The sequence below is a fragment of the Aptenodytes patagonicus genome, chromosome 7 (assembly GCF_965638725.1).
Source record: "Aptenodytes patagonicus chromosome 7, bAptPat1.pri.cur, whole genome shotgun sequence".
NCBI lineage: Eukaryota > Metazoa > Chordata > Aves > Sphenisciformes > Spheniscidae > Aptenodytes > Aptenodytes patagonicus.
The window spans coordinates 34,163,595-34,445,533 of NC_134955.1; the positions used below are offsets into that span (position 1 = coordinate 34,163,595).

General features: G+C 44.2%; 5 protein-coding genes across 15 annotated transcripts; 2 read left to right on the forward strand and 3 right to left on the reverse strand.

Annotated features, from left to right (window-relative positions):
• Nucleotides 1-671: 671 nt before the first annotated feature.
• Nucleotides 672-23,251, reverse strand: SLC39A9 (solute carrier family 39 member 9). The gene is made up of 8 exons (XM_076344801.1): nt 23,101-23,251; nt 22,685-22,802; nt 17,261-17,369; nt 12,974-13,165; nt 10,426-10,494; nt 9,183-9,268; nt 7,123-7,257; nt 672-5,118 (listed from the first exon to the last, which is right to left on the reverse strand). The coding sequence occupies exons 2-8, from the start codon at nt 22,778-22,780 to the stop codon at nt 4,888-4,890; spliced, it is 918 nt and encodes a 305-aa protein (XP_076200916.1). The 5' UTR covers nt 22,781-22,802; nt 23,101-23,251; the 3' UTR covers nt 672-4,887.
• Nucleotides 23,252-23,648: 397 nt separating this feature from the next.
• ERH (ERH mRNA splicing and mitosis factor) lies at nt 23,649-31,894 on the forward strand. The gene is made up of 4 exons (XM_076344802.1): nt 23,649-23,735; nt 27,318-27,405; nt 28,646-28,766; nt 31,399-31,894. The coding sequence occupies exons 1-4, from the start codon at nt 23,733-23,735 to the stop codon at nt 31,499-31,501; spliced, it is 315 nt and encodes a 104-aa protein (XP_076200917.1). The 5' UTR covers nt 23,649-23,732; the 3' UTR covers nt 31,502-31,894.
• A 17,498-nt stretch (nt 31,895-49,392) lies between these two features.
• GALNT16 (polypeptide N-acetylgalactosaminyltransferase 16) lies at nt 49,393-130,676 on the reverse strand. 2 transcript variants are annotated; one of them, XM_076344805.1, is made up of 16 exons: nt 130,374-130,676; nt 90,707-90,882; nt 87,632-87,730; nt 80,941-81,008; nt 78,420-78,485; nt 77,249-77,370; nt 75,104-75,191; nt 74,045-74,129; nt 73,031-73,134; nt 69,226-69,352; nt 68,178-68,270; nt 65,945-66,028; nt 64,762-64,903; nt 63,261-63,377; nt 53,111-53,250; nt 49,393-50,639 (listed from the first exon to the last, which is right to left on the reverse strand). In XM_076344805.1, the coding sequence occupies exons 1-15, from the start codon at nt 130,581-130,583 to the stop codon at nt 53,113-53,115; spliced, it is 1,719 nt and encodes a 572-aa protein (XP_076200920.1). In that variant the 5' UTR covers nt 130,584-130,676; the 3' UTR covers nt 49,393-50,639; nt 53,111-53,112. The 2 variants fall into 2 exon arrangements, with proteins under 2 accessions (XP_076200920.1, XP_076200919.1); XM_076344804.1 differs by having other exon boundaries at nt 49,393-53,250.
• A 21,880-nt stretch (nt 130,677-152,556) lies between these two features.
• On the reverse strand, nt 152,557-174,753 carry EXD2 (exonuclease 3'-5' domain containing 2). 8 transcript variants are annotated; one of them, XM_076344811.1, is made up of 10 exons: nt 174,738-174,753; nt 174,242-174,377; nt 163,457-163,863; nt 162,276-162,532; nt 161,094-161,220; nt 159,962-160,287; nt 157,515-157,621; nt 157,161-157,296; nt 156,046-156,402; nt 152,557-154,892 (listed from the first exon to the last, which is right to left on the reverse strand). In XM_076344811.1, exons 3-10 carry the CDS (start codon nt 163,793-163,795, stop codon nt 154,676-154,678), a joined length of 1,866 nt encoding a protein of 621 aa, XP_076200926.1. In that variant the 5' UTR covers nt 163,796-163,863; nt 174,242-174,377; nt 174,738-174,753; the 3' UTR covers nt 152,557-154,675. The 8 variants fall into 8 exon arrangements, with proteins under 8 accessions (XP_076200926.1, XP_076200933.1, XP_076200924.1 ...); XM_076344818.1 differs by lacking the exon at nt 174,738-174,753 and having other exon boundaries at nt 163,457-163,598; nt 174,242-174,289; XM_076344809.1 differs by lacking the exons at nt 174,242-174,377; nt 174,738-174,753 and adding an exon at nt 165,348-165,439.
• A 276-nt stretch (nt 174,754-175,029) lies between these two features.
• Nucleotides 175,030-251,887, forward strand: DCAF5 (DDB1 and CUL4 associated factor 5). 3 transcript variants are annotated; one of them, XM_076344808.1, is made up of 10 exons: nt 175,030-175,096; nt 175,513-175,624; nt 185,703-185,846; nt 190,087-190,123; nt 192,551-192,690; nt 197,077-197,206; nt 216,968-217,181; nt 231,763-231,829; nt 243,064-243,191; nt 249,825-251,887. In XM_076344808.1, exons 3-10 carry the CDS (start codon nt 185,735-185,737, stop codon nt 251,631-251,633), a joined length of 2,637 nt encoding a protein of 878 aa, XP_076200923.1. In that variant the 5' UTR covers nt 175,030-175,096; nt 175,513-175,624; nt 185,703-185,734; the 3' UTR covers nt 251,634-251,887. The 3 variants fall into 3 exon arrangements, with proteins under 3 accessions (XP_076200923.1, XP_076200922.1, XP_076200921.1); XM_076344807.1 differs by lacking the exon at nt 175,513-175,624 and having other exon boundaries at nt 175,034-175,096; XM_076344806.1 differs by lacking the exon at nt 175,030-175,096 and having other exon boundaries at nt 175,411-175,624.
• Nucleotides 251,888-281,939: the final 30,052 nt, after the last annotated feature.

A 281,939-nucleotide genomic window follows, 5' to 3' on the forward strand; every position in this document is an offset into this window, starting at 1 on the left:
AACACAAAAAGCAGGCTAGGGTTTTCTTCACATCTTTGCATGCATATTTAAAGTTGACTTTTAATCCAGATCACACAGAGGCACATACATACGGCACAGCCTACTTTGTCACAGAGCCTCCAGAAAGGATGGATGGACTTAGCATTTGCATTTTGGGTTTGGGGCTGACGAGATTGTTTTCACTCCATCCTGTGCTCTTAATTTTCTTTAGCCCCAGCGTGTCCTCCAGCCGTTTAACAGTGGCCTGGAGCAATCTTGAGCCAACTATCTCCTTATGGCCCTCCAAAAAGGTCTCTGCCTTGTAAGCATCAGAGATTTCCTTGGGGGCGGGGTGGGGGAAGAGAGAGCTTCCAATGCCAACTCCTAAACACTCTGCGGGAGACAGAAGTTATCAAATGCCCCTCTCAAGCAGAGCTGTCAAATCCTTTCTGTATTTATACCTCTAAACCCATTCATACCCATGTCCAAATCAACCTGCTAGACTGCCTCCCCACATGCAGTTTCACACTTCAGGTTTCCGGGAGGTGCTCAGACATTATGAAAAGCAGCAAACACACTTATATAAAAAGAAAACGTACTGTCTGCACCACTTGCATCCCATTTAAGACTGTCATTTCTCTGTCGGAGCTGTCACAAAACCCCATGCAGTAAATGACAAGCCAACTCCAAAGCACTGCACCTAGTAAAAATTTAATATAATAAAACAAATTGAAAACGGCAACATTATTTTAACCATTCACAATTAAAGTGGAAAAATTATAAGGCAGCCATTCATGGAATGATTTTGTGTACAAATGGTTTGGAAAGAGACATTAAAATTACAGTTCCATACATGGAGTCAGGTAAACAGCAATGACCACGCAATGTTTTTCCCTGGAAAGCCCAGGCTGCTAAGAGATGTAATAAAAGGACAATAGGAAAAAAAAAAAAAAGATTTTATTTTTAAAAGAAGTTTGAGGTGAACAGGAATCTGAAATTCATCATAAACTTTCCCATCATGCCACAACCACTCCTCCTCCTTCCACCCCCAAAAGAATACAAATACACTTCCCTCCTCCTCTTACCAAGTCCCAGCACAGAACAGGAAGGGAGCAGCAGCAACATTTTTCCACAGTATCTCTCTCTCATTCTGCATAGAGCCGATACCACACGGACACATCTGCTACTGTCAAAAGCTCCTTGAAGACTCTGACCTGGTTCCTGAATAAACGCAGTAGTTTTCCTGCATCTCTTGGATAACATTAGCCTTTTACACAATCCACCTGGAAATGGTTCTTTGAAGTCAACAGTGGGTTTCCGTGTTTAACACCCAGCCATCTGACATGCTGCAACTATCAAAAATTCCTATCCTGGTGTGACAGCTCTGCCATCCTCACTTAAGTTAATATCAATGCAGCTTCTGCATCTGTCATCAAGTGCTGATAAAAGAAATATTTCCCTTCTTTATGTAAGGAACAATAAAATAATTAGAACAGTAGGGAAAGTACCTGAACACACTGGGATCAACGGAAACAGCTTTAGTCCAATTCCTATCACCAATTAAGAAATCATTAACTGAAAAAAAACAGCTAATGAGAAGATTATCGATTTCCTAGAAGGATTTACAGAAGGAAAGGGGGACATGCCTAGCACTTCGTTAAAGCATTACCTGCTAGACCTGCTGCCACCTACCTCACAGCAGAAAACACAGGCAGAGATGGCTATTACAGAGAGAGTAAGAGGAATTTGTTTACACCAAGGTCCCCTGAGGAGTAGAAAATGATACCAGATGGCTCTGACTACATGCAGTGCTTGGATTTACTGTGACAGATGGGGAGATAGGTAAAAAAAGGGGATATTATAAGATGGACCGTTTTATTTAACTCATTAAAATACTCTGCCTCAAGAAAATAATCCTCCATGTGGAACTAACAATTTGGAAAGGTTTGATCATTTAAAGTTTTATATTCTCCTTATCACATAACCAAAAGCTTCTTTAGTCACTGCAGTTTCAGCTACAGAATTGAAAATAATAGTTCAACACAGAGATAACAGAGGCAGCCAAAAGCAAATGCTGTTGCTACTTCTAAATGGGTAGGAGAAAAAAAAAATCACAAATCTTCTATCACTTAATCGAGTGCCAAATTGAAAAGTACATGTTATCAGAATTTTTGTGCTAATTTTAACTTGCCAATTTTTAATTTAAAATCCCTCACCTGCTGCTATAACTTGGCCTCTGTAGTTCAGGAATCATTAAACTGAGTATTAACATTTCTGGTGGCTGCCCCAGGAACTGGAAACATGATCTGAGGGATAGGAGAAAAGAAAGACGACAAGACCTCTCAGCAGTGGCACCTCTTATGATTAATACGCCAGAGATTATGTCAGCAGTGAAAAGGCTGGCTGTCACATCCTCATCAATACACACTCATCCATAGAAGAAGGTACTATCCACATGCTCCAACACTGGAACAAAACGCGTGAAATGGGACCTTACCTACACACCTCCCTAAACCGCTGTAATTGTTATACGCACAAAATGAGGCTGAAGTGGAACACAGTCAGGGTGCCAGCTTAACTAGGGAGGTGGGGTGCACGCGCAAATGACAGATGATAGCTTAAAGAAAAAAAACCTACCGTTTTACAAAATGTAAGCAACCGATGCTGCACTAAGCTATCTCCTGCTTCTGCTGCAGATCTTGCAAACTCTCGGAACTTTCGGAAACAGTTCATGTATGTGGAAAGATTAAGCAAGGTAAAATAGTGAGATTATCAAGGAAGAAGGTAATTAGGGGGCAATCAGGAAGAACACTGGGAGCTCTGGTGTAAACATCCCTGTGTATCATTCGCATGTGTGGGTAACCTCTGTCACTGAACTTTTTAAACAGGTAACTTACTAGTTGCATATGTACATTGTAAAAAAAAGTTTAAGAATGTGCAGGAGAAGCTCTCATCCATGTCACTAATTTTGCAGCAGCTTTTCAGAACAGAATTAATTTTTGAAGGTCTAATGTCAAAAATGCTTGTTTAGGCCTGATACACTAATTCTGTCTAAAAATACTGTCTTGTGGGAAAAGATGGTTTCTAATAATTGTGCACTGGTTTTCTACAGTAAAACACACACATGAACAAGCACTCCTGGGGATCAATACTAGGTTCAATCCTGGGATACACCTGTGTTGTTACAAAGCCAACAGATAAAGCAATCACTAGTCCAAGAGACAGGCCATACCCGTTATTGAACTAGTAGACAAACAGGATAATGACAAAAATGTAAAGAAGTTAAGAGGCACAATGGCCTGTGTAGTATAAGTAATAAATGCCATGAAAACCAGACACAGTCATTCAAATGGAAACAAGAAGCACTTCAGTTAAGAAGATATTTCGAGCCCTGAAAATCCGTTTCAAACAAAAAAAAAATCAAAAGAAATGTATTTGGCAATGTTATCTTTAAAAAGTGCAGACAAAGTATAGCTTAAAAAGGGTACGGCATTAAAAAGTTTTCCCCTAAAGAAAGAATTTTATGTTGAGTCTGTGCATGTCAAGCATTCCTGACTTTTCAATGCACTACAGTTATTAGAGTATAATATATTTTGCATAAGAAAAATGGTGCCTGACAAAAGAAGGCTGTGCCTTGGAAAGGGAGGGATCTTTTATCACTCTTCCACAGTGAGAGGCATCAGCAGTTGGCAGTAAGTCCTCCAGTAGATTCACCAAAACTAATGCTTATCAGTAAGAGGCGAATGCACAATTCCCAAGGGAAAAGCAAAATGCCTAACAGGTCCGCTGGGAACCCACCACTTTTGTTTTTTGTGTTTGTTGGGGTTTTTTGTTTAGAACTGCTTTAGAAACACTTTGTACTCTATCTGCAGCATAAATATTTAACTAAACATCTGTTTTATTAGCCTTAATAGCTTTTATTTAATTAAAAAAAACCCCACACACCTCCACTAATTTCAGCAGTTCACTTTTGAAAATGAGCTAGTAAAGTTCTCTGGGTTCTCAACAGCTGTCTCCATCAGATTTCTACTCCTCAGAGCCCAGAACCAGAGCCCAGCTCGATTTCAAAGGACACTATGGATATCTCTCTCAACAGTAGCAATAGTGTAAGCGCAGTACCCTGCTAACATTTTTGGTGCCTACGCTTTACTGACTTGGCAGAAGACCATCTCCCAAGAAATAGTGCCTTTTAAAAATTTATTACCAATTGCATAAACAACCAAAACAATATTCTCCTTGCTTCTATCCTTTGTCTCAAATAATGGAATACACTGCAAAATTCATTTGCACTTTATTAACCAGCTGATTTCCTACTCTAATCCTACACTTTGTCTACATCATTTCTTTCCTATCAGTGACACTTCCGTGACAATAGCAGTGTTGTCCAGAATTCCAAGTGTAGCCCATTTTTGCAATACAATTAGTGACAAAACATTACAAGGACCAGTTGCGTTGTCAGGACAACATAGAACCAACGGGGGAGAGCCCCCTTCTTCATTAGTAAGACTTCAACCTCTCACAAGGCAGCCATCCTTCGTTTTTGCTCTCAGCTGTGAAAGCTGAATCGCAGGATACTTTGGTGATTGTGATTTCACGATGAGTCGCTATGTTCTTCCCCGCTCACCCTTCTTAAACTCCAAATTCCATCTTCCCTGAGAATAGGGCCAGAAGTAACAATTAAAATAGCAAATGTCTTCAGAAAAGAAAGTTACACAGAATTTATGTCCGACTGCCAAAGTACATTTTGCTACACTAAAAACTTTCCCAGTATTCCTCATTTCGCAATCAACGTTCCCTCTGAACTCCATGAAGTGGATGGGATGGATGACAGGTAAGAGACAAAGATAAAGGGAGCAGTCGACATTTACTGCTCATGTCAGATTGAGGAGAACGGTGAAATTCGAGCGTTTAGTGATGGTGTCCAATGGACAAAACTAGAGGAATAAGGCATCCTAATACTAGGGCTGCCACCTCCAGACGACTGAGTCCTTTTCCTCCAGTTGATTCAGGTTTGTGGCTATGAGCAATTCCTCCTACTTCTGGGAGGACATGAACTGTGGCAACGTAAAGAAAAGTCCCAGCAGAAAACAGCATAGCAACTCCGGTGGCATTGACTTCCGAAAGGGCTTCTTTGCTACTCTGAAATGGGAAAAAAAAACAGAAAGAGCAAAAAAAACATGAGGATAAGCAGTTCTTCAATCAATAATAAAAAAAAAATCTCTAAGTGTCCAGACACAGTAGGATTTCTATCAACTCTCATTCTCTCACAATGACAACAGTTTACTGTGTTGTTTTGTGTCTCGCACCTTACGTGCGGCAACTGGCATTCTAAAGTTGATGCAGGGGGCAGAAAGACACCTCTCATCCTAATTAGTTCACTTCAGACTTCTAGGAACCCTTACAGAAGAAAAAAGTCACAGTCTGTGCAGAAGCATCTTGTCTGACCACCTCACAGCAACATACAAAGTGTCAAAATGACAAAGTGTGCTTCAAAAAAATAAAATTCAGATTGCAAAGCCACAAATTTTAGGAAGGACGCTCAAGACTGACTTTTTTTTTTCCTTTTTCTAAACAAAGAGTTCAAATGAGATGTTAGCCTTTAAATATCTGGTCCCCTGATGGTCAGAGCAAGATTTGCTAGCTTTAAGTCCCAAATCATCACTCTTTCAATATTTCATTTGTATGTACAAGGAAACACCCAAAACTTTTCCAAAATTTCCATGCAAGCTTCATTAAGAAATGCATCTTCTGGATCAAAACTGAGCACCTCTTCACATTCATACTAGGGTTAAGATCATGCTATACATCATTAAATGTAATGAAATGCAAACCCACTCATATCAGTTTCAAAATGCTTCTCGAACAATTTCCAACTCAAGTGTGATGGTAGTTCTCTGGTGTACTCTCAGGTTATTTTTCCAAAGAGCAGAGGTGTATCTTCTGCTCTGGAACTATACAACAACTGTGACAGCCCTTATGCCTTATCAATTCTCCGTTCTTTCTGAAGTGCAAAATGCAAAACCAACTCTTAGTAAGCCTACATTGAAAGAATGCTCAAACGGCATTCTCATTTCTATTTACAAACCCAACCCTTCCTGCTGTCTGCAATATCAAATATAACTCCTCTCTGGCAAGTAAAGGGATTAGCCCAGACGATTTACTAATTCAAGGCATGAAAGATTTTCATGAGATCACGTTAGATTCTTTACGACACAACACCATAGTGTGTCAACAGCCTGGCCCACAGCAGTTAGAAATACAGGAGTGTCACAGGAAGCGCTATGAGAAGCAGAAACATTTAATTTGGACACAGATGAAAAACTCACGTGCAGTGGCCCATTTCGTAGAATCATAGAATGGTTTAGGTTGGAAAGGACCTTAAAGATCATCTAGTTCCAACCCCCCCTGCCATGGGCAGAGACACCTTCCACTAGACCAGGTTGCTCAAAGCCCCATCCAGCCTGGCCTCGAACGCTTCCAGGGATGGGGCATCCACAACTTCTCTGGGCAACCTGTTCCAGTGCCTCACCATCCTCATTGTAAAAAAAGGTCTTCCTTATAGCCAATCTAAATCTACCCTCTTTCAGTTTAAAAATTTGTTGTATAGAGCCAAGACACGACTACACTTTCAGGAGTATGAGGCAAAAAGGCTGTTCTAGCTGAGGATTCAACTTCTGACACAGCGTGAAAAAGACTTTGAACATATACGACCAATTCTGGGATGGTGGAAGAAACTAGCAAAGATTATTTTCTACCTGCATATTCAAATAAGAACGCATGCAGCAACACTGAAAATTACTCAGTTATATAGTCATCAGATAAAATCTGGTACATGAGTAAATTGTTAAGTTCTCAGCAAGAAGCAGTAGAAAGGAGAAAAGACAGAAGTCAGCCTCCTAACAAAAGCTATACAAAACTCTATAGAGGAGTTATACCACTGGTTCTGATGGAAAGCATGGGTTATTTTTGCGTTTCACACATTCATATTGCTACCTTTTTGTCCACTTTTTTTTTTTTAAATCTTCATTCTGCTAAATTTTTCAGGCAGTTTGGAATTATGTTCTATGAAACTCATACGGTCTTCCTTTCCCCAAACTCCACCACTAAGCTACATTTTGGGCAGAACAAAAATCACAGACCTACCTTGCTTAGCCCTAAGTATGTCACCATCGACATAACAGGTGCTGCTAACGCAAAGACCAGCAAGTGCTTTCTAATTCGATTCCGTTCCAGCCCAGCATGCATCAGGAAGGAAACCAGGCCAAAGGCAGCTGGTGCCTGCAAAAAACAATATTCACTGGTAATACAATACCTTCTAAAATCCCCTGAAATCTGAGATAAAGTTGAAATACGACTTATTACATTGAAATTCACTGAACTGGAAGAAATTCAGGGAGAACACTAGTATGTTGCAGTTAACCCAAATCAATAGAATTCTGCAGACTGCCCTACCTTAATAACAGTACCTAATGGAAACCCATCTTCTGGCTATCAGAGTACACGTATTTGTGTAGTCATTATAAATACTAAAATGATCACTCTGACTTGAGTCATTGCTATAATCCCTAAGTCACCATAAACTCACGTAATTTCTTTTTTCATCCTGATACTACTATGTATGCTTAGATGGACAGTTTCTTTATCTACAATAGAAAAATTCTACAGTTAACATGGAGGGGGGAAAAATTCCCAAACATAAATAACTGTCAGCCTCCACATGAACAAAGACTTAAGAGTTCTTTTGACTAGTCCATCATTCAGTTTCATTTCTGTTCCCACTGGGGAGCAAACAAATACTTCCTTCTTCTCCCTCTACTGGCATCCAGTTTCTTATCTACAAGGCATAGCTGTCCTACTACTCAGGGATTTTACTATATTTTTGCTCGCATAAAGACAATAGCAGTCCACCCTGACATTTTTGAGATAAGACAAACTAAAATATATTGAGCATTTTTTATAAACAGAATCTTTTTTTTTTTTAAAACCTAGAAAGAAACCATGAATGAAGGAAAAAACCCAAGAAAGACAAAAGCGTCAATCAGGATCAGAAGACTAGAAAAATAAAAAGACACCAGAGAAGAAATAAATTTCTCTTTCAATACCAAATATTCCTTGATAATCCTTCATAGGAGAAATTTTTCTCTTCTAAAATTGTACAATTTCAGAAGTCAGTTAATTTGAACATTAAGAACAATAAAAGCAAGTTTCACTTGGCAATAGCCATAAACTAAGCTTCACAGCAAGATGTGACATTGCCACCTTTGAAGAGCATTATGTAAACCACAGTTTATTCTATGAATAGTGAAGAAAAGACATACTAGATGTGGATTTCCTAACATTTTGAACATGCAATTATGCAAGCAAGATTTTGGATGACTGTATGACTACTATAAACATGTGCTACCATAAGTCAAACAAGCATCTGCACGCATATGTTTAGAACCTATATAGCTAATAGATATCTTTGCATAAACATTAAGGAAAAAAGATCTTCCCATCTTCAAGAGCCATTGTTTGTTTGTTACCATGAGAAAAACGTTTAAATTTTTTTCCTGCAAAAATGGCATATGTTGAAGCTACTACAATAACAGAGGTAACCAGAAGTTGTAATTTAGTACTCTGATATTACATGGTTTCAAAAGACACTAAAACCCTTTATAACAAACATCCTTCCCATTTTCTTAAGAACATCACAGAACCAAAAAGCTGTTGCAATCCACATAAAACTGCTTTTCTTCCTTGAATACACTAGCATATACTTCTGTGCTTCACCCTCTAGAACTTCTCTGAATACACCTCTTACAGCAGTACGAATCTTGGGGGGGGTTTTGTTGTTTTTTAAAAAAAAAAAACACACCACCACACTAGCTTCAGAAAAAGTCAGTGTGAAGCTGCCACATTTCTTCGTGAGCTATTCTTCTCTCCCTACTTTTGGGAGACTTTTCCCAACCATTGCAACCAGGGTAGGCAGTCAGAACTCTCTCATTCATACCCCATTCTGACTTAGCATCCACCATTTGCTATTCTGTCATACATCATACCAGTGCCTTTTGGTCCTTGAAGCTGTACTACTAACCTGTTCATTTCAATGGTGGTATACATTTCCAGATTACATCACTAAGGAAACTTAAGATCTTTAGTAATTTCTGTATGGTTTAACAGTCTTTTAAAGAACAAATAAGATTTTTTGGATGATGACTTACCTTGTGCAACATAATCGCAACAAACACTATCAACTGGACACTAGTCTGAGAAGTAGAAGCTGCTGCACCCAATGCAACACCATCAGCTGAAACAGGAGTGCAAATTCATGTATTATTCCTCCACATCAGTTTCAGCTTTCCCATTCTCTCAATGGCTGACAGTACAAAACATGTTGATTTGAGAAGTCCTGTTACTCAAAATGCCATTAACAATACCAACCCAACACGATTCACTCCTCTTTGTTTCTTAAGCCACCACAATTTCAGGATTTCAGACAACCCTCAACAGGAGCTGTCTTATATTTCCCAAGACCATAAAAACCATACTGAGAATCTATTCCGTATTGACACATTCCGACAAATGAGAACCAGGTAACAAGTTTAGTTATTTTAGTCTTCTGTAGTAGAAGTGGCTTCCTGTCTAAATTAAAAAATCTGCTTTAGAGTCTACGCATTAAAAGAATTTTAATTATTACCCTTTAAATGAATGTCCAAATAGAAATACTGTTGTAAACACTATTTTTTTCAATTTAACATAAATATATTGTCTAAATGAAATAGGAAATGGATACTGTATTAATCCTTAATATATAGACACTTCGTTTAGTGAAGAAATATCTTTTTCATTAACATCTTATGACTTATCTAGACAATAACTTTCAGTAGGAGAGATTAAAAAGCATCATATTTATACTACACATATATAGTGAAGAATTACAACATGAACATGGGTTGACTGCAACACATGCGATAACTTTTTCAGCCCTCGCAAGTCAGCCCAAATGTGTTTCAGTCAAATCTTTGCGCTCCACCCTGTAATGTCCTTTTTTCCACAAGATATTCTTCTTTTAAACTTAATATTTAAAAAAAACACAGCTCAACTGACAAGCAAACCCAAAGGTGTTTCATACTACTTATCAAATGTGTTAGCATGTATTGAAATTTAGCAGCTAAAGCAGCCAGCAAAGGAATTGAAGTGGCAGCGAGTGAGCATCACACAACTTTTCATATGGGAAAAATAAAAGAGTGAAAATACTGTACCCAAATAAAACTCCATGAAACATTCTGAGCACTGTTTCCCAGTAAGTTTTGGGGAAGATCCTTAGTTCTCCCTGCCCTTTTTTTTTTTTTGGTATAAAAAGCCACCTTCAAAAACAAAACCCAAGTGTCTCTATCACATCTAAAGATGACCCACACAGCAATGGAAGTCCTTGCCAAGCGCTAACAATAGATCCCACATTACCTGCAGCATGGACTACTAGTCCCAGCGTCGTGGTGATTTTGGAGTTGCCTGATCTTGCAGCTTCTGGATCTGAAACGGTCATGAGGAAAGTTAGGATAAAGAGAACAAATACATAAATTATGCTGGAAGAAAAATTGTAAGTATCACTGCACATGTCTCTACCAGCTGCTTAGGCAGTTATATTCAAAACTATCAGCTTTTGTACTTCTGCATTAGATTTACTGTAAAATAGTCTGATACCTAACACCTTCAAATCACCTGAAGGTCTGTCAACAAGTGACAGAATCATAGACAATTCTTTGCAATTTACAGGATCATTGATATAGGCAGAAGCAGCGGTTTTTCTTAACCTCCTGAAACAAGTGTTAAAATTCTGTGCTACCAAGGGGAAGAAAAGCTAGTTTTGCATCCTCAGGATCCAGAACTGCTCCAAGAGTCAGGATGATTCTTCCTCACATAGCCCCATGTTGGCATCTTCCTTCAGGTGACAGTCTGGGGCAGTCTCTGTTGCACTGATTCTCTGGCAATTCCTAGTAAGCAATAAATTCTACTTGTCATGGCAGCAGTTGCAAAGATTTCCCTCCAACATTATACACCACAGAGGAGAAATGCAGCCAGTGCTGCTTGAGATCCAGTGTTTTGACTGCAATTGTTTGACAACTACTATGAGGACATTTGCAGGTTAGCTCAGTATACAGAACAACAGGGCAACATCCACCACTACGCAATCAGCAGTGAAACTGTTACAAAGAATCACTGCAAGGAACAGGGCAGATAAGATGCTTCTATACTTGTGTAGGACTTACTATTCAACTGTTTAATTCCAAACAGTTGAACAGCCGTTATTTAATTATGACAGTGGTCAATAAGCTGACTGCAAGCACACTTACACAGCTACTTTAACATCTGCACTGCTGCCAAAACAGAAAGTCCAGTCCTGTTCCTTTCCTCCTGTCTGTCTCCCCGCCCTCCAGTCTCTCCCTTCATGCCCAGGCACCCATGTAGTTGCCCAGTGAGTCAGATCAGGGAAGTAAGCAGGCTAAAAACTTATGTATTCTCTTCGGTCAGATTAGTCTCCTGACTCAAGGGGAGCCTATTTGAGCAATTAATTGCATAAGCTGCATTTGGATGACTGCGACGGTATACTCATGTCAAATAGGAGGAGATATTCACAAAGGACATTTCCTTTAAATTTGGTTTGGATTCACTAGAACTAAACACAAAGAGAGTTCACATTTGATTTCATACCTCCATTCTGGCCTACATAATTTGTCTAGTTTAGACAAAGTAAAGTCTAGCCACTTGGGAGATAACAAAACTACCAGACATTGGTTCAAATGAGAAAAATGTTTTTCTTCGGTAGCTTTAAAGAACATTACAAAAACACTACTACATTTCCTGTGACAGAGGTACAGACTAGATAAAACTTTACATAATATCCTATTCCATACTGTGTATCTCTAACACAGATCATAGTCAATTTTCTCCTGGTATTTGCTCTGATCAGAGACATAGGAAAGGGTTATAACCTCTACAAACCAAGGATTCTCCTGGCAGTTGCTCACCTCCGTCCCCTTGTCATCCTCACTGCCACTATTTCCTTTGAAAAGCTCTGAAAATCAGCTAGCCATGGCTGTGGCTCCATTTATGCTTCTCCAGGAACACAAAAGTGACACAGCCCCTGCACTGGCCTCCCATCTGTCCCACCACACTAACCTCATACAAGCATTTGTGCAGCTGCACTGTGAACTGCCAAGGATCCAACCAAAACATATCCCACCTCCTTTGCATGTGTGTTTTACTTTTCCTTCAAGATCAATTCCTTAATTTTTGAGGGCCAAATTCCACCAGAGGAGATTATGTGTGACAAAATGAGCAGCCAAAGGCAATAAAATACCTTTTCAGATGACAAAACAACTTTGGTGCATTTCAAGCTACAGTCTGAGCATGAAGCCACAGGCAGGAAACAAAGGGAACTGTAGGCATTTTGAGAGTCTTGCAATGAAGCTGAGAAGTCTTTGGACTAAGCAGGACATGTTTTGAAGTAAGTGAGACTCTAGACTAGCGTGGGAGTCCAGTAACTTACTGTTACTGCAGTTACAGTAAAGGACCAGAGCTTACCTCTAGTCATTTCTGCAGTCCTAAGATACTTTTTGTTCTTTGCAAATTTTACCTACATTTATGACAATTAAGTAGGAAAAACAAACAAAGATAAGACTAACCTGAAGTTTTTTGGAAAGCCAAAGAAATCCCCTATGGGTGATACTGTAAAACAGACAATAACTCAAGTTTCAAGTCACCCTCCACCCCCACACCATACGTGCTCGTACAGTTATTTCATGTTAGTGAAGCAAGCTCCCAAATTATGCTGAACTCCAGGATAGATTTCCACCACAAACATTTCACACAGACCTTGCTTTATGTTTGTAAAGCACCTACTGAAACTCTAGACATGACTAGCCAAATTAAATCCCAGTAGCATTCAAAAAAATTACAACTTGTAATTAAGACTAATTAGCAAGTCTAATTGAAGTGAATCTTTACTTACCATCTGTAGAGTGCATATGAGAGCTGCCTATCTGGTCCACCAACAGCATGAAGACAAAGCCGAGGACAAGGGATACACCAATGTAGGCATGCAACCTGGAATGGTCATGGCCATACTCATGTACAACCGGGATTTCCGCTACCTTCTCAGACTCAATCACATGCTGCATCTCGCTCGCCGGGTGATGCTTCCCTGTAGCAGGCAAGCAAACAGATTAGGAGACAGGGGACTAAACATGGCACGGTCGCTTTTCTCCTCCTTTGCTGAAAGCGTTCCTCACGCTTTCTTGGACAATACACAAGTCCTCATTTAAGGTCAGTCTTAGACCATTTTACTTAGGGAAGCACACATTTGTCTGGTTGGCCTCTCCCCATACATTTTCAGCATGGAAAAGCAAAGAAAGCATTAATACTTGATAAGCCAGGCTACTTTGTTTAAATGCTGCATTTTAAATACAAACTGATTGACGAAAATTGCTAATAATTCCTTTTTTAATTGAAGTTGCCAGTTTTGTCAGTATTCAGAGATACTGTCAAGCGGTTAAGTCATAATCTTCATTTAAATGAGAAAATACAGATAAAATAGGTTCCATCGACTAAGAGATCTAATGCAGTCTCGAAGAAGATGAACTTTGTATCTCAAAGCATCAGTCTCTAGTTAAACAAGTTAGGATTGATACACTCCATTGATACGGACTAGAACAACAGTTAAGTGAGCACAGTGTCCTAGAAATGTCAGTACCATCATAGAAACCCAAAGTCCAAGCCCTGGGGTTGAATGTTGTGTGGTTGTTTCCTTTCCCTACGCAAGCTTTAATTCCATGTCCACCCCAAGACATTTACTTTGTCTCACTGAGCTACCCTGAAATTAGGTGAGCTCAGAATGACTCTAAAATCTAAGACGGGGAAAGACAACGGCTGGACAGGTTTTTAGTTAAGTTTCTATGGTATAAAATGCTTTATTTGGTGCACAGTTCATAATTTAAAAACATTTTCAAATATTTCATAGGTTAGTAAGTTACGAATGTCTCTATCTACAATGACTTTTAGAAAGCAGAGACGTAATATAACTTCACCAACTTTTACAGGTTGCCATTTGCCCAGCATGTGTGATCTTTATGACAAGCAAATACTCACAACACACAAAATTCCCACCAATTTAAACAGAAATTACATCAGTCTCACTCTGAATTCATCAATGAACAACACTGATGAAGCAAAAAGTTTCCATCAGAAATTCTAAACAATCTTTACTAGAAACAATGTTATGATTTTAATTTATTTTTTATCACATTTAATGGTAAGATGACTACCAGGATTAGTGTACAGCACTTAAAAGAAACTAGGATATTAACTAGATTGTTTATTTGGTCTAACAGCAAGCAATGTTTTCTCCGTATGAGAACAGACAAGGCTTTTGGAGGAGTCATCATTCAGCATTGGAAAGCTTTTTGACTTCAGAACAGCTGAATTGTTCTGCTTGAATAAAGACAAGGATATTCATGTCTGAATTGATTATAGTAATTACAATTCAACACAGAATCTCTCTCCTGTTTCAACTTTGCATTTCTAAAAAAAAAATCTAGAGTGAACTTTAAAGTGAGTGACAGTGCAACTTTCATGCACCTAACTTTATTTAAAAAAAAAGGCAACAAACAAAATGGAGCACAGCATACATTAGAGCTTTCCCAACATCTGTGGCTTAAGTGACAAAAGTAAAACTTCTGTAATTTTGGAGAGGTCTTTTGGTTGGCAACTACTCTTCAGAAGTTTTAGACATTAACAGCAAAAAACTTGACTTAATTTAGCAAGTCATCTTCTTGCTGGAGTATTCATGCATCTTCTTGGATAAGACACAATTGTACATCCATCCCATTGTACAAAATGTTGGCACAATGTCATTACTCGAGACAAAGCACATCAGAATAGGCTTGGTAGTCCTTGAAAGACTTCACAAACGTATCTTTGCTGAACAAGATTGATCAATTATTTTAGACCACATAATTGTTGCCACGTATATTAAAAAGTTAACTTTGCTTCAGATCATTTCAAGCCATAAAACATAGTGGGTAACTCAGGGCAATCTTTCTGACAGCAGTTACGCAGTTCAACCAGTTAAAACAAAGGGCTGAAATAGCCAAAGGAATTTATTTGCTGGTAATACTCAAATCAAGGTTTCACTATACACATACATAGGTTTATGATCAAATAATAATCTAAATCATGATACACTATTTCCTCTCAGCCTACAAGGTCAAAATTTAGAAGTTATTTATTCTGTGGCCTGTGGGAAAATACAGAAGTAATAGTGAATGACTTTTGAATCAATGACAAACACCTGTTTTGATAACAAACCAGTCTGAGTTAAATTACACTTGGAACTGGACAAACACACAACACCTCTCTCTCCCTCTCTTTTTTTTTTCCAGTTATATGAATATGCCTCAATGTTCCCTTAGGCACCTTTGTAGGTTTAATTACATAAATGGGTGAAGTTGCAAAAAAAAAGAGTACTGAAAGCTGTTAAGTTCTCAGGATCTTAAGCTTAACTTTGAATATCCTAAATATTAGAAATATTTTTTGTAGTTAAATCTAATACCCATGAATTTTGCCTCTCTGCAATACAAAAAGAAATCTCTATGACAGACTGGCTTTAGTCACAATACTGTGAATTAGGAATTGAGTCTGAATTGACTCACAGAACAAATTCTTTTCTCCTACATAAATACTTCTGACATTCCTACTGCAGTAATGGGAAGTGCCTTTTTTCTCTCCACATACTAAACTTTAAGTTATACAGCATATAGCTCTAAACAGCAGGCTGTAGATTTCATACATGAACAGTATACCCCATTTAGTAAAAAAAAAAATGCAAACATTCACAGCAATTGTATTTACTGCTAGCCATATCATTACAAGAAAAATTTAGTCTACTTGGAATTAAAATTGAATGAAGAGCAAACCCCACAACTACAGCTCATTAGAGACATCCTACATTAGCACAAATTACAGTACAGCATAAAAGCATAATCAGAGGTTCTTTCACTTCTTGATAAAGGATGATTTTATATATTATCTTCTGTTTACTTTAAATCTAAGCAGAACAACATAAATTTAGTGGAAACTAAAACAGGATAAGTTAAAGCATATTACTAAAAAGAAATCTAAAACAGTGTAGAAACAAGAAAAAAATGGTAGTACAAGAAAAGCAGAGTATTACAATTATCCCTCAATCCCAGATTAGCAACAACGGTACATCAGACACTTGCAAAGTTCTCTATAGCCTCAACTTTACAGTCCTTTCTCTTGTGACCACTAAATTGTTGCTGTTTACTTTCAGCAAAGTTTCTAATTCTGGAAAAATCTCATACATGCAATGGTAATGTAATAACACAAGACTCCAAGCTAAAGCAAGATTTAAAGTGCACTCCAAACAGAGGTAATGAGCTCTGACTATTTAAAGTAATGTCATAACCTCAAATCGAGGTTTACTAAGACTTTTGGGTATAAGATGTGTTCCACATTCACGGCCCTACAAGACACATAATCACTGTTAGCTTTGAGCTATTCATTAGAGGCTATGAGGTTTTGAAGACCAGCAACAGCAGACTAGAACTGGATGCTTGAACTTGGAACCATGCGCAGACATCTACGTGTAATGGACACCACCACCACCCAAGAAAGAAATGCCTCCTACTCTGTGAATTAGTCCTATGTAACCATAATTTTCAGCCAAGTATATTAAGGTAACTTAATTCCAAGTTGCTCTTCAGCTTCAAAGGAGGAAATTCTTATGAGGACAAGTACGTATAGATCTATAAAACACTTCCTGCGAGTGTTGTAATGAGAAGTGATCTAAACTACAAAAAGCAACAGCAAATAGTCCATAATTTCATTCTCTGCCAAAGGCATCCTTACACCACCTTTGAAGTTCCAGTGAAAGTTAAACTTTTAACTCTCCCCAGAATAAGGAACACTACACACGACCTGGCATAAAAGGCTGTGGTTCCATGAACAGTACAGTACCTGGACCCACAAATGACTGGATGGCTCAGCAAGAGTCATCTGATCCATAGCCTGATCACATTTCTCTGTCAAATCACCATAAACACAAAATATCACGCCTGTGCCAGTTTTGCGATTCTATGCTGGCTTTGTGTCATGCTGCTGTGAAACCCTCCCGCCAATCTTGTGTTAAAAGCCCTAGAAACAACCCCCAGTATACCACAGCACCATGACCTAAGTTATCTGGAACAAGGCCATCTACAGACATGGGTTTGGTTCTTACCCTCCAAAATGTCTTCATAAAGTGCATGTACTCCTTCTGGCACAATGACAGCCAAGGCAGTTCCACACAGCAGCCCAGCACCCAGAACAGTCACCAACTTTAATCTCTCCTGCAAGCAAGTACAAAACAAATATCTTTAAGAATGAAAATGCTTTCTTTACTCTCCCTCATTAACAGAGGTTGGGGCAGGGGGAAGGGGGCAGGGGAGCGAGTGATCCACAAAACCTCTTGCTGATTTTTATTCAAGAGCCCCAGTTGCATAGTCCTATATTGCTAATGATTAACTTTCTGAAAAGTGAACATAGCCAGTGTCCGATGCAATCAACTGAAGTAGGAAATTAAAGTTAAAGATGACCCATTTGACTGTTAACATCAGACAAGAAGTGAAACGTAGTGTACTTGAAAATAGCAAGAATTGCTGTATTTGGCACTAACGATTATTGGGGTCCAATTCACCCTCTAGGGCCTCAAACTGTATGGCCTGCAGAGACAAAGAAAGACTGAAAATGCCTGAATCTTGAAGCATGTTTGCAACACTACGTTTTATCTCCATTCTGGGTTTGTTTTCAAATATATCCTTCCTACTGGAAATCATACTTAAACATGCAAGTTCCCTAAAAACTCTGCTAGGTGTGGCATAGTGCAAGATAAATTGCCTATTCCCAAAAAAAGCCAATCCAAATAACAAAGGAAGATACAAGAAAGAAAACTAAATTACCAAAGCAAAAACAGAAAGACAAGAGAACCAATAATGTAAATGCATCTACAGATACAAATACATTGGTGAAGTATGAGTAGAAGCTGCCAAGTCAGCTATATTTATATAACACAGAAAAGGGCTAAGAAAAGTTTTAGGAATACAGAAAGAGAAAAGGAAGATTTTAGAGAAAAAAGCAGCAGGAGCTGTACTTTCATCTACAGGTTTAGAGACACAAGGAATGAAGTTAAGCTGTTGTAAGACTGTTACATGATAAATGAACTGTATTTTAGTCTCTAAAACAAACAGCCACTCCTGAGCAGAAGCTTGTCCTTAAAACTGCCATACCTTAATGGTCTTCTATTTAATAGGGTATCACTGAAGAACAAACTTTCTTTAAAAATATAAAACTGTGGATAAAAAAAGTAATCTAAGAGAAAACAACTTTGTTTGTACTTGAAAGATATGATTATGTGTTCCATGTACTAAAAAAGAAAAAAGGTGCCAGGTGAAGTTTTAGAACTACAGTATCACAGCACCTGCAGAATGTCAGGTAGCTACAAAATATGGCAGAAGGGACTGAATCCCAAAAATAGGTCCAAAATCAGAACTATAAAAAATAGTTTTAAAAGGCTTACTCAAATTAGAGTTCGAATGAGGGAACTGCACCAGTCAAACTGATAAGGGTGCTAATATACAATTTATATCAGTCTTTTTTTCTTTTTAATCTGATCAGGAGATGCACAAATGCAGAACAGTGCTTATTGTTTTTACAACCATTTCTAAGCCTTCCAGTAACATTTTAAAAGGAGTTAGAGACTGTAAAGGCATTTAGGGCAACATAAAATGATATTCCACTCTCCAGGTAATTACAGACCATGGCACTCCCCTTTCGCCTCTGCAAAGACAGGGTTTAAAATAGATTTGTTGGGTAAGTATTGCAAATTTGCAATTAAACTTTAACAAAAAATACATAAACTTAATGTTTTTATAGTAAAGAAAAATAGTGTAGTTAGACAAGTTTTTCCAAGACTAAAACGCACACACAAAGAGTTTGTATTTGCTACTATTAGTAAGGGTTATCTTCCTAGTTATATTCTAATTTTGGGCAAAAAGGTTAGAGAGCTATCACCCCTCCCAAACTGGCTAAATTCTGTTTTACCAATGTAAGAACAGTTTACTATTACTTTTTGCTTCCTTGTGACTACAACATCAACAACCTCAAGTCAAAGCCATGTACTGAAAACCCAGTTATATAAACATCTAATAGACTCTAAAATACAACAACTTGCAGAGACTGTTTCTCATCATTTCTGTAAGAGCCCTTATCATATCGCCTGTAGCAACCACGGGAGTTTAGATCCTCGTAACAACTGTGTAGCATAAATTTTGTGGCAGAACCGTCATCATCTTCCATGCACAAAGAGATGTCTAGGTGCTACCGAAATACTGATGTTAACTACTGAGGACCTGGAGACAAGAGGTCAGTGTTTGAGCAATGGGAAAACACTTGTCAGTATCCTTATTATGCCGTCTGTTCTCCTTCATGCACCATAGTGACACAAGTTGTTTAATCTCACCGAAATAGGCAACACTTGCACAGAAGAAATAGCAGGCTCTAGAGAAATGCACAGCTAGCTTTCTGAAAGCAAGCCAAATGTGACCAGAAGGAAGCAATTAGAGCATTACTGGGGAAAATTAAAATAGTAATATGCAACAGATAAAAACACCTGTAAAGTTTCCACAAACATGCCCTGTACCCTGGCATATATAACAATTATACTTGGGAAATTGTTACACAGTGGCAATCTACATGAAAAGATAATCTTCAACACCCACTGTTCATAAAATCGTTTTGCAAAAATATAGTATCTTACAAGGAAAAACAAGATTATTTTTATACTGCAGCACTATAATCTTTTAGATACATATATAAACACAGGGAAAAAAGGTGTCAGAAGTAATACTGTTTTATTACAACTGCAAATACAGAGTACTGCTTGCTTTCATTTGGGCATCTGTGAATTTTAAAGATCCATGAAAATAATACAGACTAACAAGTTACTGTTTCAAGAGAAGTTTCTATCTCCTTTTACACTACAAAATATTTAGACACAGTGAATACAGCAATCTAATAATTGCAGCCTACTCAGACAGGGAAAAGTCACCTAGTTTGATCCAAGAAATCAAACCATTTCAGTTGCAAACTTGTTAAAAACAATAGCAACACAGTAAATAGCATTAAAAAAAAGCATGGGAAAAATCTTAAATTCCTCAAATTAGCAAGCTGTTCCACAGCTCAGTACTTGGTTTAAATCTGCACGGTATTGAAACTCTTACTTGGACCTAGCAAAAACTCACACCTACTTTCAGCAGCAAGCAGTCCCAGCCCAGTCAACACTGCCCACCTCTGTTACGCCAGCAAAAGATTCAAACTGCTAGAACTCGATTTTATTTTGTTTTTTGCATTTAGGCTACAACTTAGGAGATAGCCTCAAGAACTGGTATAGCATTGTTTCCAGCCCAAAGTTAGCCCAACAGAGTACTGTAAGTTAGGATTAAGCTGAAAGGGTACATATGCATACAGAAATAAAGTGAAGCCCTGTTCAGTCTGTACCTTTTTACCACCAATGTTTAGTCATACCTTGCTTCGCTGGAGTTTTATACTTTCAAGAATATCCAAATCTAATTAAAAGAATAGAAACTAGCATGAAATCAGAACACAACCAATAGGTTCCACGGCAAAAAACTCATCTGAGGAAATGTATTAACAATAATGAATAATTTTATTGTTCTCAAGCATCTGGGGTATGTTATGTAAAGCATTAATTTTTGTTTTTTAACCACTATAAGTGGCCAGTGAGAGGAGGCATTTTTCCCCTCACTAAGGCCATCTGCAAAACTTTTTGCAAACCACAGAATGCACAGTCCAAACAGTCATTTCAGTTTCAAATTGTCCATGTTGCACAGGCCTAAGCAATCATTTTAAACAAAACAATTCTAACTTCTAATTAGACACTTCCAGGATTAGTTAGTATTTGCAGATAATTGGCAGAGAGATTCAGCTCCTCTTTTAAACCAGCACAGCATGCGGATCCTTAAACTATCCTATTTAAGACAAGTGTAAAACCGAATCAAGAATTTCTGAGAGTTTAAGATACCACAATAAACTTGATTGCACGTGTGTACTGTTGGCAAAATACCGCAACACACAAAAGGCTAATAAATAGGTGATTACTGTTTATGCAGAATGCTATGTTTTTGGATCCACAACAGATCTATATTCCTGCAGCTGTTGGGAGTCCCAAATGATTTAGGAGCCCCCTGGTTCAACTATATAAATAAGCCACAAAAACACAGATCAAGAACTCTACCTCCAAACAACACCAAATAAAAGGCAGAGACAACAGGTAACTATCAAGCACATACATGAGGAAATGCAGAATTAAATACCAAAAGAGACAATATTAGCATGCTAGGCAGTGTTCTCAGCAAATTTGCAAGAACATCCTTTGTAGACTTCAGGGCAAAAGCGAGTTTTGAAGAGCAAGACAGTGGAAGCAACAGCCTTGAAGTAATATAAGGGAAGGTCCATCAAAACATCAGACAAAGCACTGGCAAAACAGAACTATGCTAATGTTTATGTAAAGACTTCAGAATATATTCTCATGTTTCAATCTATTTGGCTGAATTGTACTGTTACCAAAATGAACAGCCTTTCCTTCCATGCTGTTCAGAGTCTACTGCTCCCAAAGTCTCCTAGTAATAACAGGACCAAAGGACAGGTGGAACCAGCTCTGTGACTTGATAAAAGAACAAGTCACATCTGCCTTCCAGAGCTTCACTTTCCAAAAGCAGCACTGCTCCCAGTAGAAATGGGAAACCTCTCCTAAGAGAGCTCTTACTACCTCATAACAACTAAACTCTCATTACACCACACCTGTATACAACAGTCATCACTTAGAAAGTTAAAAACCCCTCAGGCATCACAGGATATTAGGAGACTTTCAGAGACTGTAACAATCATAATCCCCTCAACAATCATCTCTTAGAAGCACCAAATACATTCACTTCTGAACTCCGGTACCGCTTGGAAACTCATTCAATCCATAAAAGTCTCCCTTTCCTTTAACAACACCTTATGTATCCAAGATATTTTTCCAAAAGAATGCCTCGAGTTCCATGGGATAGAAGCACAACTTGAAGTTGTGTTGTAATCAAAGTGCTAGAGTTTAACTTTTCAGCAGCACAAGCTGCGAACAACATTGTGAACCAAACCAAAGTTTTCTGAGAACATTCTCTGAATTGTTTTTAGAAGCCCTAATTTGAGACATAATAAAAGTTTAGACACATAGTAAGAGTTACCCTCTGACTTCAGAGATTTCTGACACAAGCTTCTAAGAACAACTATGTCTAGCTGCTATCATGCCCTTCCACTACATGCTGACACTTTGCTTCATCTGTAGCCAAGATGCTCGGATCAAGTTTGGGACACTTAAATGGCTTTTATACACATTGTAGAATAAGCATAATTTTACATTGCAATTTTGAATTAAAGTTAATATCACCTTCACAACTTCCTTAAAAATCTTGCAAAGTTACATCACCCCTAACAGCACTGCCGTACTTGAAAGGGGACAGCACTAACTCCTTCTGGTAGATCTCTCCATCTAGATTCTGCTATTCTCCCTTAGCAACCAACGAGCAGTTTGGCGAAGCTGTCTTACCTCGGAAAAATTAACTGCCAAGGGGATAATCCCTGCCACATAGCAGGCGACCAGCATGGCCAGAGACAGCAGGCAGATGGAGCGGAAGTCATCCATTTCGCTGCTTTCTGTCCGGTCCCTTAAAGTGAAATTCAACAGCAACTTTTCCACCTCGCCCCGCACTCCTTAACCCGTGCAGACACCGAGCTCCCAGGAAAGGCTTTCAGCCATGTCTGTCTTGCCCGGCGGCTCCGGCCGGCTCGGCCCCCAGCGGCGGCCCCTCCGGGCCCGGCGTGCGGCAGCCGCTATCCCGCCGGGGCCGCCCGACACCGCTGCAGGGAGCGGGCAGGGAGCCCCGGCGCGGCCGGGGGAGGGAGGGAGGGAGGGAGCGGCCCGGCCCCGGGGCAGGCGGGCAGGCAGGCAGGCCCAGCCCTCACCTGAGGCAGCGGGACCTTCCCCTGCACCCCGCTGCCCCCAGGGGGAGAAAACAGCGGGCGCCGAAGCGGCTCCTCGCGGAGGGGCGGCCTGAGGCGGGCCGCGTCCGTGGGGAGAAGGCGCGGGGAACCTGTGGGACCGGTGCGCGCCTCGCCCCCCCACCGCCCGCTCGCCCCCACCGCCGCCTCAGAGCCCGAGTGGCACCTCCGCGGCCCAGCGCTTCCCCTTCCGGGGCACGTTCCGCCCCGCCCCCGCTCGCCTTGCCCCCACGCGCTTCCCGACTTCAAGATGGCGGGCGAGGCCGCGGCCGCCCGACGCCCCGCACGGGTCGCGGCGGGAAGGAGCGGCTCCCTCATCAAAGATGGCCGCGCAGCCGCTCGGCTCCTCCCGCGCGCCCCGCCCCCTCCAGCCTGGCGCGGCCGGCCGCTCCCGGCATTCTCAGCGCCCCGCCGTGTGGCGCCGCGCGCTCGGGCGCCGGCCTGGGCCTGCGTCTGCGTGCGCGTGCGCGGGCGGCACTCTGGCGCCGCGACCTCTATGGTCGGCCGTTAGCGCAGCATTTCCGGCGGGCGCGGGGGGTTGTGGGGGATCGTCGCGCGCCTCTTCTCCGCGGCGGTGCTGAGGAGCGGGAGCCGTGATGGTGAGCGGGGCGGGCGGCGGGCCGGGCCCGGCGGCTCCTCGCGCCCCGCGCCTGCCTGGGGGGGTCGGCGCGGGCCGCTTTCCCTTCCCCCTAGGGCAGGGGGCGGTCGCCGGCACCGCGCGCGGGAAGGCGCGGCGGGTAGTGGGGAAGGCCGCGGCCGCCGCTCCGGGCCCGGGCGGGCGGCAGCACGTGCTGGCGGGGCAGCGGCCTCGCGACGTGCCGCCCCGCCGCCGCCGGAGCCTCCTCGGCACAAAGGCCGGTTGCCCTCAGAGGAAGGGGGGAAGGGGGGAGGCTTCCGGCCCTGGCGTGGAGCGGGCTTGCCCGGGAGCTTCAGCCCCTTTCCAGGGCGCTTCTGGAAGCGCAGTTCTTCCTGGCGAGCGCTAGCTTCGCGGATCCGTCGAGTGTGCCAACCTCAAATGGCTGGTTTGCGTTAACTGAAGCTGTTTCTACCCATGCTGCTTTCCCTGCTCCTCCCCAGTACTTGGAGGAGGGAAAGGCGGTAGCTTGCGCTGGTGGGCTGTTTGAATGGCACGCTGAAGCACAAAGGCCTACCGGTCACAATAGTTTGTTGCATTTATCTAATAAATTTGAATATGCTGAAGGAAGTTGTTGTCCTGCAGTGGAAGGACAAGTGCTTCTGGGTTTGCAGCAAAGTTCTACGTCTGTCTGGCACTTGCTCAAAAGCAGTTAGCTTCTGCTAGGATGAGCAGCTACAAGCCCTGTCCCTGTTATACAAAGTGAAAGAAGACACTTAAACCACTTTTTCTGCCTAGCAGGAATAACTGAAGGGCATTTCGGTATGTGGTATACTACCTGTATTTGCATCACTGCACATCTTATTCTTATGATACTTGTTTCTCTTCCTTTTAAATTATTTTTTACTTTCTTGTTGAATAGACTACAGTTGGTAGAAGCCTCTTTGGGCAGGTGCTGCCTAGCTCCAGAGTCCTGCTGGTTTGGCTGTCGGCACTGCCTTAACCATTTTTACAGGGTTGTGTCTTCGATAATTGGAGCACTTTCTAAAGTGCTCTCTAGAAGTTCAAAATTGGTGTGATATAAACGATGTGGTATCTTGGTTCAGTGTCCTGCTTAACAGCAGCCAGTACAACTGTGCTTTAAAAGAAAATGCAGGAAAACCCAACATACGCATCAGAATAATAAGGGTCCATATTGGGCTCTTCCAGATAACCTGGTCCTAATGCATGAAGGCTTATGGCTCTTCCCTTGTTTTGGTTTTCTTTTTCCTAACAATAAGATTTATACCTATAGGAAAACACAATAGTTACTAATCACACTGATTTTTGCCCTGTCACCTGGGCATGTATTCAGTAGGGCAGGTAATAGTCAGAGGAAACTTTTCTCAGGCTTCTGAACTTGTCACTTTTTTGTACTTCTGTGGTAGGAGAGGAGGAACAATTTTATCAAATCAAGCAAATTTTTTTCCCCTTAAGGTAAAATAATAGGAAGTTCCCAAGGAAATGTTTGAGATGTAATGCATTAGTTCTGCAATACAGATGGTCCCACTGGCATTAATTTTAATAAATTCTGGTCCAGTATCTGATATGGATATTGTAAAGTGTCTGAAGTGATAAACAGTTTAAAGTCAGAAGCCCAAATAATTTCTACCTTAAAGTTCTAAAAGAACTGGCTTACGTGCCTGGCTCACTGATAGTTTTTTCTATAATCTGATTATTGGGATAATTTCAGAATATATATGATTCCCCAGCAAGATTCTGAGAGACCAAATACAGAATTCACTCAATTATGATACAGTTCTGTAACTCCTAGTCAGTTCTGTTTTCTCTATGCTCTCTTAGGTTTTGTCAAAGAAACCCAACTTCTTTTAAATACTGAGTTTAGTTGAAAAAGGCAAAGGTGTGTATGTAATCAGATGCCAGAAATGTAGTTTGCAAGACACTCTGATGCTAAAATAACAGCTTTTTTTAGAACACGCTGACTGAACTGGCTGATGCACCTCGTCCATTGTTGTTAATAAGGGATCCTTAGTGAAATGCTCCCAGGAAATCAGAGTTGCAAGTCCTGGAACCAAGCCTTGTCATCAGTGAGCAGCAAATAAAAATGATAGTGCTGGAAAAAGTACTTTATTATAAAGTTTGGCAGAGTCTATTTGGACTCCCTGGTAAGACATGCCTGTTCAAGCACAATGCACTTAGGAACAGCCAGATACCAGCCCCCCTTGGGCAGTTCCTTTCAAATCTAGTATCCTCTGGCATATATGAAAGTGGACTTAAATGGTCTAGTCTCCTTTGTATGATTTTTTTGTTACAGTGTGTAGCTCTGAATTCCCTTCTTTTTCCATTTCTGGTCGGGAAAAGTCTTGCTGCTTCTGTTTCTCTGTGTAACTTTTTTCTGGGCTTCCCTGAATCTCCTTCTACCATGTTATTTGAGACAGAATTTAAAGAACTGAAAACTGCATTCCAGGCATGGGGACGCTATCAGTCATGGTATAAAAATTCGTACTGTTTTCTTGTTGTTCCTTGTAAATCCTAATATTGGCCATTTTTCTTTTCTGTCACTGCATTTGAACACTGAACCGATATCTTCACTGATCTATCCAAAGTGTGGGTCAGCATTTTTCTATCAGCAGCTGATTAATTTAAGCCCAATAATATGCTTTGGTATCAGCTTCCAGTGTGTCTTTCTCTGCAGTTGCCTCCATAAATATTACATGTTGGTGCTCACCTCATATATTAGCATTGAAAATGTTGGATCCAATTAGCAGCACTGGAAATGGCATTTTGTAGTGTGCTTGCAAACTTTCTGTGCTGTGTAACCTGTTAATTAGATCACAGATTGTGTACACTTCAAAAATCTTGCTTGTTGTTTGCTCAAATTACTTGCTGTAGCCAAGTGAAAAATATTACAGAAATAATGCAAGCCACAGACTGTACAATCATCTAAGTCTTTCCTGCAGAAGAACAAGCTCTGACATTTGGAACAGTTATCTGTGCCATAATTACTGTTTCAGTAGACTCACTGAAGTATGAAAAATCAGTGCATCTGTTTTGCAGGAAATAATCTTGAATATGAAGTGCAGATTTGTTGTACAATTTGTGTTCCCTTGAAGTTGAACGCATAACTCAGAATAGCTATTTGTGTTAAAATCTTTAAGGTGAGCCTGGTAGTGAAGTTAAGTTGGACTCTCTCCTCACTCTGTATTTGGAGTATTTAAAATTATACTAACAGCTTGCGTTTGGAATAAAATAAGTAAATGCACTAATGGCATAGCTTTTATACATTGACTTTATTGCTTTGCTTTTGTGTTTAAATAGAAACTATTTCCGTGGTATTTTTTTCAACACAATAGCTGCTTTACCAGTGATTTTACACATTTTAAAGTTACGTAAGGATTGATAGGACTGATCGGAAACAAAAATTAACACATCTTATATGAACAGTAAATGCTATTTGGAAAATGTCCATGTCCCTGATAGCTAGTTCAGTATTTTAATATTATACTTCTTTTTAGTGCTTCATTCAGATAAATAACTTAATTCAAACAAAAAAAAAATTCAAATTTTGCAAGTAACCTGTTTTCTTGGTGTTTGTTTTGTTTTTCAGTCTCACACAATTCTACTTGTCCAGCCTACCAAGAGGCCAGAAGGCAGAACATATGCTGATTACGAATCAGTGAATGAATGCATGGAAGGTGGGTGCAGACATGGTAGTCAAAAACTGTTGTTAAAACCCCGCTTTTGACATATTCCCAAAATTACTCAGTAAGAAAATAAGTTACTGTTCATGCTTTCCCAAAGTAATTCACAAAAAAAATGCAAAAATCTCATGCTTTTAGTTTACTAATGTTTTAGCAAACTAAAAAATATTTATTCTTTGTTTCTAAAACAAAGAACTTGTTTTAGAAAAACAAAATTTTAGAAAAAACAATTCTAAACCAAAGAACATTCCTTTTTATATTAAATGCCTCTTATTGATTTAACTAGATTGAACCACGTTCAGTTCATGATAGTAGGCAATGTTCTTGGTGGGGCTATGCAGCAGACTTGCCTGAATGCATTTCATTGCAGGATCAGAGCCTAACAACTCACTAATTTTTGTGCTAGCCATGTAAAGGAAAGATTGCTACTGGAAATAATACATAAAATAAAAGTATGTGTGCAATTGATACATAATTTGCAGCCTCGTGGCATGCATGCCAGAGAAAAAAATCCTGCATGACTTTAAGAGACACATAGTGAGCTTGGAAAGAAGATTGAAATACTACGGCTGTATGATTTAAATGTGGAATTTCACTTAACATTAAAAATTCTAATTCCAGGAAGTTTTGCGAGGCAAACAAAAGCATATTAAAGACTATGTAAAGCCTCCGTGCTCACTTTAATATTATGTTCTTCTCAAATGTATCCGAATTATTTATGGGCTAGCTTAAATAAAACTGATTTAAATTCATATACAGGCTTGTGCTGTCACTCTTGCCTCAGTAGCCCTGTTTGACTCTTTCATCAAGAATGATCTCTCTTCTGAGATTTGAGTAGTTTTATTTGACATTAGTTCTTCTCTTTCTCAGGTGCTTGTACCGTAGGAATATATGTTGCAATTATTGTTTTAAAATTATTAGAAGGAATTTCAGGTTTCCATTGGAGCTTACTGCATGGAAAGTTCCATCTTTGACAGAACTGAAACTTTTTCCTCTAGATGCCTCTGTCCATGCATCTTACCTGATTTTATAGGATTAGTATTATGTTTCAATGCATATAGCTAGAACAAAAGCATTTCACCTCTGCAAAATCTGCGTAAGAAGTTTATGTCTCTGTTTTCATAGTAGTCATCTCTAAACTTTCTGGGTATCTGTGGTTCAGTAGCTGAAGAAGTTTCAGCAAAGACAGTTGTTGGTTTTTTAATATTGCACTGTTGATCTTTTTTCTCTGTAGGAGTCTGTAAAATGTATGAAGAGCATCTGAAGAGAATGAATCCTAACAGTCCATCGATTACATATGATATCAGCCAGTTGTTTGACTTCATTGATGACTTGGCAGACCTCAGCTGTCTTGTGTAAGTTCGGTTGTACAAGTCCATTTCAGTGACTTAGAGAAGTCAGAAGTCTTCCATGTAAACTCTTACATGTTAAATCTGGTAAGATTCTGGGGTTTTTTGCAATAACTGTGTTAGTAAGGTGGCAGTATTGCAGGTGGCATGCCATGTTGCCCACTCCAATTAACTGCATTGGAATAAAGTATCTCTAAAGAAAGCTTAGAAACTGACGGTTCCACTTGGATTTTAGTCACCTTGAAGCTCCCAGCATTTCAAATACTGAAGTCCAACAGTTTAATACAGCTACGTATTTTATTAATGCTAGAATCTCTTTAAATTGGGGCTGTCTCTGCCTTTGTGCAGTTGGTCCGATTCTTAAGGAGGCAGAATGATTACAGAATTTTATTCAGCTGAGGGCTGTACTGGTGGTACAGTAGAAGTGTATAGAAGCACATTGCAGCCGATCGTTTGTTTTGATCAAGATACAGCAAGATGGAAGTTTTTGTAAATCCTACTGAAGTGATTGAGGAACAGATCAATCCTTCAGGGAGCCCTAGCTAATTATTTGAGTGTTCTCGTGAATACATTATCTCCAGTTCTCATCTGCGTGTTAAAGTTGTGGGCAAGCAAAGATGGTCTCGTGTACTTTCCATTCTGACTGTACTGTGAAATCAAATGTTAAATTTCATTATTCAGAATATAACTTAACGTGGTAACTAAATCGCTTAGTCCAGATCACGAGTACTTTCCATACCATAAATTTCAAGGTAATGGTTTGATATGATAGTGGTATCAACTTTGCAGAAATGTAGGAATAGGGATACAAATCTCGTATTCAAATAACAAAAGACATAGTGTTTGGCTTTCTAAGCTCAAAATTCCAGAAACTATTTTTAAGCCGGTGAGTATCTGGTGTGGACATTCCTGCAGCTGTACTGCTCTGTCTGAAATCCCAGTGCAAGTACTTGTGCAGCTGCACAGTGAACAACCTTTGCCAGTTAATTCCAGTTTAAAATAAAAACCTATTTTAAAAAAACCTGAGCATCAGATTGCTTTCCTTTGCATTCTGATGTACATACAGAATCTATGTTACTGATAGTGACTTATTACAAATGCCGTTTACCAAAGTCCTCAGTAGAGTAACCAAAACAGGATTGCAGTTTCTGCAGTTACCTTGTTCCTAGACATTCTGCCACGTTTGATCTTCAGGTGTCATAGTGCTGGGCTGATGCAGTTTGAAAGACACACTTTGTTTTAGTTTATCTAACAGACTGAAGCTAGCTATTTGCTTTAGGAAGCAGCAACTGTTTTCTAGTACAGTCTTGTGCCTTTCTTAATTAGGCTTGTAAACCCAGTGTCGTGCCAAATTCTACTTCAGCTTACAGTTTTCCAGCAGATGGCACACATAGCACATGGTGTACCAGACATGTCTTGTGTTCATGGAGATTCCTAGAGTACTTGCTATCTAGTCTCGCAGTGTAGCATGATGAATGGATTGGGGTGGGAATCAGTAACTTTTCCCGAAATTAACATTTCTTACATTGCACTGGAACTACTACTATATCAATATATACTGAAACTCTTTCTATGGCCTTGAACCGGTCATGCTGGGTTTTAAATAACAAGGCTTTCTTAGAAACAGTATGCTTAGGTTTTTTTCCTTAGGTAAGAACTGTAAATTATTCTGAATTGAGTTAACTCCGGATTTTTACTTAGCTTCTTACCAGTGACCGTCTCACCCTTCTTACCTGATTAGAAATACGTGTACCAAGATTTAAAGACTGACCGGGACTTCAGTAGTTCTTGAAGCATTCACTGAAAGTACCATCTTCGTAAGAAAAACCATTCAACTTTAACGACTAAGGGGGAAAGGAGGGCATGAATCTACACAGATAACTTCACGCAATTTGCTTTCATTTTTCAGTCTAATTCTGCTTCAATTCAACAGTGTCTTGAGTAACTGAGTTCTCTGGCCCTGGCAAGAAATCTTGCTAGTGGACTACTTTTATCAATTATCCCTGAGTAGCGAAGAGAATGAGTCTGTGGGTTCTTGTTTTCAGTTTGCTTTTTATGAAGTGTCCTTGTTTCTTAGATGTAATCTTGCTGTCACTGCCAACTGGCAAGAATCCTTTGTCATCCATCTATGCCTCTACCTTTGCTCCTGGAAAATTGTGCTTTTATTCATTTTCTAAAAATTCCAAACAGAAGTGGAACACTTGAAAATTCACATGAGCACTTGCTTGAAGTAGTGTTGAAAAAGTTTTTGGCTCATCAAAACAGATTAGATCGTTTCCTGGTGGAACTATTGTTCTTCATTCTGAGCTCCAGAATATTAAGGTGCTCCATTTGTTGTCTCCCATAAGTAATTATATTGATGAATTAAAATGTGAACACGCTGTGATCCAGCCACTCAGTAGTCCTTGGAGCATCTAGTTTTATTTCAGGTTCTCGCTGATCTGCTGGGTAACTGGTTTTTAGGGAACAGGATAAATCTCTTTGATAAGTGGCAATTCCCATCTACTTCTGATATTACTTGTGTTCTGTACACAACTTTCTGCCTCATGCACTTGAGGAGGCTTAATTGTTCGTGGAGTTCTTCCGGTAGATGTACTGCAGGACAGACATACTACATTAATTCTTCTTTTCTCTCTAGTTACCGTGCTGATACTCAGACATACCAACCGTACAATAAAGACTGGATAAAGGAGAAGATCTACGTCCTCCTCCGCAGGCAGGCCCAGCAAGCAAGCAAATAATGGGGGCACCATCATTACATGGGTTTGGGGGAGGGCTTGGACAACAGGTGTGTACAGAGTGTGGTAGTGAACGTTTTGTATTATAGTCATCCTGTTGCCATCTTGTTAAACTCTTTAGCCAGGACTGAATGTATTGTTAGAGATGCAAGGATTTTGTTGGATTTGACTTTTTTTCAGTGTAAATGGAAAAGAAAGTACAACATCTTCAGCAGAGTTTTAATTTGGTTTTTTTCCTCTGGTTAGCTAATGGTCCTACCGTATTTGAACCCCTGGGGCTGTTCACATTGTACTTCACCACATTCACTGTATGTGCCCTTCTGTGGGGTTTCCAACATTTAGTTATGTCCTTGAGACAGTCTTAATGGGGAATAAAAAAATTACCCTTTAGTTAAACTTGAGTGCTGAATTTTGTGTTTTCTGCCAGACAACAAATTAAATCTTTCTTGCCTGTTTGCCAAAGGACGGGGCTTGAAAGGTTACATGGACTGAACCAACAGTTGTTTGCTGTATTACAGAACGGCTCAAATTCTGGCCTGCCGAATTAACTTCTGGGGCCTAGTCTTGACTACTGTCTTTCCTGGGGATCTTTGGGAAACACAGCAACCCTCTTGCACTCTAAACTTGATCTTTCTACAAGGCGTTTATACTCAGGTAAGTGTGTCTGCTCTGGGATAGGAGAGGGGTGAGAGCAGGCTGAATGCATCACATCACAGACCCCATGAATTAGTCTACTTCCAACCTTCCCCTGAGAAAGGAATAGGCAAAGCAAATTTGTTTTGATGGGAATCTGTCCCAAACTGCATTTTCTCTACAAAGGATAAGGACTTAACTGCTTGCACACACTGTGAAGTTATATCTGCCCTGGATATCTTGAATGCTGATGTCTTTGTAATTCTGCTGTACTGAAAAAGTTTGGATGGGAGGACACATTAGACCAAAAAATACAGCAGGTAGAAAAGCAAGGCGGGCTTGGTACTTTGTGCCTTTGCGTTAGTCTAGAGTTTGTCTACTATAGGTACAGATTTCAGTCTTAGACTTGTACAGGTATAACTCAACCAGGAGCAGTTCCAGGATTAACAGAGGAGTGAATGTAGTTCTCTCCAGTGCACTTAACTTCCTGATACACATCAATAGTTTCTGATGGACCTCACAGCAAATGGATTGGCTTAAAAGAATCTGAGGTCAAATTGGCTGTCTATAGTAAAGTTTTAATGAAACTAGCTTCACTTAAGTGATAAGTAATAGCTGCTGAAGACTTGGCATCAAATTCCTGAAGAGATAGAAATTCTTAGAAAGGTATCACGAGGGGGTGTTAAACTTTTTTCCCCCAACACAAATACAAATTGGAGATTAGACCTACTAGCTCTACAGTTGTAGTGACCCCGAATCGATTTGATCCGCTAACATAAAAAACATGCTTCCTTTATAATAAATAGTGATTTTTAAAACATAGTAGGTCAGAAGTATATTAATCCACTTAAGGTTACCTATATCTGTAAATACTTCTGTATGGAAGTTTTATATTCAAATGCAGCTTGACACAGTAAGTAAAACTTAGAAAATTCGCTATTGCTCCATACAATAACATTCAGGTTTCATATAAGCAATGTTATTTAAACAGCTTGTATAGCTTATCCTCCCATATAGCAAGTAGTAAAATAACATGTTCTTTACTAACATGTTTGGGTTTTACTTCTGGTAAATGTTTACAATTTTTTTAAAAAAAATTCCAGTATTCTCATGGTGAATCATTCAAGGTGCTAAGTAGGATGCGATTTTGCAGTCTTTAAATGAAGCCAAATAAACATTCCTTCTCCCTTCCTGTCACATTAAAATAGTGATTTAATATTTTCTTCATTCTGTGAGCTTGTTTTCAATTTAAGGAAAACTAGCAATGTGGGCTCTTTCCTTATTGTGAAAAGTACAAGGAGCATGCCGAATCTATAGTAATAGGGAACTCGGAACATAACACAGCTTTGCCTTCAAAGATAACCTAAAGTTCAGTCTGATAAATAAAATCTTCCTCTTTCTTGGTTTTGGCTCTCGTATAATAACTGCAAACTAAGACCAGTAAACAAGTACAAAATATGAATTTCTCATGTTAGAGCAGAAAATGGGAAGAAGGTGCTTTAAAGCAGGTGGTAATAAACATTTCTCCTTTATGAAAGGGACTTTATGAAGCTATGTTTTTTGGCAAGTAGAAGATAAACAAGCTTTAACTTCAAGATTAATCCACAGTAAGTTTTTTTTTTATTTTAAATACTTGTAACTTCTGTGGTCATCTCAGTAATTGAAGTTTTCACAGAATTGGAAAACAGAAGTAAATGTTCCTTTTATACCTCTGGAGCCAGACTCAGCCTTCTGCTCATACAACGATATTGTCTGTAGACCGCTTTAAGAAAAGGGACTTACTTAGGCATCATCTCTCTCTTCCCCCTCATCACCCAGCTACACGTCTTTTTTTTTTTTTTTCCCCTGAAATAAGATACTAGTTAAAACTCTCTAGTGCATAGGTCTTGATCTGCTGTTCTCCATATTCCTTTAGAGTCGCCTTTTACTTGATTAACTACTCGTGAAACAACAGATTTGTTGCTTAACTGAGCCGCTGACTGAATACACTGGAAGGAAAAAACATGCTGCAGCATCTACCTGATGCGCAACTGGTTAGAAGAATCTGGAAAGCTGTCTCCAACTAATCACTGCCTTCAGAAATATAGTGAAGAGTGTTTATGAGCATTTGGAAACACATAATGTGCTGGCAGACTGGCACTCTAGTAATGTAGTCTGCTTTGACAGGCCAGGTGACAAATTACTCTCCAGTTTGCTTCTTGGCTCCTTTCCAGTAAAGCATGACTGCAGCACGTTTAGGACTTTCTCCAGTTGCACCTGTCCTTAGAGGCATAAGATAGCACTTCCACTAAGACATATCAACCATTTGCCTGAGTTCAGCTACTTTACAAGTGAGGTTTGTCAGCAGCATTTTGCAAGTAAAGCCATAAACAAATTCCATGATTACAGAAAGTATGTCAGAAAAGAATCTGTCATCCCATGCGTGCTTTCCCTGTGGCAGACTGTCGGGTGCTTCCTGCATAAAGGATAGGTACAAGTAGCAGTGCTGGTCATACCTGCTACAGTGTGGGAAGAAATGATAAAGTAAATTATATTGGCTGTTTCTGCAGGAGAGTGGTACAGTATTGTAAAACAGGGATAAAGAATGGAATTCAGAGACCTACTATTTCCAAGTGTGGAAATTTTTTTTAAAGCAAGTCCATTAAGCAAGCCTAGCCTCAGTTCACTGAGATGTATGAGCCCTCATCCGTCGCCAGGAGTACAGAGCAACTGAGGTGCTTGCCTGACTTCAGCTTGGCTTGTGGAGCCATGAAACATGCTGCGTCTTTTCTAGGCATGGAGTAGAAAAGTCCTCATGCAGTCTCTGGACTGCCTGCTACTGATTTCAGGCTGGGGCATGACCAGAACGATACAACTCATTACTTAGTGAATAGCCATGCCAAGAAAATAGTAAGGTGAAGTTCTGTGAGATGGCCGAGCTGATCTAACAGTTCACTGCTGTTGAAAGGCATAACGCTACTCCGCACTACGTACAAAAGAGACATTGGGTGTTGTGGGGAAGGGGAGAACAGGACTGCCAATCAACACCAACAAGCAGAGTAGCTGGTCACTTAAAAAAAAAAGTCTCATCTGAGGCTTTGAGAACAAGGTCAAGCACAGTAGATGATGTTGCAGAAAACAGTAGATTAATTGTCGTGTGTGTGTAATATAGATATACATATAAAGGACCAGTTTACCTACCATTGCATGCTCCTGCCAGTCAGTAACGCACTGGGGCGGGGGAGGATGCCTGACACTATTCTGTCGCTTACTTTAATTAACCCTTTGGCACAGCCAAAATCTTACAGCCAGTTCAAGGACCTAGGTCTGATGTAACCCCACTAGGATTAGAATTTGAGTTCTATTTGACACCACAATAACAACAGGATCACCCTCTTACAGGAATCTCACTCTGCAGCCTCCTTCAGTACACTGAAGGGGATTGTGAAAAGCAAAGTTGAGTTTGTATTCCTGCTTTGAGGGTGAAATAAGCTAGGTAGTTGAGATACTTGTCTACAGTTTCTTTCATCATCACATTCTTTTAAAATAGACTGAAATCATGACATCCATCACAACACATCATAAGCACAGCAGGAAAGAAGCATCCCCATCATTACATCAGTCTGTTCTCGTGCCTAACACCACTGTCACGTACAGCGGGGAAAAAGAGTAAGTAGTAGCCAAGACCACCTTGTTATTTTTGTTAGTAACTAATATACGTGCTCTAGAAAAACCTGTTTACAGCAAGAGGAGACGTCACCACTCATAGTATTTTTTTAGGTTGGAAGAACCACCATATTTTTCACTTGCATTAGAAAGAGGTAAGAAAGTTGCAAAGTTGCTGGCTGTGATCTTATTACCATATGCCAAGCAATGAGCTAGTTCGTGATGCACTGAAAGCAAGGATGCTCCTTAAGATGACTTACTCTCAGAGGGAGGAGGGGAACGCTCCAGCTACTTTGCAAATGTACATAACTGTTTATGTACCCTGAAGCAATTCCCACTGAGTAACGGCCTGATTGTACTGGAACTCAGCTATGTGGAAACGCAAACAAGCCATCAAGAAAGCTAACAAAGTGAAAAAATCAAGGGTAGCTGGATTACAAGTACAAAGTAATTTCAAGCTCCTGTTTTTCAACTGTTATGAAACTGTTAAGTGTCTTATAGACCCTGGAGAGCATTAAAACGAATAAATTACAAATTCTCTGTTGTGCCATTATCATGGGGGGGGGGGGGGGGAGGGGATGGGCGAGAAGTATTTGCAGGGCCAGGGAGCATAATTTAGCAATTCTCCAGCAGGAGACAGGGTATGGCTGAGGCTAGTAACTGAGTCTGAGATTCTCAGCCTCACTGAGCATCTGAACCACTCGCCTTAGGTACCCACTTTTCCTTGAAGTCTGGAGCGCTGACTTCAGTACTTGTCTCAAGATAAAATGATAAATAACTTGTATGGCTATACATAAACTGCAAGAGTAAATCTGTTGAAATAGAAAGTTATTTTAAAGCTCTGCCATATTAGTCAATTCTCTGAGGTTTTCTGCACTGAGTGTCTTGTCTGCTATAATGTTACTTAGTATTAGCTGAATATAACGTACCATTCACTGAAATAGCAGGGGAATGAATTTGCCACTGAAATACACTAAGTGGAGATGTTTGGTTTTGTGTAGTGCAAGGCAGCTCTATTCTGACCCATTAATAAATGATGCATCCTCACCATGTCTGAAAAGGACTGATGTTAAAGTAAGCCCCATCTGGATTTGTTACAGGGAAACATCATATTCTAGCAATGAGTTTTCTGATTACTGTAGTCTGAACTATGCCTGTATGAACAGTTTATCTGGATGAAGTTTGGGCACAGCTCCAATTTATAGGTTTTATTCCTACTATTTGTGCTGAGTTTGCATATGACACGCAAGTAAAACTTGAGTGCTGCATATCCCTGGTGGAGCATTAGCAAGGGTTTTGTTACCAATTTTGTACGCGCTAGTCGATCTGCTGCTGCAACCCCTGCAGTGTCCCCATAGTCCTTCCAACTAAGACTGTTAGTGTGCACTGTCATCTTAGCATCAGCTGTCAGTGACATACACACAGCTTCTGGAACTCTGTGTAGCTGCTGCATGCCTTGCGTTTGTGCCACGTAAGTCAATGAGACCTGGAGAAGAGGAAAAAATTGTGCTACGTACTTAGAGGCTGTATTTCTAGACTCTACCACTGGCTAAATATGACACTTGTATGGCCCAGATCTCTAAGGCACCAGTGCTTCCATCTAGCGTATTTAATTCCTGTTCAGACAGCTTCTGCATCGCTCCATTGGCTGTGCAGGAAACAGGCTCCTAAGTTTAAACTATTACCTTCTTAGTTACCTGGGGGATTGGGTTTCACACACTCCCAACACAAACCTGTTGCCCAAGAGGTTGGGGAATATCCATCCCTGGAGATGTTCAAGACCTGACTGGACACAGCACTGAGCAGCCTGATCTGGTTAGACCTGCTCTGAGCAGGATTTGACTAGATGACTTCTGGAGCTTTCTTCCAACCTAAATTATCCATCATTCTGTTGGACTCGCTACTGGAAATAGTGAGTCCACTATTCCTAAAATAGGAAACCTAAGCTTTGAATTCCTACTCTGACCAATTTCATGCAGGCATTTGAACTCGGTGTTCCCCAGGCCACTTAGGACAGTGCTGCAAACGGCAGGCTATCAAGTACTCGCGAGTGGGTTTGCATGACACAATGGTAGTATTCACTGGGCTACAAAAACCACAACTAATCCCCAGTGACAAAGACAGGGCGCAGAACAGTCAGGTTTGATCTTGTTCTGATAATTCTCTTTGAATGAATGAAGGTTCACATGGGACACTGAGAATAATGCCTTGTTGTAGAGTTTTAGTCCTGAGAGTCACCAGACCTGCCACTCATGCAACCCCCCCCACCCCCCTCGCCATACACTCGCACACCCCACAAGCCTTTCCAGCCCTCAACAAATTAAAAAAAACCACCTGTATAAGAGATAAGAGGCCTCAGAATTGTGTGATGTACTGATAGGGAAAGCTCAAGGACGTTGCAAAATGCCAGGGGAAGGTAAGAAACAGGCCATGCATGACAATGGAGAGAAAAGCAAATCAATCACACCTGTGCCCCTGCCTCCACACACCCCCCCAACACCCTCTGCTGATCTCATTGGGAGGCAAAGGCATCCTAACGCAGTATCCAGTAACGTACTTGCAGGGGGAAGAGGAAAGTCAGTGCTACTAGGACTAGAAATAAACCTTGTTCCACATTTCATTTTTAGCTATGCCTACTCTCAGGAAGGAAGTGGGGGGTGGAGGAAAAAAAAAAAATCTCAGTACATTAACTTGATCTCTGAGGGAATTCTTAGCTTGTACATCTATTCCACTGTAACACTGGAATGTAGCAGAAGCACCGAGACATAACCAGAGCGTAGCAAGCGGAGTCAGCATTCAAGTCTTCTCTTTGAAGAAGTGCATTTCTCAAATCCAGAATTGTTTGTTCTCCATCCCCGTCATCTCCAGAAGTTTAGCCAGTGCCAAACCAATGCAGCTTTCCTTGCCTGGCTCGTAATGCTGTTCCAGAACACACTTCTCAGCTCAGTAGTATCCTTCTAGATTCTGGGCCAAGTGAGTTTAATTTCAATTTCTATCCACTTTGTGCTAGTAGCATTTTATCTTCTTTCTCCAAGTACCTCTCCCCTCATCTCCCAGGAAAAGCAATCATTCCCCATGCCAATTTTGCTAAGTTAGTAACTTGTGATTGGTAGCTTCTTGTACAACAAGTTGCTTTGTCTCCTGCTCATCCTAGCAGTTTTCTGCATCTTTTCCTAAGTTTGTCTTCGATTGAACGTAGTTATCATTCTGGGCACCTGCAGCTCTAAACGAAGTTTACCAATCTTTCATACTGTGGTAATGATATCTCCTTAGTCTTAACCAAGAATGAATCATTTAATGCCTCCTAAAATTGCATGTGTTGTTTTTGTGTTTACAATGCACTTAATTGTTCGGTGATCACTCAGTGCACCCTCTATCATCTCCAAGTAAAAGCACTCATTATTCATACAAAATGAAACATCTTCAGCTAGAAAGCTTGACAAAGAGACATGTGAGAATAACCAAGCAGTTGATCTTGAGGACACTCACCTGGGATATTCCAGAGGACTCGAAGCCTGTCTGAAATGAGCAGAGCGGGGGCTACTTTAACCACAAAACTGTGTTGCTCTGTTTCTTGGCAGAAAGGCACCCAAATCAGGTCAGCCATAGCTCCAGGAAGTATTTCCCTTCTGAAAATCCCAAGGAAAAATAGGCACCTCCCTCCATTTTAAAATTAACTAATCATCTTGTTAGCATATTGCATAACCTAGGCAGCCCTGTGCTCAGCACGATGGCTTCTGTCTGTCTTACTCCTCAGCCCTGATCCTCCCTAACTGGAGGATGCCTGGGCATCTCATTTGGAGCCCCAGGTTCCTCCTGCGGGGGAACAGCAGCCAGTAGAATTTTTATCAACCTGCCCCCCAAGACACCTCAAATAAAATATTTTAAGCTCCATAAACCTGAGTTCTCCGTTTAAACTGTTTCTGTAGAAAATTCATGACTACCTCCAGGCATGCTGTCATTAGAAGTTAGACATTACTTAAATCTAGTTGCAGGGAGAACAGAGGTCCAATCTCAAAGGTGTTCGACGTGTAATTCAGATTGAAAAAACTACCCATGTGACTTGCCCAGGCTCCCTTCTAGCTCCTGGAGTAATATAACAGCAAAATGCAGGTCCCAGCCCAATACCAGCAGAGCCAGCTTCATGCTGAGCATCTTGGTCCAATTCCCCCTTTTCCTCCCTCACACATGCATTGACCTAACTGATATGTCTTGCCCTACTTCCCATCAAACGCTGACACTCACCCTAACTAGCAATAAGTAGTGCTAATTAGTTAATGCAGAAGATCTTCTAAGAATTGAAACACCCCCCTCTTCCTACTTCCTTAGACGAGCCCCATAAAGAGAAATCCCTCAATGGTTGTTAAATGCAAGGATGCCATCCCTGGCTCACAATGTCGATGCATCAGAAGTTAATGAGGGCCCCAAGAGTGTTTTGGGAGAGCAGCACCATGCAATTGCCCTGTTCTTACATTTTCCCCCTAGACACTTGGTTTGGGTCGCTGACAGAAACAGACTAATGGACTAGGTGGCACTTTTATCTGATGAGATCCACATAAACACTCTATGTTGGGGGTATTTTGTTGGGTGGGGGTTTTTTTTCCTACTTGACTAATGTATTCCACAGATGTTTTGCAGGGAAGTTCAAAGTGTCTATGCAGACCTAAGGTAGATAAGGAGGTGCAATAGGCAGCATCTTTCTCTATTGTGTATTTTCCTCATTGTTTCCACTAGTTTGGTGTTTTGGGCATGGTGTCATGAGAATGAGAGAACTGGAGATGATGTAACTCTAGCTAATACAGTTACTGTTTAGGAGCTGTTTACTCATGGGCTTTGTGAAGACCCAGAAAATACTTGCCCCAGAATGCAAGTGGTACTACAAACTAGTCGAAATATCTACTTCATGGCACTGAGCGGTTTTTCAAGTGACTCTTAACATGGCAGATGATAACTTTTTGTGTAAACTTAAATGCAATTAATAATACTGATTTAGCCACATCCATGTTTCTTTGAAGTCTAATGCTTCAGCACTCTTGCAATTACTTCTCCAGATGAGTTCCAGGGGCCTTGGCAATTGCTTGCTGCTGCTATTTTGATCCTATGCCCTAGGAGTATAAACTCAGTTATAGAAACTCCATCTGAGTCCATTTAATGAACTACATGAATCAGAGCCCTGCAATAAAGCCCAATTAGAAATGAGAGCACAGAGAATATTGATCCCCTTAAAACCTTTTACAGCTTTCAGGATCTGCTTGGTCACTCATCGCTACAGCAGGCACTGAGCCTTTCCTGCCAGTTCCCTTTCATTAGCTTGCCGGGATTATGGTCAGATTAAGACATGATTGAACAGATCATCTGGTGGGGGCCTTGGGTTATGAGGGAGAGCCCCCAAATATAACCCTTCTCACACATGCGCACAGTCCTCTGGGTCAGGTTTTATTACTAATTCAGAGGAAATTTCTACAGCAGCGCTTGCTTCTCCTCTGAGCAACACCAAAAAACCCCTTTGAGATTTTCTAATCTGTTTTACTGGTGGACATGGTGTCTGGAGGCTCTGAGTTCACAGAGGTCACAGATGATAGCATTACCACGCACAGCACACCCATGAAAGGGTCCCATGAACTCCACTAACTCAAGACCTTCAGCCTTGTTTGCAGTATATTACAGGATAAAGAACCCCTGTGGTAATGAAGCACACGTTATTCAAATGAGACATTTGAATAAGAACTTTGAGAAGTGTGCATTAAGAGGGATGTTTGGCACCCTAGCCAAAATATAGGGCTCAAAGTCAAATGATTTCAGACTCTTTTCCAGGCTGTACCCCAGATGATGTGTGGTGTCCAGAAGCCCAGATCCAAAGGGTGTAGGTGGGATTTGAATTGTTAGATCTCACACTGGAATCCAAAAAGCCTCTCTTCAGCTGTTGTCCAAAGCTGGATTCACCTCAAGCATGTACATCTCAGTCTTCACAATTTAGGATCTGCTCCAACACCTACCCAGAAGTGCTTTAGCCTCAGCTGTGTTCAGACCATCTCTGTGAGTAAGTGCTAAGGGAACTCATAAACAAGGTGTTCCTCCATTTCCCTTGATTTGGTAAGCCTTCCCAGAGCACAGCCATTGCGAATAAACACAAAAATAAAAGAACAGTCACTGCTTTCTCTGTTTCACCAAGCTGTATAGGCTTTTCTGGGGCTGGCAGGAGGGATTAGAGGGCAAAACACTGAATGTCTTATGGTGAGGCTTTTTTGGTATGGAGTATCTGAAGATGACCTGCATCAGAGGGAAAGCAATTACAGTTTTCTAGCAGCAGCTGGGGCATTTGCATGGCAGGAATGTCCTGCATTCCAGGCACTGCTCCAAAGGCTGTTTATGAACTTGAAATCAAATGGTTACAGAATAAAAATGCAAAGTAATTCCTGAAGTAATCTCGGGCTCCAGCCTTGCTCCAGATATGGAAGGCTCTTGAACCACTAGGCTAGAATCATACATCCTGTGTCCAAATTAAGCTTTATTATCATGCGAGGTGTAAAGTAAAGCAGCTTTAGCAGTCAGAGCTGAGAACAACTCCGCCTTGAGCAACCCCAGTTTCCCAGAGGGTCTGTTCCTTCATTAACATATTGCATTGGTACAAGGGTGGGAGTGATTCCTGACAGCCATATGAGATGCAGCGAGCAGACCCCTCCGATGGATTTCCCCTAGCAGGAGGCTCCGCTTGCTGTGGGAAAGCCACTGTAACAGCGCTGTGGCAGCCCCATGGGGTTCATAGTTCAGTGTGTGCTAAAGGCGTTCCTGGGCAAAGGGGCTACGTCCGTGCTGGCAGCTGCTGGTCCTGACGCCAGTGACCCAGCTGTGTCCTCTTCTGACCTGGGAAAGAGGAACTGCAAAGACAGCTTTTCCAGCACCCTGCCCCTGACAAATTCAGTGCTAAGCTCATCTCTGATTTGGGGACTCAGCTTAGGCTGGTGCCAGGTTTGGTGTTGTTCACTGGCACTATTTATTTTTAATAAGATCAAAATGAAGCTGGGAGGGAAGAAAAAAGGGAAGAGTTTTGCAGAAATCCAGACCCCTTCTCTCTCAGGACAAAGGATTTGTGCTCAGGAGGCTTCCCCAAGCTCTTCAGCACAGGCTCAGCACTTGCAGGCACCTGATAAACTCCTGCCAAAAAAGTTTAAAGTAAACAGAGGTGATGTGTGACATGTTAAATATTGCTAATGAGCATCAGGTGTTTGCAGGGAAAAATGGCTCCTCATCTTAGATATGGTAATTATTTTAAAGATCTATTTAGCATTTAGATTGCTTAGGGGAAAAAGAGCTCGGAGCAGCTGATTGCCTTGAAAAATGCTCCGGTATTAAGTGGGTCTCTTTGAACATTGCTTTCATCTACTCAGACAGAAAGCAGAGGTGACACTTCAGCTTGGGATAATTAGAAGGACTCTGACATCATTTGCTTGTTCTTGTCACCAGCATTATAATGTGCAGCCTCTAGTTAAAAAAATGCACACAAGTCTCACACAATAGCGTTTAAGAGAGTTAAAATACAGAAGATTAAACATGCTGCACTGAAGCCTTGAAAGGAGCTTGAGTGAAAGAACCAGCCTGAACATTCGCACTCTGTAATTTAACCCCAAGCATAAGACCCTTTGGTATGCTTTTAGACTTGGCTACATCTGTTGCATTTTTAATGCCCGTTTTCATCAGCAGATATTTACAGCTGCAGCATCATCAGCTCTCACAGGCTGAGTGATTTAGGCTAAACAAAACTCTTGGAGGTGAAGGCTCCCATGAAAATCCCAGATATGGCAGGAGGTAAGAGCAATTGCTCAGCGAGGGACTGAACTCTCCTGTGGCAGCTGAGTATCTCAGCCCACAGTCAGGCTGCACTGTGCTAGCCTGTGCCAGTAAGCCTGGTCTAGGGGATGGTTTAAAACTATTCATGGCTGGCCAAAAGGACAAAGCAGCCTGCAAGCGTAATACACCTGGCTGAGCAAATCCAGCAATTTGGAATCAAGTCTCTGCTACAATTTGCTACTTTTCCTCAAAAATCTGAGAAATGACCTAGAAAAAACGACTTCTGCCTCAAAAACCCTCCATGCCCGAGTTGCTGAAACACCATTTACATGCTTCCTGCCCTGCAGCATGTTCAGCAGCAGAGGCAGTCCAGATGATATTATAAAGCTTACATAGTCAAGCCTTCGTCTACACAGCAGCTGTCATTAAGCTGATTTTAATGGGGAGAAGTATCAGTGTATTGAGCAGTACTGCAGACGAACAACCTGAGATAGGTAGGGTGTTTCAAAGGGGAAGAGAGGTGATGCTGGACACCGAGGGAGGATCTGTACCGAGCATCCCCTGAGCAGTGCCAGTACAGAAGGCAGACCCGCTGCAAGCATTACCTGTATTTCTCTCCTGCCTTGTAGCCATTTCAAGATTTAAATGTTATATTACTGGTTTGCCTATGTCTGTTGCTGAAGAAAAACCAAGCAGGGTAACCACCGAGCTCCCCCCAGCCCTCAGGCTCACCTGCCATGGGCCAGCTCTCTACTGCTGCTTCTGCCACAAAGCCAGCGACTGTGGACCAGCAGCATTCTCCCAGCCACTCGCGTTTCTTAAAGCCAACAGTATTAAAATGCACAATCAGAAATTTAATCCAAGCAGGAACAATGATTTAGACTGAGTCTGTTTCCCAAATCTGACAAGTGTATGCACTAATGAACACACACACCCCCCAACCCTGCAAAAAGAGAAGAAAAAATGCAGCAGTGAGGAGAAAGCCCACCATGAATTTCTGCTAAGAAAAATGTTTCTCTGTTCCATCTCCTCACCCATAAAGTCTGTTTTAAGACCAGAAAGGAGGAAAGGAGATGTAAGTGAAGATGATGGCAAAACACACAGAGACTAAATAGAGCAAGAATTTCACCCTTGTTTTCCTGCCTTGCTGGGAAGGCAAGGTAGGACGTGTAGGCGCACACACCAGCTGCAGGGTAGTCGCTGCTGTGGTCAGCAGAGCAAGGGGATCAGCACGGGCAAACTGCCCCAGCACTGGCACGGTGGCTCAGGCAGGCTGTGCAGCCCACCCTGAGCTCCAGGCAGCACCGGCTGCGTTGTGACTACTCGCTGAGCCCGGTGCCTGAGGGAGGGCTTGCTCTTCTCATGCTGCACTGCAAGCACAGCAAACTCGGAGATTGACCAAGCAAAGAAAAAACTCAACAAAGAATTAAACAACTTGCAGGAGAAGATTGATTAGGAAACATCATAACAAAAATGGTTCCTCTTTGCCACGGAGAAAGTGCTTTTCTAAGGTGGCTGAATTAAACCTCACTTCACGTGGCAGCCACATGGAACCATTCCCAGTTCAGAGAATGGAAGGGAGTACTGGGAGGTGATGTGACTGGTCTGCAGTCACTGAGGATCACAGCTGACAGCAGAACACATCCTTTTTGCTCTGTCCCTTGGTAAGATGAGGCAAAACTCAGAATTAACTGTCCCCGTTACGTGTTCTCCACGGAATTTCCATCTGTAGCACTGGTGGCTCTTGTGTTTATTTCAAAAGGGAAGGAATCACTGGGATGAGGGGTGGAAAAGATCTTCTAGTTCAGGCCTGGCCAGCCTTGGACTGTCTGATCCTCACTGACATCCTGAGAAACAAGACTCAGGAGACATGTTTCAGAGAGACCCGAGGACAGAAGCAGGTGGGGCTTCAACTGGGTCCAACAGCTGGGCTGGGACATCAGCCTCAGTTTACCCCGGTGCCCCACTTTCTGCTGCAGCCTGAGCTACATACCAGTGTTCTGGCAAGTGCACCCTCATACCAGTGCAGCCCTGCTGCTGGCTGCGTAACGTCCCTCCAGTGGAAGCCAGGCTTGAAAGTCACAGCCTGAGCACCGTTCTTCCAAGTCCTGCCGGCTGCCCGGCACAGGCCAAGCTGTCCCCTGAAACAGAAGGGGAACAGCTTGCAGAAGGGCTGCGGGCAGCAGGGATTAGAAACAAGAGACAGGTCTACGTTGTCCTCAGAGCCTGACCCACAGTCTTCTTGTCCTAGAAACAGCCCCAGCCATCACAGGAAGACTCCTGCTCCTTTCACACCCCTTTCTTCTTTACCCTGTTTCTCTACTACTGATCGGGCTCAAAGGCACTCATCAGCCATCTTCCCATTTTTTCTACTCTGGAAACTATGGCCACATTTGAGTGCCCTCATACCTATTTCAGCACTTCCCCTTCCACTGCTTTTCTGCTTGCCAGAACACTGGGAACAACACTGCTTCTTTTTAGCAAGGGCAAAATTCAAACCATTGCCTTCAAAATACACCAGCATTGACATGATTTCCAGTTTGCCCTCATTATATGTTGGGAGGACGGGGGAACAAGGTGTTTTGGTGGGTAAAGAAATTCACACGAACTCTGGTGGAACATAAAAAGATGTCACCTCTTCAAATAAGCTGTTTTCTCTACTTTGTATGCAGCTGCCCCACTTCTTTGAAACCTTTGTGGTCACTTCCAAAACGCAGCTATACTGCAGGGCCAGTTCTGGTCATCCAGCTGCTGAAAGGAAGCCAATAGCAGACAGCAGCACGTCTACAGGTTAAAACTAAATAACAATGAGGAGACCCCATGGCAGCCCCACGGGGCAGTGATATGACATGCCAGCGTGTGAGGTGAAGAGGGATTTCAAGAGCTGGGGTGAAGCCTGTGAGCTCACAACCACCCTAGGAGCCAACAGGCACCACGCTTCCAGGGAGCTCAGGCTGCTACAGAGAAGGCGATACTGAGATCCACACATCAACTGAGACCAAGACAGGGAGAAGGCAAAGCACGCCTGGGCTCTGACCACAAAATTCAGGGAGAAGAGCCCTTGGGAAAAGAAAGCTGAGACAGATCAGGAGGTGCGGAGAGACCCACGGGTGGCTTTTTGGGTCAGTGATCCCATTTTGTTCATTTCATGCTCATGAATTTGAGCATCCCCCTAGGCACTGGCCAGCTCATCACCCAGCGCACTGCTACTGTTGTTACTGCCAGGCTCAGCCCCGCTGCAGGCAGTGGTAAGCAGCGTTGCTGTACTAGTTTCCATGGAAATCAAAACCAGAGAAGCTGGTTTCCACCAAAATCACATTAAAACACAATTTTGTCCCAAGTGGATTATTTTGTTATCTTTTCTCTCATTCTTCTTTTTGCACCATGCAGTACAAATGAAGCTGGATTTATTTTAATGACTCAGATCTGTAAAGCACAAGTTTCATTGATATGTCAAGCAGAAGCCGCTATTTCCATTCGGATGGGATGTCCCTGACTCAAAGACAGGCAGGTCTGAACACTTACCCAGTGGCATTTCCAGCACAGAAATATCACCTTGTTCTGGCCTGTTTTTAATCACCGGGCAGTCACAGGTGAGATTCAAGCAGCATTTCTCAAACAGATGCATATCAGTCAGAAAAGACAAAGGTTGTTCAGTTCCCTCCCGTACCCAGCCTCCCATCGCCCAGCGGCACCTTTGCAACACGCTGCAGCACAGAAACACTTTCCACGCAGCTCTGGACTGTATCACAGGTGTTTGCAAAACACCTTACAAAAACAAAGCCCTAGAAATGTGGATGACAGCCCCGCTACCTTGCACACAAGTGGGAAGAGTGGCGGAGGGGCAATGCCTCCTGTCCACACGTGGGCACAGAGTTCTCCACTGGAGAAGCAGAGCCGAAGCCCAGCACGCTGCAAACACCCCGTTTATTTTCATGGGGCAGTGCACTGCTGATTTTTTTGCTACCATGGCAGCAAAACAAACACACTGAAAACAAGTTTTGTTTCAGGTAGATCTAAACATCTAATTTCAACATTTGCAGTTCTCTGGGGCTTCTTTGCTTCCATTTAAAATGCTCACAAGTCACAACAAAGGAATGAATCTTAGGCTCCCTAAGAGGAAGGGATACAGGAGCTCTTCAGCTGTGTTGGCCAAGCAGTACAAGACGAAAGAGAAATGATGCAAGAAGTGTATTAGGATGCTTGCCAAGAGCAGCAGTCAGGTTTCCAGATGCTTCTGCAATTCGTGTGTACTTCTAAAATGCTGAAGAGGTCTGATTAGAGAGACAGAGACACCCACTGCAGCACCCCCTGCAGCCCAACAGCAGAGGGTTTGGGGAATGAGAAGACACTTATGTAAGGTCTTTGTATCAAGCAAGTCCCTTTTAATAGCCTGCCGAAAAAGGAGATCTCCTGGCACCTAACTTTCTTACTGAATGTAGCCTGGAGAACATCTCTGTTTCTAAGAAAATAATCTGCTTTGTGAGTGCTAAAATGAACTATTAGAGTATTTTAAAAAAAAACCACAACAAATCCAAACAACACAATGCTTTTGAGACAAAGCATTTACTGAATTTGACCCAACTGTGTGACTGCTGTGGGTGTAGTGCTTCTGTTTTTAACCTCCTGCAAAGAAATTTCTCCCCTGTAATTTTCCCCACACGTGGTTCTAGTCCCCTTTGATGCAACTCTTTCTACTCCAAACTCTTCTCTACCTCATTTATGTGCCAGACCACTGCATGTCTGACCCTATCCTCCTCAGAGGGGAACCCATCCCTCACTCATTTCTCCCCCCCCCCCCCCCCCCCCCGCTTCCAATTTGGCTCTTCAGAAGATCAATATTTCATTTTCCTAGACAGGACTAATTAAAGTCTTCCCAGCCATCATTACAGCCTGAGAATCTCCTGGTTTCTAGGGCACTACAGTGGTCATCACTCAGGGTGTGCATGGCAGGACTCCAGGGACACAGCCCGACTGATGTCCTGCTACAGAAGCAGCACTAAGAGAGGAAGCCCCAACTCTTTTCCTTTTTATGAGTTCCCGCAGCACTCAAACACCGGATACATGACCAGGCAGCATAGGGAAGCACTGGTTTCCCCCACACCAGCTGACTTCCAGCACACCTTCACCGTCCTTCCCTAGACAGATACTCAGGCACAGCTGCTTTCCATAGAAGCAGACCCAGCTGATCCTGGTTTGAAAAAGCTTCTGTGGGTGAACTAGCAGGCAGTTAAGCCCTGATTTTAAACTCTAAAGCCTCCAAATTGATATTGCTGACTGGGCTTTTTTTTTTATAAGGTGAGATTAGGAAAGCTTACCAGCCTACTTAGGGAGTCACAGTATTTGAGGCTCAGCAATGCACCTGCTAGGAGGCATGGGTGGGTGGTGATGCTTCCCTGCCCTCAAGCTAGAGGCAGAATAAAGACCTTTGGGAGGCTCAGTAAGGAATAGGCGGGCCGATAGCCTGAGGAAAAGATCAAGGAGGGAGTTATAGGAAGAACTAATTCCCCCCACCCCCAGCTATTTCTTTCAGCATGTAAACGCCAGTCCATTAACCGCTCTTAACTTTTGCCAGAAAGGATACTTTCCTGCCTAGCCAGCTGAGGAGGGCTTCTTCAGTGGTTTTAAACTGATATGCCATTGTAGAGATACCCTAGGAATCTCTCTGCCAGCTCCTGCGGTATCCCTCTAGAAGCAACCCAGGAACCCATGGGCTATGTATGTCTGGGGAGACAAACCCAGGGAGAGACAGAGGCAGGGACCAGGCAAGAAAGGATGGAGGCTCTTTTCCCATCGGAAGAAAAAGGGAATAAGAACAGGCTGAAACACTTGTTTCAAAGTGGATTTTATTCCAGGCATTAAACAGATTCTGGCACATGCTTTCTTCAAGAAAAGGGAAAACAAATCTGGGCTCCACATAAATTACATCTGGCAAAGTGTAACTTACAAGTGAGTGGGGAAAATAAACTTTTTGAAATTGATTTCTGTACAACAGTAGTTTCAGCTCCTCTTAAATAAACCCCCATTGGTTCACAGCACACGAAATTACACTGGATGATCTGATACAAAAACAGCTTTTTAAAAATGTATTACCAATGCAAATGCTCTGTCTTGACAGTCTAGGGGGCTGTTTAAAGTAAACAGGAAAACAAGGGCGAGCAGCTGCTTGTTCTGACTGTTAAAGAAACAAATCACTGGGCCAAATTTGAGGGCTGTCAGTTTGCTTTCAAAAACCCCACCAGACTCCTGTTCCAAAACATGGCATTGTGTGGACCTTGGGGAAAACAGCACAGATAACATCGTTCCTCCTTCCCTTCAGTGCAAGGGAAATGGAAAGTATGCTAATAATGAGTTTGGACAAGATGTTGTTTATTCTGAGGAGAAGTTTAGTTTGCCCACACTTGAAAGCAGCCTTTTGTAATGCACCTCCTTCTCAGTAATTGCTAAAATCCATTGGAAACCAATGGCTTCCAGAAGATAACGTGGGGGGAGGTTTGCACTGGGCCTAAGGGAAGGTCCAGTGAGCAGTGCTTTAGCTGACAGCAGAGTAAGCAGGTGACCTCAGGAGAACATGTCCAAAACCAGGTAGAGTTAGGGCTCTGGTAGCCCCTAACTCCAGGGGTAATTTAAGTTATTGACATCTAGCATATGCCCACCTTTTTTCCCTTTTCTCCCCCAGGCCAGGGCACCTGAAGAAGGAGAGTATCCAATCTTCAGCTGCCCCAGCTCACAGCCCCAAATGGATGCCAGCTCACACTCTGCCAGGTGGTGAGCAGTAGGAAGAGAGGCACAAATCAGCACAGCTAGTCCAGGCACCTCTGCTCCAGGAGCGGTCACTAACCTCCAAGATTGGAGCCAAGCATAAAGTCAAGGGCAGTAGCCAGCATGCTGACAAGAGCCCTTTGAACCAAGGCTGGCCCAAAGCTTGGAGACGGTTTATAAGCAGGGCTCCTGTGTTCTGCAGCAGTCAGGAGAATTGTAGAGGAGCTGGGTCCTAGTCCCAGTACAGTTATGAAGAAGGAACTGCAAGAAAGCTGCACGCACACAGTGGGAGCAAGAAGGAAGGAAGCAGCACCTGGTGGAGGAGTGAACATGCTGTTAGCTGTAACCCTTAAGCTGCTGGAGAGTGACATGGGGGAAGCTCAGATGGTCCACATAGGATGCATTTTGATGAAAATACATAATCCTTTAGCACTTCATTGTATACAGAGCTTATGTACAGTATCAGCTCAATGGCCTTTTGTCCGTCTTTGCAACAACTTTTTTCAAGCCATGTATGCGAGACCTTGACTGTTCCTAATGATGCTGTTCTGGAAGTAGCATCTCCTGCATATTCTTGTTTAAAAAAGCAATTGCTAGTAGGACGGTATCTCTTTCCCGTGACACGTCCGCCTGCCCCGCCCTCTTTCTGTTCCTAGGCTATTTTCTTTCCTTCTCTTTCCTGGCCTCAGTGGTTCAGGCCCAAAGCATCTCTATACAGGGAAAGAGAAACCTCTGCAGAGTCAATGCCCCCACTCCCACACAAAAGTGTGGCTGCACCGTGCTGTAAGCTTGGGACCAAAGGGAAATGCCTCCTGAGTTTTCACAGTGCAGGCAGGTCATTCATCTGGTTAATCAGTGTTGAGATGGTGAGCTGATGTCAAAGTGAAGGGGGAAACAGGAAAAGAGCTCCTGCCACCTGGCTGATTTATTTTTTTAAATAAAAGAACTGAGAACAGAAAACAAATTGTCCAGTTCTCACACAAGCACTTTTGAGCACATGCAACGTATGAAGAACAGTATCTGTTCTTTTGTCAACTGTTTGGGCTAATACCAAGGTAGGAGAAAGAATTAAAAAGGGACTCAAGCATGATCAAAAGCAGCCAGCTGTTCAGAATCCAAGTGAACATCCTGTTTCTTTTACACCAGATCAGAAAGGATCCATGCAAGCAATTACCTACTGAAGGTGGCCCCACCATCTGGTTCCTCTGCCAGGCTCTTGGAGAGGAGGGTTGGTTTACAAAACCTAGCTCCAAGAGGAAAGTTTAACAGATCTAGTAGGAAAAGGTAACGTTGTGGGAATTTTTTTTTTATTTGAATAGGTAAGCTTCTCCTTGCAGGTCTGAAAACCCACACTCAGCTACCGCTGACTGGTAACTGGGAGCAGGACTGGGATGCTAGCTAGAGACACCAGTTGTCTTCGGTATTTCCAGAACACAAAGGAGAGATCTCTCAGGGCAGGCCTGTACTGTGGCAGCATTTGTGCAGGGGGCAGTTTCAGCTTCACCAACAAACCTCCCCAAGATGCCCACTGGGAGGAGAGCTGGGTGTCGCCAGTGGAGCAGCCCCAGGCCTTTTCACCTCCTCTTTCTGAGAGAGAGGGGGAAAAGCTACTAGACAAAGCGATGGCTTGTCATGCCAGGCTGTGTTCACAAGGGCCACGCAGAGCTGCAGAGCCAACGAGAGGGCTGTGCTCCTGCCCAGCCAGCAGCAGGAAGCCTGCGATGACCTAGGGGCTGTCCCCTTCTGCCTCTCGCAGCGGGATACTGCGTGGGCTCCTGCCACAGGCCTAAACCAAGTGCAGTGGCACTGTCAGTGTGTGCTGCCCACATAGCTCTGTGCATCACCTTCGATGTGGGGTGCAGCAGGCAGTGTCTGATGGCACCAGGAAGAGCAGCCAGAGAATGGTCCCAGCTTCCCCGGCATCCCAAAGTGTCGGCACCTGTCTCTGACCAGCTCCACAGGAGTATGGTACCCTGAGCCCAGGTCCAGCTGGGCTGCCTGTGGGCTTGGATCACTCATGGAGGTAGGGCTGGCCTTCCACCCGTAAAAAACTTGAAGCAAGAATTCAACAGGGAATAGTCCCCAAAACAATCCCTGGTTATGCTGCTAAAACAGATATTGTCCCTTTCCTAGCTCTCTTGTCAGCATTGTGCCTCATTTCCCAGCCTCAGCCCATTTGGCTGTAGGGCAGCTACTGTGGGCAGAGGAAGGACCAGGCCCACCACAAAGAGGTTAAAAACCTGCCCCCAGGGTCTGCTAGTTCCTTCCCAGCCCCTCCACTCATCATGATGACTCTTTTTCTGGCCAGTCCTCACTAAGAGACACACATGCATAAATGATGCACGATGTTAGAGCGAAAAGCCAGGGAAGGCAAAGAGCTACCAATGTTTGTATAAGCATCATTTAAGCTGTTGGACTGAAGGTCGTGGACTCTGGATGCAGAGAAAGGAACGGATGGGGAGAGCTGCAAGGCAGCTCTAGTCACTCCGAGTATTGGGCTGGGTCCTCCCCCCTCTCTGGGTGCAGCTGTGCATGGACTTCAGCTACAAAGAAGAACTTAAGACAACAGATGGGAAGATTTCAACAAGTCTCCTCATCCCTCTCTCACCCCCAGCTTCTTCTCTGAAAAGCTCAAAAACACCAAGTGCTCAGCTGAAATGGTGGCTTGCAGATGGGCACAATGAAAACATTTAGGGTCAGACATACAAAACCATTCCTCCCTTCCCGATCCCCCTCTGTTCCCAAAGTCTCATGCACAAAGAAACAAGGAGATCTCTGTGCTACCATCATGTTGCTTGTAGCAGCTCCCACTGTTGGCCAGGTACATCTGCTTGGCAAGGGTTGGTCACCACTCTCCCAGTCTGGTTTTCCAGGCAGAGACCGCTAACAAAGTGTTGAATGAAACTGCCTTTCATCTTCCACTTCTGTGAGAAGACAGAAAAGAAACATGCTGTTACTTCCATTTCACCAGGGAACTGTGTGTCCAAGCTGGAGGAGAAAGGCTGAGCATAAACCTCAAGTATAGCCCAACAACTGGGGAGACTGAAAATCTGGGTATGGGCAGCATCTCCAAAGCACTGGTTATCTGTATTAATGATACCTGGAGTTTGAGTTTAGCTGAATTATAGGGCTAGATATTCAGAAGCATGGAGAAGGCAAACAACACAAAAATCAGCAACTACTGGCATTTTCAAAAGCATATTATATTCACAATTTCCCTGCCATTCTTTGTCCTGCATCTCTAGGCACCCAGATACCTGTCAAAACCTGAAACCCTTCTATGGTTTCTTTCTAATCCATAGAAAGCAAAGCATTGAAAGCTCTCCCAACATGGAAAGCAATCCAAATCATAGAATCATAGAATCATTGAGGTTGGAAAAGACCTCTAAGATCATCGAGTCCAACCGTCAACCCAACACCACCATGCCCACTAAACCATGTCCCTAAGCACCTCATCTACACGTCTTTTAAATACCTCCAGGGATGGGGACTCCACCACTTCCCTGGGCAGCCTGTTCCAATGTTTAACCACTCTTTCACTAAAGAAATTTTTCCTTACATCCAATCTAAACCTCCCCTGGCGCAACTTGAGGCCATTTCCTCTCGTCCTATCGCTTGTTACTTCGGAGAAAAGAACAACACCCACCCCACTACAACTTCCTTTCAGGTAGTTGTAGAGAGCGATGAGGTCTCCCCTCAGCCTCCTTTTCTCCAGGCTGAACAACCCCAGTTCCCTCAGCCGCTCCTCATAAGATTTGTTCTCCAGACCCCTCACCAGCCTCGTTGCCCTTCTCTGGACACGCTCCAGCACCTCGACGTCCTTCTTGTAGTGAGGGGCCCAAAACTGAACACAGTAGTCGAGGTGCGGCCTCACCAGGGCCGAGTACAGGGGCACGATCACTTCCCTACTCCTGCTGGCCACACTATTTCTGATACAGGCCAGGATGCCATTGGCCTTCTTGGCCGCCTGGGCACACTGCCGGCTCATGTTCAGCCGGCTGTCGACCAACACCCCCAGGTCCTTCTCTGCTGGGCAGCTTTCCAGCCACTCTTCCCCAAGCCTGTAGCGCTGCATGGGGTTGTTGTGGCCGAAGTGCAGGACCCGGCACTTGGCCTTGTTGAACCTCATACAGTTGGCCTGGGCCCATCGATCCAGCCTGTCCAGGTCCCTCTGCAGAGCCTTCCTACCCTCGAGCAGATCAACACTGCCGCCCAGCTTGGTGTCGTCTGCAAACTTACTGAGGGTGCACTCAATCCCCTCATCCAGATCATCAATAAAGATATTAAACAAGACCGGCCCCAGTACTGAGCCCTGGGGAACACCGCTCCTGACCGGCCGCCAACTGGATGTAACTCCATTCACCACCACTCTCTGGGCCCGGCCATCCAGCCAGTTTTTGACCCAGCGCAGAGTCCACCTGTCTAAGCCGTGAGCCGCCAGCTTCTCGAGGAGAATGCTGTGGGAGACAGTGTCAAAGGCCTTGCTGAAGTCGAGGTAGACCACATCCACAGCCTTTCCCTCATCCACTAGGCGGGTCACCTGGTCATAGAAGGAGATCAGGTTGGTCAAGCAGGACCTGCCTTTCATGAATCCGTGCTGGCTAGGCCGGATCCCCTGGTTGTCCCGCTCATGCCTTGTGAGCACCCTCGAGATGAACCGCTCCATAATCTTCCCCGGCACCGAGGTCAGGCTGACAGGCCTGTAGTTCCCCGGATCCTCCTTCCGTCCCTTCTTGTAGATGGGTGTCACATTGGCAAGCCTCCAGTCGTCCGGGACCTCCCCCGTTAACCAGGACTGCTGATAAATGATGGAGAGCGGCTTGGCGAGCACCTCCGCCAGCTCCCTCAGCACTCTCGGGTGGATCCCATCCGGCCCCATAGACTTGTGAGTGTCCAGGTGGCGTAGCAGGTCATTGACTGCTTCCTCTTGGATTACGGGGGGTTCATCCTGCTCGCCGTCCCCGTCTTCCAGCTCGGGGGGCCGAGTACCCTGAGGATAACTGGTCTGCCTGTTAAAGACTGAGGCAAAGAAGGCATTGAGTACCTCAGCCTTTTCCTCATCCTCAGTGACAATGTTCCCCCTTGCATCCAATAAAGGATGGAGATTCTCCTTGGCTCTCTTCTTGTCATTAATATATTTGTAAAAACTTTTTTTGTTGTCTCTAACGACAGCGGCCAGATTGCGTTCTAGCTGGGCTTTTGCCTTTCTCATTTCTTCTCTGCACGACCTAACAAGATCCCTGTACTCTTCTTGAGTCGCCTGCCCCTTCTTCCACAAGCGGTAAACTCTCCTTTTTTTCCTGAGTCCCAGCAAGAGCTCCCCGTTCAGCCAGGCCGGTCGTCTTCCCCGCCCGTTCTTCTTACAGCGTACAGGGACAGCCTGCTCCTGCGCCTTTAAGACTTCCTTCTTGAAGATTGTCCAGCCTTCCTGGACCCCTTTGCCCTTCAGGACCGTCTCCCACGGGACTCTCTCAACCAGCGTCCTGAACAGGCCAAAGTCCGCCCTCCGGAAGTCCATGGTTGCGGTTTTGCTGCCCCCCCTCCTTACTTCACCAAGAATCGAGAATTCTATCATTTCATGGTCGCTAAGCCCAAGACGGCCTCCGACCACCACATCTCCCACCAGTCCTTCTCTGTTAGTAAACAGCAGGTCGAGCGAGGCACCTCCCCTGGTAGGCTCACTTACCAGCTGTGTCAGGAAGTTGTCTTCCACACACTCCAGGAACCTCCTAGACTGCTTCCTCTCTGCCGTGTTGTATTTCCAGCAGACGTCCGGGAAGTTGAAGTCCCCCACGAGAACAAGGGCTAGCGATTGAGAGACTTCTGCCAGCCGCTTATAGAACACTTCATCCGCCCCTTCATCCTGGTTGGGTGGTCTATAACAGACTCCCAGCAGGATATCTGCCTCGTTGGCCTTCCCCCTCATCCTTACCCATAGACACTCAACTGTACCATCATCACAATCGTTGAGCTCTATACAATCAAAACACTCCCTAACATACAGGGCCACCCCACCGCCTCTCCTTCCTCGCCTGTCCCTTCTGAAGAGTCTGTAGCCATCCATTGCAGCACTCCAGTCATGAGAGTCACCCCACCATGTTTCTGTGAGGGTGACTAAGTCATATCTCTCCCGCTGCACAATGGCTTCCAGCTCCTCCTGCTTGCCGCCCATGCTGCGTGCATCACAGAAAGCAAAAATCACACTTCCTGCTGCTTGACTACATTGTATCTCTCTCTCTTCCATGTCCCCTCATCTCTCCTCTCATCAAATTCAAGATTTTTATCAGTACCACATTGAAAGCTCTCCATAGCTCTGCACCCTTCTCAGCTGGCTCTTCTTCGTAATCTTATCTGTCCTGCCAACATTTCAGTTTATACGTGTCCATTTGACAGCTTCTCAGTACATATCGCTCTGCTTTCTGCAGTGCTGTCCTCTGAGTCTGCTCCCCTCAGAGCATATCCACAAGGTCCCACATGCAACCCTTTCCTGAAGGTCCACTTTGGTTGTGCTGCTTTCCAGGAAACAAAGCATATGTCCTAACCTTGAACTGCAAATTCTGCTGGGAAAGGGCTGTACCTTCCATCCCTGCTGGAAAGAACTGGGACCACTGCGGCTGATAGTGAGGAGAAAAAAAGTAAAAACAAGTCTGTGGACTTGGGATCTCCCAGATGAGGCTGTGCCATTTCCCTCCAGTGGGGCACAGCTGAGATCAGCAGGTTATTGGATTGAGTGCTCCAGGCTCCAGGGATTTTCCCATCACTCTTTTCACAGTCACGCAGATGACCCAGTTAGAACTAGGGTCTGGGCGTTCAGACAGTAAACAGCTTAGGAATACTATGAGGATGTTTTGGCTAACCCGTGAGACTGATGAAGAAAAAGAAACAGCTTGACAGCACTAATGGACCTCAAGGCTGTTGCAGAAATGATATGCAAAGGGAATAAAAAAATTCCTGCAATATCCAGACAATGTCAAAACTTACCAACATTTTAATTCTTGGGTAACACAGCAAACATTGCCACATGCTGCGTGGTTTAAGACATCCAGTTATGTTCACATATTGCTGGCAACTCTCCTCCAAATCTGTGTGCTGGTTATGTTTCTTGGAGGGCAGGGCAGCTGCAAAGCCCAGAGTAATCCGTTGCTCCTGTATCACATATTCCTTCACACTAAATACCAGAGGCAGGATCACTTTGCCAGCACTGCTAGCCCTGACTGACAGGATACCACTGAAGGAGAGCTCTTTGTGCAGCAGGAAGAAGCTGGTTTTAATAGGCAAGGGGGCAGAGGAATGTAGTGATGATGGAGAGGAAGGTACAATGCAGTCTGTGCACTGTAATGCCATCACTAGCTGCTGCAACCCAATGCGTAGCTACACAGGTCCTAGAGCCATCTGGCTCTCATCTGGCAGAAGTCTCCCTGCAAACAGCTGAGGAAGAGTTAATACCATAAAGCAGCAGCTGTAATGATGGAGTGGAAGGCAGGAGGCCTTCTCCCCTGGAAAGCAGCACACTGTGCCGAGCTGGTTCAGTCTCTGCACAACAGCCTCCCCACCACTGTTTCCCAGGGTCACAGACACCTCAGTGAAGAGACTTTTGACCTTCTCCAAAGCACACCTAATGTGCAAAGGGAAACTCTTCCTTGCCCTCCACGCCCCCCCTCCACCTCTCTATACTTGTGAATTCCCAGCCTCCTCCTTTGCTTTCCTCTGTGCATGTGCTAGAGAATGCCCGCCAGCCATCTCTCCCACACGCCCCATAGCTCACCAGAAGACCCTGCTCTAAAGGAGTATGCTGTTATGAGATTTGAGATGGAGGACAAGGGCAATTACCAAGAGACACTGGTTTTCTTCTCCCCCCTAGCCATTCAGGAGAAAACTAGCACCACTGGGAGGCTCGTTCATGTTATTCCTCCAGATCAGAGACCCACTGCTGTGTCATCTCTCCATGCTGAGCAGGTACCCACTGTGACGTCTGTAGGGAGAGTCTACAGCAACAGACACAGCAGGACACCAGCAAACACTCACCAGAGCACATTTTCTGCTGCTAACAAACTACACCAAATCAATCAGCTTCTTAGTGAATCACACCACTGGAAAGCCCAGCGAGCGTTTCAAGTCATCCCGGATCCCTATGTTCAACAGAAAGTGGGGCGAGGATGGGGAAGGGGGAGGAGAAACGCTGAAAAGGTGACAGAATTGAATATAAGGCTCATCTGGGCTGCAGGGAGGTGCCATGCATGGAGCTATTATAAAGCATACTGACAGTAAAAGCCAAAGCAGGGCTCCTCATCTCACATGGAAGTGGCATTTTCAGAATGATGGATTCTACCCTTTCTGGTCAGAAACTGTGCTTTGCTGCCCTCTGTGAGATACCAGAGCAACTCCCCTGACTTCACCTGAACTTTTCACATGACGCCCCTGCCTGACTGCCAGACCACAGCATTACCAAGGACAGCCCAACGCCTAACCCTGTAGGGACACATCATATGTCAGACCCTTGAGAGTGGGCAGTAGGAATGGGTGGAAACAGGAGATAGGATGCTCATCTCCCACTGTCAGCCACCTCAGAGCTGGACAACTTAGTCTAAACTAGTCACCTGGTGACATACTTATGGAGGGGTCCAAGGTACAAGCACCTTCTGGGAGGGCCCAGCTTTCTCCACAGACCACAAGGGGAGCCTGGACAGCTAACTTTTAAATGACAGTGATGATGCCCATCTTTAGGAAAACCAAACAGACACCTCCTGCATACGCAGCCAAACATTAGAGGGAGTCCTTTCCTCTCCTACACCCAGACATTATGACTGGCCTGTACTTGGAAGGAAAGCTTTTGGAAGATATAAGCATTGCACAATCTGAAAAATTTTGGCTTGAAAATCTTCCTTGGTCTCCCTTTCTTGTGCAGATGGAGATAATACAGTTTACTGGTCACAGCAGGTTCGGAGTGGAGATGGAAAAATAAGAATCTGTATTTTCTTTGTAACACTGTGTCTTGATCCTCTTCCCCAGTGTCAACCAAAAATTTCCCCACTCTTTTGTAAAGCTCTCTCTCCATCTTTATTATCTATTGTTGTAAAGTACTTTGAGGTGACTGGATAGAGGCACTCCATGTGCAATTACTAAGAGAAAAGTCAGAAACAGCCCGTCCTCTTCTACCCAATATATACAAGAGCAGAAAGTATTTACACTAGTGTAATTTTTCAGGGTAATCAAAAGTCAGGTGCTTCCAGAACAGATAGGTTTTCACTCCTTCTCTTTTCTGATAGTCTATATAAAATTGCATTTGTCTGCACTTCAGGTAATATGATACACTGAGAAGCAAGGTGGGAAAAATTTCCCAATCATGTCTAAAGGCACACAGGACTTCAAACAGTGTTTGTCTCACAAGAAAACTTAGTGTCCTCATTTTCAGGCTGGGGTCACATTCCTTCAGCACATTTTAATGAAATATGGCTGTTTAATAGGATTTCTCAGCATGCTTCTTGTTCTGTTGGGAAATACTGTGCCAGTGTTTCTCATTTTCTTTCTCCTGTTTTAGTTTCTGACTCTCACTTTGCCTTCTATTTGTCCTCACTATAGTACAAATTAAAACGCCACTCCCACCGTCAGTCAGAGCCAAAACCAAAGCTAAAGGCAACAATTTATTGTGCATTCAACTAAAAAATGCTATTCTCCAAATAACATTATGGATAACATCCATCTGGTTTGAAATCTAGTTCTGATTATGCAGAATAGCTCTTGGCTGGTCTTCTGCTAGCGGTGCCAGCTGTTGCTGTTGAATGATCAACGGGATCATGGTGCCAAATAGATTTTGTTCCTGGTTCCTTTCAACCCAAGGGAGAATAGTCTGACAGAACCAAAAACCATCTAAATTTTGACCATTGTCTCGTATCCTCCTACTTGCAAAGTTCTAGACTTATTTTGAAGTAATACTCTAGATACAGCTCATAATACTGTAAAGTCTCCACTAGAGTATTACATATATGTTAGATGGACTGTTGTTAGCACTCAAAAATAACAACAAAATTATCTGCCCTGTGGACACGCTTAATGCACAACAGCTGTGTAGCATGGGCACAGATTCAGTATGTTTGAAAACAGAAAGCAACTTTAGGAGCTGTATGGTGCTGTCATAAGGATCTAACCAATCTGCTCTGGTGACACTAAAAAATGAAGCCCCATCTTGTGTCAGAAATCTTGCTTTTGCATCACTCAGACGTAGACATGAAGTCTAGATCCAGAAAAGTCGAAACGTCTTCTACCACAGGCCTCTGATGACAGTGACACCAGAGATGTTCAAAGATGGGCTTTTCATCATGCCGCCGTCTCCTCTTAAGATATTGTATGTGTGATGCACGTTGCCCAGGCTCACCCCCTTCGATTCAGACCACCTACTCGGGGCTTTTGCTTGCCACCTCCACCTCTCTGAAGTAGCTCAACTTCCCTTCCTCGACTCCCACTCAGCCCCTCTGACTTTCTGAGAAGCCCACTTGAACTGAGGAGTGGCTACACCCATGTGTAGTTTGAAAACACTGCTCTCCCCCCAGCACTCACACTTCGGGCTGTGAGTACCCATGGGGAGACAGGCAAGTTGCCTCCTTCAGAGGCAACTGAAGGAGTTTGTTCCCTCCAGCTTTGCTCTATCATTTCGCACTTCAAAGTTTCTACAGCAGTGGCCATTTCCTTGAAATTCAACCTCCCAAATATCAGGAGCTGGGCTTGGGTGACATCCTAGGCAGGGGGTTCTGCAAGCTGCCAACCCAGGAAGAACAAGACTCCCTCTCTGTCTTGGCTCTCTGTTGCCAGAAACACGCCTTGTCAGCCCAGACATAAACTCTCAGATGACCCCCATAAAAGTTGTTAGCTTCACTTTCCACTCTAGCTAGGACCCAGCAGAGAAAGAGTCAGTTCCCAAAGTAAGCAGAAAACATTGCGTTAGATGCAGGTGGCCCCTCTAGAAAAGAAATGGAGAAGAGAGAATGGGATAGTTTGCAAAGATGACTGACTTCAAGCTAATTAAAATCCAATGTCAGTATTAACAACAATTACTGTGTGTTTATGGAAGGAAGGGACCATAACAACGTTCCCCAAGAACACAACAAACTTGAGCATTGCAAGTAGAACTGGCTTTATAAGCAGAAATCTGAAATGGGCGTTTGGGACTTCCAAAAAAACCCCAACATTTCAGAGCATTTCAACCCAAATTAGATTAAAAATTCAAATGCACTTCTCCCACCTCATCCCTTCAGCCGCAAAGTAGTTTGGAATGGCAGCTGTGATTCAAATCAGTCTCTAATTATTTGAAATGCTTAAGCAAAATCCTTGCTTACAGTCAGTTGGCTAAATCATCTGCTAGCTCAAGTCCTTGATTTAAGTGCAGTTTGTTCACATAAGGTAATGGAAAACAACAGCTCACATCCTTAAGTGTGTGTGCATGTCTTTATAATGAGCCTGTATATAATCAACACATCAAGGCTCAATAAATCCTATTCCAGCAGCAGAATGAGCCTGCTTGTGTTAGTGTGGATTAATCTCTCTTCTGTCTAATAGGGCTTGTACTCCACCCCGCTTCAGGGGACCCTTGTCCTTCCATGACAGGGGAGGCGAGGAAAGACAGCTGATTTTGGCAGCTGCTAGGGTCCTCTCTGCTGCCAGGGAGGAAAATGTTGCAAGGCACCTAAGGGGAAGCAAAGTGACCTAATTACACAGCGAGGGGGTGAGTGATCACCAACAAGAAAAAGGAGCAGGCAAGCACAGCTCACCTGGGATATCCTTGCAAGGCTAATCTGAACTCAGAGTTTTCCCAGCGTATTCACGGTGACAACTCTTCAAGACATTTCTGCATTAACCAGCCCTCCAGAGGAAAGTCTACACAGGCTTTCCATAAATGGGCAAGACTGGATTTCAGTGCTTTCTTTCAGGAAGAACTACATTCAGAGATTCGTATAGCAATAAAAAGTACTGACAAAAGAGGATGCTGCTGAGGACTGGTAGCAGGCTGAGCCGTCTCCTACCTTTGGGCTATCAAAACAATAGATGTGTCAGAAAACACAGAGCCACCATAGCCTTAGATGACAGAAAATGTGTTCTGTTTTGGTGTAGAGGGAAGCACAGGAACTAGGGATAAAACAAGCCCAGTCCACTGTCTGCCAGTGCTATGTTGTCACCTGCTGTGTTTTGCCCAGTTCTGATAAAAAGGCACACACATCCCTGTGAGGGCACCCTGGCCATTGCAGAGGCCATCTCTTACCTTGTGCTGTAAGGCAAAATGACTTATGTGTCCTGACAGATCAGGGATGCAGATCTTGGAAACAGCATAAGAGTCACAGATCTGCATTTTGTTGGGAACACTGCATTTTGTTGGGAACACTGCTGCTGTGTATTTTTCCTCAGGGAGCAGTTTGGGTGGAACATACGGTGCTTTATGTCAGTCGGTATTTCTCGAATGAGTTGCACACACTCAGTTTTAGAGGTCTGTTCACATGTCCAAAGACAGCACAAAGAACACAGTTCTCTCACTTCTAAATAAGTAAACAAATGATAGTACACACCGCCCTTCCCTTGGGTATCTCAAAGCATTTGCTGCTTATCTACCCCTCTCTGATGCTGTGCTCCATCCATGCACTGATCCAGCTGAACATAAACGTATACAAGGAGTGAGGTCGGGGTGCTACTGAGCTGGAGCTAACCACACGGCCGAGGGCCCAGGCAGAGCAGACTCCCACACCCCAGTATGGGTCTGTGCTCCCCGCTTTGGTTCCGGGCAGTCTCATACATCCGAGCTTATGAAACACACCAGAGAGGGAGATGCAGAAGAATGGAAGGGCCTTTTATACACTTTGATAGTACTAGGTTTGCCCTTGCAGGCTGTGCTGATGTAGGAACACTGGTATGTAGCAATGGAGGGATTAAAAACAGGTGCACAGTTACCTACCTGTCTGCCATCTTTTTGATTGCAGGCTTCCAGTGTGATCTGAGAGCCAGTAGAGAAGGAAGTAATGGAAAGACACTTGTCCTGCTGTCTAATTACAGGGTCACTGAATACCCACTCCTTTGGCATAAGAAAAAGAAAGGTTCCATTAGGATCATAATGGTTATCAGATGAGGGAGAAAGTTTTTTCTATCAGGTATTTCAAAAACTTGTATCCTTTGTTCAACTCTTACCAAAGGCTCCCTGGGAAGACTATGACAGCAGTCTTCACCTGATCAGAAGTTTATGCTCAGGCTTGGTGCAGCATGACTATTTCAAAGCCTGCAGCTGGCTCCCCATACCATCTGAGCTGTCTGATTAACCTTGGATCCCATGGAACTCCCTGCTCTGCAGCTTTACAGGTTTAGGCCTACAAAGCAGGGAGGTCCCTGATCCCTGATTTACATGACATGCAACTGCTTCTGCATATATTTTACACAGCAGATATGTTCTGTAACAGGTATCTGGGACCTATAGACTGTCAAGTGAAGCAAAACACATGCAAGCATATCCACGGGCTAACATATATCACCAGCACACATAAAGCACAAGCCACTTCATTTTTCCCTCCTCTCACTAGATGGATACCTAACCCAATTAACTATTATTATTATACTTTCCCCAAGGAAGAAATACAAAATGCAATAAGTTTCAGAGATTTCAAACGGTAACGACATGGAACAATGAGTCAGATTAAATGGCATGTTGAACACTGGCTGCAAACTGGTTTCCAACAGTTAACAGATGTGAATATGTATTTTCTGGCATAAAATATCCTACTGTGACCCTTAACTTTCTCAAGCTGCTTCCCTGCTGCTTTCAGTCACCAAAAGAAGAGGCTGAGTGCAGATCATCAGATGGTATAAACCAGAACAGCTCCACTGCAGTTAGGAGAGCTGCACCAAATTACTGCAGCTGTGGTCTTAGCTATTTAAACTCTGTTTGGGCTTTATACTGAAACACATCTGTAAAACGGCACAATTCAAACCATCTGCAGCTACAGCTGAACCGGCAGACCAAGGAACGTTTCTGATCCTGGGAAAATCTCTTACCCACGTGCCAGGGTACTAGCCAAGCACATCCCAGGACCAGTTCTCATGGGTTGGACGGTGAAGCAGAGCACACGCAAGTGACAGTCTGAGTGGGAACAGCTACATGTTTCAAACCCTGGTTGCATGCCTACTGCACAGACTAGTCACACCCCTGAGCATTCAAGCGCTACCTGTTGTCTTTGAGTGATCAAACCCTTCCCACTCTATGCCTGACTGCTGGGTCTGTTGAGCCAACCGAGCTCTAAGAGATGGGCACAGCTTCTTTTTCTGCTTACTGTTAAAATCATTAACATGGCCAAATTCTTCTTCATTCACCTCTGTACAAACCCACCAAGGCCAGAGATGCCTTTTCATTCACCAGTAATAAAAAGGGCAGAAGCAGGAGCAAAGCACCAAACTGAAGCCTGCCTTACCTGAGTGACAGGTGGATTGTTCACTGTTCCTTTACAGATTCCCATGCCAGCCAATGTATTCCCTGTGGTATCCTGTGCCCGAGACTCCAGGCAGTTTCCTCTTTGTTTAATTATTCCTGGAATCAGCTCCTTTTCAGGAACCCTTGAAGTAAAATAACAATTGCATGGCATTTCGTACACAGAAATGTCCAAAGCACACACACATTTAGAAGGGCGTAACTGGTCCCTTACTGAAACATAGTCCCCTTTATTTGACAGAAAAAGAACAATACCATGCTACCTATCCACTGGAAATGCCTGGAGGAGGCGAAAGTCAATTAAGAACTTGGTCAGAGGGCGGGTACCCTTTTGTTTCAGAAGGCATAATGTGCTTTAGGTGCACCCCAAGCATTTCAGTGTGATGTCTCTTCTGAAAGAGGCCACTGACAGTAAAAAGCCATATCTACGCTGATTTATCCTGCTTCTGCCTCCCCCTTTTCCAGAGTCTTCCCCCCAGTGCTAGCACATATTCACTGTCTCCTTGGTAGCAATACAGGAAAGATCTGTCAGGGCCAGACTACAGCTGGATGTTTTAGCCTTGACCCATGTTAGCTGCAGACTTTGCTTGACTGAGATGTAAAGATATGTTGCCAGGGTGTGTTAGCTAGCAAGTGCTAACAACACAGCTCTACCCAGGCTACCTCCCAGCAGAGCAATGCCACAGCACTACTGCATCCTGACCTGTGGCAGGGGAAGCCACAGGCACAGCTGGTTCTGGCATTCACTGGGGCTTTCTCTGAACCACCCGCACCTCTGCACTGAGGCTGTCCAGCTCTACTTGGCTCAACTACCTCCAGGCAGAGCATCCAACAGGCAGAGACCAAGCCTTAACGGGGAGGGATGTAGTGCCCTGGCACATGCCTACACCCCACACCTCCGAAAACACCACTGTTGCACATCTCTGAGGGACAGCTGTATGGGACAGAGCAGAGGGCTCCCAGAGGCAGGAGCAACAAACCTTTTGCAGAGTTGTTGTGATGATACAAGCCAGGAAACCACAGGTTTCTCACCAAAAAGAAGAACAGAGGAAAACCTCTTCCAAGCATAAGTCTCTCTTTTGCCCACTGCCGCCAAGGCTCAGCTTCTTGTTGTGACCCACCTCCCAGATCCTTCAGAGATTTCTACAAGTGGAGAACTGACTCACTTGAGCTCAGGGTAGACATTCTCCAGATACCACTGGAAGGATTTACAGTTCAGTTTGCGTCGCTGCTCCACTCGGTCTGCAACACTGGAAACACAGGCAGGTTGTTGAGGATAAGGTAGTGAACAGGAGGGAGGGGAACAATGAAGATCGGCCAGGAGGTTTGTGGGAGACTATATGACTTTTCCCCCTTAACTCATTCTCCCACCTAGTTGTTGCTGCGTTCAGAGCACTAGCAGTGACCTGAGGTGAAACGGAGGAGAGAGGCAAATGGCAGGAAATAGAAAAGGAAGACATAAACACCTTCAGAGAGCAATTCCTGCACTTCCTTTGGCTCAAAACGATGGCAGGGCCCAGGTCTTACAGTGTTAAATAATACATTGCAGAAAAACTACTGTAGGACCATGAAAGTGTTTCTGCCTCTGGGTACCCCTGTAGAGGCATGCCATGAAACTTGCACAACCATCAGCCTCTGAAAAGGCCTAGAAAGTGTTGGTGCTCAGGTATATACAAATGGTTAATCTGTGTGCGCTAGAGGTGAGGGAACACAGCAGCAGCTCGAGGCTCTGGCTGGGTTTCAGACCTAAAGAACATAATTATTTGTTCTTAGGCAGTTTTGGGAAAGGGGAGGAGTATAAGGGGAAATGAACTCAGCATCCCGGTAACTGTCTGCTGCAGTAGTCCTCCCACTGCTGATTTGCTTGGCTTCAGCTGGCTGAAGAAGAGGACCTCCCTCAAGCAGTCCTACTGAGCAATGACACTAGGGACGGTGACACTCTCCTCTTCAAGCTGTACCCTTGCTCCTTGCCATCCTCAGCCCACAGAGGCCACTGTACTGCCCACACTTCAGGAGAATGTACTTAGATCCTATATTCACATCAAAATTGTGGGGAAGGAGGGTCCATTTTAGGCCCAGCTGACAGTGATGGTGTCAGAGGCATTTGCATTCTAAAATCTAGATTTAATGCAGGTTCACAGGACTGTTACTACAGGTCAAGAAATTGCCTGAAATCAAATCCTACAGCTCCGCTCCAGCTCTTATTCAGCCAATGCTGCCAGTAAAGCCACTAGGAAGTCTGTGTGAACAAGAAGTGCAGGCTTTGGCCCTAAAACACATTAGCAATATACCCATGTCCAATATGCAATAGTCTGGCTTCCTTCACAAGCAGTGGGGTTACTTGCTATTTGGCCCCAGCCCAGCTGCTGCTGTCAGCTCAAAGACAGATAAATTAGGTAGGCAAACCTATTTGTACAAAAATATGTAATGCATCATAAGAATAAAGCACAATGTACAACAAAAAAGTGTGTGTGGGTCAGACCAAATCTGCTTGTCATCAAATAAGCAGGAGATGCCTCATTACCCAGTGCATGTAGCTACACATTTGAGATACAACCACATTTGCCAAGTCCTCAAGCTGATACAGCAATAGCCACTTGTTCACAGGCAGATATAATCTGCAGATATAACCCACAGATATACACCACTCTGGGGATTTTTCACGTTTATTTGGGAGTTATAGGGTTTTGTCAGCACAGAGAGCAAGCTCTCCCCTCATCCCAGGTTTTGGTGTCCATCACTGATTTCTGGGTCACAAAGAATGCTTAAGCCCATAACAGTGAATCCCATGTGGCCTGGAGACAGCTTTAGCAAAGGTGCTGTAAGGAGCACAATTCTGCATAGAAGTGCGCTCAGCAGGTGCTTGAGACGAGTCACAACCAGATTGTGTTTCTAAATGACATGTCTCACCATTGGCCACGCTCTCTCCTGCCCTACAAACCAGGCAAACCACCCATTCACTCATCAGGAAAGAGGGGAGTGCACCAACTGCAACCCGCCCCATGTGCTAGCTAGCCGTGCTTGCCCCAGGATTCTGCATCCGCACAGGAACTTTGGATCAAGCTCTAGTAACTGCATAGCTCACATTTCCAGAGCAGTTGCATACTGTGGTAGAAAATATTCTTATCTATTCACTTAAAATGTCTGTCCTTTTAATTTCATTACAGATCCCTTCGGCCTTCTGCTAACAAATGATTTATGCAGGGTTACTGGGGGAAAAATAAAGTGAATTAGGATCAAACCTTGTTAGCCAGACACTCAAGCTGCAACCTCCCTGGCAAGCCAGCCATTCAGAGCATCTTTGTTTCCCACACTTCACCCCAGAGAAGATCCAAAAACTATTCCTTGCTAGCAAGGGGCTTACCAAAACCCTCCTACCGAGGTTTGGGGGCAGCTTACCTTCCAAATGCCTTCCCAATGGCAGATGGCCGGGCCTCATAGTAATACTGCTTGTATTCATCCATCCACACCTCTGCTGTGCGCTTGGTGTTCCTGCATGGGGATGAGGAGATGCTTTGCTGAGTGCTGCTGGAGAACCTGCCCTCCCAGCAAGCAGGCACTGGGTGGGCAGACCCAAGGCCTGTCTGCCAGGAGGGAGTGGGGGACAGTCCCAAACGTGAAACACAGTGGGCAGTACAGATGGATATAGATTGAATGTGTTAAATCTACAAAGCCTTGCAAGGATGCTTCAGTTCAGAAGGTAAAATTTTAACAGCCATAGTTTACCATAATTTTTTCACACACGCTTCCTCTGCAGAGACACCTGGACTGACTGTCACCACCACCCTGCTTTACAGTATTAGATTAGAATAATGCCACAGAATAATTCAGCTTGGAAAGCACCTCTAGGTATCACCTGGTCCGACCTCCTGCCCAAAGCAGACTAGCTTCAGGTTAGGTCATGTTGTTCAGGGTCTTGCCTGGTCGAGTTTTGAAATCTCCAAGGATGGAGATTTCACCACCTCTCTGGGGCCCTGTGCCAGTGCTTAACCGCTCTCATTGTGAAGCACTTTGTCTCATCTTTTTTCTCTTCCCATCTGTCCTGCAGTGGAAGTTGTCCTTAGGGCTTGTCTCAAAGCACATACAGCTCAGTAGGATCTCTGGACTCAAAAGCAGCTCAGAGACAACAAAAATGACTAAGCACTGCTGATACACAGGCACATGTCAGAGGGCAGTATCCACGAACGGTCAAGGTCTCTCTCTGGGGTACTGCTCCCCACCTCCATTGCACACTGAGGAAAAACAAGGCGCACTAATACAAACAACAGAGAGGGAACAGGTTTTGTTCACAGAAAACAGCAGCTCATCCTTCCCTTGAGAACAGATGCTCAGCCACAAGCTGTTCTCCTCTGTCATCAGGCAGAAAGACAACAAAGAATTCAGGCTTATTTAGACATGCCAAACATCAAGGTGGCCTGGCTGCTACCAGGAACTACCCAATACCTACTTGATGTAAGTCAGTGCGTTGCCCTCAGGGAAGTCATAGGGATGGCGCTTCCTGAACACGTGTCCCACTCGACTGCAGGGAACGATCTCCAAGCTGCCACCGCACATCCACACTCGGAAAGAGAGCTCTGGAAGAGACCCCAAGAGTCATACAGCTGCAGGCAGACCGGCAGCATTTCCAAGAAGGGCAACTTCAGCAGTATGCCTGAAAACCTTGCCCCTCTGCTCTAGATCTATTGCCTGCAACAGCAAAACCAGGAAAAGCAATGCCATGGTGAGAGTGGAAAAACTGTCCTCCCTTTGTTAAAATGGAGGCAACCCTTGCGGCTCAGAGACTTCCTAGCCTTTTCCAGTCCCACTCCTCTCCTTGGTCCCCCGAGCATTTCAGTGAGACACCTTTCCCTTTGACCAGGTCCTTGTGGTTGCTGTCAGGCCTTCAGGATGGCATTTGGCAACAGACTGAGATCACCCCCACATGCACCTTGTTTTGGACTTCTGTAACTCTCCAGCCTTGCACGTGGATGGAAGAAAAAAAGAAGAATTCACCATGTAAAGCAAATCATGTGAGGAAGAAAGAGCGTTTAGGAGACAAGGAGAAAGAAGAGAACAAGATGAGGGCATAGGAAGTGAGTCAATGTCTAGAGCAGAGTCCTCTCCCTCATACCTCCATGTTATCCATCCTACAGTATCTTGTTGTTCTTGCTCTCTTGGCTATGTTAATAAAAAAAAAGTGGATGACAGTTTGTCACCTGTTGCCTCTGCTGGGGGAGCTACTGAGAGCAGAAATCAGCCTAATAGTGTGACTATAAAAATATGGAGAGAACCCTGCTACTTGAAGAAATCCAGCTGGTCCTGAAGCTAAATTCAACATTTTGTTAAAGGATTAGAAGAACATGAAGCTTTGATGTACAGGCGCTTATTTGCATCACAGAAGAGATGTGATCTCGCTCAAGCTTACGGGTCTGTCCTCGCAAGTTTAATCAGTGCCACACCAGAGGGGTTTTCCACTTGCATTTCATGTGGCGGTGAGAAGAGAAGAAAAGAAGGAAAATGAAAATTAGCTGGGTAGTTTGGTAGTCCTTACCAAAAGGGCTTCAGATTGTGTAGACTGATTACTTCAAAAACTTTACACAGTTGGGATCTCCCTCCAGTAATGCCTGAATTGTGGGGCTCTGATGTTCAGAAATGAAAAAGAAATTATGTATCCAGATCTAATGGCTGTTTCAAAGCATGTACACATACTAACATCTTCCCAACCTTCATCTTTCTCCACAGCTTTCCTCTCTAGCTCCCGGGAAAGGTTGTTTAAACAGTGTGTTTTTGTGGGGGGAAGATGGTGTATTTAATCTAGCTTCTAAGTAAAAAAAACATTTTATTAGACTGTATTTTGTGGCATTTCTTACTAGCTCTTTTCTCTCCCTGACTCTTTCCTAGAGCTTATTATGTTCAGTCTCTTTTCAACAGGGAGTTCCAGCTTCGAAGAGAGGAAGGGCTTTAAAAACAAAAAAAAGGCCAAGACATAAGTTTCTGTCTGGTGGTGTGTCCAGCTGGCATTTACTCTCCGGGAACGAGGTTCTGACTCACTCCAGCCTATAACAAAAACAAAACTCTCAATCTAGCATGTGTAACTTAAAGTGATGTCCATCTCCCAAGAGAGGATTCCTCGTGCCATGTTGATATCTCAGGCACACAGACTGCATGTCCAGGTTTGTAAATTACAGAATTCTTTAAAGAAGGGGCAAAAGAATGCAGATTTTGGGCACAGAAGAGAAAATGGAGATCAAACATAGCTTATTAAGGACTTTCATCCATCCTCTGATGGAAAGCATAGGAGAACTTTTTGCTGTATATTTTCCAGGATGTGACCTAGTCCATATGTGTTTTAAATGACATAATCACTGTGGCTTTTCCCCATCACAGTGGAAAAAAAGGGGTTTACCAGCTCACATCCAGCTGGAAGGATATTTAGGCAGCTGGTAATTGCTGCCTGATCATTTCTGTGTACCTGCTGTGTGCATAGAACTTGACTGGCTCTGTGCCCTTCCCATACATTCTCTTATCCCGTTTCCTCACAGGAAAAAAGTTTCAAAGAAGTTTATTAAAAATGGCCTTCATGGGCAGGGAATGGCCCATCTCACCCACCAAAATTAGCCAGAACCATTCTCCCACCTCACCTGCAAATGGTGACCTTATCCAAGCAGTTCCTTTCCCACTCAAAATTGTAATTTGTAGTAAAAATAGTGTTTCAGAACATTATCAACATTTTTCCTTGATCACAAAATCTAATTTTCAATTAAGTATGGAAAACTTTTTTTAAGAGGGTAAATTAACCATTCTGACTATTTCAAGGAAAATTAATACTTTTTGTTGTCAAATACAGGTTGATCTCTACCCCTCTGCCATGCAACAGCAACAGGCTCGATGTAGAAGCCACTGGTTGATTCTGCTGAAGAGTGGAACAAAAGTTAGCTTTAAAAAAGAAAAACAGTCTGTTTTGGTTTTAAGATACCTTCCCATTGTCATCATCACAGTGGTGGTGTGGCAATGTGGCTCAGGGACAGGCCCCATTAAACAGAGCATTGTGCATTTAGCTTTGCCCTCTTAAGTGAAGAGTGGAGGTGCAGGATAAGAGACAAGTGATGGGAGACAACAAATTTACAGGCAGACCACACAACAAGGCAAAACTGGCAAGCCCTGTACACCTGGCCCAGTCCCACACAGCCTGGCCCAGCCACTGCCAGGCTTTACGAGAGCAATTTGAAGGAGAATGAAGCAATTCTGTGCAGGTTTTGATCAGCTCTACGTGCAAGAAGGGCTGTGGGTGCGCAGGTAATTTACTGCCACTTACGGCAGAGAGTTCTGCTTAGCATCAAGCTACTGACATACGCACCAAACAGCAGCACTGGGTTCCCAGGTGGGCAGAAGCAGACAACCAAAAGCCTAAAGAAGTATTCCTTCTCCATCTTTGGGGTTTACAGCTTTTACACAGTTGCAGCTCAGAGGCTGGCAGGATGGCCAAGTGGCTGGCTCTGCAGCTTGGGCCAGTGACAGCAAGGAGCTGAGTTTGGCTATGCAGGGGAGTCTGAGGGACACAGGAGAGGGGATCTTCATGCCTGGGTAAAGGCTGCCTGTTACTTCTGCCTACAGTGCATAGCTGATACTAATAGCACTGCTGAGATCCCAATGCAAGCCCCATTTAATGTCTCTTTTTAATTTCACAAATATCATAAAACTGAAGCAAGACCTCAGAAAACAGAGAACACAAACACTCATTATTAGATACTTTGTTTTAAAAAAGTGGTACCTTGATATTCTGTTATCAGCCAAAAATATTATTTCCTGGTTTCAGAGGGCATTTCAGAAAGAGGCAGCTCTCCCAGCTGTGTTCAGAGAAACAAAAGTTTCCTCTTCCTGACTATTTCTTTCTTTCTAATTGGTCCTCTGGGTGCTAGAAAACACCATGTAAATTCTTCTTTAAAGGGATTTATTTACAAATCTGTGACATTAATTTTTTGGCAGCGTTAGCTACAGAAAAGTCTATTTAAGTTGACTGCAAAACAGAGTAAGGCTTTTATCTCTTCAGCTCCACCTGCACCATTTCAAAATCCGGAATGCCCCGGATACTTTACTTTGCACAAAGCTGACAGCGGTACAATTCTGACCGACATGGGGATTACCTGACCATGTCCCTAGCCTTACATCGACATGCAGATCAGATCTCTCAAAAGGAGAGTTCTGGTAGGCAATGAAGACTGGGAAATGGTTCTGCTTTAGTGTTTCATTCCTCTGAAACACCCTAAACTTACCAAAATTTTCTCCTCCCCAGATGTCCATTTGAGTATCATATTTTCCCAGGTGGTTAAACCAGGACTTGTCGATCACAAAGATGCCTCCTGCTATGACAGGGGTTCTGGAAAAGAAAACACAAGCCCCCACAAAATAATCACATATATATGTAGCACCTCCATCCTCATTTTAGAGGGGGGACAATTTGTCCAGGTCTGACAAAACGTATCTCATTTAAAAGAGAAAAATAGTAGAGCTGGGACATGAACCTGCAGCAGGCTTCTGAGATCCCTCCTCACCAGATCATCCTCCTGCCCTTGTTAGATGGTCCTGCAAGCACTACGTGAGTAATTCTGTGTCTTTTGCATTTATACAAATATGCACAGTGTGAAGGAATGATAGGGGCACTGTCTGATGACTGTGTTCACCAAGTAGACACGGTGTGAGAGACTTTGCTGAATGTACTGCTCTGCTGTTAGCAAGCTGGTTGTTTCTGGAGTACAAAACAGAGGCTCACAAATTACACAGAGGAATTGAATGATACTTTTACGCTACAAACAGGGAGCTGTCTGCCTAAACAGGCAAGCACTGTGACTTTTTATATCAGGATTTGTCATGTTCTACATTCCTCAGAGCTGTGTACACAGCAGCAAGGCTGGCAATAACTGTTCCAGCCAACAGAGTCTGTTTTGTCCATAGACACGCATATTTAGGAGGGGAGGATAATTGTGTGCCCAAATTACTAGGCAAGATTCAGTTCCCAGGTCTGCTTTACACTTCCTGGGTGACTGTTTAGCTGCTTCATTCCTTAATTCTTCACCTGGAAGATGGAGGTAATTAAAAACCCCCATTAAAATTAAAAATCCCCAGAAGGGATTTCTGAGGCATTCAGAGTGTTGAGTGAGACCACAAAAACAAGAAGAGTTTGTCATCATCAGGTGAACACTGTGGCATTTTGTCCTCAGTAAGGCATACTGATGAAGGCTTAGTAAAGGCATTTGGAGGACTGTACACAGTCCATCAGAGACAGCTACCTTATAGACTGAGTTGGGTCTGTTCTGGACATCTTCTGCTCTATAGGAATCTGCTCCCACTTAAAGTGAAGGCTCCAGTCAAACCCTGAGAAGGAAAAAAACATGTCAAATAGGTTTTGTTATTGTTTTTCTACTAGCTTCAGTGATAGTCTCCACCTTTACGTCACAGGCTATCCCTACTTTCCTTCCCTGATCTCCCTCATGGTCTACCCAAAACGGCAAGAGTCTATCCTAATGTAGCTAAGAAGTCACCAGCTTCTGTCTTGGCATCCTCATCCTTTAGCATTACAGATCTCTGCTCAATTCCACTCCATATCTTCAGGACAGTGTTGTCAGTGTGAGATGTAACTGCATTTTGGCCAGTCTGTCTTACACCTCCCTGTCTGCCAAAGTTATGAGGCATTAATCAAAGGACTTTGTGGGATGTGATGTATTCTGGGAACAAAGGCCTGCAGATCACTGTAACCATCACCTCTTTCAAGACTAGCATTTATTTATAGATGGCCTGTGGTGGATAGCTGAGCACAGCACAGTCACTAACACTATACCATTGTTAAGGGTAGCCACAGAACGAGTAGCCTTTGGCAGGCAAGCAATGTGGCAGTGAACCCCAGCCATAGAAGAGGGAGAGGAGCACCAGGATCTGTGGGTGACCACAGGAACAGCTGCAAGGGTGTTCAGCTGCTAGGAGAGAGGTGCAAATGCTTTTCAGAAGATGCCATGAGATAGTCTGGCAGATAGGAGCAGCAGCTGGAAGTGCCTGGCAGACTCCAGTGTACATGTAGTGTAGGGAGGGCATGGTGATATGTTTAATCAGTTAATTAAACCCTGAAATTGCAAAATGTTGTGACAGTGATGCAAGCCTAAGAGGAAAACACTAGTTGGGTTTTGTTTTAACTCTGCAAAAGATCTGACTTTGCAAGTTGCAGGAAAAAGAGGACAGAGAACCCATCAGGAAAGAGCATCACTGTTTTCTTAGAAAGCTGAAGAGAATGTAAATTATCTTTTTCATGCACCATCCCTCAGGCCTAACTTACACAAGCTATTCATTATACCCACCTCCCCTCAGATCTGCTGATGCTGCCAGGTAGGCAAAATTATCCAGGCTGATAACATCAATGATTGGACTCACCACTCGGGTATAATCCTGAGGGAGAGAGAGAAAGGGGAAAAAAAAAAAAGAGTCAGGCTTTTCTTGAATGTCTGGCAAAGCTGCCAGAGATCAGAAAACACAAAGCTGCACATGTAAACCTTTGTCTGGCTTCTCCAGTACAGTTCTGGTAGCTGAGCAAGGGATCCGTGGCCACTACATCCAAACATGGAGATGGTGGGTATTAGCCAGCTGCACACCACGGATGTGGGGAATGGAGCCTGGGACCCCAACACCCAGGAGTGCTGCTAAGAAACAGCTCTTTATTTCCTGCCCAAGTCACAGGGCATGAATCCCAAAGGTTTTGTGCTTGGTTTTGATATCTACTGACAGCATACCTTCTGCTCAGCCATCCTTGAATTAACTCATTATCATCAGCCTAGAAATGATCAACCCACTAATAAAGCATCTTCCTAACAAGTACTATGAATCAAGACCCCACACTTAAGAATCATAGTGCAAACTGGAAAAAACATAATATTATAATATTAAGATATTGGGGGTACATTATTGACATTAAGGGGTATAGGTATTTAGAGTTTTTCTTTGTAATTCTTTTATTAAGTAGAAGTTAAGATTATAACAATTTTTCAACGTCATGAGACAGGACATTAAAGACAGTCTTGTGATAGCTGAAATATATGATAAAACAGAGCTGGCAATGCCACAAATACCGTCTTGTTATCGGACAGCTGCCAGCCTCCACGCCTTTCCTATCAAACCTTCATTTTGTGCCATGCAATAGTTCCTCCTGCTGTAGCGCATTTGGCCAGGATAGTACATCCTAGGTGAGAGCTATCATTCATGTTTATTCCCCACCGTGCTGTGATGGCTGCACAGCGAGAGTATATCTGCCCAGCCTGAGTCCCCCCAGCACCCACCCAGCAGCCTGGCGCTCCAGCCACTGCTCCAACCAGGCAGTGCTAGGACTGGGTAAGGCAAGATTGAAATCTGAACTAGGATGCACATCAGAAATGTAGGAAATAGGTCAGAAATAGGCTGACTTGAAATCTGCTCACTAAATAATACTGGAGTCAGCACCCAAGCTTTCACAACTTAGATCCTTCCTTGAAGGAACTAGTGGGTCCTTTCTGCTGAGGGACCCCTATGCTGCTGCTGCTGCAGCTTGACTTAAAGAGCAGTAGTAAAGTAAACATTTATGGGCTTCCGAGATGGAGGATTTATTGAGCAGGAATAAAAAGCAGAAGCTTTTAAGTTATCAATCCTGAAGTTTCACCTTCTTCTGCTCCTTCATATTAAGCCAAGCAGACATGAATGCAAGGCAGCATTAGAGCCTCCACCCCTTCTCCTCGGGCCCATTACTACATGGAACCCTCCTTTCAGAGGAGGGGATCAATCCCTGCCACTTGCAAGCATGGCTGTGACGTCTCCCATCACCTCTCCCCAGTTTGCTCTTACAGCAGAGCCATGTCTCCCCCTCCAGCCCTACAGTGCAGTCAGGGTGACAGCTGCTAATATTTCTGTCTCATTTTCACTCTTCTAGCCTCATGTCAATCCTTTCCCAAGTGAACCAGCAAAGGGACATCCCTGCACTCACAGGCAGCTCCTCTGTGCTAGGAAGCTGCCTGCATGCAGGTGGTGTGTGTTGGCAGCTCGGCGGGAGCATTAATGGAAGGAAAGCTTTGGCAGTGACAAGGCACAGGGGAGGGTCCAGCAGCAAGAAGGGAGATGGCAACCATGGAAAAGTTGCACAGTGTGTGCTGCCAAAGCGGCTACCCTATGTACAGGTGCACAGGACTAGGAAGCACAGCACCTGCAGGAGACCTGAGGTATAAGTTAGTGGTTCAAGTGTTCACTATTGCATCCCATCACTGAGCACCTCCTGCCCTGCCACATTAGCAGGAGAACATAGAAGCCTGTCAGGGATCTCTTGCCCATCTAGCTCAGGCTGTACCTTCCTCTGTGACAGCCTGCCTCAGGAGTTCCTAGGAATGCTGTCTTCACTGGCACTGCTGATGGCATGTGAGGGCAGAGGATCCACCAGCACAAGACAAATCAGGCCCATCCATTCCGGAGGGGGAGATGGTGCTCACCTCTTTCACTCTCTGAAGCATTGGCTGCAGCCACTCGCTGTTGACTTCACAGTGACTGTCCAAGAAGGTGAGGATGTCAGCGGTAGCCACTTCAGCTCCTCGTACCCGAGAGCGAATCAGCCCTACAATGAGGAAAGGACAGCAGAGGAGCAGGAAGGTTATGAAGGGAAACAGCTGAACCTCCTTCAGAAAATAAAATACTTTGTGTGGCCATTATAGGAGAAGAGCAGGTGGTTCTCCTATATCACACCTCCATCAGGAGTAGAGAGCAGCTTTAGCAGGGCATCCCTTAGGGGACACACTGCCAGCTGAGCCCTCCCAGCAGACAAATAATGACCTCACCTGTCACTTCTGTCCATGTCACTGAGCTTTCATCTGGTTCCTGCATTGATGATGTCCTCCTTCACTTCCAGCCCTCCTCACAGGTACCTTGCCTACTCGATGTCTCTCTCACCACTTCCATAGGACCAAGCTCTACTCTCTGCTTGTTGCCTTTCTTACTGCTTATCTGCTTTATTCCTACTTGTCCTTTATTCTGCCCTGCGGTCAGAGATGTCAACCTGGCTCTCAGATGTCTCCATACTTTCTTACAGACCATCCCACTACCTGGGATGCCCTTTGTGAACTGAGCAGTGACTCCCGTCTCCCTTTCCAGATCCTTGCTCCAGGCCTGCTGTGCACTGTCAGGTTTAGAAATAAGCCAGCACATGTGAGTCAAACTGAAGAGCAGCTGGGAAAGTCAGCATTACCATTTATGCACATAGGAGATATATGAGAAATAACTTTCCTTAATTGTATCTATTTATGATAGATATATGATTGTTTTTCCCTTTCCTACATCTCCTAGATGGCTTGACTCACTCTGAGTTTAAAAGGGTAAGACTTACATCTGCATCTATACTCATAAAGATCTTAAACTGCGGTCCTTGTTCTAGACAGGGCCTCTGGACACCACTTCTCATTATTTAAAGTATGAAATGAGAGCCCTGAAGCCTGAGGGTTGATAAGCCAGGTTCTCCCTCCACAGAGCCTCCAAACCAGGACACCAAACTCTTATACTGAAAAAACAAACTGTAACCATAAGAAACAACATGTAAGCAGCTGGCAAGCAAACAGGGCCATGTGGGAAAATCTGCAAAATCTTTGTACCTACAAAGTTTTCCACACTCACCTTCTCGCCGGGTGTTTCGTAGACACTTGACCTTTGGGATCTTGGTAAGGAGCTGGCAGTCCTCAGCTTAGGGAAGGCAAAAAAAACATTTGGCACACTTGCATGAATTATTTGATTTCAACAGAGAGCTCCAATTAACTGTTCTGCTTCTCCATGGGAGGGGAAATTCTGCTTTCACTTAACATCACATTAATCAGCCTGATGGCCTTAATCCTGTTGTCTAAAGAGTACACAGAAGAGCACTGCTTGCTTGCTGTCCTCCTCGGACAGCTGAGCCTGTGTTTCCTGATACTCTGAGCAGCCAGGCCTTCGCCCTCCTGCGCTCAGTGTTTCACAAGAACAACGGGGCATGCGCTGGCAACGTGGCACCAAGCACTGATGAAACGGAGAGACAGCAGGGAGCAAGGGCTGAAAATCACCAAAGTGCTAAGTAAAAGAAAGTCCTGTCATATACAGTGATTCCATCTGCTCTCTTTGCCTTTAGCGGCTCGTCTGGGCATTTCCCACCATTTGTTCTCGGGGCAGTTTCTGCTTGATTTTATTTAATAAAGGCCACAGGAATGTGACCTGCTTCCTTGGAGACACCATTGCACTAACACATGGATGCCTAACCGAGGGCTTCGCTGGCAGCTTGCCAGAAGCTCATGCCATCCCTCATTTACATTGCCCAAGGAAGATGACAGAGAGGAACAGCTACCGGCTCCATCCCAGCTGTACCAATGAGCACTGGGTCTTTAATTCTCTGTTATCCTCTTTCTATTCCTGCCCTAGCAGAGGTCACAGGAACAACAATTTCTAACTTGCTCTTTCCCCTTGCTCCACCAAGTTCACCCCAGTTTCCATGTTTATTGCTTATTCCTTTTCATGTCTCACACCTCCCCTTTCCCGCTGTCATCCTCCCACAGACTGAATGCTCTGGGGAGAACGCAAAGGCCATTAGCCGAAGTGCATCTCTTGGCATGTTCCTGCAGGAGCATTTCCATTCTCAAGGATACATGCAATCTGAAATAATGCTCTTGTGTGGGCACTTTGGCAGTTGCTGCATCATCCAAGTGAAGTGGCAGGTGCTCTTAATTACAGAGTACCGAAATTTTGCTGGACATCTGCTACAAGAGAAGGCAACACTCATCTTGGCAAAGTCACAACTTCAGGTAAGTACGAGAATCCTTATCAAGTCATTCACTCTCCAGGAGTGGAGCATATCATTCTGACTGTAACTACTTGCCAGAGCTTACAAACTCTCCGTATCTTTGGAGAAACCGAGGCGGATATTAAAGCAAAGCGTCAGACCTCAAACATGCGCTAAAGTGCCTCCATGCAGGTGCCTCAGGGGAGTAGCTGTATCCACAAATATCCAGCTGCCGGTGAGAAAAATGAGAGCTGTCAGAGGATGGGGCTTTTTAAAAATCTTTCCATTTACCAAGGAGCCTAAATGGGAGTTTCTGGCTGAGCCCTGTGCATACAGGTCCCAGAGATCCATCAGTGTTGATCTGGTACACTTTGGCCATTAAGAATTGAATTTCTAGATGCTGAATATGGGACATTTAGGACTGTTTGTTGGAGGTGCTCAGAAACACCCAACTCCAACAGCTGGGCACAGCTCAGTCCTTATCACACTCTAAGGCCCTCAGAAAGTTAAATCCCTAATCTCAGCATCCACCTTTAAAATTTTTTTTTGGCCAAAGCTACATATGTATTTAGCTACAAAATCAAAAGAGCAATGCTTCCTTACCTCAGCAGGGCAAGGTGGGCATTCTCAGCTATCTGTAAAGTGTTCTGAAGGAGTAATTATAAATTATTATAAGCAGCACACAACTAGATTATCCTTGAATCTAGTGCACATCATGGGAGAAGCAAGAAGTCTTCTGTCCCCACCACCTCACCACTACTACACAAGAGCCAGGAGCAAGAGCAACTGTACAGATGGAAAGAGTCCATAGCCTCCAGTCTGCAGGTCTGGTGGGACTCATGCAGAAAACACTCCATCCCTGTGCCAAGCTGTAGGAGAAGGTATGGCGCTGCCCAAAGCAATAACCCTTCCACGGCCTCCCACAGGGACACCTGGGATCCCAGACACATGCAGGCAGGCAGACAGTCTCGCCCCAGTCTGCCTGCAGGACCCCAGGCAGGAATTTTCTGTAGGCGCCATTGCATCCTCTTGCTCTCTCTTGGTTTGTAATTACCCACTCTGCTCATGTACACCATTGCTACATACATCTCTGTGCTAAACAGCTCACAAAATGGTGCATAATGAAACTAGACAGAGATCTCTGGCAACCTGGCCAAAACTGCTAAGCTGACAGAAAGGGAAGACCTAATGGAAAGAAAAAAAGAAGCAGCAGCTCTGGCCTCTGCCATGCGTGGACATAAACTAAACACAGAAAAACTTCCTCCCTTTTCTTTATCTCTTGTGTACAGACAAGAGCGAATCTCTGTGAGGGAGGGGGACTGAACAGAGCAAACAAAAAGAGGGAAAACAGAAGGGAAGAAACAAGTGCAAGGGAAATAGGTCCATACTTACGATCTGAGCTGAAGTCATCTACCAGAATGATCTCCTGGATGAGGCTGGGAGGGGTGCGGTTCAGGACGCTGCAGGAACCCAGGGAGGAAAAAGACAATCTTTGTGAGCTGCCATAATAATGACAATGGTAGGACTGATACAAATCTGCTATGCTATGCATTACAGCAGAAATACCAAACTCCAGTAATGTGGAATAGGTAACCTTGTACCAGGGTTCATTGGCAGGAGCCAAACTGCAAGCAGGAATATTGCAGAGAGCTATGGCATCTCAGCCAGACCTTACAAGGACCCACAGCCAGGAAGCTGCCGGACTTGCCTGGGGGCAGCTAGCAAAGGATGCTGCCCCTGCCCTGAGGCAGCCAGAAAGCCGTTCCCACCTGCCAGGCTCTGGGCAAAGCTCATCACTGCCGGGGAGCGGAAAGAGAGCTGCCACCTTCCCCAGCAAGGAGCTCTGTATCAATGCCACAGATGAGGCCTGCTGGGGCTTTCTCACCAATTCCCTTCTTTGGGAGAAAGGCAATTTTCTTTGGCAATATTCTGGATTTGGGTTTTTTTTTCCTCTTTTGCTTGTTACTTGTCTGTCTTTCAAACCAGCCCCCACACTTGCTGAGAGCACCCCCCTTTCCTCAGGCTGGTCACACCATACCCCACAATACCCTCGGGACTGCAGTGGGTTTGCATCTGCAGGACACAGGGACTTTCACGCACAAGGAGGGGGGATAAAAGCTTCTGCCCTCCTCAGAGGTTGATGCACCCTGGCACCCTGGAGTCAGAGCAATCTGATTCTGACCTCTTTGTCCCTCTCATTTGTTTAAGATGCTTGAACTAATTTTCCATGACCTTCTTCAAGTCCGTCCCCTGGCTCTACTACAACCACACAGCATATTCCCCCTTTGAGCCTCCTTCTCCAACGCCTCTATGCACAGGCAGGTCCTCATTGCCTTCAACAAGATTGCTCAGTCGCATTTAGTCACCCCAGTGATGAGGACAGCTATGCAAACTGTAATATTAAAAACCAGAGGTAAACACTGTCCTCTTGGTTCTAGCAACCCGTCTCATTTCAGTGGCACCCGCTCTTCTGATTTTGAGCAATTCTGCAGAAAGGCTTTTTTTTCTTTTTTTTTTTTTTGGCTTTTTTGTTTTATACAGGAAATGGACAACAAGAGTAATCCCATATTCCCAGGAATGGAGCTGTAGAGAAATAAATTACCATCTTGCTAAGTAGCATCACTGATGGCTTTGCATACAGAGCCAAAGTTTCCTTAGTTTGGGAGAGTTTTCTGCTGTCTCACACAGCAAAATCCTGACTGCTCCGCTGCTCAGTATCACATCCCACTCTATTTCAGATTTATGCTGCTTCATATGTCTCTGAGAGTATTTGTATTTTGAGCTTATATGTCCCTAGATGACTGAGCTTGCATTTTTCAAAGCTGAATCTCATTTGCTTCTCTTGGCTCATATCTCTCTGGATCCTCTAGCATGGTGGGGTGGGAGGTGGGGGATGTTCCTCTTTGCATTTATAAGTGCAGCTTCTCCCAGCATAGCCATCATCTGCATATTTTACAGACAAGGTTGCCCTGTGCTGAAATTCTTGTCTGTGCAAACTCAATGCAAAACAATCAATCCAGACAGGCTGCATCCTGCAGCATAATGGCTGTAAAATGGTATTCTACACCTTCTCCCACTAGCCTGACTATTAGCAATGCTCACATTTTCTCCACAAGTTTCAGGTCTTCCAACTCAACATAACCAGGAAAAAAAAGCGAACACTTTGTTCCCTCTTCCTCACCTGTCCACTGATTCCCCAGTAGAGAGAAAACACTCCTCAAGGAGTTCACAGCTCATTGTTCAATGCCCAGTTCTGCTCTCAGCTGTGCAATAATTTGCTGTGGATCCTTGGGAAAGGTACTTAATCTTCTTTGCACTTTGTCTTGTCTGTCTTTTTAACAAGGAACACAGTAATCCTAGTATTTCCTTCCAATGAGGTGCAGAGACTGGCATGACAATCGATTACTTTTAGGCACAAAATGTATTATTAGGATTCCAAAATCCAAATGACAATTGCCTTTTACAGCAGAAACACAGACTGTTCTCCCCTCATCTCATGGATTCCTTACCTCCTTTGTCTTTTCTCACAGCTTCCTTCCAGTATCAGTGTCCTTACTCTGTCACTCTGTCTCATGACACCACATCAGCATTGCCAATGAGTTTCTCTCCTCTGCTGATCTGTCCATCCCTCATCGGCTCACAGATAATCTTGTTAATTCCAGATGTTAGCAGAGGAGCATCTCTTTTTTTTCTTTTGCTCTAAAATAATCTCCTCTTTTGCCATTATTTAAATTGTCATTGTAATAAGTTGCTGTACCAAATGCTCTAGCATTACAACAGCATCCTTTTAATCAGAATTTATACAAGTTCTCTGCATAGGCATCGAACCAGACAGCTGTTCAAGTCCATTGACTTAAAGCCTGACTATTCACCTTTACATTTGCACCAAAACCAAAGAGTACCTGCAATACTGACTGAAATCAGAAATAAAGAGAAAGAAAGGGACCAGAAAACAAAGCAGTTGATTTTCCCTCCTGCAGGAATGGTCACTGCAGCAGAAGTGATGGTATCGCTTAATGACTTATCAGGCACAGACATCAATCACACAAAATGCCTTTTGAGTGAAAGTTATTTCTGAAGGAGAACAGGATGCCAAGCAAGTAACTGGTTTGAGAGTGACAGCTATGTCCTGCCAAGGAAGAAATATTACCCAGGCAAGCAGCTCTTGACTGACACACATCTCCTACAGGACAGAGGATACCAGCAACGAGCCATTTGAACTGGCATGTTCACAGGTTCTGGCGGATAGCCCATTTCCCATTTTTTTTCCCCTAGTCCCCTTCTTAGTCTCTTGCTGGATATTTTTAACCAGTTGCCTCCCTCTACACTGAAAACAAACAAACAAACAAAATTTGTCTGAAGGACTCCCTGCCTGGGACCAGTAGGATTTGGGGCAGCATGGCCTATTGGTGTGCTGGCCTGGTCCCTCTGGCAGCTTGTAGGCTGGGCAGCAGGACCAGCTGCCTGTTGCCTTTGCCTAGGGCAGAGGAGGAAAATGGCTGGAGCCCACAGCAGCAGGCAGGTATGCAGCCCATGCTGCCTCTGGGGACCAGGAGGGACAAGTGACAGGGTGCTGGAGGGAAGAAGCTATTCCTCCCCACAGTCACTCCTCTGTTTCCCCCTCTCCCTCATACTGAAACATTTCTCCCATCCTCAAGTGGCAACAACAGCACATCGCTCCCGTTGCTTCCACCCAGCAGCAGAGATCCCAGGGGCAGCAGGGAGAGTTTGGCAGCTGCTGAGCTGCCAGAGGTACTTGTGCGAGTCCATGTGCGCACACAGGCAGGTGTGGTTAGCAAGAAGGGTCTGCAGATCAGGATCTGGCCCCTACAGCTGCCATGGTTAGATCACCCTGAAATAAACCGTAATGCAGGAGTCTCATCCCTGGGTCACTTCCCAAGACCTTTTGGTACCAGCATTGCCACTCAGCTGAGTTACCTTGCAGAGCTGTCAGGATAATAGTAAGACGGTATCTGGCTCAGAGGAGCGCATTTAGGCTCCCTCTAGTTTTATTTTAAGATTAGTTCAGTCCCAGTACCCTTTCCATACATTTCTTCCTAGAATTTCCCAAAGTTTTGCAGCTGATTTTTGAGTGCCCAAATTCAGGCACTCATCAGCCAGGCTTGCAAAGACCCCAGGTATGAAAGCTTCAACTGGTAGTACATATTCTACTCACCTCTAAAGATTGGGCCTCTAAAAAAGTTTTCGGCCATAGAAATTTTTGCTCTTAGTGCTGCTTATTTCCATCAGTTGTCGTCTTCCACCCCCACTTCTCTTATAGCATCCCCATAGTGTAATTATGATAACTAAACTTGGGAAGAGGCCCATAATAACAGTGTAATCATATTTAACTTTAACAGGTGCATCTCAAATGGTTAATTCTAATTATCTACATAATCCTGCTCTACCTGGCTTAAGAAAGCTCTTATGGATACAGAGATAATGACAGGCTGCAAGCCTGACTAGTCAGCAGCTAAGCAGGTCAGCAGCTAAGACCACCAAGAGACTGTGGTCCTCTGCAGACTCACAGCCAGGTCATAAACCAAACAGAACAGAACAGTCCTGTCCCTTTGATACTTGACATCCCAAAATGCTGCAAAGTAATTACATAGTATTTGGTGCACTGACTGCGTATGCGAATTGAGTGACAATTATACTTACAGCAGTAATTCAGCCTCGCACATTCAGATGCATTTTGCTGAAAGACAGGACTCTGAGGTTACAGAAGACGCCTTGAAGAGCACCGTGAAATCTTCAACTCCCTCTGTAACATCAGTGTTAACCTGCAAGTGGGACTCAGCCCCATGCCTCTTCTAACAGCACAGCCATGATCTGAGCTTTCACCTCTGTGTACATTGTCAAACCTCCCGTGCCTCAAAGACAAGGCTACTAGCCAATGCTTGGTTGTGTGACACTGAAAATACTGTAGAGCCCAAGAAGAATTCAGCCTTCGGGATCCCTCATCAGACAGGGATAAATCATGGACACTTCTGACATTTGATGTAAGCAAGGAGTAAATCAATCACATGGACTGGCTGTAAACCATCTGGCAATGAAGACTTCAGCTGTAGCCAGAGGTCTGGGAGGAAATGCCATCCACCCCACCATTCACAGCAGAGTGCAGCCAGTCCCTCACAACAGCAGTCCTGCAGTGGCAGCAGGGTTGCAGGGACCAGTCTGAACAGATGGGTCACCCATTTTTCAAGGTCTTTGCTGGGGGCTCTGGGTTGCAGGAGACCACATCTGAGAGACTGGTAATACCACATCTTGAGTGCTGCGTCCAGTTCTGGGCTTCCCAGGACAAGAAAAAGAGGGACATGCTGAAGCAGGTCCAATGAAGGACCACTAAGATAATTAAGGGAGTTGAGTTATAATTAAGTAAAAGTTGAGGTTGAAAGAGCTGGCGTTGTTTAGCCTTGAGAAGAGAGTGCACAGAGAGGTTGCAGAGTCTCCATCCTTGGAGATACTAAAAACTGACCAGGCACAGCCCTGAGCAACCTACTCTAGTTGACCTTGCTTTGAGCAAGCCTGGCCTGTTAGTGCATTGGCAACACTCATCTGCTCATTAGTACACATCACCTCCATAGGATCTGGATATCAATTTCTCTCTCTATGCTTTACTGCTGCTCTGAATGTCATCTTCTCTTCATTTTAACTATCATGGCATTTGGCTATTTGATTGGCTGCCTTGAGATTTTCTTAAGGATCCTACTACCACAGTTTCTGAGCATCTAACCATTTATTGTCTGACCTATGAGGTAATCGGCAGAAATCTCCTCCCGTTGCCCTAGCAGCACCATGGTTCAAAACAAATCTGCTCATATTCTGAACAGTGGCTCTGTAGAACTCATTTTATGGTTCAAATGAAAAGGAAATGATAGAGGTAAAAAGGCAAAATGTGTTAATGCAATATATGCATAATGCAATATATGCAATATATACAGGTCTCTGGAAACACAGTAGCACAAAACCTGGCAGACAGAAACCCAGCCTCCTAGCCATGAGGCCAACTTGAAAAAGCCTGTTATTTACTCACAAAGCACATTTCTCTAGGCCCACAGGATCTGACAGGAGAAGTGGTGATGATGAATAATGCATTCCTGTTAGCTAAACCTTCTACCTGGACAATTCACTCTTCCTTCAGCCTCCACAGGCTGTTTCTGGACCTGCTTGCAGGCTTCAGAAACCCTTTGAGAAATGACTTGATAAGTCAGAGAGGGCAGAGGGCATTTTTTGTGTGAAAACTAAAAAGAAAAGAGCCTCCCTGGGTTCTGTGGTGGTGATGGGGAAGGGAAGGAGCAGCTGGAACATTGCTTTGTGGTACAGATAATTGCATGCTCCTGTCTGCTTGGGATGCTGACAGGCACTATGCCACCTATTTACTTGGTTAGATTTGGCCACTCCTGATGATACTCAGATATGAGGAGACACTGGTACAAAATAGCAAGTGTCCTTCAAGTTCAGCAGGGTCTGTGTACAAAGCCCCAGGGAGGATCTGGTGGGCCATCAGGTTCAGCAACTGTTTACCAGCAAGTGAGTCTGAGCACCTGCTCAGATCGCAAGGGCTCAGTCTCCATGAGACTTCAAGTTCATCACCTTCTGCTTGGAAGACTGTGCCCCCTGCCCTCACTGAGCCAGCCCCAGCTCCTGTAACATGTGCTCTAGCAGGGGGCTGGCTGCTTATTCCTGCTTATGAAACACAGTCCCTCCCAAGCCCCTTCTCTCAGTTGCATCTAGCAGCCCACAGTGTGCCCTTTGGTCCCCCCTCACTCTTCCAAACTAAGCTCATACAGCCTGTTCCCACCTGTGGACACAGGCCCAGCAGCCCCTTTCCTGCTGCTAATGATTCCCCCTACGGGGGGCTATATAGCAGCTAACTGCAGATATGTTCTGTCTTTGAAGACATGCCCACACTGCCAATCCAAGCCCCTGACCTGTCCTAGTGGGCCGGCTCGAGGGCAGATCACAAGCACTTGGGGGACTGCAGCCACCCTGCTTGCCTAACCACTGGAAAATGCCTAACCCTCCACCAGTGCCCTTCCAGGCACCATTGTTTGGGCCCAGCACCCCTTGCTGAACTCACCTCTTCACCGTGCGGAGCAGGGTGGAGCGCGCCTCGTTGTGGAAGGTGATGATGAGGCTGGTAGCTGGCAAGTCTGTGTCATAGCGTACAGAAGTGCACCTGCAACACGGGAGAGCAGAATTGTAAGCCAAACATCACCCAGCAGCAGCCACTGCAGCAATGTACCTAGAATTTCTGAAGGAGAAGAGAATAATATGCTAAAACCAGAAACAGCACAGCTGAGCTGCAGCAAAGGAGGCCTCAGCAGCCCCTGCACCAAGGTTGGCAGAGCTTAAAAAGAACTGTGACTGTTGAAAGGCAAAGTTTTGAGGTTGTGATACCTAAACTCATGATGCTGCATGCTGAGGAGGGCACGTGGGTTTCATGGGGAACAAAGGTTCAACATCGTGGACTCTAGTCCCTGGATTCACCTGTGATTATGTAAAATCTTGTTTATTCATGCATAGGACATGCACATGCTAAGGATGCACGGAGCTGGTACACCCAGGCATCACTGTATAAAGCACTTTCAAATTCTTTGGATATTGGACTTTACAGAAAGGAAAACACTAGCTAGTGCTGTGATCTGCATCAGGGAGTTGCTGAGGTTCAACACTAATACCTCAGCTGGCAATGGAAAGCAATTCCTCCCACCTTCTCATCTGACTTTGTAATGTTAGGTACATCCATTCATTCTCATACTCAGAAGCAAAGATTAACTCAGGATCAGCTTGCACCAGGGCTGCTCATACCCTGTGGAGAACAAGGATTCTTGGAGGAGAACAACTCTCAGATGTGAATCCTGGATCCAATTCTGGCAGATACTAGGAATGGCAGGTTTGGGCTGATTTGCTCCTCCAGAGTGTCCACCTTCTTAACTTTCAGCCAGTGCCAAACAGCAGTCAGTCTGCACTAATTCCCTGCCACATGAAAAGCCCACACCTGAAATTGTGGCCTAGTGTTTTTAACAACTCAAGGCCACGCATAGACTGAACTCATCCTGGGAGGGAATACAATTCAGTTCTTACAGCCACTACTTGCACTTCCACATTTACTTACTATTCTTTTATGGCTATTACTAAACTGTTACTGTTTTTATCATCACATTCAATCCTACTGGTTTATGACTTTTTCATTGCAATATTTTATTAAGGGGACAGCAGCTTCTTACAGCAATTTTCAAACATATAAAGAAACCTTGATAAAGACTAAAGTGGAAAACCTGAGGCCAGACAGGAGACATACCACATTTATTATTGTTTCAAAATAAATCCATGATGTAATGCATATAAAATGTATTAAGGCATCAAGAAGTGAAAAAGCAGCAGAGATTGGTGTATGTGTTGTTTGGGGAAGTCTTCCCAAGATCTCAGCATTATTACAGCATCACAGAGCACAAGGACAAAGTTTGTGCTCGAAAGTTGGCCCTCTCTTTGCTTTGGATCAAAAAAACAGCTACATGCTAGGTCAGAAGGAGCTTGTAGGATGTGGAGTCAAGTATGCCCAAGCTCTGCTTGGGTGCCTGAAGAAAAAGTGATGTGTTAGTGACCTATGGACTCCCCAGTCCTTAAACAGAGAGCCAGGTCCATTTGTGACACAAGGATGGACTTTCCTCAAACCACATCTAACTTGTACCAGCTGAAATAAGTCCTCATCCTAAGTTGCCATCTCAGCAACCATTCCAATAATGCTACAAGACAAGGTACTCAAAACCAGCTTCCTCATTCCCAAACGGGCACCTCTGCAAAGGGAAGGAACATGGAAATAGGTTTATCTGCTCTGATTATACACTGCTTTGGACTCCCCATTGCTGAAGGGAACCCTTGCAAAGCTGGGGCTGAAACGGCCATACATTTCCAGGGAATCGCATATATGTTGTTCTTCAGATTGAAGTGCACAGATGAGGCTTTTCACAAAAAGCATGCTCTGCATGCTACCACAGACCAAAATAAACAATAATTCACCTTTGAAGTGAGCTATTTGTAGGCCAGAACATGACAGTAGATTAACAGAAAACAGCAATTCTGCATGGCTGGGAGACTTGTCAGTAACGCAGGACATGGCACCTCTGCCTCTGAGTCACTAGAAAGCCAATCCCAAGTACTATGCCAGGGAACAGGAGCACAAGACTTTCATCTCACAACCACAGTCCCAACTGCTTTCATTCACAAAGCACCCTGATGGCTGTCAGTGCTGGCAGGCTCACAGAGCTCCATGTCTTCTGACATCTCTTTCACAGTTTCGATCAAGTTAGATGCCTGGTTTCCCATTCCCAGCAGCTGTGAAGTGTTGCTTTGCAACCCTAGGTAGGGTCTAGGTTCCAGCCCAAATAGACAAGCATTTCAGACATGGTTAGGTTGCTTCTATTTTTTCTCCTTTGAAGTAGGCTGTTTTACACTATCCTATTACTATCAAACCTACAGTTTTCAAGGTACAACATTATCTTTTTGTTCTCCAGAAACTACAAAATAGTTACCTGAGCACTATTAGCAATTTAAAGATTAATTTAGTCAGCAGAATAAATTGACCCCCAGAGAAACAAGGACAGAATGATAAGCACTTTGCAAGCCATGAAATATTCACTGTATTCACACTTTAGTTTCATCCCCACCCCAGGAGCCTTCATCCAAACCGTAATGCTCAGGCTGGAGAGAAGGCACCAAACCAGCTTCAGACAGCCAGGGCACAGCAGGTGAGGAACACCAGAGTAAAGCAAGGCTGCAACAATGGTGTACCTTACGGCCAGGACAGAGGGTTGCTGAGAGAAGCCATGAGTGTGAGGGGAGTTGTGCAAAAAACAACTGTCAGATGAGCTATTTGAGCTGCAATGGAGGGGCTGTGCTGAAACAACAAGATGGTGCTTGGACCTGGGAGAAGAGATGCTAGAAAAGCAACAAACTGGGGCTGAATTAGTCAAGGGTCTCTGCACATATGAGACATTTCCAGATTAACCATGAAATACAGTGAAGTAACAGACCGACGCTGGCAAAGAAAAACCCAAACCATCCTTTGCCAACATTGCAGAACAATACAGGAGGGCAGTGGGCTCCCCACACCAAGCAGCAGCCATGGCTTGGAGCAAGGGCTGCACGGTACCTGTAGTGCCTGGTGTCCCGAATGGGCCGATCGCTGCTGAGTTTGTCACTCTCTAGCTGATTAAAAGCATGCTGGCGGTAGGGGTCTTCTCCGGCCTTCAGCAGCTTTGAGGACAAGTAAGCCTTTTCGTCAAAACCCCTCCGGCTGTTCTTCTCTCCTTGGGGAGCCCTTGTCATCTAGAGCAGAGACAAGCATCAGAGCATCAGGGAGAGCAGCTGACTCATGTTTAGACACAGGTAATAAGTTCAGACACGCGTATGTTTAGGCAGGTTGTTTGTCACACATCTGGAAGTGGCTCAGGTATGGGGGAAGGCAGGACAGGCAAGAGCTTGGAAAGGAAAGCAGGAAACCCTCACAGATATGGTGTTATAATTGCCTTCTCTGAGGAAAATTGCAGGCCTCGCTATCCTTACCAACTGAGCTTGGGATGAAAGCTGTTGTTCCTGATAGCACAGGCAGAGCCGAATTCCCTTTAGCACTTGTTACGCAGAACATGCAAGACTGCAGGCATTTGGAAACCCTTCCAGGCAATGCAGGTTTGAAAGCAGCCTCCAGCCAATGTGGCTGAAACACAGTATTTTGAGGAAAAACAGTTTCAGCCTTTCGGCAATCGCTATTGCATACAAACACAGAGGCAGCTGATTTAACAGGTTGCCTGCTGTGCCCTGCCCAGCTTTGCCCAGTCTCACAGAAGTCCGTGATAAAGTTGGAAGCTGCATGTGACTGTTCCCAGTCCCACACAAGAGCTAAAACACCTGGACCATCCTTCTCCTCTCCTAATTTTCCTCTAGCTTTCTTAGGCCACAGAGTCAGTGCAATGCCAGCACCTGAAGACCATTCACTAGGGCCACTGGGAGGGAGGACAGGCACAGTTCTAGCCCATGCTGAACTCTTAGATATGAGATTTTGGTTGGAAACAACCTAGAAACTGTAAAATATCAGCTTATAAAGCAATCAGGATTGTTTATACAATAAAAGTTTAACAAATTGTCTGTGGTAGCCATTTGCTAGACCAGATCATGAAGAAGCCATAAAAAGCTCCCAGCCTTGTACGAAGGAGTGCTGGAGCTCCCTAAAACCGCTGGAAAAGGCAGATTCTGGCACATCCACATCTCATCCAAAGCGCTGGACAATCCCCAGATCTTGAGATCCTTCTCTGTAAAATAGTTTGGATACCCTCTAATACTAGGCTTGATCACATTTCTCCCTCTGCTATAAGGCTCCTTTTAGGAGTTTTAGGGGGCAAGAGACCATGGACTGGTCCCCAATATCGCACAGTGTTTTGGTTAAGCCATCTAAATGGGTCGGGAAACATGAGACACAGCACCGCGGCAAATTCCTGAAGCAGGAGAGCACTTAGAAGAACAAACATCTCTGCACCTTTCTCTGAGAAGGGCTACCCTGCAGTGCAGACAGCCCTAAGAGAACCAGACAGTTGGGTAAGACGATGGCAAATGAAATTCAGCATAGACAACTGCAAGTTAATGAACATTAGAAGAAACAAATTGAATTACTCATGCACATTGATGGATTTCAAACGAACCGTGACCACTCGGGTTACGGATCTGAGTGTCCCTGTGGACAGCTCAATGAAATCCTGCACTTGGCCTGCCAAGATGGGAAATACAGCAAATCGAGTGCACTGCGAACAGGACAGAAACCATCGTGAACACTGTTATACGAAATCAGTGACAGCTCAGCAGCCGTGGCCAGAGTGCAAGTTTTGTCAACCTGGTCTCTGGAAGGAAGCTACTGGAGGATGAAGAGAAATTAAAGGTTAGGACTACTAAATTTGGAGAGAAGTTGAAGGAAGTGAGAAAAAAACTGAAGGACGGTAAAATTATGCCAAATACAGCCAAGGTCAGCCCGATGCTCAGATTTCTCTTTCTTACCATACAAAAACGAGGGAAATGTCTTCTCACAGGAAAAAAAAAGTGCTGCTATTTACCACACAAAGAAACTTATTCAACCACTGCACAACCAAGCTGCTGCCCATGGATTTACCCTAATGCAGCACTCGCATAGGCACACTTCGGCAGATGTCTGCCTCCATTCCGCCCCTCCAGGCAGCGAGCGCCCTGCCCTGCCACCCCTCCGTGAGGGATGCCATCATCCCCCTGCTGACCCTCGCAGCATCCGCCGCCACAGCACCGGCTGGGCTTGTCACTGGGTTAGGGCAACAGCTCAGTTATCTGTACGGCTGATTTCACAGCCTGCTGCCTAGACTCTCCCTTGAAATCATATTTTCAGTGCGATGAGAAAAACAATTACTTTCATACCTCTAAAAATTGAAATGTTTTCCTCCTTTAATTCATACTAGGAGTTTTGTCAAACTTAGCTTCCATTTCTCTTTTTCCTCTTGCCCTAGAAAACAATACTGATTTGTAGCAAAAGCCCAGCTTATCACATGCCTTTAAATATTTTGTGGTCACTTGCTTGCCCTTTGCTACTTATCTCTGTCTCCCCAAGCCCTGGAAAAGCAACAGCTCGTTTTGGTTTATGTTGCCAGCAACGTCTTGCAAAACGCTGGAAGTGGCAACAAGTCTTCAGGAGCCATTTTGTCAGGGCACCGTGAGGGCCGGGGGCTCCCCATGGCGAGGCTCAGGGCAGGGCCTGGCAGCCAGGGATCATCCCATGCCCCAGACAGGAGTGGGGCAGCCAGGGGGCACCGGGACAGCAGGAGCCCTGGGCATCGGGCATCTCTCTGGGGACGGGCTAGGCCGTGGGCCCACCTTGGCAGGGCCCATGGCCGGGCAGAGCAGGGCTGTGGGGAGCTGGAGACTGGCCCTGCCGCAGTGTCGCTGGGGCAGGGGCTGACAGCCCCTGGGGTCCTGGGTCATAGGCAGGGTGGAGGGAGCCCCGGGGAGCTGACATGGGGTCCTGGGCCATGGGCAGGGTCGGGGGAGCTCCGGGGAGTGGCCAGGGACAGGAAGGCCCATTAACATTTCTCATTTTTATTTCAGCCAGTATGTCTTTGTGCTCTCTTCAAACAGGGAAAAGGGAGTATTCAGGGGATGATAGCTCAGAGGGCCTAGCTTCAGCTTCCAGAAAGACAGCTAATCAACATTGTCCTGGTTTCGGCAGGGATAGAGTTAATTTTCTTCCTAGTAGCTGGTACAGTGCTGTGTTTTGGATTTAGTATGAGAATAATGTTGATAACACACCGATGTTTTAGTTGTTGCTAGGTAGTGCTTACACTAGTCAAGGACTTTTCAGCTTCCCATGCTCTGCCGACTGAGAAGGCTGGAGGTGCACAAGAAGCTGGGAGGGGGCACAGCCAGGACAGCTGACCCAAACTGGCCAAAGGGACATTCCATACCATGTGACGTCATGTTCAGTACATAAACTGGAGGAAGAAGAAGGAAGGGGGGGACGTTCAGAGTGATGCCGTTTGTCTTCCCAAGTAACCGTTACGCGTGATGGAGCCCTGCTTTCCTGGGGGTGGCTGAACACCTGCCTGTCGATGGGAAGGAGTGAATGAATTCCTTGTTTTGCTTTGCTTGTGTGCACGGCTTTTGCTTTGCCTGTTAAACTGTCTTTATCTCACCCCATGAGTTTTCTCACTTTTACTCTTCTGATTCTCTCCCCCATCCCACCGGTGGGGAGTAAGCGAGCGGCTGTGTGGTGGATATTGAGACAGAGTATGTATGTTTGTCAAATCCATAGGAAATTCAGCAAAAATGTCAGACACATTGGGGAGCAGAATTAGAATTCAAAATTATCTCAACACATGGAAAAAAAAATGTCTGAAAACAATAAATGCAATTCAATAAGGGCACCACAGACCTCTACAGTTCATCAGGTCTGTGCTAATACAAAACATGGCAGAAACAGCAAGGTAGAAGCTCCTCAGAAAAGCCCTAGATGTTACAGCTCATTACAAACCACACAACAGCAAAGTCAGATTAAGAGAAGAGAGCAAACACCATCCTGAGTGGAGCCCAGACAGCTATGAACAAGCCTGACAAAGCAAGTATAAAGCTTATCTTTAAGGACTGACTTGCTTGGATCTGACTTTATCAGATTATTTTCCTAGAATATAGATGTTTGACTACAGGACATTTATCACTTAATTCAAAACATACTTGACAGGAGCAGCACAGGTTCTCTATGAAATAAGTAGTCAGTCCCCTGCCAAACCCTCTGAGGAGGGCAGACTGACGTCCACCGCCTCTTTCCTCTCTTTTCACATTAACTTCTCTCACTTCAGGAGGAAGTCAATATAAACACATATGAGCTTTGGGTATATTAAAGGCACAGTATGTACAGCTGAGTGCAGAGTCAAGACTTTTACCACATCAACAGGACAGTTCATACCCGTAAGTTCTCTATGTAGTTACACACCCTGTATCGCCATGCTTGAGGCTGGAACTACAAGTGGGAGTTATGGGAGCAGAAGAGCACAGTTCCTTCTGACTGATGCTTTGTGATAGACCAAAAAAATTTGCTAGATGAAAACAGAAATAAAGATGAATAGGCACTGGAAATGTGAGTATCTAGACTAGGGATTAGCAAAGTAGTTTGCACAAATTAAGGTTTGTCCCAAACATTGCTGAGACCTCCAATGCAATTCACATACCAAAATTTCAGGAAATACTGTAAACCTTCTAATCTCATTTCACCATTTCTCATTTTCACATACGCTTTTCCCTTTCTGTGACAGAATGGACTGAGGAAGCAACAACTAACAATATCAATGGACTTCTGCTGTTGAAAGCACATTCTTATTTGTGTTTTGACATGGTTCAAGAGACCAGAAACTGCTTAAGTACTGAAATTAACTTCGTAAGCAAGGGATTAAGGGGAAGGAATTAACGCCATGCATATCTATGAAAACTTGAGAGCCTCATTTCTCGACTAGCACAGTGATATTCCTCTAGGCCTGATCACCTGTAAAATAGCAAGATCATAATACAGACAGTGCCACTCACCTCCATGCATTGTCACTGTCTGCCGCCAGACACAGGCATGTCAGCTCCAACATCGTGCAAATAGCCACTAAAACCAGAGCAGCTGGGTACTTCAGGGTCCCAAGGTATTTTTTTGTAACAGCAGGCTTGGCCAAATTGAAAAAGGATAACCATACTCCAGGGGTCATGAGGAATCATTTCTTAACTAGAGTAAGGTATGCAAAACTCTCAAAGGTAAGTGCAATTAATCATTTTACAGTTACTGTGAAATTAGCCCAACAGCAGTTTTATATGACAGGACGTATACTTTGCAGCTTTTGTCTATCTTTCTTACAAGTGTTTAGTGCTAGTACAACAAATGGAGCAGGGGGCTGCCATGCTTCTCTTTTGTTTTAAGCTCATTTTCATGATTGTGTCAGGTCTGTCAAATCCCAGGACAGAAAAGCATCAACCACAAAGCCATCCCCCGTGTCTCTCCCTGGAAGAACTAACTGACCAGGAAGGTCTAGCTGATGAATATGGACATAAAGCAAGCCAGGGAGTAACAACCTCACCAAACTTTCCTCCCACTTGAGGCCCCCCTTTGATTTATCCTGTTGCTGCAGCTTCACATACTGCCACTGCCATGATCCCCAACCCTGCCAGCACCTCCCTCCCACCAGCCCTGCAGGTCCAACCCCCCTCAGTAGAGGCTTCCCCTCTGAATTGGTTTAAAGCCTGCTTCAACCCATTGGGTTGAGATACAGCCTTGCTGTCTGAGCAAATCCTCTTCCCTCAGAGCAAAGTCCAGGACCGAGTCACCTCTGTAAACCACAGTGGACCTGCTGGGGCCCACACAGTGTGAAATTTTTCTTCGTGGGCTCACTCCACTTGCTCCATACACTGTCCCAGTGACCTGAAGACAAGCCCGAGAGAGGACAGGACAGCACAGCACCACCACCAGCAATCAGATGCTGGGAGCACAGTAGTGCTTGGGAATGCTACAGAGACAGGTGCTGCTCAGCTCTGTAACCCATATGCTGGCACATGGATCGGCTATGAATGGCACAGAGCACAGACGGGGAGGACGGAGAGCTGCAGCACTCCCAGGAAATTCCCAGGAGATCCTGCTTGCCCAGGGAACAAGCTACTCTTGATGGGCTGAACCTGCAAGATATCGTCTCTTGAATGCATGTTGCCAAGAGCATTTGTTTTAGAGGGTGTGTTGCATTTCCAGTTGGGTTTAGGAATCCCAGTGTGCACATGGCTCTTGTTATGTCTCATGAAATAGTCCATATACTTCTCTGAAAAATTCCTCAAAAGACTTTAAGAGAAAAGGCTGTGCCTGACAGCACAGGCCCTATTTTATTCATGCTTTGTTAATTGTGTAAAGCATTTTAAATGTGGTTTAGGAACCATACTCTTATGGAACTTCTGTTATGAAACGTTAATAAAAATTATCACAGTTAAATAGAACCATCTCTGTTCTTTGAGAAGTGCAAGTGCTGACAGAGGAGCTCAGAGACCGATTTGAATGTTTTGTTTGTAGCTTGCACAAACTGGAGTAACAGAATGGAAGCAGTAAAGCAACTTGAATTGATCAGCTCTCACACCAACTAATTGGTCACAAGAGATTTTCTACTGCCATCAACACTGGACAATCTTGAGGCCTGCTGCCAGTTCCAAATTGGGCTTGAGACACCAGTGGTGTGCCCCCAGCAGAGGCTATTTTCAATGCCCTCTGAGCAGAGGCCACGGTTCCCAGCTCACAGGGTTTCTCCAGGCCATGTGACAGAGTTGTAGTCACCAAGGGATGGTGGGAGTGAGAAGCGGGGAAAGTCTGCTGGGGCTTGCTTTCCAGCACCGCTGCTTGCCCAAGGTGCCATTCCACCTCCCTATTCTTTTCCACTGTCTCCTGGCATTTATTGCCTTCTGTGCATGCAGAGGCAATTCTCTGCCAGCTCTGCAAGACTGCATCTCTGCTCTCTTCTGTTTTAGACCTGAGAAACCCTTTCTCTCCATCCCTGCCTCATGGCTAGGAAGTCATGGGATTCCACCAAACATTTTCTATTTTGTTCTTCTCTTCTTCCCTCATAGTTTTGCCAGACATTGAGCTGTTGACAAGGAAAGTGTCCTCAAGCATCTGGCCTGAAAAGGTGGAAATCCTGTATAAGGCAAGAAAGGAGAAGCAATCATTTTTCTGTGTTTGGTTGCCACAGCAATGTTCTCCCCACATCCATCAATTTTTAGATGCTACTTTCAGAGCCTCCTCCAAGAAACAGAGAAGATGGCAGTGTTTTCCATGTTATTGCCTACAGCCTGGATGAGGTGAACATCACACTCTCCGATGATGTCTGTCACAAGCAGACATGGGTTGCTAGTCTGAAGAGTTTAGAAACAGGATGTTGCTGACTTACAGGTCACAGCAGTGTGTCGATAAACAAGGCCTGGCCACTACCTTTCAAGCAGACTTGCCATGGTTTGACAAGCTGGTCTTTTGGGCAGTTTTGGGGAAGAAAGTAGGCAACGCAATAAAGGAAAACAGTGTGTGGGAAGTTTATAGGGGGAGCAGCAAAAAAACCCCAAGAGCAATTAAGTTACTACCTCTGTCTATCACAAGCAGTGGTTCTCTGATAGCTTTACACACAACTACCCTCATCCAACTTCTCAGCATATGGAAAGGTGGTGTCTGTCCTACCATGGTCCCAACTCCTTGCTTTCATGTCTAAGAACTCACAGTCTTGCTTCCGAGGCAGCCATGTGGCCTCTGGGTAACGATCCTACTTAGCCATCCCTTTTAGGGACTCTGGAGAAGCATCCTTCTTGTGATATTTCATCCTGATCCTGCATGTCCTTGTCTACAGAAGGGAGGGATGCTTCCAGGAAGCACATCTGGATCACTTTGCCCAGGTCCCAAAGGTATACAAAGCAGCATGGGTTGACCACTGGAGAACAGCCAAAAGTAACACACAGTGCACAAGCGCCAGCACTACAGCACACATCAGTCTCATTCATTTTGCAGACAGCAGCCCTAAAGAGTGCAGGGTACTCGCTGCCGTGCCGGTTTATATGAGCTCAGCATCATACTGCATGCAAACAAGTCACTTTCACATGCAGTGACTGGCTTCAGCACGAATTAACCCCTCTCTGCCCCCATGTAGATTAGCAGACCATGGATAAATCATGCCAACTTGGATTTCCCTCTGAATGCAGTCCGGATGTATATTCATTGTAGAATGATAACCTGAGAAGCTGGAATTTATTATACAACCTCACTGTGACAGGTGCACAATACTATCAGTTATCATGCTTTACTGCTGGCCAAGACAGATACAGCTTACATAGATATAACATACAGTAGGAGATGACTTCTATAAAGTATGTCCATCTCTGACCCAGATATGTAATCCTGAATAGACCTTGAGCAGTTAGCAAGGGCTGGATCCTGCAAAGTTTTCTGGCCCGACTGCCCAGAGGCAGGAAGGAGGAACTGCCCATAACGGCCCATAATTGGAGGGAGGGGACATGATGCCGTGAGGCATCCTTCTAGTCTTTTGTTTTTAGGAGTGTTGAAGAAAGCAAAGCAGGGGAAGCCAAAAGGGCTTCAATGATAGATGCCCGAGGGCACTCTTTTCCAAACAGCTCTGAGGAAATGAGGCTGCTCAGAACTGTAGAAATCCAGACCCCAGATGAGGTGAAGCAGTTAGTGCCAAGGCCTATTTCTTCCCTCAGTTTGAAGTCTAATGCACACAGATGTCCTTTATGCAAAATTGAAAAATTATATTACAATTTTTGTTTTTAATATATTTATGACAGTCACATATATTGATTTTGTATAAACACCCACATGTCCAGACACACATACATCTGGCTTCTATGTTCATTTGATCTTCATCTCATTCCCTGGAGTAAAGCCATTTTTTCCCTATTTGGCAAATTTTGTTATGACATGAACACTGCCATTTTTGCTCATAGAAACCTTTATGCTTTTATATTTCTCTCCAGGAGAAAAACAATGTGGAGAAAACACTGCAAAATAATGAGTGGATGGTCTTCAAAATTACTGAGTACCAGCATGAGAGAGGTGTGAGGTCTGTGGGGTTATTTTTCCCTGAAACACCACTTGTTTTCCAAGCACACCTCTCTCTATCTGTAAGTATCCACGACAACATCTGCTGTCAGGGAGAAGACAGACATGACAGCACACTCTTTGAATACCTGAGGGACTAGGCAGTTCATGCTGGCATCCTCACCAAAACAGCAGCATTGTCAGAAAGAAATCTCAATGGGTAGCTGAGGACACAGTGCCTCTGGGAATGAAGGTTTTGAACAGAGACATGACTGTCACATGGACACGAAGCTGTCTGCATTCAGACATGTTTAGTATCATATAGCAAACCTCCTTAGCAAAAGCCATCTAGGTTACTTACCATATATAGGAATACTGCTCTGCTAAAGGTTATACACACACAGTTTATAAAAGTGTGTTTTGAGGTCCTTCAGAGTAAAAAAGGCACTACAGGAAGCTGCATTTTTTCTTTTGGAAAAATATCTGGGTCTTTGTAGACATTTAAACATGTAAGGAATGTCCCTGGTTTCCATATGATTTTGAATTATTAAAACAAAGAAGAGAAAGGAACAATGGTTTGTTATTTGTCTTCTAAGTGTTAGATGCTCAGTGGCCATTTAGCCATTACCCGAACCCTGATTTATATCTGTATCATGACAGACTGACATATAGCATTCTGTATCAAGACAGATGATGCCCTCACGATTACCTGGTAGCACCTATGAAGTCAATAAGACAGTTCAAATGAGGGTGAGCTAGATCTTCATTAAACATATCAGTCACATAAATTGTGTCTCTCTATGCCCACTCCCCCACCACCTATGCTGTCTGCACAGACACGCCGTGTGTATGTGCCTCCTGTGCTGATGTACTAATCTATTCCCTTTGAACTCAAGTGACCTACATTCAGCCTTTTCCTCCCAGTGAATCACAACTGTCTAGAGTGACAGATGCCGCCACAGATATTTTCACAGAGAAGGAAAAAGCAACTTTAGACCTCATAAGCTGCTACCATAGTCAGCAGTGAACTAGTTACCTAAGAGATGAGCAGAGGTCACCTAGCACTGGGGGCGGGCACTACTCACCCAAAGCATTAAAATATTTAATTACATTAAGCTTGGGGCTCCTTTTCTTTGCCTTCAAGATCACGCTTGTAAGGGCTTTTTGCTAAGGCTAGAGAAAGGAAGTTGAAGTACCTTTTTAATAATTCATCCTCAAGAGTTAGAGCTTTAACAGAGATTAGAAGATTAAGAATAAAATAGTGTGGTTTTGCAACTAGCCAACATTCACACTCCACAGAAATACTGTGCACATGCACAGCTGTGCCAGGAAGACAAGGGGACATTTCACGCCCCCACCAGGGACAAACCCAGCCCCGTAGCAGGAGGTGGGAATTTCTCCCCATCTTCCAGCAAAAAAGATCTTTCCCTAACATGTTTTTGTTAGTGGGTCTTGCTCAGTCATGATTTTGAACATTATCCAATTCCACACCAACTCTCTCCTCCCATGTTAAATCAATCACCAGATAGATCCTGTTACAGCCTCTCACAGATAGCTGCACCACACAGGTGGGAAGCACAGCACATCCTGCAGACCAAGCCAGGTGGCAGACTGACCTCAGGGAGCCACACTCCTGCCTTTGTGCCAGCTAGGGTACCATGCTGTTCCTGGAGGCTGGCCCACAGCCCCAGTGCCTGCACAGAGCTTGTCTTCCTAGGAAATAACACCTGGGTAGGACACGACCTTGACGAGTCAGCTAATTTACCATGATGATCCACGCAGCTCTTCCTCACATTAGCTTTTGAACATCGCTCAGAAAGGCTCCTGGCAGGACCCGTTGGTTGGGAGTTAGCCAGGCCTAATATGAAAATGCAACTTGTCTGTAAACCAACAACCAAACTGGCGTTTAACAGAGTGACTTAAGGTAACTCCTCATGCCCCTGTTGAATCATGACCTGGTTTCTTAGAGAAGTTCAAGAACGACCTTCAGCTCACAATGCAGACTTGTATTTTGGAGGTTCAAAGCCATGAGATCTATCCCCAGGGACTGTACTGGTATTCTTTCTGTAGTGACAATAGTGGTGGTGCATACGCATCCATGATTTATTACAAAAATGAGTCCTTCTGCACAAGACCTTGTTCACTCAGATATGTTCTCTGCCGTGCATTCTGCCCTACAGTATGCAACATTGTCTTCTAGTAGTGGAAAAACTCATTGTCTATTTGTCAGTGAAGATTTGAGAATATCAGGCCGTTGGCATTTTGTTTAGGAGCCAAATTATATTCCGTTTTAATTGATTAATTTTTCAGTTACTGCATTGCTCCAGTTCCAGGACTCAGCAATCAATTTGAACTGACAAGATGCTCAGAGCCGCGCTCTGCTCCTGCTTGGGTCTCCATTTGCAAAGGCATTAAATTCACCTCCCCAATAGCAAATTTAATCAAGGATGGTGCATACCAATGAAGCATCATGAAATGGGCTCATATATGCCTGTCAAATACGAAAAAACCCTGTGTTACGCTATGCAGGCCTCTGTCATTCTAGACTTCAATCACATTATTAATAGAGGCCTCCTCAACAGCCTCTCTGCTCTGCCATTTAATCACTGTCAACCAAGAAAGAGCTGGGCATGTAAGGAAGAGCAGAGCCACTGAAGCAGGCATCACAAAAATGCACGCATCTGACAGTCTGGAAATACACTCAGGACAGGTATGGCCAAAACCACTGCTCGCGGCAACACAGCTCTCCCCATGCACAAAGCAACACGGTCCCTCACACAGCCACTCGTCTCATTCTGCAGGTGCAAACTGCAACAAAATAAAGTCAATGATTACAATGACCAGCAAGGATCTTTAAAATCCATTACTCTGTCAATCCCCACCCAATACAAAGGGCAGCCATCATCTGACTCCGCACATACAGTGCTCACAGTTCTGTTGTGAGTCACTTACTGTAAGATCATCTTGTAAAGATGCACCTCCTGGGTTATGTTGTTAGGAGAACTCACAGCTTTTCTTTTGAAAGGATAATTTTGTGCCTTCGTAGTTGCAGAAGAGAAAAAGGTGGATATGTAGAAATTCAAAACCCAGAAGGTGAAGATAACGAACACAAAACTTGATTTTCAAATCAAGTAATAGTTGAATGTTTGTGGTCAGCAATAACACCGCTACAGAAACCTTGGGCTATAGCTGGTTTTTGGCCTGGCTAAACCATAAGTCTGATCAGGCAGATTTGGGGAGCTGCTAGTTTTGAGTTCATTTATTAAAAGATGTGTCTGACATTTTTCTCCACATATTCAACTGATAAGGTTTTGCCCAAATTTCATTTTCAGAAAGCTCCCAGAGCCCTGCAGCCCGGTCCCACTTTCCTCACACCACGCAAAGACTGCACTCCTGACAGCCTCCCCCCACCACGGCTGGCTGGCTCACAACCCAGCCACCAGCTCAGCAGTTTCCACTCTGCGAGCAATTTTCAAACTAAAAGTTCATGCATGTGTCATAAGAAAAATGTGGGTGTCTGTGTCTGATAGCTGGGGCTGTGCCCCTGATCTGTTGCTTCCCAGAGGAGTGTTGTGTGAGTATAACTTATGCTATCAAGGAAGACAGCTTTCCCTTCTCAAGATCCATGGGATGCATTGTTTTAGATTCTCTTCTTTCAAAGTATGACAGCTGAGTATAACCAGTAGGACTGAGCGAACTCCATTCACTTCTTTGGGCAGCAGAATAGCCCAGCTACCTCCCATTGCCTAGGAACACCGGGCAGGTGCATTTTTCACCACACAGATTTATTTCACCAAAGAGAGAGCACAGCTCCAAAAAACCACCAGTGCTGTGATGGTCAAAGAATCGCGCCTGGGCCTTCAGCAGCCTTCCTAAATATGAATGAAAAAAACCCTAGATACAACATTCAGTCCTGTCATAGCTCCATGAAAACCACAGGGTTGCTCACGAGGATGAGCCCTGCTCGGTGAGGTCTGCTTGCTCCTTTTTGCAGAGAGCAGCAAGAAGCACAGAGGCGTTGTTTGTCTTCAGAAGAACACAATGTAAAAATCTAAGTGTGCTGTAAACTACTAGTGAAATCCAGTGGCAAAATTCCCAGTGATATCAGCAGGACAGGATTTCGGCCACAACAAAAATATAAACAGAGAGAAACAAACACACACAGAGTACTCATCGAGGCCCCAGTTGTCCACTACCTTTCAGTCGTTCACGCTCATGATTTTATTACAATCTATTGGAAAAATCACACTGTTTAACACACTGAATTTCCCCTTCTTCCAAATCTTTATTTGCCCTGGAAAATGGCTTGTGTTTAGAAACGATTCTAACTAATATGTTGTTAAATAGCCTTCAGAAGACAAATAATGTATACATTTCTAGCTGGAAGTTGTGGTGGCGAGGTAAAGGTTAAATGCAATACAGCTTGTTAGAGACATGGAGTCTGTAATGCAATTCATTTTCTCCCAAATAGAAAAAGACGTTGAGACATTCTTCATATTTCTGGCTCGCTCTTGTTGGGTTTTAGCATTTCTGGCTCCAGAAGGGAACATGGAGATGAACAAACATGAACAAAAGAAATGTGCTGACAGGTTTGTTCAAAGTAGGTTTAAAAAAATTCATAAAACCAAAAGCAGAGCTGTGGCTGCAAGCGTGGGGACAGACAGCACCAAAGATATCACAAAATAAACTTAAAAAAACCCCCAAACTAGAAAATCAACCACCAAAAACCTTGAAAGAACTGTTAGAGAGGGAACAAGATGCAAGAGGCCTACCCTTAAATGACAAAAGGTGAATGTGAAAGAGGAATTAACTTGTAACTCTGCATTACACAGTCTGGAAAAAGCATTTCTTACTGTAGCTGGTCAGACATAAAAGTATTCTATACAATGGGTCTGAATGTGGCAGGATTACGGAGCAACAGCACCCAGGCAGTGTATTCACCTGCATGCCCTGTACAGTGGCAGTCTATCCCTGCCACTGCTGAAGGTGGTCTGACCCCCAACACACCCAACGCCAATAAAGAACAAAACTCTTTAGCAGAGCAGCACCTCCTACTGAATAAAATGCATTTAATGGTTCAGATCTTATTTTTGATTAGCACAAAGGCAGCTCCCACTGAGACCTCTGCAGCCACAGGGTGTGAGCCAGAGCATGCACAGCAGCTCTCGTGCCCATTGAGTAACATGTTCGCCGCTCAGGACCCAGCCAATTACCAGGACAGCATTTTTCAATCTTTCTCCATAATTAACAGATGTTTAAGCAACATGAGTTGCTCTGGCTCTCTGAAACCAGTGATGAGAGACGTACCGAACTTTTACAGGTGCACATCCTTCAGGACTTTATCTACCTTCATTGAAGAGCACTTCACTGTCTGTCAATACATATATTACTTCATCTAGCTTCTCTCCCTTGCCCCCTCCACCCCAAACCAAGATTAAAAGGCATATTTAAGGTTGTAGAGTCAAGCAGTCAGCACAGAGGGCAATCCAGAATTACAAGTGTCAGCGCAAAGCCAGTTTTACCATGCATGTCCACTACCAGCATTAATTGGCGTGACTGCACATAACTACATACCAACGTGTGCCCTGATGCAGGAGACTGAGCTCCCTGGATTTCTTTCCTTGCTTCCCTGCAATCACATGCAAAGTAGAACAGAAACAAGTGGTATGCCAAAAGTGTCCAGATCAAGTGCCCAGTGATCTCTCAGACTCAGTAGCTTCAACTAATTTGAAGCCAGAAATGGTAGTCAGGAATAATCAGCCTGTGACTTGGTCCCGAGGGGAGCCAGAGCAGCGGCAAGCCAGAGAAATCCTTGCGTTACAAGAGGCAGCTTCCTTTTCACATGCCAGGATCCTTCCAGGATCATTGCTCAGGGAGGGCTGCAGGGAGAAAAGACCTCTTTTAGGAGGCAGCATTTTGAGGTCTTTTCTCCTCTTCAAAGCCACTCAGGACAGGTGGTCTCCTCTCTAACATCAGCCTCCACGATTATAGCAGGGTCCCCTACACCTCCACAATTGCCCCGGTGGAAGTTCCTTCCCTTTTTCTCCTGCCCTATTGCCCAATCCTGCCATATTTTTGGGGAGATGCTTGTGGAGGGGAATATGGCTGTCTGAGTTCCCAAGACACCCCATGCTTTGGGGGTGCTTTGGAAGAACCTACTCCATCTCAGCCAGAAGCTCAAAGCTCTCTGCTGCTGGTACCTCCCCTCCTTCTTCACTGATTTTAACGCTGCCCATAACAGAGTGAAAATGGAAAACAAGAATGAAAACAAAGCAAAACCCAGAACCACTGCACACACAAGTAAACACCACGCCAGGGAAGAAGTTGAGCTCCCTTTGCCTTCCCCCAGGCCTGCTGTTGAACATGCTGCTGGAAGCTGCAAATGATACACTATGTGCAAAATGAATTTGTCTTCTCCAACTAGTCAAAGCTCCCCAAAAACCCGATGAGAGGCTAAGGTGTTCTTAAACTCAGAATGCAGGATATTCCAATGTCGATCCCATAATCAGCCATTTCTGCTCAGCCATAACAGTGCTGTGAAGTGCATTTGGCCCCTCATCTCTCATTGCCTGGGTGGGTAGTGAACAGGCAATGACAGATGCGTACCAAAAGCCTGCAACTGCTCCTAGCCTGCCTCAGAGGGAGCAGTAGGTCTCATATTTGGAAAGATCCGAAGGAATCATAAACCTGCTGCTGTTTTCCCTTTACAGCATCATTTCTGTCTCTGATTGCATATGCAACCACCAGGACACAGGCTATAAAGCCCAAGCCTGCAGTTGACAGAGAGATCTGTCTGCATTTCTAGATGTTTGTTACCATAGTAATACCATAGTAATATTTAGTTTGTTTTGTTGCTTTTGTTTTTTTTTAAAGCTAGGTTCTTATCCAGTGCAAACAGAACCAGTTCCCAGTTATGTGAAAAAGAAATTAAATACTTGCAGCATGCTGCGGACGCGGCAAGGCCTGCTACCTGGGAGCAGGGTGCTGAGAGGAGATGCTCAGCTCCTGCCTCACACCTCACTGCAATTGCAGGGCTCTGCCAACTTCATTCACGGAAGCCATTTCTGATGCCTGCTCCCAGCATGGTGTTGCTACCTACCCACGCTGATGAGTACCATGCTACTGTGCCTCCTTACCTCCTCGGGGAGCTCTTGTGATTAACTTTTCTCAGAACAATCATCAGATTGTTATGAGCATCCACGTTCAGCTTCTCCCCTAAACAGTTCAGCCAAAAGCAGCTTACAAGACCAGCACAAATAATGTAAAGCCAACTTTTCCTTCAATGCTAGAGTCTGCTTCCAGGGTCTGGTAGTGATCTACAGAAGCCTTAATACAACTATCATAAGGGTGTTTTCCAGAACTGACATACCAACATACATTGGTCAACAGCTTGGTTTTCAGCATGTCATTCACAGGCTACTCCAAGGAATCCGGAAAAGATGAAACAAGTTGATTGCCAGAAACTTACTCCCCTAAATATAATTAACTGTGGCCACATTCAGAGTCAAGGATACCCAAGGGAGAATCCTTCCAGCAGCAGAAAGGTATCCTTTTGCCAGAAGCTTTTTTTTTTTTTTTTTTTTAAAAAAGAGCCAAATACGTGGTACATTCAGGTAATTTGGGAAAGCTGACCCTTTAGCAACCAATGCCCCAAACAGGCGGAGCAGAAGAGCTTAGCAGCACACTCTTCATTACAAACCAGCAGTTAAGTTAAACAATAGAAAACTGTCTCACAGCATCAAATCTTTGTAAAGTACATCCATCATAAAATGGAGCAATTTTTGCAAGCCTACCCTCCTGATTTGCTAGGACTGCACACTACCCATTTCTGTATGCCAGTTCGCAGAGGATAACTGCCTGGTACTGTTCCTGCAAATGAATAATCAGTCCTTAAACACAGGCAGTAGAGGTTTGTACTGTGATGCTAAAGGCCTGTGGTTGATATATATATGTCAGTCATGCAGAACAGCAGAATGAATAATTTTGTTAAAGGAAAGTAGAAAGGTATCTTTCAAAAGTCCACTGAACTTTAATCATAGATTAGGGAAGAAATCATGTTTCTTTTTGCAGAAAGTAAGTGATCTTCCTCACCAAAAGTGTAATTGTAGCGTGTGATGGACTGCTTAAAAATGGCTGCCTTGGAGAGAGACAATTGACACAGACCACTCACCGTGGCGAAGGTAATGCAATAGCAATTTATATCTCTGCATTAACTAGTGTCACACAGTTCAAATCCTACTGTGCCGGGTCTGAGACGTGATGATAGGTGTCAAGAGAAAAGAGATACCTATCTCAAGGAGGCTCATTAACTTGGGAACACTGAAAAATCTAACAAAATCTCATGGGTTGAGGTACTACAACTTCACTGAACCATCACAAGCTCATTTATCGCAGTTTTAATCAATGGAGTTGAAAGTGTTTCACTGGTTTTTGCTGGTGGAGCTCCTGCTACTAGGCTCAGACATCACCTTCAACTAATGAGAGCTCTACGTGCTGCAAGTCACTGCTGCCTTGGTGACTTCATCAGAGGATGCACACATGAGTCATCCAGGGTTGGGCAAGCCCACCCTCACACGGGAGGGGACTGTAACCTGGCTTGTCTCTAGCTCTTGGATGCCCCAAGTCCTGCTTAGGATTGCCCCAGACAAGAGAAACATGAGAGGAAGGAATGCAGCTGGGTCCTGGAGCCACCTGCCACCAGCCCTTTCTGCAGGAAGGCTCTGAGGCTTTTAAACTAAAGGTGTCCAAGATAGACCTCTGCTTGGTGGGGACAGAAGTGCACCAGCCAAACTGATCAGGTTTGGTCTCTCATTAGGTAGGTATGTCAGTTCCCTTGGTAGATACAGGGACGCATCCCTCTGACCTCCAATGGTTTTGCTCAGGAGGTGAAATGGCTTGTCCCTGTTTTGTTTGTACCACTCAGAGCAGTAGGAGAACCATCTGAATTACTACTTTAAGGAAAACAGGAAAATAAGTACAGAGATTATGAAAATTCCCTGTACTGAAAAGAAGTTTCCAGAAGTTATCACAATTAATATATCACTACAGTATGCACTCATAGCTGGGCTGCCACATGAACCTCAAGGATGTCAATATACACCCACGCAGGTAACACATACACATCTCCCAGGCAACTCAGTTCAGAAACTGTGCACGTAGCCACACCTCAGGTTTCCTAAAAAATTATTGTCCCTTTCTTTCCTCATCTGAAAGTGAGGAAAGTCTATAGGGATGTTTAAATAAATGCTGTTCTCTGCAGTCTAGAGTGCAGAGAAAAAAGCACAAGGAAAAAAAAGTTGGTCCTATCTTGCCACTTTGCAATATACTTCCCCCCCAAATTAACTTTCTTTATCCATCCTGCCTGGCCCCCCTGCAAGCTCTCTCCATTCCGTGTCACTTAGATGCGCTTAGTCAGAGGCTGTGAGACTTTTCTATCTCCAGGTTAGTATTCACTCTCTGGGTTATGGAGCCAGCATTTAGGCCAGTGGCTCAAACTGCAAGGATATTTCCAGCAAGGCTGCTCCAGCAGCCCTTGGAGCTGAACTGAGGGCTGCAAGTCCAAATGGCACCTTTCTTCCCAGTCCCTCCACTCAGTGCTGAACTGGAGCTGGGGGTGCAGCAACCACCCCAGCAAACGACCATCTTTAACCTGGTTACATCTTAACAGATAACAGCTTGTACAAGTACTCCAGCACCCATCAGATACGCCTTTAACAGACGACTTCTATTATAACATAAAGAGCAATATGCCAGAACCAATTCCCAAATTACTGATAAACTTTGGAGGGAAACAGCGAGTGAGAAAAGCATATATAGAGAACCCATTCCCATTCACCCCTTCGATCTCTTCCCAGAGCACCGTGTTAGCCTGTGTGAAGCAACAAGTTTTAAACCAAGAGGGAAAGGAACTCCCTCAACTTCTTTTAGTTGATAATGACTTAATGTCACCCTTCACTACACACTTCCATGATACCAGGCAAGTGACAGTCGTCATCCTTCTCATAGCCCCTGGTTAATACCAGGCTAACAACAAGAATTCCCTTTGCAGTCAACCCATCTGAAGCAAAACATTCCCAGAATGGTGTCTTCACTTCTGCCCAAGTGCTTTAACCTTGAGTACAAACATCAGTGGCAACAGAGCAAAAATGCTTTTCCTCAGGGACCACAGCCAGCATCTGGTGGAGACCAACTTGGCTTTTGTTCCTCCTGTTTCCCCCCTGACTCCTTCCAAATACACCTCACATCCCTCAGTGTCTTCTCAGTCCAGTTATTGGAAGATGACCCCTCTGCCCCCAGGCCTCTCATGACCTAGCAGAGCCCCCATCTCCCGCTGGTACGGGGCCGTACTGGCTCAGCCTCTGCCTCTTTCACAGCCCAAAAGGGAGGCAGTACTGAGGGACAAGGAAATACAAGCATCGTTTGCAGACAGATGGAGGGACATCTTGGTAAGACTAGTTCCTCCTGTGTTTCTTGACCTCCCAAGCACTGTCCCTCCTGGCAGCTAGCAAAATCTGGAGGAATGGCACAGTTGTTCATGGCAACCTGCAGAGCAAAATATAAGATTAGCGCCTTAACAGAACAAGAGGAACAGTAATAAGTGCCTGCAGGCTCTTAAATCAAATATTCTTGCTTCTTTCAGCAAGCTACCACAGCTGTCCATCCCTTCTTCCAGCTGCATGGCCCCAGCAAGATCTTTTGGAGGACACAATCAACGATGTTCACAAGACCGCAGCAATGTCTTGCAGGGCCCTTGAGAAGTGATTAACACCTCCTTTCCATCTCAGCTCAAAGGGAGAACTGCAAAGCAGGAAACAGCTTCATAAAACACCTACTTCCAGGTCTACCTAAGTCCTTCATCTGAAAGACCTTGCAAATCTCAACCCCAAAGTGTTTAACTGCTTCCATTCACCATAAGAATACAAAAGACTTGGATTCACCTTTTTTTTTTTTTTTTTTTTTTTTTTTTTAAGGAAAATATTATCCTATAATTAAAAGCAGATAACAGTATTCTCTGCCTGGCAACAACCACTTTAAACTCCTGTTCTTATGCTTTTTTGAGCCAGTAAGGCAATTTTACATTACTCACATCTTAAAGAATAAAATTTTCTAGAGAAGAGTTTAATCAATTAAACCTCAGTGCTGTACATGAGATTTTACATGGAGGAATCCAATAAGCTATGGATTGTCAGTAAATTCTTACCAATTTTAACTAAATTCTTATCTGTTCTAAGTGTCTGTAACTCTTGTCCTCAGACATGCAACAGATCTTAAAATCATTCATGTCTGGGCACCCAAACTGCAAGCTAGACATTTAAAAAACTGTGGAGAAACTATTCAGGGAGGGTTTCTGGACAGAGAAGGCTCCACAGCCCACAGGTCAGTGACTCTTCAAGCATCTTAACAACTCCACAACAGTCAGTTCATCTTCCGAGAGTGATAGGCACTGCAGACTTGAGAACAAGGACAGGCAGAAATGCTTGTTCTACCCTCCTTCAGTTTGAGATACTTCTTTAAATACCAACTTAATGTCCACTTAAACTTAAAACCTCATACTCAAATAAATAAATCTTCCAGGCAAGACCTTCCATCAGATCATATTTGGCAGAGGAGGCACTTTCATCCCTAACTCATGACATGAGAGTACAGAAGACAAGGGGTTGAAGAAAATTTCTCAACACTTTTATCCCAAAAGAAAAGTGCAAGAAGTGTGCAGAGAGCATCTGCAATAAAGCACTCACTGAAGAGCAGGTCTTAATTAAACACATGGACAAACACTCATCTCCTCTCTAGTAATACCACAGATCTCCTCACTTTCGTGATTAGAGGACAGAAGCAGCTGAAAATCACAACTTTTACCTACCATGAGAGCCAGAGTGGGATTTGGCCCAGTACGCTGTAGGTGTGTACCCAGCTGCTACAACACTGATATCCTCAATACACACTTTGTCCGTTCTTTCTGTAAGCCATCTATGTGGGCTTCCCTTTCTGCCTCTGCCTGCCACACTGGCGTTGCTCCTCAAGGCTCCTGGGCTGAGAGCAAAGTCTTTGCCAAGTTAAAAGAGGACTCAAAACTTGTCTCCATGAGACAGCTTCCATACGTTCACTTCCTTTTTAGGCAGGGAAAGGAAACAGTTCTCCTTAGCAATCTGTTTATATCGTGATATCCATCTGGGGAGGAAGAAAGGAGACAAACCAGCTAAAAGAAAATTTCCCTGAGGAGATGGGGATTACTGGCCAAAAAACCCCACCAAAACCAACTCTCCAGTGGTCTAATTGCTCCCACTAGCTTCAGAGGAGAGCCCTGCTGCACCCCACCAGCAAGCATTTCAAATAATGCTTACGTGCTTCGGAGCCAGCAAGCTGTTCTTGCATTATTCTCTGCGAGAGACACAGACCCTTCAAAACCTGAATGTAAGCAATTAATCCTTGGCGCTGGAAGCTAGGTTTCACATAGAAGAACCCAATAAGCAATTTTAATCTCCAGTTCTTGAGCTCTGCACAGACTTTCTCTTCTTCAGACACTTTCAAAATGGCATCCCTTGGCCAGCTGAACTGGAGGGGGCAGGAGGACAGAGGGGAGAGAAGCAGGATGCAAGATCTACTTGTGCCCCAAACTAAGCTGTTAATTTTGAAATTATCATAGTAAATTATCTCCTTGCACTCTATCCCTTCCTTTGCTAGTGGCAGTATGGGAGAGGAGAAGATATTTTAGGAGAGGGCTGCTATTAAAAATTTAAACATGCCATGATTGTCTCCCTTTATCACTGCAGATCTAGAAATTTTTGAACATGCAAGTTTTAAGCATCTCCTGATCAGCAGATAACAAGCCTTGTGGAGCTACCTCAACTCAAAAGTCAGTAATTCATTAAATAATTAAAAGCATAATAGTGGCAGCACAACAATATCCTATGGAACCCCATCTCTGTCTGAAGACACCAAGAACTGTCACATTTCATAGAAATAGTAAACAACAACAGACAGATTTCTGCTGATGTAATTAATCTCTATCCCCTGCCATATTAACAAGAGAAAGATGTCCGTGTTTATGATTAATTCTTCCAATTAAGAACCCTGTGCAAATGGCATGCGTCTCACCCAAGGGATTTTATCTTAACCAGGAGCCCAGTTTAAGGATGAAATTCAGTTGCATAGCTAGGTAAGCACAAATCAGTGACACTTTTCCTTCTGCTAGGCAGGAGCCAATGAACCATCCCTGGACAACTCGTTACTGTTTGCCTCATTCGAGCCGCTCATTACAAGGGTCTTCACCTTGCAGCACTGCAAGATGTCACACTTGCAAACAGACACCTGAGCACTCTTGATGCTTCGTCCCAAAGACACCCCAAGAGGAGAAGCATCATCCTTGGGGGGCAAAGCATGCTGGCACTGTGCATCAGTGGGGTATATTCACGTCACTTTTCCTTGATCCACCTCCCCTCCCTGCAAAATAGCTGTGACTATTTGCACATGCACTGAAGCTCTAGGGAAAGGGATGTCAGTCAAATGCCTGGTGCGAAAACGTTCAAAGAGAAAGTCAATGGAGCCTGAGCAATCAGTGTAAATCAAGACTTTAACCTTTCTGAGCCTCCCTCAGACTCTTGATCTGTAAAAGAAAATGCTTAAGCACTTACCACATTTCTAAAGAGTCAAGTGCACCAGACATGTCAACGCAAAAAATGTTTATTACCAAAAGTACCAACTGAAGTGTCTCAATCTTACTGTCTCTGGACTGTTTCCCCTGTAAAAATCATTGGGCCACTGCAGATGCTGCTACAAATCTGTTTAACGTAGAAATATGGATTCACTTTTAGCCTGTACATCTTTAGTAGATAGATCCTTGGCTTGGTGCAATATCTAAGTCCTAACTAATCTGACACTAGAAATTAAGTCATAACTATAGCAGCCAGCACCCCAGTTTCTGGTGCATAAAACAGCAGTTTGTTTATTGACCAGCAGAGAGAAATCTGGCTGCCTAGCAGCTGAATCAGATGGGAGCAGCCCCTTTCCCACGCAGCAAAGAAAACGTTCAAGGAAAATCATCCTCTATCTGCTGCTCTCTGCGGTAACACCATTAGGCCATGACATACAGCCAGGCCACTTAGTATACTAGGAACAATTCCACTGATAGCATTTCCCTTGCCTGAATGGGAGGCAGGCTCTTAAATTAGCTCTGGAGGAGCAGACAGGCCTCTCTAACAGCAGTCCTTTCCTCCCAAATCACGCATCTTCAAAGGAGGGGATGTGGCCGAGCTCCTTCTACAGCAAGGAGCAGCCAGCTCCAGCCCAGTGACATTGAATCCTACCCTATAATCCCAGCATCTTTAGATAATCTTTCCTTCTGGTTTCGGACCTTGAGCATTCAATCTGGCTCAATACAGACTAAAACCACAGCGTTGTGCATCCTGCATATTATATTGTCAACCTATTTAATGGGACGGAGGGAAGGAAGAGCTATCGGATCGTTTCTGTACCTCCCCAAACAAGAAAGACGCTCCAAAAGATAGTGTGGGCCATTACTACAGGAGGCAGTCAGCATCTGCAGGGAGGCTGCCTGGATGATACAGTCATTTTAACATCTCCACTTTCTGTGACTGATGCAAACCACACTGTATGTGTTAAGAAGAAACACAAAAAAGCCCTCTTTTTTCCTAATAAACTCAAATAGCTGAAGTGATAAGGTAAGAAAGACAATCTTAAGATTCTACATTTCAGCAAACATTCAAATGTTTTAAATATATTTGAATACTTCCACACCCACCCTACACCAGGAGCATATATTAAAGACAAAAGTTCTTGCACCCCAGGCTTTTTCATACGTCTTTCTTACCCGCAGAGAGCAAAAAGGAAGCTCCTCCAAGTTCATGTAAGCTAATTCAGCAAACCAAGGAGCATATTGCTGTTCACCTTCACACTCTCAGAAATGCACCAAATCAATTTAATTAAATTCACCCTTCTCAGGAGCAAAGGTATTTCCTTTAGATCATCAGGGTTTTCAGTCTATTTATTTTGGCCATTTTTTCCCCCCTCAAGTAACTCCAAATAGCCCATTTCTGCTTACAGCACAGAGCCATTCTGAAAAACCAATTCTGTCCCAATCCCATAGTGCTGTATGGAGACATTCAAGAAGCAATAGCAAGTATATGTCAAACAGGACAGACTTCCCAAAGGACTTAGAGCTGCTTGTGGCTGTTAGGAGCCCTTCTGAGGTGGCATATTGCTGCTGCCCCAGAAACATTGCTACTCATCTTTCTGATTAGGAGAGATTGTCTCCAGCGTGCCTCGCAGAGTGGCTTATCCAGCTCAGGTACAGGCTATACCCCAGGGCCCTCAAGCCTTAGACTGCTAAGTTTCCCCTGCCTGCATTACAGAATTACTAGCAAGAAATATTACCCAATCTCACTTGCCAAAACAACGGGGGTAAAGGCCTAATCATCCATTTGTAACTTTTCATCATCCAACTGATGTTGTCCAGAGAGCTAGAGTCTGAAGTAGTCACCTACCCCTTCTCGACATCCGCAGCAGTGGATGTCCTACATTCAGACTCCTATTTTGCAGGGAAATGAGTACAACTAGCCGAATTCATCCTTGTAAAATTCTGCTCCTGTGACAGTAGATGCTGCTGCTTGTGTTTGCATTTGACTCTTGATAACTTGTGGCAAAAAGGCCATACGCCCAGTCAGATGGTATTGCCCATTACAACTTGTGCCACTGGACAGGAATATAAGTGTTTCAGCATGCAGGCACCCACGTTGCTGTTACCTATCTGCTTTAAGAACTTGGTAGCAAGACAAAAAACGAATACATACTACAAATGCCAGGAGTGTACTCCCAGATGCAAACACTCTTTATTCTGCAGAGAGAATGGTTAAAGTGCCTACAGTGTCTTTTTTCCCCCCAAGAAGAGCAAATCACACAGGCTACTGGTCTGAGCACAGAACTAGAATCCAGATGCTGATTACAGATGTCACTCGGCATTAAAAACAACATAACGTGGGGAACCTCACTTTACCCTGATTAAGTTGAGAATTTAACTCTCCAAAGACAGCGTTAAGACTGAAGCAGCAGCAGCAGCAGCCCCAAGGAGCCCCACTGCCACATGGGTCACCACCACAGCCCGCTAAGGAGTGCTTAAACAGCATGCAGTATTAGGGCTGAGGTGGGAGAGGCTGAAGTCCAGCTCCCAGAGCTCCGCAAACACCCTGAGATTTATTCCTGTTCAGCCTAGAGAGACAGCTTGTCATGACAAGAAGTCATGCTGTTAAGTGGTAACAGGTTTAATGATTAACATTTGCACATACAGGAATCATTTAGAAGCTTTTTCTAACCTGTCTCCCCACCCCCGCTCTCAGTGGCTTATCCTTAAATGCTGCTTCTTTCCCCAAATGAACACGTAGAAAAAAATGCACACCAAAACCTGAGCTGGCACGCGGGGTAATTGAGGGGGTGGAAAGTTCCCGACCTCCCCAGACACGAGCCAAATTTATTCCCCCCATCACTGACCACATAGAAATTACAGATGGTGGGAAGGTGATCCAAATTACCAAGGCAAGTGAAACTCTAACAAGAATGAGGTACGGCCAGTTACAACAGCAGCTACCACAGGACAAACCGAGTTTTAATTGTCTCTGGGTAATAGCTTGAGTCTAGTACCAAGTTCTTTGAATTCATGTTGGTACACAGTTAATATCCAAGCTGTCTTGGCTTCACTGGTATTTTAATCAGCGTTAATAACCAGAGGTTAGCAGATCTGAATAACGAACATACCTTTTTTTTTTCTGTTCTTCCTTTCAGCAGAGATTGAGGCTTAATCTCAGCTCTACATCAGGGAAATGGCGGGGGAAGAATGTTTTCTCTCCCCAACCCTTTATCTTACTCATCTATGGAGGTTATAAACTCCCCGGGACAGAGACTGTCTTTTCAGTTCACATTTCACCTTGCACAGAAGCGCCCCCGCTCTGGATACCCAACCACCCCTATGAGGAGGGATCTGCAGACTATCAGGAGGGACCCAGCAGCACAGGCTGTACGTGAGGTCTGGGCTAGGAGCAAGACGTACGGGAGATCTCAGGCTGCGTAACTTTGATGTGCAAATCGCTCAGAAAAGGATGGCAAGGTGACTGGTAACTCCAGGCAGGCTTGTGGCAGCCCCTAACAGTTTATTATCCAACAAGTCACCAGAAGGAGTCTGCTACAGAGATACACATCCAGCTGTGAGCCAGGCTAGGCACTCCCCTGGCATACAGAGTTACAGCCAGGGCAGGGAAAGGCTGGCAGCCGCCAGAGCCAGCTGAGTTTTCATAGAGAACAGCTTTTCTCCATGTCTCTCCTTTTGCACCTGAACCCTAAGCACACTGCCAACACTCACCCAGCTCTTGCCAAGCAGACCCAGATAATGGCTGGAGCCACCCCGATAGTGACCCAGTGCGGATCTGAACCCTGTGTTGCAGAGCTGCTTAGCCTGGGGTGGGCTCAGCACCATCTGACTCTCAAAGGGCCACCAACTGATAGGCAATAAGCAAAATGTGTCTAAATCTACCCACATCAGATATGGGACAATGACAATGATATGGGAATTTACCTTGGGCAGAAAAATATTAAATTGATAACTTAAAGCAAATTCTGATCTAGATAGAAATATTTTCCATTCAGATTCAGCTCACCTACTCAAGACTGGAAAGATATGAATTGCTTTTAATGATTTAAAATAACCTTCTGGCAACATGCTTCATGGCTGTCCTTGCCACAGAGAATGGTAAAGCTTCACACAGGGCCAGCAAGTTAAATATAGCTGTGGGAGGTGTATTTCTAGTGGAATTATAAAAGCATTAACAGAAAGTTACACGAGAAAATTGATAATGTAACATGGATCCTCAAAATTTACTTAGTCTTAATGAATCTGTCACAAGACTCAGTTTAGCAAATTCCTGGACATTTAATAAATGCTGTGCGCTGCATTATTTCCTAATTTCTTAGATTTATTGCTATATAAACTAGGGAGTTCAAATGGTCACCGTGCATTTCTGCTTTCTAACACTTTGAAGGATTCTTGCATGGTGAATAGCACCACTCACCCACCCCCCCAAAAAAGTCAAGATATTTCATTCAAACTTTAGATGTTACAGTTCTGGATTCTGCTGAAGCCCAGCTGAAGGAACTGAGTGCATCTGCATACTGGTTTTCTGAACATGCAACCCACGGGCAGCAACAAGTTCCTTTTGCGCACTCGTGAGCTGGGGAACTAGAATAACACCTTACAGGGCTCCTTCTGTACAGGAGGCACAGAAGAATAAGAAGGGGATCCCTTCATACACCTAGTTCCCATCAGCACTTTCCCCTCCTGGAGCTGCTGCTCCTGCCCAGCTGACTGCCAGGAGTCCCTGCTCCTGCATACCAGGCTATCTGGGGACACGGGCTAACGCCAGTGTGTCAGGGAGCTGTCACAGCTCAGAAGGTCACAGAGCATCCCATGCAGACCCTGCAAGAAGGCAGGCGTGAAAGGTTAGGGAGAATTTTCTCATCCCTTCTTCAGCACTTGCAGTGATGCTAATAACTGTTTATCCATTCCTGCCCTTTCTTTATGATGCCTCTTAGGAGATATCGGGGAAAGGCAGAAGAAAGATACAGAGCATTCCAATCCCCTTTAAGCTCAATGCGACAATTGTAATCCTCTAACTAAAAAGAAAGAGGAGGAAAAAAGAGATGGACTGTGACAGGTTGGGAGGACTAAATTCCTGTTAACTAGGGCACCAAGATTTAAAGGGCTCAGCTTTGCACACATCATACACTTACAACAAGGTCCCCGCAGTACACTGTCCCTGCCAATTCCTCAGTGAGAGTTGGTGAGACCCACTGCCCCGAGGATGCCAGCAGCGGGCGAGAAGACTCTACTGCCAGGGCATTGCCATGCTGAGACTAACGTGTCCAAAACCATGGGGGTGGCAGGAGCACCCAGGTAGCCCCCTTGATTCACAGGTGCAAGGGGCAGCAAAGGTCAGAGTGGTACCAAGCACACAGCACTGAGCTGCACAACTAATGGCTGAACAGCAGCAGAAAGGAGAATATACCAAATAACCTATTTTTCATATTAGCCTGCTGAGCACAATCATTTATATCACCCCACCATGTTTCCCTTCAACTCCAGCACATCTTTTCTGAAGGTGTGGCTTTGGGCCTAAGAAAACTAATGAGTAAATAATTTACAATTAATAATTATTTTTAATAATGCTGTAAGCTAAGCGATGCAAGCAGATCAGCAGATTTTCCCTACTACCCGATGTGACTCAATCTGTATACTGCGCTGTAAGGACAGCGTTGTTTACTTTCACTGTAAACCACCTCCTCCTGGCTTGCCTAACATGTAGCATGAGATATGTGTCTGTTCAAGAACCTGACCCGAGCCAGCAGTCCATCCACTGACTTAAAACCCTTTCACAATTGGCCAAAGGGAGCTTTTGATAGGTGCTTGGGCAACCTCCCCAAGGCCAGACCTCACTTGACCACATCTCATCACTGCCTGACCCAACAGACCCTCTGTGATGACCACAGCTAGTTCTGAAGGAACACTGATTTCCCAGCCTTTCCCAAAATTTCTTTGGGAGTGCCCAACCAGTGTGGTCCAGTTTTCCCAGCACAGACTGGAAATGCCCCACAGGGCTGCTCAGCTAGCAGGCACGGCACAGCAATGGGGCATCCCAGGGCACGGCACAACCAGACTTAGACCACCCGAACGCAGAGAGGATGCAAACAGACGTGTTTGCTCAGATTTGCTCCAACAGATTTTATGAAAGTGTTACCTCATTGCAGAGCATCCATCCTTCTGCTGCCAAACCAAGCTCACTATAAACACCACATTGCACTCCGAGCGAGGGGAGAACATTACTGTGCTCACCCCAGCCTGCATCTGGTACTGCCAGGGGAGCCGGCTCTGCTGTTCCCGAATACAAAACCAAGAGCCTTAGCATCACAGAAGCAAGTGTAGCACCAGCGGGGACATGGCAACTCAGCGTCCCTATGCTGGGGACAGGGTTATGCCCTACCTGTTTGTCACTGCCCCTATCAACCCACCCAGAGATCACTTTGGGAGGTTGTGCCCTACCTTTAGGTGTAAAATGGGTACTTCAGCCAAATTGAGACATCCCAGAAGGTTAGGAAACACATACAGCCAACTCCATCAGCAGCCTGGTGTAGCTGGTAATTCCTACTATGCAACTAGATCCAAAATGTCTCCCAGAAAGGTACAAAGAAAAAAAAAATAACAAAACAACAACACATGCGTAGTCTAGCACTTGGGAATTACAGCATGATCACATCACTGAGCAACAGGAGTCTGCAGTGAGCACTCGCAACATTCACATTTCCTAACCCCGATACTTTACTATTAATTTTTACAATTTAAAATTACTTTGAAAACTACATAGGGAGCACAGATTTTTTTTAACTTCATTGTGTGGATGTGATGGCTCCCATTTGCACTGCTACTGTATCCCTGTTCCCACACTCAGAGACTAACTCACCAGTTACCAAAGGAACCACACTGCTTTTTGCAGCTCTTACATGCTCTTCCTCATTTATTAAGCTTTTTACTGCATACTTGATATCAAAAGGCACAAAGGTACAGCATGGCATTACTAACCGTGACACACTGGCACCAAATACTTCATTTGGGGCACTCAGCATGCAAGCAGATGGAAAGCATGAGTGTTTTCCAATTTTGTCCTGCAAGAAGGCTTTTTCAGAGAACCTCTGAAGACACCTTCATTGGGTAAGACCACTTTTCCAGCCAAGACCTGGCTGTTTCAGGATTCAGCCTGTCCAAAATAAAAAAGACAAGAAAAATATTCCTATTTTTTTTCCTCCTGAGCCCACAAAATGGCTGATGCAGGTTTCAGCACAGTTGCTTTTTCTCTCTGCTACTTTAAAACAAAGCCTCCTCACAAGGACAACATTTCAGCTTAAAAGAGGAAACATTTGGCAAGTGGGAGAAAGAAAACAAGAGGTTAAAGCAGATCATTTTCTGCAGCTTTAGCCAAGTGTCATCAGTGCCTGTGCTATAAGAGTCAGAAGTTGGAGCATTAACCCAGCCTGACCATGGCAGCCTTGAAGCCTGGACTGCAAAGTCAACCCTGCAGCTCCATCACGGCAGGATGACCAACCAAGCGTCATCAGACTGGCTAAAACAGCTTCCCTGCCCAGGGGCAGCCCCACGCAGCAGCCTCATTCACGTCCCAGGGTAGCACAGAGCTGACACACCAACAGTGCTGCTGGACCTCCACTGCCACCGCAGAAGGAGCTGAGGCAGTTCTCTGCAGGGACGATGCCCCTGAAGCGGCTCCAAAGAGAGCCCGCAGCTGCCTGTCAAAAACTCGGGCTCTACCAACACTGAGAAATTACCCATATGCTCAAAGCACATCACAACATGGGTAATTTCTCTGCAAAGATGGGGCCCAAGAGACCACTTTTTTTTTTTTTTTTTTTTTTTTTTTAAATGTACTCCTATATATCTCACTGTCTCCGCAGCCACGAGCACAATTTGGATCTGGAAATCTGATGAGGACAGTCCAGCTCCTGTCCTTTATCACTTTTATTAGTTGCAGGAATATGGGCTTATAGAACGCAGCCTTTCCTCATAAATCCTGTTGTTCAGCACACAGAGCTCACAGTGCTGTGGCTTTAACGTCTTCCTCTTGCAGCAGATCATCCCTGACCTGCTGCATTTCTGCTAATCCCATTCTTGGTTGAAATGTGTACAAAGGGTGAACTCAACCAAATGTTTTGCTAAGGTTATCTCGTCTCCAGCTCTTTACAAAACTTGCAAGCTAAGCCTCCCAAAAGCCCTGTGAAGCAGATAAAAATCTCCATTTTAGACTTTGGGGAAACTGAGGCACAGAAGCCTGTAAGGAGGATGAGTTTGCAGCTCAGTCAGTAAGCCAGCTCAACTCCCAGTCCATGGGTCTCACTTTAGTTATGCCTTTACCTTAATGTGATCGTACGGGACGTGTTGTGGATCACGGCCTCTGCACTAGGCGCTGTACAGGCAGAACAGCAGCAACAACCAACACGACGAGCTCCAAAGAGCCTACAACCCTACTACAGGAGCTGGCAGATAGGGCTGGAGGAGCACAAGGGAGCAGTCTTCACCATCGAAACAGGTAAAAGAGAACAAGGTCCCGGGGCTGTCACTGAGATGCCATGGGACAGGAACAACCAGCCAGCACCCTGCGGAGAGCCAAGGAAGAGCAAGAGATCCCACCCAGCCACGCTCTGCACCGGGGCTTTCCCTACAGAAGGGCGGTGATCGCCCTGATGCACAGGCGAGCCAGGGTCCCCTGCTGACCCACATGCTTCATCCCCAGCACGCTTCCCTCTGTTTATTTCATTGCCTTTGTGCTACGCTGCATGTTTTTCTAACAGGAATAATTAAATCATTTTTCAGCACTCCAACACAAGCAGTCCCAGTTCGGTGCCACTGAAACAAAACCAGATCTTCTCCCCTTGCCTTCCAAGTGACTCCTGACCTGCCTGCCTCGGGATGAAGCACCTGGGTCAAGTTTCAGTCATGGCAAACAGTGACCTGAGATGTCTCTCAAAGTCTTCTGTTTCCAGCAAACCATGCTAAATTTTTAGTAAATCTTGAGGTTTGCTAGGGCATTTTTGTAAATGCAAAGACAAATCTAACTGGGGAAGCAGCTGCATACTGAAAGAACGCTTCATTTTGCTAAAACTTGCAGCTGCTTCACTCACTTACTTAATGGAAAGGCTCGGGTCAAAGATGACCTTCAGGAGGTCTGCGTTTCACCCACACACACCTCTACACACTGTCCCAGGCTGCCCAGATGGTCACGCTCCCCAAGCCCCAGATCACGCTAGAGCTACCTCGTCACTTTGATTATTATGAACCATTTCTTTTATTTTTATTTTATTTTTTCATGTGCCACATGGGCCACTGGGACAAATTAAATGTAAAATCATTTTCTGCCATTTAGGCAAATGGCATTCATTCCCACGTTTTTAAAACATAAACACCGTAAATAAAATATTAAGCTGTCGAACTGTCACTGAACCTTCCTCCTGCAGTAATACCCCCAGAGAAACAGTTACCAAGTCATCCTTTCCCAGGGAGCTGGCACAGGCCTCTCATCTGGCATTTATAAGAGAGATCCCACAGAGATCAAAAAAAATAAAGTGTTGCAGGGGTCTGGCCACAGCAGGAATGGCTGCCACAAAACCCCAAGCGTTAAGGGCCACCCACCCACACCCTAAAATCAACTGGGAAGAGCAGAGGCCATATAGGTGCAGGGCAGAGCTGAGCAGGTGCTGGATTTTGGCAGGGGAATGGGCCAGGCTGAACAGCACAGACAAACCCAGCACTTAGAGGGGGCACCTTCTCCCTGCAAAAGCATCGGCACTACAACCTTCAGCTTCTTTTCCATCTCGTTTCCAGCACCCTAGATGTTTGCAGAGCCACAGGGAGCAGAGCTGCTCTGCAGGCTGGCATGATGGAAAGACCAAGTCCCCTTCGCTTTTCTGTAACTTGAAGGGAAGAAGATGTTTTAAGAAAATAAGAGCATTTCATAAGCTGTTGGATGTGCCAGCTTCACTGGCTTGCTCACCGTGCCTCCCCAGACTCAGGTTCCTGCTGCCTGCAGCTGAGGTGGTCTGGCTTACAGGCAGCACAGCAGCCTTGGGGAGACCATTCAGCCCCGGGGAGACCATCCAGCCTCCTGTGCTGTGTTCACGCGTGTGCAAACTGACACGTGGCCACGCAGTGTAAGAGCAGAAAGAAACCTATATAGCCATATTCCTGATCTTTGCCCCAAAAGGCAGGAGACTCAAGAGCGAGCAGCCTGGTAAGTGTCAAATGGTAAGGGAACCACCACTTTCCACTGCTGCAAGAGGCTGCTGAAATGAGCTGTGGCATCTCATTAAATATTAGGTCTTCTCTCTCCACAGCACAGCAGGACATGAAATCAAACTTGTACTTCATGAGCCTGACAATATGCCAATGCAAAGAATCAGTGCTCTTCCCTCTCTTGTTTGTTTGTTTGTTTGTTTAATTTAGGATCCACGTCAGCTCCCAGAGTTACATCCCTGAGGCTACAAGACCTGCCTCTAGGCAGGCACACATGGAGGAGCCCCGTGGGATACAAGTCCCTGAAAAATGGTATCACTTTACCAACCTGATCTCCTTCTATGACCAGGTGACCCGCCTAGTGGACGAGGGAAAGGCTGTGGATGTGGTCTACCTGGACTTCAGTAAGGCCTTTGACACCGTCTCCCACAGCATTCTCCTAGAGAAGCTGGTGGCTCACGGCTTAGACAGGTGGACTCTGCGCTGGGTAAAAAACTGGCTGGACGGCCGGGCCCAGAGAGTTGTGGTGAATGGAGTTACATCCAGTTGGCGGCCGGTCACGAGCGGTGTTCCCCAGGGCTCAGTACTGGGGCCAGTCTTGTTCAATATCTTTATCAATGATCTGGATGAGGGGATCGAGTGCACCCTCAGTAAGTTTGCAGACGACACCAAGCTGGGCGGGAGCATTGATCTGCTCGAGGGTAGGAAGGCTCTGCAGAGGGACCTGGACAGGCTGGATCCATGGGCCCAGGCCAACTGTATGAGGTTCAACAAGGCCAAGTGCCGGGTCCTGCACTTCGGCCACAACAACCCCATGCAGCGCTACAGGCTTGGGGAAGAGTGGCTGGAAAGCTGCCTGGCAGAAAAGGACCTGGGGGTGTTGGTCGACAGCCGGCTGAACATGAGCCGGCAGTGTGCCCAGGCGGCCAAGAAGGCCAATGGCATCCTGGCCTGTATCAGAAATAGTGTGGCCAGCAGGAGTAGGGATGTGATTGTGCCTTTGTACTCGGCCCTGGTGAGGCCGCACCTCGACTACTGTGTTCAGTTTTGGGCCCCTCACTACAAGAAGGACGTCGAGGTGCTGGAGCGTGTCCAGAGAAGGGCAACGAGGCTGGTGAGGGGTCTGGAGAACAAGTCTTATGAGGAGCGGCTGAGGGAACTGGGGTTGTTTAGCCTGGAGAAAAGGAGGCTGAGGGGAGACCTCATCGCTCTCTACAACTACCTGAAAGGAGGTTGTAGCGAGGTGGGGGTCGATCTCTTCTCCCAAGTAACTAGCGATAGGACGAGAGGAAATGGCCTCAAGTTGCACCAGGGGAGGTTTAGATTGGACATGAGGAAAAATGTCTTTCCTGAAAGAGTGGTTAAACATTGGAAGAGGCTGCCCAGGGAAGTGGTTGAGTCACCATCCCTGGAGGTATTTAAAAGACGTGTAGATGAGGCGCTTAGGGACATGGTTTAGTGGGCATGGTGGTGTTGGGTCGACGGTTGGACTCGATGATCTTAGAGGTCTTTTCCAACCTTAATGATTCTATGACTTATCGATCCATGAAAGCTGCAGCTTATCCCAGTGGTGACGGACACAGCATCCCCTGAAAGCTGCGCAGAGGGAATGTGATGAAGGGATGGGAATAAAATCATTCATGAATGAATGATGAACATCAGCCGGCACCTGCTCTGCGGGATTCAGATACCTACAGCTGAAGTGCAACACCACCATTACAGGTTGCTACAGGTGCAACAGAAGACAAATGCAGCAGAGCGCACTGTTTGGCCAAGTTAAGTCTACCAGGGTCTGAAGAACATATATCAGGGTAGTCTTACACGCTGGCAAATAAAAGCGTGGCTAAACTCGCCAGTCCGGATAGTCAGAGAAGCAGGTAAACCCCAGCCACTGCCTATTTTCTGGCTACACAAGAGGGGAAAAATCAAACGATTGACATCTTTCCTCGCCAACTTGCTCGATGCCTACAGACACCTCCCGTTCTCAGCAGTGCATCCCAGAGGAGTCTCCCACTCGCTGTCTCGCAACAGGCAGGTGACACTCAGTTCAGCAATGTTTGCAGAGAATTTAGAAACCCTTTGCTACAAAGGAAAAGGATGCCTTGATCATATCTCCCCGGTGCTCATTTTACATGGCTGAGCACAGAGCCGGGGAGCAGCCAGGAGAGCTGAGCCCAGGCAACCTGAGCCAGTATTACAATATAGTCTCTCAGCTGCCAAACAGGCTCTAGTGGGGTCACAGAGAAGCTACACAGGTCACAGAAGTTGGCAGGACAAAGATAAGAGACAACATACCTGCTCCAAAGAGCACTTGCACACCAGCCTAACACGACCCAGAGTATTTAACTAACGATACTCTTCTGTCTTCATCTTTCAGACACATTGCTGCTTTCCTACCACCCCAGAGAAGTCAGCAAGCTGGAGAAGCCCAAGGGCAACCTCACATCCAGCTTTTGACTGGGAAATCCCCGGTCTTCCAGTCTGGGCTGGGACTCCCCATCCTCAGCACGCACAGTCAGCCAACAGCAAAATTCCTCTTTCAAAGCTACCTACCAGCCACCCCCCTGACTACCAAGCTTTGCCCACATGACAGCGGTGGCCTTGCTCTCTTCAGTGAGACAGAGGTACACTGGGCAAGCTTCCCATGCTGCAATCTTTAGAGGCGGGAGGACAGAGTCCTGGGCTCTGCCCATCAGCACCATGCTAAAGCAGACGAGCAGCACGTAGTCAATGATTAACCAACTACCCATAAGTAGTGTGGAAATGATGCCAAAGCCCCTCCAAAAGACACATGCAGACTGCACTGGAACAGGGTGAGGCTCCGGAACACGTACAATACATTGATGACATCATCGTGTGGGGCAACACAGCCCCACAGTTTAGCATTCCCAGTTAGACCTACTTCGGCTTCCAATACAGTTAGCTGTTGGGATCCCCCCGTCACCCCAGAAATACAGATGGGTTCTGCCCCTATATAGCTTGATGGCATTAGGGTACACTGTGCACCGGTGTCTACTAGAGCCTTATACTCCTGTGGGTCCGATGTGCCAGGCCACCGAATCCACACAGTCCAGTAAACCCGGTTGTCCCTTTCCTCCCCCTGGCTGGAGGCAGGGCCCTTCTAGTCCTCATCACTAAGCCCAGGGAAGAAGTCCGTCCTCCAGAAATGCCCAACACACAAACCAACTGCCAGAGGTCCCAGGGCTCCTCCTAATTGATATGAAACTATGCCATGCTCTAGAGAAAAAATGCATTCCTAGGACCACACAAGTGGTACTCACTTGTGTTTCCACCCTCCGTGGTGGGTGGAAGGGGAAGTATGCAGGGGCTCGACGCACCACCGAGTCAGCCCTGCCCTTTATCAGTTTCTGCACATTCATTTCAAGCATCTGTAGGACCTGTTTGGGGAGAGGCTATTGCAGAGAGCCCACATGTCAAGATTTCTGGATATAAAGCAGGGATCTGGAGGGTCGCTATTAATGCACGAGCTATTTCTGGGACACTGATCTCTGACAGCCGCCCCCCAACTTTAATATTCAAAGATTTCCCTTGCTGACTCCAGGAGTCAGACTTCAGATTTTAAGTTTAAAGTGTGCTAATAAACATGTCAACAAATAACAAATCAGTTTCAAGCTGAAACTTGCAGCTTACGTCAACTATAGTTTTTACCTGAGGTGATTTTTATTCTTCACATTGGGAGGGAATAAAGAAGAAAACCACAAGCTCAGAAAGCACTTCAATTTTTAAAACCCATGCAATTCACCTTCATTTGCCCAGGATTTGAAATGTCACCACATACACGCAAGAGCAGAACTCTTGGACTCACTCACCCAGAAGACAAGATTTTTTCTTTTTCCCAGACAGAAAAGCAGCCAATTTTAGAAAACTGAAAAAATATTTTCCAGAGACCCGTAAGTCACATGAGTCACCCTTATTTGCAGATGAGCCCAAACCTGAACTCCAACACCATCACTCATACAGAGCAGAGGAAACCAAAAGCTGAATCAAAATGGGCAGCTTGTCCCAGTGGCTCTGCAGAAGGCCAAGGGACACAAGAAGCATGCGGAATATAGCCACGCCTCCGCTTACACAAGACTGCCATTATTTATTAAGTCAAGTAATTTAACTTTGCGGGAATGAACTCGGGGTTGAAGGCTCTGCACTGCAAAAGGACAGCCACTTCTCTAGATTCATAGTTTCTCCAGCGGGGTGGTTGAAATGGCAAATTTTCTGCGCTGGCTGAGAGAGGGTGGTGGGCAGTGCCGCAGCCCACATGCCGTGCACCCAGGAGCTGGGGTAAGGATGCGTGCCGAGGACCGCTTTGCACAGCTATAGCCCCGCAGGCTCACATGGTCAACTCAGTCCACGAGACCAACTGCTCAGACCCCTGGCTAGATGCCACCCCCTGAGGGGGGGTTGCTGTCCCCAGCCTCCCGCTGACCTTCCTGCCCTGTGCTCACCTGCAGTCACTTCCCTGCTTCCACCCCAGCAGCGCAGGCAGAGGCCGCGGCTGGGACGGCTCGTTATTCACCTCCCATCACAGCAAAGCCCGTTAGGCTTTCCGATAGCCATGCATAGTTACAGCAGCACATATATTGCATTTTACCAGCTCGCCTCTCATGGCAGCCCACCAAACCCTTGGGAAACCGCTCTGCACGCACAAGGGGAAGCCCAGACACCACAAAAATCCTCCTGTTTCCCTTCTCTATGCAAACAGATCGCGGCAGGATGTGATATATCCACCACACCTCACTGTCAGGTGCATCAGGAGAGGGTCCTCCTTCATCCCAGCTGCTGCCTGCCGGGGGAACCAGGACTTAACTCGGGGCCGGGCTGGCCCATCGTGGGACCCCAGTTACAGAGGGACAGGAGAGGCAATGGATGATTATTTTTCCCCACTAAGGGATTTCAGGAGTGGAGCAGAGCTGGGATGCTTTATGTTGTTCTGCAAGCAGGACCAGATTTGGAGTGGCTGTTGCACGGCACTATAGCTTATAATGACAGGCACTGTGGTTAGCCATGAGCGCATACCGCCTCCCCCCAGACAGCAGTAATACAACGTGTGGCACTGCCACAGCATCCTCCTCCCAAGGATTTTAAGGTCCTTGGCAGACAATATGGATTCATGTAACCTCAGAAGCCCTCTGAGAGAGAGTAAAGTAAATGCAATAAAAAAAAGGAAGGGATAAGCAGGGGAATGGAGAAATAAAACTGCCAGAGCAGCATGTTCAAGCACACACAAGAAATCAGGGTCTCACTTCCCCGACTGCTAAGGTGGAATCCGGCAGGCAGCAGTGCTCCAAATCCTCCGTTTGTTCAAGTCGGTCCTGGCCAGCCTGAGAGCACTTCCCAGCACACCCTGAAGGTCCACAGCAATAGCAGCATTTGCACAGAGCTCCTCGCCTGGAAGGCACTGTATTCATTTCCACAGTCCTGCTCCATAGAGGGTCTCACAGCAGAGCAGCCTGAACTGCTGGCAGCCCCCGGCCCTAATGGGCAGGAAAACAACATCCTCGCTCTGCCCGAGAGCCTCAAGTTTTGACTTCTGAGTTTCACAGCTGCAAGTGATGACTGAGGGTCTCAGCTGAAGTGTTTCCACCCTGCTGCCCAAGGGCTGGGGCTGCTCTGACAGCATTTTCCAAACATTCACCAGGCTTCCCAAACACCCCCACACACACCTGCCACCCCCACTTTACAGGTGGAGAAAAGAGAGACACAGGCCAAAAATCCCAGTGTCAGTAGAGGAGGGAAGCAGAGAGCCCCAGTGCCCGGCCCCTGCTCTGACTCCGACCAGGCTGCTGCTTTTGTTTGCTTCCATGTGTGCGTAACCAGCTGATAAATGGATTTGCAGCCAAAAAGTGACACACAGTGCAGTTCCCAAACTGCTTCAGCTGATCACTTCTGGGAGTGATATTGCTGGGCCACTTTTGCTCCAGGGGCTGGTTTATTTTTTATGAAGCTATTGTCTAGAGTTGGGAGAGCTTTATTGATGCTATTATACAGGCTGAAGGAGGACAAACCTCCTCCACAGACAGAGCAGAAAGGTCCTCATCATCCTTAAGTCAGGAGCTTGCTTTTATCACCCTACCGAGCCCATAGATACCCAGGGAGGGCAGAGTGTGGGGCTTTGAAAGCAAATTTGAAGTAGCACATCAGAGCACCGCTACCACCCCTCAGGTTAGCAAGGAGCCCCAAGGGCTCCCCCATCTCTCACTCTGCCCAAACCTTAGCCTGAGCCTGACTTGCAGGCTACCGTCTCTGGCTTAAAACAGACAAAACTCAGGAGCTGAGTCCAGGTCCCCGTTTGGCAGCAAAGCGGAGGGGGCTGAGGCAGAGGCTGGTACCAGCTTCACGGTCCCCCACTGCAAGTGCCGCTCGCATCCCCCAGCCTGATGCCCAGCAGCCAGAGGAAGGGCTTGTGAGAGGTCGTGGCTCTTATCTGGTCCTGATGGGAAAAAACCGTGATCATATATATATGTGTGTGTATATATATGTATATATGCGCCTCTTGCACACGAACCAAAAACCTTCCAGCTGTTTCACCCACCCTTTTGCTCAGCCAAGGGCAGCCACTCTCAGCCGGAGGAGCAGAGCCCGGGCGAGCCTGCGGAGACAACTCGCAAATACTTCACCCACGGCGTTACTCTATTCCCCTGAGGTTTGCCCACCCTGCTCCCCGATCGTAACGGCTGCCATGGTGACAAGCACGAACGCTAAAACAAACACAAAGCAACCCGAAGGCAAAGCGAAGCCCTCCTCGCTCCCCTCCGCCCCGCTCACCCTCCGCCCGAGGCGGCGGCTCCCCGAGCATCCCTCCCCGCCGCGGCAGGGCGGGATGCTCGGCGGCCGCCGCTCACTCACGATGAGGGGGATGGTCCTCTCTTCCCGGCGGAGCTCCAGCCTGCCGGCCGCCCTCTGCCCGTTCCGGGCGCTGCCGCTACCGCCGCCGCTGCCGGCGGACCTGCCGGCGGCCGCCGAGCGGGGCTTGTTGTCCTGCCATAAGTAGTAGAAAGTGCCCAGGATCCAGGCGACGGTCAGGATGGCGATGGCATTGGCCCTGATCCTCCTCATGCCGAGCGCCCCGGGGGAGCCTGGGAGCGCTGCCTCGACGGGCAGGGGCGTCTGCGGGAGGAAGGAGGCGAGAGGCGGCGGCGGAGCGGCGGCCCCCCCGCACCGCTCCGGCTCCGGCCCCGGCCCCGGCCCCGCGCCGCCCAGCCGCCGCCGCCGGGTCCTAACGCCTCCCCCCCCCCGCTCCGCCGCAGGGGGCGGAGGGCTCCTCCTCCTCCTCGGCGGGGGGAGCAGCCGGCCGGGGCTGGCCGCCGGCCGGCAGCCTGCGTGGGTGCTGCTGGGGATGCGCCCGGCGCTCCAGCTGGAGCGGGGAGGGGGTGGCAGCCCCGGGAAAGCGGGTGCTCCGATGTGGTGGCAGGGCCCCCATGGCGGGGAGCGGGTGACACGGGCTCAGGCCCACGAGGCAGCTGCTGGGATGCAGGTGCCACAGCAGCCTGCCTTCCTGCACCACTAGCCCAGCTCCCTGCCCTTGGTGGCCCCGACGCTACACGGTACTCTTTGCCATAAGGCAGGTGGCCAGTGAGGGTCCGCCGTGGTACCCCATGGCACACAGGATCTAGGCACCCCACTCCACCCCACAGCCCTGGAGGCATCTCACACTGAAGCTGTGGGAGTTCACAGAAGCAGGTCTCCTGGGCTGACAACGGAGCTGCCCAAGCACCCGCTCCCATCGCTGCTACACACAACCGCCCAGCAGTCGCACATGGTCACACAAGGGCCGGGCACCTGGGCAAGCGCTACAACCACCAGGCCTTTCGAGCCCTGCAGGAGGGGAAGCGTGGCAGTGGAGGGGCAACGACAATACAATTCCTTGTTACATGGCATTGCCAAACCTGTAGCGCTAAACAGCTGACTGAATCCAGCCCCGCGGGCAGCTTAGGCAATAGACCATCCAGCTTGTGAAACCAAACTACATTTAGGCACAGTGCAGCTGCTGTGCAACTAGGGCTTAAGGGTTAGCGAGCGGGAGGAGGGACTGAGAAAACTCTACCAGTGAAGATGCATGCTTAGAGAACGTAGGTGTCTCCAAGGCACCTGACGAGGGGATTAGACAATTTGAATTACAGTACAGGAAATGGCAGCAGGGCTTCTAAATGACTTTTTGCCTACCTTCCTCCTGGCCAAATCCCTCTAAAGGTAATTGCAACCTGCCCTGCTAAATTGCCATTTCAGGTTTACCTGCGCACCGCTTGTTTCCTGAAGCGCAGCATGAAGTTCATCCCTCAGATTTGTACTGTGCTAGCACTCGAGGCAGAAAGCTATTGCTAGGACCACCACCTCCCAGGGCTGCAGCATGGCTCCACACCAACCTCCCGGCAAAGCACACTGCACTCCTGATGCAGAAGGGTAGTACAAAGCATCTTACATCCTACTAGGTACCTTTCCCAGTAACCCATCAAGCACCCGCAGCTTCCCGGGCCGGTTGATCATAGCCAGCAGCAAGGGGAAGTTTGAGACACTCAAGGCAAAAACAAAGTCCTCCAAGGGATCAGCAAAAACGTAATTACTCCAAGCTGCCCAGTCCATGTCTGTCCCAGTGGTACGAGTAACCTGTGGAAGCTGGGCTCCCACTGTTTTCAGTCTCTTTCACAGTCCTACAAAAAAAAAAAAAAAAGGGCGGCTTCTCTCTTACATGGGTTTGGATCCAGCAGCTACCTGGGTTGCAGAGGGACATGAAGAGAGGCAGAGGAGCTGTATCCGGGATTCAGAAAAGGGAAAGACATGGAGAAAGACATGTTCATGTCCCTGTGACAGCAGAGCCAGCCCCATGCACTGTCTCCTCTTTCACCGCTGTGCAGATCATACCAGACTTTGCTTGTTTCCTTCTTAGTCTTTTCTCACTATCTTGTGAGATTCACTACAGAAAATCAAGTCACTCAAACACTGATGGAGAAATACGTGTGAACCAGGAGAAAACCCTCAGCCCCAACACTTGAACTAAACAGACCACCTTCTCCTGCCTTTCCAAGCACGTTGCGTCCCCCTCCTACCGCAGCCATTCATTTCCTTCCTCCGTTGCCCTCCCTGCTAGCTCACCCTATAAGCTGCTATCTGTCTCCATTGCCTCCCCACACCACATTTCACCACTTCCAATTGTCCTGATGGTGATCCCCACCCTGCAAGCATCTCAGCCTCTGCCAAGCCTCTAACAGTTGAGAAGTCCCCTGTAAGGTCAGCCCAGCGTTTTCTGCTGAGAACCACCCCAGCTCCCTGACTCTTCAGATTCTCCAGGAACATCATTTTGAGCACCCTTCCCTTTCCAGAGCAGACACCATTTGGGCAAAGACACCTCACACTTTATTCCCTATGCAAGACAAGGGCTGGAGGAGCCCTATATTTTCACAACGTTACCACTTCACTTTTGCAAGTGCAGTCTAACGTTTGCCATCTGCTAATAAATTCCAGCACCTTGTCAATACTACAGTACAGGCTCACACTCTTAGGGCTGGCCCCAAGCCTCCCCCTGGAGCAGCCATTGACCCCTATGCTAAGCAGGTGCAAAGCACTGCCAGGTGAGCAAGGGAGCAGAGTAATCTGGTCCCACTGTGTTTCAGAGCTGCAGTCACTGCTCAGGGAAACATGTCAGCAGAGAGCTCCGACTGTGTTGGTACTTAACCTCCATGCATGCATGCAGGGAGCTGGGCAGGACAGGGTGGCACTGCCCGCAGCAGGGTTCAGCGGGCAGCTGCCAGACCCTAGCTGGCCCTCATCTCTGGAAGCACCTTACACACAGGCCTTGAAAGCTGACCACACGCCGGTGGGTGCTCCCAGTCATTAATGAGCTCTTGCTCCTAGAGAGAAGGCTCTTGAGCTCTCAGCAGCGCTTTGTCATGCCTGCAAAACATGCTGCCAAGCCCTCTTTGCTATTCTGCCCCCATCACATCCTGTTACTCCCAGAGCACTGCCAGCAGTTCAGAAAACAGCACAGAAAAACCAAAAACTCTGAGTTTACTTGTACTACCTGGGTAACATGGCCTACTGATAACATACAAGTGACTGGAACCCTCCTGTGCAGAATTACTGCTTTCCTTCATTAAATCAATTCATTAATTACAAGAAAAACACAACCCAGATAATTTAACCCTTTCATTTGAAGACCCCAAATCCCTTTCACTGGATGGCCTGTAGGTAAGTGTCAGAAACAAGCGGAGAGCTCTGTAGGCAAGCTTCAGCAGAGCCCCAAACAGAAGTCAGCTCTCATGTAGGAAGGACAAGCTGAAGTTCAAGGGCTCTTTCTCCTAGGAGAAAGTCGCTGTTACTCCTCTTTCCCTCCAGGGGTCAGCCCCAGAGCGCAGGGGGTGCTCCTGCAGAAACACAGCCAGAGCATGGGGTAGCGAAGCTCTGCTCTAGCCCATGACCCCAGCAAAAGCACCAAGTTACCCACCCGCAGAGCTGCTGGCAGAGCCAGCTCACACTTGCCCGCAGGTACTCAGTTCAGCACAGATAAGCCAGATTTGCAGATGACCCGTTATTTACATTGCTTAAGCCTTGGGACCTATTTGAGCTGGAAAGGGTTAGGGACTAGAGCTGGCAGACCTGAGGGAGACAGGACCTTCAGCACAGCTCCAGCAAAAAAGACATGTACTTCTGCAGCACCAGGCTTCCACACGCTTTGAAAGTATCTCCGCAGCGATGTTTCATCTTCAGGGCCCAAATACCTCGCTGCAGGATGACTAGCTCCCAGGTCCAAGCTATTTGTACACAAGGTCCTATGTTCCCCAGCCAGAATTTGCAATGATTTCACCTCTGACTGTGGAGCTTTGCTCCAGAATCTCATCTTCCTTTTAAAAGACAGTATATTTCTAGCCTTATGTATCTACAGGGATCTCTGACAATATAAATTGTTCCAGTATAGCTATACTGTAAGCTGCCATGTTGCATACAGATACTAGAGCCAGCCCCATCAGGGTTAAGAAGAGTACCAGAAGCAGTCTGGCACGGAGATCTCTACTCAACGCAGCCTGCAACGTAGACATACAATGAATATTAACAGTGATAATACTTCACTGCTGATCTTTGCAAAAGCGTCAGCTAATTCAATAAATGCCCTAAGAGAAGCGACCCGAGAAACATGATAAACTAAACAAATCAAGATTATACAAACCTCACAGCAGAATTATGGGGTCTTACCACCACACTTGTTCTTTTTCAGTTTCCTCTATAGCTGTTACTTCCATGTTAGAGATATTAAGTCTTATTTTGTGAAAAACTTTGTACAGTTTTGGACAGTGGAATAATATAAGGGACCCCTTGACAATCCAGGTGGCTGATTCTTTAACATAAGCATAAGCTAAGTATTTGGTGAGTAATCTAGATACAGAAATGGGAGGGAGGAACACAACCAGCTACATGGAAGAAGTTTACGTGGGGGGTTAAGAATCTTATTTTCTTTATAATCAACAAGGCCTTAATCTGCATCATCTTTGATGGAAAGAGATCTGCTAGAACCATGAATATTAAAAAGTGCATTTGAGAGGCCAGTTTTGTGTCTTTGGCTGACAGTCTTGGTAAAAACATCTAGGAGAGCAGATCTGGTGTCCCAAATTGCCCAGATAAAATTAAGATGATCTTTGTTGCAGGTGAAGAAGAGACAAGCATCATCCAGATTTGTCTTCAAAAAATTGAAGTGTGGCTGCTTTATAGTTACAGTGAGACAAAGTGCATGCTTTCGCAGTCATCTGACATAAAACGTAGCTGAGCTTTCAACTATGAAACATCTGGAGAACGCCAAAAGGTTTTTCTCAGCACTACTCTGATCTGAGAAATCAGGTCCGCTGTATTTGTGGCCCCCAGGCATGGAAGTGCCATCTGAAACATGAACATAAGGTCTGTCTAGACTCTGGAAACAGTTTGAACAAAGTCATCCAGAGTTTAGCTAAGAACATTTAAAGAAAATTAGCATTAGGGTTCAGGGGCTAGAGCAGGTCATGCTCCAGAGAGAAATGAGTGGCATGTTATCCTGCTGGGACAAGAGGACTTGCTCAGGGAGAGGCACCTCTGCTTGCAAACAGCTGGCCGGGAGCTGAGCTGCACCTTGCAAGAAAGTATTGTGCACCCAGCTGGGGTCCTGCCTCCTCGCTGCAAGTGCTACAGACTGAAGATCCAGAAAGTCACGTATTTTAAAGCCACAAGGGACAAGGACATAAACACAGCTTAGCTGCCTATAGCCCTCCAGCTGTTGGAGTTCCTTCTTTTAATTCTCACTCTAAAGCCCATCCGTACACACACCTGAGACAGCACTAGTACTTTTTTTTTTAGCTAAGCCTGTCATGGCTCCTAGTTAAGTTATGCAAGGGAAGAGCAGCCTCAGTTCAGGGATTTTTCACGAGACCACTCCTCAGAGAGATCCTTCTGCATGGGCAGAGCAGGGTGCCTGGGAGAAGATGAGACATCTCAGGATGGTTTTCTCTGAACTTGCTGCCACCAAGTGGCTCCTTCCTCCTCCTCTGGCCCATCCCTGGGCTGGACACTCACCCTCCCTAATGAAGCTCCTGCTCTTTTCCCAAGCAGGTCAATGGTCTGCTTCCAGGTGAGGAATAGGTGGGTAGGAGTGGGTGAAAGCAATTTACCTATTGAAGGGAGAGGACTCGGAGCTCATCCCTGATTTCAATTCAGGGAAAACTGCAGGAATAGGAGGGAGAAGGGGAAGTGTCTGTCCCAATGGGCAGAAAGAGCTGAAGTCCTTTCCCCATAACGGATTTAAAGGCCCCTCTGATGACCATAGCATCTCACCGTGCTCTTCACCCAGATCCAAATCATACCCCTGTAAGCCTCCAAGACATGTTTACCCATACCATAATGCCAAGATGGCAAAGCGTGTGCCACCGTCCTCCACCACATAGTTGTTGAAAAGAAAAAGAAAAATGTTATCTGCATTACTCATCTACATTGGCCAAATTCCTAAACTGCCTGAAATACTCTCCTTGTCTGAAAAAGCTTTCATGCTGGTCAGAGGGCGTGGGTTTCTGAAAATCCTTGTTGCTGTGCCTCAGGTCATATATCACCCTCCACATCCTTGGCCTCAGTCACCACTAGGAAACTGCAAGGTGTGCCAGAAGTCCAACAGCTTGTCTTGATCATGCCCTGCCTAGAGCCTAGATACTGCTCAGGCAGTCTCCAGCCCTTCACCACAAACGCCACGGCCACGGGTACCATAGAAAGCCCAGACAGACAAATCAGTCCTCCGGGAGCAGCTCCATCCTTAATTTATCCTGATGCCCAACTGGAATAGGCACAGAGTGCGGAAGCCAATTATTTCTGCGTTTAAGAGAAGATAAGCTGCCTAGGGTGGCGTATATGTTGACCAGGACAGAAATACCTTCTGGCTCATTGTTTCTGGCCAGCATGCAAACAGTAAGGTGGTGGAGGGGAATGACTCAGGGCCAAGTTAAGGCAAATAGCATATAGTTAACTGGGAACTAGGATTTCAGTTGCTTTAAATTGTACAGTTAAACATTGTCTTAAGTGCTATTTAAGGTCACTATAACCTTAACGTTATTTTCATAAGCATGTTTCTTAATGAAAATGAGAGCATAGAGAAGAATTCCCAATAAGCTGTAATCAACAGTTCCACATTGCACTTGTGTTCTTCAAGTATGAAGAGAAAAACATCTGCTGAAAGGCAAACAGCAGCAAGATGAATCTCCTTTGACAGCACGGAGGAGCCAGGAAAGTCTTCAGAGATGGTTAGCCAGGATTCAGGATGCCCCCACTCTCCCTTGGGAGATTAACCCTCTCTGAGCCAGGTAACCCACCTGTCTGCCACTGCAAGACTAGGTGCAGCCTTAGTGAGGAGTGGAGTTATGGCAGAATCAGGCAGGACCTATCACCAGCACCGAAAAATGCTCTAGATTCATGTAGCCATAGTGCAATCTTTTAAATGTGTAGAAACAGAATAAATGTTTAGTAATAATTACCTATTAATACAACTTATTAACTCGAAGATCCACTTATAATCAGCCTGATTCATTTTATCAGCCTGATATAAATTTTTGCTCTCCCTCCTACCACTTTTCTTATCTCCTTTTCTCACCCCAAATCATTTGCTTCTCTTCCTTGCTGCATCTTTTCTAGGACATGGATTTATTTCCCACCTTTATGGTAAAGCACGTAGGACTTTTTCTGGTGCTCAGAATTAATTAACAATAAAATCTTTTTATTACAATCTGACGACAATTTGCTCTCCTTTATTGGCAGCCCATCACAGCGCCGACTGTGACCTGAACTGCAATTTAATCCTCATAGAAATTCAAAGCTTTTACAGCTCAGTGTAGCTACCAGGTTAGTGCTCATAACAGTCCTCTTGGCTGCAAAGCAGAAGCAGCTTGAAATGCTCATCTGGCAAAGTGATGAAACTCCTGTCTTCTACTACAGAAGAATTCCATGTGAAAACATGACAATCTGGGAAATAATCTGTGAAAAATATCCTACCCGGTTTCTCACACATCCCATAAGAGGGGCTTGCACCCTGCACAGCAGACTGGGTTTGAGTTGAATGCGATGAAAAATGCTTAACTTTCCTAAAAGTCACAGCAATGTATTTATTTTTGAAGCTCTACCACTCAAAATAGCCTAGACAATTAATGGAAAACTTTCCAAAACATTCCAGCCCTGGCACTAAGTGTGAGAAACTCCAAGCTGAGGGGAGCCCAGAAATAGGAGCCACGGATCTGTCAACCCCAGAGGTACTGCAGTGCCCCCATGGCGAGGCTGATCCCGTAATCTCTGCCTGCTGGGATTGAGATCTGTCTCCAGGCGGCAACTGGAGAGTATAAAAAAGCCAGGAAAGATTTTGGAGTCCAGAGGACATCAGGCATCCCTGTAATGTCAGGAGCAAGATCCAGGCAGATCAACATGATGCTAAAGATTTATCAGTTTCTACCTTTTCCATCTGCATTGTACTGGAACATCTTTACTCCCAGGGAGGTGGGAGAAGGGGACTTCAAGGATGGCAAGAATATTCATTGAAGTGATAGCCCCGGTGGAACCGTAACCAATAAAAACTGCTGGCCTGCAGCAGGCCAGCAAGTAGTTATGTCACCAGTTCTGATTTAAGAATAAGGTACACAGTCCGAGCCTGGCAGCGTCCCTTTCCATTGCTAAGCTTCCACAAACGTGCCACTAACTTATTTTGAAGCTCTTGCAGAAACAGAGTTGCTGCCTTCTCATGACTTTATAAAGTCATGCAGCGTGGGAACCCCTTGCGCTGGGATCATGCAGGTCCAATTGTTTTGGATGAGAAACCCTCAGCAGTGACAGCTCTGCCTGGCAAGACTTGGCAATTAAATCCCTGCACAACTCCAGCCCCCCCGCCTCTGCTGGCAGTGGGACAGGTCAGCAGCCTGCGTGTGACATACCCACCCCTCCTCACTCAGCCCTTCTCATTCATTTTGTCGGGGTTTCAGTATTAGCATTCAGTGTTTCTCTCCCACGTTGGGGTTAAGCACCAAGGCAGTGCGGGACGATGAGAAAGTCAGGTTGACCTGTGCCACACTGCAACCCAGAATTAATGAAGCACAAAAAATACGAGGACAGTCAGGGTGGTGAGAGAAGCACTGGCAGGAACCACTTCCCTGAAGGCAGCTGGGATCTCAGTGCAGGTGCACATAACCTCCTTGGCAGCAGGCCTGACTTAGACTGATGCTGGGAGCACTTGGCTCCAGCTGAAGGTGATGAGGGTTTGAGGGCATTTGCTTTAGGGAACCGAGTTCACATCATCCCCATTTCGTACCTCCGCACTTGCAGGCCCTTTCCAGCCCTGAGTCCTGTAGCAGGCACATGGGCACCCTGATTTGCTGATCAGGTCCCACAGAATGAGAGGAGATTTGGAGGTGCAAGCCTGAGGGCAGGTTTTCCTCCAAAGCTCCTCAGTGCTGGTACCTGAGCTGACAGCCTCACCATGAACATACCTGACAGTGGGGGCTATCTATTACAAAACATCCCAAAGGACTGTTAGAAAACGTAGCATTTGGGACATAGTTAGCAAGAACATAAGTTACACTTTACCGAGTGAAACCAATGGTTCATTTCACCCTATCACCCTGTCTCCAGCAGTGGTCGGAAGAGATGCTGTATAGAGAGAGCTTATAAACCTGGCCCCTTCCTGCAGTCCATGCCTCTCATATTCCCTGGGATACCTGCCCCTCTTGTACAGGGTGCTGGAGGATACAGTCCTGCTATTCCCCATAGGATCTGTTTATGGCAACAGAGTCTATAAATTTACATAATCACCTTCTTAACCTGTTAACAGCATGTGTTTCCACCACCTCCTGTGACAGCAAGGTCCAATACTTCACTACTCACTGTGCAACAATGCTTTATCTTTTACCTGTTGCAAAAGAACCTCCTACACGCTCCACCAAGTGCCCCGTGGTCCCAGAGCAGTGGGGCTTGGTGCATGGCAGTTCTCCACCCACCCTATCCACTGCCTCCATGATTTGTCCTCTCAGCCAGCCTTCCCCAAATGGAAGAGTCCCAGACTTTTTGTCTCTCTTTGAAAGAGAAGGTGCTTCATCATTAGGAAGCCATTTTTATAACATGCACTGTATAATAAAGAAATGTAATAGAGATTGCATTTGTAATAGTAATAGGGAAGGTCAGATTCATATTCTTTAAGTATTCACATTTTAGGACAAACATTTCCCCCCCCGCAAAGGTGAATGCTTTATAAGCGCTGAACAAAAAGACCTCCACCACTTTTGCATAGGAGAGGGGATGGGAATTAAGAAGTAAGAAATTTCACTATTTAAAAAATGACTCCTCATTTTTGCTCGTAATTGTCTCCAATACCCAAATGCAAGGCTTGGCAATGAAGAGCTGTCACTGTGGGAGCACAGCAGCCAGAAAAAGGAGTGAGAAATGGGAAAAACTGCTTAAGCCACTGTGAGTAGAAGTGGTACTCTTTCATTTGAATGCTTGCGTGTCTGCAGAGATGCTCAGCACATCACTGCAGCATTTTCACATGCAGAGATACATCCTTGCATGCATATACACGCGTGCACATGTGTTTCACATACTTAGATTAGTTTCAAGTCTAACTCGAGTTTACAGCAGGCACTACTTTCTCGGATGCTGGCTGAAGACAAGGAAAATATCCCCCACAAGAGCTAAGAGCCATCGCAAGCCTGACCATTTCTGTTTGAAGGTCACAAAAAGATCAAAGAAATGTGCCATCTCTAGCAAATATATAACTACTTGCGTGTGTAATTCCTCTACAAATGTGTCCGCTGCAGCATACCTTTTTCTGCAGAAAGAGGATGAAAAAGCCTATGTGCAACAATTACGTTGCTTAATGGCATACTAAAGAACACTTACAGGTTATTTCAGTGCATTAAAATCTATATAGACAAAAATAACCATATCGATAGGCCCAAGTTTCAAAGCCCCATATACAGCTGGGTGCAATCTCAGCCTGCAGACGGTTACGCTACCATGCATCAGTGCAGTACCAGCCTTTCATGCTCCATAGCCTGGCTTTTTCCTGCTCCAAGCAGCCAGCTCAAGCCAGGCAGGCTCTGTCCGAGCTCCAACCCAGGGCAAGCTCAGGCCCCACCATCGCAGCACCGCAAACACGCACTGGGCTCTTACACACCACGTTCCTGCCCTGACTGGGCGGCAGCAGCAGCCCCTGTACCTGTGTCTCCAGGAATGGTAGTCAGCTCTTCCCTACCTAGCACCCCCCCGAGCAGCTAAGGGCAGCAGGCACAGAGCAAGGGAGGAAGGAGGTACCAGGTTCCCTTCATGATCAGGTGTGGGGAGGAGCTCGCTGGGAGGACAGCTGTGTCTCGTAGGGCTGTTTGGTCCCTGCCAAGCTCTGAAGGACAGATTTGCTCTGACAGGGTTCCAGCCCTTAGGGACTTCTGCAACCCTCCCAAGATAATCCAGGATAAAATAGATTTTAAATAGATTTTATCTATTTTATTTTTTATTTTATTTTATCTCTTCTGCTCTCCAAACTTCACATACTCATTCAAGTCTGAAGGCTGTTCTACAAGCAGCCTCATTGTGTTTGGGATTTGCTCTGTCCAAAAATGGGCGGCTGCTCTGACCTCAGTGGTGGCAGCTGCGCCCTCCAAGCTCTGGCCCACCTGAGGCCACTCTTGCCACCCCTCTGAAAGTCAGCTTTGAAGCCTAACTTAAAAACTCAGTTCCCACATCTAGGCTTTACAGCATCTCCCAAGGCATTTCTTTCTCTTCCGGTGTTTGCAGTGAGACCAAGACCCAGATTTTAGATGGCTGGTTGCTCAAGAGCAGAGATCCAATGTCATTAGACTCTGCTCCGAGCAGTGGTGCCAAGAAGAGCCACATTTCATACCTCCCAGCTGGGCAGAGCATGCTGCAGCTACTTATTTTCAAGGAATGGCCTGAGATTAAGCCCTTCTGGTATTTGCAAGGAAAAACCTGCTTCTTATTCTTACAGCATATAAATAACAATGTTTCTTTAAAAAGGAAAAATGGGAAGAGATGGAGGAAAAATGAAACACGGACATTTCCAGTGGGTGGGAAAGGAGGCTCGTTCTGTTTCTCGGAAACTACCCTTGTAAATTGTCATTTTTGGGGTGTTTTACAAGAAAAGCATCTGTAAATCAGAAAGCCAGCTGCTCTCCCCTCCTTTGCCAGCTCTTCTTTTTATTGCAGAAGAGCTAATACTCTAAAGCTGGGCCTGCCAGCTATAAACTTAGCAGGGCATTGCAGGAGTTTGGATTTGGGACTGAAGAGGGTATGGTTTCACTCAGTACAGAGGCAGGGGTCAGATGTGAAGGTAGAATTGAGATTTCAAAGAGATGAAGCTTTCCTCCATGTGAGGGATGTGGAGAGATGGTCAAACGTGAGGTGTCGGCACCCGTGAGTCACTCTGGTTTGGGAGCGTACCTGCATCTTTCCCATGGACTTTAACTCGCTGGAAAGAAGCAGCTCAGTCAGCTGTACCTGGGGGGGTTACGTGTTTCATCCATAGGCAGACCTATCCCTGTATTTTAGTCCACTCATCACATCCCATACACAAGCTTATTGTGAATCCTCTCAGGCCTGGCTCTTTACATATCCAAGGGGAGGGACAATGCTTGCACAGTGACCAAGCAGAGAAGGACTGTGCATTACTGTAATGCAACATGCAAGAGCCAGCTTGAAATACCAGGCTTCGCCCCAGCGAGCCTCAATCTCCTCAGTCTCTCTTTTCACTGAGAGAGATCAGCCCTCAAATAGGCAAACGTTCCCTTTAATAACATATAAAGAAATAAAGAGGAATTATTTAAAAGGATGCTGCCAGCCACATACAGGTGAAAGCTATCTCATTAACACAGGCAGGCCCCTGAGAGCAGCCCAGGGAGCTCCATCACCATCACCGGGTGCTCTCCCCTCCGGCAGGGGAAGCCCACGTCCCCAGGGTGGAGCAGGGTGAGCCCACAGCACAGGGCAGAGGATCGCTTTGAAGGACAGGGGCAGCAGTTCTCAGCCTGGCCTGGACCAGGTTCCCTTCTCAGATCCTCTGCCAGGAGCATCCCAAAATGTTTGTTGTCTGTTCCAGTGGTGCTTCAGAAGATGGACCCTGCGTGGTGCACCAATAATTGCCCCGGCTTTAGCTGCCTGTCTCTGAGGACACATCACTGCAAATGGCCCACCAAGTGGAAAACTGGAGCTGGAGGGACAGCGCAGGCAGGCTGGTGACGGCTGCTGGCTGCCCCTTATGCACAGCCAGCGACCTGCTCCAGCGTGGCCATGTCAGCTTCTGTGCGGCTGACTTTGTTCCTCCAGATCTGGGCTGAATGCCATTTTCCCTACAGCAGCTTAAAGGATAATTTAAGTGAGTTCAAGCCTCTTGCTTTAAGCTATGTCTTAAATTGATTTGAAAGCATCAGACGAAACCAGCTTAAAGGCTGCCCTGTGACTGAAATGAGTACAGATTTGTGTGGCCATGATCTCACCGCTGCCCTTGCAGCCTTAGCGTTCACCTGAACCTGGAGGTGGCCTTCGCTGATCTGTGACCAGCTCACACAGTGATGAAGCGCAAAATTCTATGGGACAAATCCATCTTGTGCATCCCCCTGCAGAGCAGAGGTGAGACGCTGTCAGAAACACATGGGTTTTCTTCAGCAGGTTGTACGTGCACCAGACATGGGAGAGCAGTGAGGAAGGAGTGCAACACGGACAAGATGCACCGAGTTAAAAACAAACAGATGGAGAAGGATGGAGGTTTGCAGAACAAGACAGAGGATGACAACCACACTCAGGAAAGGAAAAACCCCAATCTTTAATGGGCAAGGAGAAGCAAACGCTCCACTTCTTCCCATCTCCCTCCTCCTGGCTTCTTCTCCTTCAGGCTCTTTGTAGCGCCTGGATCAAAAAAACAGAGCTAAGAATAAGCAGTGTGAGAGTGTAATCAACAACAAAGGAAGAGAAGCGTTTTCTGCTCGCTAGCAGAAAACTAGCCCTGTCATTAAATAACACAGGTTGACAGCCTTCTGTGATGTGAGGAAGTGGGAAATGAAAGGTCTGAGCCAGTAAAGTTGAGGATAACAAATGGGAATCACAATGAAAAATGTCTGACGGATCTGGAAATTAAAGTCCAACCTCCCAGAGTCTCAGAGGGAGCCGCAACAAGAGACCGCTCACCAGAGGAGCAATTTTGGGGAATGCCAGGAATTCCTTGGCCGGGTGTCCCATGCATTGCAAGGAAAAGCCAGGAGGCTGTTCCTCTCACGGGCACACTCAGCACTGCCCTGGCTGCTTCGGGACAAGCCTGCTGGAAAAAGAAAAGAGCACAATTAGCGGAGCGAGTGAAATTAGGTGTACGGTAAGGAAGAAGAGGGATAACAGAAGGTGGATTGCTCATACCGCAGATGAGGCAGGACAAAACTGAAGGTTGGTGAGTCTGGGGTACTGTGGGAGAGGAATAAGGATGACAGAAGATTTGGCTATTATCCGGGGTGCCATTATCACCATACCCATCTAAAAAAGTTGTTGTTTTAAGTCACCTGCAGCGGAAATTATTTGTGATGGTATCAGACCATTAGGTCATTGCCCATTCATCATGAACTGGGGCTCACCCAAATTCCCATGCATAGTTAGGCCACTGGCCACTACAGTGTAAATAACAAACTTGCAGTTCATTTTTGGCTCAGATGCATTTCTTTCATTAATAAAACACTGGAACCAGTGACCTGGTGCTGCCTTCCATGGATTGAACTGAGGCAGACTCTGCACATTGATCCAGGTGCCCATTTTTTGCCCCTAGACCGAGCAGAAGTCAATAAACGTGCTACAGCCAGTCCACTGAGATTTAGAAGGGTTTGCAGGTACTTCTGATTTTGTGCCTCTGCTGATTTTGTCATTTCTTGACCTCAGCCCATGTGTCATGCTTGCTGTGGATTTATTGAAGTCAGGGGTTCACAGCTTCGACAGTGAGATTCAGAAGATAGTTTATGGATGTCAGGGAGGTCAGAAATGAAGTGGGACAGACACACACACATGTTAAGAAAAGCACTTTCCTCCCCTCTCTGAAGAGTGATCAGCTGCAGCATTGAAAATCTTGTTCAGCAGCTTAAAATGCCCCAGTCTCACTCTGGTTTTGTGTTGTTTTTTTTTCCCCAAAAAAACTATTTTTCTGCATTTGGGAACCATTTTTTCCAGCACTGTTATACCACTTCCAGCTACGCTGTGCATGAGGTGCAATGCCCTACCACCACCCCACCTGCTGAATATGAGCTCAGCTACTGGGGCACCGTCAGCCCTTTCTATGGATTTGAGATTTTAGAAATTACAAGAACGGACTTCCCCACGGGAGCTGTCTGAAGGAGTAGTGATGCATTTCCTACATTTGTCATGTGTGTTTTGGGTCTTCTTGATGGGAAATTAACAGGGAACAGGAGCAAAAGGTGAAATCGTGAGGTCCGTAATGACTGAAGTGAGAAGCGGAGGAGCTCCGTTCCCCAGGACTGCCTCTTACTCCTTTGCTCCTGAGGCAGGCTGGCCCCCAGTACTGTGACAACCTCCCACCTTGGCTCAGCGTCACTTTGGTGCCCAGTTCCTCAGCAGGCTCCTTTGTACAAGTCTGCTGGGTCGCAGCAGGGGTCCAGGCTGCCAGCAGTGCACAAATGCACCTAGCCAGGAGCCTGAGGCAGGGACACACAGATTTAATGCCTTTTATTCTCTGTTGATGGAAAAAATGTCATTTACTCACTACGTGTTTTCACTGTTAAAAGAAAGAGGAGCTTGTTGATACACAAGCAATACTGCTTTTATATACTGACAGTGTTAAACCAGTGCAGCTCCCTCAGGATGGACACAGCTGCTGGAATCAAGGTGTTTAGAGCACTACATTGCCAGGGGAATGAGATATAACCACATAACAGACCTCCGCACCCCCCTTGACAGCATCAGATCAAATTTCGGTTAAGCAAAAAGACCATCCAAAAAATCCACCCCCAATCAAAACAATAATTAACGGCATGTAAGCGAGGTCTAAATTTCTGGCTATCATTACAGAGAAAGGTGCATCCAGAGGATCCTCTTCAGGCGGTCTGTAGTAGCTTACAGAATGAGTCACTTGATGCATCGCAGTGGGCATTAATAGGCATAGCTAGTAAGGACCATAGACATTCAAGTACTTCACCACTGAAGACACAGCCATGGTGTTCCTCAAGCCTGAACAGATGATATCTGCTCATGTCTCCTTGCCACTATGGTCCATCTCCCCAACTCGCTCATCATCAAGTTACCTTACAAGGGTTTTTTTTGCACAGTGCAGCTGTAGATGGGCAAGCAGTTTCAGCAGAGGCAATAAGGACCACAAAAGCAACTTGAATTCCTTCTTCGTCCCCTCCGTGTCAAATCTGCAGGGCAGCAAAGCTAGCACACGTGTTTCTATAGGAAATAGTTTCTAGTCCTCTGCCACACATTGTAATTGGGAAACCAGATTATTTATCTCTGACACTGTTGCCCTACATCTTTTTGTGTCACTATCACCACAATCCACTGGAAAATATAGGACGAAGGGTGGAGAAGCCTTTTTTTGCCTATCAAACCAGCACACCTAGAGCACTGAAGTCTTTGGGGTTAAAATGTGCAAAATAGCTTGTGTAGCTTACCACAGGATCTGCCTGAACACCAGCACTTCATTCCATAGATGCCCTTACTATGTTTACCATTACTCCCTGCATCTCCCATCCTTAAAAGAAACAAAGAGGCAGCTAGAGAATAGAGTACTTCAAAGTTCAATCTGTGTGAAGACTTTGAAGTTCTTCCTTGTAAAATGCTCTGTTAACTAACAGACAGTCCCTCCATGCAGGAGCCTTTCAGCCAAGCAAACTGAAGCAGTGTTGTATCAATCAGGGTCTTTCTTAACCCCCTCTTCAAACCCTAAATGCAGTTTGGGAATTCGTGTTGGTAGAAACACGTGCAGCCACTTTAGCTGACATTTTTCAGACAGCCACTCATTGAGAGTCTACTCACTGCCTGGTGTTTAGAGAGGGGAAGGTGAAATTAAATCCTGCTGACCATACAGCTCATCCCCAGCAAGGCAGGCACTGCCACATGTCTTCGTGATAGGAGACTTCCTAGAAAAAAATCTGCCTAGCTCTCCTCAAACTACCACAAGAAACATCAACCAGTTTTCACCCTGAAAATATGGAGTGTGAAAAACAAACTATCTAGGGAGAACCAAGCTCTCCTTACTGACCACTAAATTCAGAGAAATCATCCTGAACTAACCAGACTTTGGCTTCAGTCCAGCACAGCAACTCCTACATCCTCATCCTTGCCCTCATGGATCATTTGGGGTATTTTTTTGCAGTGTGCCTAAAACACAGCACCCCATGGCTTTTGGAATTCCCTTCAAGTTGATTGTGTTTTCCAAGCTTCCCCCTTCATCTTTGTTCAGGATATAAGTATAGCTCTGTAAAGACAGAAGTGAGAAAATCATGCTGGTTTTACCGGCATGAATTTCCTATCTTGATTCCAGCACAATTTGTTTCCTTGTCCAGCAGCTCCATTTAACTTCCCAGGAGGAGAAAAAAAAAAAAAAAGGGGGAAAACAAACAAAAATTCCCCCAAAAAACTCACAGGTAATTATAGAAAAATGAGGTTGGTGAGGTTACTGCCGTCATCGTCTTCCCTAAGTGAAGTTCTGAGATTTAAAAAATGAGCGCTGACTTGGCAAGAGAAACTTTGTTTAGGTCTGGAGGTCTGTTTTTGTCTTTCTTCTCAAGGGAGCAGGGATTTTTGGAAAGCTACTAAGTTGCATTTTAAAAAAAAAAAAACAAACCCAAACAATCTCATTTGGCTCCTGTCCTTTTTCGAAGCACTTGACTGGAAGAGCAAAGCGTGGTGCTAACACATAGTGCGAGGAGTGGAGGGGAGGGAACACGTGCCAAGGTCACCTCCTCAGCAGTAGCAGTGGCAAGCTTCACAGCAGTGATACAAAACCTCCCTCTGATACAGGATACCACTCACAGCTACTTTTTAAGAGCTATAAAAATCCAGAGCAGGCACACATTAATTAAAGCAGTTCAGAGAGAAGCGCTGCATGTCAGTCTTGGCAGCGGGTGACTGAAGGGCACATAGCGCATATGGGAGCAGAATGCCCATGGACAGAGTTAGCTAAAATATTTCAGTTTTTATCACTTCCAGGTTTGTCAGTGGGCAGCACAGATGGTTTGCAGCTGGGGAGCCAGTCAGCATGCTTATAAGGAAGCAATGTGACCTGTGTCATGAAGCAATGCGTACCATAAGGAAGCTTTTCTTCGTGACTAGCCCAAATCTCCTTCGTTGACATTTAAGTCCATAACCTCCTATCCTAGCTAGACTAGAAAGCAGACCACGAAAATCCCCCTCCTCTGCACCACATTATTTTTCTTATTTATCTCCTTGTCCCTCAGTTCTTTGTTTCCCCTAAGCTAGACAAACTCAGCTCTTCTGGGCTTTGCTCATAAGCCACATTTCCACGCTGGTGTCCCCTGCAGAACACAGGACTCACCTTCCAGAGCGGCAGGTCCCGAGCAAGAGAGGCAGTGAGGAGGACAAGGACCCATCCAGGCCTTCCTCAGCTCCTTTCCTTCCAAGGTTAGGCCAAGGCAGGCTGAGACGGTTGGAGTTATTACCCAAGTGCAAACCTGCTAGCTACGGCAATTTCTCTTCCTTGTCCCCTACTGCAGCCCGTCATGAGAAATAAGCTTTTGCTATGAACCCACTGACTAGCCACAGCTGGCGGTGAAACACATCCAACTGAAGGATGATGGCTAGCAGGAAGTCCTCCTGGTTTTAACTGGTGATTATTCCAATTGAGTGAAATAAAGATAATGCACTTTTTTAGCTCTTATATCTACCTACCTGTACTTACCCCACCTCCTGGTTTCTTTGTCCAAAGTTGCAGGAAGGCTTCCACACTGCCGGTAGCAAGAGCACCCTCCAGTATTTCACGACACACTGGAAACCTTGAAAGCAGTGGAGCAGAACTGGAGGCATGGAGCTAATGGGGCCAGAGCGCAGCAGCATTAAGAGTCCTAATGCCCATTTACAAGGCAGAGGAAAAAAAAGACACTTGGGTATTCTTGAGGGTCTAATACTCAGCACCATCTCGCGGTTGTCACCTATGGCTGTCGTGCACAGAACATGCACTTAAAGGCAGTTTTCTCCCCTGTAACCAATTTGTCAAGAGACAGACAGTCTAGTCTGATATTTTCCAGGGCTCTGTAAGGATTTCTTAAGTTCTAATCTTACAGCTTGGACTGACTTTTTTTTCTAATGAGGGGAAAATACCTGTAAAATGGAGCTGGTCTTTCAGACATCAGCACAGCGCTTTGAGATGTGCAGCTGAACATCTAGTATTGCTACCCATATATCACAGGAGAAGCAGAGGGGGAAAGAAGAGGGTGTAACGCTTTTAAAACATACGGAAAGCATTATCCCAATAGCAAAAATCTGACATAAAACTATATACAGACTTATAGCTCAGACTTGGGGTCTCCATAGCCCTTGCTAGACAAGGAGGGATAACGATTTTTTATTCACAGTGCATTGAAAGGAGGCCCCGCTCTGATTTTCACAACTTGCCACCAGCAGTCAGTCTCTCTGCTTTTATTTACGGCTAAAAGTCCTGGACAGAGTCAGGGCACAGAGGAAAAGGGGAGAGCAATTGGCAGATCTCAGCTGATGCAAAGTACTGTTTGGCATTTTTCAAAGGACAATCAATTGGAAAGGACTTGCTGTTAATCAATGTGCAACAGATACACGTCAGATCCCCACAGAGCACACTACAACGCGAAACAGCTTCTTAGAGCAGCAGTTTTTTGTGGAGGGGGCTTGGACAGGCAGTTTTTCTCTTCAGCCTGCATTTCTGACAGCTGCCTAGTACCTTTTTCCCAGACTTGTCACATTTGTGCTGATATATAAATGTCTTCTCTTTTTTGCTCCTTAACCACTGCACAATCTTTCCAATCTTTTTTAAGCAAAGAGAGACAGAAGCCATGTTTTATATCATCTATAGCTGAAGCTGGAGTTTTTCCTGTACAAGGAAACGGTTTCTTGTTATCTGAAGATGACATCTCTATTTTACAATAAAAGCCCCCATCCTCTTTTTTTTCAGTTCTCTTTAATCCCCCATCTCAGAAACTGAACTTATCCAATAGCTTGCAAAGAAAAATAATAAAAGAAAGATGGTTTTGCTCTGTGTCCTGGCAACCAACACCACTGAGACCCCAGGTAGTATCACACTGGCTAATTCAAGACAGAAACAAGCACTGTGATAGTTAAGTGGGAAGAGAGGATGCAGCACTAACCTTGGTGCAGACAATCCGTGACACAGTTGTCTGCTGTTCATGATGGAATTCACAGCGATAGAGGAATCTGTTTTGAACATGGGAAATTATGTTCCATGCATGTTTATTTGGCTTTTTTTTTGCCGTACTAAGCTTAACCATCTTGGCTCTCTTGCATTACCCTCTCTACCTGTAAAAGCTTTTAACAGAACTCCCTTGATGTGGTGCTAATACAAGAGGGCACACTGTGGCTCCCTTAATAACTCACAGAGAAAGCTGGATACGTCGTCTTTGCACTTACCTCAAACTGCCTCTTCCTTTCTCCAGAACAACGTACCCCTGAGGGTGGGGAAAAGCCCTTATGCCAATAACACAGCACTATGTAGAAATGAGAGAAAGGGCTTTAAAATGGCCCTTATTCCCAAAGAACATCAAGGGGATGACAGTTTATGTCAGACTGTGGGAATGAAGAAGCCAGTATAGGTCTGGACTATTGCGGAGGCCTGAAGGAGGGAGGAGATCAAGGAGCAGTGATGGGAACTGACCTACTGGTTCAGGCTGGAGGTGCCTTTAAATCAGTAGAGAACACTGCACGCTGGCAAGGGCTCCTGGTGACTCCTTATTACAGAGGCTCCCTCTGCATGTGCAAAAGGCCCAGTTCCTCAAAGGCATTTAGGCACAGGGCCAGGGCAATGAGGTACTTCTCAAGGCTAACCATGTTGACTTCACTGAAAAAAAACTACCAAAAGCATGTTACAGATAGTGCGGAGTTCAGATACTCCCTAGGGAGCCAGAGCAATAGAAATGCAACAGGAAGATAGCTTCCCATTCCCTGTCATTAGTGAATACCAAACAGAAAAAATGCAAGAAGCCCACGGGGATATGTTGTCTTCAGTCCTGTCAGTCATGGATGTGACAGCTGGGACCTTTAAAGACTGTCAAAGGAGGGAAACCAAGGCACTCCAAATGCCAAGTCTGTCAGCAGCATAATTAACATGTCATGTATGGTCTGCTCAGAAATGCAGCACTTACTGCACCTCCAACTGCCAGACTATCAAAAATGCTGCTCGGCTGGTAATTCCTGCACCTTGCAATAATGTCTAAGTTACTGCAAAGCCACGAAAAAGGCAAAGTGTAGTGTTTGGGAAGACAGAAATCGGTTTGTAGCCCGTGGGGGAAGGCAAGCTAACCTACCACAGGGGCTGTTGGTACTCCCGCTCCAGAGGAGTGTCGCTGGAAACACGTACCCAGTCATATTCTTAGAAAAGCACATCTGTTTCACATGGGCAAAACACCTGAAACAAAAAGGATGGAGACAAGTTCTGCTGGGAATTCATAAACCAAGACAGGTTTGGGGACCTCAGCAGCTGGGGCGTGCTCCCCACTAACCTGCAAGAACCAGTTTGAGGCAGGTGGCGTCAAGTGCCAGGTAAAAGGGAAAATTTCTCCCCCCCATCTCTGGCAGCATACCTTGGGCAAACTTAGAAACGTGAAGTGACAAGCGACGGAAAGAAAAATCCCACATTGTGAAAGCCAGCCCACACAGAGAGGCATGGCAATTCTCACCCTCTGCAGACAAAATGGATGTGCATGGTTTAGAGCAGGAGGGTCCTAGTATAGGTAAGATACTTGGGGCAACCTAGATGAATGCTCAGGTTGAGCAAAATCTAAGTTTTTGTTTAAAAATAGGTAGATTTGTAGCCATGATGACTGACCAACATGACCAGGCCAAGGACAGCACCTGAATTGACCGAGAGCCTCAGAACAACAATTCAAGTACACCTGAGCAAACTTGCTATCGCATTGCTTAGAAGTACAGTATTGTTGCCAGCATGGGCTCTTCCACAGCTGATCTCTGACAGGCAGATCAGGGAAGGCACTGGAAAGGGAAACTCAGAGGGTGAGGTCCAGGTGTTACTGTAAGGAATGATGGACTCACAAGGACAGGGTGAGACATGGGGAAAGAAGAGAAAAAGCAGGCATGCGAAAAAGGAAAAAAGATCTTCAATAGTGCTAAGTGTGGTAAGAGAGCAAATTTTTACTGAATGTAACAATTAGCGATGAAGACATACATGAAAGTTTTATCTATAGACTGGCAGAAAATTTAAAATCATAATCATATAAAAATAATCTATTTCTGCACAGTAAATATACTGCTTCCCCTCCTCTTTCAGGTTGACTTAAAATGATGCAAGTTAAGGATATCTTACAAACAACAAAGAATCTTAGTTAAGAAAATATTTATGAAGGAAGTTTTCCTTGCAAATTTCTATTTCTGAACAAGTGATTTGGAAAAAAAAAAACCACAAAACTCTTCAATGATACCACCGACTCCTTAAATTTAGAGGACCTGTAGTCCAATTCTTGTCTCAACATCATTTTCTTGTCTCAAGAAACAGAAAAGACAGCAGCCCTGTGGTCAGCCCATCGGTTCCATTAAACAAGGACAGCTTTATCAGGAGTTCCTGCATCAGAACAAAGGGAGAAAACCAAAGCAGAATGAAGTGAGATGGACACCTTCTACTCCTGATTGTTGAAAAGGAGTTTCTGAGCCATGCAAGGAGCTCTCTCCACCCTGATCAGATGGCACTAAAGATAGGAGATAGCACTATCTGAACACATGCTCAAAATGCTTTGGAGAGAAATAGTTATATCCAAGCTGCTGCTGTAGACAGGAGGTTCTTGCTGAGATTACAATCAGCTGTGTGAATGAGCACAGAGGCAGAACACATTTGGCTACAGCAGTTTTTGTTAAGACCTGTCAGTGGTACAGGAAAGGAATAAAATTGCCCTTATAATGAAAATGGTCTCATTTGCAGCTCTGTGATAAGTAGTATTTATCATGAATCTTTGATTCCTTGTGCTCAGGCTGCTACTGCAGTTCCTCTGGGATGGCATTAATGTACCATTTCTCCATGGCTCCTACTTATCTCAGTCAGTCTCTCCTACAAACAGGTTTTTCACCCCTGGCCTGTGAAATCTCTTGAATTATCTGATAAGGGAGATTTTCAGCCTCGATCACAGCAGGTCCACGATTCTGCCCAAACGTTATAATAAAATATGGGTCAACTGTGCTATACGCAGTAGTGTGAAGTATGATTTCAGGGTTTTACTGAAACTTCTTTACAGAGACCTATAAAAGTTGAGCACAGCTTCATCATTCAGAAGTACACTCGTCTCACGCAATCAAAATCATTGAAAGCGATTTCACAGAAAGGGGTATGTATTTTTAAAAAGTTATATTTAACTAAGGTCTAGCATCAGGCAAAAAACATGAATATTTAAGAAAGTCAGCAGCACATTTTAAAAAACAACAGTAATAATTAGCACACACTAGCTTATATTTTCAAAGTATTTTACAAAAACATGAATTAATTAAGCCTCACAACACCCTTGTGAGATAGGTAAGTATTATTAGTCCCATTTTAGAGACAGGGAAACAGGCATGGAGAGAGTATGACCTGCTCACCATCACACACGTCAAATCCAGGAACAGAACACCAGATTTTCCAGTTTTCTGCCACACGTGGTCTGACCTCTTAAAAGATGCTGGTCTTTAAATAAAATTTGTTTCCTCTCATCCCTTTTAAGACACCTGACCCCATTTCAGTCTGATATGAAAAGGTACCCAGCAAGAGCTATTCATAATAAACAAGTGGAAGTAGGAAGTAACATTTTTTTTATAGACTGTGTGTTGCTGGAACCTGTTTAAGAAAAGACTTGACATGGTTGCTTCCATACTGCCAGAGTCAATGTTGCTTCTCATCAGGCACCTGCCACCAGCAAACTCACTGAGACCTATATGCAATGCTGATACAGCTCAGAATCTGCAAAAAAAGGTAAGGTTTCTTTGCCAGTTTCAAACAAGGAAAATCTCTCTTGCAGGGAGTATTCTCTGAGAAGAACTCATATGAGTACAACTGCACTGAAAGCAAAGACTTTTATCAGGAGACTCCCAAGGTGCAGCCAAGGGGGCAGATGTATCTGTTGGAAAACCTGGAAGTGTTCATATATTGTGCTCTGTGTTAAGAAAGATGTTCTGGAGGCATCAGCCATCCTAGGGGGTAGAAAATGACTCCATAGTAACTTTGAGAAGACAAGTTCCCTTAGCATATCACTCTTGCACTGAACTAGTCAGTGACAGACTAGGATGAAAAATTCCAAACCACTTGAAAATTCAAGTCAATGGATTTAACTCTATAAAATGCCGAATCTGGCAGATCCACTGCTGCCTGTTTGCAAACCCAGGCCCAGATGTTAGTGGAGACACAGAAATAAAAACAGTCCTTCCACCTTCAGTTATGTATGTCCATTAGACACTATCTAGAGTCCAGGAAGCTAGTCTCACGACAGCTCGATCTGAAGATTCTCCCCATACTTTCGAATCAGCTTCATGTGGTTATGGTCCACTGACCATTGCTCTGGGAGGTGCTTGGGCTGCATGCTGTCCAAGAAATGCTGCCGCCAGCGTCTCTCCAACTGCATAAGCGAGCACAGGCCTCCTTTAGCAAAACACTGCACCACCTTCAGTCCATGTGGCATGTAGCTCTCATTGCAGATCCTGCCAGGACACAAGCAGAGTTTATTTTCACACAAGCCCACTGTCAGACTCTAGACCTGTCTACAATGAACAGCAAGACACTGAAGATACTTTCAGCTGCAGACTTTAATTACAGACACATGGTAAGCTAACCAGGAGGGAGAGTTTTAAGCTTTGCTTCAATGCCAGACTGCTTTCTGGAACACAGCTACACCAGGAAGCTGGTTTCTTTGAACTGAGAAAGTGTTCTTCTTTTATAGCAATACTAAACAAAGCTTTCAAGGTCCATTACAAGCTCCTCAGGAGACAGACTGCAAATTTCTCAAGGCAAGAACCATAGGACACTCCAGAGCCCTGATCCTGCCATTGAATTCCCTGCCTGGATAGGTTCTAACATCGGCACATTACAAACAACAGTGAGCATAACAAGGAGAAAATACTGACTTCGTGCAAACAGAGACCAGATACTAGTTCAGAAAAGGTATTTGGGGAGGCTTTGAGAAAGAGGAAGATAGGAGACTTCTGATATGATTGTCTTTTAGTCTCCCTCCCTGATCTGTCCTTCAAAAGAAGCATAAAATAGTAGAGGGGAAGGTGGAGAGCAAGAACAGGAGATTGATGGAAGAGAAGGGGAAAGAGGGGAAGAAACAAGAGCTGCAGTTCACAGACCACTGCTGGGTTGAGGGGAGAAGAGGGTAAACAAAAACACAGTAAGAAATGCAGAGTGTGCTTGTCTGCTTAGAGCCTTAGGCTACAGCCCAGACAATTATCTTCTTCCTATCCTTGCCTTCTAGTTAAATGTATCAAAGTACTATAAATCCAGACTCTGCAGACTTATACAAACGATAAAGTTATGCTTTTAGAGGCTTGATTTTCCTGTGCAGATCAACTCCTAGTAGTCTCAAATTCAGACACTCCTTGACACTGTTATTTTAGGGAAGATACATCAATATCCCAAGGAGACCAGCAACGGGTTTTGTCTTATTTTCATTAAAAAGCTGGTGAGGGGGGAAGTCAGCATGTGTGATCCTCAGCCCTGCAAATCCTGTTGGATTTTCTTTTATTTTGCTGCAGTAATATTTACCCAAGGCTCTGTGTGTAGACAACTTTTTGTTGAACTTATGTGCCAACATAAATGACTAAAATGTTACATCTACTGACGGGCTTGTTATACCTGGTTTCCAGACCAGCTGCTTCCTGGAGCATCTCTGGGGTGACTGCCTCTGTGTTAAAGAAGTCCTTGATGCTTTGCAGAAGTTCTGCCCTTCGGGGGTCAGGCAGGCTGTCTGCATTCAGCAGGGCTCGGGCCCCCGAGCGCACTAGCCTGCGCAGAGGGTCCTCCAGCAGACGCACGCCTTCCTCAGAGCCAATGGGGGCACCAAACTCCTCAGCCAGCTGCTGCTTGAGATGGTTGTCGTAGTAATTGGAGATGGCATGGCAGGATGTGCAGAGTAGGAGCACGTCATGGGAGTTGTGGTCCTTCATCTGGATGGGGAAGTGTCTTCGGTATTCGTGAGGAACAATGTTCTTCCTAGGGAAGGCAAATCAGCCAGCTCATTACATTTGCCTGGAGCTGCTACTCCCCAGTTCCTCCTCTTCCTGGCCCACAAAGGGTCAACTAATACTAAAAGTCCAGGAAAACAAAGATCACCAGCGTCAGGACCCTCAGTGCAGCAATAGGTTCTGCAACTTCTTTCGATTTGTACTTCTCTCCACAGGTTTTCTGCATTTCTCTTTTTTTCCCCCTTCCAAAAATCATTGCTTTCAATTAAAAAAAAAAAAAAAAAAGTGATTCATACTGTAAAAAAAAAAAAAGCAACGCACTATGAGAAGCATACCTCTCACCCGAACAGCAGCAGCTGCAAAGACAAAAGTCTCACCCTTTGTGACCTCACAGGCTTCAGGCTCACCTAAACCTTTCAAAAATATAAGGACTAAGTAGTGGAAGGAATAGTACAGCTATTTTCAGAAGGGGATGTCATCAGAACAGTGTGTCTTGGCATACTGCTGCCCCATCATTCAAATTGCAGCACATACATGTTCCATACACTTTGTTCTCTCCAAGGACTGCTACCTCCTGCCTCTGGAAGAAGAGGGAAGGTTGGCCTGCTCAGTATCAAACTTACCCAGACACATACGACTACAGAGCATTCAAACAGTGATAGCCCATCCAGGGTGTGAACAAGCATGATGTTTCAGGCCGCTAACCAAGCTTCTGGATTGCAAACTAGACATAGACCTCAGTCCTGTTTTAAAAGATGCATTTTTCTCCTATCCCACTAAACTCACCGGATATAGGACTCTCGCTTGCCACATACAACACACAGGTTTTCTTTGACTGTCAGATAATAATCAACTTGAGACTCAGGACGTCCTGAAGGCTCAAACCGCAGCTTCACAACAAATGGGTCTGTGCTAACTAGCTCTGAAAGGGTAAAGGCAAATAGAGAATATTCAAGACAAATTTGTATTTGAAAGCTAAAATAACAATGCTAAAACATAGGAGTCATCCTAGTGAATCCCCAACAGTACTTCCAATAAGGAAGGATACAAAAAATTCATGGCCAGTTATCTAAGAAATAAGGCAAAAAAAATTAAAAAGCGCTGTATTTCAAATACCAACAGGAGAATTGGTATGCTCACCTCCAATCCCCTTGTCCAGATACCACTGAGCCTTCTTGCGATCACAAGTGCACAGGGGCTGCCCATCTGGTGCATGCAGGAAGCAGTTGTCATACAGTGGAGATTTCCTGTGAAACACGGGCAGCATTACAGCAACTATAATAGCATGCCAAAAAAACAGAGCTCTCTATAGCTGTGCGTTCCACACTGCAATTCATGCAGCCTCCTCCAAATCACAGGAGTGCCCCTAAACACACACTTAAGGCTGCTGAGCACTGCATGGGCTGCTGCTAAGGGAAGCAGAACATCTCAAAACCTACCTGGGGTTCACCAACTGACTGTAAGGTATCTTTGCTCTCCTGCTGCCAATAGAATTGTAACTCTGAATCCCAGTTTTCAAGAGATGCCATCAATGATGACAGCATTTTCAAAAAAAAAATTACATTAGAAAACAAAAGAGAATTGAAGTCAAGAAGGACGATGAGCTAAGAGTAGGCTAAAAGAGAGTGTCAACTTACAGGCAAGGCAACTTCAAGGATCAGCTGCCTAAGCCTGTATTTTAATGTTTTATTAAGACAACTTTTCTAAAACTTAGCGTGAAGAGCAATTACTTCATTCATCCAAGAGAAATACTACAAAAAAGCTCTTGGAGCACTGGGAACCCAAACACTTGAGTCCATGGGAACAATGAAGCTGAGCTGAGGCCCTCTGAAACACAGGCACCTAACCTTAGTCAGTGGCGAAAAGTCCTGCTTGAGCGGTCTCTGGTAGTTTGTGGCAGTGTGTGGAAGGGCTCTGTTTTGAAGAAAATATTTCTTTACTCTGCCAACCTCCTTCAAACAAAACTGAAGAGCAGAGCAGGCTGGGCTCGGGGAGCACCTGGGAGGAACTGGCCAGGGATACAGACATGTGACAATACACTGTGGAAAAGTTTCCCTTCTTTCCAGCAAGATCATATAAATAAGTACTCAGCAGAGCTGTACCAGCTAAAAAGGTTGATTCACAGGCTATGTAATCTGACAAAAGGATTTTTTTCTGAGGTCCACGGGGGAAAAAACCCAATAAAACAATAATGATACAGGAGGTCTCCTTCCACTGAGCATCAGCAGTTCAGCTCAATCACCATGATAATTTGAGCCCTTCCCAACTCTAAATGAATAAACATTAAAACTAAACAGGCTTAAAGAAAGAAAGAGTGGAAAAGGACTTTTGAAATCACATCCAGTCTTATTACAGACCAGAGCCAGACTGCTGGAGATACTGTGAAAAACAGTGAGTCTACAGATCTCTCATGAAGTCAAGCACGGTTAAAAACAATAAATAAATAAATAAACAAACAAACATGGGGAGATCTCAGTTTCGCTTGGAATGCAATTTTGTTTAAATTTTAATCCTCCCATGAGGTGCAGTCCTTCTGTTTTGTATTACACAGGCTCCAACTGAAAAAAAAAAAAATCTGAAGGGACTTGCTGTGTACAACACAATACTGTTAATGACTGCTAATGAAATCAATATTATTGACTGCATTAGAATGTCTTCATTGCCAATCCAATGAACTTGAAAAGAAGAAAACAAATACTAAAATGACCGGTTTTCTTTCCAAATGGTAATTACAGACAATTTTAGTTCCTACATCCATGTGATTAATTTTATTAGATTGTACCCGAACAAAACCAAACACACTAGCTCTCCACGTCTTCCATTGCACTGAGCTTAAAGAGACTTCTCCAGCTTGTTTTAATTTAAAAACAACTGAACTTTCATTAGCAAAAGGCCGTAAGAATTTAGGATTTGCTCCACAAAAATCACCTGTGGTACAGGGATCCTGAATCCAGCAACAGCTGCCCCTGCAAGGCCAAAGTAGTACCATTCCCTCCTCTCTCTCCCTGGCCAACACAGAAATGCAGTGCTTTGATGCTGCCACAGACTGTTCCTTCCTGTGCCCTCTGACACCCCACGTAACCTCTCTCACCCCTCCTAACCTTAGCTTTCAGCTCTGCTCCGTACCCTGACATCTCTGTGGCCACAGTGACCTGGGGGAGCACAGTACAAACAGCAGTCCATGAGGCAAATCCTGCTCACAGGACAAGCTCTATGCAGTTGCCACCTTTTCCCTGGAGAAGACAGGGCACAGCTGTTTGGGCAGTAAATGCCACCCGGACAGCCAACCGCCTCCTGCTGGGACTCTGCTCTCCAGCTAATGCCTCCACAGGAGAAGGAAGGGCAAAAGCTGAAGACAACCCCTCAACCTGCTCGTGACCTAGTACAGATCCAAGTGCTGCCCCCACTTTCAATACCACTAGAGGGAAATGGGGAAAACAGAAACAGGATCTGGCTCCCATGACTGTTAGGTCCCGTGTTTCCTTTCCTAGCTCATATTATCTACTTTGTTTAATGAGTAGAGCATGAGGCATCATGCAAAGTTTTCCACCTGCGGTGCGCGGAGTAAAACAGGCTCATAGACTTACCTTGCAGAATATCCCACACCCAGAGGCTTTCGCTTCTGCCTCCGAGGATCTCTCACTTGTTGACCGCCAGAGGGCTGGCCATTCACTGAAGACTTCCGATTCTTTGTTTTCTGAGGGGAGCGTCCCTCTCCACTCCTCTCCTCTCCCGTGCTGCCACTCCTTCTTCCTCTAAATGGGATATCCACCAAGCCCCGGCATTTACCCAGTGCTTTTTCCCAAGGAGCAACAGAGTTTTCACCTTCAGATGTAGCAGGGAGGCTGGCAAACCCCAGCAAATGGAGGAACAGAGCCACTGAGACCTGGGCATCCCTAGCAGCATAGAGAACCTGCAGAAAGCGTAGACATCGAGATACTGACAAACAGCAAACACTCCCAAACATTATCAGTCTTTAACACTTGGTACAGTAAAGCTAGAAGCTGGATTTATTTCTTTTTGAAGTTCATGCAAAGTTCTGGCATTTGAGTGACACTTTCATAACATCACCACACCCCACATTTTTAGGATCAGTCAGACTTGAAATACTCATGGATGTCCCCAGGAACCGCAAGGGACTGAAAAAAATTCCAGTCAGCCAGGCCTCAAACACCCTCCTGCCCCACCAAGCCCTCCCTAACTAAAAAAACCCTCCCTTTTGATACACTGTCTACAAATATTCAGTGTGGTTATTTATCCTGTCACTCCCTCTACCGGTCACTGATTTTGTAGACATCTGCAGCATGACTGTAAAGAAAGTGAGCAATCACGGAAATCATAATGGTCTAAAGATGGTGAACAAGGTTTCCAGGGTCTCTCTCTTATATCGCACTGACTGCTATAGACTGCAGGAAAGAAAATAATAAAAAGGTAAGGGTTTGGGTGCACAAACACTTCTTCAAGGGATCTTGCCTTATAGACCTTTCAGGATTAAAGGAAAACAAGGGTCAAGAATCCAGGAAGAGTAACAGAAAATTATCTTCATGGAAAAGGAGCAAAATGCGGGCACAGAGTCTGAAATTAATTTCAGACCACAGTCACACACAAGGTTGTGAGGCACAACTTGAAGAAAGCTCAGATGTGCCTATTGTAATATCTCTTCTCTACTAAGAAGGTTGCTTTTCCTCCCAAAACACTAAGTTGAAGTGAAAGACGCACCTGATCTTGTGTCAGTTCTTCTGCCTCCCAGTTGCTGCAACGCACATGAGGAGACTTGTCAAGCGGGCAGTTCAGGACCTTTTCAGCTAAAGACTTAAGGCTAAGGCAGTTGTGAAGTAGATCCTTCCTTCAGTTTAACAAAGAAAGTGAAACAAACATATTAAAAATGAAACTATACACCCATGCAAATTTGGATGGCCTCACATACCCTGAACCTGCCAGAACACAATGCACATGGTGCATGACTCCCACTCAAACAGCACACAGCTGCCTGTCAGCTTTATAGGCCCTCTCCCTCCCCGCCCCTAAAATGTCCTTTCTAGATTTAGTAATTATCCAGTGCCTGCAATACGCAAAACAGGCAAGGCTGGGAGTTGGTAACATTTAAGGCTGAAGTGTTTGGCTCTGAACTACCCACTTCTGAACTAAAGAGGTCTATCACAGAGTGATGGACAGCCTGCCGCAGGGATTCATGAGGAGCATGAGTACCAGGAATGACTCAGAGGAATCCTGGCCACTAGAGACAACTAGTCCATCTTCACTGACAAAAAGGCACCATCAGGTCAGCAAATTCATGCCCCAGATCACTAACAACACACCCAAGCATACATATACTGTATGTGAAGAATATTCCCAAGTAAAATATTTTATTTTAGGAAGAATGAAGGATGAGAAAATGGCATCATAACTGTAACCTTTTAATGGAAGCATTGTTATTGGAAGAGAAAATTAGAGATGGTGTATTTTAGTCATTTTTCAAGAAATCCTGTAGTTCAACAGTTCCACTTACGTGCCCCTGGCACATTTACCCCATACTTCTAGACAGTGTATTCAAACATCTGTTAACATGGTGATCATTCTCACTGTGTTACATCACTGTGCCTTCAGCTTCTGGCAAGCTGAAGCATGATACTCAGAAAAGTCCATATGGGTATTGCATGAGAAGACTAACAGACACAATTAGCATACGAAATCTTCATGAAGATTTCATTTCCATTAAGATCACAGAACAGAAGCACGACATGTTCTTGGGCTGCAGCTGTCAATGCCCATGCTCTAAAACCACCCTGAGAACTCCAGACCTACCTGCCTGTTATCATTCAGCATATGCAAATTACTTTTAAAATATTTCCAACTCAAATGATGCCTCAAACAGAGCTGCCTGTGTCTTCAGACACTCACCGCTGCCTCATGGCTAAACACCGGAGATCCACGCTCCCTTTGACTGGAAGACCATAATCATGAAGTAACTTGCAAGCATCTTCCCAGCATCCTACCCCAACTTTCAACACAGCACTATCTGCCATGATGTCCAACAGGGTCTTTGGGATAGTCTGTCCACTGGCAACAAGCCTGGGCAACCGAACAAGAACGCAGAGGCCACTGGAAGAAGCCATCTGTAGGAGGGATACAGGATTTGCTTTTCCCTCCACAGATACCTGAAATAAAGACAAAAATCAGAGCCTGGGTTACAGTATTATTAGCAATACTGAAGCTGCAACAAATTGCAAAAGAGGCCACTGAAGACAGGAAATACTTATCAGTTTATACAGTCAAGTATTGTTACATGTCTCAAATTTTACTGCAAATCATGTGATCTGTTTCACAGTATTACTGTCCCCAAGCTACTTCTTGCCATATTCCTACAAGAGAAACTTTCCCCCTTTCACCCTTCCCCCTCATAGCTGAGCTGGTGGAAGAAGTCAGACACGTTTCTTAAACCACACCAGCACAAAGCTACCCACTACATAAATGTTTATGGCAAACACATTGGTTAGCTGTGGCTTATACTAATGACTGTGGGATGAATAAATTTCCAGCCAAAACAATGGCAAAGCCAGGCTTTATAAATGACTCAAAGCCTGTTTTGAGAGTTCACACAGGCAAATGTACAAGTGGAAGAGGAACTTCGCTTTCTGGTAGTCCCAGTGAGTTATAGCTACGTATCAATATTATCCTCCTTTTTGGATTTATTATTCTTAAGAAATAGTTTCTTAAGTACGTAGCTGGATTTAAAATAGCATAAACCCAAGCTACTTCTAGTAAATCACCTTTAAAGAGATATTATGTAAAACACATAACGCTATATTTAGCCATACAATTATCACTATGTTTAGCATAGTCGATTTATCACAGGAGTTCAGTAAACAAATACAACTAGTGAATTAAAAACTGACAGTCAGCACACTTAAACGTGAGAACAATCAAAATTAGCAGCTACTTCACTGCTGTCATGACACATAATCACACAGGCAGTTTCAACAGTCAGTCTTGTATCCATTTAAGTAAAGGAATCACTCCACCCTCAATGATTTCCCGTTGCAATTTGCAATCTAGAGGAGAGGCGCTTCTTGATCACTCACCCACTCACAATCAATTCCAAGCACTGGCCACTTCTCCAGCTCCTTCTTCAGCAAAGGCTCAACACGATCCCACTCCTCCTGCTCTGAAACTATCACTATGTCTGCACCAAGGGTCCTCTCTACCCAGGAAAAGGTGGGAGATCTGAAGAAGGAAAGCACCTCCTTATCCTCTGTCTTAATCAGTTTCTCATCTCCCGAGTTTACAACTGCTTCCTCTTGCTGACTACTACAGCATGCTTTTCCTTTCCGACGCTGCGTTGCTTTCCACAAAACCAGGCCCCCCACTGCAACACCCAGCAGGGTCGCCAAAGTAATCGTCACTGCTGTTTGCTTGGGCATTTTTTTATCCCCCTTTTCCCCCCTTCACTTCACCTACTCAAAACGGCATTGTAGGATTTTATCATGGCCTGCAAAGAAAAATGAGAGAGGTGGAAATTAAAGACAACTTAATGAAACGTGTTTAGAGGTATAAAATACACCCACTGGTATCATAACAAGGTGTAGTTCTAGCTACAACTCGCGATCCTGACAGAAAAAGGACCGGGTCCCACTTTGATAGACCGGGGGTCAGGGGACAGACTGCTGCAGCGGTGGATTGGGCAGTAACTGGAGACTGAACGCTGCTGTTGATCACACCACCAAAAACCTTAAAGGGAATCCATTGATTTATACGGGTGCAGCTGGATGCTTCCACAAACTCTGATATTCCAAAAATAAGCAAGTCAGGGCTATTAACAACATCTTTTAGCTCAGTTTGGAACCAGACCAACCTGAACAAGGACAAGACAAAATTACTGCAGAATAAGCATGTCCATTCATGCATTAGTAAATAATAGGCATCGTCCATTACATTCACATCCGTACTAAGGTCAAATGGCAGGCATTGAAAAGCCCTAAAGAAGCTATTTATAACATAGTTTTCCCTCCGTCATACAAAAGCTTAGCTCCCCTTCAGTAAGCTGAAATCAATCCTGCCCCTGCATCCCCATCTCCCCAACCCACCGCGTTATTTTTAAAGGTCTGCCCTTACGCGCCTTTCGACACAAGCAGAAGCTGTGGCGTCAGTGCTCCTACAGCCCTGTGCAGCCGCTAACAGCATTCAGAGCACGGGCACGGACACCTGCCTGAACGCTTGTGAAGTGACGGGTAATTTACTCTCACTTCTTAAACTGAGCGAGAAGACCGAAAGCAATGAGGGCCACCCGCACCTATGGCCTCTCCCCCCGCGTCCGCTACCTCTTTGGGAACCGGGGGGTGCAGGTGCAGACGGCGGCCCTGTGATCCCAGGCAGCCGGCTTGTGCGGATCCCCCCATCCCGCCCCGACAGGAGAAGCCCCGATGAGACAAACCGCCGCCTGCTCAGCCCCAGCGCGGGGACGCCGGCCGGGCCGAGGAGGCTCAGGCCGCCCGCCGTGGGGAAGCGCGCGGCCGGCGGCGGCCCCGGGGGCAGCGGCGCGCCTCGGGCCGAGGGCGCCGCGCGGAGGCAGGCCGGGGACCCGGGGCCGGGGCCTGGCCGCCGCCGCAGGCCCCACCGGAGAGAGCAGAGAGCGCTCCTCTGGGCCGCCCCGCAGGCCCGGCGGGATGGGGTCAGGTAGGAGCGGGCCGCAGCTCCCCTTAGCACCAGGGCGAAGGCGCTGCCTGTTTTAGGCTTGGTCGGGGCTTTACCGGGAAGAGGCCCGGGTGCCGCGCCTGCGGGAAACCAGCAGGCGGGAGGCGCCGAGGGCCCGGCCGGGGAGGCCGCAGGCCCACCGGTCTGCGCAGCCGGGGTACCTGCCGGCGCGGCCCGCCCCCGGGATGCGCGCACCGACCTCTCCCCTCCCGGCCTCTGCCGCGCCGCCGCCCGGCCCACGGGCGCCCCGGCGGGGCGCCCAGCTGCCCGCCCGCTACCTGCCTCTCCGCGGAACGATTGTCTCCGGCAGCAGGAACCCCCCGCGGGGTAGTCGCCGCGCACACCGGGAGGCTTAGAGTAGCGGACGCTTCCTCTTTCCCGGCAGCGCGAGCAGGTGGTGGGCGCCGCCATGTTGTACGGCAGCTGCTGCCCGGGCGGCTGAGGCGAGGCGCGCGGCGGCTCTCGGTACCGGCCTGGCCTGCAGCATCGGGGCGCCTCCGGGCTGCCGCGGCCGGATCCTCCGCGGAAGACGTGTGCTGCCACCTCGGTCACTTAGGGCCCCCGGTCGTACTCGCGGAGCGCCTGTATGGTTGTCTCGCCGCTCCCGGGGCGGCAGGACCCGGCCGGGGCTCGGGCACTGTGGGCCCGACTACGGGCCGGTGCTCGCAGCTCCGCGCGGGAGCAGCGGGAGTTGGCGGGGTTCCGGTGACCACGGCCGAGTCCCTGAACAGGCATCAGCATGCCTTCAACCGGGGGATACCACCTCAAAAAACAATACTGTGGTATCAAATATTAATAAAAACATTGAAAAGCGAGCTCCTTTTGAAAGATTTTTGAAGTGAAAAGAAAGGCTTGCCGTTTGCAATTAGGAAGGCTTGATGAGCAAGCTGTAGCCGGGTTGTGGAAGCCACCCGCACCCGGAGAGTGCCGTGAAGCGGACGGGCGAAATGAAGTCCCGCGGGGCAGGCAGCGGGGTCGCCTGCGAGGAGCAGCCGCGCTGCCCACCTCCTCGGGCAGGAGCGGGACCCCTGCGGGCAGCCAGAGCCCGCAGCGCTGGGGGAGTGAAGCGGGAGCCAGGGAACAGAGGCAGCAGGGGGAACGTAAGGTAAAGACGACAGGCGGACGGGAAAATAAAAAGCAAATTGTAGCCATCTCCGAAGTGGCAAACCGGAGGAAAACAAAACGGGACAAATCAAGTGGAAAGGATTAAGAGTTTAACAGAGGAATAATTACGGCAAAGCTCGTGTGTGGGGAACAAGTATGAACATTAGAACTGTGACAACACACGGACAATGACTATACAGCCGGCTGCTGCATTCAGGATTATCATCATCAAGTCTTGAGGCCAAGACTCAAAAAGCAAACAAGTTTCCAGCCCGAATTCCATTGCAACTGAAAGGGATCTGAGCACCCAATTTCTTCCAGTTCCTTCACAATTCCCAATATTTCCCAATTTTTGTGCTGTTAGAATCCCAGCCAGTTGCATCTGTTTGAAGGAGACACTGAAATCACAGGAAATACTGCTTTAAATTGCTCTGACAATTTGACAGTCAGCATCAAATTTCATTTTAACTTTGCCACTTGTATTCATGAGGGTGGGAAGATCTCCCTGGCAGAGACTTGGCATTTAGCAGAGGGATTGTCCAAGGGGTGCAACAAAGCAGCTAATGGCTGTCATCAGGGAAAAATCTCTACAGAAGCAGTATTTCTTCTGTTTGTAGGTGAATGCTCACTTTCCCCCCCCCCCTTTTTTTTTTTTAACTCAGGAATGAGGTAGGGACCAATTGAGAGCAAACAAGGAACACAGCTGGTTTCCAGAAGAACGCTTCTCTGAGCAAATAAGGCCCTGTCCCTATCAAAAATAAGATGACCAGGCCATTAAAGCTTAAACAGCAGCTTGTTCTAAGGACCTGGTCTAAGCCCAGGATGGTGCGATCAGGTCGGGTCTCACTGGTGGTGGGGTGACATCAGGAAAGTTTGTTTTCCATTGACTTGTGTCTGTATTTTGACCACACAAATACTTTATAACTGAGAGTTACAGCTTCTGTATAGCAAGTCTTTCTGCAAAGACCCTCGATCTTGCTCTACAGTGAAGAAATTTTTATCCATTTTTATATTTTTCCACTGGGGGTTACAAAGCATTGCAATCTCACACACTGCAGTAACTCAAAACATCTTGTCTCTGGTTCGTTCTCCTCTACGGGGAAGGTCTGCATCTCCCTTACAGTCGCAACCCGGCCACAGCTTCTCCGTCCACCCTCTATGACCCGATGCACCAGCCACAGCTGACCAGTTGAAATGGAGGTCACCGAGCAGGAGCCAGCGCTACCCTGAAGCTCATCACATGCCTCACACTCAGGAGGAAAGTGCATCACATGCATGCTCAGGAGAATAAGCTGGAGGGGTCTGGCTATAACCGAGTTCCCACAGTCAGATGGACATGTTCTCCCTCCTTCTCTCCCTCCCTCCTCCCTTCACACCCCCCCAATGTATAATGCTTTGTTTTACATGGTCATTGTAATCTAGCATAAACCTGGATCGCCACTTGGAAGGGTAGTCCCACGTTTCCTGTTCAACCTGATTGACTGCTCGCTCCCTGCTCCCTTGCTCCAGCACCAGCACTTCTGTAATTAACGACAGGGTCAGAGAACCAGGGAACTGATCTAGCTGTAAACTAGTTCAAGGAAAAAAGTTAACATCTGGGGACACGACAGCCTTATTTCAAGGCCCAGGTGACTGGAAGGAGACCCAAGAAGCCGATGTGGCTGGGCTCCAGGATCCAGCTGCCCTGTTACGGGGTAGGCAAGGCATTTGTAAGAGAACTCTATCAGAGCTCAAGATGAGCTCAGAATAGCGACCAAATCTGAACAAATCTGCAAAATTTGTTCATAGCTGGACCTGTTTGTAATAAACTGGCATCCGCCCAGAAATCTGAAATAGGGCAGTTTTTCCTTTTATAAATTGTTTATTTTAGTTTAGTTTCTAAAGTAATGGGAGTTTAGTGTAAAGTTACAAAAGAGAGAAAAACAATAAAATACCTCAGCATTTATTACACAGTGAAAGTCTCACGGAGAAGATGCTATATAATGGAACCCCCAAGTCTAGCTTTTCTACAATAACAGGATTGTATCCTTGGCTCATTTAAAGCCTTCATTTTTCATGGCATCGCTGACATAAACAGAGTCCTGTAAACCACAAGTCTCTAACAGCTTGTCTTACTACCTACATGGCCATTTATTCAAGTAAAAAGGTTAAATTAAAAATAAATGAAAGCAACTGATGCATGAGTGCACTCTGGCAAAAAAACAAGTTCCCAAAGCCTGATGGGGACATTGCTGAAGCTGAGAAAGTAACCGAGTGAGTAAAAACCAACTGCTGGCTTAGCCTTACTTATGAGAAATCTGTTGCAGCAGGTACCTCGAAGCCTTGACATGGTAAACAGCAGGATTTACTTTTCTTTCTGTCTCTGTAGCCTGATCCGAGATCTCTGCAGAGGTCTCTGTCAAAAGACTCATTTTTAGCCTGATTTCCTAAGGAAGGAAGGCTTATGCAATTACATTGTCTGTTGGTGTTTCTGCCTGTGTGTCCCCTTTCTTCCCTCCTTTCCTTGCCAAAAAAGCATGTTTAAGCCATTTCCCAATTCCATCTAAATTTGTACAAAGGTAACTTTGTGAAATGCAAAGCCAAATTGATGAAACAGACCCTAATAAAGCTGTCACTGATAAAATGGCAAGCGTGTGCAGACACTGCTTAATATACATAAGAGAATCCACATAGCAGTGCCGCATCAGGACAAGTCCATAGGAAATCAGGCTTCACTTGTTCTGCTGATCACAGAAAAAAAAAAATTATAATCACATTAGCTCATCCTTTAACAGGGAGAAGACCAGGGTAAACGACTCAGTGTTCAAAGGAAAGTCAATGATCATGGAATATCAAAGGAAAGAGTCTCCAGTCAAGATTTAAATTGCTGTTAGCAGAAAATGAGCAGAGCTGCGTGTAGTCCCCACTAGCTCATTAATAACACTCTATTTGGGGCGCCATCCCAAGCTACAGAAGGAAGTCAAACTTGCATTTCAACTCCTAATGTGATTTATCTTCCTCGCGTCGATGCTAGTAACCCCATGACTGCATATTCAAACAAGTCATTTTAAGCAAGGTTTGTTTTAACAGGGCTGATACCAGGGAGGCAGTAGGACCACTTCTTTCATCAAAAAGCCAGAATGAGATCAATCAACTGTGAAGCCACATCCTAAAGGCAGAGTTTCACGCTGCAACAAGGTGGATAGAAGGTTTAGCTCCTGTTGAAAAGGCAATTCTGCTTCCCCCTTCTATCTGTAGGCATTCTTGGAATCATTTAGTTTGGAAAAGACCTTTAAGATCATCCAGTCCAACCATAAACCTAACACTGCCAAGTCCACCACTAAACCATGTCCTTAAGTGCCACATCTACATTTCTTTTAAATACCTCCAGGGATGGGGACTCAACCACTTCCCTGGGCAGCCTGTTCCCATGCTTGACAACCCTTTCAGTAAAGAAATTTTTCCTAATGTCCAATCTAAACCTCCCCTGGTGCAACATGAGGTCATTTCCTCTTGTCCTATCGCTAGTTACTTGGGAGAAGAGATCGACACCCACCCCACTACAACCTCCTTTCAGGTAGTTGTAGAGAGCGATGAGGTCTCCCCTCAGCCTCCTTTTCTCCAGGCTAAACAACCCCCGTTCCCTCAGCCGCTCCTCATAAGACTTGTTCTCCAGACCCCTCACCAGCCTCGTTGCCCTTCTCTGGACGCGCTCTAACACCTCAACGTCCTTCTTGTAGTGAGGGGCCCAAAACTGAACACAGTAGTCGAGGTGCGGCCTCACCAGGGCCGAGTACAAAGGCACAATCACATCCCTACTCCTGCTGGCCACACTATTTCTGATACAGGCCAGGATGCCATTGGCCTTCTTGGCCGCCTGGGCACACTGCCGGCTCATGTTCAGCCGGCTGTCGACCAACACCCCCAGGTCCTTTTCTGCCGGGCAGCTTTCCAGCCACTCTTCCCCAAGCCTGTAGCGCTGCATGGGGTTGTTGTGGCCGAAGTGCAGGACCCGGCACTTGGCCTTGTTGAATCTCATACAGTTGGCCTGGGCCCATCGATCCAGCCTGTCCAGGTCCCTCTGCAGAGCCTTCCTACCCTCGAGCAGATCAATGCTCCCGCCCAACTTGGTGTCGTCTGCAAACTTACTGAGGGTGCACTCGATCCCCTCGTCCAAGACCATTGATAAAGATATTAAACAGAACTGGCCCCAGTACTGAGCCCTGGGGAACACCACTCGTGACCGGCCGCCAACTGGATTTAACTCCATTCACCACCACCCTTTGGGCCCGGCCATCCAGCCAGTTTTTTTACCCAGCAAAGAGTGCACCCATCCAAGCCATGAGCAGCCAGTTTCTGCAGGAGAATGCTGTGGGAAACGGTGTCAAATGCTTTACTAAAGTCTAGGTAGACTGCCCAGGATTACCCTGATTCTACTGCCTCACTTCTGCAAACACTGGTGTCAGTTTGATTCAAGGAATTAAGCGAGCAGAAAGCTAGCACAGCAAAAAATAGAGTTTTATTCTAGTTTAACTCCTTGAACGAGCTCACCATAGAGCCAGATCTCAGTGAAACTACATCCTAAGCCAACAGATGAATCAGTGGTAACTCACTGTAGGATCTGCCAGAGTTTGCAGGTTTTGCAAAGAATCTGAAAAAACTGCTCTCAGAGGTGTGAGCTGCCAGATTGATCCCATGAGGATGAGTTGTATTAACATTCATCATCATCAACATATTTCTTCATTAATTGCCAACTCTTTCATTGCTTATGTAGGTATAGAGAAGAATTTCACAATTCCGTTTCTTGAAGAGCTGCTTAACTTACCCTAGTGGTTCAGTTCCAGAAGGCACACTAAGTTGGCCTCACAGTTCATGGCTGCTGAGAAGGTGACATTCCCCATCTCCCAAAATCCCACGCCCAGCTGGGCACTCCTGACTAGCCTGTGCCGATTTTGGCACTCATTGGGACACTTCCATGAGCCAAATGAACTCAGTAAAACCGCAGACAAGCAGGTCCAATGAGTAGCAGCATCAGCACAAAAAAAGAGACAGAACACATAGCCACGAAAAAGAAAGCCACCTTTCAGTGGCCACAAGTCATTAGACTGGCTCAGCTGCATGTTAAAGCTACATCTTTAGCTGAACAGGAGACGTTTGAGAGAATAATGCTTGTTCTTCCCACCTTTCTGGTCTGTGAAATTAGTAAGCAAAAGGAGAAAAGCCCAGAAGCCATCTACTTTCCACTAGAGGGAATAAATTCCTCAAGCAAAATTATTTAAAAAAAAAAGTGATATGGCTAAAATATGACATAGTCTTCTTGGTTTACCCACCTTTTGTTTCTATTTCCCCTCAAAAATAAAAAATGGTATAAAACCCCAAATGAATAAAAGCCTTGACTCAGTTCCACTTTCCTCTCTAACTGCTCTCTCTCTCTCTCTCTCTCTCTCTCTCACTTCTGGACTCACTTCATAGACATGTATAGTGTCCAAACTTCTCTGTTTCCACTATGGATTAACCAAAGCCCTTCAAAGGTTCAGCAGAGCTCAAAAAAAAAAAAGTATTTAAACCTCATCCTCTCTGACCTGACACAATCAACCATGCTTCACTTAAAATCTTTTCCTTTTACCTATTTAAGCCTTCCTTCCAAGTGTTCTTTGACAGACTCTCACAGAGCTGTATCCTTGGTCTTCTCCTTTTATTCTCCCACGTTATTGCTGAATTATCTCATCTGAAATACAAATACAACTAACATCTCTCTGCAGATGATTTACAGATCTGCTCCTTTCCCCAGAGCTAACTCCCGCTAGCCAAACTCAAATCATAGCCTTTTGCTCTCTTCTACGGATGACTAGCAGGAAGTTAAAGCTCAGAAGAGCTAGAAGATGGTTCTTTCTCTTCCCTGAAAGGCCTCTTATTATCTTCTTTGCTCATGTCTGTGGATAACATCACCAGTCTACCTGCCACTCAAGCTTGTATGTCAACTGTCAGCTCTGACTGAAACCTGTTTGTAGGTCCTAGCACTCAGGGTACATCTAAATTTTAGACTTCGTCTATATGGCATCTCTAAGACAAAGTCCTTTGATGCATCCATGCAACTAAGACCGTTGTTTAGGTCTCTTGCTTCCATACCTAGACTGCCCCAATACCTCTCCTTCCAGCATTAACCAGCGCAGCTCGTAACACAACATCCATTAACTGCTGTAAATGCCATGATCTGACAATACAGTAAAGCTGACTATAGGCCTCCTATTAATGATCAAATACGCCACAGCCATCAAATGGAAACCACTAATGCAATTTAACTCATTCTGCTAATTCAAATTTTTGAAGAGTACAGCACTGGCATTAACACAGCAACACGTTATTGTCAAAGGAAAATGTTACCAGCCTAGGTCATGATAATTTCCTTAGGTGTTATATATTTTCAAAATTAATTCAAACAAAGGAATCGGAGTGAAAAGAATGCTTACCAACACTTTTTTTTTTTACCCTATATGGTCATGTGAGAGAACATGGCATTTAGCAGAAAAGGTTGGCAGTCTTCTATTATTTTTCTTCCAAATTCTGACAACATGGTATCTTCTTTCTGACTGCTTACAAATGTGATTAAAAAAAACCCTCGCTTAAATCCTTCCCGAAAGTCCTGGCACTGGGGGTTTACAAAATAATTTTATTTCTATTTGTCCATGTAAGTACACAGCTTTCCTAGAGACTGGATCCAGAACATGGAGAAAGAGCACCAAAGATTTTATTGTGTTGCATTTCAAATGGAAGGCTCCTACACCTATTTATTTCAATACAGAAACCAAAGATATCCAACCCGAACAATGCTTTAGGAAAGAGGAGAAAATGAACTACATGTGACAAAAGTGACAGCCGCAGTGTTCAAGGCCAGGTTGGATGAGGCTTTGAGCAACCTAAGGTATCCCTGCCCACGGCAGGGGGGTTGGAACTAGATGATCTTTAAGGTTCCTTCTAACCCAAACCATTCTATGATTCTGTAATGTATTTCTGGAAGGCTCTCAGATCATATGGTGATGTGAGCTGTATGAAAATTATAGAGGAGAGAATGGAATACAAACTGATGGAGTCTAAGCTTAGAGTCTATAGGTAGAAAAATGTAATGCCACTTACCTATGTTGGGAATTCAGAAGTGAGTAACAGTTTCTGATATAATTGTAATGGCACAGAATTTCATGGCATGCAAGCAAAAGAGCTATAAAATATGATTTATACCAGTGCAATTTACCTGTGTCTGAAGCTAAGGTAATAAACACAAATCACGATGGACAGGGTCTTTGCCTCTCTATACTGAAGCTTGCTAGACATGTTACATAGCAATAGTTGGCCATCAACAACTGTAACTAGAAAAAATCTTCATATAGCTCAGATGCAGAAGAGATTAAGTGTTCTTGGTTTTCACTTCAATATTAACATTGTTAATTATCATTCTAACAGAAAACAGGTAACAGACTGTGTCTGGATATTCCTCTCAAATTATTATTATACCTTTAATTAAGTTCTGATATTTATACCTATTGATAACGCATATGGGAAAAAAGTTATATACAAAGCTGAAATGTAAGAAATGTTCTTACTGGTTTTTTTACATTTTCTTACATTCTTTTTATTCCAATTAGAAGTGAAAAGTTTGTTATTTTCTTCTGTTGTATGTTAAAAGTAAGGCTATAGCATTGTCAGCTAAGAAGCATGGTTTATAGGATTTCATATTCTTTCCATAATCTTAACCAAAAAGAATCCCAAAGCACTTAACTGACTTTCTGTAAGGAAATAATTTCAATTTCTACTGAAAAGCTGTCACTGGAGCATGGCAGCAGTCTAACAGTACCCAGTAATGTTGCCACACCACAGTTTATGTCAGGAAGGATTTTTTTTGTTTGTTTGCTTGTTTTAAAGTTTGGAGTCTCCTAATTCCCAGCAGGTGCAGTTCCACATAGAGAAGACCAGGACTGTAAGGCTAATTCCTCACCTTCTGAAAACTCTACCTTCCCTAGGTACTGGTGCGAGTTCACATGCACCTGTGGGGAAATACAGACATGAAAGTTTCAAGCTGCAGGCCTGGGACCACTCACCTTGTGTGCAGAGAGTATGTGGTCAGGCACTGTGAGGTGGGACTGGGGATTACAGCTGCACCTCACAGCCGTTACTCTTCAAATGACACTCCTGTATCTTACACAGCATCAGGCGTTACACATGAGGGACAGGGTCCTGTGAAAGACAAAAAATACTTTTTGCCACAAACACACAGGTTAGGGTGTCATAAAATGGTGAAGGACAACACAGATCAGTTCCACCTGTTTAGCTGGCTGCCTTTTGGGGTTTTGTTGATACTGAAGGGTAAGAGAAGAAAATTCATCTGTATTTCTGACAGTCTTCTGGGGCTGCAGAGAGGTCTACTTACTCACTTGAGAAGGGGCAACCATCCTATTTTCAGTGTTGCTTGCGTAGGAGCAGGAGAGAGCAAGCCATAAAACCTCAGAGAGCCCCATAAAAACTGTCTCAAAGAAAAAAAAAAATCAACAAAATTCTAAAGACATAGTATTTGGAAATCCCACAGAAATCGCTCACCACTTACGGAGGGCAAACCCCAGTGCAAACAGTACGCACTTAGGGCAGGTTTTTTTTCCTCATCCTCCCTCCGGTGAGTTGTCCGCAGGACCCCGCGGGGCACCCCTCGCACCCGGCGGGCCAGCCGTAGCTCCGAAGAGGTCCCTTCCCATTCGCCTCAATCGGGGACGACGCCCGCTCGCGGCAGCGGCGGCAGCGGCACTCACTCGCCCGCCCGCCCGCCAGCCAGCCAGCCAGCCGCCCCGTCCGGGCCGGCCGCGGGGCCGTTGGCGGCGGCAAGCCCCTCAGGCGGGCCGGGCCGCCCCTCAGGCAGCGCAACTCGTCCACGAGCAGCAGCGGCGGGAAACGTCCTCCCGCAGGTCCTCGGAGTTGCGAATTTATCCGTCCCCCCCGCGCCGTTACAGGAGCGAGTTAAAAAGCGGCGGCGGCGCGACGTTAGAGCCGGGCCGGGAGCGGCGGGGAGGCGCGGGCTGCAGCTGAGGATCAGCTGCTGAGGGGAGCGGGGAGGAGCCAGCGGGATCAGGAAGCGGCGGAGTGTCTAACACCTCTCTGCCATGGCTGGCTAAAGAAAAATCATCATAACCATAACAAGGGGGGAAGCGGGGGAGGGGAGGCGGCGGCGGGGGAAGGGGCGGCGGGGGAAGGAGCGGCGGGGAGCGGCGCAGGCGGCAGCATGAAGAGGAGAGGCGGCCGGGGGGGCAGCATGCGGTCGGTGGTGGGGTTCCTGTCCCAGCGGGGCTTGGAGGGGGACCCCCTGCTCACCCAGGACTTCCAGCGGAGACGCCTGCGGGGCTGCAGGAACCTCTACAAGAAGGACCTCCTGGGCCACTTCGGCTGTGTCAATGCCATTGAATTCTCCAACAATGGAGGCCAGTGGCTGGTCTCAGGTAAAGCGAACGCTCCCCGTCCCTCGCCCCCTCCCGCCACCCCCTCCCCAGAAAGCATCTTCCTCCTCCTCTTCGGCCGCCTCCCCCGCGGCCCGGGGGGAGGGGAGCCGCGGCGGCGCTCAGAGTCATTTCTCAAACCCACCGGTGCCCGGGAATAATGTTTCCCAAGTAGAGATCTAAAATGGTTGACAGGTTTTAAATTCTACTATTATTGGGGGGGAGCCCTGGACAAAGTTTTTACGAGAGTGTTTCCAGGGCGCGGGGGGTGGAAGCTGGGGCTGCCCCTTTATTTGCTGGCTCGCGTGTTTTGCCCCTTAAAAGGGGATTTTATTATTTTGGGGGAGGTACGACGACGGAGGGGAAGCAAACCCGCGGCGTGCATTGTGGGCGCCGGGTGACATTTGTCAGCGCCGTGCCCCGGGCCGGATCACCAGGGGACGGGCCGGGGTCAGCGGTCGCTGCCGGGGGGCGGGCGGCGGGCCGGAGTTTGGCCGGGGCGGGGGGCTGCAGTCCCGCTCGGTATCGGGCGGGGAACCGGATCGGTTTAATTTAGGGACTGGTTACTTTGGGACCACCCCACCCCCCCATCTTCTTTTGGGGGAGGGGAGTAGGGTTTTATTTTCTTCTTCCTTCTTCCCCTTGCAGGGCGCGTTTGGGGAGGGGGGGATTATTTTCGTGGTGATGTTTTTTGGGTTCAAGACCCCCCTGTTGCCTGCCCTGGGCTGAGGGAGCCATGGGGGTGGGGTGGGGGGGTGCTGTCAGGTAGGAGGGAGGCGAGGGCTTGACATCAGCTGCGACACCGAGGACGGGGAAAGGCTCTGCACCCCCTTCCCCCGCCGGGGAGGGGCTGCGGGGCTCGGCGGCCGGCTGCCCGCCTGCCCCCACCCCAGCCGCGCTTGGCGCAGGTGTCTCTTTCTCCTTCCCCGCCTCCGGGCTCAGACGAGCGGCGGGGGAAGGAGGCAACTTCAGGCCGGGGCCTGGCCGGGCGCTGCAGGCCGCGCTCTCCCCGGGCGGCTCTTAGCGACAGGCCGGGGAATCGAGGGCCTATCCCGCCCGCGGCGGGGCACGGCGCGGCGCCCCAAGGGCTTGGGCCTTGAGGGGCCGCGGCGCTCCTCTCCCGCCGCGCCGGGGGACCCCGCGCCCCGCTGCGAGGGGGCAGAGCCCTTCGGGGCGGCGGGGAGGGGGCTGCCAGCCCGGGAGGGGCTGCCCCTGCCGCGCCGCCTCGAGGACGGCCTGGCCGCCGAGCGCGGTGTCCGTTGCAGGCCGCGGGCGGGGGGCGTCGTGTTCCCGGCCGCCCCGCGCCCTTTGGGGAAGCGGGCTGGAGGGAACGGCCCCCCTTCCCCTGCCCCTCCGCGGGCTGGGGCTGCAGGCAGCTTCCCCCCCCCCGGGGGCCGGGCTGCAGCGGAGAGGGCCCGTTCCCGGTCGTGTGGGGCAACGGCCCTCGGGGGAATTGCAGAGCTCCTTGGCATAAGGCCGTAGCAGCTTTGTTGAGAGTGGTATCTCCGCTTGCAAGAGAGTAATGGCCTGGTTAGTAGCCAAGGGGTGGGGAGGGGCGAGAGGGTCTCGGTTTTGCCTGGCCACCCTCTGGTGGGCTGTAAATAGCGACAGGGGCTACTGAGGAAAGTGATGGGGGTATGGCTGAGCGGGCTGCTTATTGCCTTGCCGTGGTATCTGGGCAGAGGCGGGCTCTATCACACAAAGGTATCAGTAATAACTCCAGAAATAACACGGGGATTCAATAAAAACTTATTATGGCTGTTTGGTAATATAATCTGCAACGGCAGAATAAAACCATCTTATAAACATAGAGTGGAAGCTGATACACTGAGACCTTCCTAAATTTAACTTTCTTACCTGAAGAAACTTAAAAGCATAAGTCCAGTGATATCTGGAATAAGTGTCCATGAAGGATCTTAGTGTTACTGTTAGGGATTCTTTTATCTATATGCACATGCAGCTTTTGAGATATGCATCCATTTATCTTGTGAATATACATATATATATTTATACATGCATATATATGTATATACACGTGTGTGTGTTGGAAGGAAATGCTGAATCACCTATCCTAAAGTTCCCAGATGTGCTATAGTTGGCATGCTGGTTTGTACTGGTCCTTCTCCAGTAGTAAGTAGAGCTATGTATTTCTACTTATAAAGTGCTATAGAGAGCTCGAGTGCATCTGTTGTTGCTTTTTTATTTTCCATAATAAGTGATGGAAACACCATCAGTATTTTCTGTTCTTCTTGCTCAAGAAAGCCTCGGGAGGCACTTTAGGTCTTGTCATATCATCGATGCACTTACCTATGTTGACATCCATTCTTTAGGTAGAAGCATAAAAAGTTGAGAGCTGGAAGGGACTTTAAGAATTAATTTTGTCCAAACTGCCCAAGTCAAGGTAGGTGCAGTGAGAGAATGGAGGCAGATTTCCCATCACATGGAGATCTAAAGAAGCGTGGGTAAAAGGAGGGCTTTCAAACTGCGTCCAGTTTTCGATTTCCTAACTTCTCTTAAAGCTACAGAATGTTTACAGGGGTTAAACTTTTCCTCAGTATGTAAGAGATAAATGGTACTAGAGTTCTACCGTCCTAAATTGCACAAAATTACTAGAAAGCAAGTAAAAAAAAAAAAAAAAAAGCAGGGTTGAGAAGAGGATACTTAAGTTACATGTGTTAGCAGTGCACAAATTTGGGATAATTAAGAACAGACTACCTTAAGTCTGGCCTTGTATTGATGCCCTGAGAAAATTAAAAGCTCTAATTATGGTAACTGTTTTTAACAAAGTTTTATGTTATCTGTGACCACAAGATCTAGAATGCTTTATGTGACATAGCAACAGCAGGCAGGTGCTTTGTTCTTTCTTCAAGAATAAGAAATTAAAAGGCAAACGATTTATGGATGCTCTGTTAAATTTCTTGCCATTGTAAGCCCAGGCTTCATTAAAATTACACTCAAAACACTCGTTTTTTAAGGCCATACTTAATCTTGAAACTCTGAAAAATAGCAAAAGCAGGAAAAAGCAGTAAGAAGGAGAGCTCAGATGAAAGATAAAGGAAGGGTATAAGCTGCCTCTAATCTGAAGTTTTCTAGGAGAGTTGCTTCAGAAGACTTCCAAATGCAGATAAAGCCTTAGAATAGATGGCATGTGGGTCTCTCCTCCCTCAAAATAGCGTGCTGAGGTAAGGATGAGATGTTAGAAGCTTCCATCTGCGCTTACAGCAGCTAAGAGAGTTAACGGGGATATTGGAGTGTGTGAAAAGGGAGAGTGCAAGCAGTCCTTTCAGTTGTTCAATTTTAAGTAATATGTATATTCTTAACCTAGAGAAGGCTGCTTCAGCTAATTGACTTGTTAACAACTTAGACCTTGTTAGAGCTGTTTTAAGTACAGCTGATACAGTGCATTTGTGGTGGCTATACTGATGCCATTTGAATGCTACCCTGCATCCAAATTAGTGCTGTTCTCATCAGTATTGGCTGGAATGCTTTTTTTGGGTATGTGTCCCATATTTATTTTTTTTTTATGTATCTCCCAGAAGCAAGTCTATAAGGCTAATGATTACTGTTTCAGTAAACGTTTCAAACTGCTTAAAGAGGGTTTACATTACAGTTCCAGATAGTTTTCCTGTTAGGATTTTGGAGAGAACTTCAGTGTAGACAAGCCTCAGCAGGCCTTTTGAAAGCATGTTTGAAACTTTTTGGTATCGTAACTTCTTCAAATCTTGTACTGGAGATTACACATTTAATAGTAATTAATTTTGTTCCTAACCATGTTTTCAAGTAAAAAAGTTGAGGTCAACAAGTTGGGTTGGGGGCCAGTCTGCAGGCTTTTGCTATGCCTGTGTGGAGCTCAACAGTGTCACTTTAGAGAGGGGGAGAAAGAGTGAGGCACTAATGTTTTGGGGCAGGAGTGCTAGGAGAAGGGACAGGCATAAGGACAAGAATTAAAGAAAATTGAGAGAAATGAAAGGAGGAGGTGGATACTCAGGAGAAGATGCCATGTGACAAGTAGAAGAGACCATTCTGTAGAATGACGTAAGGGAAGAGGAAAGCTTAACATATAAGAAATGTGTAAGTGGGCTGAAATTAGTTAAAACTAGCTGCTGGATGGAGTTGAAAGATTTCATTGGACAAAATGTGTCTTTGCAACGCTTGATATACTAGGTGGTGGTATTTTTCTGTTAACAGTTTGAGAAACACATGACTGTCCGTGCATGGAAATTAAATTCACCATGCAATGATACGCAACTGACTTCTTCCCTCAGATATGTGAAGCATCTCCTTCTGCAATTTAACATCTTAAAAATCATCTTTCCTTAGTCTGTGTAATAGGTTTTCTTTCTCCCATCCTCAAGTTTGGTGGATATGTTTTCCTATTTGTTTATCTGACTGTCACTTTTCATGCCTGCTATCTCTTACAAACATGAGTATCTTTTTCAGAACCTCCCACTTTTTTTTCCCTATTTTAAACTGAACTTTCAAGATAACTTCTGGGAAGTACTGTAATCTGAGGCTTACTTAATCCATGCATATGTTCTTTTTCTCTCGGCTTCTTCTTCCCTCACCAGATAATGCAAAAATTAATAGCTCTTCTATGATCGTAAATTTGTAGGGATGCAAGAAAGTACTGGGAATTCATCTGTCATTTGGTTGCCATGTAAATCTGAAGGAGCATGAGCTTAAAACAGGGGAATGAGGTGACTTTAGCAAAGGTAGTGGAGTATTACTTCTGAATTAAGGGGATTGTGTATCAAGTATGTTTTAAAGAGAGGTAGTCTTGATCTTAGTCTCTTTGTATCAAGCAGAATTCTGTGTGAGGAGGGATCTTGGGTCCAGTTACTACACGATGTTTTCATTAATGTCTGAAAAATTGTAAAATTTAAAGGTGATACCAGGAAAGGCAGCAATAATTTCAGAGGATAGGATTTGAATTTAAAGTTAATTAAGAGACATTACCTGGAAAAAAATGGCATGTGGTTTGATAGGGACAAGTGCAAACTACAGCATGTGAATAAAAATGGTCAACTCTACAAATACCCTATGGACACTAGACCATAGTCATTTAGAAGAAGATCCAAATGTGACAGTAGATCACAACATAAATATCATCAGACATGATAAAGCATGTGAAATAATCCTGCTTTATTTGGTGCTGTTGGGACCTCAAATGGAGCGCTGTGCTCAGTTTTGGGCACTGTACTTGGAGAAAAATGTGGCCGAACTAGAGAAAGTTCAGAAGAGGGTATGAAGAATGATTAGAGGTCAAAAAAAATGAAAGCCTGAAAGAAAGGGATCTGTTTAGTCTACAGAAAGAAAAGCTGAGTAGAGATGCAAGTCCTAAGCTGCATAGAAGTGTTTTTAATTATTATTACATAAAGTTGTAAACTCTTCTTTGTCCACTGGGAATAGGACAAAGAAATGGTCTTAAATTATAGGAAGAAAGATTTTAGGATGCTGTTTGATCTTACACTTCCCCTTTATCCTGTAGTTCATTCACTTATTTCTCCTCTCCATTGTTTGTAATGTGGCACTTATATAGCTTTAAAGTCATAAGCTGGTATGATGGAAGCATCTGAACAGGGGGAAGGAACAGGGCGGGAGGGGTGGTTTGTCTGACAGTTGATTTTCTGTCAGGTCAACTTCTTTAACCTACTTGCCCTCTGGCTGCATCACCACTGAATTCAATGGGAGGGAAAATAGCAGGAGCACATGGCAAGGGGGAGTGGGATTATACGTAACGTCAAACTGCACCCTCGAGCTAGATATTAGGATAATCTGCCTAATGGCAAGGATAGTGAAGCACTGAAATAGGCTGCCTAAGGAGGGTGTGAAATCTACCTTAGTGGTGGTTTTTTAGGAACAAACTAGACACACATCTACTGGGAATAATTCTGACACAGTCTGGCCTTTTGCCCATGGCCGGGGTCAACTAAGTGATCAACTTCTTGAAATACCGTCTGATCCCACTTTCTGTGATTCGTGCAACTTCTTGAGTAGGTACAAGCAATAAGATTAATCTTTTATGTTACGATTTAGAAGTGTTGCCCACTTGCCATGTAGGTTCTTCAGAGACTGAACCTGGTATATAGGAGAGAAAGAGGAGTAGCAGTCTTGAGTTTTGTCCGCAATCAGCAAAGTTAATGCACTTAAAAACTGCAGTTTTAAAGTTCTGACTGGTGTGATTTTGAAGTGCTTCTGTTAGCACACAAGAGCTCAAGTGTGTTTCATAAGCTATGCAGATACTGTTTAGACTAGATTTGCTTTTGGCAGGGGTATGTTCTGGCCCCCTTTGAACCATTTTAAGATTAATAAGAACAGTCCTGGACTACAGGTGGACTGCTGTTACCGTGAGGTAGACTCTTCTTCCAAATTTAATTGTGTATAAATTTAGTTATTACCTATTTAGAAGGTAACCAGATCAGGAAACTTTTTTGGGAAGAACTAGTCCAAAAAAGCAGAGCAAAACTAGAATGCTTTGGTTTAGAAACTGTGGAGGCAGTGTTTGTGCTGAAATATATGCCATGCTGAGTCATTTGGGACCTGTTCAGTTATCTAGAATAGGCATATTCTACCTATAGTGTTTGTCTGTGCTACTTTAAAAAAACGGAAAAACAAAAAACCACCAAAACCCAAGCCAAAACAAAAGAAAAGAAGGAAGCTGGGGGGGGGGGGGAGCCCATCTGGTCGTCGTCCCCCCTCACGTTCCTGTCCGTCCCCCCCCCCCCCCGAATCTTGGGGTGTGCAGCATGCACAAACCATTCTGAAGTGGGCAAACCATGAAGAAGACAAGGCGCTTTTAATTCTTCTGGGAGGTCTACTTTGGGTCAACAGGAACTAGAAGATTGTCAAGGGTGAACACGAAGTGTTTGTCTACTTAAGAATCTATTTCAGGATAACTATCCCAAGATTTGAAATGCAAGCTTTCTTTTTTAAGTATGTTCTGTTATGTATCTTCTGGATAGAATTCCTTAATCCTGCCTGTGTCTCTCATCAACATTAGTCAGAAGGCCCAAAGCATTAACAAAGTATTCCAGTGACTTGGGGCAGGAGAAGAAACGTGTGTTTATGTATTTTTCATTCATGTGTGCTTGTAAAAAAAATTGGAATACTGCTCTTCTCTACATCAAGAGTAATATGGGAAGGTGATAAAATTTCCAGCCTCTCTGACCACAAATACTTCTTTGGTCTGACTTCTCTTCCTGTCTGACTTTGACTTTGAATATAGAAGCAGGTTTGACCCATAATGAACACTGAAGTACTTGACTAATTACATCTTTTAAAATGTGGTTCCTTTCTGAAAAGTTACTGTAGAATGGCATTGTATGATTCTTAGCTGGGTCACACAAACTTTTACTTTTCAAATTGTCAGTCATGCAGTCCTAAACAGAATCAGCAAAATAAGATGGAAGTGAAGCTATTTCCACTTTGTAGATGACAAACTTATTACTTCTGACACCATGAACTGAAAAATTACAAAATCAAGACTTTATGTGGGGCTTCAGTTTCTAGAAAATCCACATGTGGAGCTCTGGTGGCTAAGGTATTTTCAGATGAGGCCATATATCCAGGTTTCCCAGATGGGTAGTAAACCTGTTGCTGTTGGTATATGCTCTGTATCATGTCAAGAACATACCCTTGCCATACAGTTATTCTCTTTTGGGGAGCATTGCAGAGTTATCACAAGTTTGTGCAGTGGGTCCAGTGCTTTTTGAAAAGTGTTGAGTGGCTTCTGCTTCACGGGTTGTAGAATTGGTGTATGTGCACAATAAATCCACTGTAAATTGAAAGCATCTTAATTAATCTGCGTTCACTGATCAACTGTACAGAATAAACGCTATAGGCTTCGAGTTTCCTGTAATTCTCAGACTTGTCACTTATGTTGCATTATGTGCATACACTTTGTGTCTGATGAATCATGGTTCCTTTCTACAGAGCATAAAAGCTCTATATATTCACATTTTCTTTGCTGTTTCCCTGTATAGCGGTCCATACATGTGTGCCTCCCTCCTTTCTTCCCTCTTATTCTAACCTCTGAGAGTCAGGTTTTGGTAGTGGAGATTGCATTTGCTGGTTTGCACCTCTCCTGGTTTCAGTCACATAAGACTTGCCTTTTCTTGGGTATATTTGCCTGTGACTTAACACTTACTGTTCTGTTGTATGAGTATTTGGAGACTGGTAAAATGTCTTTCTGCCACAGATCCTCCTCTGTGAGTGGACGCATTGGTAAGGCTTTTTCTTTCCGGTGGAACTGGCCTTAAGTCAGAAGTATTTCTGGAATAGCTGAATTGGAGTGAGAAGGGAGGACGCTTCCAACCCAGTTAACATTATCATTTTATTAAACTTTTCTGTCTCAGTGGTGTATGAGAGGAATAAAACTGAGGCATGAAACAGGGATGTAGAAGTTCTCAAAGACAAGTATATGCAAGACATTACGTAGATGGAGAAAGAACAGAATTGCATGAGTGTGGGGAGCATTTAAAAGCTCCTAAACTGTGGAACATGTGCCACCACCAAGGCAAACATAGTTCTCAGACTGCTGTATTGTCGGATGCTCCATAGTGGGACCTTTTGTACCTAAGTCTCATGAGATCTAAGTGTCTGGGAAGAGAGAGACATTTGGATTCAGTAGGAAGAGTTGTTTCTAAGCTGGAGGCAGAGGAAACAGGCACTAAGGTATAAGAACTTATGAAAAAGAAGGTAGTGGCAACTTTTAACACTGTCAAAGATTTTTCTGCAAAGGTTGCGATTTATCCTTTACCGTAATGTGTGTGTACTGGAAACCACAATAATGTTTGTTATCTTTGGATATCTTCATTATTTTTGTTCGTATCTGGACTAGGTGGGTAGTGGAAATTAATAGGAGGTTGCTGTTAAAGTGATCTGATTAACAGTAGTCATGAATTCTATTTATGCATTTACCTCTTCTAGAAGTAAACTGCAGACCAATTAATTTCAGTTTCCTTTTGTCTCTGTTTCATGCCTTTTTCCTTCTGGAGAGCAGCTCAGAAGGCGCTGAGTTTATGCTTTTGGTTGTGCAAAGAAGCAGTAAAATGTTTTAACCGAAATCAGCATGTTTCTAGTGGCACTTTTGACTTGTGATGCCATTCTCTTTCATTTGTTATTAAAGGCAGATACCAAAAATATTTTGAGTCTGACTTGAAGAAGCTTTATTCAGTTTTTTACAGGCGTCCAAAATTGATGTTGAGAGTACTGTCCAATACAATAGTATCTTGATCTTTTTCCTCTTTCTAATAATAGTTTAATGCAATTAAAGCATGAACGGTGTCTAATATTTATTTTATATCTGACTGTTTACCAACAGGGAAGGAGGCACTTAAATATATTTGTGCATAGAGCTCTGAACTGAGAACTAGGCAAGCAATTAGAAGAAGTACAGCAAGCTGTAAAGCAAGGGAGAGTTGAACTTCTTTTCCCCAGTTATTCTCTTTGTCCGGAGTTCACCTCAGAAATGTCTGTCTTAACCTTTACAGATCTAGAAGCATGACATAACTGTGCATGCTGAAGACTTCTGAATGCTTCAGTAAATATTTTTTATGGCCACATGTCAGTCTTGTAGCCAACCCATGCTGTGAAGGCTTTGCAAAGACTGCTAGAAGAGATACAGTTGTCAGTGAAAGGGGAAAAAAAGTTCCTGTTTCACGAATAACATAAGCGATGCTGGCAACAAGGAGTTGGTGTAGAAGCATTTTGCCAACATGCATATGTTAATTTGGCATGCAGTTCATCTACAGCTTGCTACAGAATTTTGCGTACTCAGTAAAATTCTGAGTCTCCAGGTTGCTATAGGTTGTCACTATGTGTTGGCAGAATGGCAGCTGTTTAATCCAAACTTCCTGCTGATTCCTCTGTTTTCATTAATATTAATTGAATACCTGACTGCATGGCATCTTAATGTAAGTGTGTGTCTATATATCCAAACCCTTGCGAGGTATAAATTTTTTTTATGGTAATTAGGGTTTCAGCAAAGCCTTTTATGAATAACTGCAGAGTTAAATAACTTGTCTGTCATCAATTTATACATGGCTCAGGCAGTAATGCACATTTCCTTCCTTTCTTCTAGGAGGGGATGACCGCCGGGTCTTACTTTGGCATATGGAAGAAGCCATCCACTCAAGAGTCAAACCAGTTCAGCTGAAAGGGGAGCATCACTCTAATATTTTCTGCCTAGCTTTCAACAGTGGCAATACGAAAGTATTCTCTGGAGGTAAGGAAGGAAGAGCACCCTGATTTCACAGGAGTTTGCATTGTGAATGCTTTAGAGTAGAAGTCATGAACGAGATCCTGCCCCACATGAAAGGTCTTTTCCATAGTCCCCTAAGGATATGGAAGGTGTCCTTAATCAGCAGCTGAAGGTTCTTTGGGAACAGGGAATTCTTTAGCTAGCTCAACATTTTCCATTTTGACATGCTTCTCCTTTTCCCAAACCCTGGTGTAAGCGCATCGTGTCTCGAGCTATCATGAGAATCCTGCATCCAGCCTGCCCCTACTTGTGCTACAGACTGTGGAACATGGTCTTTGTTATTCCCTCTTAGCTGTACTGAGAGCAGACCCTGCATCCTCTCTGGCACTCGAGCCTGATGCTTGAAAATCCCTGCTGCTACTAGCTGATTTTAATGCACCCTTAGATGGCTAATGAGGGGCTGTTGCCATCTATTGGCGGATCACTTTTTCTCAGACCTCATTTCAGTCTTCACTAGATAAGTGTCTGCCTTTTAGAACTGTTGGGCACGTTGGGCTCTAATTGGCCTTGATATTCTTCATCTTTTTTAATATAAATCCACTTTTTAACAGAAAGTTTAATTCAGTCTTAAAACTAATATAAGGAAAGCGGACATGTACTTGTTCTGGGGTAATAATCCCTAGAATTTAGGTTCATTTCACCACTTGATTTTTGAAGTGTTGAGGTAGGGAGGAAAATTGAATTGAGAAGAAGGTGGCACAAGATTGTCAAAATGCAGTGTCATTTTCTGCTGTACTTCATTTCCTCTATCTGACCTGATAATAGAATGGACAGAAATTTGTGTCTTTCGTCACTATGTCTATTAACATACAGCTAGACTTATTTTAGGATATGAGACTACTTGGTGAGAGCCCTTCGTTACCTTTTTGAACCAAGATTTGTGAACTGCAAACCAATGCTATAAATTGATTCTAAGTGCATGTGAGTGGTGGAAGCTTCCCATCCTTCAACGCTGTGTTAAAACTATAACAACCCTTAGAAAAAAAGGCATGACAAAGCTTAAGATGGTGTCAAATTTTAAGGATTAAATAATTCAGATACACTTCTCAGGTGGGGAAAACCCCAAAAATGTCAAATAATGATGCCCATCTTCTGATTCTGGGGACTGCTGTTTGTTTTATGGGAAAGACAGCGGTCCACACTGTCTTCAAATGAATGTATCTGCATGAGTGATTCCAATGAAATTTTGGGCTGGAGTTGGGTTTACTTTAGTTTGAATTCAGACAAATGGAACCTTACATGAATATTCAAGGAATGAACTGTGCCAAATCTTGCTGGAGCAGCTGTAATGGTATTTTCTCATTTTGAACTCAACCCTCTGTCCATTGGGCCCTGCTATGAGAGGCTACTGTTTTCACAGGAAGGGCAGCAGAGTGGTTTGACTGTACCTTGCCACTGCAGTTAACACCTGCAGTTAAAGATTTACATCATTGATTATGGTGGATTTTTGCTAAGATGCCAGGTTAGATGAGCTGTGACAGCTGATGCACAGGCAAACTGGTCGTTCTCATCTCTTTTTCCTCCTCCGGTTTGCATAAACACACTGTGCCTCTGCCAGAAATTATTTCCATTGGAGGAGTCGGGAATTCTTTCAGCTGCTCCACCAAGATTCACAGAGCTCATCTGCAAGCGCTGTGAGTCTGACTCTTGGATCCCTTGTAAAGAGTCATTTTGCTGCATGGCCTAGATGTACCATCTGCTTTACCTCTGTCGGTAAAATGGGGCTAACTATATTTATTCACTGAACTATGTTCTGGGAGATTCTTAAAAGATCTGAAAGAATTGTGGGTCCTAAGATCTATTGGTCGTCATCCCCCCCAATACTGAAGTTGGAGTTGTATTCAAATCATGGAAGTTGGAATACTTAAAAAAACCCCTGAAAATTAAGTATGGAAACTAGCACAAGGTGCACAGAACTCAATTCATTCTGTAAATAAAGCTGCCAACGACTAATGACTTAGGATCTGATGACCTTTCCCTAAAGCAGCTCTTGATAGCAGAGGAGAAAGGATTTTCCACTTCAGTACAAATTGAATTGCATCCAAGGAATTTCAAAGCTCTTTGCTTTGAAAGAGCGCTTGTGTAGCACGCACCACATGTAGCCATTACAAAAATGGGAGGCAGGAACTGAGTGGACAGTGTTTTGCATGTAATCTCCAGAGAAAAACACTGTCTCAAGATACCAAAGAAGTTCCCATCCCTGAAGAATACTGTTGCCCTTCTCTGTCCCCACACACTGAGAGTAGAGCAGCATTTGAAATGAAAGATCCCCTCTTAGTAAACTGCATGGACTTTTTTTTTTTTGCATTTAATGTTAGGTATATGAAAAGCTGAAATAAATGTACAGGGAACTGAATTTGTTTCTGTAGAGGCCTGATGTGACAGATATGGGGTTTAGGCCACCTTAACTGTGCTCCTCTGTATGTGCTCTGCAGTATTTCATCCTCACAGGTATAATTGAAGGGAATGGCAGATACTTCTTGTCTTTCTGATCGTCGTAACTGCAGTTATCAAAACAAGAGAGATTATAAATGGGACAGTTGCGTATACAATTACAACCCAGTTATTTTCAATGAAGAATGAACTCTCCTGTGTTGAAGTAAAACACTGTAAGTGGGAACCCTACTGGGCTGAACAGCAGTGACGTTTTCTGCAGGGATGAATCCTTACCAGAAGCAACCAAGCAGTTTGTGGTTAGATTTTTGTCACCGCCTTCTCCCACACACAAAACAGAGAGAAGCAGTGGTTATTCCACACACACCCCTCCTTTCATTCTCTTTCCCATTTTGGAGCTTGTGATGGAAGGGAAGGTTGATCCCATGATGACTAGAGGCCTGAAGCCAGGCTTCTAGAATGATTCTCATGTTCATACTGTATGGAGAATGAGGAGCAGGAGTGTCTGCTGGACAAAATTTTGTCACTGGAGAAACCAGGCTACATTTTTCACTGGTGAAATACGTAGGCACTAGAGTAGTTTTACTAGGTATAAACTTTGCCTGTAATGTATAATGGGCAGTTTCCATTGCAATTAATGATCAAAGGACACTTACACATAAGTGACTTGTTTACTGTACCATGGAAAAGATGAGCTACTGCAGTAATCTAAGGCTGGCATGATTTAACTAGGAGCCTGTGCAAAGAGCAAGTGGATGTAAAAAAATCTCACACCTCACTAGTCAAAGAGAAACTTTCTCATATTTCTTCTGTTGGGACAGAATACAAATTGAAATGTGTATGGAATAAAAGAAAACTGAGTCAACTGAACACTTAAGAATCATAACATAAAATCTTGCTCCTTCTGAACCTCTGGCTTTGGGGTACATTAGGAAAGCTTCACAACTTGATATTGCAACTACAAAGATATACTGAGCATAAAAACATGACTGTGGGCTTTCTGTTGGGGTTTTTTTTTTTTTGATTAAATATAAATGTGTGTCTGCTTAAATATTTCTAAAGAGGAGGTGCCAAATTAGATAAATTAATATTCAGTGCAGAGACTAAAAAAATATTTTGTTGCTATAGCTTGAAAAACACTGCATGAGCCAGTGGAATTACTTTGTAGCTGTGACCCTCTTAGTCTGCATGCATATAGTTAGTTTCCATTGTATTCAATAGATATGATCAAAGAAAAGTGACGATTGTCTGGTTACTTGGTTTGGGTTTTGTTAATACAAAAGAAATTACACTGGCTGTCACGTTCCTGCCTTCTCAATGGTTGCAAAACCTTGAACGCTGACAGTGTGAACTGGTGGCATTTGAGCTGGGAGCCCAGTGCATTTTGCTTATGGCATCTCTTTTCACTTTCCATTATCTTTTTATGGAGTATCCTCTGAGCAGGAAGAAAGGTGTATTCGCATGAGAGTTAAAGGTGTTCTGCTGCTTCATATAATATTCTTCTCTTTACTGCAAATGTTTCAAAACTCAAGCTCAAACAAACAATGATCAGTAACACAGTTAAGTAGAATAATTTATTGAGCAGTAGCAGATGGAATGGATTGGTGCATTTGATCACGATTGGAAATGTCACATGGAGCCTTTCACATAACTGAGCAGAGGGCTGACCACTTGGCAACTGATCTGGTCTCTCTGCTTCAGTTTTGTTTTTGAAATAGAAAATAAAAAAAAATTGGGTGGTTTTTTTTTTCACTATAATGCTTTTTAACCACTGGAACATGATGTTAAGTGTTTATATTTCTCTTTATAGGCAATGATGAGCAAGTTATACTCCATGATGTTGAAAGGTAAATACACAGTTTGTGTTTCCACTGCCTAAAGAGCTCCCTTAATGTCAACTCACTGGAGGCACTTTTTGTTTCAAATCAATGGTCTGGGAGAAGAGCACAGTGTTTTAATCCTGAAACATGCTTTTTATTTATCTAAATTCATATCTGGAATGAATTATTCCCCATTACCCCATTTTTTTTTCAGCACTTGAGTTCTGCATCGTTTTGACCTTGGGAAAGAGAATGGTTATTAAATAAGTATGCTCTCCTGCAGGCAGCATAGTAGGTTCTGAGTAGCTTCAGAGCCAGATTATTCTGGCACATACGCAAGTATTGTGGCACATACAGGCTTTTTGTTTTGTTTTTCAAAACACTCACCTGATGTGTATTTAAGATAGCTAGTGCTTGGCCTACCTAATTACCTTTTAGAACTTTGTCTGCAGCTGCCTGATTCTCCACAGTAATGTGAAGCATATTTATTTTGATACTTTTTACCAAAACTGCAAAGCAGTTGGGAATTAGGCTTTGTTGTGCTACATCAAGATTAGGCTGTTAGTCAAAATATAAATAATACAGTAGTGGTAATTTATTAGATTGGAGTTCTCTAGATACCATGTCTTTTGAGCTTACTACTTTTGAAGTAGAAAAACTGTAAAGTTAAAATTTTGGTCTGTACTAATAACTTTTACAGATTTAAGCAATGACCATTTAAATGACATGAACTCAAGAAAATAAAGTATAAGGAAAAAGCAGGAAGAGATAGATCTAAGAACAGAGAAATATTAAACCTTAAATCTTTTTGAGTTGCCTGAATACTGGTTAACATAATTTGGACATATTTCTTGCTAGGTTTGTCCAGAGCCTTTTGCATTGAACTGATCAGCGTACAACTGCCTTCCATCATACCTTATATCTACTTCTTATATAAATCTTACATGAGAGCTGGGCAAAAGTAACTTTGTCTTACTTTTCTAATGCTTTTTCAGGAGTATTATGTTGTTTGGTGGTTTGTTGTTTTGGGTTTTTTTATTTTGTTTTGGTTTGACTTTTTGGGGTTTGGGGTTTTTTTTGGGGGGGGTGTTTTTTGTTTGGTTTGGGGGGTGTTCCGTTTTGGGAGGGTCTTTTGCTTGGTGTTTTGTGGTTTTTTTAATTAAATGTGAAAATGTAAAAATTTTAGATGCTGCTTTTAATTGTGTTCTGACTTTTCAAGCTTCTACAAGATCTTTGTCCATGACAATTTTCTATATAACACGTTTTTTCCTGCTATGTCTTGCTTAGATGTTTTAACAAGTCTTTTTGATATTATGTATTTTTAATGTGCTTTTGTTACCAGGGGTTTTTTTTAGGTATGCTAAGTCCAGTTGTAATGCATACAGAATTCATTCCTCTAAGGCTATTTGTGTGATCTTCTGAAAGAAACCTTAGTAGTCTGACACACTGAATTCTGATTGATTTCTACAGAAAGTTACTCAGTCTTCTTGAATGATAATACTTGGTCTATCAACTGCTTTTTCGTACTTTTAAATGGCTTTTTCTGTTACTGCTTTTTTGGCCTTTCTGTTAATGGTCCATGAGACAGAATTAATAGATCTATCACTAAGAAAGTCAATTGCCATGTGAGCAAAACACTGATTTTATGTGGGATCTCTTTGGTGGAGTTTCCATGAGGAATGGGGATTATATACGAAGTATATTCTCTAAAGAAATGAAGGGGTTTTGCCAAAGAAATAAAACAACCCCAGAATCTTCTGTCTTAGTATTTTAGCTTTTGGCCTCTCCATGCCACTATTTCCTCCTTTTTGAATGATCTAAAGAGTTGGGAAAAGAATGGAGAACAAGCTTTTTCTTTTTTATAGCTGTGGAATAGCTGAAATCTAGGTACTTTTGGGGGACTTACTTTTATTTTGTTCTTTTTTGCTGCTTTTTCTACATGGAAAATGTACAGGACTGGTCTATCCTGGAGAACCAAGAAAACTTATTTTAAAAAGCCAGCTGGAAAGTTGCTCTTTTGTGAGCTCCAAAAGCATCACTTTTAGATGATACAGAAGCCTGTATTAAAGAATGAACTTCTGTCTTATTTTCCTTTTTACATTAAGCAGTAAAAATTTAGTCCACAGGTTCCAAGACCTCTTTCCCTTTCCCATTACCGCCTCCCAAGCTTAATCTAATACAACACGATTTCCGTAGCATCTTGCAGTTTCTGAAGTTTTTAATGTGTGGGTTTTGGTCTGAGGGGTTTTTTTTTCCCCTCATAGCATGACATCTTTGTCACTCTACATGGGCTTTTTGTTTGTTTATTACTCTAGTTAAACACAAAAGTGGTCTTATGAAGTTACATAAACCTTGTCACTAAGTATTACTAGGTAGATAAAGCTGTAAATACTTTGCTTTTTAAAACAACAGCAGAAGAAGGAAGAATGATAATATTGTGTGTCTTTTTTCCAGCACTGAGACCTTGGATGTGTTCGCCCATGAAGATGCAGTGTACGGCCTTTCAGTGAGCCCAGTAAATGACAACATCTTTGCTAGTTCATCAGATGATGGCCGGGTTCTTATTTGGGACATCCGAGAGTCTTCTCATGGAGGTGAGATCTCTAGATGGAAAAGATCATTGATTTAGGAAGAATTTGGGCAAGGCATGAAAGGGAAAAGTTAGGTTTATCTGGGGCAATCGAGACAGGGAGTGTTGGAGAAGGGTGGAGGTGAGGCATAATTCTTGTGGCTGGTGATAGGCAAGCCCTGGTCTTTACAGTTCAGTGTTACTGTCTTAAATGACTTCATAAAGTACCAGCATATAGTGCAGGCTAGCATAGAACTTGGTATGAATAGGTTTTAACTTGAGTAAAGAAGCAGTGGAGGACATGTTCCTTCAATAAAAATGTCTTGCTAAACTTGAATCAATTAGGAATGTGGATTTTTGTTGTTGTTGTTGTTTTTGTCTATAGCCTGGGACAAAAAATTTTTGGATGTTTAGAAAGCTGTTATTTTGATTTGAATAATTTTCCAAAGCTATTTATATACTTCCCTGTGACACTGAGAATTGTTCTTATGCATAATGTTTTCTGGTTTTATGGAAACTTAGAGCCCTTATGTGATAACAGGGAAATTGAATTATTACTTCAATCTTTGTTTTCTAAAACAGAACTGAATACTGTTGATTTATGTAACAAACCTGCAGCTTTTCAAAACACTGCAATCTGTGTTTTTACAGCTGCAGTTTTAAGGCTGAAGAATCTCAGTTCAGAAGTGTAGTTACATAAATTTGGAGAGGAATACTTCAGTAATTGAATTTCAGTATATGAATACTTAAGTAATACTTCAGTAAATGAAGTTGTGAGTTTACACCATCCTAAAGAACACAAAGCTGAGAATTTAAAACTGAGCAATCTGCAGCAGTACAGAATCTGGTTCCATTCCTTCATTGCTAAAATAAACTTTCATCTTTTTTTGTAAGCTGATTAAATGCAATTGCCTCAACTCATAGTTTCTACTGGTCTTACAGGAAAGTTGTTTATGGCACTGAAATCCAGCTTATGTATTTTGTGGCAATTTGTACACATTTGTTGTTGGGTCAAAGTTGCTATTTAACTGAACTAGCTTTTTCCATACCTAGTGAATTTGATAGCTTTGTAGACTGCAATCCTGTCCCTTTTTGACTAGGAAATGAAAGCTGAAAGAAGACATACTTTATAGTCTCATAGGAGTCTTTTAGAGCCACTAGTATCATGAGGGCTTTATTGAATGTGAGTAACCAGAATTAGGTCTTTCTTGATAAGCGTCACCAGAATACTCGAAGTACATTGCTTATTGATGCCCTCCCTACCCCAGGCATATCACCTTTGTATAAATAAAAATGAAATATACTAGCACTGCATTCAGTTTTCAGTAGTCTGATTCTTACTGTGAATTCTGATTCTCTTACGCAATTGTGATACCCCTTATCTCTTTCCCATCTGGTAATTTTATTAAAACATTCTGAAAAACAATGCACCACTCAGTATGCGCATATCACAGACTTTAATAAAATATCTATAATGTCTCTTCTCTGTCTTTGAGGAACTCATTAATAACCTCCGTCTTGCTCAGAAATCCCTTACTAGCACAGTGAACTGTTGTCTTCCCTTCAGCCAGTTTCTTACCCCATGCAACTCCCTTTGCTAATCCTAACTGCCTGTAGCTAAACTTGATACTACACCACAAGTGAATTTAGTCTTCATTAGATCTACCAGTTTTTCCCTGTATAAAAGGTCAGTTACTTTTATCAAAGAAAGATCAAATTAGTCTGATGTGACTAATTTACCTTTGGTAAATCTAAGTGTCACTTCATCCCTATTTTTCTGTTTTCATAATATCCAAGTGATGAGACCAGACACTGCATATGGCTTCCAAATTAGAAATGGTGAAATGCTCCTTTATTGCCTTCTCCTGAACTCTACACCATAAAGATCTGTCTCTGTTAGGAGAACTACCTGTTGCTGACAGTGGATGTCAACAGTCAGTGGGGCTGGATGCTTAAATGCATCTGTATGAAGCTGCTCAGTGTTGTAAGCTAATGTCCAACCTGATCCGAGTTTCTGAAATTGTATGAAATGAGGTTTGTCCTTCTTTGTTGTAGTTAAACCTTGCTACTGCTTTTACTGTTGCTGAGACTTCGAATGAGAAGGCTGCACCAGTGAAAATGGAGTGAAGAAGTGTTGGCTGTGGTACATTTGGGGCTTTTTTGGAGTAGTGTCTTAGGTTCTCTGAATTTTAAATAAAGGGCTTTTGCATGCTTATATAGAAGTCCTGAGTCAGCATTTATAAGTGAGCCCTGCCAATGTTTACTACAATATAATGCTTGTCACTGGGGTTATCCCCTTGTCTGCAATGGTATTGTCATGGGAATAGATGCTGTGCCTGCCAATGTTAAGTATAGTTAGTTACCCTGAGTGGCCAGCTCATTAAAATCTTGCAAATAACCTCCTAGTTTAAAATAGTACATTAAAAGAAGCTGGAAAAGGAGTTTCATTCCCCTTCTGTTTCTCCCTGTCTTCCACTGCTGAGTGATTTATGCAGTAATTTTTATAAACCCACTTTTAATTTTTGTTAGAGATGGTGTTGAGCTTCTCCCTTGAGAAACATTTTCATACTCCAGTGTATAAGAGCTACAATTGTGAATGAGCATAAAGAACAATAAAAAAGTAATCCCCCTACTTTTCATTAAAGTGACTTAGTGCCTCATTAGTTTAGCTCCTGTAATCTCTCTTTAATTTGACAGGCTGAAAGGCAACTTGTGATATTTTAGAAGAAAACCGTGGTACCAGGCCAGGCTATTTATAATAAAGGGGTGAAGGAAAACACCAGTAATTAGTGACAATGATTTGACTAAACAAACGTACACAAATTAAAAGTTTATTTTAAAAAATCCTTTATTTGGCAATCTGATGTTGTTCGTCTCTCCACTCAGCTAATGCAGGCCATTGCTTCTCAGCGGGGGCTGCCATTTTAATAACACAGTCTTTTATGTCCCAGCAGGGATCTGATTTGATGATGCAAATGTAGAAGGTCAGTTTTGGTGTTAAACCTTATTTGGAGCTGCCAGCAGACCAACAGCAATCTCTAAAGCCTTGGGGCAGGCTGGCAGAACAAAAGTTTGCTCCTGTTCTCCCTTTATCACTGCGTCCTGTGACAATTAATAGCACCAGGGAGCTTCAGCCATGGTCAGAGACCTTTGTTTTGATCACTGCTAAATGAACACTAAAAAGGAAAGTGCCTGTGTTAAAAAGCTTGTAATAGAGCATAAGAGGAGGATACAGATGGGGCAGGACAAGTAAACGTTAATTCTGTCTCAGTTGCTTGATGGGCAGTAGTTTCAGAAGGTATTGGGAATTTGGGAGGGTTGTCTGTTTAACCATGTTTTATATGTCTTAATGAGGGATACAAGGAAAGAAAATTAAATACCTTTGGAGTTGCTTTTGGGGCTAAATGTGCCTGCACACAGTGGCTCAAATAAGGGCAGTAAGAGACTCTCCCAAGCTTGTGAGCAACACAGTGGTTGCATCAAAGCAAACAGTGAATGGATAAGTCTGGCATAATCCCTGGCTCAAAATAGGCATTGCTTCTTGTTTCTTAGTTGAGTGAAAGAGTGGCAGCATGCCACAACAGATACACACAACAAAGAGAATTAAACTGTGCCTAAAGCCATAAAGCTAGCAGAAAGATACAGAGAAGGATGACGGAGTCAAGGCTTTTTCCCCACTCTTTGTGGAGGCAGCATTTTGACGGAATGAATAGGGCAGAGTAGCAGGCCAAACACAATCTTGTTACACTAATCAAGATGAGAGGGAGAGAGTCTGGATGAGCATGTTTTTAACTCTGTGTATGAACAGCAAAAGCCAACTGTTAACGTTTTTATGCAAGGGGAACACCTTTATTGTCTACTTGTATAGCTGCTTGTACAGCACTTAAGAGGTGGCTGGGCTCTTTTCCCCAGGGTTGGCAGCTTGCTTTGAGCTGAGTTCCATACAAACTTACTTCACTTTTTGTAATATTATTCTCCCATATAAACGATTGCTGCTACATTTACAGTTAGGGTGATCATCAATGGCTGTGGAAGCTTCCAGGTATATATTGCTAGGCAACTTTCAGAAGCCCCCCTGTGTGTAGTCCTCGTTAGATGACCGTTTGGTCATGAACCTTAAGAAGATTCAAATGTTTGATCTTCAAGTGGCTAGTTTTAAACTTTGATAACCTTCCATAAGCAAAATGGTGTCCTTTTCCGTATTTAGACAAAGTTAATGTACATGGGGGTGGATTTTAAAACCTCAGTTTTTATATTGCTTTGGATGTGTCAGCTTGAGAAATGGTTTGAACATGTCTCCATATCTTCAGATCTTGTTATGCTGTTTCCATATTAAGCTGCCAAACTCATTGCATTGAACAGTTATATGCATTGTTTCTTCTTAAGTCTGAAATGTCAACTTTTTCAACAGAGCCCTTCTGCTTGGCACACTACCCATCAGCCTTTCACAGTGTGATGTTTAATCCAGTAGAACCCAGATTACTGGCTACTGCCAACTCTAAGGAAGGTGTGGGACTTTGGGATATTCGTAAACCTCAGAGGTAAGATCTGGCTGTCCTTGTCTTATGCTGTGCTATTTCTTTCCCTTGAGAGGTAATGGTATGCCACTTTCTGTCTCTCTCTCTTTATTTTTTTTTAAGTCAGAACATAACAATGGTAAGAAAAGATGCAGAACAAAGTTAACAGCAATGTTAGTAATGCCGAATTAAATTATTTTGCATAATTAACATTCTTCTCCATATGTACAATCTAATTTGATTTAAAATGGGGCTGGATCTTCAATGTTAAGGTAAGTGATTTTTTTGGAAGCCTGCCTGGCCTCACCACTGCAGATTAACTCGGATTGTTGTGTCAAGTTCGCATCATTATATTTAGCACTGGCTTGGTAATACTGGAAGAAGCCGTGGTGGGCACTGCCTGGTTTACAGTTTGTTTTTTTTCTACCCAGCTTAGTTTTCAGTGGCTGACTAGGGATTGTGGTCAAGGCAGCTTCTTACTCAATGCTTAAGAGTTTTATATGACTTCCTAGACACCTGGATAATCAGTTTGGCTGCATAATGTGCTTCCAGATTTGCATACGATTTTAAACAAATGAAAAGAAGAGAATAAGTTTGCAGTATGAAGTGTGGTTAGACTGGGTTCTAAAGTGGACGTATGCAATGTCTGATACCAAAGTTTCACGTGCATGAGAGCTTAAGCTTCTGTTGAAGTCTTTTTCAATCTTTCGGATTTTGAAAGTAATTTCCTTTTTTTTATCACAATAATCAGAAAAAAAAATTGAGCACCTCAAGTAAATGTTTCTCCCTTCTCCCCCAACTTTTATGTTTACATGTTTCCAGTTACAAGTGTAAGCGTAGAAAGGATAATTTCAAAAAAGTGAAAAGAGGGGAAAACAGGTGGTACTTGTTTTACAGTGCAGTAGCCTCAGCTATTTAAAATCTTCCATAGCAGACACTTGACTCTCCCCTTATTGGTGAATTTCTTGGAGTATCTAGAAGTGCATATCACTAAAAATTCTTCTTGGGTTTGTACTGTACAGAGAGAAAAAGCAATCTCATATGAAATTAATTATGACTGGCTTAAAAAAACTTCTAAAATGTTTAGACATCCATTACAACAGCAACCAAATTATGGTTTCAGGAGGGTTTATTATTCTTAAATTGTAAACATTAATGGTTTGAATTGATTTTTATTTTTAAGCTTGAATCAGAATTTGCATGCTGATGCTGGTGGCTCTAGAGCTCACTCACACTTGTAAAGTTTGCCAGAGCCCTTGTTGGCAGCTGTTGTGCAGTCTGCTATTAAATTTAGGTTTGATCAGATTTAACTGGAAGGGAGTTAGGAAGTTGCCTAAGCTATCTTTTCTTGTCCTTGTCAAACTTGCTATATGTAGGTCTTAGTTTGATGTTAGAAAGTTACTTACTAACTTCAGCATTTACTGAAAGATAGAGGGAGAGAAATACAAGACGTTAGGGTTATTTTGCTCTTACAAAACATGTTTCTTGTTTTTTTTGCCATAAAATTTCTGTCATTTTAACTTCACAAGGAAAAAACGGGCATGAACTGAACTAATATGGTCAAAGTTGGCTTCCTCTCGCCAAGCCAGCTGGCCTTATACTGGTTTTGCAGGATTCTTTGTTTTTCAGCTTCTACCTCAATTTTGTGATTTAAGAATGTCCACAGGTTGAGTTGGTCTTGCTTTCGAAAGGGAGTTACATCAAAACATTTCTCTCTTCAGACATTTATTCTCAGAGTGTGAATATAAAAGGAATTATGTTGGTAGAGTGGTATAGCTTATATCAATAGAAATTCTATATGGATGCAAAATTTAGATGAAGTCTTTCACTTGGGTAGCAAAGCGAAATGGGATCACCCCTGGAAGGTTGTACAAGGCTAACAGGAATAGAGAGAGGAAGTAAGTCTCACTAGGGATACAAGCATTGACCCTGATAAATGCAGGAGCAGATTACTTGAGTAAGGAATTCTCCTCTTACAAATTTTAACAGCTGCTTTCTAATAGCAGAAATAGTGCCTTTTTCTTATTTTTAGCTATTCTTGTTAAGACTTTGATCTCCAAAAGTTTCTCAGCTTATATATAAAAGTGTTGATGAGCTATTGCTTGGGGTGGTAGCTGCTATCAGGTCATGGAAACTCAGATCTCCAGTCTAGATGCTATCCTACCTTCTTCCTCAGTCTTAACCACAAGGCAAAGTGCTTGCTCTGAGCTTGTTGGGGGCTACTGTGTGTGTATGGGATAATGGTCTGTGCTCACACATTTAAGGACACACATTTTTAGCTGTACTGTGGCATTGTTCTTCCTAATGCCAAATATAAAATAGCTGTCACAGAATTTAATTGGTAATGCTTCTTGGCAAGTAATTTGTATTCCTCCAGGTTTAGCACCAGTGTGAAAGACTTAATAACCTTGGACAAATCTGATTTCTACAGTCTTTTTTGAATGATGAAAGGGGAGGGGAAAGGGTGCCTTATGTTATAACCTCTGGGTCATCTTGAAGGCCTTGCATAAATTAAATTGGTGGAAACTTGTACACTTACATCTGATGGACAAGAGCTACCTTTTTCTGGTCCTAATCTGATCAAAGTAAATCTTTCCAATTAAAAAGCTAAATGGCGGTGGTTAAACATCATACCTTGCAACTACAGTGCTGAAGTTCTGAGGTCGATAGGTCACACCACTTTTTCCATGCATAGGGAAACACGTGCAACACCCTTATTGTACAGCTGGACATACACCGCGTGTACCATGCAGCTGTTCCCTTAAGCACTGAATTTAAAGCATTTGCACCTACTAGGTGTGGTGCATTGTGTAAAATAGGCACATGCTTCCTGCCTGTAGCCTGCTCCTCCCAGAGGACTCAGAAACAGGAAAGTGAATAGTAAGAGACAGGCTGCTCCTTGCAGAGCAAATGTTGTTGACTGATGTTTAGAGCCTCAGACTTCGGCTGAGCAAGCTGTAACTTAAATGAATGCAGGTGATAAGTCTGCTTTCGGCTGCCGTTTTTCTAGGACATCCATCAGCTTTCCTCCTTTGCTTGATCAGAGATGCGCCCAAAACATGGTGAGAAGGGTATGCTTGGCTGAGGGAAAGAAAATGGCCTAAAGCACTCTGCTGCCACTGCAGTTTGTTCCCAGGAAATTCTCAGGGAAGAGGACTCTTTAGAGTGAGCTGTGTCCTGCTAGTGGGCTGCCAAAGCCAGAGTCCCTCATATTTAAATAAATTAGACTGGATTTCTAGTCTTTATTAAAGTAACAGAGCATTTGCCAAAACTCCCACTGGTCTCTGCAGATCTAGTTTGCTGATCTAGAAATATGGAACTTGGTTTTTAACGTATTTGGGGCCAATTCACTTTGTTTTATGAGGAAACAATTTTATTAATTTGTAGATCAGTTAAGATATAATCCTCACTCCAGTGAAGAGGTGGAAGGCAGAATTTAGATTTTCATCTGTGGCTTTTAGTTTGTTACAGTCTCTTTTGGGGAAAATACACTGTGAACTTAATTATCAGCAAAAAAAAAAAGTGTTAAGGATGAAGTAATCCACATAATGCTGTAAGTACTTGTGGTAGACTTTACATAGAACTGAAGTTGGTATGTGAGGGAGTTTGTGTATATTTTTCGTATTCTTATTGATAATAAAGGACACAAAGTGTAGTTTCAGATAAGATGTGTGCCAAAAGCATTTTGGCTGATGAATTTTACAGGCAGAATGGGTTAAACAGCCCTGAAGTTCTCCATAATCTAGGGATAAACAGGAAGCTGCCCGTGTAACTTGCATGCCAGAACACTAGCAGAGAAAGAAGGGCTACTGTGTCAGCTGCTCTTCTCATTGTCAAAAAAGTCTGTTAATGGTGGAAATCCTTGCTTCTCTACAAGTATGTAGCTCTCTTTTATACTGTCATCAGTATCCAAGAAAATGTAATGCTGCCTGAGGTGTAGGAAAGATGAGGGAATAGAAGCTTTTGGGGGACACGATGTGGAAGTATTAACTTGCTGGGACTGATGAATAGCACAATATATAACTATAGCATAAAATTGCTCGCTCTGTCTGTTCCTTCCCTAGCCTACCTTTTTATTTCCATTGCTGCACGTGAAGTTCACTTGTGAGGGACTTTATTTTATGCCATAAGCTGTCAAGGGAAATTCCTCCTTTCCTTCAGTATTGATGTAATCCTTCATAATACTGTAGCCATTGTGGGAGTCTTTCAGTCCTATTGTTCCACCTGTGGTGCTAGCAGAAATTACTAGATCAGGTAAACTTTAGCTGTTTTGTCACGATGTGTGGTAGTAGGGTTTTGATTAGGGGTTGAATGGGTAGAAAGAAGGGGAAGAAGTGTAGATACTTTTAGATGTTTGCTGTGGATTGCCAAAACAGTAACTTCCAGTGGGTTAAGCAGGGCTGCAGCACTCCTCCAGTACAGGAAAGGTGAAATGTTTATATGTAGTTAATAATTTGCTGCTAGTATAGCCCTTCATGTAAAACTCATTTACCCCAACTATACTGTCCTATTCTCTGTCAGTTCTCAGATGGCAGCAGAGTTAAACTGATGCAGCCACTACTTGGTTTGCTTCGTAACTGGAGCAAGGGAATCCTGCTGCTGCTCCCCCAAAAAATCCAGAAAGCAAATGAAAAGCCTGGAATTCTGAAGACTAGCCGTTTGTGGCCAATAGCAGTACTGTAGCTAGCAATACCTTCACATAATATGTATTACGGCCATCAGCACGGGTGTGATAATACTCTTTACAGATATAAGTGAGGTTTGATAAGCCCACAGAATTCAGCTGGCCTTCACTCATTTGAAGGGGGTTAGACTTAATGCTGAATTTCTGGTTTTAATCAGCAGAGGCTCCTCAGGTGAGGTAGTTTTTCTTTAACTTTGTTCAGCTTGATGATGCACTGTCAGAAGAGGAGTGATTTGCTGTTAACTTCTAAACTTGTATAGCAGTCAGCGGAATATGGCTAATTGTGCAGTTTTAAACTAATAGCTCTAAATTTTCAAATCTTGAATGGAGTAGTGATAGCCTAGTAGGTTAGAGAATTCAGATATAGATTCCACTGCTTGTCAGAAACAAATGAGCTGCATCTACTTATTTATCTGGAAAATCTGAGGATTTTTACACCAGAGCATTTTTCTCCAAAATGCACTGCTCTTCTCCAACTGGGTTATAGGAGAATTTGTCTTCTAGCTTGCTGTTACATGCCTCCACCCAGGAGAGTTGGTTTTATCTGCTTCTTTAGTCAGGCAACACCAAACACCTCTACAAATTAAAAAAAAAATATTTTTAGGGTTAGAAAAAAAGTCATGATTATGAGTAGGTTTTATTCATACACTGTGAAATTGGTTAACTTTCTGATGGGAAGCTGGGAGTGCTTTATGCTTGGCTACTACAGTGAAGAAGGTAATTGAAAAGCCAGCATTTCTTGGCATGCATGGGGAAATTTAGAGACAGTGGCACAGCTCTGAATGGTGAAAAGTTTAGCTCACTTCATATAGTCATAATTTGATTAGTCTTGCTGACTGAGTCAGGATACAAAGGCGGATTCATTTTGCTTTTTCCCAAAGTTCATTCACAGCTTGATATCTCTTCTGTCTCAGATTTAGTGCAGCAATTGAGATCCCCCCCCTTCTCCCCCAGTATACTAATAAGATCTGAATGTGGTGGGCTGGCCCCTCAAAAATAGCATATGAAGCGCTGTTAAAATAGAAATAAGTCCAGCATGATTACAAGTTGATTAGTGATTCTGGAAATCTTATTTTTCTATTTTTAGAATGTGTGAGTATTGCCGTTCTTTCAGGTGGATGTTAAACTGAAACCAACTGTATTGTTTCTTTTTTAAAAACAGTGCATTGAAAAGCTTAAATGTGGTCTTCATTAATGAGGCTGTTGTAAGGCACTCACACCAGTAGATGGGGTCTGGAAGCTGTGCCTTTTTTAAGAAAATCAAAAAAGGCAAGTCTGTGCATCTTAAACTGTTTACAATAAAATATGTATTGCAAATATGTATTGTTACAGAATTGCTGGGGGCAACTCAGCAAGACAGTTTACATATATATTTCAAGCAATGACTGTGTAACTCCAGCTATTTTTATGTACTCATGTTTTCCCTTCTTGCCCTTTTCCATGCAGCCCCATGCCCATCTCCTTCTTTTTACTGGAATCAAAAGGCTGCTTTTTTCCCTAAGAAAATATGGTAATTATCCCCTTAATTCTCTCTTTTCCTATGTTCCCTCACACGTACACTTATATTGACTAATCTGGAAGTTTTTGAGATCAAATTATTATTGGCCTGTCCTATTAATGACCATCACATACTTTTAAACTGGTTTTCATACTACAAAAAGGCTGTTCACAGGCTGTTTTCTGCTTGTGATGGGACTGTTGAGCCTGTGCTTTTTACACAGTGCGATCCATTTGTGTGTCCAGTTCAAGGGTTAAAATGCTAAGTATCAGAAATATGTATCTCAGGGCATTTTTGTGAGCCTGGGAGGGCTTATTAAAAGCTCCCAGGCTCTCATTCCTGCTACGTCCATTGCACTAATTCTGTGGTTGACCTGGTTTTTTTGAGCCAACTCATCAGGCTCAGAAGTCAGAAAACTAACCTGGAAAAGCTTTGTAGCTTTCTTATGGCCTAGCAAGTTGAACTAGGTTCAGGGAGGGCCTAGTGAATAGTATAGATGATGGAGAAGAGAGAGGGAGGCCTGTAAGGCTGAGAACAGGAGAATAAAAAGGAAGCAAGACCTTCCTCATTTGAGGAGCAGTGAACTATTAGGTATGTTCAGCTGTTTGTGGTGTTACTGTTTTACTTGCTTCAGTTTCTTTTGCTACACTAACCTTTCCCTTTTTTGTCTCATCAGCATGTTCTTTACAAGCATTCCTGGTGGCTTTTTAGAAAGTAGAAGAGGTGAAACATAACCAAAGTTGGGGGTGATTTACCTTCCAAGGCTGCCTGTTTCATGAGAATAAACTACAAGCAGAGAGTGTTTCTGCTTGACACTTGACTTTTTATGTTCCTGCAGTACAACATAGTGATCCAGGGCACTGGTCTTGAGTGTTGAGTTCTGGGAATGCTTTTGTCCCCAGAACTCAAGTACTGGATTCAAGCTCTGAGTGAGGTAGAAACGCTTACATGCAATAGACCTTTTTAAGATTCTTCTGAAAATTCAGGAGGCCTGTGCTGCCTGTGTAGTTACGAGTCAATGTACTCAAAAAGCGCAATGATTAGTTAAAAAAAATCCTTGACCACCAGGGCAAACCTGGTATCCCTTGGTGACTGTAAACCTTATGGCATATTTTAAAAGCTAACTTGATCATACAAGTCATAATAAGCCCAAGTTAAAGGAGTGTCAATTTCAGTGTTTTCCATCAATGCTTTACAGACAAAGCCAAATAGGAACATTAGTTCAACTTCAATTTCTTTCTTTGTCTTGGCTGAGAAGTAACTGCAGTTTAGAGCCTTTTTAAGCAAACTTTTTTGAGCTCACATTAAATAAATATTTGTGTCTCAAAAAACACCAATCAAGAAGGCTCTCTTAATGGACTTCAAACTAATGTCAAATTTGCCTCCTGCACTGAGAATTCAGAAGAAGCAAACTCCCAAGCCGTGGATGAGGAATACCCGTTGTTAGGTATCAGTGAATCACCTAGTGATTAGGTCATTAAATAGTAAGGAAAATACAGAGATGGAAATTTCTTCCCTGTAATAGACTAATTAGATTCAGGGGGATCTTGAGGGGGAGGACTCTTCTTATCATGTTTATGAATGTCGGGGTATGTTGATCTTGCCAATGTGTGGAGGACTTTGAAGGTTGTGGCTGTACTGTGCTGCTGGTCTCCAACTGACAGTGTGTTCTCTAAAGTCTTTGTCTTGAACAGAGCTTTTTCTGCCAAGTGCTAATTACTAGGTGTTCAGCTTAGTCGTTGTGCTGCAAGAAAACACAATCCAACTCTTAAAACAATGTACTGAATACATAACTTCTGGTCCAAATCTACTGGAAATCACAGGTGCTCAGTACTTCTGAAAATCCAGTTCTTGGCTCCTGATTGCTTTGCCTTATAGTTTCACTTGTTGCATTTAGTTCACAGCCTTTTAAAGACCTGATGAGTATTACCTTCTTGTTTCTGGATCAGTGGAATGGTCTCTGATGGCAAGAGGAAAACACTGTATGTACTACATGACTTCTTTCTGTGTAGGGGTATGGAATATCTCTGTACTCATGATAATCTAAGGACGTAGAAGTCTTGCAAGTGGTTTATATTACAATGACATGCTGACATGTAGTTGGAAAAGTTAGGTTTCAGGTTCACAAGTCCTTTGTCGGTTTTGAAATAGAAGTGGTAGCTGCCAGAACTACAGGCAATTTGAGAATAGTTCTTCGGAGTTTAGTTAGATGCATGTCAAATAGACCATCTTTGCAAGAGAGGGCTAAGTATTACCTCTGAATAGAGGCATGGTTTATTTTTTGGGGGTTTTTTTTGTTGATGGATGGGAGCGCAAGGGAAAGGGAGGAAAGGGAGATGATGAGTTTTTGCAGCTCTGTCTGTACCACAGGTGATGTTTATAGCCTGTTGCATAGAGAGGACTTTAGAAACCTGTGTGGTGATGCAGAAGGTATTCTAAGGTCATAAAACCAGCATCATAACTGAGTTCAAGTCCACAGATTTAGGTCTCCAGTGGTTGCCAATTTTAGTTTCCAGGCTTGTACCTTCCAGGTATTTGATCCTTAAAGATCATACCAGAATGGAGACAGCAGTTATTTTCTGAGAAATGCTCATGCACATGCTGAGTTTTATCCTTTCGAGCTTATCTTCCTGAGCTCACTCTAAAAAGTAGCTGTTGCCTAGTTTTATCTGTGTGTTACCAAGATGTCTGGTATGTTGGCTGAAATACTGAGCTGCTGGAAGTGCAAGTGTGGGATCCAGTATTGTTGATGATTGAGTTGCAGGGGATATTAATCTGGGGGGTAACCACAGGATTTGCTTCTGACAATGAGTTTAGTGAGGTTCAGGGCTCTTTAGAGGCTAGAACTGGTGGATTGGGAATTTTCTCAAAGTAGCATCTTTGGTTGTAATTGTTTTTTCCTTACAGGTTTTTAATAAGATGTAACATGATGACTACAGGAGTGGGATGGCAGGAATAGTATGTGGAGATTTAAGGTTTTTCTTTGACTGTTTTGCATTTTGACCCTGCATGTAAAGGAAAGAAGCTTGTGATTCTAATCACTTCTAATGCGTGTGCTTTGGGATTGCCCAAGGCCCTGCAGATGGAGGAGTCCTCTACATCATTGAATCAGCAGCTACCTGTTTAAGTTATTTCAGTGCAATAGAAGTGTGCTGCATGTTTCTGTTTGGAGACCTTTGTCAGCTCTGCTCTGAGCAGAGCACTGTATTAATGAGTGCAGGAAAAATGTGTGTATCTTGGCAACCGCTTTTTCATTGTCAAGCTTATCAGTTCAGTTCTTTCCCTTCCCGGTTGAACCATTTATTGTGAATTTTGACTAACTTCATGCTGCTTAAAGTAATTCATTTAGCTAGGTTACAGTATAACAAATTTTAAGTGCTATTTAGGCACTCACCAGTATGGGTCAACCACACCACCTCAAATAGTTCAAATAACTATTTGTCTTCTCTCACAGTTCGGGAAATACAACTCATCCCACACATGTACCATCCTCATCTGTTTTGCTTCTGTGCTACTGAGGCAGTTCAACTGATCTGTGTCTCAACCTAGAATTTGAAGCTCTCCTGACCAGGTCCAACTTGGCATATTTGCCCCAAATAACACAGAACCTAAACTTAGATTCCTCCCCCCCCCCCCCCCCCCCCATTTGTTTTCCATTATTTCTTAAAAGTTCCTTTTAATGTCGTAGAAAGTGAGCTGATTGTTTCTTAAGTTCATGGGGATTGAATTATTCTTTTCTGGAAATCTTTGGGATGTGTTGAAGTAACTTTTGAATGGTAATGGCATCTGTGGGAGTGGTATTTTTGGGATACTTTTTGGCTTTGTTTTCCTCATTGTAACCACAAATAAATCTCCAAACTGTTTGCCACAGGTTTAGCCAAAATTACTTCTTCAGTGTTAGAAACATCTGAGGTAGTCTCCTCTGCCTTTCTAGTAGGGGGCCACTGAAGAAAAAAGGGAGTACTTGCAAATAAGCCTTTTTGACTTTGGGCAAAGAGGGATGGTGACAATCATTAAGGCTTTAGTCATGCTGACGGCTTAAGTGGTATTTCTGCTGGGAAGAGCACTTTTCTGCATATGGAATCCTTTGTTGTGGTTGCCACTTTTGGCCAGTTGATGCTTTTTTTTCTTTCTCTTCTTTTTCTGTTTTAAAGACAGAAGTGCTGTGCTGAAGTTGCAGAAGATGTAAATCAGCAAATTTATTGCTAGATATTTTCTACTCTGAAGCAAGTGATCTTTTCTGTTGCTAGGTAGTCTAGAAATATTTAAGTAAGTATGTAAGTCTGCTGAATACTGCCTGGTATTCAAGTGTGTGAAGCAGGTGCTGTAGTATTTTTCCCACCTTTATGTCTTGTCCTTATTGCGGAATTAACTAGGACAGTACCGTAGGAAGGGCCCTCTCACTTAGCTTCTGTTTTGGATGTACACTTTCCTTCTCTCATTCGCAGTCCTGCTTTATGCCTGACTTTGTCAGCCCCTTTTGGGATAGAGGGTTTAGCTTAGCTTTTTCTATGTTTAGGCTGGTATCCTTCCTGAAGTGGAGTGTATTCAGGTTAGTCCACTGATGTGCAAACTGAAGATCTTTGAAGTTTTTTTTCAATGACAGAATGAAAGATTTTTGACTTTCGTCTAGCATCCCCAGATTTGTTGATCAGACACACAACTGAGTTTTTGAGTATTGCAGTTCAAATTGTATAATAAAAATGTGTATTGTTAGTAGTTCAGCTTTTAATTCTTTGTTGTTCTCAGATAGGGCTACGGTGACTCTTCTTCTGTTCAGCTTTTCCTGTCTTGATTTAGTAGTTTTCTCAAACCTTCATTAGTTGAAATCACATTATCCATTGCAGATAGTTAGCCCTCCATCATATGCATGGGGATCTTCTGATCTGAAGATTAAGCATTTTCACACCTACCAGCATCCCCACACTAGCCCTGGTTTGGTTCTGGCCAGGCACTTTAAGCTAGGTGCTGTCCCTTTGCTCTGTGGGATCCAGCTTGCTCCCAGAAGCAGCAGTGGTATTCAGGTTTATAATTTTCAAGAATATAAGTAGCTTCATGCAGTAAACAAGAAGTCAGGAAACCTGGTTTTGTTTCACAGTGTTGGGTAGGTCTGTTGATTGACCTCTCTTGCCCTCAGTTTTTCCTGTATCAGGGAATGGGAATACTGCCTACTTCAAAAGCCTCATGATGCTTAATCTTTTTGTTAGCTTTGAAATTCTCTAGCACACAGGTCTTTCTAAAGCAAGAATTTAAAGTGCAAAGTATTGTCCGTGCAATGCAAATTTAAAAAGTATAAAATAGTAATCTGTTGTTCAAAAGAAGCTCTGATTTAATGGGTTTTTGTAGCCTGCTTTCTTAAGGAAATAGGTCTGTGATCATAAAAGCCTTGCCCTAATCACCTTTATGCCTCATTTAAATGAGGAGGGAATTAAAATGAGGAAAGGAATTAAGAGATACCATTTTTTACTTAAAAAAAGAAAATAAAATTTGGAAAAAAAATAAATATTGGTGACTGAATACGAGGGAGAGATCCTCTTAGTGCATTTACTGGGAGAACATCTGAAATGTTAGTTCAACCCTATTGTAAGACAAGGGAATTAGTCTTTGAAACATCGGTCCATGGGAAACTGTGATGGAACCAACTTGATGAGACCAAAGTTGTGTGTGCAGTTGCATTCAGTTACCTTTACATGATAATTTCTATTCATCTTGTACCTTACTTATCAGAGGCAAAAGCTTTACTGATTCGAGACTGGACTGTGCTTCTGCAGGAGCATCTTGGATCTTGCCACTTTTCCTGTCAAAAGAAAGGCCTACTTTCTTGTTGCTGCTCTTTTCTTTAATTTCAGCTTTTGTAGCTTTGGTAAATTAAAAATTCATGCAGCTTTGCTAGAGAAAAGAAGGGGGGTGAGTGTATATATATTACTGGATGAGAGAACAAATCTGTGGCTGATGTTGCTCAGCTTTCCTAATGCAATACAAGAATCGCCACACAGAAACGTGTGTAGGAAAAAATGCTTCATAGGACTGCAGTATTGATATGTGACTGCTTTTGCATAGACACTAAGGTGTGAAAATGGATTTACTCTTCAGGAGGAGTTACCAACTTTGACATTTTTCTGAGGTAACATTCTCCGGTATCTGTTCTTTGTGTTATACTGACTTCGGTGTGTGCTTTGTTTTGGAAACCGCTTGTGTTCCTTCATTTGGCCTAAAGGTCATCTTCACATGCCATGTCTGGTTGTATTTGCATCTTCTCTGTCTGGTTATCTGATGGAACCTACTCCTTTGTATTTTGCTGGATTTAGCTGAACAGTGTTCTCTCTCACAGTCTGTATTCCATCCTACAAGGTACTATTTCTGAACAGGCTGAAAAATGGACTCCAACTGTAGAATTTAGGGATTAGTGTCGTGGTTTAACCCCAGCTGGCTACTAAGCACCACACAGCTGCTCACTCACTTCCCCCCAGTGGGATGGGGGAGAGAATCAGAAGAGTAAAAGTGAGAAAACTCATGGGTTGAGATAAAGACAGTTTAACAGGCAAAGCAAAAGCTGCGCACGCCAGCAAAGCAAAACAAGGAATTCATTCACTCCTTCCCATCGGCAGGCAGGTGTTCAGCCATCCCCAGGAAAGCAGGGCTCCATCACGCGTAACGGTTACTTAGGAAGACAAACGCCATCACTCCAAATGTCCCCCCTTCCTTCTTCTTCCCCCAGCTTTATATGCTGCGCATGACATCATATGGTGTGGAATGTCCCTTTGGTCAGTTGGGGTCAGCTGTCCCAGCTGTGTCCCCTCCCAACTTCTTGTGCACCCCCAGCCTGCTCTCGCTGGTGGGGTGGTGTGAGAGGCAGAAGAGGCCTTGACTCTGTGTAAGCACTGCTCAGCAGTAACGAAAACATCCCTGTGTTATCAACAGTTTCCAGCACAAATCCAAAACATCGCCCCATACTAGCTACTGTGAAGAAAATTAACTCTACCCCAGTCAGAACCAGCACAATCAGAAAAGGAGGAAAATGATCAGGTGATTTAGCTAGCTTGCTTGTGGTTGTTGGACAGTTGTTCTTTACTCTGCATTCTCTACTTTCTTTTCTTTTCTTAATCTGGCTAAATGTTTTTTTTTCTTTTCCTGCAAAACTATTTTACTGTCTACTAGATCTCATTTATTACTTACGTTACAGTAACACCTAGATGTTTCAAGCAGAGAGTGAGAACAGGATGCTCTTGTGCCTGCTGACTCTCAGATCTGTAGTGAGGGCAAGCCTGGGACAGTGAGAATGTTTGGGAACAGGTCTGTAAAGACCAAAACAAACCTTGGATGGAGCTGGAGGAGGATGTGAAACATACAAACAAACGGGGTTTTTTGTTTGTTGTTGTCATTTGCTACTGTTTAATTGCTGTAATGGCAGAGGTAAGCCTTAAGTCCTAAAAGGATAGAAGTAATACAGATGAGGGGGAGAGTTTAGTATACTTTATGCCTTTGTTCTTGTCATCTTCCTCAAAATACTGAGATTCTGTAGGTTTTTTCCTATGAATGAAGGCAGAATAAACGAAAATGTAATGCTTTCTGGAGAACTGCCTGAGATCACTGGTAAAGCAACATTAGCATTCAGTGATTCAATTAGATCATAAGGGCCAAACCACACAAGTCTTTGCTGTTACAAGGTCTGGCTGCTCTGGGTACGTAAATCTGGTGATGTTTGACGTTCTTAAGGCTCCAGATTCTGAAGTCAGTTATCAGATAAGAATCTCTCTTATTAAAAAAATTAATAAATTATTTCCCTCTTGGTTTGGAGGGAAAGGTGAAGCTTCTGTTCACCTTAGAGCTTGCCACACATGAAAGTTTATTAATGATGGGGGATTCCTTTTTATACTAATTTACATGTTCCTGACCCTAACAGTAAAGAGCAGAAAGAATGACACGTTTTTGAACATGCAGAATCTTCACCCTAAATTCCCTACTTTTCCAGTCTCGGTGGATGCAGTTGGTTTTACTTGTATGTTCTTTTTGAAGGAAAGCAAATGTGTTTAGTTTTGCTAACAATACACAGCCTTTATTTTATTTGGTTATTCTTTAAAGTCAAGCAAATACCCCTTACTTCCTGTTAAGGATTCTGGGGGATGTAGTTCTTGAAGAGAGTTCTTGTAAAGGTAGTGAGATAATCAGAAATAGTGATGACAGAATTTGGAAAAATGAGCATGTTACTGAGAAATAATAAAATCCTGAATATGGCTTGTGTACCTTTTTAATCTTAAGACACTGATGGACTTCATTCACATTTGTTAACACTTCTGAATACACATAGAGAACCTCCACACGCTTTGACATGACTTACTTGCTTTTCAAAGAAACTATCTTGAGACTTCTGAGAGACCTGTAATCTACTTTAAAAAAAAATGTATGCATGTTAATTGATCTTGTGCTTGCTTTTCTATTATTGGTTAATTTGGCTCTTTCTAAGTGTTTGCTCCAGACTAAAGAAGAATTGTATGTGTTTTTACACACACAGAATAACTTTCTTCCAAATAAAAACCCAAACCCTTCTGCAGTTTTCCAGGCCAAGATTCTGTTTGCCAAGCTTCATTCCAGTTCTTTCTGCACAGTTAGAAGTTCCTCAATTTTGTGGTTACAGAAATGCTGACAAACACAGTTGTATGCAATGGTGTGTATTAGTTACGAGCATTCAATTCATTTTTTCCTTTTAAGGTCATTCTGTCATTAAGTTAGTTTCACACACTGCTGTTTATGACATCAACACTTTCTCCCTTCCTTCCTTCTCCCTCCTAAATGACACTCATTTCCCAAGGACAGTGTCTGTACTGCAGTTCATTGTCAGATTTGTAGCTTATAAAGAGAAGCTATTCAATGGTTTTATTTAATGGTTCTATTTAATGCTGTCATGCATGCTGCTTTTATTTTATTTCTACCAAGACACTGATCTTCTCTCAGTTTTAATGGCCACTGTCTGTTGCCAAGCTAACTTTTGAATAGCCTGGGTTAATCTTATGTTACCACTCAGGCAGTCGACTTTTCAAAAAAGGATGAAACAACTTCTTTGTTTAGAAAAGGGGAGAGAGGAGGAGGAGGAGGAAACGCCTGTTTCAGGTATAGACTTTTCCTGCAAATTCTGAGTGTAGTGAGACTACTTCTTCCCTCACCCCACTAGCTGCCAGTAGAAACGGATTTATTTACATTAGTGGTGCTACTCTTGGATTGAAAGCTTTCCATTGTTTGGCTGAGCTGGTATTTAGTTAACGTTTGAGTGCTGCCTGTGTGCAGCATATCCAACTACGGAAATGACCATATTGCACATAGCTGTCCATTCTCTCCCTCCTCAGCCTCCCTCCAGCTCCAGCATGTGTGTTTGGATTGTAATGTTCCATCTGTGGACTAAATATTTCTCTTAATCATACGAGATGACTATTTTAAAAACTCAGAAGTGCATGTGTGTGTCTCTGTATTGCTTCCAGAGCTCATAGACAACATCAGCATTCCATGGCTGGCTGCGTGAGCCAAATTTGGAAGCAGACTAAATCCCAGAGTAGCCTGGGTCTGCATTCATAAAGATAATGCCTCTAGCAGAAAGGGCACCCATCTTGTTCAGAGGTGCCCTTTTAGGGTTGTCTTCAGATTTCTCACTAGCTGCCACGGTCTCTGTCTTCGAGAGGAGAGTATTGCTTTTAGTCTGATGCATCAGTAAACTTTTTAGTAACTGCAAGAAGGTGTTGCCTCTGAAATTCCTTTGCTGGAGCATGTAATAAGGAGCAGGCAGAAGTGGCAGTTCTAACATGAGCAACATATCCAAGCATGTTTACACAGCCCCACGTAATCCTGCATGGAAAAAATCCCAAAGTAGCACTGACTAAAGGTACAGAGCAGCACCATGATGCAACCGGGAAAGTAGAGATAGTCATTTGAACACTGAACATGCTTAAACACAGCTCTCCCCTTCCTCTTCCCTTCCCATCCCAAAAAAAGAAGAGCAAAAGCTCTGGTTCTGATTAGTTTGAAGATCTTTAGAGCTTCTTGATTCAGACATCCTCTTTAGTACTAATGAGTATTAGTACTGGTTTAATACTGTAAAAAATAACGTAACTTCCCCCAGCTTCTTTCTTGGAGATGGCTGACTGCTTTTTTCCTGCAATTTTGATGGAGATGGAATACTCTAGAAGACATCTTGGGCAATTTTTTTTTTTTCTTCCCTAAAGACAGCATGGTTATTCTATAATCAACTAAATTTTATAATGGAAGATACTGAAGTCTTGGGGTTCCTCAGTTCTAAATACTGCTACCATGTGCACTGCCTGCAGTAGGAGGCAGAGGAAGAGAGATTTCTCAAATCCTTTATGTCTTCTGTTAGTGAGCTAGGTTCCTAGCTTTTCCACCAAGATGGAGCCATGAGCTGCACTCACTCCATACCCCCCCATCATATTTCTGACCATCTCTCTCAGACGTTCTCTCATAGGAGGAGAGAGAGAGCAAATATTTTTTCTCTGTTTGGGTCAGGAAATGGATGTTTGGGGGGTTTTGGTGTCAGTTTGTCTCTCTTCATCCCCACCTAACTACCTGCTGCCTCTTTTCATAGCTTGTTAAAGGAAAACACTGCAGTTAATTTAACAAACCCTTTCAAAGAGACAGAGGGAAAGCAAGCAGGACACAGCAGGGTGGGCAAAACAGAAAACCACTGTCTTGTGATTAGTGCAGCAAAATGCTGCACATGGAGCTATAGAGTCTGATTTTTGGGGACAGAATTGAGGCAAGTGGGGAAAGTCATCGGCGTGTTACTCATATATGAATGGCATATGGTTATTTTAGCATTTCTTTATCAGCCGAACTTAGACCACTGCCTTTTTTATTAGTGTGGGGTTTGGGTTTGGGGGGGGGGTTGTTTTGTTTTTTCTTTTTCCTTTGAGTCAAATGTTCAAGGAACTGCAGCATAAACTGTATTTCCATTACACGTGTGGCTGAATTGTTTGGAGTGAGGGTATGAGGTAGGCAAAGCTGTGGATCTTTTGAGGGGTCTTAACTATGCAGCTCCTTAACTCTAGACTTCTTATGTGTATATGATCATAATTTCTGAAGTTCTAGCCTTTCTTACTTCATTTAATTTCTGAAGTAAAATATTCTTTTAGAGCTTTGTTACATTGAAGTTGCTGAAACACAATACAGAATTCAACTCCAAGAGGTGTTTTCTTTGATAGCTTTGACTGCTATAGGAGCTTTATGAAAACATCTGTAAGCAGAATGGAAGCTAGTTTATTATTACACTACTATTACTATAAAATATAATCTCAAAATATTTCAGGCAGGGCATAATAATAGTAACCATGGAGACTTTGCTTGAAGATTTGAAAGGATGGGGCATCTGGTAGGCTTGCTGACTTGTAGGCAGGAGAGAATTCCAGGTTGCAGTTTAGATTGAGGAGGAGAACTGGTGATGAGGAGAGGGATTTAGTCCTGGTGCAGTAGTGGCTGCACCTTAAGTCTTGTTGGTGCATATATGTTATGGTGTTCTTATCCATGGTGGAGAACTCGTGTATTTTTATAGAAAAATTGACCTTTCTTCACCAAAAAAATCTGGGTTTATTTCTTCTGCATGTTTTTTGGGTTGAGGCTTTGGTTGGTTTTTGGATTTGGGGTTTTTTTGTTTAATTTTTGTGTGTTGTTGGGTTTTTTTGTTTTGTTTTGTTTTGTTTTTTAAGGAAGTGGAAACTTCTGTAGAAAAAATTTTTGGCTTACACAAACCTATCCGGGGTGGGGGGGGGGAGAAGTCATGTGTGTTTTGGGGTTTTTTTTGTTTTGGGTTGTTTTTTTGGGTTTTTTAGTGCCTGGCTGAGTATTTTGAGATGGCTGAGTACTTTAGTGATCTTGATGAACAGAAACTAGGGCTGATGAGGGGGATCCTAAATCCTTGTCTCTAAGGTTACAATTTCTAGTATTAAATTTTCTCATGGTTTTTATTAAAAACCATAAACACTATTAAGAGAAGCTCAGCGGCTTTGCCTAGGAGGAGAACGCACACATATGTGAGAGAGCAGGACTCTTCATGCTGATACAGGCATTCAGAAGTTTTGGTGCCCAGCTTGAAGCTCTTACTAGTTGGCTTTGAAAATGTGACTTCTGGTTCCTTTGTGGCACCCTGGCTTTGACTGTTCAGTTCACAAAGTGCATGTGTGCGAGAGCAGTGTATTTCTAGTGCATTCATTGTGTGGAGTCTTCTATTTTGTTTTTGGCTTTGTTGAACTCTAGCTTAGGAACAATAGTTTTTTAACTTCACAGTATCTCATGTAATGATGCGTGCTTCAACCTGCATGGAATGTGGCTTCCCATCCATGTGGAGTGACTCATTTTTCACAAATGTTGGGGCATAGGGCTACATCAGAAAGTATAATGCATTAAAATCTATGAATAAACTTCCTTCTAGAATCTGCAAGTTCTGTGTTGGTATGCCTTGTCTGGTCCAGAAGGTGCATAAAAGTCACAGCTCTTAACAAGATTTGATGGGGATTGCTCAAAACCTGTTAACAAAAGGTCGAGCTCTGGTACTGCTTAAGGAGGTTTCGGTGATCACTGAACAAAAAAAGGGATAAAATGTCTTCCTTCTTTGTCCCCCTTTCCGTACACACAATCACTTCAAGTACAGGGATTGAATTAAATCTTTGAAAAAAACCAGAAAGCCTGTACAATGCAAATTGAATTTCAGGTATGCTTTGATTATCTTTAGGTTCCTGGATGGAACAAATTCCATATTCTGTTACTGTTTTAAAGAGAGAGCCTGGAAACTTGTGACCCTTTGTTTTTGTCTTGTATATGTCAATAAGAACTGATACAAATACTCCAGCTCTGATCATACAGCCTTATATGGGACAAGGAAACTAGCTAATTCAACCATGTGAGTGTTTTAGGTAATAGTGTCATGTAGTAGCATAATTGTCTTGCCTCCTTGGCAATATTTTTAGATGAAGCAAGTTTGAGACTAGCTAAGTGACTTATTTTAGCATTTCTTGCAATAAGTTGTTGGTAAGATGGCCTTTTATTTAAGACAGCTGGAACTGATTGTAGAGTTCAAACATCCTCTGATGTGCTGTAGAAATGTAAGCAGAAGCAGAAGTGCGATAATGGTCAGAGTATCTACAATCGGAGAAAATGCCATCTGGTGCCAGAGCAGAGGGGGGAAAAAAAAAAAGTTTGGGCTGGCTGGATTCAGGCACCAGCTGAACAAAAAGAGCTGAGTGCTGGTAGGGTCAGTCTCAAATGCAGACATCCCAGAGGTACAAGAACAGCCTTTTTAAGGCCAAGGCTACTCTGAGACTTTGCTCCTGTGTAGCAAATGTATTTGTTATTAACAAAACTATTCTCAGTCTTTAACTTTTCTCTTCTGAAGACTTCATAGTCTTAGCATTTTGATAGTTTGTCATTCAGGTTTTGAATCAAGTTTGTTCAGGAATTGATGCTTTGAAGCAGAAACTAAATATAAGATTATAGTTCACTGGGCTTATTTGTTTGAAATGACTCAGTAAGGTTAAAGAGAGAGTTCTGTCTTTAAGTAGTTCAGTTCAAGTGGCAGCCCATCTCACTTGTTTCGTCTGTCTTTTCTCAGTTCGCTGCTCCGCTATGGTGGAAACCTCTCCCTTCAAAGTGCCATGAGTGTTCGGTTCAACAGCAATGGAACCCAGCTGTTGGCACTGCGTCGGCGCCTTCCCCCGGTCCTCTATGACATCCACTGCCGGCTACCTGTCTTCCAGTTTGACAACCAAGGGTACTTCAACTCATGTACTATGAAGAGCTGCTGTTTTGCAGGTGATCGTGATCAGGTAATAAGCAAGCAATGCTGTCCTGAGTCTCCAGAGTTTCCACGAGTGTTTGAAAACACCTCTGTAAGGTTTTTTTTTTTCTGATTCAGGAGATAAAACAGGAGGCAAAACATGTGTAGGCTTACCTCAGAACTGTTTTGCAGCGTAGGCTCTGAAAGAAGAAAAACATATACCAAAGCACATGATAAATTTTACTTCTTGTTTGATGTGATCTAATACTTACTTGGAAGGTGATATTCACAAGAAAAATATTTGCAGAGGCTTTTTAGGTCCAATTAATATGATTTTAGAACCATGAGTAGACAATATTATTTGCATATGATAAGGAAGCATCTTCCTTTTGTTTCAGTATTGCTACTGAGTGCAGTAGAGGCAATCCCACAAAACATAAATATTGTGGATTTATAGAGTTATTGCTTCTTCAAATTATAATGTTTCTCCTTTAATACTGTACTACTGGATCAGATTATAGGTCTTTATAGTTCAGTGTTCTGTAAGTGGTGATGGCGGGTGGTTAGGAAGGAATAGTTTGTTACTTCACTGAGGCAGGACTCTGTCCCTACTACTAATCACAAAGAAATAGGTCGCACATAAAGTGACTAACAGCAGTTTGTGTGATTCTAGAGCTGGATATTGTCTTTGGACAGCTGTATTTAATAACCACTAACACTGTTTAAGGAAAAAAAATGTATTTTCAAGCTATGATAGTATAGAACTAAGAGCTGAAACTTTCTTTGCTGTCATCAGTAAAATTCCTGCAGTCAGAATTTGGTCATTAATTCTATTGCTGCTGCTGCAGGAGGCAGAGTTGAGCTTCTTTCAGATTGCAAGTATGAAATACATTTACATCACTGAACTTGAGCAGTGTTTCCGAGTTTTACATAGTTTTTTGTAGAAGGAGTGTGAAAATGCAATAATGAAACCATCTTAAAAAATAGAGTGGTTTACTGTAAAGAATGGGCAAACACATGTATTGTTTAAGAAGAAAACTGATGATTTGTGGTCCGTTGTTTAGTCAGCCTAAAGATGACACTCTTTTCTCCTGTGGAAGTCAGAGTAGACCTGTGTACACTCTGACACATAGTTTAGCTTCTTATCTGTTACTGAAGATCTAGATAAAAGCCTTAGTGTCTGTTGTTGTGCTTTCTAAGCCATTTTCTTATGGGTGTGGTGTTATTTTAATGGGAAGAATACGGCTGTTCTGTATCAGGTTGATGTGATACTTCAGAGGCCTGCATTTTTTTAAAAACTTGATATTCTTTTGGCTTGACAGACTTTCTGTTCAGATAAGTAGCAGCACATAATGCTACTAAACAGTTGGAAATCAGAGCAAAAGACATTTATATTCCCTTATAAATGCTGTAAGAAGCTAATAGGGAATATGAAGTTTAATATGGAATATTAGAGAGATGTGGAATTTGACATTTAGATACCTGCTTGTACCCATCCTCTAATTGGACGGAAAAAAGATAATGAAGTCGCAGAAAATGCCAACGTGTGGTCCAACTGTATATGTCTGAAACTGTCCAGTAATGCTCAAATTCAGCTGACTAAGATTGTCAACACTATGGATAGTCCTTAGGGACTGCCTTTTACTGAGAACCCAACTCCAATTCCAGGTGTATCTAGAAAAGAAGGTTAGAGTTGGAACCTACTGTGAGATACACAAGATGAATAAAAAAAATTTACAATGTTTTTTTAGTTTCACCCTTCTATATAAATAGTATGCTTTTGCTTTTTGGTGAGTTTTGTGAGTATGAAATAATGTATACAAAGCTCCCCACGCAAATCAGAATTCATCAAAAAAAAGAAATAAATCTGTTTCCAATTTAATCTGGTTCCAGCCCCCTCTCCCATTTAATATTGCTGTCCTGTGCCTTAATAAAGAATGTCTTTCATTCGAGATCCATGCAAAGTGAGCTTCATAGAATTCCTTGCTTGTATTTCCTTGTAGGATCAAAACTTTGAGTGGGCTAAGGCTCATTTGTGGGGATCTAAGGATAAGAAAGTTGTGTTCAAATTATGAGTGGCACTTGTGGTAGGAAGGCTTCTTCAGAAATTTTCTCTCATTGTACCTCTGATTTTCTCTGTCTTCGATTTTTCTTTTCATCTTTATTAATCTGATGACTTGATCTTTTTTTTCTCTTCTAAGCTGTCTTAAATAGTTAGGTTTTAATACTTCATACAGAGCCTAGTAATTTAAAAATGGGACTCTCCTGTGTTCAAAAACTATTATGTGTTGTCTACACAGTTAGTTCATCTGATAAAGTTGCATTTCGATTCTATATTTTAACCCTAACAAGAAAGGGATATCCTTAACTCATCAGTGCTTAGAATGCAGTTCCATTGGGGAAAAAAGTAAACTGCTGAAAGGGGGAGGCCTTTCTTATCCAGCAGAGGTGATGCAAGACCTTTCAGTGATTCAACTTCCTAACCTGGTAGAAGCATTTACTTCTTTTTCTGGGTCAATGACTTATATTGACACTCAGAGGGCTCTGGCAAGTGTTTGAATGCAATATAAGGAAGGGATCAGAAGGTGGGTGAGAGGTGGAGAGATGGCCTTTCAGCGCTGTGAGACTCGGCTCTTCACAGAACTACAGCCTTTGCTAATCTTTCTATGAAGTTTGTACACGGAAAATGGTTTACTCACAAGAAGTTTTCCTGTAAATCATGACCATCAGGGTTTAAAAACCCACAACTGTTAGTATCTTAGTACTTGCCTTTGGAAGTTTGCTGTAACACAGTGGTGAAAATCTACAGAGAAGGTAAATAGCACCATGTTCCATATGGAGCTGTTGGATTCCAGTATGGCAAAAATGAACAGATTCTGAGCTGCAAGCACACAACGTAGGAGTTCTCTTAGAGATCACCCTTATATTTTAAGAAATTAAATACTGAAGTTCCCATAATGATCAGATGTGTTATTCTTACTTTGACAAGGTACGTGTGTTAAACTAATACAATTTCTTTGCACAAATAAACCACAGACTACTAGTTGGGGAACAGTTTGATTGGTTTGTCTGTTGATGGCAGTTAGGCTCTGTATACTAATCTTTTCTCAGTATTGTCACAATCTGTGGGCGCTAAAAAGACAGGTACTCAACAGGACTTGGATCCAGAACTCCTGATTTGTCACTCTAGAGGGGAGCCTGCTACCAGCAGGTGTGCAGTGGTCTCCATACCAGCTTGTTTTATTGGAGCATCTGTGATGCAAGTAGATTGAAACCTCTTAACAAAGAATGAAATACCATTAATGCTTTAAGGAACAAAACTCAGAAAGATTCACCTGTTAACCCCAATGATTTTTTTTAAAGTTTAAAAGAACACATTCTGAAGTGCTTAGCTGGTTTTGAGTTGTTGCAGGTATTTTGGGTGTGTGGGTTGTAGCACAGGCTAAGTGACAGGGATCTTGGAGGATGAACAGCTTTGCTTCTTTTTGTGTCCTTGCAAACTGTTGTTTTCCTCCAAAAGTATTATTGCCCTAGTCCTTGTGAACCTGATTTGAAAATCAGTGAACAGTATATGCAGGCATTTTTCCTAGAAATGCCACAGTCAGACTTTTCTTATTTCTTACAACTACCAAAACTTGAGAGGCAATGTTTAGCCAATTAGCATTATAATTGCCTTCATTTGCTCCTCTCAGAACTCTGTCTTTTGTCCATGTCATGTGTGTAATGACCTCATTCACATGACACTAATTTTTTCATTTCTTTGTAGGAGAGCTCTGATGTTGGTAGATAAACATGTTCAAAATCGTATGCCACTTGCGTTATCTGGGAGCTCACTTGAGTCATACAGCTGTGGAAGGCAGGAAGGATAAGATAGGCTAGATGGATCAAGCATGACTCTCAGCTGCCCACTCCCTCTGTTGGCTATAGAGATTTATGTGAGAGCATAATTTACCCATCCTTCTGGTACAGGCATCCAGGCCCAGAATTTTAAAGGCAGTTTGTTAATGCACCTGACTCCCACTGACTTTACCCTAGTGTGCGCAAGTGTTTGTTTACATACAAATCATAAAATGTGTGAGAATCTCAAGTTGTGTCAGGGTGCTGGGGGAGTTTCCATTCTTCTTGTCAGCATTAGAATTTGGGAAATACTAAGGATTTTTAGTTGCTAGACTGGTATGGAAAGTACCTTCTTGGATCTAAGGATACAGGAAGTATTGAAGGGCTTTGGGTACCCAAATGCATTTTTAAGTGTAGGAGCCTCAGAGGCCATGGTGATGGGCAGCAGCAAAATAAGACCCACAAAAAAACCCACAAACACAAACCCCCCTCCAAACTAGAATAGACCAAAAGCTTTTCTTGCTCAAGAATTGTTGCCTCTGTCACAATGATGAATGCTATCAGCTCATTCCTTTTTTTCACTGTGCAGATAATGTGAGGCTCTAACGCTTCTAGTTGTAAAATCAACTGCCTGCTGCCTGCTTAAAAAAAGGCGGGGGTGGGGAGAAATAACTTGTACCCTGTGAATCAAACAAAAAGTGTCTTGACTCTGGCATGCCCTCAGACATTACATCACCACTCAGCCTTTTCTGTTGACATTACACTGGTATAGGAGAGTTTCAGGAATGCACCACTCGGTACTGCAGACTGCTCCAACTCCCTATAAAGTTACAGCCTTCGTTATGTTGAAGTCTGTGTGCTAAATAGCCCTGGTTAGGGACAACCCAGTTTTTAGCAGGACAGAATTATTACATGAATGTAACCCTTCCAATAACAGGATTAGCTGTATAGGTGCCAGGGGTCTTACATGGTTGTGCACTGCCTTTGTAAAGAAATAGAACTTTTTTTTCTGTGTTCTTCTTTCTGTCATCTAACTTAAAGGCCATTTATCTCAGGAAGTAGTACTTATCAATGTCTAGCTTTAAAAACTAAAAAGAAGAAAGGGAATTATTCTTCTAAAGAATATATTGTGAGTTTCCTGTGCACAGAAGAATTCTTAATTAATAGTAGCTTATTGCAGTCAGCATTTCTTAATGTATGAAAAGTACTCTGTGCAAATATGTTGCTGTGCTTGGATAAAAAGAAAATCAATGTCTTACTCTGGCTTCTTCCAAGAATTACTGATGAGGTTGTATTTTGTTTCTTACTTTATCTAAATGGCAGTTTAAATCCCAGCTATATGCATAACATTACGTACATATAAAATACATACATGGGTAATTTATCTGGCTATGAAATTACTTACTTATTTCTTCCCCATCCCTTTTGGTAATTGACATGGGAGGGTCATACTGAAAATGTCTCTTCAGAGTCAGGGTCTTGACAGAAGGGGCTGGGAGTTTTCTTTAACTCTTCCTATTCTGATCACCTCTTCCCCCATTCCCTGAGGCATCCTACCAGGCTCATTTCCTGTCTCCCTTCTCTTCTGCATTCCTGTAAGCCCTTGGGGGAGGTTTTTAGACCTCTGGACAGTAATGCATTAGCCCAAAGGGACCCATACTGAAGCTAAATTCTGGTGGAGTAGAACCCTGACTCAGGAGATTTTGAGGTTTGCAGGCTTCGTGTTCCTCATAGTGCATCACAAGAGATCTGCAGTTTAGTAGCATCCCTTGCACGACTGGAGAGAGGGAAGGGAAGGGAGAGTGAGCAGGAGTGCACTGCTAAAAATGACACACAATGGGTGCTGCACTGACAGTGTTTCTTGTTGAGCTGTTAAAACTAGGCCTTGTCTAGATACTGAAGAAGCAACTATGAATTCTGGAGGATTTTGACTAATAGAATATTTGATTTAATGTGTATTTGAAAAAGTGAAGTAACAGATGGCTGAAAAAGACAAAAGAGAGCAATTGGGGTATATGCAGTTTCAGCCATGTACAGAAGAGTCCCCTTCATATGCTCAGATAAACTTGTTGTTGCTTTCTTTGGAACGTAATAGGAATATTTTCCCTGCCATAGAAATCCACAGTGAGGGTTTGTAAGTTGCTTTTGTTCATGAATAAAATTACTGTTACGGCCTTTCTGCATGGCAAAAAGGCAGCTGTAAAAATGTTGATGGATTGTTCCTGATGATGCTTCTGTAAGCATTTAAAACTGCCCCACACAGAGTTGGCTGTTTATAAGATTAGGGATTTAGGGAGTGGGAATACAAATGTTTGGCTTTGAATTTTATGTACTAGAAGCAATTTGCGTTTCTCCAGTCTGCTGTGTCACAGCTTTTCTTTTTCCAGTTCATGAGATAGGCATGCTTCTTACTGAGGAACAAAGTTTCTGTTGTAAAAAGCCTTTGGACGTACCTGCTTGATTCTCAGGCCAAGATGGAAAACTTTTAAGCTCTTTTTTGTGCCAGGTTCAACCTTCCTGAAAAACAGTCTCAAACAGTACAGGTTGCAAGCTGCTGTCCTGGCTAGTATGAAAAAAGTTGGCTGTTTTCAAAGCAAACGTGTTTCCTACTACCACAATGCTGTGAGCCTTAGTTGTAGATTACTCTTTAAGTTTGTTAAGTATTGCAAAAAGATATGATTTGCACCCTAGAATTTATTACAAAGCAGAAGATAAAAGAATGTATAGGTATACTTTCTTGTAGGTAAATTATTTTCTCAACTGCAAGTTTTCCAAAACACATTTCAGAAATAGCTTTCCCAGTTACATCTCTTCTTACTTTAGGTTTTGTCATTGAGAGACAGCAGCAAGAGGTTAATAGCCTGCACAGGTGACTGCTCTTTATGTCTTCCTGACCCTACACCCTGGTTAACTGCCTTGGGGAGAGGAACTTCTTAGTTGGTAACAGTGAGAGCTTCTAAAAGGAGAACGGGCAGCCACTCTGCCTGGGGTTGCAGTCTGAGGGTACGAACAAGGCAGTAGGCCACTGAGAGGGGAGGTCCTGTACTTTACTTGGGCTATACTGGCATCCACCTGACCCCTATAGAAGCTGGCTGAAATACATAAATGAGAAGAAATACATTGAATGACTGATTATGATTTGTATGGGATTTTACTGTTCTAGCTACTGAACCAGACCACTGCTGTGTCACGAGCGAGCGCTGATGTTGGCACAAGGGATGTAGGTGGGACCATACCTACTGAGGAGGTCAGCAGATGATCATTAGAGCAGCTTTTCAAGCTGTACTTAGTGGGAACTCTATACTAAAAGCCTAGATTCATCAGCATAAAGGTAACAGCCCGACAGAAAGATCAGGAATTGCAGAGAGATGGACATACTTGACCAATTGACTGTTGTTTATTTCTTAATTGTTTAAGGAAAGGAAAGGAGTGCTCTGCTCTGTGGGAGATCTTGGTTTTTTTCTTTTATTCCTCTAGTATTGCCCATCTCAAACAAGCTGTGTTATCTTGCTGATTCCTTGTTTGTTTGCTTCTTGTTGCTTTTTGAATAGGGAAAAAGTCTTTTCCTCCTCCGTAGATGTGTCTTTACCTTGTTTCCACTCTGGTCAGTGGGTACTCTAACAACAGAAAGATGATTTGAAAACAAATCTGTGGGTTTTCTACCTGCAGGAAATGCAGACTTAACACTAAATTCTGATCAAAGGGTAAATTAACTATCAGTCATTTTTTAAAAATGGAGAAAATAGCAGGGGAAGTCTCATTTATAAGGAGGATGTGTAGAGCAGTCTTGGCATCACAAAAGGCCCAGAAGCAGCTATAAAAAAAAATTTTGCTTGTGTTCTGTCAAACATTTCTCATGCAAAATAAGTAACGTATAGCAAGACCTGTCTTGATGGTTATGATATTTTTTTATATATATATACATACAAGCACACACACAAATATATAGGTGTATATGAGGTGACCTTTCTTACTTTTTGCTTTTATTTATTTATAGCTTGTTTTCTTATCCCCTTTGAAATAGTTCCATGAGAAGCAGATCGTGGTGATATCATTGGGATTTTGTTGGGTTCAGGGATGAGTTTCCATCTGGGTTTCCTAATGTTCAGTAGGGGGGTGTAATCATGGTACTGCTTTTGCTCTCAGTGGCTACTTACAGGGTGTCTCTCTCTCTCCTCTGTGTGGCTGCCTGTTTGTAAAAGAATATTTCTAGGCAGTCCATAATTCTGGAACCCTCAGGTCCTCTATCAAATTTGAAATTGGCCACTAGGCTTAAGTTCTTTGAGACAGAGAGATGCTGCAAAGAACAAAATAGCATAAGCCCTGTTGCCTTAGGAAACCTTTCCTCCTTGGAAGAATACACATTTTTTTATGTTCTTCGTGTAAATGGATTCCTTCTCTAAAGTGCTGATTGCTATGAATTTCAATCTCTTTTGGACAAATAATCAATGTTTTTCAGACTTCAGTGATGCTTCATGTCAAACTGTGGTTTCCTCAGTGCACATCCCACCACAGAGAAGGTGTGCAAGGGAGCTCTTCTCATACGCTCAAGAGGAGTTAAGACTTCAGCCTAGCAGACTGCCACCAATCCGGATTCTCTATCTGTTGTCAAAGGAAAAAAAGCAAAAGGCTACACCCTATCCATGAGTTCTATTATGTTACAGGCAATGTATGGAGGGACTGTACCTCCTGCCTCTTAAAGGAGCTTTGCAAAGCACCAGCAGAACTGTTTCAAATTTGGATGCCTCTGTGCTTCTTCCCCAGTGTGTGGATTTTGCATTACTTCAAGAAGCTAAGGGACAGCTTGCTAAAAGCCCGAGAAAAATTCTGTCTGCTCTGATCTTTTCTGCCCCAAGTTTCACTGGCCCCTCTGAGGAAAGGACAGACATGCTCAAGTGAGGGGGGATTGAGATTTAAGAAGTCTAGTCTCTTTCAGAGCTGACTTGTTAGTAAAGCTGTAAGCAGCAGCATGGAATTTTGAGTCTCTCTAACAAGGATTTTCCTGTTAGTAACTTAGGAGCAATCACTTTTCAAATGATTATCATCTCTGTACCGTTACCCATGGTCTCATTCATCCATTTATAATTACATGGTGATGGTATTTTTTGGTTTTAAGACAAATTCTCCTACAGTCTTCTTGTTCTCCCCTACATTATTAGGGCCATTCAAAAGACTTGCTGATACTTTTGGAAAAATGATCCATGTCTACTGGTCACTTGTCTAGGGCCAAAAGCTTAAAAATGTCTCTGATACAGGTCATAAGTAAGAGGAAATTTTATGGAAACAGGAAATGTGGATGTTGGAAACTGTAAAATAAGGCTTGATTTAGATACAATTTTATTTAAATACTCCATATTCAGTAGCACCTGAGGAAATGTAGCTTGTGGGATTTTGAAAGCTTTCAAACTGGCAGCGGTAAGAACAAAAATTAATTCCCCAGAGTGGTAGTACCCTGCAAAATGCAATGCTAATGCTACTGTTACGAGACTATAGCAGCAGCAGATTAGGTCTCCATTTATTTATATCAACTACTGTAATTTCCTTGGGGAGAGGGAAAATGAGAAGAGTTACAGTGGAACAAGTGGGGAGTGCTAGTCCGAAGTAATTCTGCCAGATTCCTGATGATAGTTCATTTTAAGCATTTTATGCGTACTTGAAGCTCAGACGGAATTTGTGTTTTCTCCAGCAGTAGACTCTAACCACGCCTGAGAGTTTTCTTCCTTCTAAGGCAAACTTCTGAATCAGCAGCTTGTAGTCATCTGGAAGCCTTTTCCTGTCATTGTTGCTAACAGCTAGACATAGAAGCTGATTCTTCCCTTCTAAAAAACTCCAATATTAATTATTAGCAACTGTTTTTCTGTCTAATCTCATGTTCATGTGAATATTGTGAATGTTGATTTCCGAAGTCCTGGTCAGATACAGCAGCAAAAATGCAGACAATGAAACAGGTGGTTTTAATATTGGTCTCTCCCCCCAGACATCTGAGCATCTGAGCTCCTCGCACAGTGTCTGGTCTGATTCAGAATTCAGCACTGCACTGGTTCTTGAGGTTATGTTCTGCTTGGAGTTTGTCTTTGGTGGGGGGGAGTGCACACTGTCTTAGCCATTTATTTGTCCCTGTGAATGCGTGTGGTTTTGCCTCTCACTGGCTAGCCTCTGTGATTTGATTATCTGGGCTTTTGTTCTTAAAGTGAGTGAGTAGAAGGTACTCTGCTAGGAATTACATTTTGCACATCCCCTCAGGACCAAAAATCCTCGGCCGCAATTAAAGTGGAGTCTAAGCATATGCAGCATGACGTTCTTTCATCTACTCCACCCCAACGCCGCCTTTTTCTTTCTGTTCCTTCCTTTCAAAAAGTCTACTCCATTCCCCCAGGATTTCAGCCTTATTAACTAGGGCTTGGTGCACTTCATAGCAATTATTTCTTTGAATTTCTTTGAATTTTCTAGTCATATGGACTGACTTGCATTTTCTCAATCCTTATTCTCCAACTTTCAACTAGTGTGGAAAACTGTTGGCTTATTGTTATACTAATAATGAATACATCAAAGAAACATTTTCACAGGTGATCATGTAAATGTCCTAGTAATGTCAGTCCAGCTGTGCTCCCCAGAGGCCTTGGGTTCCCATTGTCTTGTGCAGAGTGTACTGACTGGAATTGAGTTTCTTTTTCAAATGTCATGGAAAAGGCGTGTTTCTGGCTTTATCAGCTTGGGTGTCTGCTCTTGAAGCTTCAGCTGGCACATCTTTCTTGCAATAGCTGCAGTCATGAAGTTGTGCTTCTGGCAGTCTCTTGGTCTTTGTCTGAAAAGCCATGTTCTACTTCTCAGACCCCTATCACCTGGTCTTACAGAAAAGGATAAAAGGAATGCATTTGGGGATTCAATTCTATATTGTGAGAACAGCAGGAAAACATGTATCCTACAGAGGTATCCTAACAGGGAAAGAGTGGAAAACAATGCTGGCTGCTACCGTGGCAGCAGTGGAATGGCAGAGATACCAAATAGTTGGATATTTTGTGGAATATGATCTATTTCTGATAATTATTGGCAGAGCTAACTATCGAATTAAATTTATATAAAAAGTCCGCAACTTGCAGCCCATCGCTTACAACATCAAACTTGTGTAGATGACTTTATCAATTAATGCTTTTGGCACTTACTGATGGCTGTCTCAGTTGCAAGATTAAACCTGTAAGCACTTCTTCAGAACAGCTCAGATCCTGAGCTGAGCTTTGTTCTGTGACTAGACAATAAATTGCAACACAGATGCTTTATTTGTTCCTACTTATTTTCCCTTAATTCACTCCAGAATACTTCGGCCAAGTGTATTTGATTGGTGCAAATGTCAATAGGCTAGAAAATGGTAATGAAGTGAAGGACTTCATGGTGCTTTTAAGTAGGTAGGAACTATCTCAATTGGAGATAGTTGGATTGAATATCTCTGCCATTGGAGATATTCAAAAGCCGTCTGGACATGGTCCTGGGCAGTCGACTCTAGGTGACCCTGCTTGAGCAGGGTGGTTGGACCTGATGACCTCTGGAGGTTCCTTCCAGCCTCAGCCATTCTACGATTCTGTGAACTACTTTAAGATACTTGGACAATTTCTTTCTTTAAATTCCCCAAATTGTGACCACCTGAATTTATGCAAGTCCATGTGCTGAACTGCAGCTTATGCCTCTGTCTGTGTGGCCTAAGTTTGTCTTCCCATTGGAGTTTCCATGAAGCTGTGGTGTGTCATGGAGTGTAAAGGTTTCAGATGGGCATTTTCCTGACACTGCCCAACTCTCCCCCCTTCCCGTTCCCCAACCCAAAATTAACCCCAATCCACCAAGACAATTTTTTCCCTTTTTACTTTGGTAATCTTTGAAAAATTGGATCAGAAGAGAGCTCTGGAGGTCATCTGACTTAAGCTGCTTAGAGCATCTTCAGTCAGATAAAATTGCTCAGGGAATTGTCCAGGTAAATTTTGCATTTGGCAGGGTGGAGATTCCACTGCCTTTCTGGGGCCAAGTTGCAGTGTTTGTTACACTCCTCCTGAACATGCTGTTTCTTTGTGCTCAGCTGGAATTTCCCTTGCTGTGACTTGTGACTGTTGCTTCCTGAGCATCTACTGCATGCCTCTGAGAAGAGTCTGTCTTCAGCTGCTCTATATTCCTTCAGACAGTGGGAGACTGTTGAGGTCCACTCTGTCCCTTCACTTTCTCTTCTGGCTAAATAAGGCCAGTTCCCTTAGCTTTTCCTCGCAGGTCACATGCCTTCAGCCCCAGCAGCCCTCCTCCACTCTCTGTCCGATTCATTAGTGTCACTCTTGTATCGGGGGACCCAAACTGGACACAGTACTCCAGGTGTGGCCTCAAAAGTGCCAGGTAAAGGGAATAATCACTTGTCTTGACCTCCTGGTTACACTCCTGATAGTGCAATCAAATTGCCATTAGTCCAGATCACTGCAAGGGGACTCTAAATTTTGCTGTGTCCAAAGCAAGACAGAGTATACTCGGATCAGTGGTGTCTGCAGGTAGTATGTTCTTGTTTGGTGGGCAATGATATGCCAGATTTCCTAGAGAATTGGCCATTGAGTCTTACAGGATACAGTGTGTTCCTCTGCAAATCAGTTTGGAAGCTGATTTGAAGAGTCTCACAGACACTTCGTTCCTTGCACGTACGTAATGTGTTTTTTCTGTATTGTGTACCTGGTGCAGGATATCTGAAATCTGTCACTTTGGGGCCTGTCATTGTTGGTAGGTTTGTTTGATTTATGATGTAAAGTGCTAAATGACTCTTATATTGAGGAGTTGTTAGAGCTTGTTTGGTTTTAAAAAAAACCCACGGCATTATGGCCATAAATTCAAGATACTGAGCTTTCTAGCTGTTTTAGAAGTCTCCATTTTTCTCCACGTGTCCTGGGCAAACCAGTTGCTGCTTCAACCACACAATTTGGTAATAAGTACTAACAACTGACAACACCTTTATAACTTTAAACAAGACTTATTTTTTCACGTAGCATTTCTTGTGTAACGAAACACACTAGAGGTGCTTTCTTTCTGATTCCTGGGAGGTTGCCTGTATGAGCCCTGATCTGTGTAGTCTTGGCACAGTGGCTCAGCCTGTTGTGGGCTAACATTTATGAGCAGTCAAATGAAAGAAAAGCACATGTTCCTGGCACCGTCAGGTCAGTTTGGCAGAGGTAAGCTGCCTAAGTGCTTGAACATGTCGGCTTGTAGAAATAACTTTCTGGCTTGGAAAGGATGGGTCTATGAGTGATGCAGAACTAGTGTGCACAAGTTTGTAAAGGAACTTTTGTTTGATCAGTTCTTCTTATCTGTCAGAAAATGAGCAGAATTGCATTCATAAGTGCTTACTCACATCCTACGTCCTTAAAAATAAGAGAAAAAAGAATGGTTGGATTGTGACAGTAGGAAACTAGAGAAGGGATTTTAGTGGTTGGTTATTACATTTTTGTGGCTGGAACCTCCAAACACTGCATGAACGTAATTAGCATTGCAAACAGAATATATGCAAATTTATAGCAGTTTTCTCCATGTTAGTGTATATTTTTTGTTTATTTGCTTCTCAGTACTGTGTTATTCCAGGACTTGTCTCCTCACTGCTTGGTGTTACTTTGCCTGATGAGTTTATGTATCCCTGGAGACTGAAAGACACAAACCAGTTATATTTGAGCCAAACAAAACAGACTTTGTCTCCTATCAAAGGTTAGAAAAGGGACAAACTTGCTCCATTTCTTTCTTTTTCTCCCTTCCCTCTACCCTAATAATAATAAAATGAAAAACCCAACTTCTTGACTGTATTGATTAAGCAGAAGCCTCAAGTCAGTTGAGGGCTAGAGATTTGCACTGTCTACATGAGTATAACTGGAATTGGAATCTGCCCTTGGTTCCACTACATGTCATCTCATCTCTAATTCTGGAGAGAAATAAATGACACGGAGTACAGTTTATTGGAGAAGAGATATTTGGACACAAGGCACAGTTTGTGGCCTCTTGTAACTGAGAGGCGTAAGCTTTTTACCATGTCAAATGTCACCTGTCATTCCAGTGCATGTTTGTAGTATATTAAGCTACTTCAAATTGCATATTGCCTAAACTTCTGTACAATAAAGAGATTGCTTATCATTCATGCACTGTTGAAAAAGGGCAGCCTTCCATCTCTTCAGAGTAACTATAACCAGGAAAAAATGAACAGTATGATAAATGTATTTTTTTTTAAACTGCTTGAGACTTGCTGACAGTGAATGTTTAGCTTTGGTTTTGTTCTGTGTTCAAGATTATCCTCAGTGACTGACTTTTGATGGTCTTAGTAGACTGATGAGCCAGACATGCTTGTGAGTAATGGACATGCTAGCTCTCTTCTTAGGTATGTGTTTGATGGAGTTTTCCTTGGTAGTTCAGGAGTTGAGAAAAAAGGATGAAAGACTTTGACGTTGAAAAAAGACCAGAGTTGCGGGCTGCAAGATGTGAGAGTTTGATCTAGACACGATTGTATTAAAGCCAACCAAAATCCGTAGCCTTATTTAGCAAAGAAAACATACACTTTGGGCAGTAGGCATTAGATACATGAAGCATGCTTTTGAATTTTTGTCTTTTTATATGCATGCAACATTTTTGTGCTCATACCTCATCCCCATTTAAGGGTAAGTTCATCAGCGAGGTGCAAAGAATGATATAGATTATCTTTTTTCTCATTTTTAGTTTGGAGAAACTAGATCGACAATAAAATGACATAATTCGGGTGATACTTTGTGGTAAACTGCTTTTATTTTTATTCCTAACAGTATATCCTTTCGGGCTCTGATGACTTCAATTTGTATATGTGGAGGATTCCTCCAGATCCAGAAGCAGGTAAGTTTTGTTGTTTTGGAATCTGGGGGGGGGAGGTGTCTGACAAATACCTGTTTGTTTTTTTGAAAAATTGCTGTTCTCACTCAGCCTCTGAATCTAGAGTAATTCTGATGAAAGCTGGATGAGGAGAGTTTACAAATGCCTAATCCAGTCTCTGGATAACAATGGCCGATGCCATTTGAATCTTTTATCGTACTGATTTTCTTTTTATTTCTCTTCTCATTTAATGATTGTTTAAATCTTCTAGATGAGCTGATGAAGAGAAAGAGCTGTGGCTAGAGCAGGGTGTGTCCTTCCTCCCTCTTGTCTACCAACTCTGCTGCTTCTAAGCTGATCTGAGTTCACTGAAGAACTTAGGATCTGTTACTAAGAAATTTAATCTCATAATGAAGCTTGCAGCATAAAATGGTGCTGGGTTCACAGGCTGCTCCTTACAGCTCCAGTGCATTGGCCTCTCTTCCCCTCTTTCTTTCCTCTTACACCAAAACCCTCCCACTGATTTCTAATGCAGAGCAGTTACGCTCTTACTTTCTGGGTGGAGGAGCACTATCAGCTGGTGGAAACGACCACTTTTGACTCACTTCTGACTCTTTCCCATGCTGGCGTAGACATGCTAAGCAAATAGCACTAGCTCAACTCTGTGTGAAAGTATAGGAGAGGGGTGTTAAGAGTAAAGAAAAGCAGCAACGTGTGTGGGATGTAACAGTAGTGTTGTAGATGCCACAGTTGGTCAGTGCCTAATTTGATATCGTCTAGTATTGTGTAGGGTTTGGCAACACGACACTCTGAGCCGTAAGTCAACATACCTCCTGTTGAAACAAATCACTGTTCTCTTTTAGAAGGGTGTTGAATCTTGATTGAAAGACTCAAGACTTTAGGAAATGTACTACCATTTCTATTTTTAATGGCTCTGACAGTTTAAACTGTACATTTTAGTGGTATTAAGTAAAACTGAGTGCTATCCTGTGGTCTCAGGTGCTTTAGCAATAGTGAGAGCAAATTACAAGCTGCGTTAGAGGCAAAATGAAAATATTTTGTTTCATTTTCAAAGGCTGTTAATCACAGCTGTGCAATCCACAGCTGAGAGGATGACTAGCCTCTAAAAGGTTTGGTTAACGGCAGGGTTTTGAGGAAAATGCCATTCTAATTGTGGATTGCTTATTTAACCAACATTTGATGCTGCAGTCCAGAAGTCCTGAAGATGGTCCTGCTAAATATACCAGTACCTTGGCCTTCTATCTTTGTGTAGGGTTTATAGAGACTTCTCCCTGCTTTCTTCTTAATTTGTATGATTTCCTTTTACATTTGACACTGTTTTAGTACTACTTATGGAATTTCCTCTTAGTTAAAACGAAGGTTACATACATTTAAATTAGTTATTGATCTGTAAGTTTTTATGTGTGGACTGTAGAATTACATTTTATGCATGTTACTATATTTGTCCTGACTCCATTTGTAAATTCTGGATTTGGGGTTTTGTGTTTATCTGGCTGTGATGCTCTTGAAAACTTTTCCCAGGCAGCTGCAGATGACAAACTTTTTATCTGGGACCTTTGCACAAAGAGTGATAGCTAGAATTACCACAAAACAATGTCATAGGTGTTTTGGTCAGCTTTCTTGTTTCTGGTTCTTGTAACTTGAGGAAGGATGTCAGTAAACTTGCAACATTTCAGTTACAAAATTAATTACTTAATGTCAGTTGCCCTCAGTGGTTGCTTAATGGGATCAGAAGATCCTGCAGTAGGAACGTGTATGTCTTTAGTCTCTTGTAACTTGGGCAGTTCTCCTACTGAAACATTTTAGCAAAACTCGTGAGGTTTGTTTTGTTAGACCTAAAGGTTCAGTTTCTGTGGCAAATAACTCACTGGCCATCCAAATCACCTGTGATAGGCTTATTGAAGCTCTTCTTTTCTTCATTCAGCTCTTCTTGAAGGGTTCTGCCTGTTTTGAAGGTGGTGAAACATCCTTTCTTAAATCTCATCCTGTGGTTCGAATAATTGTTCAGCTAGAGAGGTTGCTCTGCTTCCTTCTTGGAGAAAGTGTCTTGCTGTAGGGATGTGGAGACCTTGGAAAGCTTCTGCTTCAATGCAAAACTCCTTGTTCTCATGTTCTAGCTTAAAATAGGAGTGTCTTTGGGTCTGCGATCTGAGGGGGTGGAATGTGGTCTTTCATTTAAAATATTGTACAAACTAGACAGGATGATGTAATGTCCTGTACTGTTGGTTGGTATTTTAAATAAAAATATCTCTCTAACCGATTTCTACCTTCCGGTTGAATTCAGACATTGTGTTGCTATAAATATTTATGATACAACTCCCTTAAATTATATCAGCTATTTGTAAATAGCAACTTTTTTGCAAGCGTAAATGTTTTTACAGAGCTGCATCCCTAACAACAACTCTGAAATAGATTATTTTGCTTAAGTACAGGTGCAGCAAGTACTAGCTATCTAATGGTTAGCAACATTACTACACAAAAGATGAAGAAAAGTGGGAAGGAACACACCAGTCAGACAATTGCAAATGTATTTCAAGTTGGAGGAATGTGGTTACCTGTGTTGGTATTTTGCCAGGAAAATGGAATAAATTCTGCTGGTTTTTTGCAAATAATCATAATTATAGGTGTCCTCCCAGTAGGTTGCATTGAGTCATTCCCCCTCAGCTGGAAACTCTGCCAGTGGTTTTGTTCGGTCCAGTTATTAGACAGGATTTACTTTGGGGCGGGAGATCTGTGAAAAAAGGTATTCCCTAAATTGCTTGGGAAGCTATTCTGTTGAAGAGTTTTATTGGCTGTCTCCCTCCACAATCTTAGATTATTCTGAATAGGCCAGGATTTCCTATGCAGAAGGTTGGTTGCTTTTTTACCACCTTTTGTCCTTTCTTGAAGATGGAATAGTTTGCTCATTTTCCCACTTTCTTCTCCATCCAAGTACTACCCAGCTTTCCACTGTGCTTCAGAAGTAATTGCTGATTGTTTGGTGAATTTGTTAGCCAATTTCCTCTTTATATGTCCCAGTTTTCTTCAGAGGCAGAGTTTCTAGCAAAATTAATACATTAGTCTGGCAGAAGAAAAGCAGTCCTGAGTTGCCACAGCTTTTACTTGACTCCAAGGCAAGCTAGAAGTGAGAAGAGACATTGGCCCTACATGACCTGCCCAGCAAGACTGTTAACATATAAGCACTTCAGGCAGTATTTAAATCTAACTCCTATAAACACGGTCCCTTAGCTGGTAAAGAATCCCTGTTCAAGACAGAACCTGACATGTCTTGTGGGGTAATAGAGGGCTTAGTAGACCAAATGTTTTGCAAAATGGAATTTACATTCCTCACCCACTACTCTGAATCATCTTTGCAACTCAGAGCTTGTCTCTTGCTTTTGAAATATTGCTCAAAGATGCTATGTGAGGGATATGACATTTATTTGTGATTGAGAAGACAGTTGGGGAACCTTCAGTTTACGTGAGCAGGCTGTCACCAGACTTCTGAAAAACTTCACTAAATCAGAACAGCAAACTGCATTTCAAAACCTCTTTTTAATTCTGTCTTTGACTGTAACTGCTAGCAAGAAAGGGCCTGTCATTGTGGTCCAGTTACTAAACTAATTGCACCAGTCTTCAGCAGAACTGATGCAATTTTTCTTCCCTTTTTTTCTCCTTGTTGGTCATTGTAAATGCAGACACCTCTTTAGGCTTGAAGAATTCAGCAACAGATCTTTTCACAACATTTGAACAGGGTTATCTCCAATATTGGAGACAGCCTGTGGTTTAAGTTCTCAAAGTTCCAGGCTGATAAGTGAAGATGAATAATAGATGATTAAGTGTTTCTTAATGTCTTTAGCTATTTCTGAGATTTTTATATATGTGCAGACATGCATATATACATACCAGTTGCATTGGGGCAGGGGGAAGTCATCTAGCCCAATGGGGAGCATGCTCTGGAAGGTTTGTATTTTTAAAAAAGTTGATTTTTCTGAGGCGTGGTCTTGGGATCTAAACTGTTTTACTTTTAGGACTGTAGTTTGTCTCTTCCTTCAGGTCGGTGTTGACCATAGTGTGCTATGCAACAGTTGTTTGATTATCACAGCAAGTAAGTGGTGGGGCAGTATAGAAGAGGTTCTTGTATTCAGTGAAATTTAGTCTGGTTTCCGTGTCATGTGGATTGTAATACCAAAAACCTGTGGAAGTGTCCTGGCTACACGGCATCTATCAGAAAACAAGGCAGTGTTGGGTGCTTTGTAGTGCTGTAGCCAAGTGGAGGAAGATTCAGCATCCATGAGTGTTTCTCTCACCGGCCTTAGCATGTTTAATATCTAATTTAGCACCAGAAAGCTGAAGATAATACTGAGCGCTGGCAGAGGCTGGAGAAGCCTTAGTCCCCAGCAACTAGCCATCTGATTGTATCAAAGCTCCTTTCTCTTTATTGTATTGAATGTGTTTGCAGCTACTAGTACAAAATAAATGCACAGGCAAGCAGTTTTCACACCTCCATTTTAAAAAAAAACAGCTATCAGTTTTGTGATAATTTCACTTATTTTATTCCCTTCATGTTCAGAAAGCATAGTTGGTGGTGGTAATTTGCATGGTTCCAATAACATTGTAAAAACCATTGCGACCTATGCAGTTAAACACACTGAAAGCGCAATCTCTCTCAGAGCAGGAGAGGGGACAGGGTGGAAAGGGTATGACAAAGTTTATTTCTATAGTAATTTTGTCTTAGCTTTCATGTTGTTGTTCAGCTGTACTGGTGATAACAATAGTGGGAGGGTTGGTATAGATAAGGTGTAGATAGATATGGCAGATATTTAGCAGCAACAAAAGAAGGGAGAAAATATACATCCAAAAATAGCCACTACCACTACAGCTTTCTGCATATTCTTTAGATGTTTAAATGTGCATTTTTTCTTTGGCTTTTGGAACCTCTGCAGAGGTACAAGACCACCACGGGGCTGGTTCTAGGCATAGGCTAGGCAAAATGGGTGATTGACTGGAAGAGCAGGATGCCTGAGGCAGGTGCTGACGCCAGCCCACTGCTCCCTGTGCTTACGCTAAAGCTCTGCAAGGCCACGCTGATCCTTTCACCTGGCCTGGGAGGTGGAGGGTGGGTTCGAAGGTGACAAAGGAAGCAGTCTGCAGATGGAGTTAGAGCTGCTTTCTTAGGGGGAGACACTCCCTTTCTCTTTCTCTTGTAGTAGCAGAAGTACTAAGCCAGAGTCCCCTGGTGCCTCCTCCAGACTCTCTCCTCTTACCATGCCAGGAGGAGAAAGGATCTTGGCCAGCCAATTGCTCTTCTCACCCCATTTTTCATGTGACCAAAGTCAGTTTTGCCTGTGCTGCTGAGAAACCTTGAAGTTGCTCTGGCTACTGCCAGAGCTGGAATCAGATTCCTGATCCCAGTAGAAGGGATGCTGCAGGACCCTGTGCTCTCAGGGCAAGAGTGCTTTTGTTTAAATCTAGCTTCTCTACAGACGTGTCTCTGAGAAGCAAAGCCATCTGCTGGCATGCATTGTATGAAACAAATACAGGTGTGTGAGTGACCAGAGAGAGGCTTTCTAAGGAGTCTAAATATAATCTGCTGCACTGAAGGCAGAGGCCCTGTATGCTATGCATATTTGCTTGCATTGTACTGTGCATTTGCTTTCCAAACTATGGTATCTCTCTTCCGTTAGCGCATCATGACCTCATAGGATTCAAATGCAGGGCAGTGGCCTACGGTCTAAATGTGTCCCGGATTATTATTAATGAAAACTAAATTAATTTTAAACGAGCTTTCTACTGTAGTGCCAAGTACTACAGTGGAATGGTATGCTGTGGCACACTGGCAGCAGCTGCAAATATCTGGTTCTTCTCAGGAGTTTTCAGCACTTTGAGTAATTCACGAGGCTTGTATGAAGTTATGCTTTAGTCTGTGGAATGTCTTTCTACCTTATATGAACAACCAGTGGGACTTCTTTTTCAGTATCCTAGATAGAAAGGACTTCTTCTTAATGAGGTCATTTAATTCCTCTGTTACAGAGCCAGTGGAGGATTGTTCCTTATCCCAGCAAGTTCTGTGGCGCTTTGACAGTTTTTTAAATGTTTGGAACAATGCAGCTTCCCTTAGTTTAGAGACTGTTCTACATTCTTACAGGATTTCTGCACTAGGGCACTTTTCCTAATAATCTATCACTTCCCTTTTTTCCTTACCCTTCAAATAATTCATTCTTCTGTGGTTTGTTTTTTTTTTTGTAAACACTGCTACGTGTTGTGGAACTTGTGCATGGGAAGTCAGATTGCTGTCCAAATATCTCACTCTCTTTCATTATGATTTACTAGTGTTCTTTAAAATGTGTTGGTATGTAGCATCCAGCCTGTTCTCAATATATGAAATGTCAACTCATTTGCATAAATAGTTACAAAACTGCATAATTAACAAGGGTTTCATTAGCATAATATTTAAAACATAAACTAATAAAGCAAACCAAGAAGTAATCACTTTGGCAACTTAGACATCTACTACTTCAAAGAATTGTATTATTCCTTCCTTCTGTCTGTATCAGAGCCTGTAGATATGCCTTGTGTTGCCATGGTATTCTTGTCAAATGTGTGTAGAGGAAATCTGTTTTAAAATGTGCACTTCAGATTTAGCCTTTTATAAGTTATTTCTTCCAGCTGGTCAGATATCATAGTAGGATATTATTTAAATAATTGTTTAAGACTTTGTATTGCTCCTCTTTGGAGCACTTATTTGCAGGGTGTAGAGGAAGAGGGATTTTCTTGACATTTCACTTTGTGTATCAAATAAAAGCAGACCAAAAAAACATCAACCAGCCAGCTAGAACACTAAAACACTACTCAGAACTGTCTTTAAGCATAGCAATTTTTGGAAAGTATTGCAAAACCAGCTAGTATATCTCCATCCCCTCCCTCCAGTCATTAGAGGTTAGAAAGTTAGAAACCTTCTAAAATCGGCATAATCAGCCTCCGAAGACTTTAAGACTTTTTTTTTCATATTATTAATAACATATATGTAAGCTAATGGCTTCTGTATAAACACTGCTTGTACACGTGGTAACTATCTAAGAACATAAAAGCTGCCATGCTAAACCAGTTGCAGGACCTGTGCATGCCACTAAATTCAAAAGCAAACGAACAACCCTCCCATCCCCTAAAAAAACCCCCAAACCTCAAAGGCAAAATTTGAGTTTTGTTGGAATAGCAGAGGTCAATTCTGGTGAAACAATACAAATAAAAATACTAGTTCAAGTGAAGACAGCAAAAAGAAATAGAAATTATTACATGCGAAAAAGGAAGATGGCCTCAGGAATTTGAGCAGTTTATGGCCAACCTCCACTTAATGTACAGATGCACTTTTTTTTTTGCCAGTAGACATGAGCAAACTTAACTCACACTGTGAGATGGCTAGAAGCTGTATGGCTGCAGCTAAGCCTCTGCTGAGAGACCAGGGGGATTCCAGACAAGTCTGGACACAAGCAAACGTCTGCCATGCAGATACTCATGTAATATGATACCAACTTTGCTGGGCTACTATAAAGCAAAGGGACCACTGTCAGGACAAGGATGTAGAAGACGGCTCTGCATTAAACACTTAGAGACATCGCTTAAGTGCATAGGAGGTGATAGACTAAAATTGCATCAGGCAAGGGGTTGTCCGAAAATGACATTCTGGGGCAGTCTATTATATTTGACACAAAGATTATCAGAGTATTGCTGGAGTCAATACTTTTTGGTTTAAATGATTAAAACCTCTCATACAACTGGAAAAAGCTGACTGCTAAGCTTTGTGATTGCAGTAATCTGCTCCTAGGGGACTTTTCCTGTAATTGGGCAGTTAGTTGTTTTAAGGGGCTCTGTAGGGAAGTTCACATTCACTCTAAGAGGAGTGAAGTATGTTCTAGTACTATGCTTCCTCTGGTTTTACTATTAACAGCTTGAAAGGAATTTAAGGAACATCAAAATTAAAGCAGAAAGCTTTGGAGTTCCTTCATAGAACCATAGAATGGTTTGGGTGGGAAGGGACCTTAAAGATCATCTAGTTCCAACCCCCCTGCCAAGGGCAGGGACATCTTCCGCTAGACCAGGTTGCTCAAAGCCCCATCCAGCCAGGCCTTGAACACTTCCAGGGATGGAGCATCCACACCTTCTCTGGGCAACCTGTTCCAGTGCCTCACCACCCTCATTGTAAAAAATGTCTTCCTTATATGCAGTCTAAATCTACGCTCTTTCAGCTTAAAACTGTTGCCCCTTCTCCCGTCACGGCCTTAGTAAAAAGTCTCTGTCTTTCCTGTAAGCTCCCTTTACTGAAAGTCTGCAATAAGGTCTCCCCAGGGCCCGCTCTTGTCCAGGCTGAACAACCCCAACTCTCTCTGCTTTTCCTCATAGGAGAGGTGTTCCATTCCTCTGATCATTTTTGTGGCCCTCCTGTGGATTCACTCTAGCATGTCCATGTCTTTCTTGTGCTGGGGACCCCAGAGCTGGATGCAGTACTCCAGGTGGGGTCTCATGAGAGTGGAGTAGAGGGGGAGAATCACCTCCCTCGGCCTGCTAGCCATGCTGTTTTTTATGCAGCCCAGGATATGATTGGCTTTCTGGGCTTCAGACACTGTCTGAATTTGACTACAGCCTAGGGAGAGCTGTGTTCTAGACATGGCATGCTGTGCACTTGTCATCCAGTGCTCTTAGTGTGTTGATAAACATTTTAAATTTAATGCCAGAACACAGTTCTGGCATTAAATAACCATTATCACTGTTTTACTAGGAAAATAATAATGGGTTAACTCACACTGCTGACAGTCCCACAAGAGGCCAATGACTGACTTGGAAATGCAGCCCAAGATATTGGTGCCCTAAATTTGTATTTCATCTCCATTATAATTTTTTCTTTGCTCATTGTCTCTCTAACTTCTGACTCTTTTGTAAGTGTTTTGTAGGGCATATTTCTTGTTTTGTACTGAATTCAGGCAGCTTAGAGTCCATGGATAGTTAAAACTTGTAATAGTCATTACTTACAGACTTGGAAACATTTCCTAAGCAAATTGTCTCTTCATTTCTGAGGTTCTCTTTCCTGGAACATTTGTCTGCTAGGTCAAGATAAATGCGTTGAGAACTGGACTTGATGTAACCATCTACCGTTGGCTTGATAGATGCAATTGGATTGACAACTGTGATTTGGCTGGAAGGAATGTTGTGGGAGTAGGGCAACTTGCCATCAGCCATAAATGTGGTCATGAATGTCTAGCAGGGTGAGCAGAATGAGGAATCTCATAAAATGGAAAAGAAAATCAAAAGAGCCCAATTTGGCATTCAATGAACTTGCTCTCCAATCAGTTACTTCTCAGTCAACTTCGCTTACACTGGTGAAACCTTGCTGCAATGGCTAAAGGCAGAACTTACCTCTGAACCTTTACAGAAAATACAAGTGTGCCCAAATAAAGGAACTGTTCCAGGGAGCTCAGTCTCAGTGCAGTTTCAGTGAATATATATGGAAGTTAACTGGAGTGATAGTCTCCCTTTCAAGTTTTTTTAATTTTAAATGAGCCTTCATTTTATACATAAAGTCTCTAAAATGGCTGTGCTTTTTAGTCCTTAGAGTTACTCACCATCTCTTTTCCCTTCTTCAGGCAAGTTATCTTTCTATCCCAAATTGCCATGAGACTGCCGTTTGGTCTGCAAAATTTGATTTGTGCAAACAGAACACTTTCCAGAAGTAGTAAAAAGATCTGTCTGCGGATTTTTAGGGTTGGATGACTCCTCATTTCTGAATCTTTATCATGGTTTGTACACCATGTACACATCAGTCTGGTCTTCAGAGTGTAGTTATAATGAGTGGAAGGGATGGAGTACTTTTTCTAAGAGGAGAGGGGCTGAACACAAGCTCACTAGCTGCAGTTCTTTATCATTTATGTAACCTAACAAGTGGAAGGTGATACAGGAATGCCTTTTTTTTTCCTTCTTCTTCTTCTTCTTTTTTTTTTTTTTTTTGACCCGTCTATCTTGCTACTCTTCAGTGTTAATGCCAGTTTTTCTTTAGGAAATATGTATTGCAAGAGAACTCTGACTCTGTTTTAGAAGACAAGTTGTTCAACACTGGGCTTAGGGCTCAAACCAGAAGCTGTTTCAGCTGAAAGAGCTCCTGTTGCGGACAAAGGAGGATAGCAAACATCTTCAGCAAGAAGAACATAAAGTTTACTTGTTTAGTGTTAAGACGACTATAAGTAGCACAGAAGCTAATGAAATTATTTTAACTTTCTGTAAGGTGTGCTCAGGTGTGCTTATGACCTTTGAGTTGTAAGTAGCAAGATTGTTTTCCTCTGAAGTGGTTTTCAGTTTTTACTTCCCCTCTTTTAAAAGTTTTGGTTTCTTTCACTGAAGATGTTAATCATAGCATGTTTATTCAGATACACAGGTGTACTTTCTAACAAATGTATTGTTTTAATTGTGCGAATCTATGAATATAAAAAATTACTGTGTGACAGTTTCTTGCTTTGGTGTATAGACCTAATAAGAGTCAATGACCAAGCAGAAAAGTTGTCTGACTTCTGGTTTGAGTTTTACCATTAGCACAAAAGCACTTCAGCTAATTCCCTGCCTTGTGACAAAGAATGATATAACCCACTGGTCAGATGTGTTATTTCAGGTCCTTCTTCAAGCTTGATTCACAGAAATACAAGTTACTATAGATCCCGGCCTAGGGAAGGCTATCCTAAGTCCAGCTGTAATGTAGTAACTCAGGCCTTGAAGATTGCCTCCTTTTGATTCCTACCCGTCAGACTAGAGTCAACTGTGACAGTAATGAATTGCCGATTTAAAAAATAAATTAAAAAATAAAGAGTATAGCTATTTAAAAAGTCAACCTCTTTATTTGTCTCTGCTTCAAATTTACAAACTGTGAGTAGCGTCATGCCTTAGGCACTATGGTTTCACTGGTGATTTCATTAAGTGTGTATGTTGTTCTTATTCGCATACTTGTCATATTAGGTCAAAAACCTTCATTGTTTAGATAGTTGAACTAAAGTAGTTTCTAAGTCCTAATTTGCAGGAAGGATGCTTTTCATCAAACTTGCTGCTTTTCATAGGGGCATTGCTCATAAAATCAGAATTCTGCAGCCAACGCAGGCCTTAAAATATTGCAAAATAAAGCCGAAGCACATGTCAAATATAATACAACGTTAAATGATTATGAATGAAAGCAATATGAAGATTTACTTATTCATTTCAGTGTGTGCTTGTTTTTCCCCCAGGTGGCATTGGCAGGGTCGTCAATGGTGCTTTTATGGTATTGAAAGGTCATCGGTCAATTGTAAACCAAGTCCGGTTTAATCCTTACACTTACATGATCTGTTCTTCTGGCGTTGAAAAGATTATAAAGGTAAGATTAATTATCAGAAAATGTGTTCTTTCAATATTTCAGGAAGAAATGCTTTGTTTTGCTCAGCATCGTTCTTTTCCACACCCATTCTGTCTTCTCATCTTATTCTTTCGTAAAGTGGTATGTCTTATCTGCTGGCTAAACTGATGCAAATTTTTAATGGGGCATTTCAACTTTAAACTCCATTTCAATTTTAAAGGTTTTAGAGGTAAGGGATAAGATCAGAATTTCCTGGATTTGTACCTTGAAAAAGGAGGTTTTTTCCACTATCGTTCTGTACGTAACTGAAGTATAATGCAAGCGGTCTTTCTCGGGAGAGTTTGGTCACAGCTGTAACGTGATCTCCTAAGACTTATGATACTTTGAGCTAAAATTTAATAAAAATCTCTCCAAAGAGTATTGTTGAGCCTTAGCCTAGCCTGACCTAGCTGAATTTGGCCCAAATACTGCCTCAGGAGCCCTTCTATAATTTTTATACACACTTCTGCATTGAATCAATTCAACATACCTTTCTGTGGCTTCCAGAGGAAACAGGACTCTTAATAGCTTCCACAATATGTCTTTTCTGAATCCTCTAACAATGTACAGTATTTTTAGAGAGTTTGTGCTTTTTTATGTGGAATGTAAAGTGGTAACAAACTTTGTTAGGTTCTGAAACTTTCTTTCCTTAAGGAAAGACAGCCAATATTGTGGGAGCAAGGCAGAAACCTTTTTTGTCAGTTCTAATAGCAAAGGTTGAGGGTGGGGAGGTGGATGATTATGCTACACTAATGCATTTTGCATTCTGCTGCCATAGAAATTTTGCTATAATTTAAGTCTATCAACAAGATGAAAGAAACCAGAACGATTTAATTTTTAAGTAGGATAATGAGAACTGATGCCGCTTCTAACTATTTGTTGAATGACTTCATAAAAGTCTTACCTGCATGTGGCTATAAATGAGGTCGTTTGAGTATTAGTAAATGTTTTAGTCAGCTACAAGTTGACTGAATGAACTTGTCCTGCAAAGGAATGTTTTAGTGTTCTGCAACTTGTGGATCTGAACTGGCCCAAATCCTTAGGACTGTGGCCCAATGCCGAGCTGCATCACTTGCATTACAGCTACTATCAGCATTCAGGTTCTGATTGTAGTTCAGCTTTCCTTCTCTTCTATCTTCCACTGTACTTTAGTTTGCTTTTCTACTTTTTTCTTCATCTGTGTCCCTCTGACAGGTTTGATCACAAATCTATCAAATACAGGGTTTGAAAAAAAGTGCATTGAACAGTCTTAGCAGCTCACTGATTTTTCAATTTCCAAGAAGTCAAACTGCCACTGTTTAACAACAGTTTTGCCAGAGGCATTTTTTTTGCTTTGGGAACTTGATTCACACAGCCTGAATTCTCCCTTTTAGATTTTAGATCTGCTGACCCTTCACCCTATGAATCCTTCCTGCATGAGTGTGCTTAGACTGTTGGATTAGCACTGGTATAAACATCCCCTGTGTTGCTTTTGTGTACTTCTGCTAGGGTTTTGGCGGGGGTTTTTTTTGCCTAGTGGTTAAAAGGTTAGTTCGATTAAGGCCCCAGTCACAGGTTGTGTAACTCTTTCAAAGACACCTCTGCTTGAATGCTTCCTTAGAAGAGAACGCCTGTTGTGTCGCAGTATGTGCAATAGAACTCGTGTAGCTGCTTTGAAGGAACTGAATTCCCCAAACATTGCAAGCTAGAAACAAATTAAGGGAAAGGTGTTTAATGTTTTAAGTTTACTAGCGAGCCAGAACTTCTTACCCTTTTGTTGTATGTCATTTTGTCTCAGCTTGTAACGCGCCTCGTTTGGGGATCAGGTTGTTTTAAGGCTCATACCTTGTCTGATCTGCATGACTTCACTCTTTAAAGGTACTGTCTTAGTGAACAGTGATTTGTGGGTGACCATACAATGGTGGTTTCTTCTTCATTCTAGCTACTTCTGCAGATGGGCTGGAGGCTAGTAACTGCCGCTAGCAGAAGGGCAAAACAGGAAAAACACCACCAGGAGTTCTGAGGGGCTATTTACTGCATTAAAAACAGCTGGGAACACAAGTCCTTCCCTTGCATGGCTATCTTTCACCCATATAAATGCTTGATGTGCTTGCTCGGAGAGGTTGAGGTGACAAGAGGAAGAGCCATAAATAAAAATTGTAGTTAGTTTTTTTTATGTTTTCTTGTTTTGTTAGTTTTTGTTGGTTTGTTTTAATTGGTTCCCTAAGAAGTGTCCTTCCTTTTACTGTCCTTCAAGTGTCTTCTAAGAATCTTTCTGGAATTAAATCACAGAAGATAACTTCACTGTGGTTGGCTGGTATTCCATTCCCTCAATTGTAGAAACTCTGTGATGAATTAAAAATGTGGATGCAAGCAGTTGTTTGTCTGAGCCCTTAATTTTTAGACTAGCTGGCCTAAATTTAGTACTTCTAGAAGTGAGGAACTGATAGCACCAGCATCAAGGCGTGATACAGACAAGCCATTCAACAATTCCACGTGCTTCTGCCAACACACTTGCTATTTTAATGCTGATTGCAAATGAGATACAAATTCATCTCAAGCCTAGCCCTGCTGAAATGAATAGTATTCACAAGAATGATTTTGACCTTTGCGGCTATGTTATTTTTGCTTTAGTTTTATTTTGTTGTAAAGCACCTGCAAGAATATAATTCAGTAACTCAGTGGTTTAGGGTTTGATTTCTGCTAGGACTGAGAATACATTGGATAAGATGGGGGTGTGTGTGCGAATATTCAAGTGAGGAGGCTTCAGAAACCTAAAATAAGACTGAACAAGCTCATTAATAAAGGATACTAGAAACCTTGACTCCAGATAGTGTGTGCTGGACACATCAGCCCAGATGAATTGCTCATTGCCCTCCATTTCAGAAACATGAACCTCAGTAAAATTGTATGGAAAAGCACATCTGTGAACTAAAATTATTATTTGCAGCAAGCATTCACCACGAGGGCTAAAGCAATATAAAATAGAAAAATACCACTTTCTCCTCAGTTAAGCGTGTGAGACATCGGGGTGTGCTGGCAGGAAAATGAATTGCATTGCAGGAGAAATAAATGAGATGTTCCCTCCGATGCGTGGGGCTTAGAGGAGGGCCATGGAGAATTATGCAGTTAGAAAACAGTTCCGGAAAAGATAAAATAGATAAAGTGCATAAAGATTTTCAGAAAGCAATACTGTTTTGTATTGGAAATGGAATACTCTGTAACTGTGGTTCTGAGCACAACTGTTGTAGGGCCCATTTGTTTAAAAATCATCAGTATATCAAAGATAGCAAAGTCTATTTGCCCATGTTGCTGTGGTGACAGATTAATGTCATTGTGGCTAGCTGCCTCTGCCTAATCAGATAATCTAATATAGCTGGTTTAATTATTCTCACGCTACGGGCATAACTACTTCTTTTGTTTGAAAATTTGGAATACAAGCAATTCAAAGATGTTCTCTGAAGCATCTCTGCCGAAGTAGAGAACTGGTTTTGTACTCCCCTTTTCTGTTATGGTTCCTATTTTTATATCCGTACTCGGGGCATCAGTGAGTAATATTCAGCTCCTTAATCCTCTGACAGAGAAAGAACTTCTTGATAGATTGTTGCTTCAGTGGGATGATTTGCCAACTTATTTTCTCCAATTTGCTCACATTCTTCTTTGACATGGCATCAGTCAGATGATGAAAAAAAGGCAAAGGCACTCCAAAAGAAGCCATTTCAGATGCCACAGAGACCAGTGGACCAGTTGCTGCCAGTTTTCTGCCAGACTTCCTGGTTCTGCAAAGGATAGATTCTTAGTCTGATTTCTTTCTGGGACTCTGGCAGGCCCTCGCACTTCCTCATGGCAAAATGTCTAAAAAGTAGGGATATCGAGCTCCAGAGACATCTGATCCTGTACAAATACAAACAGGTATTCATCCTGAATTCCCTTGACTTCTCTTTGTTATTTACTCCTTGTCTCTGAACAAATCTGTCTCGGAAGGGAAAAGCCTCACTATGGACTCTTTGTAGCTATCTTTTCAATATTTAACACTGCTGTATTTTCTCTGATGCTTGCAGAGTGAACAGAAAGATCTGGTAGTACTAACAAGGATGTGGAACCTCTCTGTGCACACTTTATGTACCTTTTTAGATGACTTTTCAATACAAAACAGACCTTTCCCAGAGGGACTTCCGAGCAGACTACCTCTCCTCCATTTACATTGGTTCATATAGAATCTTAAGAGTTTTCTAATTCTCTTGCTTAAAAAAAAATTTTATAAAACCTAGTGATCAATCTAACACTGCTAAGACTATTTGAGGAAGGAGCATGCCAGCTTGCTTGTCCAGGCATATGGTAGGTATTGTACATTTACAAGAAAGTATATGCTTCTTAAATACAAAAATATCTGATCTACTTGCTGAAATGCTCAGTAGTGAGACAGAGGGGAAAAGGTCTGATAAATTGTGAGAGGAGGTACTGAACATGTGCTAGTTAAATCATCATGAAGGCAGCAATTCAGAGTAGTCCTTTGAGCAAGTAGAGTTCTATTTTTCTACTCAAAAACTTGGTGTATCCCCAAATCAACAATATCTCTCACGCATCCACTGAGAGAAGACTCTTTCCTACCTTGTCTTTAGGAAGTGGAGCGTGGGAAATAATTAGAGGGTAAAGAGAGATTCTTTCTGTTCTCTTGAATAATTCAAAAAGGTTAAGCATGATTGATGAAAGTCTATACATAGTGGGCTTAGGCTGGGTTTTGTTATCTTTATCCAAACCTGATGCTTGTCCTATGAGCTGTATGTCTAGTAAGTGCAGTGCTTGAACCAAGCAATGGAGACTGTCTTCATTCTGGTTTCAAGTATTATATTAATGAGCTGTACTGAGAATTTGCTTAAGTACTGCAGCTAATAAAAATAGCAATTAAGTACAAAGAGCAAATACACCTTGATATTGAGACATGTTCCTAGGAACAGGCTAATGTAATGCAATGTAAAATTCCTTTGCCTTTGCTCCGAAAGGCAGCTTGATGATTGCCATACAGAAAAAGGTATATCTGCAGCCCACTTTAATTTTTGAATAGTGTCTCTTTTATCTACATAGCCAGATCTTATGTGGAAGCTCTGTTAACCATAAATTCCAGAGGATGCAAAGTAAAGGCATTCAAGTTTGGGAGAATTCCAGAATAAAGGTTACCTGTACATCTTAAATTTGGCTGTGCTGAACAAGTAATAGTAATTAGTTTATTTTGTTTTACTTCCAATAATAATTTGGTTTACTTCCAATACTAAAGGTGTATGGTCTTACTGTATGTACACTGTTGAAAATCTCTGTGAATACAGAATTACTGGCATTCTTGTGGGCTTTTTTTTACAGTGCTTGTCATGGTAGTGTCAGATTATGTTGCATGTGTTAACTATGCATCTTGTGAGATGAGTGCTGATTATCCCATTTACACAGGCAAAAGACTTTTTATTAGCGGGTTTTGTCTACTTGGAACAAAACTTGACTAATTTCTATTGGGAAAAGTTAGGTGTTTTTGCCAAAGTCTATTCCAAAAGGCCAACCTGGTATAGACAGGCAGCATAGAATTTTTTTTCCCTGAGCTTGTTAGCTTGGTAAAACCAAAGCATGACTGAAATCAGGTATTTCATAAGCAGAACATTAAGGCAGTACTGTGGATAGGCTTGCATACTGGCTCTGCTTACAATAAGTGTTGTGCATCACGTTAACCATTGATCTAAAATAAAGTGATAGTGGTTGTCCAATGAGCTCCTTAATCATATTGCTCCCGAATCTGTGAGTAAAACTGAGAAAGGTGAGGAGATCCAACTATTATGTTTGCTATGGATTACCAGTTTCTTGGGGATATTGGTGGATCTTCTTTGGGGCTTTTCTCCACCCCCCCCCCCCACACCAGGAAAACTGAGGGAAGGCTAGGTGGACAGCACAGTCAAGGCTGTTGCTAGTGGTTAAATCGTTACACTTCGCAATGTTACTACCTCTCTCCACTTCAAAAGTAGCTTTCAGTAAAACTCTTCTCCTTCACCTTTCCCCACTAACTAAAACTGCTGCTGTGTCTTGAGAGGATGTTGGATGCTTTCTTTCCTTCACGACTGTTCCCTAAAGGGAGTAGTGCAGGCCTGCTTTTCACCCCCATACATTCAGCTCCCTGCCTGCTGATCAGGTGCGACTGACTGAGCAGCTGGATGAAATGTTACTCTACATCACTGGCACAAGCAACTCTAGTTTCCTGGGAAACAAGTGCCTTCATTAGTGCTAAGACTGTATTGTAGGCAACAAACTATTCTTACCGTTAGTGAGTAAGCATCCCCTATTACATAAAAATAGAGCCCTGCAATTTGGGAGAAATTATTACACACTGAAATATTGAAATGATGGATAATCTGCAGTGTGAGAGCTCTTAAGTTCTGGATGGGTGAAGGAGATGCAGGAGAAACACATTTGTAAAGGGGGAGGAAAAAACCTCACATCTCTGGAATACTTGCAAGTATGGGTCTGAGGGATAAAAATTAATAAAAAGAGTCTGCAACTTGCAATTGTTCCGGGTATTTGCACTACTGTTCTATTTCACATGCTTGTAATAGTTTATGAATCCAAAGACATACGTGTTTTTTTTATTTTCTGTTACAGATCTGGAGTCCTTACAAACAGCCTGACTGCACAGGGGATCTGGATGGTAGAATTGAGGATGATTCGCGTTGCCTCTACACTCATGAAGAGTACATCAGTCTTGTGTTGAACAGTGGTAGTGGATTGTCCCATGATTATGCCAACCAGTCAGTCCAGGAAGATCCACGGATGATGGCCTTTTTTGACTCCCTGGTGCGCCGGGAGATTGAGGGCTGGAGTTCTGACTCAGACAGCGACCTCAGTGAGAGCACAATCCTGCAGCTCCATGCAGGAGTAAGTGAACGCTCCGCTTACAGCGAGTCAGAGTCCTCCGCCTCTTTGCATCACTCCCCACCACATGTGGCTGAAGAGTCTGATGAAACTGCCTATAACTTAAGGGCCTTAAGATCAACTGAATCCCCCTCAGCCAGAGAAGACGTGGCTTCCCGTCAGCAGAGGCTCTCTGCACTGAGAAAGTATCAGGATAAACGTCTCCTGGCCCTTTCCAATGAGTCTGATTCTGATGACAATACCTGTGAGGCAGAACTAGATACAGACCTTTTCCGACGGCCACGGTCCCCGAGTCCTGAGGAGAATGAATCCAGCAGTTCCAGCAGCAGCAGCAGTACAGAAGATGAAGAGGAACTGAATGAACGACGCACATCTATGAGGCAGCGCAATGCACTGAGGCGCCGACAGAAGGTGCAAAAGGAGGAAAGGACTAGTACTAACACGGAGAATGTGACCCCCTACATAGGTGAGGATATCTATGATTACCCCCAGATCAAAGTAGATGATTTATCTTCTTCTCCAGCTTCTTCACCAGAAAGGAGTTCAGCCAACAAAGAAGTTCTCAAAGAAAGGACCTCTCCTTGTTCAGACAGTGAATCAGTGGAGAGAAAGATTTACAAAGCTTACAAATGGCTTCATTATTCTTACATATCATATTCAGCTAGTAAAGATGGTGAGTCCTCCAGAGGAGATGGGGAGAATGACGAAGGGAAACCAGGAACTAGTGGAAGGCATAGTACAGCACACTCGCTAAATAAGGAAGATGCTAGGAACTTGAGTTCAGTAGTTCCTCAAGGTTCCCCAGCTCTTTCTACCGAAAGCCACAACAAAGAAACTTTAAAAGAATGTGGCTTGATAGAAAATTCTAGTAATGGTCAAGCTCATGAATGTGACAATCAGCGGCAGATGGAGGGTCAAGAAAACACATCTGAAGACACTAGCAGTGGAGGTATAGAGCATTCTTTTGAGACTAAAAAGCTCAATGGAAAAGCTAACCGCAAAGGGCTAAATAGTTGTACTGAAGAACCATGCATTCAGACTGCAGGAATTGTGGAACAGAAAAATAGTCAGAACTGTCAACCAGCATCAAGCCATCACTCACTGGTCCCTCCGTTCTCCACTGTCGCCATCTGTAGCATGTCGGGTCACTGCTCCAGAAACCAGACTGATGACAGTGAGGAAAGGAGCCTCGACACCTCCTGCATTAACCACAATAACGGCCACTTGCATCTTCGCCCTTCATGCTTCAACAACGGACAGAGTTTTGGAGAGCAGGAGGCTGTGACACAAGGACTACAGGTGCATTCAAATGCTGATAATGGCAACCTTGTACAGATGGGTGTGACCTTGCACAAAGACTGCTGCCTGTCTGAAATGGACTCCAACAGCTACAATGTGAGCACGAGAGAAGATACTGCTGACTTGCATCCTACGGGCAGTGAGAGTACTCAATCTCTTGGAGGACTGAAAAGACACAGAGCGGAGTTGGAAGATGCAGATTCAGAGAGTTCATCCTTAGAAAAGAAGTTAAAAACATGATAAATGCAAATGTCTGTCGTAGCGTGCACTCTCAAAAAAAAAAAAGAAAAGGAAAAAGAAAGTATTAAAGGCACATAGAGCTTGGGTCTGAAGCATTGCGTTTGATTCTCCATTCCATTCTTCAGTGGGTCTGTTTTAGATTGCCAATGGTTCATGCTGTATAAAAATCCAACTTACTCCTTAATGAGACTGAGTCTAGTGTACCCATACAAGGTTCTGTTTAAAGTAAATCCTTATTAAGACGGTTGACTGAATTATTCTTGTGTGAACATGTGTCGTTTGTTCAGCCAGCCAACCAGGATGACTGCTTTAAGTTTTAATTGTTCTTGTAAGAAGGAATTTTTCCATACTGACATTTATTACACATTACAGGCTGAAGAATGATTGAATTAGATCACACTGGTGGTAGCTTGGGATGCGTTTCTTGTTGAGAAAAACAGGGAAGAAACCTTTCTGGGCCCTTTATTCTGCTTCAGAAACTAAAGAAATGCAACCGTTAGGGAGGATATTTTCAGAACTGAATGGTATCTTTAGAGATGATACTTCATAAAGCACTTGCTTCTGATACAGTTCAGTGACATTATTTTTATGCCAACAAAAAAGCTATAGGAAGTGAGCCTTTTTCCAAAATCAACTTTAGACTGTTCCCATGGTGACATTGAATTTTGTGGGGTTTTTTAAAGCAAAGAACTGAGTAACACAGTGTCATCACTATATTAAAATGTGATTGTTTCGCAAGAGGAAGGTATGCTATAGGCCTCACTCTAACCAAGGGCTATTAAAAATCAGGCATTGAAACATGCCTTTCTGTGAGCTTAACACATAGAGATTCATGATTGTTATTATTATTTATTAAGAGTATGGCTCTGAGTGTTGGGATGTATCTTGACTGTGCCCTCCCTTTCCCCCATGTGCTTACTTTTGGGAGTCAGCAGGCCAAAGAGAAAATAGCGGAAGGATGGATAACGTAACTGATGCATGTTATTAACAGCAACACTTGGTAAAGTCTAAAAACTGCTCTTTTAGCAGTTTTCTTAGCCCAAAGCTCAAAATTGGTTGGCATTGGGGATCAGGGTTGTTTTCCACCACTGTGCTGCAAATATTTAGAACTGCAGATGGGTAGATGGATACAACCGAGTTGTGTGTGTACAGGAGAGCTTCAGAGAAACGTCCGCATGTGTGAGGATGCTGGGACTCCCAAGTCTGGCAATCAGAACTTGAGCAAGAGCGTAGCTCCGGCTGCCATGAACTGGCGTACTGTTCAGGTCGATGGAGTCCTTTCTTGCCTGGGCTCTGTTTTTAACGGAGTATCTAGCGAGTCCTCTCTGTTCCGGCATGCTGGAACTGGCGAAGTTGCACTTGCTTCCCTAGCAACAAGGTAAGAGGAGTCAGTGTGCGAAGGAGAAAAGAAACCACCTATAAAGGACACGAAAACTACGTGTTTGTGCCTTGCAGTGCTGACAACAGAAAAAGAGGCTTCTTTTGACCCCAGTAATTGTCACAGGCCTTCAAGCCCAGTACTGAGGAAGGGCTAGATTATTTTAAGGAATAGGAGATTTTGGCTTTCGATATGACTCTAGCAGTACACTGCTGTAGAGCACTGGTCTCAGAATAATTATTTCATACGCACAGCTACCTGATACCTGGGGAAAGAAGGAAGATGCCCTGTTAAAACATGATGAAAGTAAAGGGGCGCTTCAGAAGGGATGCTGGGAGGGAAAGGTATGGGAGGGAGAGTGAAGAACACGAGCTGAAAAATTTTCTTACAACTACTGTGTGCCGTAGGCTGTTTGCCCACGCTCGGTCAGCTTTGCTGAGCGAGAACTTGAATAAGCATATGATGTAGTATTTAAGAAGCACATAAGATGGCTGAAAGGGAAAGGGATGTTTTCAAACACGAGTGGAAGTGGCAATAAGAACATGCTGATACATTGTTACCTTATTGAAAAAATTGTTCTGCACTGATTGTGTTTTAGATCACTGCAGTCAAGATCACTATAGGAGTGTTCTCCTTGGTTGTATAAACACCTTATTGTAAATGCTGGCTTTTAGCCAAAATCTTGAGGTTGCTGAGTCAAAACTTTTTTATTTTTTAAAAGTTCTTTACATTGGAAAATTTTCTCAGCTGTCACTTCTTCTGTACTCCTCCAAAGAATGCCCAGATTGCTGGTGAATGAGCATCTCCACTCTCCTTTGACACAGTCATCTTTTTTCAGTGTTTTCTCAAATGCCTCGTGGCCTCACTTTCTGGTTCTTTTGTTTGTTTTCAAAAGCAGAATAAAAGCTCCCGTGTTTGGTGTTGCCGCTCCTCTACAGGCTCTGGGCATAAAGGTTTGCTGTGGTTTCCCCAAAGACAGCCTCCCGTGCTGTCTGCATGCTTGTTATTTCTAGTTTCTGTCGAGGAGGAGGAGGAAGGTAGGCTGCGATCTTAACCTTTTGTTCACAGGAAATTTCAGTGCGCACAAGAACTGTAGCTTCCGAATCAGTGGGTTCACCTTCTCACATAAATAAATGTTATCAGCGCTAGGCAGCTGCATTATCTGGAAAAGACCAAAAAAAACAAGCAAGCAGCGGCATGTCTGCTGCAGGTAGCCGACAATGAAAAGAGCTGCTCTTTGTAGGCTGCTTTGCTTTGTCATTGATCCCGTGCATCTGCTCTCTCCCCCCTACACTGGGTTGCTGACCGGGCCATGTGCTGGCATTTTCCTGGGCTGCTTGTCCCAGGATTGTCACTCCCCGTTTCTGGGGAAAGAGAGTAAGCTGTTCAGTGGAGAATCTTACAAGTTTATCTGAAGAGATTTCACCTTCTCTAATAATCTGTGCCATGTACTTAGAAACGAAAAGGTTGTGTAAATATTGAACTACGTTGTTAGCCGCTATTTACTTATCACGCAACTTGTTACGGCAGGAAATTTGCTAAGCTGGGTTGTACAGTTCATCTCCAGAAAACCTTATCAGTGGGAAAGAAAAACGCCTCTTCATAACACTTGGGACAGAGAAAGATTGATCTTTAAAGAAATTCTTTTTGATATTCCTACAAGCTCACAAGCTGTGTATTTGCTCATTTCAGCTTTCTCTGTTTAAGGCATTAATGTCGAAGCAACCTGTTTGTGAGAGAGTCGAAGCTCACTCTTCCTCTGAAGCAGGCAAGCATGAGGCTTTTCTGGGCTCAGGTATTAGCCGCTTTCAAAGATGCAGGAGGATCTATCAACCGAAGTTCTACTGGGGGTTTTCCTGCTCTCAAGTGATCCTCTTACAAAGCTGGCGAGCCTTCTCCAAGGCGAGTGGCTCAATGGAGATCACCCTTTGCTGTTGGGGAGCAGCTCGCTCTCGCAGACAAAGCACATGCAGAAAGATAAGCCGCCTTGAGAAGGGAAGAGCACAGGGGTTTGACCATGGGCATACCAGTTGGTTGCAGTATGTTCTGAAATCCAGCCTGTCTCAGTTGGAGTAATAATTGGGAAGGACAGCTTATTTCAGAACCTTTTCTTCTCCAAAAATTGCAGTGGATTTTTTTCCCCTAAGTTTCATAATAGAATAAGTGATTGAAACCTGGTCCTAATCTGTTTATAAGCCATGTCACTTGGTAGCTAGAAAATCGCTCTTCCTCAGGTATTTAAAGAAGATAAATGCAGTTACGTCTGCTTCTGAGGTCTTGCACTTCCCTGCATTGTCGCTTCCTAGTGAACAGATAGAGGTCTCTTGCTCACTGCGGCCATCAGAAGCTGATGTGGCTTGATATTACTAAGGTCTTGGGATGCTCTCGTTTGCACTTACAATTTATTTTGCTGTTTGTGGACAAGAGCAAGCCAGGATTTTTGTTACTGCTTCATTGAGTTAAAATGCTCATGTTGGTGAGTTTTCATCTCTTTTTACAGGCAGTACTATGGAGAGAGGTACCCTTTACACCTCATGCTTTCTCTCATTTTCACCCACTGGGCTTCTCCGAATGTCTTTGCCAGACCTGGGAAGCTCAGTGCTCTGCTGCAGGGTCCGCAGAGTACCAGAGAGTAATGCAAATAGCTGCAACAACTGAATTACTATATGCATATGCACATAGTTCTTCAGGAGTTCTTTAACAAGCTAATTCTAGCACATACGTAATTTATAAGAACACATGAGCGCACTCCTGCAGCAGTGTCGGGGTGCACTAACTAGCCCAGCTAATGCTATACCAGTATGACCGAGAACTCTGTTTCAAACGCCTACTGAGAAAATGGCAATTTTGGGGTTGGGGGGGAACAAAACACCAAAAACCCCAACAAAAAGCCCCACTGGTTATGGCAGGTGCTAGGTTTGCCAAAGTTTTCTTCAGTGGTTCTGCAGGTTAAAAGCAGTGAAATCTCAAAGGAGATGTCGGTGCGTTGTAGGAAATAAGCAATCTCAATTCGATGTTTGTGCTCTGCCTGACTCAAGTCAAGCACTTGAGCTTGGGTCTCCTGCATTTCACTTGAGCGTCCTAAGCATCAGGCTGTTGCATTATTCAGGAGTGGGCTTTGGTCTTCTTTTGTCTGAAATGCAAAGGGGAAAGGAAATGGAAACAGTTCCACAAATACTGGAGCAGGGCCTTGAGCCCAGCTCTGTCGGTTTCCAGTTTGCTGAGAAAATGCTAGAGGATTCTTTCTCCCTTCTCCACCTCATGTGATCTTTGATCCAGAGAGCAAGAGGGAGATGCTGACCCAGCCTTGTATGCATCCAGTTTGTCTTGAACATGGGAGAATTGTCCTTTCCAAATTGGGCAGAGTGTGCATGATTTTTTTTTTTTTTATTATTATCTTCCTGTAGACACGTAATAGCAACCTCCTAAATGAGTGCCCAAGCCAGTGAGCTGTTTGTTCTGTGATATGGCTGGCAGGCTCAGCTTTTCTGTCTCATGAATATTTTCCTGTCCAGGTCTAGCCTCGAGTATTGGCCAACACCTACGCAGCGCTGGAGCCGCTGCACAGATGTAGGTTGGCATTGTTGGTGCTTTTAGAGCTGATCGGAGTTGCCCCTTTGCTGAAGCTGCCGTTTGCACGCTGGCTGTTTGGCAGTAGGTGGTGCAGAAAAACATTCTGTATGTTCCTATAAATAGGCAAAAACTGCCTGAATTTGAACTTTTGATGGGGGACCAGGTCCTTCACAGCCAGACGATGCCTCTGGCTATACACCTAGCACTTTTGTGATCAGATGCTACGGGACTTGCTCGTTTCTAAGTAGAATCTACCCCTGGGACCACAGTACTATGAGCCAGTGGTCTGCAGCATTTTACTTCACAAACCACGGCTGCTTATAGCAGCATTAACAGCTGAAACGACCAGCACCTACGTACTTATAGGGTTTGCATTCTGGTCACTTAAAAATGGTCAAACCATATGGTCTTTGGGAAGGTGTCCTGCTTCCAGAACAAAGACTAAAAGGGTCAAGTTCTGCTTTTCTGAAACAAAACTTGCTTCAAGGAAATCCTGATGCATCTTTTTAAAGCGCTTTGGCTTTAGCTCAGCATTTAAGGTTAAATACTCAGTGAGGGACACTTTGAACTCTTTAGAAGGTGGATGTACAGCAGAAAGAGAAACAGCATGAGCTTCAGAACTGAATTCTGCCAGGGAAGGGGAAAGGAGTTGAAATGTGTTTAAAAACAAGCAAACAAAAAACCCTCCATACCCTAAATACCAATTAGGCTTGGAATTAAAGTTCATCACCTCCTTCTAAATCTGGCTCCTAAAAGCCTAAACAGTACGTTAACAGAAGTGACTTATCACACTTGAGCTTGGACAGCTGAAGATCACCGATCTGTAGAAGCTGAGAAGCCACAGCCGTGCCTCACAGCACACTATGAACGGGCTGACCACGGGTGTGTTACCCAGTAGGGATCACTTCTTCGGTCCGCAGCCTGCAGGGAATGAAAGAAATGGTCGTTGCCCCTGACTCTGACAGGCTGATTCTGTGTCTGTCTTTGTACAGCTGTCTGGTTTAGCTTCATATTGCCTGGGACGTGCTGAAGAAAGATCCCTAGAGGAAAGCACTTTGGCTTTTTAGTTCGTTTGCCTTTGGACCTTGGAGGGAAGTTTTGGGGCTACGTTTCGGGGTGATCTTTATGCAGCCTATTAAAATGAGGAAAGAAAATTAATGCATCTTGGCAGGAGGAACAGTGAAGTCCAAGGCAGGAGCCTCCTCTAACTCGCGCTTCCCCTTCCTGAGGTTTCTACGTCTCCTCGAGAAGCCCTGTACATTTTCTTTCTCTCTAGGATCTAGAGAGAGACTTGCAGTGTTGGGTGCCTAGAAAGCAAAAATGAAACTGTCCCCAGTCCAGGATGTCACAACGCTCTTTGCTTCAGTGACATTTCCATTATACTACAGCCAGATCTGGCATTTCCTGGCTTGGATTGTATCCTCGAATACAATTTTCTCCAAAGCATGAGAAAAGTCTGCTACCCACCTACCTAAGCTTTGGAGGGAGAGAAAGGAAAGATGATCTAGGCTTTAACAGGCTTGGAATGAAAGGAAGTACGTGCTTCAAGCTGTTTATAAGCCCTCTCTAAGCTCTCAGCATTCCCAAAGTTTGCCTTTCACGCACGCCAACTCTGCCGTGCAATGCACTTACCTGCACGCAGGGACAACAGCAGCAGCGGTAGTCCTGTACTTCCTTTTAATGCAGCACGAGAACTGAGAATTGATTCAGTATGTCCTACGGGGCAGATCTCTGGTCTTTCCATAAAGAAGCTTTTTTTAGCTCATACATGTTTCTGATGATGTGGAAGACTTATTTTTAAGCTGGGAAAGTCTGTAGCAATGTTTTGAATTCCTAAATGGCTGACGGACTAGGATAATCTGTCTGAGCAACACTGGAAGCAATTTACAGCCTTAGATGGAGATTTTAATTTACTTACGCATACTTTTAAAGTCAAAAGTGCTGCAGTTTGTCACCCAACGTGAGGGCTCTTCACCTTTCATCTCCCGTGTATCTGGCCAGGAAGGGTGTATTTTCTCATTCCCTCCGCTAATGATATAGATGCAAAAGATACAGATCTTTTGTGGCCCAACTTCCCAGCAGTTAATGAACATGTTGGGACAGTAGATCACCTTGCTAGAGACGCACAAATTGCAGCAGACAGCAGGAGTTATGGCTCATTAATCACTTCGCTATGCTCTTAAGTTGAAAATCTGCACAAACATCGGAAGGTTTCAGTCTGAGTGACACATCTTGAGGTCTCCTGCTGCCGGACCTGAAATACCTTTGATGTTTCTACTATTTTATCCTGTAGTTTCCAAAGTCAGTGTTTGTTTCCAGCCCAAGGGCAAGTCTACTTTAGTCTTACTCGTGCCAGATGAAAATTATTACAGAACTTAAAGTGAGTGTATTGCTTAGCTGATTACATTTGTGAAGTTTAAACCAAATGAAATCCTCAGCTGATCATGCTACACAGCAATTATACTGCCTAAAAGAAAGGATTTCATCTGTGTACAGCGGGGGGAAAAAAAAAAAACATTTAAACTGCAAACTCTGAGTGAGAAGGAGACTGATGGTTTCACGAGCAGCTGAGATCTGTTAGCATGAAACTGCTGCAGAAGGGAATCCTCTTCTCCGGGACGGAGGCACGCAGTCCTGCACTCTTGGGCTTCCCGTGGGAACCGGTTCAACTCCCAAAGCTGGTGGAAAGCCGATAGGTTTCTCCTGGGTTAGCGTGTTTGTTCACTCGCGAGGAAAACCCCAGAAGGAGCAGCAGCAGTGTTTGGTGGGAGCCAGGCTGGAAGGGGGGTGCTCTGCCTCCCGTCATCAGTGGGAAGTGGGGTGTTGCCCTGTTGAGGAGTGATGTACTGGGGGGGAGGGGAGTCACTAGGAATCCATTTCCCTCCCTCACTGATACCACTCGACACAACACTCTTCCTTTTCGTTTCAGGATGCGAAAACCCCCTTTCACTGCTGCCAGTAGCAGGATATAACATAGCCGTGGCTTCTCTCCCTCCAGCCCTGACTTACTTAAAATGGTTTTAGGACATTTTCCTAGAAAGTCCAAAAGCCACACCAAGAGAGCTGGGTACTGGTGGTTTGCAAATGAGCTTGGGTTCAGGGGCAGTCAATGCAGTAATAAAATACGTATTTATAATTAGCAAATGGTGAAAAGGGGAAGTTCACTGCAATAAATATGAATTAGAAACAAGGACATGTGGGCAAGTAATGAGGGAAACAAAAGTCCTAAGGAAAAAAATGGAATAAAGGGCAAGAAGGAGTGTCCAATTAAATCCAGATCAGAAGGAACCTGTTGTTTGCCCAGGATTAGCTGAAAGTGCAGTTTGTTTGCAGTAATGCAGGGTGCGCAGCAGTGCGCAGCGGGTGTGCAGGATCCCTAGGTGAGATGCCCCCACTGCAGAAAAGCAGGTAAGCAGCTGCTGCTCTTGCTGGGTATCTTCAAATCACCAGGAGCAGATAATTTGTACTCAGGAGTTTTCAACTAACCACACAGAGAGGTCTCTGAACCACTAATATAGCGGGGGGGGGGGGGTTATTAATAAGCCTTGGAGCTCAGGGGAGCTCTGGGGGACTGGGAAGCAGCTGTGGAAATGGGATGACCTAATTCCAGTCCTGCCCGCTTGCTTTCAGTGCAGGCAGAACGACGGAAAGCTTGATATGGGACAAGAGCTAAAAAAGAAGTAAGAAAATGTCATTGTGGCTAATTAATAGTGCAAACTGATAGGGAATGGCATAGAAAATGGACTGTGTTGAGCTAAGCATATTTTATGAGTCTTCAGGTTTGGCTGATAAATGTAGAAGTTGCAATAATGCTTGGGCTCCTGAAGAAGTGTTTTCAGTGTTGAAAGGTCCAAGCATTGTCTATTAAACTGGAACAACGTACGTTCAGTGCGTTCAGCGTTGGCTCAGTGATAGGTTTCCAACGTTAACCCCAAGCAGGGAATCATTAGAGACACTTTTAGTTGACAGCAAGGCCTGAAATGGGTTCTGATATCTTTATTACCGATATCTTTATTAATATCTATATTAATAATCAGGCAACACACACAAGCATAACTATGTCCTATGCAGCCTGTATTACAAGCAGGAAAGGTACGCAGTGAGAAGGATGGGGCCTTTCAGCCTGTCGTGCCCAGCAGCCTGCCCTGGATCAGGCTCTGTTGCCTGGGGCACCCCAGACCCCCTAAGCACCCGTGGCTCCATACGAGAACTGAGCAAAAGACTTGGGCATTTCTATGTAGCACTTAGACGTAGATGTTTGACGACCCAAGAGCATCACCTGAGAAAACAGCACTGGGGTGGTGAACCAGTGCTGAATGCCCAGAGGTGCCGTCATCAGCCGGGCTCAGCCTTGCAAAGGTTTGGTCTCATTAGTCCTGACCCTCAAGTGATGGCCACCACCGCACATAGATCCTATGATATCTCACAAGGCTGCCCGGGTGGTTCCTCCGGCCGTCGCCTTCCCGGCCAGGCTGAGTTTCAGGTCACTGCCGGGGCACGGGGCTGGATGCTGAAAGCAAGATGGAGGGACTGACCGCACTTGAGGCATCGCACCGGTGGTTGTGTCTTTGCTGGGGCCCCCCGGGACGGTGCCTAATGTGAGGGAAATGAACGCAGCACAGCCTTCAGCCCTCTGGAGAGAAGGCAAAAGTGGAAAAAATGTTTTTCGTATTCAACTGACTCGGGTTGTTTTCATTTGCCTGTATATGTTTATATTCTACGAAAACGTATAGCTATACGTTTACACACACACATGCCACTCTGTTTAAACACACTTGCTGTGGCAGCTTCGGTTAAACCCTGAAGCCGCTGCCTGCTTACAGCGATGAGAGCAGAGCTGTCCCCACGCGCTGAACCGAAGCACATGGAAAAGCTTTACTACTGCACTTGCAGACTATATCGCAGGGTGCAGGAACCCCTATCTTTTACATCTTAGACGTGATAAAAGGATCCGGTATTTGGAAGGCTTGGCCTGTTGAAGATTAAATAGCTGATTTGTACAACACAGCAGTGAGACTCGAGGCAGCTCGATTGGGAGCAGCCTCTTGGTGGGTCGAGCAGGACCGACAAAGGGAAAATAGGGCTGATGCTGGCAAGGGAAAGTATCTTTGATGCTGAAGAACCTGGATGTTGCTTGTTACCAGGGACCAAATAAGCGCTCATTTAGGCTAAACTTGGGCATATTTCTCGAGAAAAAGAATAGCTGTTAGACAAAAGATAAATTACAAGGCTTTTTCTCTTTGCACTCACCTACCGCTTGTGCTGGCTTCTTAACAGGCTTCTGCAAGAGGAAAGGTGTAAGTCCCAAGACGGCCCTGGCTGCTGGGAGCTGGTCATGGGAACGCTACACCTTGCTTCACCCCATCTTCCGAGTCTGGGGGGAAAGGCGCACCCGCCTCGCCGTGAGGACAGGCCACAGGTATCTCCTCCCCTTAGTGAAGAGGTGCAGGGCTGGGGATGAGCTGGTGCAGGAAGCTGGCAAGTAAGAGGAGACATAAAACATGGATCTCATGTCATGGCTGGAATAAGCATGGGAAAGGGAAACAGACCTGGGGGACTTGGGTATGGGAGGGACACAGCCAGAAAAGCAGGAATTTGTATGGTTGAGGGGTATAAAACAGGCAACTCGATGTTACCTTTTCCTAAGATCTTTCAGGAAAATTAAATGAAAACAGACTCCAAGCAGTTTCAACGATGCGTGCGTTTAATTGCTGTGCTGTTCATCACCTTGGCTGCTGCAGCACAAGTCAAACCTCAGGGTTTCTCACAAAGAGAAAAGTTTGCATGCAGCGCTGTGGCTGGGTGGCTGCGTGATGCTGACTCTTCTGCATCTTCTGCAGCTGTACCACAGAGGTGTTAGCAGTACAGATGTTAGTCCCTGTAAATCTTGTATTAAACAGCCCAGTTTCCTGCTGGAAGTTAACGGTGTGATGCATAATGCTCTGCGGAGGTGAACCTTCACCTGCTTGATGTACTGGAGAGGCAAGCAGAGAGGAACGCCTGAAAAAGCATTTCAAATGTCATTTCAGGTGACGAGGCTGTGTGCATCCATCAGAAGCTACGTTAAGCCCACGTAAGCCATTCCTAAGGTACTGCAGCTGGCTGGTCCAGTCGCCTGCTTTTTGGGTGGATGTAAAAGCCACGTTTGCCTTGTGTACAAAGACAAAAGCCCCTTTCAGCCCATTTTCTTACTAAGGCAAGTTGTGATTCTTCTCTTTTGCAGTTTCTTTCCACTGTCCCCCCACCCCTTGTGCTGCTCAGCCCGTGCTCTGCCAAGCGGGCAGCTGGAGCCAGCCATGCTGGCAGCACCCTGCCAGATGGCAACAGGAGTTTCACTGGTGCTAAATGATGACCAGATGAGGCGATGGGAAAGAGACAGGTAATAGCGCAAGTTTGATCGCAACATCGTTGAATCCTGTCTCTGAGGGGCCCCTCGGAGCACTGCACTGAGGTCAGACCATTTTTTGTTACTCCAATCTCTAACTGATGTTTTCAAATCTATGAACGCAGACAGCTCTCTGGAGAATAACCCATGGGGTGTCCGGTTCAGTATGGTGACAGACTGAGGAAAGACAGGATATACAGATATTTTGACTACAGAAGCTCTTCTGTGTTATACTAGCACAGTAGTATTCAAATTCTTTGAGACATAGTAAACTAATTCACTAAATAGTCGTGGTGATGTTCGCTAAGTTTATTATACGCTTCATCGGTTCATCTCTGAAAAGTAGCAGCTTGAGGATCTTTCTCCAAAAACTTGGATTTTGTTTAAGGTGGTACTTGACTTCCTTCAACAAACTGAACTGATTTAAGTTCCTTTCTCATGAAAAGTATGATGGGGGAGCCGATTTAATCAGTCAGAGAATTCATCATTGCATAAACAGAGGAAGAGGCTGAATTAGCGTTAGTGAGAGATCTATGAATGTTCCTGGAGAAATTTTATTACTTTAAACTCAAAGAGCTGACTCTGGGGCCTGGCTTTTTCTCCTTAGCTCTGTTACATTTCCCAGTGGAGCACTCTGTGATGAATAATAACTCAGTTGTTCTTCTTTTCTTAAATAAATCTAATTATTTTTTTTTCCATGCAGGAAATGGAATCAAATTATAGGTATCACTCATTCATCCTTTTATAACTCATGTAATATTAACAAGACAATGTCCTGCTGGTGAAGAAAGCAGTGTGCTTGGCCCTGGGCAGTCGGTAGAAGATGGAAGTATCTGATCAAATTACTCAGCCTCCCAAAGAAATCATTTTTAGATGATGATGATAATTACTCGCTCCTTGGCTTGTTCTGTCCAGGTGTTCCTAGCCATGGAATATCACAGTGGTGGAGGAGTGATGCTGGATGGGGGGATACGGCTAGTGCTGAGCACGAAGATGCCATCAAGGCAGTGGGCTGGGATAAGCCATCAAAGTGAGTACTTGGTAATCTCATATGTATCTTGGATTCTTCTATAGGGCTTAAAGCATGTCACCACATACATCTTGAATTATATATGAATAGCTGATTGGACATAGCGTGTCCATATTGCTGATTGGACACTGTGTAACCACAGTGTTATCCATCTGCCTAAGAGCTGTCGGCTCCGCCAGATAGGAAACATCTGTTCCCGCACAGCCCATCTACCGTCTGTGTCTTCCTCCCGTGTCAGAGATCCCAGTTACTGCCAAACTGGTGTGGCCTCCATCCCAGCAGAGGAGCTGGCCCTGCTGCAGGAGGAGGAAAAGCTCAGGTATGAGCATCCCACGGGGGAGAAAGGGCTGCTATCCCTCCTTCCTTCCATGGCCAGCTCCCCTGGTGTTTAGTAACATGCAGGCCCTGGGGGCAGGTGGCACCCCCAGAGCAGCAGGGAGCTGCAGCACAGTGGGTCTTGGACCACTGCGGTCACAGGTAGCTGGGGAGGATGGCTCCTGGCTCTCTTCATCACAGGGGCCTGGCTGGGGCCTGCTGAGAGGCAGCTTGCGCTTTTATGCAGCTTTGGTAGTTAAAGGGGGGAGAGATGCAGACCACCAGCGTGGGAGATCAGTGGCAGGGTGGGTAGAGCCAGCGTGTGCCACGCCAGCCTATGTGCAATGCTGGGTGAACGGTGTCGGTCTTCTCCTTCCCTTGGGCAGGCGGGCAGTGGATGGGGGCTCTTGTCCCCCGACAACTGCATCGGCGTTCAGGCAAGGCAGCCCCTTTCAGCCCAGGCACTTTGCAGCCTGCATCCCACAGCACCATCCGCCACAGCCAACTGAGGGGTGGAGGGCTGTGCACTCAGGTTGGAGCACACAGACTCTCTTGGGAAATAAAACATCACTGGCCAAAGGTTGAGCCTGGGGACTTTAAAAGTGGGTTTGTGGTGAAGCAAGGCAGGGGTGGCCCTCATCCCATGGAGGTGGACCCTGGGCACAGAACATGGGCACGGTCCAAGCCCTTCTCCTCACCTGTCTGCAGTGGATGCAGTCAAAAATAGAGATCCAAAAACCAGCAAATAGACATCTCCTCTACCTTCATTCCTTGTGAAAAGCTGCTAGCAGGTCTGTAAAATGTATGTGCAGGACTAGGGCTGCCTGACCTACCTGTGGGGCCAGTGCCCTCCACTGTGCAGACCGACCCCAGCTCCACAGGGGGTCAGGTAGGGCACGCCGCCAGCAGACTGGCTCAGCACCCGCTTCCTGAGCAGGGGGCTCTTCTTTCGTAGTCCCCAGCCCCAGGGAACTGACCCAGTCTGACCCCAGCTCTCTGTTTATTTCAAGTTTTATAGCTTTAGAAAAATTCCTATCTGATGATCTAGACCTACTTACGCCCCACTGCTGTGTAGTAAAATTCCACCAGCGCTAAGCAATATTTCAGACAGGGTCCAAACTTGCTATCTGAGTTCAGAAGCTCTTCACCGTTGTGGGAGCAGATCTCTCAAAACCTCTCTCAAATATTTGTCTTTTGCATCGTGTCCAGAAAATTACATGATCTGGACTTTTTTGAAATAGAGAAGTGTGAAAGCCACTGCCTGTTTCCCTGGCCCTTTTCTCCACATGGGGCTAAATCCTCTACCCATGTCCCTGGCAGCTCTGGAAAGGCTTGGTGATGGTGGTGATGGCACAGTGTTGAGGGTTTGTGAGTGAGGACATGCAGCAGGGAAACCAGTTAAAGGTAGCTCTGTAGATCTGCTAAGAAAAGGGAGGGAATAGGGCTCTGGGGCTTTCAGGAGCCAGCTCCTATGGTTGTTCCCATCTCTGACTGGTTTTGCAGGTACTTTGGTGTCTCACCTCAGCCTCTGCTGGACAAATGTCTACAGTGCTGGGTTAGGAAGGATCTTTCTTTCTATACTGGGGGAAAGAATGAAAAGTCTGGGACTGGTAACCTTGGAAGAAGATTGAACACAACATAGGTCATGGTAGCTTGAGCTTCAGTGTTCATGAGATTCAGGAAACCTCCCAAAAGGCCAAGACTGACTTAAGGTACGTGGCAGTCTCATGTCTGCCTGACCACACGGTTCTCCACTTCCCTCTGAACCGCCTCGCTGGGGCTGCTGCCAGATGAGGTAGACCTCAGGCTTCAATCAACATGGCAATTCCCTTGTCCCTTCTGCTAACTGTTTCCCACAACCCTCCTACCTCCCCGGCTGTCAGCCTTATCAAAGAAGACAGGCTGGATAGGCTGCGAGGGCAAAGCACCCGTTCCCCAGCTGCGGGTCCTCCCCCACCTCTGCCACTGCGGTTCCTCGGTGAGCTGGCGTGAATGAAGCCTGAACTCGGGCCGCTTCCTAGCTAAAGGGAAAATGTCTTTCTCCACAGCCAGCTCTGACATCTCTTGTCAGCAGCAATTTCAAGTTCACCAGATAACAACAAAAACCAAAACCACGCCTGAACTGCAGCCCTGTTTCATATGGGCTGATGCAGGGGCGAGTCCCTGGGGATGGACCTGCGGCTGGAGGAGGGCAGCATGTGCTCCCATGGGGTGGGTGCGTGGCTGCTGCTCCCGCAGCCTCCCTGCAGGAGGGCAGGCAGCCACATCCCCCTGCGCTGCCTGTGCCCCGGCCATGGGCGAGCTGCCAGCCAGTTCCTCAGTCTCCCTCTGTGGAAAGGGAGCGAGGAAACCACAGAGGCTTTCTGCGACCTGCGCCTGAAAGCTCTTTCCCTATCTGACGTTGCCTCCTAATAGGATTTGGCTGGTCGATACCGGCTGGTGTGCACAGGGTGAGAGCATTTTTAAATGGGTGTTGAAAACTCTTTTGTGGAGAATTTCCAGCCTGCTTATTGCTCCAGGTGGGAGAAGCCTGGAAGAAAGCCACATGCATGCAACAGTCTAGACATGTTTGATTTCTTTTTGGAATTAAAGAACAGAAGTCCCATAATACCCTTTTTTTTCAGCATTTGTACAAGTAGCCAATATAAACAATTCTCTCACTGCCCTGAAATTTGGAGTTGCTCACAGGATGAGGCAGTGACCTACTGAACCTCTGGGAAGAGTAATATTAGCCTCCGTCTGGTCTGCTGCCTTCTTGGCTTGGGTCTGGCGACTGCAGCCCAGCTGCCCCGAGGACCAGCACAGGCGCTGTGGTGCGGCGTGTCTCCAGGGTGCTTGTGGGGCTGCTGCTCCCATAGAAGGAGAGGAGATGTGCGATGAGATTGCTGAAGTCGAAGACACCCCCCCTGCCTTTAGGCACCTAACAAACTGGCTGCTTCTCAGATGCAGCAGGTTCCCCAGCTCTGCTTCAATCCACCTGGAGGACTAATCTACTGAGGACTAATCCTGGGATCTGCGACTGGCATTAGATCCCATGAAAGTCTTGGCCACAGAGAACATTCTCCATCACACCCAAGAGCTGCTGCTCAGGATGGATTTCAAAGCGCCTACAGACACATGTTCATGACAGCAAGCCTCCAGGCTGACTTGCAGGCAGATGACTACTACTTAATCAGAGATCACTTCTGAGGTTACCAGCACCCTCGCCACAGACTGGCTCTCGTGCAGGAGTGATGTCACAAAATGAAATATTAGGATAAGTGTCAGGGAGGCCAGATAAGTAATGCACTTGCTCTCAAGTGAGGATGGGGGCTGCTGGTTCCTCTCATGTTGGTGGTGCTGCTCCTCCAGGTTTCCCTAAGCCTTCTTGCTGCCGTATCATTGCCTGGAGTACTGCTGCTGTCACTTCTTCAGCTTGTTTTACGCAATTGGATTTTCTTTTCTAGGTTTTGTATGCCTTCAACTTTGGTTCTGCCTGCACACTCAACCATGGTTGGAATTGCAACGAAGAGGCACCCAACAAAGGACAACACGGAGCAGCTGCCCATATATCCTGCTTGGCTTTGAGTGCAGTGGAGGAGATGACAGCTGCCCAGGTTGGACTCCTGAGCATGGAAATGGCCCACAAAAGGCCAAAAACATATTGAGTGAAAAGATATCTGCTCAGGAGTCAGCCTCCCTGACAGCGCAGGGAGGAAGGCTAGATGCTGGTAGGTTTGTGATGGCTGTATAAGCCACCCTATGCAATTAGGAGACTTATTTTTGATGAACAATTGCAACAGCCAAGAATGGAGTGTCCATAACTTCCCTATAGCGGTAGGATGAGCGTGGGGGACGTAAGGAACTGCTAAATGGGGTGCAGGGATTGTTGCCTTTCAGCTAAGCTCTTGTCCTTGCCTCTTAGGACTTCAAGATAAAGAACAGGCCTTTGGATCTAATCAGGACTTAAAGAAGCAGCCAGGCTGATAACACATTTCAAGGCTTTCAAGCCCTCTGGATTCATTTTGGTCTAATCCCTGTGTAGTTAATTTTACTTCCCAAAGCCCTTTTGGAGGCTCTGTCACAGGCTCTGTTCTTACTCTCATCCCACCTCAGGCGTATGTGGTGCTGGTGGGTAACCTTGCAGAGGTGCTGCATCCCACCACAAGCGCCTGGGTCCATCAACTCCCCTGTGCTCCATGGGCTCAGGAAGGCAACTTGGGGTCCCCTGGCCCGAAGGTGCAACCCCAATATGAGCAGTTACTGCTGTTATCATGGCTGAAAATTCCTCGGGTATCTCTCATTGAACTTCATTTCCTGCCTCGCTCTGGCAAAGCTCCCCGTTTCCATGGCAATGATTTATTCCTTTAAATAGTTCTCATTCAAGAACAATATCATGGGTCCTTCTCTGTTGTTGGTTTAGTTAAAAATAACCTACTCTTCTCCCGGCGTCGGTCTTGGCTGAAGCAGTTGGAGTTGGACACTAGCCTCCAACCTTTCCGATCCGCCCTCACTCCCACCCAGAGACAGCCGTCCTGCCTCTCCGCCGCTCGGTATAACCCCTGAGGTCTGTCCTTGGCCCTTCCTGACCTGTCCTACGGAGAAACCTCACGTGGGCGGGTCTGGAAGGAAAATGCAGAGAGGAGGAAAGGAGGAACCGGCTGAGCTCTCGCAGGACAGCACCATGCAGCGCGACATCCATCCAGCACTGGAAGAGGAGCCTGACGCCCTCCGCAGCTCTGCCCTTGAGCTTTCCTTGCCGTGAGCGGGGAGGCTTGTGAGAAATAGGAAGCCTCGTGAGAACAGCATGGCCCGTGATGAAACGGTCTGTAGTGCATCACTCATCGTTGCAGCCCGGATGTTCAAATAAGCTGCCAAAAAGGGAGCCTTTCCCATCTTCCCCAGTTCTTGGTTTCCAAAATAGATATTTTTGTCTATGAGTGGAGCAAGGATTTCTAACCTGAAAACTGGAAACGAAACAAAAAAGAAAGAAATTAAAAGGCTAAACTGCATATTTGGTATATTTTAAAGTGTCTGTTTTATTGCATAAAAGTCTGAACAGGCAGCCTGGTCTCCATACAACAGGGACCATTCGGTGTTTCTTGGGACACTTACTTCTTGCTTTGCATGAAAAGGGAGACAGAGCATCTGGTTTCTCTGCTTCATTTTAAACGTCAATGCTTATTTTGCTAATACATTTACATTCCAATTTCCCTCACACATAGTAAAAAAGCAACGCTTTGGGGTTCTTCTAGATACAAGCACATTAGCTTGGTTGTTTTTCAGGCAGCAGAAGTAGACATGCGCTGAGAGCCTGGAGTTCAACCATCAGTGAGGAGAGCGGACTTTGGGGAAAGTGAATTCCCATCTACAAAATGAATTTCTGATTCGCTGCAGAAATTTTCTGACTCGCTGCATTAACTGCAGCCAGCACTGGCTTAGGCTGGGAGAGGGACAAAAATCTATCTACAAAAAATAAAAGTATATGATATAGCCTCCCAAATGCTTTTTGCTCAGGCGCACTAAACAGCATCCCAGGAATGCCAGGTTGCTAATCCAGAAGGGTGGGTACCAGGTGCATTTCTTTCTGCAATACTCAGGCTGAGAAATCTTTTAAAGCGGTTGCAGCACCTTTCGAATGAGCAGTGAAACTTCATCCTTATAAGGTGGAAAAGCTCCATGTTCTGCTGTTAGAAGACTGGAATGCGAGCACAGCAAGGTTTGCTTCACGTGAGCCCCTTATCTGAGAGACTGGTGATAAAACTGAAGAAGTTCGCATGACACAAGAAGAATTTCTCCCTTATCTAAAGGAAGCTGGAGATGTGCAAGTCAGAGGTACAACACGCAGGATGAGTTATGAGGAGGAAATGATGTAAAGGGGCCAGACGGTTTGGAAATCTGCCTGCTTGCTTGAGTGTGTCCTATTTCGTGCTTTGGAGGATTGTATTGACATCAATACAACACCAATTTTAGAAACGCTTGACTGGAAGCTTGAATCTGCCGAATGTAGGGCAAAGTGACAAAATCCAAAGTCTTTAGGGACCCTCAAATTGTGCCAGCCCTAGTTTTGACCTCTCTTTGACATTGAATTGGGAGAAAGCGAGGGAGGATTTTGACATAAGTCTTTCAATCTATCAGTTATTTGTCATTTCCTTCAGGCAATTTTTCCTGAAAGTAGCAGCCTCTATGCCTCTTAAAATACAGTGGGGGAAGATGCTATGATATCAAAACGATTCATTTGCCTCTTACCAGACACCCACAAAGTTTGCCCGGAAGAGATTTTTCAATCATTTAAACCTTTGTTTTAAGATGGCTTGTTTCCTTTACAAGCAAAGAGGAAAATGCTACTTCTTGGTATAAAACATAGGCACGCCAAGTGTTAAATTCCAGCTATTTCCTCTGCACTTTTCTCAAAGCCTGGCTAGAAACTTCTTGCGCAGTTGCAAGAAGCCTGTAAGGTCCTCAGCTTCTCTCAACACGTCACTTTAGACAGTGTCTCTCCATGTGCTCCCTGGTTAATCTTCCCATCAAAACCCTCCTGCTTCCATGCCTCATGCCACTGCTTCTGTGTTATTTCCCGTTTTACCTCTTTACTGTGTGTGGAGCAAGGGCAGCGGGCAGCCCCATCTGCCACCAGCCCCTTTCCCTGCCCGACTTGCCACCAGTCTCCCACCAGTGGGAGATGTTGTCCACCTTTTGGGCATTCAGGGGAGAGACCCAGGTCCTACTCATGACATTGAGGGCAAGAAACTTCCTTTCGAAGAGACCAGAGATTTTCCACATAGTCATAAGTTTCCGTGGAGGAGGCAGGACTTGGTTCCTAATACCAAACAGACCCAAACAACACTAAGTTTCCCATTGGGAGCACGTGACCTGACGGCCCCAATATGTCCTTCCTCCTCCCCTTTCTCTGGTTCTTTACAGCCTCTCCGTCCCCACGTTTCCTTTCGCCTGGTCTCGGTGCTTGGCCGAAACGCTGCTTACCCCACCCAGCACTGCACGATGGAGAGCCAGACAACACATCTTCCCTTGCCCGGTCCATGGACTCCAGCAAAAGCAGTTACAAGTCACAGGACTCCTGGCGAAACCAGAGGGCTGTGAGGGAAGGACCACAAGCTCACCTGGTCTCTGGGCAGCACAGACCCAGCACACTCTCTGTTTGGCCGGGAGATCTCCAAGGCAAAACCCAGGTGCCACAAGAAGAGATCACCAGCAGTATTTTAGTTGTAGTGCTATGAGGCCATGCAGGCAGATACTGTCTTCCAGACATGGTTTTTTATCAAAAGACCTTGTCCTTCATGAGGAGCTTGGAGCATGTTTTTTAAATAATAGCCCTGGGTTATTTTTATCAAAGACAATGTGGCCACTAGAAGTAGCATAATGGGGCTCAGCATGACTTGCTTTTTTCCAGAACAATGGCCATTGTTCTGGTGAAGCTGAGGACAGTTTGGGCTCTTACCAATTGCCGCTTTTATATAAACCAGGGGAAAAAATAAAACAGAACCTGACTCCTTAGCTGGGCAGAACTGCAGTGGTTTCTGCATTGCTAGTGTGACTAAAACATAGTAAAAACACAGTCTAGTCTCTCAAGCCAGCAGATAGGATGAATAGGAAATTGTTAGCGAAATCATGCATTTTTGGCCTGAGCAACCTGATCAAAACTGGCCCTGCTCTGAGCCAGCGGTTAGACCAGATGTCTTCCGGGGGTCCTTTCCAACCTGAATTATCCGATGGTACTCAAGAATGACAGACTCCTACTGGTCTGCAGAAAAATTTGTCCTGAACTTTCACAGACATCAAAACAGAATGAGATTCAAGCTCCCAATGCCTTTTTACATTATAAACCTGGGACTTGATGTGGTTTTCTGGTTTTGTTTTTAAGCAAACCATGTGGAACAAGCAAACCCAAGGCCTCCCCTGGTGCAGAGCTCCCCATCAGCCAACCCTCCCAGCCCTGTGGCTCGCCAGTTCCTCCCACCTGGCGGCCCATGCATGTGCGTGTCCTCCCTGAGGGCAACATCCTGCAGTGGCAGCTCTTTCCAAACCTCCCCGTTAGAGCTGGAAGGAGCAAGAGACATGTCTGTAGCTAGTGAGTAAAATGCAAGACCTGAACTTTTCTCAGCAGGGCCAAGTGTCGAGCGAATGCTCCTTCTGCTCTTCCAGGGGAGGTGGAAGGCAGATACTGGCCCTGTTCCTTCTTCAGGGCATCCATCCCAGGCTTATCTGAAAATAGAGACCCACGCTGGTTCCAAGCTGGTCTGAATGTCATCTTGTGCCTAATAAAAGGGGATGGTGCAAATGTGAGAGGGTGCTAGCACATGCAGCATGGGGCTGCGCTCAGGGGATATGGCAGTCCTTGCTTTGAAACATCCGCATCAACGGTGGCCATGGAGAGCTGGGGGTCTCTGGGCTGCTTGTGCGGGCAGAGCATGGAGGGAAGCAGACCTGCTGTCAGGAGGGACGAGTTTGCTGCAAGGAGGTTGGTACTTCTGCTGAACCAGACTGGAGAACGGTGGCAGGAATTTTTCAGCCATTCGCACCCATCTCTAATTCTCTCCCACCAACGCTCTGGCAGAGCTGAAGTCAATTGGTATTTAAGAAGCTCTTGGAGCTGGTTTCTTCTCTCAGGGTGTTCTAGATGTATGCAATACGCTGTGACTATGCTCCCAGAAACCTGTTGGATGGGCTGCATTTTGTAAATATAAATGCTAAGTCACAGATAAATGAATAAAGCAGATAAGCAGGTACAAGAGAAAACGCTACTGTAAATCCAAGGTGTGCCTCTTCTGTAGTTTTATCTGGGAATCAGGAAGACGCCAGCACTCAGTCCTGTTCAAGGTAATGGTAGTTTTGCTATTGGGCACACACAATTTGGACTAGGCCCAGACCCTCTTTCTCCCTCTCTCTTTTTTTAATTGCTCTTTTCATAATTACCACTATTGTTGCGTGTAGTTTTTTTTCCCTTGTGAAACTTTTCATTACTTGAGTGCAAAAGCTATGATGCAAATGGGAGTCACTCCCAGAGAGTGCCCAAGGGCTGGGGTGCAACTGCGCTGAGATGGGTTGTACTGCAAAATAAGAAAGGTCAGGGGACTCGTTTCAGACCAGCTGGCACCGGCGAAGATGTGCCATCACTGCGCTGCAAAAGAAGTGCAAGCGCCGTCAGCCTTGGTCATGCCCCAGAAGAACCTGCACGGTTGGGCTGGGATTTGCCTCTCCTCTGTGGTGGTCATACAAGAGGGCTTGGTTTCTCTCCCCGGAGCTATTTGAAAGGTCTGGGCAAACATGGAAACTGGCCCTGGAGAGGAAACTCAGCAATTGCACGGTGCTGACAAATGTCCAGAGACAACAAACCGCAAAAGCATGGAGAAAATGGGGAGCCTTGTGCTCTCCGCTTTATTTTTCACTTCTAGGGATCTCAGGTGTCATGCACAAAGAGACCAGACGTCTGCACACAACCCCGTGATATTTACATTTTATTTTTAGCTAAAGCAATGTAACTTGTGGCTAATTTGCTCGTTTAAGAAAACAGAACCAGCAAGGAGTGTGGTTATTTATGTGTTTCAGCGAGACCCACACAGCCTGTTCCAGCAGCTCTACAGCCCTAGCCTAAGCCCCTGGGCGGAGGGGATGTGCATGTAGGTGCCACCACGCTGGGCACTGCACTCGGCTCTACTATTAGCAGACGCTATTTGAGCATGTTATAAAGTGATATTCCAGTAACCTTAAGCTCATATATTCTTTGCTTTCCTCTCACTCAAGTCAAGCAATGGTGCTAAACTGAACTCAGCACAAGGGAGACCTGGGTACCTTTCAAAATCCAAAATGGAGCCTTCCTTGAGTCAAGTGATAGAGAAGTATTTATATTTATTTTCTACCATGTCAATTGTGTACTTTTTGCATTGCCTGTCATGCAAAGAATGGCAACTTAGGAATCCAGGGGGATGGAGGGGGATGTTTGGTTACTTTTTTGCCTAAGCAGAAAAGCATCCTTGAATAAAGAGCCTGGAAACATGATTAATCCTAAAGCTGTATGTTTCAGAAATTATGAGTATGTAGAACAGAGTCTATGCACAGACCTGTGATGGAAATTGTTTCCCAGTTTTGTCTGCTAAGAATCACAGGGTGCCCCAACAAGGTGCTGTCAGGATATAACTTAACCAGAACTTTCTAGCAAAAACCCTTCATCAACCAAGTTCGTATTTGTGTAGTGCTAGGGCTGAATTTGGCACTGCCTTGGCAGTGGTTTGCAAATGGATAATTTGCATGTAAGTTCCCTTAGGTTCTTAGTCAAATATTCACACTTTTTTGTTTTCAATTTCCATTATTCTTCAGAGTACCAGGTACCTGAGGTACTTTAAGTGCACTTAGGTACACTTGGATCTGAAAGAAACAGAGGGAGGGGTTAAAACATGCTTCATCAGCTGTGGGTGGAAGTCTATCAGCAGAGAACTAGAATTGTTTCTCTGAGAGCATATTTCTGGCTCTGGACCTGAGGTGGCCATGAGCATTAGGAAACACAGAACTGTGTTGGCAGTAGAAAATAATATATTTCACTGTATTTTGCAAACAAATATTATCAATTCATTTTACACAATTGGCAGCTCTCAATTTTGTCACATTTTCCCCTTCAGAAACTACTTACCGTTCAAAAAGGAACAAACTGCCTTTATAAACACACAGCCAGACTATGCCACAAGGGTTTTTCTTTTATGTGGGTGTTGCTATAAAGACAGATTATAATCTAGGGCTGTCACCCGTGGGGTATCTCGAGAACCATCTAAGTTCATCTATGACAGCGGGGAACCTGGAACGGGACCTCGTAAGAAATCATCAGGATATTTCACAAAATCTCAGTGTCTTGGCATTTCCAGTTCCTCTCTGACACACTGCAGTGCTGTGAACAGTGTGTTTCAGAGACATTGGGTGTCAGAGGGGTGTTCAGAAGAACAGGATAGTGCCACAAACTCAGCCCCAGAGCTGCTGAGTCTTACAGTAAGACCAGGTCACTTTCTTTTTCTTCCCAGCCTTCTGTTTTCATTACTACTTTTCAAAATCCTGGCTGATGCAGTACCTGAAAGATGCTGGGTTTAGCTCAACCTTACGAGGGGGGGTAGAGAGTGCCTGTGGCTCTTTACCACAACAGTACAAGGAACCTTTCCGAGGCTTGCGCTTCATTAGGTCAGCTCCTCCAGCCATAATCATTTGTGTACAATGTACATAACCTGCGCAATGATTACTGCAAGAGAAAAATCCTTGATGCTCCCAGGGCCTGTGCATGGGAGACTTTCTGCTGGCCCTGACTGTAATTCTGTTTCCAAATACCCGCAAGCTCAGTTATCACAGGAATTACTACAGTAAAAATACCCTGTGAGATGAGGTAATTTTTTTTTTTAAATAAGCTAGAGATGAGTGATTAGGAGAAAAAGGCCAGCACACTGACCTTGTGTCTCATTTTCGCCATCTCTCTTTTCCCCGGATGGGGATGTCCTTTACTTCTTGTCCAACGACTTTGAGGCAGTGGTGGTCAGGCTGCACATCACCAAAATGCTGAGGTGGAGGAGCAGACCATGGTAACAAGCACCTTGGCTGGAGAACTGACTTCAACTGAGTGGAAAAATGCTGTGGTCAGGCATCAGGATACGCAACAGCCACAGGGCCACCTCTGCAGGTGAGGCTGGCTCTCTTCTTCCAAAGGACAGGCAGCAGCTGCCACCATGAGACTGAGGGAAAAGAAGGCCTTTTGCTCTGCCTCTCTGTCTTTGTAAGGTTTGTTCATGTGGAAGATATGACTCCCGTGAGGTAGCACGTTGCTGTTTGGGGATGGGGAGATAACACTGGGGATATGCTTTGGAGAGCCTGGGCTTCTTACCTGTAGCCTTTCCCAGATACTTTTCATGGAGATGGATTCCAGCTTGTCCCTGCAAACGGAAGAAAAGCAGATGTTTGCCATCCAGTGTGTTTTGGGTCAAGGCTTACGTAGGACAGATGAGATGAGGCTAGTGATTCAGTAACAGAGGAGCTGCGCTAGGCATGTGCCAAGGCTGCAACTACCTCTTCCCAAGGCCCTCCCTCACCCAGGGTGAGGGGGGAGTGGGTCCCACTGTGTCAGCCCCAAGGCCAGAACCCTTCTGCCTGTGATAGGGCTCCCACTGCGCCCCCAAAGCTGCCAAGCTCTCCTACAGCACTGCTCTAAATATATAGGGTCGGAGACCTGCTGCCCTGGGCCTCTGGCACACAGGCGATGATAGAAATCTGAGGTGCAGCAGTACTTATGCTTAAAAACCTCCACTTCATAGCTATAGCAGCATGAATGGCTATGAGTTTGCTGATGGCCATGGCAGGGTTGTTCTCCCTCTCGAATGCCCACGTGCTCTGTGCTTCCCAGAGCCTGTTGCCCCCACAGGCTGCCTCCCAGTCCACTGAAAGTGCAAGTGCTGAAAGCCCATCCACTTCTGCCCTGTGAAGAGGATGGGGTAGGGATGTTTGGGGTATTTTTGGCCAGGAATAGTGATGGTGAGTTTGCTCTTGGCCATTACACAAAAGAAAACCGCATCTTCCTTTATGTTAACAAGTGGCTCTCCTTTTTCAGCGGGGAAAGACCCAGGGAGCTGTAAGGGCAGCTTTCACTTTCCAGAGAGGAAAGCACCACCACTTTCCGCCTGTGTGCTGGAGGGCAATATAAAGCAGCACATCTTTACACAGACAGTTATTTAAACAGCACAGATGTCTGGAGCAGTCAGGCCACCCTCAAACTACCCACTCAGTATTTCTTCCTCTTGCCCCCAGCTTGAGTTTGGCCCTCCATTTCTCAGCTTTGGTCCTAACAGCCTCTGGCTTCGGCTCGGGAGAAAGCCTGGTGGGGGCCACAGACGAGCTGGGCGCTGCGGGAGGGAGGGCGAGAGGAGCCACCCCAGGGAGCCAGCACCAGGCAGGCGGTGCAGGCCTGGGACCCCCCAGCCAGCGGGATGGCATTGCCCCCACTGTTGCTCGGCTGCCGCAGTGCTCCATACAAGGCTGGAAGGTTTCCACCTTTCCTTCCCTGCCACTGCGCTGCGGGGGGGGGCGAGCCAGCCGGTGGGAGCCAGCCTTACCATAGATGGCTGTGAAAACCTTCAGGCTCCTGGCCAGGCACCCTGGGGCCAGGCACAGCCCTGGGCAGGGGCGAGGGAAAGCCAGGGCAGGGAGGAAGCAGGGCCCACCAGGATGACCAGGGGGTGCTCAGCTCTTGTCCCTGTACCAGATGCTGGCCACCACTGGAGTTGGGGAGAGCGCAAGCAGGTAACAGTGAGCCTGGTCCACAAGCGCTGCGGTGATCCGTGTGCATCGCTTATGCAGGGGGACCCCGGTCAGGTCACCCAGGTGCACCTGCTGGGCTGGGCAGCAATTGCACTAAATCCCCGTTTAAAGCTTCAAATGATGTCATGTAAAAGCCTCCAGTTTGATTCCCAGGCATCCCTCATGGAAGCGCATCTGTCCTTCCCATGACAGGAGCAACACTGCAGGGAAAGCCTCTGCTTGATGCCTGCCCTGCTAAAAAAAAGCAAAAGCAGCATTTTCTAGATTTCTTGCTGATCTCCTAAAGGTCAGGAAAGGAACATGTACTCACAGGGGTTAACTGGTCCAACAAAAGACATGAGTGTGATGTCTTGACAGGTGGACTTCAGGCTTAATGTGAGGTCTGCTCCACCACTTCGTATTATTTATTATTCCTCAGCCCCTTCATCTCCCTCTCTGCTATTAGGGAAATAGCTGAGGCTTTCTCAGGAAAAAAATGAAATTAAAAAGCAGAATATATAAATGGAGAGCAGGATGCCGTGGGTGGAGCTCTTGGGGATGAGGGAGGACCTGCTTATGGGACAAACCCTCTCTAAACAGTGAAGATGACTTCTGAGCCCTGGCCCTGACTGCTGGGCTGCAGCCACAGAGAGCACAGGTGAAACGTGCATACAGTCAGCAGCCCAGCCTGAATGTGATGGTGGCCAGGCTGCCCTGAGAGCCTCCTTCCCTCGGTCTGAAAGTGCCACTGTCGGCATTTCTCATATCCCTCTCTACGTGCTGTGTTTCAAAGGTAGTTAATGGTAGCCTTGGAGGGAAGGCATGAGCAGGTAGTTATTGCTCAGAAAAAACCAACACAGGCAAAGCACTACAGGGGAGCCCAGGGCTTGCACTGCTGGTTTGGAGCCTCCTCTTATGAGCAAAATGACAGGTGTATGTTATGTGAGAAGATGGCGAGGAGGGGGAAATCCTACTAGAGAAGAGATTAAAGGAAGCTGGGGAGAGCAGCTTATCTAGTTTGCTTGCTGAGTGGTTGCCCCTGCTGTGTGCTGTTGGTGCTGCCCACCAGCACTTCCTCGCTTGTTGTGTGTTTCCTCCAAACTCCATTTTACAGCACTGGACATATTCCTCCACAAGTATCACATTCCTGACAGTGGAGCTACTGCAAATATAAGGGTATAAGGTTTGCTGCCGCCGCTTCCCAAATAAGAGGCTTTCTGATGTAGGAGGTAACTTTGCACTGGGCAGTTTGATTTGAGGTAGCTGTGCACAGTTGCTCCCACTGTACAGAGAAGAAACAGCAAGGAAAATGAGCCCGTTAGGAGAAAAGTGTAACGAACACAAAATAATTTTCTGTGCGAAAGCATGCATAACCCATAGCTGCTGCTATGCAGCAGTTTTTGCTTGTGGAGCACAGAAGCTTAACCTACTCCGTGGAGGCAGGCAGGCTGCTGACCACCCAAGTGCTCCCGGTACCGGCCAGAGAAGTGGGATGAAGGAGCTTCTTCAAACAAAGCCCTTAGCTGTCCTTCCTTGTACAATGGACAACTTTAGGCTCCAGCAGGTGTACTTTGGGAAGGCAAGCTAATGGAGTGGTGGCTTTAGGCTCAGTGTATGCATCCTGCTCCACTTCTGAGACAAGTCTGAATTTGGATCCCAGCCTCACTGACTCAGCATCCTGTTCCCCCCTTACTGCTCGGCCACTATGTGCTGAGAAAAAGCTGGCATGCCTGGAAGGCTGTTGCTGTGTTTTCCAGCTGTACCAACTATTTTTCTGAAAGGAGTGAGCTCTTCGTCCACACTGCACTGTGCTGTGCTAAGCTCTGCCACCTCTGCTGCTGGTGAAGGTGGGTGGCTTGGCATGGTACAGAAAACACCAAAAATCCGAGGCTCAGCTGTTTCTCCCTGATATCCCAGGTCAGCCTTTGGAGCACTAGATGATATTACAGGAGCCTCAATTAGCGTCCTGAAGACCACAGCTAACAGGTAAGAATTAACCCACCCATCACCCACCTCCTCCAATTTTAAGAGCGCTCCTGTCCTGTTGCTGCATTGGTGATGAGGGTGGGCCTCCCTTCAGTCATATGGATCTGCATTTTCTCAGCCCTTTGTGAACTATCTGTTGTCATGCCCTCATTACCCAAGCACTGATTGTGAGTATAGCTTGCAGCTTGATGTCTGTGACCCATCTCGCTACTGAAATAAACAATTGATGCTAAAAATATGAGGAGATGGAGAGGCCATGAGAGGTGCATTTGAAAGTCAAAACTAGGAGTGAAGCATCTCTTCTCAGCATTTGGAGTAATGATGATGAATTTTGCTGGTGGCTGTAACACAGAAGAGAACTGCCACTTCCTTTATGAGAGAGCTGCAAGTAGATTTAAAGCAGTTTTTGTCCACGTAAGTGTACATAAATGTGTGGTTGTATTTTTTCCCACAGCCCCTTTCACCTTAGTCACCTCTCTTTGCTGAGTCAAGTTCCTGCTGCAGTTCTGCTGCAATGTGCTTTACACGTTTTTCTGATGGGACTGTCTAGGTCAGGTTCCATATGTCTGATTTTACATCCTTACATTTTCCCTGCAGCTGTAAATGCTTTTCTTCCATCATTAGTCTCTTTACAACCATGTCATGTTGCTTCATGGTACTGTCTTACCCTCTGAAGCTAACTGTGTTGCAGGGCTATGAAACAGAGCTGGAGGGGATCCCAAAAGATGACACAGGGTTCATCCTCCAGGCTCATTGTGGGATCAGTTGTTCTTGAAGTTTAGCCTTTCTTCTAGGTGTCCTACCTGTTCTTTAAAGCCTCCAGCAGTGGAAATTCAGCAGCTTCCTTTGGTGGCCTACACAAGCACTTTGCTATCCTGACCGTTCACAGGTTCTCCAGCAGCTAGGGCAAATGGTTTACTGTCTTCCGCTTTCCAGTAAACTTTTACAAATTTGAGGTCTGCTACTGTGTCTCACTTTAGTTTTTTCTTCCCTAGACTAAACAAGCCTGGCTCTTTCAGTCTCCCCTCAAAGGTTGGGTTTTCTAGACCTCTGAGCCTTCTTGTTACTTCTCCTTTGGACTCTCTCCAACTGATGTGTATCTTTCTTTAAAACTGGCACCCAGAGCCAGACAGAGCGCTCCATCCACGGCCTTACAAATGCTGAGGGGAACAGAAGGTTTCGTTCTCATGTCCTACAAATAAAACTGCTGTGTATGTGCGCTTCTGGGCATGGATTTCCTGGGGAAGGCCTGAGAGAGCTGCAGCTCTGGTGTTACACTGGCCTGCATAGCACACATACCTTGCCATGCTGCTGCAATTGCACGGCGTTCCCTGGCCGCTCACAGTACAGCTTCCTCGGATCTGTTGGTATCTGTTCTTCTGTGTTTGCTCTGCATATATAACTAGCATAACCTCAAAAGCAATGCAATGCAAAGTTACACCATCTCACACCATGAACTCCTCCACCTAGAATCAAAGACTGTAATATCCGCCTGGCCTGCTTGTATCAGATTTTGCATTGTATCAGATTTCTACCATCCATCACCCTCCATGGTTCCCCCTGTGGGATCATCCCGGGCCTGCATTGTGCAGGGAGCAAAAATTGTGAGCAAATGAACTTCATGCATGATCAGGTCTTACACCAGCTCTCTGCAGCCGCTGCATAAGCAGCCTGTCAGGGATGGAGGGGCCACGTGAGCACAGCACAGAGCTCTCTGGTAATCTGTTTCTGAGGCATTATCCTTGGCAGGCCCAGTGTCCACTGGAGCAGACCCATGGCTGCTCCACATACCCTGCAGATCCCCCCCAAGGATGCTTCTCTATTGCAAAACTGCACCGTGGATGGAGCCTGGGGTCTCCAGCTGGGTACAGACCACTGAGACAGCGTGTAAAAGCTTGAGCAAGCATCCCCAAAGCGCCGTGCCCTAAACATACCTGAGTGTAGTGGTGGTTTTGGTCACGCATGGATTGTTGACACACTATTGCAACAACTGTAACCTACTGTTGTATGCCCTAACTGTAGTAGCTGTAGCTGTAATGGACCCAGCGCGTTCCAGGGCAGTGATAGATGGCACAGCAATGACTATTGCTGCTCTGGCCAACGTTAGGCTCACAGGTGAGTGGCAGAGCCATGCGGGAAGGAAGCTGGTGCAGCGTACTTTTGCTGAAGTACAATGAGGAAGCTGCCCCGCTCAGAAGAAATGAAACGTTTGTTGGCTCACTCTCGGGAAAGTCATTCAAAGCTGTGGCCAGAAAGGGGTTCTGCTTGAAAACAGCCTGAGGATACCACTGTACCAGTGATACTTGGAGATGGGGGAGGGTTGTTTTTTTCAAGCGTTGTGCTAGAAAATCACAGATTTGCAATTATGGAGAACATCAAAGT

What these genes read in the sequence shown, in the direction of transcription:
- DCAF5 (XM_076344806.1), top strand. Translation starts at nt 175,411, where the DNA reads ATGAAGAGGAGAGGCGGCCGGGGGGGCAGCATGCGGTCGGTGGTGGGG. An exon ending in TACGAAAGTATTCTCTGGAG is followed by an intron (nt 185,847 to 190,086) that starts GTAAGGAAGGAA and finishes TTCTCTTTATAG; the next exon opens with GCAATGATGAGCAAGTTATA. An exon ending in CCGAGAGTCTTCTCATGGAG is followed by an intron (nt 192,691 to 197,076) that starts GTGAGATCTCTA and finishes CTTTTTCAACAG; the next exon opens with AGCCCTTCTGCTTGGCACAC.
- ERH (XM_076344802.1), top strand. An exon ending in AGTGAATGAATGCATGGAAG is followed by an intron (nt 27,406 to 28,645) that starts GTGGGTGCAGAC and finishes TTTTCTCTGTAG; the next exon opens with GAGTCTGTAAAATGTATGAA. An exon ending in GCAGACCTCAGCTGTCTTGT is followed by an intron (nt 28,767 to 31,398) that starts GTAAGTTCGGTT and finishes TTTTCTCTCTAG; the next exon opens with TTACCGTGCTGATACTCAGA.
- GALNT16 (XM_076344805.1), bottom strand. Translation starts at nt 130,583, where the DNA reads ATGAGGAGGATCAGGGCCAATGCCATCGCCATCCTGACCGTCGCCTGG. An exon ending in CTGGGGAGGAGAAAATTTTG is followed by an intron (nt 69,353 to 73,030) that starts GTAAGTTTAGGG and finishes GGTCTCTTCCAG; the next exon opens with AGCTCTCTTTCCGAGTGTGG. An exon ending in ACAATCCACCTGTCACTCAG is followed by an intron (nt 63,378 to 64,761) that starts GTAAGGCAGGCT and finishes CTTATGCCAAAG; the next exon opens with GAGTGGGTATTCAGTGACCC.
- EXD2 (XM_076344811.1), bottom strand. Translation starts at nt 163,795, where the DNA reads ATGCCCAAGCAAACAGCAGTGACGATTACTTTGGCGACCCTGCTGGGT. An exon ending in AAGAACTGACACAAGATCAG is followed by an intron (nt 160,288 to 161,093) that starts GTGCGTCTTTCA and finishes CGCTTTCTGCAG; the next exon opens with GTTCTCTATGCTGCTAGGGA. An exon ending in GCAGCTGGTCTGGAAACCAG is followed by an intron (nt 154,893 to 156,045) that starts GTATAACAAGCC and finishes GTGTCCTGGCAG; the next exon opens with GATCTGCAATGAGAGCTACA.
- SLC39A9 (XM_076344801.1), bottom strand. Translation starts at nt 22,780, where the DNA reads ATGGATGACTTCCGCTCCATCTGCCTGCTGTCTCTGGCCATGCTGGTC. An exon ending in TCATATGCACTCTACAGATG is followed by an intron (nt 10,495 to 12,973) that starts GTAAGTAAAGAT and finishes TGACCGTTTCAG; the next exon opens with ATCCAGAAGCTGCAAGATCA. An exon ending in TTGCGATTATGTTGCACAAG is followed by an intron (nt 7,258 to 9,182) that starts GTAAGTCATCAT and finishes TGTTTTTTGCAG; the next exon opens with GCACCAGCTGCCTTTGGCCT.